The 288,358-nt window shown below is 37.6% G+C and overlaps 2 protein-coding genes and 1 pseudogene across 2 annotated transcripts; 2 read left to right on the forward strand and 1 right to left on the reverse strand.

The window, feature by feature from the left end:
• Positions 1 to 40,776: 40,776 nt before the first annotated feature.
• Positions 40,777 to 214,683, reverse strand: LPCAT1 (lysophosphatidylcholine acyltransferase 1). Its single transcript, XM_043977175.1, has 14 exons — positions 214,268 to 214,683; positions 137,288 to 137,430; positions 127,985 to 128,199; positions 118,501 to 118,610; positions 117,765 to 117,825; positions 87,029 to 87,087; positions 85,217 to 85,251; positions 83,739 to 83,793; positions 80,868 to 80,950; positions 71,561 to 71,686; positions 67,153 to 67,306; positions 61,917 to 62,015; positions 56,792 to 56,933; positions 40,777 to 46,182 (listed from the first exon to the last, which is right to left on the reverse strand). The coding sequence occupies exons 1-14, from the start codon at positions 214,433 to 214,435 to the stop codon at positions 45,998 to 46,000; spliced, it is 1,635 nt and encodes a 544-aa protein (XP_043833110.1). The 5' UTR covers positions 214,436 to 214,683; the 3' UTR covers positions 40,777 to 45,997.
• Positions 140,823 to 141,390, forward strand: LOC122735556 (annotated as a pseudogene).
• Positions 155,524 to 156,695, forward strand: LOC122735553 (beta-1,4-galactosyltransferase 7-like). Its single transcript, XM_043977176.1, is given in 2 exon segments — positions 155,524 to 155,588; positions 155,780 to 156,695. Coding segments are annotated over 2 exon segments (981 nt in total).
• Positions 214,684 to 288,358: the final 73,675 nt, after the last annotated feature.

Consider the following 288,358-nt stretch of genomic DNA (forward strand, 5'->3'; position numbering starts at 1 on the left):
CTGGGCATTTAAAAAATGGCAGTGCTTGCCCTCATAGACCTTATATTCTGCTGTGCATAGAGAGGAGTGGGGAAGGTTGCATTGTACAAGTAAGCATATAAAATACGAAATAATTTCAAGAAGGAGAGAATGACTTTTGGTCAGGCCTCATGGTGCTCACTGAATTGTGCTTTGGAGGAATCTAGGACAGAAGAGAGATGGGTGTGCATTGCAGATCTGTGCAAAATCATGGAGTGGGGAGAGGGGATATTCTCTATCAGAGCAGGCAGGAGATCAGTTTGACTAGGAGGGAGAGCTCTTGAAGGGAAGTTATAGGAAATAAGAATGGAAAGGTTAAGTACATTACAAAAACATTGTGTAAGCATTAAATAAACATCTTAGCATCTAAATTGAAGGCACTGTGCTAAACTATATTAACAAGGCACTATATTGTTCCCAAGGAGTTTAAAACTTAATGGGAGGGGCAGCTAAGTGGCACAGTGGATAGAGCACAGGCCCTGGATTCAGGAGGACCTGACTTCAAACCCGGCCTCAGACCCTTGACACTTACTAGCAGAGTGACCCTGGGCAAGTCACTTAACCCCAATTGCCTCACCAAAACAAAACAAAAAACTTAATGGGAGGGGTCAACTTGACCTGTAAGCTTCAAATAGGGGGCTGTCATGACATGCAAATCAGTCCAGCTACCCTAGCTGAGGCAGCACCACCTCCTCCATTCCCTGATGGAATCTCACCAGGGCCCCAAACTTAATAGTCTTTGAAATAGCTGAAATTCTAGTCTAATGTACAATGACATCATCCAGGGAAGCAACTCTTTAGAGATCTTGTTGTTCACAAGTGTGACTCCTTGTGACCCCATTTGGGGTTTTCTTGGCAAAAGGTACTGGAGTGGTCTGCCATTTCCTTCTCCAGTTGTTTTTACAGATGAGGAAACTGAGTTGAACAGGGTGAAGTGACTTGCCCAAGGTCACAGAGCTAGTAAGTGTCTGAGGCCACATTTGAACTCAGGAAGAAGAGTCTTCTTAACTCCAGGGAAGGTACTCTATCCACTTCACCATCTAGTTGCTCTCCTTTGGAGATCTAGCCTGACAACTATCAGTCAGTCAGGATATAAACATTTATTAAGCACCTATTGTGTGCCAGTCACAGTGCTAAACACTGGGGATATGAAGAAAGCAAAAGACAGTCCCTGCCCTCAAGGAACTCAATATAATGGGGGAAGATAATACATTAGAAGAAGCTGAAAAGGAAAGGAGGAGGGTCACTTAGTGTGGGCATGATGAAGTTTAGAGGACCCATGTCATGGGGGAAATGATGAGATGACTAGAAGATCTGGGAGGAGCTTCCAGATGCCCTGCCCTTCACTCTCTCCAATTAGAGGGAGGGAAGGGCAGGGGATACTGAGGAGGTTCGAGTTTCAGAGTCGGATGTGATATTGCAGGATGGTGAGTTTCTGGGGATTCAACTGATCCTGCAATTGCAGCAAACACATCTTTTGAAGACCCAGAAAAGAAAGTTTTTGAACTGTTCGTGCTATCAAATGGTTCAACCCCAGAAATAGATATGGTCAGTGGAAATGACATTTAAAAAGAGGCACTGGCTTGAATTCTTAAGGAGGGGATAGGAAGGAAGGAAGAGAATTTGGAACACAAAGTTTTAAAAATCAATGTTACACTTTGTTTTTACATGTAAGGTGGGGAAAGTTCTAAATAAATAGATTGATAAATAAGTGAATGAATGAATGAATAGATAGATAAATGAATGAATGAATGGGTAGATAGATAAATAAATAAATGAATGAATGAACAGATAGATAGATAGATAGATAGATAGATAGATAGATAGATAGATAGATAGATAGATAGATAGATAAATAAGAAAGAGGCACTGAACCCTAAGGACCATGAGAATTTTCCATTTCATTCAGAGTTGAAACTTTCCATATGCCTGGTTTTCCCCATTAGAATAGGATCTTGAGAACAAGGCCTGTCTCACTTTTCCATTTGCTTTCAAATGCTTAGCATAGTTTTTGGAAAGAGTAAGTGCACAATAAATGCTTGAGTCGTTCACTCATTCTCACTCTTGGCTACTAGCCCCCACCCAGGAAACCTGGGACAATATTGATGGTTCTGCCTGGTATTCTGAGACCAGATTCCCACTTGCAAGTACATAGTAGTAGATAGTGTTAGACCCAAGTCAGGAAGATCTGAGTTCAAATTCTCCCTCTGACTAGCAGTGTGACCCTGGGCAAGTCACTTAACCTCTATCTGCTTCAGTTTCCTCATCTGTAAAATGAGAATAATAATTAACACCTACCTGCCAGAGTTTTTATGAGGATCAAATAAGATAGCATGTGTGTACTGCTTTTCAAACTTTAAAGTATTGTAAAATGTTAGCTACTATTATTCTTTGGGGTTTTTTTGTTTTGTTTTGTTTTGTTTTTGGTGGGGCAGTGAGGGTTAAGTGACTTGCCAAGGGTCACACAGCTAGTAAGTGTCAAGTGTCTGAGGCTGAATTTGAACTCAGGTCCTCTTGAATCCAGGGCCGGTGCTTTATCCACTGTGCCACCTAGCTGCCCCCTATTATTATTCTTAAGAGGAGAAAAACACAACAAATCCTCAAGCACCTACTATGCACAAATCCTTAAGGAAATACTCACTTTATCAGTGAAACTGGTGATTTTGTACAGTCCTGCCTCACTTAAATCCAATTCACTTGCAAGTCATGACATCATTTTCCCAATGTCATGGTCCTCTTCAAGAATGAAAGACAAACAACCTGTGAGCAGTAGTAACTGCCTCACTGGGGACCCAACTGGCCAGTTCTAGTTGGGCAAGGCAGCTCCTCCTTCCTTTCTTCCTTCCTTCCCTCCTTCCCTTCCTCCTCCCCTCCCTCCCTTCTTCCTTCCTTCCTTCCTTCCTTCCTTCCTTCCTTCCTTCCTTCCTTCCTTCCTTCCTTCCTTCCTTCTTTCCTTCCTTCCTTCCTTCCTTCCTTCCTTCCTTCCTTCCTTCCTTCCTTCCTTCCTTCCTTCCTTCCTTCCTTCCTTCCTTCCTTCCTTCCTATCTCCTCTCCCTTTCTCTGTCCACTCTTATCTATGGGTGCTCTGCCCAAATGAATATAAATTTTGATCGCTGAAACCTCACAAAATATCTTGGGGTTTACAGGATGGATTTCTTTAAAGAACCATGCCTTGAACCCAAATCACTCTGGCTTTCCTTGATTGGCCAACAATAGGCCCTAGCCCAAACCTCATTTGGTTGTTGTTTGGGCTCTCATCGATGGCTCAGAGTGAGTGTAAATAGCAACTGGTTTGGCCAGAAACTTTAAGGGTCTTCCCCTCCCACATAGTTTTTTTTTTTGACTAGCTAAAAGAGGCCATTCTTTGCCTCATTTCTTCCTACCTAGCCTTAATCACTGAATGGACATTGTCACAGACAAACTGAGATCTGAAAAAAGACCTTAGCTTAAAAAGGCCAAGGTCTCCCACTGCATCCTGGACCATCTCTAGTTGTCCTGATTGCCATTGGACCAGAAGTTGATAACTGCCCAGCCTTACCTCACTTAAATTCAATTCTTTCGCAAGTCATGACATCATCTTCTTGATGTCATGGTCCTCTTCCAGAAGGAAGGATGAACAATAATCCCAAAATTATATGCATATCTTTAGTTGCAACACTAATAGCAGGCGTTTCTCTCAAAAAAACCACCTCCCCTACATTTCCTGACTTACCACTGTTCTCTGGAGGTTGATGGGGAAGTAGATTTTTATTCTCTTTCTAACTAATAGCAATTTTTCATGATGCACCTCCAGCAATCCAGGAGTTTCTTAGAGAAGCCAAGAAAGAAGATTGCTTATTGTGAGCTCCTGTTAAGATGTGGGAAAATCCATCCAGAATCCTTCTCTTCCCACAATCACCACTATTGCCACTACCACCCCTAGAAATCCATTTTTTGCTTTCTAGTTATCAGCCCTACCTGTATATAGTGTGGACACACTTTATTTGTCCTAGTTATTTAACAGGAGAGGGAGAAAGGAGCAAAGAACTCACTTTACACAAACAAAACCAAACTTGGCAAGCTACTCTCATCTCGGTGTATATCCACAACTATCCTCTTATATTTAAGGATACTCATATAATGGGAACAGCATTGAGCTTAGAATGTTTGCTTACTGTGTGACCCATGATCCATGAATCTTGCTGAACCTCAGGTTCCTCACCTGTTAAATGGAAGTGAAGGGAGCAAACTTCTATTAAATGCCTACTATATGCAGCTAGGTGATGAAGTGGATAGAGTGATGGAGGAGGCTAAAAGGGTTAATAGATAACCTATCAACTATAGCTAAAGGGGGCTAGCAGATTACCTAAGACTTGGGTTCTTCTTTTTCTTTTCTTTTCTTTTCTTTTTTTTTTTTTTTGTGGTGGGGCAATGGGGGTTAAGTGACTTGCCCAGGGTCACACAGCTATTAAGTGTCAAGTGTCTGGGGTCAGATTTGAACTCAAGTCCTCCTGAATCCAGGGCCAGTGCTTTATCCACTGTGCCATCTAGCTGCCCCTTGGGTTCTTATCAATAGTACCTAAAAGGGTTAACAGAGAGACTAAGGTTTGTGTTCTTATCAACAGTACTGTAACCAAGAGGGTTCAAGTTCCTATCAACCCTCTACATCAACAGAAACAGTAACTAGGGACTATTAACCATTAATATTCTAAGATGACAGGATACCCAGAAACCAGATCTTAAGTAAAGAGATATCATAAACACAGAGACCCTCTGGCTCTGACAAGTCTAAGCATGTCTTTAGGAACATGTGCAGAAAGGACCAAATGTGTCCTGAGGTTCACCTTATGATGAGTAAACCCCAAAAACACATTTCTAAGAAAAAAAAGTACTCACCTCAGAGGTTGGTTTAGGACCCCAGGAAGTCCAAATTAGGATAAGACTTCCCTTGTACTTCCTTAAGGAGGAGATTAAGATAATGAGGAGATTAGGGGGCAGCTAGGTAGCAATGGATAAAGCACTGGCCCTGGATTCAGGAAGAACTAAGTTCAAATCCAGCCTCAGACACTTGACACTTACTAGCTGTGTGACCCTGGGCAAGTCACTTAACCCTCATTGCCCTGCCAAAAAAAAAAAAAAAAGATAATGAGGAGATAACCTACTTTTTCTCACTATAATCATTTTTATCTACCTATTCAAGACACTTATCGCCTTGGTGCTCCCCTGTGGTCATCGAAGTCTGATAATAAAATTTAGGAAGCTGAGTCATTGAGTCTTGTAATTCTTTTGGGACACCTCATGATCAGTTTGATCAATTATTAAATCCTCTCCCTACTATAAGAGTGCCAGGCTTGGAATCAGGAAGAACTGAGTTCAAATCCTACCTCAGATAGTTATGTGACCCTGGGCACATCACTTAACTCTGTTTGCCTCAGTTTCCTCATCTATAAAATGAGCTAGAGAAGGAAATGTCAAATTACTCTAGTATCCCTGCAAAGAAAACCCCAAGTGGGGTCATGAAGTGCTGGACACAATTGAAATGATTGAATAACACATAAATAAATATGTCACTCACCATGCTAAGTGCACAGAACTTACACTGCTATTTGTATCAGTTTCCTTATCTAGAAAATTAAGTTAATAGTAGCACCTACTTCCAGGGTTGTTATAAGGTTAAAATGAGATAATATTTGTAAAGCACTTTGCAAACCTTAAAGCACTATATACATGCAAACTATTATTATTGGGGGTACTTGCAACCTGGATGGGGATGGGGGTAGTTCACCTAAAGAATTGGAGACTCATCACAAATCTTGTAAAATAAAGAGATTTATTAAGAGAGAGGAATATCACTATGGAGACTCTCCCACTTGAGTGAGAGAAGACCTAGTCTTTTGTATGTTTACAAAATAAAGGGGAGGAAATTACAAAGCAAGAGGAAATACAAAAACTGGGAAGGGCAAGATAACTGGGAGGGGATCTTTGAATAACGGGGTATCAGTAGGAGCTGCAGCATCCATCCATATCCTGCTGTAACGATTGGAATGACTCCACCTGCTGGAGACTTACTGTAGAAGAGTTCCACCCATGAAGTGAAGGTCTTTGAGGGCAAGACCAGGAGTCTTTTCTTTGGCATCAGGAAGTGACGTTGGGTAGTGGGAGGAAGAAGGAAGAGAGTAGCGCTTGGTCTGATGCTCTTTCCTCTGGACTCTGGTGGAGAGTGGAGCTAGAAATGTGCTCTCCCTTTAATAGAAAGGAATCTAGGCCTTTCTCTCTCTTTACCAAATTCTTATTCTCCTTAATAAATGCTTAAAAGTCTAACTCTTGCTAAAGCTTATAATTTATTGGCGACCACTCATTAGATATTTTAGACAGTCTAGCTAGAATTTTAGCCCTTAACACTGCATATCATCTTAAAGATCTTGGTATTTCTTATCAGTCTACCAGGGTCATCCTCAGCAACACCCATTCCTGAAGTGGGGGGGGGGGGCAGAGCTGCTTTTCCCTTGGGAAAGTTAAAGGATTCCTTGGGGATTGGGATCTTTAGGTTTCTTGGGGTCCCACTACATTCACACAACATTATTATTAAAAGGAGATTAACCTCAAGGGTAGGTAGGGTTAATATTGCAAATATTATCATATTTGATCCCACAATAGCCCTATGAGGTAGGAACTATTATTATCCCCATTTCATAATTGAGGAAACTGAGTCAGACAGCATTTAAGTGACTTGCCCAGAGTCACAGAGATAGTAAGTATCTGAGACAGGATTTTAATTCAAGTCTTCCTACCTCCAGCTCCTGTGCTCTTTCTGCCCAAGATAATAACATAGAGATAATAATACCTGTAGTACTGAATCTTAAATGACTCCCCTTCCCCCCCAACCAGGCTGGTTGTAAGGATCAAATAAGATAAGGTATGTAAAGGGCTTTGTAAACCTTAAAGCATTATACAAAGGTCATCTATTATTATGAATTATTCTCTGCAGTCTCAGAGGAAGTATCTTTTCCCCTCTTAGGCTAATCCCTATGCTATGTAGATCCCATTCCTTCCCAGGCCCTGAGCACTTAGCTCCCTTATTTATCTCTTTACTCTCTCCGCAGCACTTTTGAGTTCTCCCTCTCAAACTGGCTTCTTACCAGTTAACTGAAAGCCTTCCCTATCTGGGGAGGGGGTGGGGGTGGAAAAGGGGGGAGAAGAGTGGGGGAGGGGATCAAAATCCCCAATCTGTCCTTGACCCAAAAATTGTTTCCAACTACTCCACTATTCTTTACTTTTTCACAGTCACAATTGTTGGCTGAATACTATATCCACGATGCTTCCAATTGCTCATCATTTTCTAACTTAAAAATTTAGTTCTGACACTCTGGAAAGTGGGGTATTTCACATCTCATTGTACACATTGTAGAAAAAGTACCTTTATAACAAGGGTTTGCTCATGCTATATTTAAAATATTGCCACTACAGCCACTTTTATCCACTGTTCCATGATATCTTGTTGAATTTCTTTAGCAGGAAGGAGAAAAAACCTTTTGTCCATGAAATACATCTAGTTGTTGTTCATTTGTGTCTGACTCTTCATGACCTCATTTCAGGTGTTCTCTGGAGTGGTTTGCCATTTCCTTCTCCAGCTCATTTTGCAGATGAGAAAACTGAGGCAAAGAAAGTTAAGTGACTTACCTAGGGTCACACAGTAAGTGTCTGAGGCTGAATTTGAACTCAGGAAGATGAGTTGTCCTGACTCAGGGCCTGGTATTCTATCCACTGTGCCACCTAGCTGCTCTTGAGGTTAACCTTTTTAAAAATAATAATTGTTTGCATATATATAGTGCTTTAAGGTTTGCAAAGTGCTTTACAAATATTATCTCATTTTAATCTTATAATAACCTTGGGAAGTAGGTGCTACTATTAGCTAAATTTTACAGATAAGGAAACCAATACAGACAGCAATTTAAGTACCTGTGCCTGAGGCTTCATAACTTGTAAATATGAATTTGAACTGAGGCCTTTCTTACCCCAAGTTCCTCCCTGCTTCAAGAGGTATCAAGAGCAAACCCTGTTTATATCTACAGGGGCAAACAACCAAACAAATAAGCCTTTTAAGGCTAGGTGACAATCCTTAAAAAATAACATAAGGGGCGGCGCAGTGGATAAAGCACCAGCCCTGGATTCAGGAGTACCTGAGTTCAAATCCGGCCTCAGACGCTTGACACTTACTAGCTGTGTGACCCTGGGCAAGTCACTTAACCCCCATTGCCCCGCAAAAATAAATAAATAAATAGATAGATAGATAGATAGATAGATAGATAAATAGATAAATAGATAAATAAATAAATAAATAAATAAATAAGATGGAAATATTACTCCAAGGAAGGACACCTTTTCAAACATAAGTTTTCCCATTAGGGAAACGTTGTTTCTCCACTGAAAATTAAGATCATAGTGTCATAGAGAGAGAGTGGGAGGGATCTTTAATTTCACAAAAGAGAAGATTTCAAGAATCCTTAACTGTAGAAATGAAATAAAATGCTCTAAATAATAAATTCCATAAGTTTTCAACTTAAATTAAAAAAACAACCCAAAGGATTGTATTTTCCCTCAAAAAGAACTCTATAAGGAGGCAAGATGGAAGAATAGCAGGAAACAATACAGTAGAGTTCCTCTCCACAAAACTCCTCCAAACAGACCTTGGAAATTCATCTGATGAAATCTTGATGGGGAAATCCAGAAAAAAGTCACAGTGAGTTATTTGTCTACCCCAGGTCAGCATGGGGAAACAATATACAGAGGTCTGAAGACACTGAGGACCAGACCTAGTGTGGAGCACTTCAGTGCCCAGAGAGAGGCTATGAGCTAAGTAAAGATATCCCAGACCCATACCAGGGCACCACCTGGCTCATACTGAGACACTGTGATCAGGATAAAGGCCAGCTTGCAGTTTTGTCACCCACTATTCAGTTGCAGGTCACAGACCCAGGACAGAATAGATCTGTGCCTGGGGATAATGTTCTAGGATAAAGAGGTTCTGGGACTTTCCTCCTGAGGAAGGGAGAAGTTCTGGAGGCTCAAATGGCTCAGACCCCCAGGAGAAGAGCAAAGATTCAATTTTAATATCTAGCCCAATGGGCAGAGCAATAACCATGACAGCAATCCCAGACTAAAAGGAAGCTGAAAATTCTGCTTTTCAGAAACAACAGAACTTTCCAGAAGGCTGTTAGAGGCTGAATCCAGCAGCATTTTACCGGTGCTCAGAGAGAAACCCAGGTCAGGAGCTTGCAAAGCTCAGACCAGGGGGACAGCAATCAGATTTTACCTTGAATCAGACCACTCTGGCATGTCCCTGAGGTCTTGGAATAACACAACATTCAGTATCCCAAGTAAGTAGCAAGAAAACCAGCCCAATCCTTCCCTTGAGAGGTGTGGCAGAGTTCAGCCCAAATAACAAGTCCAAAATCAGGAAATAAGCTGGGCAAACAAAGCAAAAGAATCCCACTATAATGTTGGCAGGGATGCTCAAGACATAAACAGAAGAAAATAATTCCAAAATATCTACAAGCAATGTCAGAGAAAAAACATAGCTTGGGCATAAATTCAACTAGAATTCCTGGAAGAGTTCTGAAGCAAGAGTTTTAAAATAGACTTAAATTTCTTTAATAAATGAAATGGGAGTGTTTAAAGAAAAATTGGAAAAGAAATGAAAGTTATGGAAGAAAGAACTAGAAAGGGAATTAACAGCTTGGTACAAGGGATATAAAACACATGCATAACCTATATTAGATTGCTTGCTGTCTTAGGAAGGAAGAAGGAGAGAGAGGGAGGGAGAGAGGAAAATTTGGAACTCAAAATCTTATAAAAAATAATATTGAAAACTATTAGAACTGAATCGAATATATAAGAATACAAGTCATTTCCCAAATGAGAAATGGTCAAATGATATGAACAGGCAATTTTCAGATGAAGATATTAAAGTTATCTTCAGTCATATGAAAAAAAATGTTCTTAATCACTATTGATTAGAGAAATGCAGATTAAAACAACTCTGAGGTACCTCCTCACATCTATCCAATTGGTTAATATGACCAAAAAAAAAAAAAAAGGAAAATGATAAATGTTAGAGAAGATGTGGGAAAATTGGAACACTAATGCTCTGTTGGTGGAGCTGTGAACTGATCCAACCATTTTGGATAGCAATTTGGCATCATGCCCAAAAGACTATAAAGCTGTGCATACGCTTTGACCCAGGAATACCACTACTAGGTCTATATCTCAAAGAGATCATAAAAAAGGGAAAAGGACCCACATGTACAAAAATATTTATAGCTGTTCTTCTTGTGGTGGCAAAGAACTGGCATTGAGGGAATGTCTATCAATTGAGGAATGGTTGAACAAGTGGCGGTATGTGAATGGAATGGAATATGATTGTGCTGCAAGAAATGATGAGCAGGCAGATTTCAGAAAAAACAGGAAAGACTTAAATAAATTGATGCTCAGTGAAATGAGCAGAACCAAGAGAACATTATACACAGTATCAACAACATTGTGTGATGATAAACTGTGATAGACAACTCTTCTCAGCAATACAATGTTCTAAGACAATGCCAAAAGACTTATAGTGGAAAATGCTCTCCACATTCAGAAAGAGAAATATGGAGTCTGAAAGCAGATTGAAGCATATTTCCACTTTTCTTGTTGCTTTTTTGTTGTTGTTGTTGTTTATTCTTTCCTGCATTTTTTCCTTTTGTTCTGATTCTTCTTTACAACATGGCTAATGTGGAAATATGTTTAACATGATTGTAATGTATAACCTATATCAGATTTCTTGCTGGCATGGGGGGTGGGGGTGGGGGAAGGAATGGGAGGGCGGGAGAAAAATTTGGAAATCAATAAATATCTTATATGTAATTGGGAAAATTTTTAAAAATTTAATTAAATTTTAAAAAGAAGACTATATTTACATGTGATTGGAAAAAATACTATTAAGTAAAAACAATAATAAAAAATAGAAGAGATACAAAACCTTCCCCAAGCCACAAACTCCCTGAAAATAAGAACTGACCAAAGATAAGCCAATGATTTCACAAGGCAATAAGAAATGTTAAAACAAAGTCAAAAGCATGAAAAAAAAGGGAAGAAGATGGAAGGTATCTTATAACAAAAACAACTGATCTGGAAAACAGATTTAGGGGAAAAAAGTTAAGAATTATTGGACTATATGAATACTATGACCAAAAAAGGAGCCTAAGATATTTCAAAATATCTTAAAATAAATTTATTCAGCTTTCCTAGAACCTAAGGGCAAAGTGAAAATGGAAAGAACACAGAGTCCTGAAAAAAACCCTAGGATGAAACTCTTATGAACATCATAGCCAAAATCCAGAGCTACCAGGTTGAAGAAAAAATACTACAAGCTGCAAGAAAGAAAGAATTCAAGTACCAAAGGGGCACAGTCAAGACCACACTTGATTTATCAGCCACCACTATAGAGGAGCAGAGAAGTTGGAATATGATATTCCAGAAGGAAAAAGATAGGGGCTTACAGCCAAGAATAGCTTACCCAGCAAAACTGAATATAATGCTACAGGGAGAAAAAAAGGATCTTTAATGAAATGGCAGCTTTTCAAGAATTCCTTATGAAAAGACCAGAGCTATGTAGAAAGTTTGAAGCTTAAAGACAGGTTAAAAGAAACCTTATAAGGTAAATACAAATGAGCAATGATAAAGGACTAAACAAGAATAAACTGCTTCCATTCTGATATAAAGAGATGTTACTTGTGTCCCCTCTGAACCATGTCCTCATTGAGCCTCATAGAGGGATCCTAATTAGACAAGGCCTGTTAATAGTTCTGTTCTTGGTCTTAAGAATGGAAAGGGGGGCAGCTAGGTGGCGCAGTGAATAAAGCACAGGCCCTGGATTCAGGAGGACCTGAGTTCAAATCTGACCTCAGACCCTTGACACTTACTAGTTGTGTGACCCTAGGCAAGTCACTTAACCCTCATTGCCCTGCCAAAAAAAAAAAATGGAAAGAAAGGGGAAGAAGACTTCAGGGGGAAAGAAAAATTAGGGGAAATTATCCCACATAATCAGAGCTCACAAGTAGACACTCATACAAAGAGGAGGTGGGAGCCAGATGACACTTCATCCTCATACTCATCTGACCTGGTGAAAGGAAAGAATAATAAACACATACAGAGTTAGGCACAGAAATACATTTCACTCAACAGGGAAATAAGAGAGAAAGAGGAGAAAGTGTGAGGGGGAATTAGAGGAAGGGCTTGTTTTTTTTCATTTATTTAGAATTTTATTTTTCCTCAATTGCATGTGATAGAGGAAGGGCTTATTAAGAGAGTGATTAATCTTAAGCAAAATAAACTCTAACTAAGAATGTTCAAAAATATTTATAACTTTTTAAGGCAGCAAAGAATGGGCATCTGAGGAGGTTCCTTTAAATTGGTATATAAATGTGATGTTATGGTATGTAAATGTGATGGAATACTACTGTGCTATAAGAAATGTTGAAGAAAATCATTTCAGAGAAACCTGGGAAGACTTGTATGAACCGATACAGAATGAAGTGAACAGAACCAGGAAAATGATTTCTACAGTGACAATATGGTAAAGATAAACAACTTTGACAGAATTAGTAACTTATCAGTTTAATCACCAACCATGATTCTAGAGTATTAATGATGAAATATGTTACCTATCTCCTGATAGAGAGGTGAAGAAGGACTCAGAGGTACAGAATGAAACTTTTTTTTTTGGACATGGCTGATGTGGAAATTTTAATTACTTTACTATAAAATCCTTGTCTGTTATAGGGATTTTGCTTCTCTTTTGTTCTCATTTGGGGAAGGGAGTTGGGGTGGCAGGTGAGAGGATTTTTGCTGTTTGAACAAAGTAAAATGCAATATTTTAAAAAAGAACAATATAAATTGGATTTCAAGATTTTGCTACATTTAACAGTTGAGCTCTCCTCTCCTCTCTATCCTTTAATCAATAGTAATGTAGAACTGAAGGTTTTTCCCCTGATATTTTCTGAGAGCTTTACATTGCATAGTCTTAATTTTAAAAACAGTAAAATATTTTATATATTCTCTCTTCTAAAAAAGCTAAGCTATCTGTTTTTTGTGTGAGATTTTGTTGACTTTTCCTATGATCTTTAATAGAAAACAAGTTTTCCTAACTTTATACTAAGATCTCCAAGGTGATTGCTCCTGTTAGTCAAATCTAAGTATCTTTCCCTTATGTTTACTTTCCTTTTCCTGCCACATTCTGCATCATTTAAACAGAGAAAAAGATTTGAAGCTCTCTTCCCTTGTTTTCTTGTTTGTTTTGGACTAGAATGGTGATTTCATTGTTATTGCTGTGGAAGGAGCTCCATGTTCTAGGAGGAACTCCATCCTGGGTTCATGAGGGCTAACTCACCCAAAGAATTGGAGGCTCATAGCAAATCTTGTAAATTAGAGATTTATTAGGAAAGGGGAATACATGGCCGGGAGGCAGAGTTAAGATGGAGACTGCCTCACCAAATAGAAGAAGAGTTGACCTTTTATATGTTTACAGAAAAATAAAGCTATGTGCCACGTAAGAAAATTGCAAAGTAACTGGGGAGGGGGTATTTTGGAGGTTGAATGATGGGATATCAGTCACAGATCCTGCTGACATGTAAGAAATCCGTATCTTGAAGGTATGGAACTTGCCTATTGTCTTAGCAGACCTTGGTATGCTTGTCAGTGTTTATACCATAGATGGAAGTGTCTCTAAACATCTCAGGGTCTGCTTCCTCCTCACCTCTGTGCCCTGGAAACAGCACATTTCTGAGGTGGGAGACAGAGCTATTTTACTTCTGGATTCTTTGGTTTAAATGTCTAAAGTTTAAGGATTAATTAGGGTTTGGGGTCTCCAAGTGTTCTTGGGGTCCCATGTTCCACTACACCCACTACAGTATGATATACCAATATAGAGCTAGACTTGCATTCTCTAGTCTTAGGAAGGTTATTTCTTATTATTTCCCACTTTCACTTCTGCAAAAATCTTTGAACCAGTCTCCTTGTCTCTAGACTCACCTTTTTTAATCCATCCTTCTTTCGCATAGGTCTGAGCATGACCAGCAGAGGTTACTCCTCTGCTCAAGATTTTTCAATGATGCCTTATCATCTACTCAAAGCCCAGTGGTCTTTTACTAGACTTTAATACCACACACAATCTGATGTTTCTTACATTTCCAAAATTATCTGACACCACTACTCTCCATAAACACTATGATTCATCCAAACAACACTACTTTCCATCCCCCTCTTATATTTCCTGTACTTTTCTTCCTCTGGGCCCTTGTTCTCATTGTTTCCAATGCCTAAAATACTCTCCCTATTCCCATCTCCACTTGTTGACACTCTACCTAACCTCTATGATCAATATTTCATGATACCTCTTACATGAAGTTTTCTTTTACCCCCTCAGTATGAAATTTATCTTTATTTCCTCAGGGAGCATATAACACTTTCTTTGCACCTCTCATACACTTATATTCTGTTTTCCTTCCTTCCTTCCTTCCTTCCTTCCTTCCTTCCTTCCTTCCTTCCTTCCTTCCTTCCTTCCTTCCTTCCTTCCTTCCTTCCTTCCTTCCTTCCTTCCTTCCTTCCTTCCTTTCTTTCTTTCTTTCTTTCTTTCTTTCTTTCTTTCTTTCTTTCTTTCTTTCTTTCTTTTTTGGTGTATGTATTGTATTTTACTCTTCCCTTGAAGTGTAAGTGCCATGAGGTAAGAAACAAAATCTTGCTAATGTTTATAATAACCCCGCCTTTACTTCTTTAGGTCAGCTAGGTGGCACAGTGGATAGAGTGCCAGACCTGGCGTCAGGAAGAATCTTCCTGAGTTCAAATCTGACCTTAGATACTTGCTAACTGTGTGACCCTGGGAAAGTCACTTAAACCTGTTTGCTTCAGTTCCTTATGCATAAAATGAATTGGAGAAGGAAATGACAAACTACTCCAGTATCTCTGCCAAGAAAACTCCCAATGGGGTTTCAGACACAACTGAAACAACTGAACAATAACACTTCCACTTCTATAAGAACTAGTAGATAGCAAGCATTTAATAAGTGTTAGTTGAATTGGTGTTCATTATATTCCCTCTCCAACCCATCTTTTATACTTGTCTCCCCAACATCTCACCACCTTAGTCTAGGAACTCATCATCTCTTACTGGGACTACTGTAATGATCTCCTAGTTGGTTTTATAGCCTTTAGTCTCTCTCCCTTTTAATCCACTTAGCTAAAATATTAATTTTTTCACATTGCTCAAGGATTTACAATAGTTTTCTATTGTTAGTTGGAGCAAGTCCAAACCCTTCAGTACTTTACAGTCAAGGCCTTTCCTGTTGGACCCATTTTACCTGCTTGGGTTTCTCCTTACCATTCCCACCATGGGTCAAGTGATTAGAACCTGGTCTGGACATCATTGTATTAGATGATTCAAAGGTGAACGTTAGATGAGCAAACATCTGCCCTCAGTAAAGGAAGTCATTAGTGAAAATGAGCTTCCTAGGGTATTCATAAACATTGGCTATTTTGGGGGGGAGATCATCTGAAGAAAAAGCATCTGCCCCCAAAAGAACATGTCCCTCATTCCAGGCATGAGGGACAGCTAGTGACAATGCCCAGTGTTAAGAGATGGTGTACAAGGAACAAGGAGGCCAGTTTCACTGTATCTCAGTATATGGTTGGGGTGTAAAGTATAAGAAGATTGGAAAAGTGGGGCAAATGATAAAGGGCTTTGAATGGCAGAGGATTTTTAAATGTGCTCTTAGAGGGGATAAGAAGCCACTGAAGTTTATTGAATACTTGTCACTTAGGCAGTTGAGTGGAATATAGACTTCAGTGAGGAGAAACTTGTGGCAAGAAGATTGGCAGCAGTGATGGGTTCTCCCTCCTTGGAAGTCTCAAGGAGAACTGAGATGACCATTTATTGGCCATGTTATAGTGGGAATTCTTCTTTGTGTATGGGCTAGACTGCTGAGGTCTCTTTCAACCCTTAAACTTTATTATTCTGTGGAGCATTACTCTTCAAATTGCTCTTCAGACTTTCTCTACTATGGTCTAGCTCCTCATGCTGAAGCCTTACTCCAGCTCCAGAAATTGCATATGGAAATATCTCCTGCCATAGTGATCTCTCCCTTTCATTGCCTGGTTCCTCCTAGAGAGTCCATTTGTTGTTGTTTGTCCTTCCTTATCAAAGAGGACCATGACATCAGGGAGGTGATGTCATGACTTGCACTAAATTGGATGTAAGTGAGGGAGGGCTGTGCAGTCACCAGCCTCACTCTCTCCTCTGGAGCCGTCTGGATCCAGTGCCAAGATATACATCAGGACAACTGGAGATGGCCCCAGATGTAGTGGAAGACCTTGGCCTTTTTAAAACTGTCATTCAGTGATTAAAGCTAGATAAGAAACGAGGCAAAGAAAGGCCTCTTTTACCTAGTCAAAAAGAAAAATAGATGAATATTTTAAGGAGGGTAACCAGATCAGTCATGACTCATTTCTCTTCCAGTAGCACTTTATATTTTCATCTTCTACCCTCCACCGTCATCCAGCTTTTAAAAATGTATTGTTGGGACAGGTAGGTGGCACAGTGGATAAAGCACCTGAATTCAAATCCGGCCTCAAACACTTGACACTTATGTAGAAATATTTTAAATAGCTTGCCTAATTAGGGGGGACTAATCTGACTGGAGGGCTAATCTGTGGCCTCTTGACTCACTGGCTATCTGACTGCTATTAACTTAATATGGGCTGTTTAAAAATTTCTCCACACTGCTCCACTCCCAAAATTGATAAGCAAAAGATTAAGAAGCCTCTTCCATTTTAACAGCAGAGGGTTTATTTATGAGATACTATTTAAAATGAAGAATACAGGGAAATAAAATGTACAACCTGACTGTGTTCCGGCGCATCTCTTTCCACCTGCTGAGCCTAGAACTTTTTTAGCCTCCTCCTGTGTACCAACGGACCTTCTAGAGCTCCCCTCACTGAAAAGCCCCCCTGCTCTGTATCAGCCTCTATCCCTTCTTGCTCTTAGCTTTTTCTCCTTCCCCCATCTCTTAGTGCTCCAGCCTTTCTGTTCTCTTAATCTTCGCTTTCTCCAACCTGTACCCTGTGCTGACCGCTTTTGTGCTCTCCGCTGCCTCCTCTGCTATCTCCTGTTCTATCTGTCTGCTCCGTCCTTCTGCTGCCACCCTCAGCATCTAACTCTCTGGTATATATCTTCCTTCTAACCACTCAAACCTCAGGGAATCCTGAGCCCTCGTGCACCAAACTAATCCACCTGCCACACTAGGGCTGCAGCTGGGGAGGCTTGACCACACCCAGGGGCCCATGACTCCACTGCATGCCTGGGACCTTGGCATGGGCTATGCTAGAGCCCGGCCTGGATGAGCCCGGGATCTCTGGGATAGATCCTCTCAGGGTGGAGGGAGTTGGGGCTTTTTTCCCCCAGCCGTCTGACCTGGCCTCTCATAAAAACTCACGGGGCTTTTTTTTTTGGCTCAGCTGAAGTGGAGGGGGAGAGGCACCAGCCCCTCACACAGAAAAAACCCTGATTGCCCAAGGCTTTCTAATCTCAGCCCAAAGGTAGGGTCCCCAAATCAAAATAAATTTCCACACTTACTAGCTATGTGACCCATGGCAAGTCATTTAATCTTCATTGCCCTGCAAAAAAAAAAAAATGCATTGTCTTCATCCATTTGAACATAAGCTCCCTGAGGGCAGGAATGGTTTTCTTTCTATTTGTATTTGTATTCCTAATGCTTAACTTAATAAATACTTATTGACCATTCACTGACTGGAGGGATACCCCAGGCATTGGAACTATGCCTTGGTCTCCCACTAAGCAACATAACTTTTTCCACACCTCTTGTTCTCTTAATTGATGTACATTATCAGTAGTTGATTATAACTGTGTGGCGCAGTGGGAAGAGTGCTGACTGGAGTCAGAGGATATGGGTTCTAATCCTACCCATAATATTTATTATGTATTTAACCTTGAGCAAATCACAACCTTCCCGGGGCTCAGTTTCTTTATTTGTAAAATGATAGGATGGCTTTTGAGGTCCTTCAAGTTCTAGATCTATGATCTTATATGGAAAGACTTATTTATGCATAAAGAAAAAAGCAAGAAGAAAAAAATCTTAAGCTCAAAACTGTGAGAACATAATGGGATTTGGCAGATACTCAAAGATCAAAGCTGGAATTCTAGGCTAGATAGGCCTTTTCTTAACTTTCTGAACTCCACGTGAATACTTGGTATGCTTTAATAAATGCTTAATGCCCAAAGACTGGTGCTAAAGCTTCTAATTTAAGGCAACCACACATTTAGATTTTAATTTAGATTTTAAACATCATACAACTCTGAATGTTATGTACTAATGTGATGGTAATCAGATTTATATGACCTTTCTAGTCTTATTTCATATTAATCCCCTTCTAACATGCTGTATACAAACCACTTAGCATTGTGTCTCCTGCCTTTATGTTTTCCTGCATGTTATGTCTCATGCCTCACAGACCCTCTTTCCTCACTTGTCCTCTTAAAATCCTTGTCTCCCTTCAAGGCTGTGTTCAGGTGGCACAGCCTCTGTGAAATCTTCTCGATGTTGTTTTTGTTGTAGTTGTAGTAGTTGTTATTGTTCAGTTGTATCAAATTCCTCATGACACTGGTGTAGTTTGCCACTTCTTAAGCTCATTTTTACTGATTTTACAGATGAGGAAACTGAGGCAAATGGGTTCAGTGACTTGCCATGAATTATGCAGGTAGTAAGTGTCTGAGGGTGGGTTTGAACTCATGAAAGAGTCTTCCTGATTGCAAGCCCAGTTCTCTAGTTATTTGTGAATTAGAATAACAAAATCTTTGAGTTGGAAGTGATCTCAGAGACCATAGTAGAGTGATAGATTTGGAGTCAGAAAACTTGAGTTTGTGTCCAGGCTCTGTCATTCCTTGTGTGGCTTTGGACAAATAAGCTAAACTTTCAGGGTCTCAGCTTCTTCAGATGTTAAATGAAGAAATTGACCTAGATCAAAGCTTCTTAATCTGTGGGTCACATATAGGGTTGTGTAACTGAATGTGGGGGTCATGAAAAAATTGGCAGTAAATGTTTGATTTGTATATCTATTTTATATACCTATATAACCGGAGTCACATAAAAATTTCTGGGGTGTAAAGGTGAAAAAAGCTTAAGAAGCCCTGACCTAGATTATGTCTAAGACCACTGGGTGGCACATTGGATAGAGCACTGATAAGCCTAGAGGAGGGAAAACTTGAGTTCAAATTTTACTTCAGATACTTACTAGCTGTATTTAACATCTAAGCAAGTCATTTAACTTCTGTCTACTTCAGTTTGCTCAAACATAAAATGGGGATAATTACAGCACCTACCTCTCAGGGTTGTTGGAAGGATCAAACGAGATAATTTTGTAAAGCACTTAGCACAGGACTTGGCACTTAGTAGGCTACTAATAAATGCTTATTTCCTTCCTTCCTTCTAAGTTCCCTTCTGGCACTAAATTTGTGACCCCATGATCCAATTTAATCTGTATAAACATACCGTCTGTCATCAAATGATCAGATATTTACTTATGCATGTATATAATTTTTATGAAATGAAATGACATGTATAACACTTTGCAAACCTTAGAGATTAATGCTATTATTGTTGTTGTTGTTATTATTATCATATTGCATCCCTTGGAGAATATAATTTCCTTTAGAGTAAAGACAATCTCATTTCTATCATTGTATTCTTAATGCCTCACACAGCCTTGCACATATTAACCATCTAATAAATGTTTGTTGAATTGAATAAGAAATAGAGATGTATTTAAGAATTTCTCATTCACTTATTCCTAGTAATTTCTGTGCTTTAAATGTATTCTAAGAATTACACCTGCTTCCATTTACTCACCTTATCCTTCCTTTGCCATGTCACCCTGAACCAATTTACAGAAGCAAAGCATACTAAAACAGTTAACTAAAGATTGACAAATTTAGAGTCAGCCAGTGGTACTAATTGAGAAGCTATAGTATGTGGCCAGAGGACAGGGAAGAAATAGAAGACTCAGGCTACCCAGGTGTCTACCATTTATTTATTTGTTTGTTTATTTATTTATTTGTTTGTTTGTTTATCTACCTATCTATTTATTTAAGTAAAGTTTTGAGTTCCAAATTCCATCCCTCTCTCATTCCCTCCCTCCCTCCCTCCCCCCTCCCTGAGGTGGTAAGCAATCAGATATAGGTTATACATGTGCAGTTATGTAAAACACTACCATATTAGTCATTGGTGGTTACCATTAACCTATTCTTCGGCAGTGCCACAGAGAGTTTGGGAAGAGCTGAGCCACACTAATAATGAGGAAGATAGTAGGATCATAGTTATATTGCTGGAAAGATCCTGAGTGGCCAGTTAGTCCAATTCTCCCATTTTACAGATGGGGAAACTTGAAGCCCCTAGACATTAAAAGACTTGCCTGAGGTCACACAGGTACTAAGTTGCAAGGGCAGGGACTTGGGTGTACCATTTCAGGTTTGCACCAAATGTAATCATACCTTTTGCCTCTCTGTAGTTATGCTATGGATTTGAATCCTGTTGCTTAATTGTGTTTTCAAGTCTGAGGGTTTCCTGAGGAGTGTTCTTCCCATGATGCAATAGCCCCTTGTCTCCCTGCTACTTTTTTCTTTTCCTTACCACATAAGTTAAAGGAAGTTGTCATCTATTCATCTGGTCAAGCTTTGATAAAAGGAAGAATTTTATAAACAATGAATCTTCAGACAACTATAAAAGTAATCTCTACCTATATGTTTATCTATCTATCCATGTATAGGTATCTATATCTATCTATCTAGCTATACATTTATAGATTTCTATATTTATCTATTTTTCAACTATTTCTATATGTGTATCTATATCTATCTATACACATTTAGTTATCTTCTCTTCCAGAGAGACAGTATGTGGTCTCAAGGAAACCCAAGACAGCTAGTGAGAGAGAAAGAGACCATGTGGTCCCCAAAAGCCAAGACAGAAGATCAGAAGAAGCCTCAGAATACCTGGAATACCAGGAAGACCATGAAGACCTCTTACTCTTTTTTATCCTCTTTTTAGAGAGGTGAGTAAATTGAATACATTGATCAAAGCTAATTGGTTAACATCATTCAATTCCATTGGTTGACATGACTGGAGGGTAGTCTACATGAAAATGAACTCTAGAGAAGACATCAGGGAAAAGAATGCAAAAGATCCTCAAGCAAGTTGTTTAAGGCAAAGTCCATTATCTAGGAGTGGTTCTATCCTTCACTGATCTAGACAAAAGAATCTATCTCCATTCCTTTTGTTCTCCTGGGTTTGTCCCAGATGAGATTTAATGAAGTTTCTCAAGAAGAACTGGACTTTCTAGAGTGAGTGGATAAGAGAAACTGATCTCTGGGTTCCCCAAGAAATCCATTATTAATAATTGTTTTTTCACAATATTTATATCTATCTCTGTGTGCATATCTATCTACACATAATCATATATAAGTATATATATATGTATCTATCTATCTGCCCATCTATCCATCCATCTATCCACCCACCCATCCATCCATCCATCCATCCATCTATTTATCTATCTATCTATCTATCTATCTATCTATCTATCTATCTATCTATCTATCTATCTATCTGTCATCTATTTTTACATGACAAAGTATTAAAAGAAATAAGTATTGGCCTAAATCAGAATTATACAGTGGGTATAATTAGACCCTGTATCCAATCAGCTGCTAACTATAGATTCTGTCTCTGCAACATTTGTTATCTTTTTTTCCTCCTCTTCTACAACCATCATCCTAGCCTAGGCACTCATTACCTCTTGGACTATTGTTGTTATTGTTGTTCAGTCATTCCAGTTGTATCTTACTCTTTGTGACCCCATTTGGGGTTTTCTTGCAAAGATACTGCAGCTGTTTGCCATCTCCTTCTCCAGTTCATTTTGTAGATGAAGAAACTGAGACAAACAGGTTTAAGTGACTTGCCCAGGGTCACACAGCTAATAAGTGTCTGAGGTTGGATTTGAACTCAGTAAGATCAGCCTGCCTGTCCAGGCCTGGCACTCTATCCAATCCCATCTAGTTGCTCTTTGTATTATTGTTAGAGTCTCCTAATTGGACCCACTGCTTCTATTCTCTCCCAGCTCCATTCAATCCTTGACAAAGGTGCCCAAATGCTATTTCTAAAGATCAGGTCTGACCACATAACTGCTTTCCCCCAATTTCCTCTAGGATAAAATACATATTTTTTGTTTGTTTGTTTTTTGCTATTTCAAGCACATCTCAAACTGGTTCCAACCTCTCTCTCCACATTGATCTCATGTTGTTTTCTCCACATTTCAGCCAAATTTTCCCCCATACCAAGAATAATCTCCCTTCTCATCCTTATCTCCTAGAAATCATCACTTCCTTCTGAGCCCTGCTCAAATGCCCCCCATATCCTTTCCTGCCCCCCAATTCTTAGTACTCCCACTCCCCCACTGAAATAATTTCATATTTTTTGTGTGCATATATGCAGGTATACACACATACACATATATGCATATATAAATGTCACAGTAAAAGCACCCTAAAGTTAGAGAGCTTTTTGTTTTTATCTTGCTCTCTTTAGCACCTAGCACAGTACTTGGCACCTAGACACTCAACAAATACTTGTTGAATTCAATTGCAATGAACTTTATTATACCCAACCTCACCTTTACATGTCCCTTTTATTTGGTTTTCATGGGAATCTGCATCTCAGAAATGGAAATATATGCTACAGACAGAGAAGTACTTGTGTTATTTTAGTTTATGTAAACAGGGATTAGCAGGAGGCAGAAATGGATTGAAGGGAACTGTTGGCATTGGCAAATGTGGGTAGGGCCAATACATATTTTTCATGTGCAATAAAAGGTTTGTAGTCTTAAGGATTTTTCAAAATGATTTTCAAGGTTACTTGAAGATATTTTGCTACATTACTGTCTTCTTTCTGACTTTTGCTTGTAGCAGACCCACTTGCTTTGTTATTGGTCTTTATAGATTCAAAATCTTCCATTTAATTTGTCCCAGCCACTAAAGACTCTCTCTGTTGCACACGCACATGTGCACATGCACACACATATGACCAATAACAGAAAAGTAGAATACTCTATTAGTTCTAATGTCAAAATGCATGTTATATAAGTTGGGGTTCATTATACCTCTCATGTTTGGGTGAATCAATATGTCACTGAGATGGGATGTAAATTTGTCATACCACCATAATACTTTTCCAATTATGGAGTACCAAGGGAATCTAGTCAAATCCCACTCAAGAATTCTGAGTCCTCTCTTGAGCAGTGCTGCTCTAGTAATATGTAGTAGTATGTAACAAGGTGTTCAATTGAGAAACATGACAAATTATTTTTAGTTATTTTAACAACCAAGTTTGTCATTCATTCATTCATTCAATTAAGTGCCTATTATGAGCCAGACATTGTACTAGTTGGTGAAGATACAAAATAGATCTTGCCTTCAAGGAGCTTGTATTCTGTTGAAAGAAAATAACATCCACAAATAAGAGTATACAAAATATATATAGCGTTTATAAGCTCTGGGTGTCCTTATTCCAACTCCTATTCTCACTAGCAAGTCAGGTCCTCAGAAAGAGGATCCATCTTCCCCTAAGCGTTCTAGCAGTACTCTTGTGAAATTGGGACTCTTCTTCCTATTTATTTATTTATTTGTTTATTCATTCATTCATTTGTTCATTCATTTGTTTGTTTATTTGTCTATTTGTTTATTCATTCATTAATTCATTTATTTATGTATTCATTCATTCACTTATCTAGCTATCCATTTATTTATTAATTTGCATGCTTATTTCTATCTATCTATCTATCTATCTATCTATCTATCTATCTATCTATCTATCTATCTATCTATCTATCTGGTGGGGCAATGAGGGTTAAGTGATTTGTCCAAGGTCACACAGCTAGTAAGTGTCAAGTGTCTGAGGCCGGACAGTGTTTTATGCACTGCACCACCTAGGTGCCCCGGGGACTCTTCCTTCTAGTGCCATTAGCTTGAGGTTCCATTCCAGTGTGTTCTCCCCAACATCAAACACCAGTTATCTCTTCAATATTATTTAACCAGTGCCAATTAATATCATCATTACCTTTAATGCCCCCCACTATCATTTAAACAATATCAGTTAGCTTTTTTTTTTTTTTTTTTGCTGGGCAATGGGGGTGAAGTGACTTGCCCAGGGTCACACAGCTAGTAAGTGTCAAGTGTCTGAGGCCAGATTTGAACTCAGGTACTCCTGAATCCAGGGCCAGTACTTTATCCACTGTGCCACCTAGTTGCCCCCTCAGTTAGCTTTTTACCAAGGGACATTTACAAAGAAGGTGTAGCAAGAATCCAAATGCAAACATCCTGTCTGACTCTGTGGCATGCTCTTCCTTTTACCACTTCAGCATTTGGGGAGAATTTGGACCCCAAATTAAAGCAATTGCTACAAAGTTTCCACCCCACAAAATTCACTTCCAAATGCAACATAAGCAATGGATAGAACCTATCCCTTGCTGCAGCAGAACATGGCATTTTGGAGGCTGTCACCTGCTGGGCTGGGTCAGACAGGTTACACCTCAGGGCCTTGATAGCAGCAAAGAACAAATGGAAAGAGGTGGCAAGGAGACAGAGGTGCCATAGTCACTGTCCCATCATACCCTAGCTAAGGAGATGGGCAGCTGACAGAAGGAGGCTGCTGCCATCACTAGTACCAGACTCCCTCTCTACCTAGAGACATCACTCACCAACGGCAAAGAGAAAGTGTCATGGATCCAGTTAGTTCCCTTTGTACCATAATCGGTTCTGGTCCAGCAGTCAGAAACAGTCATGAAATACGTGGTCATGTTCTCAGTGGACAGCATGACAAAGCCATGTGGGGAGGTCTGGCAGCAGGCAAGATACTTTCCACATATTCTGAAGATGAAGCTCCCATTGGCCTGCCTGCTTGCTACATATATACGAAATAAATTTTAAAATTTGTTTGGAATGCCCTTCCTACTCAACTTGGCCTTGTAGAATTGCTACTACTATTGGGGTCACCACCAGTCCTTGGTGTCATCCTTGGATGTCAGTCCCCTTATACGTCCAATCAGTTGCCGTCTTGACATTTCTTCTTTTGCAGCATCTATTGTATACATACATACATCCCTTTTCTCCAATCACACAACCATCGCCTCATTTCAGACCTTTGTCACCACTTCCCTTCCCTATTACAATAACCTCCTAATTAATTTACCTGCTTCAAATCTCTCCTCACTCTCATCCATTTTCCATACAGCTGCCAATGTGATTTTAATAAAGTCCAGTTATGACCATATCACTTCCTCTACTCAGGAAGCTCCAGTGTCTGTCTTTCATTTCTGGAATAAAATGTAAACTCCTGCTTGTTCTTTCTTTCTTTCTTTCTTTCTTTCTTCCTTCCTTCCTTCCTTCCTTCCTTCCTTCCTTCCTTCCTTCCTTCCTTCCTTCCTTCCTTCCTTCCTTCCTTCCTTCCTTCCTTTCTTTCTTCTTTTTCTTTCTTTCTTTCTTTCTCTTTCTTTTTTCTTCATTCATTCATTCACCTATCTATTAATTAATTTATTTTAAATTTGTTTTTTGTTTTTGTTGTTTTGATTTTTTGTTTTTGTTGCTGTTTGGTCTTTAAAACTCTTCACAACCTGTTCACTTTTTCTCTTTTCATTCAATTTACATAATACTCCCTTCCATTCATTCTACTTCCCAGCCATACTGGCTTACTTGGTGTACATTACAGAGATGCTCCATCTCCCATGTCCATGCCTTTGTATTGGTTGACTCCCATGCTTGGAACATTGTCCCTCCTCACTTGTGCCTCTTAAAATCTCTGGCTACCTTCAAGAAAAGGGGCAGTGAGGTGGTACATTGGATAGGGCACTGGCCCCGAAGTCAAGAGAAATTGTATTCAAATCTCACCTCAGATATTTACTAGCCGTGGCAAGTCACTTAACTCCAATGGCTTTAAACATCTAGGGTCATCTCCAGTCATTCGGATAGATAACTTGCCACTGGACCCAGATGGCTCTGGAGGAGAGAGTGAGGTTGGTGACTTTGCACAGCCCTCCCCCACTTAAATCTGATTCAGTGCAAGTCATGACATCACCCTGATGTCATGGTCCTCTTAGAGGACTACAGACAAACAACAATAATCTTCAAGACTTCCATTGGAGGTCTTTCCCATTTCCCCCCCCCCCCCCCCCAGCTAGGAATGCCTTCCTCTCTAAGATTACTTTGCATCTATTTTTAATACACGGTATATATATATATATATATATATAGATAGATAGATATAGATATAGATATAGATAGATATATATCTATATCTATATATCTCTAAGATTACTTTGCATCTATTTTTAATACACGGTGTGTGTGTGTGTGTGTGTATATATATATATATATATATATATATATTGTAACGATTGGAATAATGCCACCTGCTGGATACTTACTGTAGAAGAGTTCTGCCCATGAAGGGAAGGTCTTTGAGGGCAAGACCAGGAGTCTTTTCTTCAGGATTCAGGAAGTGACGCGGACTAGTGGGAGGAGGAAGGAAGAGACTGGCGCTCAGTCTCGGCCTCTTTCCTCTGGACTCTGGCGGAGAAGGGAGCTAGAAATGTGCTCTCCCTTTAATAGATAGGAATCTAGGCCTTTTTCTCTCTCTTTACCAAATTCTTATTCTCCTTAATAAATGCTTAAAAGTCTAACTCTTGCTAAAGCTTATAATTTATTGGCGACCACTCATTAGATATTTTAGACAGTTTAGCTAGAATTTTAACCCTTAAACAGATGGCTGACCACGAAGAGGAAAGCTAACCCTCAGTCTTCTGATCTGCTGGTTGGGTAAGAAATTTCCCCTCCCTCTCCCTTTAACTGCTAAGTACTGGCGCACTGGCTGTGTTTTCCTTTAAATTTTTTCGAATGGACCTTTTAAACTCCCTAATTACCCTATTTTTGATTTTAGTCTGTTTAACCAGACAAATGGGAGATAAGATCATGTTAATGCTTTGTTTTTGTGGATTTTCTATTTTTCTTTTTATTTTTGTTAAAAGAGCCAGCAACTTACTCACACAAGGAAATATCTCTCCCTCTCCCAACCATGCTTTTTCAGAGAAACCTGAAGAGATTCCTGCAGCTTTTCCCAGTTCTAACAGTAATTGTTGCTTTAATTTTGCATGCCTGGAGGCAATGACCCACCCTCTAGAAGCTTTTAATCCCCTAGCACCTGGAGGCAAAGTGGGGGAAGAGGAATCCAGGCCTGAGTTCAAAATCAAGTCTGATTCAAATTGCTCTGGTCCCTCCCCCCCTCTCCAGACTCCACCCTCTACTCCTCCCATGGCCAAGCCCATTGCTTCCCCCGCCTGGGAAGTCCAGAGATCTAATGCTCATGCGCAACTTTCTCTAACTACATTTGCAGCTTCAGGCTCAGCCCTTCCCCAGCCTGGCTGTGCTTCTGAGACAACTTTAGAAAACCCTTTAAATTCCAGATATGCTCGATTTGTTCATAATTTTGCTAACCTGCTTTTGTCTTTAATTAGTAATCTTATAAAGCGTTTGTATGGTGAAAAGCCCGACAGACAATATAGAGGGGTTAAAGAAGAAAAACTTAAGCTGAATAAGAATGACAATCATCACCATAGTACAAGACTCCGCTTCTTTTGCCATGGAAGGGTATATATTGTACAGAAATGTAGAAGTAAGCAGCAAGGTATTGATATGAGTATTGGGGATTTTAGATACCGAATTCAGAAGTGTTCTAAATTCACTCAGATTACTAATAGTATCAGTTCAGAGGTTACATAGGATTTCTGTGCTATTACATATACATTTTGAAATTAATGGTATGGGTTTCTTTTCATAGAGATTTTCATGCTTTTGAGATTGTGTCTTATACTTAGTTTCTAAAACAAGGAGAATATTTGTAAAAGCTTTTTATAGTCATGTGATCAAGTTTATATTTTATAATACTCTTATTGATATTAAGTTCATATTCATTTAGATTTCCTTAGTTTGAATTTCACTGTATTTTATTGTTCCATGTGTATTTTCTTCTATTCATTTGTCTATCTAATTTTGAAACATTGCAAGATGGTTTTGATTTTATTATACAATGTTAATTCTAGGAGTATTGTGCTCCCATATTCTGAGTTATTTGTTTTTGCTTTTTTTTTCTCAACTGATTATTTGATCAAACTCTTTAAAGCATTTCCCTGGCAAATTGTTTGCCATGGCAAGTGTAAATTGATTCTAGAAGTATTATTTTTGATAAGCATATTCCAAAAAAAAAAAAAAAGAGGGGAACATTTGTAAAAGTTTTCTTTTTTCAAAAAAAAAAGTTTTCTTTGAGATTGTGTTGTGCTTTAACTTGTATTTAAATATGTTCAGATTTTTCAAAAAAGTAATTGTATACTAAGTTAAAAAAAAAGGGGTATTATTTGAAATTGTTGCATAATTATATATTGTGTTCTGAGTCAAGATGTATTCACATTTTTTGCAATCATTTATTATCCTCAATTTTTAAATCCATATGAGACTTGGATTATGGGAACTTATCATTTAAGACATTAATTGCCTTTATTCTGAGTTATCAGATGCCAGTTGGCCAAGATGCCATCCAATCACAAGAGGAATACATGCAAGAGCAGACACTGAACTGTCACATGAGGGGAGACATGCATGAAGTCAAGGTATGGCCGAGGGAACGGCTTTTGACAAATGTTGAGGTTGGATTCTCTTGGTTTAATATTTTATTTTATTTTTCCCCACAATATTGTACAGATGGCTGGAAGTATTCATCCCACCCATCTCACTCCTACACCTGGCTTCTATGCTCCCTCCTATATGCCTGATGCCATGGACATCTCAATCCCATGCATCTGATTAAGTCTGACTCAGTTTCCTCCAATATGTTTGGTGGCATGGACATATATTCCATCCACCTATTTTAGACCTGGCATACTGCATGGGCAGTATATATTGCTCAAGTGTGGGAATGCTCATATCCCATCATTTCTCTGTTCTTTTATGGTAACCCCCATAATTATCTCAGATGTCATGATAAATACAGTGTTGAATTTGGCCTTGACACCTGTTACCAATTATATTAGATTTTTAAATTTCTCATAATGGCATGAGGATAATTAGGCAGATGATGCAAAAAGTGATAAAACAAAGATAAAAATTATTTTTATTAATTAATATTGCAGCAATTGTCTTCTCAATTACCCTCCATGAGGGGGGACTATAGTAAGATTATAATTTTAAAGAATGTTTCAATTTTTGTTTTATTATATGTTTCATGTGTAACAACTAAGATTCTGAATTCCCTTAGACATGTTTTTGAGAACTTTCATTGTTTGATTTGATTATTGACAAAGCTATTTTAAAGTTGTGTTAAGCTCAATTTTGTAGGAAATTTTCCTGGCTGATTACCAGCATCCACACATCAACCCCTGTAAAGACTTCCATTCCACGACTACACCTAGAGGACATCTGAAAAAAGACTTTCAGAGACTTTAAATGAACAGTTTTGATTTGTTGTTTTTTTTCTCTTTCTGTTATAATATACACCATCTGTAATATGTATTCTCTGCAGAGGCCCTCCCTTTGCAAGACTAATGTCAAAGCGTCGGTTCATGAGGACAAAAAATCGCCCCTCTGAACAAAACTTTCCTCTCTTCCTTTTCTATATTGTTGTTCACATATTATTAGTTAGCAATAGTTATTATATTCTTTTTACTGTTCCGTCAAGGAAACATTTTGTTTCTTGAGGAACAACAGGGGGGACTGTAACGATTGGAATAATGCCACCTGCTGGATACTTACTGTAGAAGAGTTCTGCCCATGAAGGGAAGGTCTTTGAGGGCAAGACCAGGAGTCTTTTCTTCAGGATTCAGGAAGTGACGCGGACTAGTGGGAGGAGGAAGGAAGAGACTGGCGCTCAGTCTCGGCCTCTTTCCTCTGGACTCTGGCGGAGAAGGGAGCTAGAAATGTGCTCTCCCTTTAATAGATAGGAATCTAGGCCTTTTTCTCTCTCTTTACCAAATTCTTATTCTCCTTAATAAATGCTTAAAAGTCTAACTCTTGCTAAAGCTTATAATTTATTGGCGACCACTCATTAGATATTTTAGACAGTTTAGCTAGAATTTTAACCCTTAAACAATATATATATATATATATGTGCATGTTGTTTCCCCTATTAGAATGTAAGCTCCTTGAGGTCAGGGACTGTTTTTGCTTTTTTTTTTTTGTACCTCCAATGTTTAGCATGGAGCCTGGCAGGTAGGAAGTGCTTAATAAATGCTTGTTGAATAGTTTAGAAATCCATGAACCTGAAGAAAGAAGGAGAAAGAGATGTGTGAAGACAAAAAGAGACATGAGATAGGAATATTCTAGATGCTAAGAGAAGGGAATTATTATGTAGATCTCAAAGCTGAAAAAGTGCTATGATATGCCAGAGTGGGGCTTCAAGCATATGAAAAACCATTCTGTTAAACTCAGAACTGCTGACTGCTTCTTGTCTTTCTTTGCTGATATTTTCCTTCTTCAAAAGATAGGAAGACACTAATTGGTCCCATTCTGATAAATATGGAGGAATGTGAGCCTTGGAAAGAAGTGACTTTGCTATTTTAATTTGTGGTGGATAAGCACAAATTAAAAGGGCAAAAGTAGAAATAGTCTGACTGGTAACTAAGCAAGGTAACTCACTCAACTTTGAAACTTGATTGTTGAGCTCAGAAGTTATAAATGGAGAATGTATGCAAACTCACCTAACCCACAAAATCTAACCAGCCCCTGAGCATGCTTCACACTTCATCCAGCCATCTAGCTCAAGCATTTTTTATTGCCTTAGTTGCCACTCCCCCTCCCTTGCAGTCCATTCCTTCCTCTGGGAACAGTAATCACATTAATACTACCATTGTTTCTGGAAATTGCATGACAGTGACCATTCTGCTCCATTCACCATCTGTGATTCAAGATTAAAACTCCTTTCTCAGACCACTGCTGTCCATATGCATTGTCTTTCGCTATAAGCCCCTTGAGGAGAGATAGAGACTGTCTCCCTTTTGCATTTTTTTATTCCTAGTGTCTAGCCCATAGTAGGTGTTTAATAAATGTATTTTCATTCAAGGAATTCAGAAAATATAGATAGATAGATAGAGAGAGAGATAAATAGAGAGAGATAGGTAGATAAGATCTCTGCTTGAAATTCTAAAAGGGAAATTAGCTTAAGATAGATAGGAAGGTTTTAAAAAGGAAATTGAACTGATTTCATTAAGAAAGAAAAAGGAGAGATGTCTAAATAATATTGATGAACTCAGATTTTAAAAGGATAAAAGATTAGAGTAAGAAACTACTGAGGATGAAGAAAAACAAACAAACAGGTTTTGTCCTTTCCCTGACAATTCTAGAAGGCTATCTTCCAGTTGTCACCTTCCTGTGCCTGAGTCACTTTATATGCTCTCTGGAGATCCAATTTGGCTATTATCCTTGCTCTGCCAACTCATCCAACAGGTCAGTGTCAAGGGTTACTGGTTCTACATGGTGACAGTGTTCTAGAAGTTCTGAAAATGTGAGAGGTAGAGAGTCAAAGGAACTTCTACCTACTCATTATTTTAGTTGCTCCTGAATCTAGCTCAATCACACTTTTCTGACTTATTTGGGGATAATTTCTTTGTCTCTACTGTATTAAAAATGTCACCAAAGCACTGTCACTGAGGAGAGAGTTCCAGTTTGGTATTATGTATCAGTTTGCCTTATACATTGATCTGATAAAGTCATTATACTACATACATATTTTCATGGCCCCCAATTTCTATTTAAAAAAATACAAACTGGTGGTAGCTAGGTGGTGCAATGGATAAAGCACCGACCCTGGTTTCAGGAGGACCTGAGTTCAATCTGGCCTCAAACATTTGACACTTACTAGCTGTGTGACCCTGGGCAAGTCACTTAACCCCAATTGCCCTGCAAAAAAAGCAAAAAAAAAAAATACAAACTGCCTACCATTCAAGGTCTTTCACCCTTAATGCCAAATTACTTTTACAATCTTGTCTATCATCATTTAAAAAAAATTATTAGATGACTCGTGCAAACACATACTACTCTCCCACACAACACACACACACACACACACACACACACACACACACACACATCCTGACCTTTGGCTTTGCTCATGCTATTCATTGTGGCCAGAATGACCACCTCTCAGGCATGCCATTACCAAAATCTGAAATCCTACATATCTTATGAGAGACATTTCAAATAGCTTTTTCATGAATCCTTTCCAGACGTGCCCCAAATCTGAAATGTTCTTTCCTTCCTTGCCACTCATGGTACTTTTTTTTTTTGGATAGCTTACAAAATAGAACATAAATGCATAATGAACTGAAAGAATCTAATCATAGAGAATTTCCCATCATAGAGGAAGCTATCAACGCAGATTAGAGTTAGTCACTAAACATTTATTAAGCATCTTTATGCTAGGCACCATGCTAAGTGGTAGGGATACAAAAAGAGGCAAAAGATAATTCCTGCCCTCACAATGGAATGTGGGAAGCAACAAGAAAACAAATATGTACACACAAGCTATATTTCCAGAATATAAAGGAAATAACCAACAAAGAGAAGGTCCTAGAACTAAGAGGTATTGGGAAAAGGCTTCCTGTAGAAGATAGGATTTCAGAGTGACTATTGATTAGGTGTGATAAACTGAAAATAGGAATTGCTACTCATGAGGAAAGTTTACAGCACTTATGTTCTATTTTGTAATTGTTTTATTTAGTTGTAGTTTATTTCTTCTCCTTTCAGAATGAAACCCTTCCATGCCATAGCTGATGATCTTAATGAGTTATGGCTTTAAAAAAAAAAAAGATCCCTTGATGCCTAACCTTCTAGAAACAGCATCTGTAAGCTGGCACTTGGACAATAGATGAACATAGTAATGCTTTTTACTTTTTTTGAATGAATGAATGAATGAATGATGGGAAAAGGCACACATGCCACATACAACAGCCTGTCTATATGTGACAAGCTGTCTTGATTATTAGTGGAGTTTTTACTTTGGAAATGGAAGTTGACTCGGTAAGAGCTTTTTCTTACATCAAACTATTTAATTACATTCCTACCTACTTGTGATTTTAAAGGTACTACTTAGAGAGGTAGTGAGGCATGGAGGATAGGGGGCTGACCTTGGATTCAGGAAGACCTGAATTCAAATCCCCATGGCTGTGTGACCGAGGGTAGATCATTTAACCTCTCTCTAGGTGTTCCAGGCAACTTTCTAAGATTTAAAATGATCTGCATTGGTAGGGAGTTACTTATCAGCAAGTGACTGTATCAATGGAATCACAGGTCTCATTCCTCCAAAAAGGGTCAACTTGTCCTGTGCTAGGGCTACATATGGCTAATGATAATTCTGTAGGGTGGTATCTGCTTTAGTTATAGGAAAACAGGACCTCAGAAAGTGGCAAATCCTATACATCAAGGAATGATTTATTATTTTGTCAGTTGTCTAGATGTAAAAAAGTAATGGAGAAATATTAACAGTGCAGATTAAATTCATTCATTCATTCATTCATTTATTGATTGATTGATTGATTTATGTGGGGCAATGACTTGCCAGGGTCACACAGCTAGTGTCAAGTATCTGAGGTTGGATTTAAACTCAGGTCCTCCTGATTTCTTGGTCGGTGCTTTAGCCACTGTGCCACCTAGCTGCCCCCACAGATTAAATTTAAAAGGGTGTCCTAGGAATGATTTTTTTTTCCTGAAGAACTGATTGGTAAATAGTTACTAGCACACCACTGGCATAGGAGTGAAATAGTTCAAAAACAAGGGAGAGGAAATCTTGGGAAATTTAGGTTTGTAGTTTACTGGACCCATGAAAATTGCTCTGCTTTATGTCGATAGTTTCCTCTGCAGTGGGAGATTGTCTATTAGTTACCAAGTCAGATAAAAGTTTCATAAGAAACCTCATAAGAAACTGGCAGAAAGGAAGTAGAAATAAATCCGTGAGAGGTGGGAAGGGGAGGAAGCACAAATTTTTCCCTTAGTAATTAATCATACCATTTTTCATTAAAGACTTTGACAGCAACTATTCAAGGACATCTATTTTACTATAACTTGACATTTTTTCTTTCCCACCTTTTATTTTATTCTTATTTAAAAAAAATTATTATTGTTGTTGTTATTTTAATAGATCAGTTTTTATTTGTACTTCCTCAGTCCTCTACTCACTGTTTCTATTCTAAATCCCATATGTGGTGCTCTGTGCTGTATACAACTGTGGTGACGTATTTCATTATTTCTATGATTCTTTCGTTGGCAATGATTCAGCAGTACTTACTACCCTACATCCAGTAGAGGTTCCTGAATCTGACCACCTCTGTATGATGTTCTGGACGAGAGGGAATGCATGGGCTTGATTAGAAGAAAGAAGGGACTGATAAATTGTTTTTAATTTTATTTAAAATGTATATTGTTGGAGAAGCTAGGTGGCACAGTGGATAAAGCACTGGCCCTGGATTCAGGAGGACCTGATTTCAAATCTGACCTCAGACACTTGACACTTACTAGCTGTGTGACCCTGGACAAGTCACTTAACTCTTATTGTCCCCACACCAAAAAAAAGTGTATTGTTTAGTTGATGTTTTCTTCTGAGGTTTGACAAGCATAATTGTGCACTATTTATTCACAGCATTTTCCCTGATATCATTGAAAATCAATATATTGTGATGACCTTAATTTTGATTTTAGAAGTCCATATGATGTTTCAATTTTTTAAAAAATATGAATCTGGCAGTCGATTTTCATGTAGAATATAATCCTAAATTTCCTTTCTAGAATGTAACTTTCAGAATGCAGAAAACCAACTAATCTATGTTCCACTCCCACCTAAATCCGGAACAGTTTTCCTGACGGACTGCCTTGTGATGCTGTGTTAGCTCTGTGCTTCTATGGAAGCAGACATGACACTTGATTGGCTGAGAGACTTCTGGGCCTGTGACACTGTATATAAAGGACATGTGACTTCAGATTATTGGAAGACACTTCAAAGAAGATGGGTTGAGACTGTCAAGCAGACTTTTAAATGATCTCCTTGGAACCACAATTATATTGTAGCTGCCACTTTTTCCTTTGACTCCCAGTGCCTCCCACCTCCCCCATCTTTCTCTCTTTCAAAGAGCTCATTTACTTTTGCATTAATCCATATTTTCTAATATGTATTATATCTCCATTTTCTGTTTATTGTTTACTTTGAGAAGGATGTTTACTAGATATTTGTGATGATCTTTTGTGTAACCAATGGGAGCTGAGCTAGCAAGAATAAGCTGTAACCCAGTATCATCAACATTATGTGTTGATCAACCATGATCGACTTGATTCTTCTCAGCAACACAATGGTCCAAGATAGTTCCAAAAGACTCATGATGGAAAATGCTCTCCAAATCCAGAAAGAAAAAAAAAGAACTCTTAAATCTCAATGCAGATTGAACCATACTATTTCTGCTGTTTTTGTTGTTGTTTTTCTTTTTTGAGGTTTTTCCTTTTTGCTCTGATTCTTCTCTCATTACATGGCTAATGCAGAAATATATTTAATGTGATTGTACATATATAACCTATATCAGATTACTTGCTATCTTGGGGAGCGAGTAGGGAGGGGAAGAATGGAGAAAAACTTGAAACTGGAAATCTTGTGAAAACAAATGTTGAAAATTATCTCTAAATGTAACTGGAAAATAATAAAATATTTATATGGAAAAAAAAGGTAGGACCATTCTGACACAATCACACTGATTGGTTTAAATAAATCAAATTCTTATTTGCAAAAAAAGAATAAGTTGTAACCTTTCCTTTAAAAGTGATGGGGTGGGGGCAGCTAGGCGGCGCAGTGGATAGAGTACCAGCCCTGGAGTCAGGAGTACATGGGTTCAAATCCAGCCTCAGACACTTAACACTTACTAGCTGTGTGACCCTGGGCAAGTAACTTAACCCCAATTGCCTCACAAAAAAAAAAAAAAGTGATGGGGGGAGCCAGGTGGCACAGTGGATAAAGCACCAGCTCTGGCTTCAGGAGGACCTGAGTTCAAATCTAGCCTCAGACACTTGACATTTACTAGCTGTGTGACCCTGGGCAAGTCACTTAACCCTCTTTGCCCTGCTCCTTCCTCCCCCACCAAAAAAAAAAAAGGAAAAAGAAAATTTTTTAAAAAAGTGACCAGGGAAATGACTTACATTGATTTCAGAGTGGAAACTCTGTCTCTGCCTCTTCTGCCTTGCTTCTATTCCAATTAAGCTCCTAGTTATCTATTGATGTTATATTCATTATGTACTTTAACCTTTGACTGATTTATGATTTTTTTTCCTACTTGTATGTCTTCTAATTGCTTACGACAGTGTTTACTTCAATTCCACAAATATTTAGTAAGCACATACTAGCAGCAGAACACTGTGTTGGCTTTAGGAAAATAAATAGATTTTAAAAATTAAATTTTCTAAAGTTTAGATAAAAGATGGTCCCTGACTTCATGGAACACAGACTAATAAGGTAATAAGACCCATGCATAGATAGTCATCATACGCAAGTATCCTGTCCTAGACTATACTTAAGAATAACAATCCCTAGGGGAAGCTAGGTGGCACGGTGGATAAAGCCCTGGATTCAGGAGGACCTGACTTCAAATATGACCTCAGACACTTGACACTTACTAGCTGTGTGACCCTGGGCAAGTCACTTAACCCCCATTGCCCCGCAAAAAAAAAAATCTCTGGAATGTATAATACTTAATTTACAACATGCTTTATTTAGGTAGACAGATGGAGCTGAAGAAAGGAAAATTGTAAAAAAGTCACAGGTTGCTGAGAGAGTAGAAATTCAGGAAATCACCACAAAGAAAGGAGCCAAGACTCTATGAGAGAGGTTACTTTGTCCAATCTTGTACAAGATGTGGGGACAGAATCTGTGCAGCCAAAGCCTCCCCTCAATAGTGACTACAAAATGGCAATTCTGTATTTTCTTTCTCCCCTTGAACTTCTTAATGGGAGTCTGAAGTCTTTTCCTCTAGCACAGGGAGAGTTTATTTACTTTTCTTTGTTTAAAATGTTTATTTTGTCATTGTAAACAATATTACATATTGGCATTGGCTAATAGGGATATACTTATTGGGGGAAGGAGGAACAATAGCACCTTATTGGGAATATAGTCCCTAGAGAATTGGGGGCTTGAAGCTAATAAAAAGGATAAGTGAAATACTGATTATTTAATACTATTTCCCATAGTGGAGAGTTATTTATATTGGGAAACCTACCTGGGCAATGAGTCAGTAGTAGGGTGAGGGGGAAAATAGCAGTGGTTGAAAAGCCCTGATCACTGTACCATGCCTTTAACACTACTACACTTATATCATCTCATGTGTTCCTTACAACATCTATTATGTAGGCAGGGAAGGACCATTGTTCCCATTTTATAGGCACAGAAATGAACTCCAACAGGTGCAATAAATTTTTCTTCCAAATAGCTTAAAGATTTTGACTTAAATATTTTCCAATGTGTTGCTGAAATGCAAAATAGACATTCTACTGTGGGTACTATTTTTGGATTTTAAGTTATTTTCACATCATTAAACTGGGAATCATAATAGACTGCTTTTCAAATGTTTTCCTTTAAAAAATTTTTCATTTGTTTTTGTTCTTCCCAACATATATATTTTTAAAAAGTCTTCTTATTCTTAATGTTTAAAAACAAACTTAATCTGGAGTCTTTGAATTTGTTCTTTTTAAAAATGTGACCATTTTTTGCACGTGTCCTTTTAAAATCTGAACTCATCAGAGAGTGGCCCATGTAGTCATAGTGATTTCATAGATAACCAAAGATGGAAGTCCAACCTTTTTATAGGAGATGAAATAGCAGAATCAGTTCTTTTGACTCTCAATTCTTTGCTCCTTGCACTACCCAATGCCGTCTTCCTTAGATGTCTCCCTTGTTTTTCATCAGGATCATTCAAGATATTTTCAGAATTTAGTTTTTTGGAGATCATTCTATCCTTCTTCAGCCACCTTCCTTTTTAGTGGTTTAGTTCATGGAATTGTCAGTTGGCCCATCACTTCTATGAACTTTTTGAAATCTGCTTTCCTAAAGTTAAAGGTAATTGTTTAACCATGCTTAGTCTTTCATTCCTTATTTATCACAAACCACAAAGTGAATTGATCACTTTGATGAAAGGCTTCCAACACTTTCAGCCTACTTACTAATCAGCTTGTCCATACCGTGCTTAATTAGTTCATTAATTACTTCCTCTCTCCCTTTTGAAAGATATAATCATCAGCTGTTTTCCTTTTAACTTCTAAGAGAAATAGAGATAATTCTTGCCCTCCTTCCATCATTACATGCTTACTGTTGGTCCTCTCTGTCATTCTTGTGGCCTTTTTCAGGAAACCATCATACGTAACTTCCATCCATTCAGCAAATAAAAGTATCAGAGGTTAGCATGTCCTGGATTGATAGTTTTGCTGAATATTACAAGCAAAAAGTCACCGTTGGTTGCAGTGGACAAAGAGGAAAGGGAAAGAGGTCTAAGAGGTCTATAGGAGATATGATATACTGGATGACAGATGGAGCTTAGCTCAGTAAAATTTCCACAAGATATGCCTATATGATCAGTGATCACTTGTCATTTCTTTCCAAAAAACCCCAGAAAATCATCATGTATGTCTCTTGAATGGTACTTCAAAATGAAAGAAAAAAGTAAAGTTCTAAATCAGGTAGTAGCCCAAGTATTTCTTAACCATTATTAACAACGAGAAGAAATGTGGATATTACCCTCCTGTAACTTTGACTCTGGTTGAATAAGGCTTTATTAGCTATGACAATCATCCCAAGGTGTTCTAGGGATCATCTTCCCAGATCTGGTGCTCTCACCCTATCCTCCTCTAAACAGACAGTACCCTCTTTGGAGAAAAGTAACTTGTTCAGTTCATTTTTGTTTTTAGAACTCTTTAGCTCTGGGCTTTGTGAAAACATTTAGATCACCAAAACTGATAATCCAGTATGCCCAAAATCTGGGAGAAAAGAGTGGACTTTTCTCATCTGTGAGGTGGTATCACAATACCTATGACTCCCTACTTTCCAGGCTGTTGTAAGGAAAATACTTTGTAAAGTTTAAAGTGGTACATAAATGTGAGGTAGCATAATTACATTATTACATACACATCAATTTTACCCTTCACATTCAAAGAAGAACTGAGTACAAATATGTCATGATGAGAACATTTGGAGGCATTAATACTTCTCCCAAATCAGGTCTCACACATTTACATTTTATTTATAGCAGAAAAATATTTATAAAATAAAAAAAATTATAAAAAATACTTATAGCAGAACTTGAAGGTGTTTTTCCTTAAAATAAAAAAAACCCAAACAAATCAATGCTGCTATTAACAAAAAAAACAGTTTACAAAACAAACAAAAACCAAATGCTTAACAGTTCCTTTTTTATTTGACTTTACGTTGAAAAGTCAACTTACAAAAAGCCAAACACAAGAAAAGATGTTCAATTGTGCAGAATGATCAGTTATTCCATAGTGCACCTTAAAACGTTCAAGGAACCCCTTGAAATAACAAATACCGACACACATCTATTACCTTTAAGGAAGTCAGTATCCCTCTCAAAGCATGATTTGAAATTATGTAATTATAGTGTTGCTTGGCTCAGGGTAGTCCATAGTATTTTACAGTCAATATCAAAACAAGGCATAATTCTACAATTAACAAGAAAAAGTTCTCAAATTCAGGTATTCCTTTAAGAATTTTTTTTAATGAATATTACTTTATCATGTAAGATACAGTTAGATCTGGACTATTTAAAAACTTGAGAAAATATACAAAATGTTCAAAATTTCCAATGGATATGTTTTTTTCCAAACAATTTAATATAAACCATAAAACCAAGTGGTTTTTTTAATCCCCCAAAGTAACTAAATATCATTGCAGTGGGAGGGATGGAGGTAAAAGATTCACATGTGGTCAAATTCTCACTATCAATATGCTACAGTGATTTTTTTCTTTTTAGGTTAATTATGAAATATGATTTGATTTAAAACAAGGTCAGTGCACTTACGTACCTAGAACATGGATGCTATTTGGGAGATGCATCTGTGCCTAGGAATATCATTTACATCACAGTAAAAGACATGTGGGCAAAAAAAATGAGCTTCAAATTAAAAGTACTCTGTATATGCCTATTGTTACATCAAACTTGATGAGTTCACTGGCTTATTTTGAAGCTTTTTTTTTTTTTTTAAAGTATTATCCGCCATAAATTACATTCCTAGTTTAGAAGACCTCGTGGACACAGGGCTTAAGGGTAAACGACTCCCCTGCTCCTGATAGTGAATTAGCATATTAGAAAACTGCTTTAGACCCAGGAGACATTAACCAGAGGCAGGTGTCAAGCACAAAACTTCTGGGCTTTCTATTAACACAAAGATCATTCTGAGTGGTATTTTTGTCTGAGTGGTTTCTCTCCTTTTTTGGGGGGGGGAGCAGAATGAAGAGAAAGAGAGAGAGAGAGAGGGAGGGAGAGAGAGAGGGAGGGAGAGAGAGAGGGAGGGAGAGAGAGAGAGAGAGAGAGAGAGAGAGAGAGAGAGAGAGAGAGAGAGAGAGAGAGAGAGAGAGAGAGAGAGAGAGAGAGAGCGCGCGCGTGCGAGAGCCTAAATGTCTGATTTGGAAAGGGATAAGGGGAAGTGAAGAGTAATTTCTATTTGATTAATCAACCAGAAAACATTTATTGAGTGCCTAATGTATGCCAGGCACTTGGGAGACAAGGAGAAAAATTAAACAGTTCCTGCCTTCAATAAGCTTACATATTTGATGTTGAGAAAACTATAAAGGGTTCAGGTATGGCTTAATTCAACTCTTCTCTCTCCATTGATGGATGCCTGTGAGGCAGACAGTAAACCATTAGGGATTTTCATTAGAAAGCATGATTATTATGTAGGAACGGCCAGAGAATATTTGCCAGAAAGGATTATTTCCAAAATATGGAACTAATTTAAACATTATCTACTGTTAGCCCAATAAAGTTTTGCTATAAAGAACCCTTCTTTTTAATGGTACTTAGTATAAGAACCATCTGTGTTGGGTGGCTTCTTCTTTGAGACAAAGATGATTTTTCTTAGGAAGAAAATTGGAATTGATGAGGGCACCCAATATCTTGTCTTGGACAGGATGGAATTATCTTGTATAAGTGAAGGGAAAGAAGAAAGTTTTCAATTTGTATAAGCTGAAACATTGGTGTTTCAGGAAGGGATAGGGACTGGATATATAATTTCATTGATCCAAGGAACTCCTGGATGAAGAAATCCCTCTACCAATAAAGGTACAACTTATTCTTTTCTAAAACTTATGGTCTTAGCAGGTTGCTTAGAGCACTGTGAGGGTGACTTGTCAATGGTCCCACAGTCAGCCAGGTCACAACCAGGTCAGTGGCAGCAATTGAATCCAGGTGTTCACTGGCTTTGAGACCAGAAATCTATCCAATATGCCATCTTGCCTCTGTAGGTACAGCATCTGATTAGGTTTAAAATATGACCCACTTGTTAAATGCAGTGCATTAGAGTCTTCAGGAGTCCTGTTTCAAAAGTGGTTGAATATTAAGAATATTTCAGGGGGCAGCTAGATGGCTCAGTGGATAAAGCACCGACCCTGGATTCAGGAGTACCTGAGTTCAAATCCGGCCTCAAACACTTAACACTTACTAGCTGTGTGACCCTGGGCAAGTCACTTAATCCCCATTGCCCCGCAAAAAAACCCAAACAAACAAACAAAAAAACAAACAAAAAGAATATTTCAACATAAAAGAAAATCTAAAACATTTTTGGGGAAATGACATAACTCTTCTTTGAGAACAGACATCTTCCTGGCTGTTGGGTGAGTAATCAGTCCTAAGACAGTTTAGTGCATTTGTATACCTTAAAAGAATGGGGATTGGAAGGGAAAAAGGAAGGACGATAACTCACCTTTTCAGCATGGATACAGCAAAAATCAGAGATCATGGTTGGAGAAAGGGGAAGCCATCACAGCACCACTTGGACAACACTGCCATCCAGTAGCTTCATTACTGTGGAGCTGAAAAGTCTGTGCTTCCTACTAGGGGAATATTGAGTTTTCCTAGTGTTTCAGCCCATATGGACAGCACCTAGCTGTGGGAGCCTAAATACCCCTCCCTTCAATGAGCCAGACATTGATCCTATTGGTAGAGAAAACATGAGGCTAAGAAGTATTAGGCTATAGGGTGCTCATCTCCCCTTGGTACTTTAGGAGGTAGTTAGTTCATGCCCTCCTGAAATAAAGATGGGGCTGTTTAATTTAAAAAAAAATCATTTATCTATGATTAAACTAGAGTTTTCTGATGATCCTGGAGAGAAATAAAGAATTACAAAAAGTTAAACCTAGAGCCTCAGTCAATATCCCAGAAGAAAATTATAGCACTACATTACTGAATATTGTTAAAAGCTAACATATATATGGCCATGGTTATTAGAAGACATTCGGTAGGAAGATTTAAGCATTTCTATTTCTTCAACATTTCTAATTTTATAAGGGACATCAGATATAGGATTTATACACCATGATTAGATTGTTTAATATAAACAAAGCACTAATACAAGATGGACAAACAACCACAGCTTGAACTCTCAATATATTCTATATACATAATAGCTTTAAAAAAGGGTCCTAAATGGAATCTTTCTATGGTATTCCTTTTCCCTCACATGATTTTATATATATATATATGTGTGTGTGTAAAATATTTCTTACCTAGAAGAGTACTATCATAAACATTAACTTTGGTTAAATTTGACCTCCAAAATATATGAAACATCTAGTTTGATCTTCACAAAAAAAGACAACATGTAACAAAATATATGCTTAAGTATATAAGATTTTTACATTTTTATTTCATCAACATTTAAAATTCAAAATTATTTTTATGATAGACAATGACAAAATGGACATGACTTTATCCCCTGTTTATCCCCCACCCTCCCAACATATACATTCACAGGCTTCAACAGCTGTCTCATGCCTGCTAATCCTGGTTTTCAAAACCATGGTAGCATAAAAAGTATTAAAGCTCTCCTTTCTCCCCAACCTGACAAAAAGAGTTATTTACCATAAGATTATCTACATTCACAGTTCTGAATGCACATGAACTATTTAGAGTTATTACATAAGAAAAACAGAGAATCAGGAGGTACAAACATTCAATACAAGTCTGTGGATCAGAGATTTTTTTTTTCTGAAAATGCTCAGTGGCATATATCATACAAAAATCACTTCATATACAGACCTGAAAGAATTGAGGCAACTTCAGAATTTTTTTTTTTTGGTCCCTTCCCTTCAGGATCTCAGTTCTACCAACCTCTTTCATTTACCATTTAAAAAATATCATATTTGAACATTGGATTTTTCTCTCTTTAAAAGGACACGATGAATATTTATTCACTATATAAAATATCTACTAGTAACTTTTAGCTACTAAGTCCACGTTTGAGTTGTTTTGTGTCCAGTATATCCTATGAGGCTCTGAAATTCACTCTAGTAGACTTATTTCACCCTTGATCTGAATAAAAAATAGAAATCTCTATTCTTATACACAAATTAGCAAAATTTAGGAAAAAATTTAACAGATTATCTAAAAAGGACTGAAAAATGTAAAGTTCTCAAAATCCTCACTGGTAGAAAGAAAAAAACACCTAACTTAAAGACCCTAAATGAAAATGAGATTTTTGCTCTACTTTTCTGGCTATGACATTCATTTTGTGAAGAGATGCCTAAGAGGAAAAAAAAAATCCAGTTCTATTTATAAATGAAAACTATATAATTTCAATTAAGTCCAGAGGCGCATGTGTGTGTACACACACACACATACGCTTTTAGGAAACATGCTAGAACATGTAACCAATTACTGGGCTTTGAGAATGAATTTCTGCTTAATTTTGGCTACAAAAGAATGCAAAATCACGTACCACAAATAGGATCAAAGGGGAAACCAAATTATCCTGTCCTCCAAACTTCCTGGAAGCATCACTCTAGTATTTTATCTCTCTGACACAAAGAGAACAATTAAAAAAAATATATATGTATATATATATATATTTCTATACACATATCCCAGTAAGACTGTTTTTTGCCCCGATACGAAGGAATTTCCACATCAGTTTTACCAGGTGACACTTAGGATTCAACATTTTAGAATGGGGACAATTAATATGGCAAATGCATAAGGCTGCACTAGTGCCTGCAAATCAAACTTCAGACTCTTTATGCTACTATACTTATTCTGTTCTTCTACAGGACAAGCTATGTTTTGATGTTAAGCTAACAGACAGATTTCTCTCTCTTGGAAGATTGAATAGACGGGAAAAAAACCACATTCCTAGTTCATTTTCCCTCCACCCATGCCTAGCCCCTAAGCTTAAGACAGATCTATTTGCATAAACAATAATTGGGGGGTGGGAGTGAGGAGCCAAACTAGTTTGACAGGAAAAAGTTTGACGAGATACTCATTTTTCTACTCCAAACATATTGCAGTTTATCAAAGTAGTTAAAATAATACAATAACCTGGAATCTGTTGAACTCCTTTCATTAAAGAAGAAATTATCTTCCATTTTTAAACCTTATAATATTTTCAGCAATATACAAATACTTTGATCAGAGATTAATCTATGTTGAATGAAACCAATTTACAACCGAATCCTAAAGTTGTTAATATGAAAAAAAAATCTACCAAAAGAATCCTAACACAATTAGTGGAAACAAGATATTTTTGGTTAGGGGCTACACTGTTAAGAATACCTTTATGAATCAATAGACTTCAAGTGGCTAGAATAGCTTGCCTCAGTAGAAATCTATCTGGAATTTTAAAACAGATCCAAAACCAAGAGCTTAATACATATAATATTTAAAAAAAATCCAGAACTATAATTAAATATTCCCCACACACTGTTTGGCTGGCGGTGGGGGAGTGGGGGGGGGGGGAAGGAATGTAGAAAAACAAGTCTCCCTTTCATAAAAGTGTTGAATGTTTCCTGAAGTATCTAAAGGAAGATTATAAAAACATTTACAAGCTCCCACACAGATTTAGACACACATGGAAAACAGACAATGCATCTTCCACATTCTGTATTTGTGGAAGGTGGCAGATCTTTTATATCGGCTCCCAAAACACACACAACAAATTAAAACTTTCAAGTGTAGACAAAGAGTGTCTTGGGGTCAGAGTTCCCTAACCTTTTGTACTACCATGGGATCTACAACATAAAGGACCACTTGCAAAGTTTTGATAAAACTTAAAAACCAGATTTTTAGACCACTTTGTGCCCTCCCAAAACTAAATGAAACAACCTCCTTTGCATGATTTGTTGAACCCGATACTGAAGACAGCCTGAATTTAACTGTCCTCAAACACAGAAAAACACTAATCACCAAAGTGCACTTAAGACCACAGCAGCTACATTATTCTTTATACGTGCACACTCCCTAAGACACTTTGTACAAGAAATTAAACAATGGAATATAAATAAGTGTGTGGCTTCTTTTCAAACACACATAAAATACAAGGAAGGTAGCACATTCACAGTCTTGGCTCTCACAGACTTTTTATGGAAAAAACAACAGTAACAAAAAACCCAAACCCAAATCTTTCCAGATAAGTTTGAAGAGAATACATTTACATTGAATGAGAGATAAAGAAAAACCTGGAACTTCTCACACAAATAACAGGGAGTATATATTGTCATGTGTATTGGAATGATAATGGAACCTAGGCAAGGGCTTCTCCTCTTCACCAGGAGGAGACAATGCTTCAGTATTAGTTCAATTTCTTCTGAAAGGGGTTCCTCTCATCTTCAATATTTTCTGGGCTGAAGTCAGTACAAAAACCATTAGGAGTTGGAGCAGAGGGTGTCTGAACACAGCTTTCAAAACTTGCTTGATCTGGATATAAATATTCTTCTGCAAAGTCTGGGTACACTTCTACAAACCTGCTGAAGTCAGCTAGAAAAGAAAAAGACATTTGTGTTATGTGGGCTCCAGGTGGAAGACAATGTTTTAGGGCTAGGGGCATGTGTTAGTGGGTCTTGTCTAGTTGCCTACTTAGAACACAGACGCTTCCTATAGCCCCTGGCTGTTGTGATTTTTCAAGGTGACAGGGAGGGAGAACATTTGGGATCCTTCCTCACTGCCTCACTGACAGATATTTATTCACCACTCTGGCTGCAATTATACTGTGCAGGCAAGGATATGGTTTAACAAATCATGAATGCAGGTAAATATAAAATAGTCCTTGTCATTCCCTCCAATAAAGTCATGCCTCAGTCTGATGCCTCAATGTGGCACAGTAGGACCCATGAATTCTAGAAAGGCATAACTATGGAACACAATCCTGATACTGCATCCCCAGCTTTCAGTGCAGACCCACTGAGAGTTTATGTCCATCTTCCAAGAACTAGCCTTGCTAAGTTTGGAGGGGCTCATCACCTAAGGATGAGGAGATGTGGGGGTGAGGGAAGCATGGAGTGATTGTCATCTGTATGATTGAGGAAGGATGCATGAAGATGAAATTGTCTATCTTCAGAAATATTTGAAGTGTTTTCTGGACAGGAAATGCTACCTTTTCAATATTCATAATAACTCAAACTTAATTGGCAAGCTATGGAAAATCTTCCAAGAAAGCCATTTTAATCTCAGTGCTCAGATAACGAGAGACAATGTGCAGTTAGCAGATAGAATGCTAGATTCATAATCACCAAGACCTGGGTTCAAATCCTGCTTCAGATATTTATTAGCTGTGTGACCAAGGTCAAGTCACTTAATAATAACAGCTAACCTTTATATATAATGCTCTAAGGTTTTACAAGGTGCTTTACAAATATCTCATTTTACTCTAACAACAACCTTGGATAGGTGCTATTATTATCCCCATTTTTAGATGAGGAAACTGAGGCACACAAAGGTTAAATGACTTGCTCAGAGTAACAGAACTAGTAAGTGTTGGAAGCAGAATTTGAACTCAGGATTTAAATCCCACTCTCTATCCCCTGTGCCACCTAACCATTTCTCTGAATATCAGTTTTTTTATCTGTAAAATGGGAACAATAAAATGCAAGTGAGATAATAATGTGTGGTGCATTGTAAATCGTAGTGCTTATCTGAATGTTAGTTATCATTATTATTACTCAGTGGTCTCATCAGCTCTTATGTATTCAACTTATTTTTATGCAAAAAATTCCCAGATCTATATGTTAGCTCTAGTCTCTTTCCTGAACTTGATTCTGGCATCACCAAATGCAACTCCCTTAGGCATCACCTCAAATTTAACATGTCCAAAATGGAATTATCTTCCCTTCCCCCAAACCCTCTCCCCCAGCTTTTTTTTGGGGCAATGAGGGTTAAGTGACTTGCCCAGGGTCACATAGCTAGTAAGTGTCAAGCGTCTGAGACCGGATTTGAATTCAGGTCCTCCTGAATCCAGGGCTGGTGTTACATCCACTGAGCCACCTAGCTGCTCCCTCCCCCACCTTTTGAAGAGCCACTGTTCTCCCAGTCACCAGGATTTGTAACCTCAGAGAGCTACTTCTGTACTCTCACCTACCCCTCCTCTCCAATTAGTTGCCAGTGTTTTTGCTTAACCAACCAACATACATTTATTATGTGCCTATGTTCAAGGCACTGGGAATACAAAGAATGAGTCACTTTTCAGAAGGAGCTTACCTCTACAACATCTCTCATATTTGTCCCCTTCTCTCCCTTTGCCCTCATCCTGGTTCAGGCTCTCTTCCCCTCAAACTTCCTTCAACAGCCTCCTAATTACATCCAGCATCATCTCCTCCCACTAACTGTTCTCCAATACAGTTCCTAAATTGGTATTCCCCAAGTACAGGTCTGACTGCTGCCCTATCCAAGAAAGCCTAATGTCTCCCTCTGGCCTTCAAGGTAAAATAGAAGGTCCTTTGCTTGGCTTGGAATGTCCTTCCCAATCCGGCTCCAGCCTTTCCAGGCTTCATGTATGTCGTTCTCCTTCACATAACCTACATCCCAACCAGACTGGCCTCTCTGCCCACTGTCTCTAGTCCTTGACATTCCATCTCCCATATACCTACTACTGCACAGTCTGTTTCTTATACCTGGAACTCGCTCTCTCCTCACCTCCACCTCCCAGAATTTCTGGCTTCCGTTTTTATGCTTGCTCTGACAGGAAACCTCACCCAATTCCCTACTTGCTAAAACCCATCCCCCAAATTACTTTGTACATAATTTGTATTTACCTTTTTGTATAGCTACTATTTTCACTCAACAGAATGTGAACTCCTTGACTGCTAAGAATTACATTGTTTTTGTCTTTGTATACACCCAGTACCTAGCACAGTGTCTGGGTACTGACGAGGTGCTTAATAGGTATTTATTGAATGTTAAATTAGTATCATATTTTGAAAATATATTGACAGATAATTGAATTTTTTAAAAAAGTCAAATGCTTTCCAGCTGTCAAATTTATTGTCATGCTAATTTCAAATTTTTCTTAAAAAAAAATATCACACATCTGCATAAAAGTCCCTGTCTCTATACTTTCATGGTTGTAGATGACAGACTTTTGAATTGTGACCACTACAACATGGAACAAAAAAAAGAACTTCAAAGAAAACATCGGAAAGCTTGAACTTGATGTTGGGAGTGGAGGAGTTTGGTGGCAAGCAGATGGGCTTCATGTTGGACATGTAAGATGGATACTTTATATATCAAAGTTGTCCCAAAATGAATATAGTTATCTCTCCAAAGATGCCAGATGGTGCTTTGGGGTCAACAGCTGCTATACTTGTGGGTCCTTCCATTTCCCTCCACAACATTTCTCACTATTCATGGAGCCACCGTTCAATTGAATATTCAGAAGTGACACTACCCTCTCATACCTTTGTCCTGACACTCTGGCTGAGCCCTTGTGGTGGTATGAGGCTGGCTAGGGAAGGACTGGGAGACAGATTCTCAATCTTTGGTGTCATGAGCAAGGCAAGGGGGCCAGGTAAAGGATCAGGAGCAGATAACTCCACTCAACTGTGGCTCAAACAGCGGCAAAAACAGCCAAGTAGAGACAATAAGGAAGTACTTTTCAAAGTATACAAAACAAAATCCCCTAGGATACCCACAATTCAATTGCTAAGTATCTGTCTTTCTTTGTTTAACTTCTGCAGGAGGCCTTTTCATTATTCCCCTAGCCACTGAAACTCACTTATGAGCGAGCATGGTTTCCTCTGGAAAGAAAGTCTATTAAAAATAGCATACTTGGGGCGGCTAGGTGGCGCAGTGGATAAAGCACCGGCCCTGGATTCAGGAGTACCTGAGTTCAAATCCGGCCTCAGACACTTGACACTTACTAGCTGTGTGACCCTGGGCAAGTCACTTAACCCCCATTACCCCGCAAAACAAACAAACAAACAAACAAACAAACAAACAAACAAAAAACAAAAAACAACAAAAAAAATAGCATACTGTGTCAAAACTGCTTATGATAGTAATCAGCGGAAACTGTTTTCTGTAGAATATAATAAATTACACTGTGCCTGAACTATTTACTTGTCTTTTGTGGCTATGATCTATAGAAAAAAACCCCACTCATTTGGGCTTTGACACTAACAAACTACGTCATAGCAAAAGAATATAAAAAGACAAGTAGCAGCTGTTCCAAACCCTCTCCATCCTCAATGCTCTCTCCACCTGTTTTTGCACAGATAACTTCACCTCTTATTTTACTGAGAAAATTAAATCCATCTGTCAGGAGGTGCCTCATTTCCCCCACCTCAAACCCTTTCCACATTTTTATCTGCCCTCTACTCCTTTGCTCCAGTCTCTGAGGAGTAGGGAGCTCTTCGACCGGCAAAGGTTAACCCCTCTACTAATGCATTAGATTCTTTCTCCTTCCACCTCCTCCAGGAGGTCATCCCATCATGCATTCTTTCACTCTCCTACTTTCTCATCTACAATCTTTCCCTATCATTCATTCTCTCATCTCCTCCACCCCCAACATTTACCTGTCCTTCAAACTTCCCTATTTCTGTTGAGCACAACACCACTTCCTGAGTCACCCAGGTTCTACTGTATGGAGTCATCTTGGAATATTCCTTCTTTCTTCACTAGACTGCACTATTCAATGGGTTACCACGTCCTCCATGGCAGAGGTATTAAATATGGCACTCACTCCTGAGTGCTGTGGGAATCAGATTAAAATGGAACCAGGAGGGGCAGCTAGGTGGTACAGTGCACTGGCCCTGGATTCAGGAGGACCTAAGTTCAAAAATCTGGCCTCAGACACTTGACACTTGACACCTACTATCTGTTTGACCCTGGACAAGTCATTGAACCCTCATTGCCCCGCAAAAAAAAACAAAACAAAAACAAAAAACTGTAATCAGGAAATAACAATATATTAAGAGAAATGTAATAGGACATAGATACTGTTAATATGTGGTTTTCTAGGTCAATATGCTGTTCACAGAGATCCTTATGTATGATTTAATGGCCTCTATTTGTATTGGAGTTTGACACCACTGCTGCAAAGTATCTTTCACATCTGTTTCTTAGTCTCTACTCTCACAGGTACTACCCTAATCAATAAAGGTCCTTGCAGCCTCTGGTCTGGACTATTGTCATAGCCTCCAATCTGATTGATTCCATTCTCCACAGAGCTGTCAAATTAACCTTGGGGGCATATCAATATAATCAGGTCACATCCTACCTCAAAATTCTTTAAGGACTTCCTATTGCCTCTAGGCTAATATGCAAATGTCTCAACCTGGCATTTAAAGTGTTCCATGACCTGTCTCCAACCTAGCTGTCTAGACTTACTTATTCCCAGTCAAACTGGACTACTAGCTGTTTTCTGAACTCACCATTACATCTCTCACCTTGGTGCCTCTCCATAGTCAGCATCTGAAGACTAAACTACACTTTCTCCTTCCCTCTCCCTTTCAGAGTCTTCTTTTTCTTCTTCTTTTTTTTTAGTGAGGCAATTGGGGTTAAGTGACTTGCCCAGGGTCACACAGCTAATAAGTGTTAAGTGTCTGAGGCCAGATTTGAACTCAGGTACTCGACTCCAGGGCCGGTGCTCTATCCACTGCGCCATCTAGCTGCCCCTTCTTCTTCTTTAAAAAAAAATTTTTTTTTAATTAAAAAAACATTTATTAAGCATATGCACTGGGCATATAAATACAGAGATGAAGGATACAGGGGATTAGGAGCACAGAAAAGAAAGAGAAAATTAAACCCAAGCAAGTCTTTAAGGGAAGACTAGATTAGACCTGACTCAGGCTGGGCTGTTAATGTATATCTGAGATGGGAAAAAAATGAACCACTTTTAGTTCAGTCAGTAGTTAACAAAAAGAGGATTACTTAGCCATGGCATGGAAAGGATGCTCAGTAAGGATACAGCACTGATTCAGGTAGATGTACCTTGGTTCATCTCCACATAGAAATGTATCTGGTCATTAAGGCAGGGCAGTTATCAGCCAACTTTGAAAGGTAATGACTTCGTAAGGGCTGGCCTCTTTGGGCATTTAGGCAAGCATGAGATCATAGATTTAGAGTTTAAAGAGAGCTGAGAGGTTACCAAGTCCAGCCTCCTCATTTTTCAAATGAAAAGATTGAGGCCAAGAGAGGTAAAATTACTGAGGCCAGGTCACAGTTACTAAGTGTCTGATGAAGAATTTGAACCTATTTCTTCTTGAGTCCAAGCCCAGAAATTTATCCATGATATTCTGTGGCATCAAAACCATAAGATCATAGATCCAGAAATGTAACACGCATTAGGAAAGTTTTACCTGATGTCACATAGGATATGAACTCGGGCCTTCAGATCCCAGAACCAGGGTCAATCTAGTCTCGGGGATGACTTCTTTATTGTTCCTACCACAAGGATCATCCCTTAGAAATGGATTTTTTTTGTGTGTGTGTGATGTGATTTTTGTGCTTGTCTCCCCATATAGTAGGTCCTTAAGAAATGCTCATTGAATTGAAATGGTTTTGTAGGTCTACTTCATAAGGAATAAGAGTAATTGCCCGGCAAGAGATTATGGAGGCTCAGTTTATTCAAATGGAATAAAGCCAAGGATCACATATCTGTGGTCACTTTGGACTCTTGGGAAGGGAGTGGTTTTTTTTTTTTTTTAGTGAGGCAATTGGGGTTAAGTGACTAGCCCAGGGTCACACAGCTAGTAAGTGTTAAGTGTCTTGAGGCCAGATTTGAACTCAGGTACTCCTGACTCCAGGGCCAGCGCTCTATCCACTGAGACACCTAGCTGCCCCGAAGGGAGAGGTTTTAAGTAAATATCAGAGAAGAAGAAGAATTGGATTTATTTTGGCCTCTGAATCAGAGAGTAAGGACCTGCATTGCTGGAAGAACTTTCTTGATGACTCCTCTTCGTAGACCAAATCTACTTAAACCATCCTTCATTTTCACTGGGAACCAAACAGAGGACCTTCTGTCTGTGTCCATAACCAGACCAGTGGCTCATCATGTCTACAGCAGATTCTTTGGGGACGTCGAACTAGGCCACCTTTTACATCGATTCTCACCTGGCCTTTAGTCACTGAATGGATGTTACCTCAGACAAACAGACTTGGGAAAGACCCTAGCTTAAGAAATCCAGGGTCTCCTACTGTATCCCAGACCCTCGTCATCCTGATCTATGTCTTACCCTCTCAGATTCTTCTTGGAGGAGGTCAACAACCTCAAACTATCTGGGCTATTTATTTCTTTGTATTCAAGGTTAAATTCAGGTATTAAGCCTTCCCTGATTGTCTGAGTTGTTCTTTCTCTCCTCAAATTACCCCATATTTAGTTACTCATTTACTTGTTAATTTGTGTACACTTTGTATTCGCTTCCCTCCAGAGGTAAGTCAAACTATTTAGGTTTTGTCTTTGTATATTCGGTGCATGGCCCAGAGTCCTGTACATAAGTACATAAGGGTGGGGTGAATTGAGTAGAACTTACTTGTACAATCTAAGGGGAAAAATGAAATAAGGCTTCTCACATTCTACCTGGAATTTGTTGTTTAGCCAACAAATATTTATTAAGCACTCCTTATAGGCCAAACATTGGGCCTCTTGGTGGCACCATAGTGCATAGAGTGCCTGGCCCAGAGTCAGGAGAAGACTCATCTTCCTGAATTCAAATTTGGCCTCAGGCATTTACTAGCTGCGTGACCCTGGGCAAGTCATTTAACCCTGTTTGCTTCAGTTTCCCTATCTGTAAAATGAGCTGGAGAAGGTGCCATCACAGTACCTTTGCCAAGAACACCTCAAATGAGGCCACGAAGAGTCAGACACTGAATAATGAATGACACAGGCCAAACAGGACATTAAAGAAAGACAAAAACACTATCCTTGTCTACAAAGGAACTTATATTCTAATGGGGGAGACGTAAATAATTAACACATACAACACATGCATGAGGGTGGAGGGCAATGGTAGAGAAGATGTTCATGAGGCACAGACAAGACCACCTCAACTCTGGGAATAACCCACATTCCATAAGAACCAAGGAGGGAAAAAAAGGTGAAATGTTCACTGGATCTGCTATGGTCCACAGGGTCACAAGGAGTGGGACACAACTGAATGGTTGAACAGCAACAAAGATGGGAAGGAATTTCAGAGGGGAAGAGAGTAAGCATCCATAGAGCACCTACTATCCCTTCCACCTACTGTGTTCCAAGTACTGTGCTAAGCACTTTTTAGAAATATTATCTCATTTGATCTTTTAGGGGGCAGGTGCTTTTATTATCCCCATTTTATAGTTGAGGAAACTGAGGCAAACAGAGATTAAGTGATGTGCCCAGGGTCATACAGCTAAGTAAATATCTGAGGCTGTATTTGAGCATGGGTTTTCCTGACTTTAAGTCCAGGTCCTCTCTATTCTCTGTGCCACCATCTACTTCCAAGGTAGGGAAGCTGCTGGGGAATAATGAAAAGGCCTCCTGCAGAAGGTGGGAGCTGAACTAAGTTTTGAAGGAAGCCAGGAAGCTAAAAGGTGGGACTGAGGAGCAGAACATTCCAGGCACAGGGAACAACTAGTTCAAAGTCACAGAGTCAGGAAATGGAGTGTAGCTTATTCACTGTGTGTTTAATCCCATCATTATAGGTATATATAAAGATGCTTGACTGTGAAATACGTATTTTATCTCTGTATCTTTGGCATCAGGGACAGTAAGGTAGTGCAGTGGGTAGAGTACTGGAACTGGTCAGGAAGATCAGAACTCAAATCTGGCCTCTCAGACACTTCCTAGCTGTGTGACCTTGGGCAAGTCACTTAACCCTTATTTGCCTCAGTTCTTACTCTGTAAAATGGGGACATACTGGAGAAAGAAATGACAAATCGCATCAGTATCTTTGCTGAGTCCAACAGGACTGAATGACTGAACAACACCCTCAGTATCAAACATGGTGCTGTGTTTAAGTAGGCACTTAATATCTGCTGAATTGAATTAACCCTTTGTTTTTATCTTATTGTTGCCAGCAGAAAATATAAATGCAGTGTGATTGCTTTATGGACAAAGGTAAATGGAGTTTTGATACATTCTGGGCCAAGAAAACAGAAAATCTGGTCAGAAGTAAAAGATGACTACAGTGGAAAGGAAATAAAGGATGGCTAATTCCTTGGGGCCTCAGACCAAAAGGAAAGGTAGAAAGAAATGATGTATAACAGGGAAGTATCTCACAAGACCTATATAAGGAGGGAGGGACCAAACCAACTGACCATCATGGTTAAAGAGTCTTTGATTGAATTCATGATGCCTAATATGCTTTTGTTCTTTAGCTAATTGGCTATGCTCTAGAATATCATCAGAAAAGAACTCTGTCTGGGCTTGTGTATATGTATTGGTTGGTTTCTACTATACAATTTATGGATTCTTCACCAAAGGTAAGCTGATGGTACCAATGGAATTATGCAGCAGATTACAGGAGTCAAAATCATTGATATAATTTTTTCACTGCTGAAATGCCTTATAGCCAGTGACACCTTGTGGAAAACACTGAAACAGTTTTTGCTTAGAAATATTTCACAGCAATAACCTGTCAAAGTGCTTGCCTTTTCAATTAGGAAAGAACAGAGGGAGTGACGGAGAGAATTTGGAATTAAAAATTAAAAAGAACCAAATGTTAAAATTTTTTTTACATGTAGTTGGAAAAAAAGAAAATTAAAAAATAAAGAGAAATATTTCATAATAGCTCTCCCTTTTTGAAAGATCAGCCAGCCAATTTCTTTGGGAAAACAGCAACACCCTAGTCACTTGTTTTGGAATTTTTTTGTTCTTTGGAAGCTTTGGTTAGATATAGCTTGTGTTCGCATTGTGTTAAAATAAGGACATCATCAATTTTATCAGAAAGAAAAGAAAGCCACAAAGTGATAACAATGGTGGTGAGGATGCTGCTAGGTATTTTTCCTTCTGATAACTTAAGTGGTAGTAGGCAGACTTCTGTACTCGATAGTCCCCTAGTGAAATCTCTACTTAGTCTAAACACAGCATTGTCTTAAATTCATCATTTCATGCATTCTTTTAATGATAGCATTATTTTGTGACATTTAAAAATAGTGACTGTTAAGAGTTAGAAAGCTTAGGATTTAATTTCTGCTTTCCCACTACTAATGCTGGGTGAGTTTCTGAAATGCTATGTTCTCTTGGTTTTCTCCATGTAAAATATGACAGTCAATTTCTGATCATTTGCTTTGTGGACAATCTATAATTTAAAAAAACCCCATAAAATCTCAAACTGGGCAATTTCTGTTCTCCAGCATATTCTGGGGTTACTTCTGCCTGGTCCATTAGTTTTTCTAGGCTCAGGAGGAAATGAATGTTATTATATGACAAAGTACAATTAGGAAGGAATATGTCAGTTTTAAATACAAATGGCTTTTTTATTTTCCACGTTTTTGCTTTTTACTGTTTTACTGGTCTCCTTCATTAGCAAAGATAACAAAGTTGAACTTTTTAAAGAAGTCAAGTACCAGGTAAATAAGTTTTTCTGGGTACTAGATATAATAAGTGGTACATAAATTATGGGTATAATGTTGAGAACGATGACAGAATTTAATAAAACTTTCCTTAGGTATTACTGTAGTTCTCTCAAAATGTGGAACAAGCCACAGCCAGCATGAAAAATAAACCAAAAAAAAATGCAAACAAGAGGGCTCAGGTCTCAAAGATCCTCAAAAGCTCCTAATTCATGACTTCAGTCACCTACCCCAAAGACTCCAATAAGCTCAGAAGCAACAAAAGATTACTCAAGACACTAAGTTTCATACTAGTGTGTGTATGAGGAAGTGGAAGAAGTTCTAAATAGCTTCTCAAAGATAAGGGACACAGAAAGGAGATAGAACTCAAGGGGACCAGTCTCTAATAAGGACAGGAAATTCCCCTATTATTCCTTTCTTTGGCAATTCTGTCTAAGTTGAAAAAAGGTGGTGTAAAGACAAGGATTAAAATAACCTTTTGGAGGGGGGCATAATTTTCATAATTTCCTTTTTCTACATTTGTTGGTTAATTGCCAACAATGGACAGCTTGTAATGTAAACTCCCTAGGATTGCCTGGAGTTTCAAAACTACTTTGAAACTTACCAAATGTGATCTTCTCCTTTTTTTCCTCATCGATAGCTCTAAAAAAATCAGTTACATTAAGCTCGGCAACACCTATTGCTGTCTTCAGAATACAAGCCAAATCCTCTGCTCTTATGCTTCCGTCTTCCTGTGATTCATACATCTGAAAAGGCACAATAAAAACTCATTCATTTATGTCCTTTCCTTGTCTTTTGTTTAAATTCTGTCTATCCCTCATGGCCCATGTCAAGTTCCATTCCCTTTATAAAGTGTTGCCTAATGATTTCAGACTTCTTATTTGTCTTTTGTTCTCAAAGAGACCGTGACATCAGGGAGGTGATGGCATGATTTGCAATGAATTGGATTTAAGTGAGGGAGGGCTATGTAAAGTCACTAGCCTCACTCTCTCCTCCAGAGTCATCTGGGTCCAGTGGCAAGATTATACATCAGGACGGCTGGAGATGGCCCTAGATGCAGTGGTAGACTTTGGCCTTTTAAGCTAAGGTGTTGCCCAGGTCTCCATTTGCCTGAGGTAACACCCTTTCAGTGATTAAGGTTAGGTAAGAAAGGAGGCAAAGAAAGGCCTTTTACATAGTCTAGTTTCAGACTATACACATGTATAATCCCCCTTTTCCATGTGTATAATGTCTACACCACTCATTTTGGCACTTATGGTTAAATGAATATTTACTGAGCTCCTGTGGTATTTAAGGTATAATCTCATATTGCTTATTTAATACACATTTCTCTTACTCCTTCCTACTGACTTAGCTGTCCCTCTCTCTTTAGAGCTGAGGTGGTTGTCCAGACCAAAGCAAAAACAATTACAAGATCAAAACCATGTATATAAAAATTAAAAACAACCAACCATTGGGGGCAGCTGGGTGGCACAGTGGATAAAGCACTAGCTCAGGATTCAGGAGGACCTGAGTTCAAATCCAGCCTCAGATGCTTGACACTTACTAGCTGTGTGACGCTGGGCAAGTCACTTAACCCTCACTACCTCACAAAAAAAAAAAAACCCCAAAACAAAACAAAAAACCAACCAACCATTAGCCTGGGCTCCAACATTGCAGGTTGATGCCATGGAGGTCTGGGTTAAATCTCTTCCCCCATTCCCTCCCAAATGCTAAAAAACATTTATATTCATATTCAAGTTCCTATCTTCCTTCATCCCAAACACCAATGGCATTTCATCACAGACTCCATGAAGACATGTAGCCAAGGGCTACAAGGTACAAGGGCTCCTGGGAACTCAACTAATTGTGTTTCAGTATGATCTCCCCCTCTCCTTAGCCAATGGATCTTCTGAGTTTACAAGTTATATTTCTGTACAAGAAGTAAGGGGAAGGAGGAAGAAGAACAAAAGAACCTCTAGAAACTGTCCTCATAGGATCCCAAACTACATCCCCAGATCATCTTTTACATAGATTTGGATCTTAAAATGCATATTGTAGGAACATACAGCAACTGTTCTGGAGATGTGTTGTCAGTCTACAAAGTGGCCAGGAGTATGGAAAAGAACTTGATGGGACTGGTTGGTAAGCAATAGCTTTGAAGGCAGCTACTGCTCAAAACACCTAAGTGGGTGCTAGGGAAGACAAAATGGAAGGAGGAATTCACTAGGCCCACATGCTCCTGACACTCCATGCCCTGAGAATCCCCTGCCTAGATACTAATGATGCTGTTGGCCAGCACCCATGACTTTGACCTAGCTGCCTCTGGGTACCCAGTGAAAATATGCAGTGCAAATTTAAATAATGTAGCCACTTCAGTGGACTTATGTACACTAACTGGAATCTAGCTGTATTCTAGACAAATTTTTGCCCTGCATTTTGTGTTATTCTGGACACAGACTGACCAAGGGACAAAGGACTTACAATGCAAGTTGATGGTTATAACAAGATGAAGAACAATGGTGCAGTCTTCTTAAGAGAATAAACTTTTATATTAAGGATAAGTTCTTTTTATATAAAATGCGGCACTACATGTTCCATAGAATTTTTGTGAAAAAACTGCTTTGTAAAACTTATAACCTTAATTGTAGATTGTTATCACTATTGTTGTTGATAATTATTATTATCTGGTAAAACTGAGCCATTGACTTCTATGTTTATTTCCAAAAGTCTCTTTAAGTAGGCTAATCCAATAGCTTGTAGCAGATGGAGAAGTGGTTAGAAAGAAGCTTACATTAAAAAAGCCTGGGAATTTTAGGGGACTGCAAGATTGGTATGAGTAAAAAATATGATGCTATAACCAGAAAAGCTAATGTGCTCTTAGGCTGTGGTGTCTAGGACAAGAGGGATGAAATTGGACCACATCAGCTCACACATGGAGTGCTGTCTTTAGTTTTTGGGCTGTGCATTTTAGAAAGGTCATATATAATGTGGAGAGCACTCAGGGGTTAATGTGAGGTGAAGTTTTTAAATGCCATAGAGAAGAGGGTTGAAGGAATGGGAAGATTTAACCTGGAGAAAACAAGACTTGAGGTTGATCTTTTTCTTCAAGTATCTAAATGGCTAACATGTAGAAGAACAGTGAGGAGCCTTTCAGTTTGGCCCTGGGGAACAGAATTTGAGATGTAAGTATAACATCAAAATTTGGGGAGGGTTTTTGGTCTCAATATCATCAAAAACCAAGAATAATTGAAGAGTCATCCTCACATAGAATAGGCCATCTTCACAAGGGATGGTGAGTCTTCCTCCCAGGTGGTCTTTAAGCAGAGGTTGAATAGATGACTGCTTATTGAGGATGTTGGAGAGGGAATTCTTACTTCAGGTACAGGTTAGTGCAGATGAACTCTAAGGTATCTTTCAATACTGAGATTTTATGAGTCCTTAAACATTCAATGCTATGTGTTCAAAATACCACTTTAATTTTCAATTCTGAAAAGTCATATGCTTTTTTTTTTCTTTTAAAAATGTCTTTTCGGGGCCTCAGACACTTAACACTTACTAGCTGTGTGACCCTGGGCAAGTCACTTAACCCCAATTGCCTCACTTAAAAAAAAATGTCTTTTCATGAAGAAAGGAAAAAGGCAATGGGTTGGAGAGTCTTGGTTCTTTCTAGCTACTGACTTCCTGTGGGACCCCTGGGTAAGTCATTTTCCTTCTTTTGCAACTCAACAGAATAGGACATTGGAGTAGATTCTATGCATGAAGGGTACCCTCTACTTCTAAAAATCTAGAGAGACATTATGGTGAATACAGTTTTGCAATGCTTTTTTAGTTTCAGGGATATTTTAACCTCAACATAATGAAGTCCTGAGAAAATCAAAATGAAGCTCAAATGCAACCTATTAATGTGATTTGCCTTTACAAGGACTATATGCTAGCAAACTTGCATTTTATTTTAGGTTCTGTTACCAATTTTGCAAGACACCTGGATGATAAATGAGGTAACATATACTGTGCCCTGATCTTTTCAGAAGAAAGGCATTCCATCAGCTTGAGGTAATGAACAAGTTCTGTAGCTGACTTTGGACAATGATGGTATTCCAAGGACCATAATATTCTTCGTATTTTTTCTAGGCTAAGAGAGCAAACAAGTCATGCCATTATTCTAGGCTAGTTGTTCATTGTTTCCAATGGAAAGGTCAAGATTTGGTGCAACTAAAGCAATGAAGCAGAAAGCTTTTTTTTTTTTAAACCTTCTTTACTAAAGAATCTATTGTTTTGGGGTTTTTTTTGCATTCCTTTAAATTAATAATATTGGCTAATATTTATGTAGAACTTTAAGGCTTTTAAAGCACTTTACATAAATTACCTCATGTGATTGTTACAACAAAAGAAAGTATGATTATTATCCCCATTTAAGAGATGGGGAAATTGAAGCTGAGAAAAGTTAAATAACTTGCCTAGGGTCACTCAGCTAGCATGCAAGTATCTGACTCAGGATTTGAACTCATGTCTTTCTGACTCCATTCTATCCACTATACCATAGTGCAGGGATGCCAGCCATAAAATTTTGAGATAATGCAGTTAGTGATCTCACCTATTCTAGATATTGTATGTTGAAAGGCAATGTTAAACAAGTATAAACTTTTATAAACTTATGCAGAGTGAAGGAGGAGAAGCAAGAAAGGAATGTCTACAGTAATTACCACAATGAAAAATGTAAAGAACAACCAAAAATAACTGAAAGTTATATTGTAAAATTATAAAGGGAAGGAAAAAGTATTTTTATAGTGCCTATGTGCTAGGTACTGTGCTAAGTGATTCTTATAAATATTTTCTCATTTGATCCTCACAATAACTTTATGAGGTAGGTGCTATTATTACCCCCATTTTATAGTTGAGGAAGGTGGGGCAGACAGAAGTTAAGTGACTTGCCCGGGGTCACAAAGCTACTAAGTGTCTGAGACTACATTTAAACTCAAGTATTCCCAACTCCAGGTCCAGCTCCTCATCCATTGTGCCAAAGAAGAACATATGAGAAGATATCTTCCCCCATTCCTCTGCAGAGGTGGGAAGTGCATGGGTGTGGAACATTGCAGGTATTTTTGTGATTTAAAAAAGAAAAGGTATTGATCAGTTTTGCTGATTTTTTTTTGGTCTTCCTCTTTTTCTTTTTTTTTCCGGGGGGGGGGTGTTATATGGGATGGCTCTCTAGAAGGAGGGAAGTAGAAGTATATATAAAGATATTGAAGTCATGTTAAAAACAAGATATTAATCCAAATTTATTTTAAACACTAGAGAAAGGCAATATTATTACATGTTGAGAAGAGTGAGAAGATCTGATATAACAACTGTCTTACCATGGGATTTTATTCATTCCCTCTGTCTCAGTTTGTTAACTTATTGAAAAGGTGACAGTGGCAGCCCTATTATATCAGAGTTGTGAATAATTACTACCAGCCTTGCAAATTCAGGGAGGAAATTCACTTTGTGCCTGTGTTAGCCATTTTGGTTTTAAACCCCTGAAGGACATGTCTTGTGACTTTCCTTTTTCATGTACAAAACAGACGCAATTTTATGATTCTATAGCAATTAAATAAATATTAATATATAACACATATTGTAAAAGTGAAGGCTATGTTGCTTTACTCCAGGCTTGTGTTTATAAACATTCAGACCTTGGAAGAAAAATGTGACAAGTACCTCATTTTTAATATACTTGCAATTCTTATCAAAATGATACCACTTGCCTTAAAAGCCAGCTGAATTGTTTCCAAAGTCTTGGATGGTCTACACACTACAGATAAAGCAATTACATATTCCCGCAAGTCAATTTTACCGCTTTCATCCTGTAAAGAAAAGCAATCATCAGATTAATGTTTTAGAATTTAAGACATGACTAATAGTATTAAAACTTAAAAACATTAACTGGTTTTCATGGAAAACAGCCTATCCATACACATGGACACACACACACACACACACATACACACACACACACACACACACACACACACACTTTAAAATTTAGTTGTTGAGAGATAACAACAGAGATTTGACCTCCAAATTCAGCAGACTGATGTTAGGTCAAGCTTCTGAAAAGTATTGGCTGTAGGACTCTGGGCAAGTCCCTTAATTTCTCAGTGAACCCTGTCTTTTCCTTTTCTTTCCACCCTAGGCAACTCTCTAAGACTATATATTACAGAGCAGGGGCTATCCTGCATTGATAGAGGGAGTTTCCTCAGTAGCAGCTTCTACCAACGATATCACATATTTGGTGCAAAACTTCTGAATTAGTCATAGCACAATGGCTTCTCCTTCTTTCATTATTTATTTATTTATTTTTGGCAGGGCAATGAGGGTTAAATGATTTGCCCAGGGTCACATAGCTAGTAAATGTCGAGTGTCTGATGCCGTATTTGAACTCAAGTCCTCCTGAATTCAGGGCTGGTGCTTTATCCACTGTGCCACCTAGCTGCCCCCTACAATGGCTTCTAAAACACAGCATGTACAAAGACATGATTCAGGAGGCAGCACAGAGGCTGATGAATCCAGACTCAGAGGGCACTGGGATAATGGCCTAGTTCTGTTGCTTACTAATCAGTGTGATTTTTAGAGTCACAAACTATCTGGGCCTTGTCCCCATTTGTAAAAGGGGGTTGGACTAGACAAGCTCTAAGATCTCTTTCAGCTCTAAACTTGTGAGTCTATGAATCCCCCTCCCTGTCAATCACACACCTAAAAGTGTCTTGTACATGGCTAATAATATAAAATAAGACAGGAAAATTAGGTGGAAGGCAAATCATGGAGGAATTGAAATGCCAGGCTAAGGAATTCGCATTTGATCAGCTAAAAAGAAGTTAGGGATGGTTATTATAGAAAAGATTTAAGAGAAATATAACAAATTTGAAAGTTTTAAAAGGCCATCATGTGGAAGAAAGATGAAACTTGCTTTATCGGGTCTCTGAGGACAGAAATAACAGAACAGGTGTAAGCTTTGGGGAAGTCGATTTCTGCTAAATAAACAACCTCGACAATGAGAGCATTCTAAAAAGGCAATGAGTTTCCTCAAGCAATAGCAAGTTCAAGAAGAGTCTGAATGACCCCTTAGAATGTGTATACGTGTGTGTGTATATATACACACACACACATATATGTATGTATACCATACATGTAATATGTAAAACATAACATATATAATATACATGTACAATTAAATACACACATATACATCCATCTGTGTGTTTATATCTGGATGATGATCAGTTGTGTTGGTTGTATCCAACTCTTCGTGATCCCATCTGGGGTTTTCTTGGCAAAGATACTAGAGTGGTTTGCCATTTCCTTTTCCAGATCATTTTACAAATGAGGAAATGGAGGAAAGCACAGGGAAGGGACTTTCCCAGGGTCACAAAGCTAGTAAATGTCTGAGGCGAGATTTGAACTCGTCTTCCTGACTCCAGGCTCAGTGCTCTATCAACTGTGCTCCCTAGCTGTCCCTTATAAGAAGGTAGAGTTTAAGTGCTTACTATAAAGCCAGGTCCTATAGGGAAATTGCAGAAGGGTTTTAGCGAGGTCTTTTCCAATTCTGAGATTCTGTGATTGTACAAACACTGCAGAAAAGTTCAAGGATACTGGCAGCCATATGTGGTGGAAAGAACATTGGACTGGGAGACAAAGGACCTGGGTTTCGATGACTGCTTTACCACTTACTAGCTGTGTGGCACTGGGAGAATAGCCACCTCTTTGTGCCTCAGTTTCCTCATCTATGAAATAAAAATATCTGTATTACTTATGTCACAAGCTTGTTTTGGGAATCCAGTAAGATAATGGATTCCGAGGGCTTTAGACAATTTAAAGTATACCAAGGCATATGATTAAGAATATCCTTTTTGAGGCAGCTAGGTGGCACAGTGGATAGAGCACTGGCCCTGGAGTCAGGAGGACCTGAGTTCAAATCTGGCCTCAGACACTTAACACTTACTAGCTGTGTGACCCTGGGCAAGTCACTTAACCCCAATTGCCTCACACACACACACAAAAAAAACGAAGAATATCCTTTTTTTGCTCTTCACCTGAATGACTGGGTGAGATAGGAAAAAAAAACCCTCTCAACTTCCCAAAGTGTTTTCATATTGAATTATGTTCCCCTGTTCTCTGAACTATAATTATCCTTATTTTGTAAAAATGTGGTCACGTTATCCTGCTCAGGAACTGTGTAGCTGAACATTCTGTATTTAGCTTTTAGGACAGAAAGATAAATTTAAAGAAAACAAATAGATATATAAATGTATTTAAGAAACTGAATTTTACAGTATGTTTGGTAGAAGATAGTGTCAATTATATTAAAAGACATAAGTACCTACTACATGTAAGGCATTGTGCTAGGTGAATACAGATTTAATTCAATGAAATACCCACTCATAAAAAGGACCCTGGGCTAGAAAGAAAAGGTAATATTGATTAAGGCAGGGATATGTATGTATGTATGTGTGTGTGTGTGTGTGTGTGTGTGTATTTATATATATATAAAACTAACACATCTTAGAGAGATTTTCATTTTAAAAAGTTTGAGAGGAGAAAAAGTTTTGTTTTGTTTTTTGGTGGGGCAATGAGGGTTAAGTGACTTGCCCAGGGTCACACAGCTAATAAGTGAGGCTAGATTTGAACTCAGATCCTCCTGAATCCAGGGCTGGTGCTTTATCCACTGTACCACCTAGCTGGCCCTCTACTTTTGGTGTTTTAAGGGTGAAACTTCAAAAGCTGATCAGCCAGAACATCTCTCTCATAATTTTTTATAAATAAGCTTGCATACTTAATGGTATTCCATTTTGCTGTGGCTTTTTTCTTCCTTCATGGCTGCTCATCTAAACACTTGGATGAGACAATAGGAAACAAAACAAAAACTATGCTGCCCTAAATGTTCCAGTAGAAATGAAAAGGATGTGGTAATGAAAAGGATGTGGTCCTTTCTTGTGTTAATGCTCTGTTCCTCAGAACTCCTGAAACAAACTCAACTAGTTGGTTTGTTCTTGGCAACGCAATTCCTGAAAACATTGGAGTAGAAGACAGTCTTAGGTAGAGATAGTCCCCTTTACCTTCCAGGCAAATTCCTCATCAGAGAGAGATCTACTACTTGTCTCTGCTAGAAATTTGACAGGCTTTGCTGTTAGAGGCATATGTGTCTCTTTCTCAATGCTATTCTGAATGTATGGTGATATTATATTTTAATAGTGCCATGAAATAATATTGGTTCTGCAAATAAATTTATTTTTTCCTCTCCCTGACATCTTATTCTTTAAAACTTTTTATTGATGTCTTGTTTTTATAGCACCTAAATTTCCTGCTGTATTCCTTCTGTTCCCCTTCCTCAAAACCACTGCAAAGAAGTAAAGGGAGACATAACTGCTGAATATCGATCCATTTGTCCTACTAATATGACATTGCTGGAAAAGGCAGTAAGCTCACAGAACTCAAGACATGATTGCTCCAAAAAACCTCCAAATAATGTCATAGGACAATTCCTGGAGCAGCAAAACCCACAAAAGAACATGTTGAGATCATTTTCCAATCAAAGACAGCTTAGAAGGTTGGAAAGAGGGGGCTGCTGTGCTAAGGCAGGAGTGGACCCCAACCCCACAGTCACTTTAACATAGATCTAGTCCTAGGCATGCTGAGCCAGGGAAAGAGATACCCCAGAGCCTCTGAATCAGCTGCAGCACTAGTGTCTGGAACTAAGCTCACAGTCTGGTGAGAGGGCTGAGTTGTTGGCAGGGGGAGATTACAGGGGTCTCTGCTGGTGCTGAGGCAGAACTTGGGTGTTTCACCCCTGCTGGGAACCAGGAAGTAGGCTTGAGTAGCAGTGGCCCAGGTCGGGGAGGGGCACAGGCTTGTCAGGGCTAACAATCACAGCACACAAAGTTTTGCTGTCTGGTTAATTAGCAAGTTGGCCTGGGGTTATCTATGGACCAGGGAACAGTCCAGGTGAGTGAAGAACCTGCCCCTCCTTAAATCATACCACCTGGGACCCCCTGAAGTTTGGGACAGTGCAGCCTGGAAACTGTGCCCCACTTTAAGGAGCTAAAAGTCATGTAAAAGAGAGGCAAGATGAGCTAAACAGGCAATGCTGCATCTTCAAATGAATTTTCGATGGTGAACAATTATTCATTATATTCAGCATCTACATGTCTGTCCTGAGATCCCTTTCAAAGCCAACTCAGTGATAATATAATCACAGCTATAGTTGTACCGAAAAAAAAAAATCTAACAACACCCCCCCCAACAAAACAAAAACAAAAGAATACAACACTGTGTATTTTATTCCTTTTACCTAAAAGCTATCTTTTATACTACTGATGTCTATTTTCAGGAGAATTTTGTCTAGATTAAAAAGTTTCAACAATACACTGAATTATACACTGCAAAAATTCATTAGTAAAACAAAAGAATGCAGCAAATTTATAAGAACTACAAACTCAAACACTTGGGGGAGCGGAGCTAAACTGCTTATTAGTTTGTACCCTGTGCAATATGTGATCATCTAATTAGCAAATCAACTAGAGTAACATCTATGCTGTTACATTCTTTTAATAGACACATTCAAATGAGTCTTTCTTCATAAAGTCTTTACTAATCCTTTCTCCTCCATCTTCCTAGTCCAAGCTGGAAGTGATCTCATACCTTTATATATTTTCTTTCTCTGCTACACACACATAAATTTAATAACTTTAAAATTTGTATTATATTTAATCTGTTTACATGTTTTCTCTTCATCTATTGGACTGTAAGTACTCTGAGGGTAGGAACTATGATTTTTTTATCTCTCTGACAACTAGTACAGTGCATTAAACATCCTAAATAATAAATGTTTGTTGAATGAATGAACAAGATATACCATAGGGCCTACCATTATCATGACTTTACTGACACAGTAATCTATAAAATTTAGCATTGGCATGCTTTCTTTTGTACTAATATAATTCTTACCTCATCAAATAGAGCAAACATGTCACCTAATGTATCAGAGACTGGGACTTCCATGTATGCAGCAAATTCTGAAAGACTAATTTTTTCTCCATTCTTCATCTTAGCACTTTCTGAATATCTATCCAGATCTTTTTCAAGTTTTTCTGGTTTTAACCTAAATAGAAAAAGGGGAAAGATTTTGACAATAAAAATTGCATGTTATTAGTGAGTTGCTTAAACTTTGATTTAAACATATCAATAAATGGATCATAATTCAATTAATGAAATACTCAGAGAAAGCAGCAAAGAATATTTTTCCTAGAAAAAAAATGATAATTCTAATAATTTTGAACCACCCCCAAATTTGCCCTTTAGTAATATTCTACGAAAGACTGATATTCTTTTCAGGCTCTTGATTGATTTCAGCTCAACAGTCCCCTCCACAAGACCTTTTACTCATTTTTGTACTTACACCAGTCATTTCAACCCCTTTCCATCTCTACCTTGCCAATGAATCTTCCCTTGTGACAAAGGACAAGTTTAACACTTGTAAAAACACACAGTACAGTGACTATATCTGACACATACAATGTTTTGTTCTAGGAGCCTCCTGCAATAACCAGGAATGTATCTCTGGGAACTTCACTGGTTTTTCAATTACTCAGTTTTCTACTTTTCTTCATTGTTATTGTTGTATTTTACAATGCTCTTTCAGCTCTGTTCATTTTGTTCTATATTAGCTAATAGATTCTTCTCATGTTTCTGTGAATTCCTCATAGTCAGAATTTCTTGAAATACAGTAATATTCCTCAATATTCACATGCCACTGTTTTCTCAGCTGTTCTTCAATGGATGAGCACCTACTTTGTTATTCATTCTTTGTTCCCACTAAGAGGGTTGATCTGAATATTTTGGCATATAATGGAATTTTAACTTTCTTAGGGTAGGTATCCCACAGTTGGATTTGCTAAGTTAAAGGTTATGGTCCATTTGGTAACCTTTCTTACATAATTCCATATTGAAATCCAGAACTGTTTAGCCATTTCACAGTCCTACCATCAGTATGCATGTTTTCCTAAATCCCCTACAATATCGACCATTTCCAATTTTTGTCCTCTTTGCCAATTTGCTTGGTGTGGGATAAAACTTCAGAGTTGTTTTAATTTGCACTTCTCTCAATACTAGTTATTTGGAGTATTTTTCATGGGATCATTTGTAGTATGACAATGGATCAATTACCTATATATTTTAGGTATACTGTTATTCAGTAGCAGTTAATGTTGATAAACAATAAGTACTGACTTCTATTAACCAAGATATAACCCAGTATCCCATGTATTTGTTATTGTCTGGTCATTTGTAGTTGTCTCTGACTCTTCATGACCCCTTTTTTGGGGTTTCTTAGCAAAGATACTAGAGTGGTTTGCCAACCCATTCTCCAGTTCATTTGAGGGATGTATAAGGATATATAATGTCTCATGTATATAATAAATTACTGCTATGTGATCTTGGGCAAATCAATTAACCTATCTGTGCTTCAGACAATTTTTTAGGGATATAAATTGCAGAACAGTATCTGGTATGCATTAGTAAAGGGAATTTCCTCACTGAGATTTTCCTATACCAATGAAATCACATGCATGGACTAAAATGAAATTGGAATATTCATGTACAAAACTGGTGTCAAATTCTAAAGATTTTGAGACTTCTCTGATGTAGATAGGGAATTGGGATGTGAAAAATGATGCAGAATAAAACTAATTCATCCTTTTAATTAAGGAGTCATTAAAAGATAAGCTAGACTGGAATTTAGTTAGAACTACACAATTACCTTGTGGAAAAATTATAATGACTGATGATCAGTTATGGTGAATCACATTTTGTTAATAAATATTTATTGAGTTGCTACTAGTGTGAAAACCAATTCGTCAGGCATTATGGCTGATACAAAGATAATGTGGCGTCTTGTTCTCAAGAACCTTATGGTATGGTATAAGAGAATAAGACTATAGAAACTTTATATACAAGCTACTTTAACACAGGGCATAATGTCATAAGTGCCAAAAGGAAAATTCAGATACAGAGAAAGGAGAGATCACACCTAGTTAGAGAGAATAGGGGAGAGTTCATAAAACAGTTGGCATTTTGAACTGGGTACAATGAATAGGGATAAGATAGATGGTGGTTTCAGGACAGGGCAGTTCAGGTACAGGGAGCACGAACTTTTGTACAGGGAATTGAGAGAAGTTATTCTGCCTTATACAGTTGTCGTTTTTTCTTTACTTAATAAATTCTGGTGTACTTGAAAGGTTTACTGACTTGGGAATCAGGAGAGACCTAAGTTCAAATCAAATATATTAATCAAGTGATCTTGGGTAGATGACAGCATTTTCCTCATAAGGTTTTTCAAGGGTCAAATGACATAATATATGTAAGACACTGCAAATCTTAAAGTGCTATATAAACTTGTTATTTTTAGTAGCAGTGTTATTGGTATTTATTCTCTGATCCTTAATATGTGTTTATATTCAAAAGTAAGGCTCCGTTTAAGTGCACCACAAATTTATTTCTCATTGGTTGTTACCTAGACACCTAATGGTGTTGTATTGTTTTTCTGTATTAAAAAAAACCACTCCTTTAGGCATGAGGAGTTGCTCTGTTGATAGAGCATAAGAAGGTAGCTCTTAGGACCTTTGATTTGATTCTTGAAGCATTTGTTGGCAAGTTTCCCTCAGCAATAGGGTAGAATAGCTTTAAGTCCAGGAAGACAAATAGAAAAACGGAGTAGGGGTAGCTAGGTGGCACAGTGGATAGAGCACCAGCCCTGGATTCAGGAGGACCTGAGTTCAAATCTGGCCTCAGACACATGACACTTACTAACTGTGTGATCCTGGGCAAGTCACTTAACCCTCATTGCCCCACCAAAAAAAAAAAAAATACCAATACTGCACCATTTCTGGAGAAATCACTAAGGAAAAAACAACAACCAAAAACCCCCCAAAACCAAAACAAACAAACAAACAAAAAAAGAAACATCATTAGTTCAGGGGACTAGGGCTTTGACTTGGTTTCCCAATCCCAATTGGTTTCCCAATCACACAGGGAATAAAAAGAAGTCAGTACCTTTCAGATTTAATGGATACACACTGAAGTGCAGAGTAACTCCTAGCTGTATCCCTTCCATGCTTTCGTAAAGCAAACTTTTTGTTAAGTGTCTGACTATGGGTGTCTCACTTCACTGTAATCTCAACCTTGAACCACCAGACTATTGTGAGTCAGGCCGGGCCCAGAATATTGTAGGATCAGAAAAGCCTCATTTTTGGCTTAAATACTTAATTATCTTTCTCATTTAACAGAATCCTTCTCTCCCCTGCAAAGACCTATGTAGGGGGAAAAAACCCAAACATTTTACACACTGAGTGAGGACCCAGTTAATTGCACAACAATACATTTCTCCCCCAAGGAATAACTGAAACCAAAACTAAGCCTAGTTGGCAGCAAGGGAGCAGGGACTTAGTCTGCAAAGGGGCTGATGGGAGAGATCATAGGATGGATCAAGCAATACACTTCAACTCTAGAAAGAGAGTATCATGCAGAGCCAGAGGAACTGGAGAAAACAAATCAGAGCTGAATGAGGCTGGCATGGCTTCAGAGAAAAGTTGTTCCTTTGACACTAGTTCCCCTGAGAGGTGTTGCCATCACCTGGGCAACAGGTCATTTTGAAAATACAAAGCATTTACATCTTTATTGATCACTCATTGAAATTCTACAATTTCTGAAATTTCTGCTAACTGAATGTTTTATGATTTGTCCTGTCAAAGTGAATGGAAATTAGTTTTAAGTAATTTTATACTTAATAGAATGTAAAGATCTTTGCGTACAGGAACTGTTCATTTTTGTCTTTGAAATCCCAATGCCTCGCACATAGTATTGATTTCTGTATTCATATACTGATTGACTTCTTCAAATAACCAAATATAAGACTAGGACTGAGAGTTAGGTGCTAACAGCATGAGCCTTACAGACAATAATTGGAGGTTGGCTTAAGGCTCAGCTTGGGGAAGACAGAAATTTTTTAATCAATCTACCTACCGAGAAATTCTCTAATCTGGGAGTTCAGTCTGGGTCTGGTTTTGCACAGACCAGTCCTAAACTCTGAGTTGACTGCAAATTCTTTAGGGACTGTTCCAACTCTAGAGGCTCTAAAGATACTTTGGATGTGGGCAAATATTTATTCTAGCACCTAAGAAAATAACTGCGCTGTCAGTCTGGGGGAAAAGAGGTAAAAGAATGGAATCAACATACTGGTATCCTTTTACTGGGTCTTGAAATGCTAATTTCTGTGGATTAAAAATTGGGGAAATAATAATGCTAGATAAATGAAACATATCTAATTTTCTCATGAATAAAGAATAAGAACATTGCTCACCCAAGGCTTCTCACAAGCTTGGCAAATTCTAAAAGGCAGGTGTTTGAAGGGAGACGAAGCTGTCCTTCAGCCAATGCCAGCTGGCAGTCTTCAAATGTGTAATCTGTTACGGAAACTCCCAAGGCCCTTTAAGAAAGAAGACTGGATACAGTAAATGCAATTTTCCTTCTGACAGCTTATATATCAGAATTCCAGGATCTTGACTCTGCACAGCTGCCTATCTCTCAACAGTTATGTACAAAAATTTAAAAGCAAAAGTAAATAGTTTGCATAACTGAAAAAGTAAAAGATGGAGAAATTTAAAAATTGAATAAACAAGAAGTTCCTAGGTAGGCTTTTTCTTACAGCTTGCTCAAACCTCCTATCTCACATTGGAAGAATAGATCTTGCCATGGGCAGGATAAACACAAAGGAAACATGATTAAACAGGGGTAAGTTTGAGAACAAAACTCAGGCATGGTACTGTGAGAGGATATGATGTAGGTCTATGATTTTATTGATATAAGGAACTCCCAAGTGGGAAAATCCCCTCTACTAATTCAGGTCAACACTTTTACTGAAACTTATATTTTCAAAGAATTGCCCAGAGCAGCGAGAGATGAAATGATTTGCCCAGGGTGACACAGTCAGTAGGTACTGGAGGCAAGACTTGAATCCAGGTCTTCCTGGCTTCAAGGCTGGCTCTCTATCCATTGCACCATGCTGCTCTGACAATGGGAAGAGTTACTAATAAACATTCAGAATTAAAAAAAAACCCTACACACATATTTATTTTTCAAGTGTTTTGTCTATTTAAAAGTTTTAAAATAGTTTTAAAAATTGAAAAGCATTTACTTTTTCTCCATCTCAAATATGAATAGTCAAGCAAAACAAATGGACAGATTGGCCATGCCTAAAATGTATATCTTATTCTATATGGGAAGGGGAGCATCAATCAAGGAATGACTAAATAAAACATGGTATATGAATGTAATGGTATACCATTGTGCTGAGAGAAATGATGAAATGGACAGTTTCAAAGAAACCTGGGAAGACTTGTATGAACTGATGCAAAGTTAAGTGAATAGAACCAGGAGAACAATTTATATAATAACAACAACATTGTTAAAACAAACAAGTTTGGAAGACATAAGAACTCTCATCAACGTAACGATCAACCATGATTCCAGAGACTGATGGTAAAGAATGCTACCTACCTCCTTACAGAGAGGTGATGAACTCAATGCACAGATGTTTATAAAATACAAGTTAATACAGTTGTGCCTCTCCTTTTCAACTGAGTCATCACCATATTAAACAAGGTATCAATAGTAAAGCAGAAATCTTATTAACTGCAACTTTTACTGAGGTCACGGATTATGTACACTTCCCCATAAAGGCCCATATTGTAGGATTGCCTTGTAGGTGAAACCACCTATAAGGAAGTTGTTTTGTTGCTTCTGTGACTAAACTTACTTCTGTGGGGTACAAATAAATAAACCTCATATCAAACTCCAGCATTTAGTGAATTAATGTGCTGAAAGCAAGGTTCCAGTGTGCTAACTACCCACAATTCAATACAAAGCCAAATATCCATAATTAGAAACAGAGCTTATTTAGGAAGCAAATATATTATAAGCATCACAGGAAGTATGGTTTACTAACAATGTGAGGTAAGGATGACAAGTTTAAAAATGAAAGCAATTAACTGTGAAATTCTTCTCTGGTATAATTATCTGGTTCAACATCATGATCAATGTAACAATGATCAATGATGAATCTTAGGACAAAACTGAAGGAGCAAATGGAAGTGTTAAAATAGCTAATGAAAAATAATCAAAACAATCAAAACATTAATTTGTGAAGCATAGGATATCTGTCGATAAATAGTTCCTTGATTTAGCAAGCAACTTTTGATTATCAAGGACTATGTATCAACTTGGAAGCCCCAGAGTCTCCTGGGACTTTTGGCCCCCTTTTCTTTCTCTTGGTAGTCTGCCAGTTCATTAGAAATTCTACCAGAGGATAAGCAAAGAGAATTGAAAAGAAACTAAGTTTAAAATTTAAACTAATGGAATTTACTAAAAGTTGTTTGTTTTTTTAGCTATGCACTCTCATGCACTATATCTAGACTTCCTGAAATTCTTCTCTTTTTTCAAGTCTGAGGAACTACCTCTTCCATGAAGTCTAATTCCTGATTTTTTTCACTTGAAATTCACTTAGTCCTCAAAATTTTTTCCTAGCTCTGCACCCCACACCCCCATCCTGCACTCTGGGTCTTTCCTTATCCCTGATCACATTCTAATTTGTAGAATACTTTTGGGGTAAAGAGATATATGCCAAATCCTTGTTATTAGCTTCTTTTCTCTGCACTCTTTTTTTTTTGGGGGGGGCGGCGGGGCAATGGGGGTTAAGTGACTTGCCCAGGGTCACACAGCTAGTAAGTGTCAAGTGTCTGAGGCCAGATTTGAACTCAGGTACTCCTGAATCCAGGGCCGGTGCTTTATCCACTGCACCACCTATCTGCCCCCCTCTGCACTCTTAATAAATGTCTGTGGGTATGAATGGGAACTATAGCTGTTTCTAGACACTTGTATAAACTCTCTTCAGCAGGCCTATATCTTTGAAATAGAGCCAAGAGTTTTACCAGGAGAATGTTATTCTTTTTTTGCATCTATTAGCCTCCTGAGATGGTATTTGCTATTATATCCATAATACTTATCACACAGTGACTACTTAAGCTATGCTAGCTTCCTCCAAATTGAATATTTTTTGTTCTGATCATTTTAAAGGGGTAACAGACCACCTATCCCTTTACATATATATTCAGGGTAAATGAAACTGCTGCTTCTTGAAGGCAGGTTTTTCCCAAGGTGTTTGGGTCAAGTTAAGAGCATGCTATAACTAACATATAACAATTTAGTTACTATACAGTTCTATAAGAACTCTATACATTCACATACTTCAATTATTCTAGAAATGATTCTAAGGATTCATTTGTTAAGGATTGGTATCAAATGACCATCTTTTCAAATGTGACCATGAAGGGCAGTGATGGAAAAGTGAGAAATTCATAAGAAATACTCTATTGATTTGGAAGATTTCTTAGGAACATAAGGTTCTCATGGGGAACATGGTTCCCAAATGAAAAGAAATGTAGAGAGAATAACATCAAGTTTTGGCCAGATGCTTAAGCAAAAGGGGTGAATAACCTTCGTGGAAAAGTCTGGAAAAGAAAAAAAAAACAAATGAAACAACCTCACAGAGAAGAAAGTATGCAATGTGGCATATGTTCCTCTGGGATCAAATATAAAAGCTGAAAATGAGTAGGAAGTTGTCTCCTTGTCAAGTTTTTATAGTTTACAATGGATTTTATTCTAAGGAGGGGCAAATTAACATACCTAGGCTGTCACGGTTACAAACTGAAAAATATTCTGGAGAATTTAGATTTATGGCATTTACACTTACAGGTGTCTACGTTGAATCCCTAGAAAAAAATTTTGGGGGAGGAGGAAGAAGAAATATTTCTGTCTCACAAATTTGAACACCTACACTGATATTGTGACAGGCATATTATATTTTTAAAATATGGGTGAACTTGAAGAGAAAATTTTGAATAAATGTTTGTCGAACTGAATGACTATAAATGAGAGTGATAACACTTTAAATTAACTCTGAAAGAATTTACAAGTCATCCAAAATCTGTTCTAGGCAGATGGTCTTGATACAATCAATGAACCTTAACAATAGATGACTCTGAATTTATTCCGCATTCTCCCCTCAAGGAAACCAACAGTACATTCAAGGAAGTTATAAGGGTTACCAAGGAGTCTTCATTTGCAAATTTATGGCACCTTTAATCTATAGCTAGTAACAATCCTCTCCTCATTAAATTTTTTTCATCAAATTTAAAATAACAGCCATTACCAATCATTCCCCCAATTATCATAAGTATTTATTTACTGAATGACTTTATCACATTACATACTAAAGATAGAAATGCCCCTGTCTTTGAGGGATTACAATCTATTTTATGATGACAAACACAGTTAACTAAAGTATCATTAGCACTATTACCTCATGTTTATATGGTGCCTTAAAGTTTAGAGTTTTCCTCACCATACTCTGTGAGATTGGAAAGAAGAATAGTATTATCCCCATTTTATAGATTAGGAAACTTAGGCTCAAAAAGTAACTTGCCCAAAGGATGGGAAGTTGTTAAGCTGGGACTCAAACTCAGGTCTTCTGAAAGCAAGTGCTTTATCCACTACCCCGTATGACATAGGTAGTATATACTAAATACCAGTTAAGTCATACAGACAATAAATTCTACAGTGGAGAGGAAAGACTAAAAGCTGAGGGTAAAGGAAAATTTCATGGAAGGGGTGAGACAAGTTGAGCTTTGAAGGATGGTTATCATTAAATTCCCAAAGAAAACTGCAAAGGAAGCTATTCTTGCCTAGGAAACTAGGGTGTATATGATGAGTTGAAGTTTCGTTGGAGTAGCACTGTGTGGGAGAAGGTCAAGAAAGATGGTTATAAAGATGGGGAGGGACCATACTGCTCAGTATTTTGAATGCCAAGCCAATCCATCAAAAAAATTTGTTAAGTGCCTACTGTGTGCCAAGTACTGTGCTAAATACTGGTGATACACACAGAGGAATGGAACAGTTAAGAATCTTGTCAACAATAGGGACCAAATTAATTTGTGTGCGGTAATAACAAGATTAAAATGACATTTAAGAAAGAAGACTATAATATCGGGTAGGATGGTTTGGAGCAGTAAGGGTCTGGATGTAAGAAAGAGATGGAAGACCTAGAATATGGTGGTAACAGTAGGAACTGAAACATGAAGAAAGAAATTACAGCAGTCAATGAGTTAAAGCAAATAGGAGCCATAAGTTAACCGACTTTCTTATTTACCATGAACCAGACTTAGTTCTTAATAAGGACAGAAAAGCTAGGGAGATTTCAAAAAACTATAGAAGTGATTAAGGGATTACAGATAACATTTTATGAGGAAAAGTACCTGTAGACACACAATGATAAAATGTTAAAATAGGAAGGGACCATGGGAACTATTTAGTCCATTCCTCTCATTTTCCAGTGAGGAAACTGAGCACCAGATTTTAAGTAATGAGCCCAAGTTCATACAACCAGTTAGCATAGTTGTGACTAAAAATATTTCTTGGAGTCCAAGTGTTAATTTCCGCTACACCATGTAGCTCTGTACATTGCTCAAGACATTTTATATGGTAAGTTCCTGAAGAACAAGGGCTGTATTTATTAATTCTTTGCATGGTGCATAATTAAATCTAACTACTTACTGTGTGACAAGGAATTCAAATAAAGGAAGTTGCAGCCTGGAGACTGAATAACTTGCTTAATATCATGCTGTGATGAAATTGAGATTGGAATGCCAGTCTCCTGATTCCTTAATCGAGTGCCTAGCGACCTAACCAAGCTACATCCTTTGAAAGTATAAGGTAGAAAGCCAAGTTAGTGTGTAGAGCTACACAATTCAAGAATCATGATACTGATGTAAAGAGACAGATGACTGACCAAAGAGCCATTTTTAAGCTCACTGCCTATGACTATGTACTTAGGTAAGACCCACCTGACTCAAGGAAGGAACAATTAATTCCAGCAAACCAGGAACTCTTAACTTCTTAGTTCTAAACTCATGAACTGCTACAAAAAGAATTACAAACACAACAGCCTAAAATAAATTTATTCAGAAATATCTCCTTTCAAGAAAGAACAATATAGTCATGTTAAAATACATGGAAATTCCTCCCACATTTAAAGCCCATAATCTGGTGCCTCCCTCCCTACCTTTCCAGTCTTCTTGTACCTTACTTCCCCTTCACATACTCTGCAATGTAGTAACTCTGGCCTTCTTGCTGTTCCTTGCACAAGACACTCTATCTCCCAACTATGGGGATTTTTGATGACTGGTTTCCATGCCCGGAATTCTTTTCCTTCTCGGCTCCATCTTTTGACTTCCTTAGAGACTCAACTAAAATTCTCATCCAGATTCTATCCCAATTCCCTTAATGCTACTGGCTTCCCTCTGGAGATGATTAACAATCTGTCTTGTCTATCTCTTATCTGGTCATAGTATTTTGGATTTTGTCTCTTCCATTAAACTCTGAGCCCCTTAAGGTCAGGAAATATATATGTATATGTGTATATGTATATATATAAATATATATGTGACTCTAAGTGTGTTCACATGTTATTAAATTAGGTTTAAAAAAAAGAATGAGATTCTCCTCTTTTTATATACTGTTATTAAGGAACCAGAGAACACACAGTAGTCAACCTAATTAACCACAAGTATATTATTTATACTGTGTTCTAGGGCAGTGGTGTCAAACAAATAGAAATGGGGGCTACTAAAGTGCACATAAGGATCCTGACAGTTGCATATTGACTTAGAAAAACATATTACTATTATCAATGATTTATCGTATTTTTATTTTGTTAAATATTTCCCCATTATGGTTTTTTTTTGGGGGTGAGGCAATTGGGGTTAAGTGACTTGCCCAGGGTCACACAGCTAGTAAGTGTCAAGTGTCTGAGGCCAGATTTGAACTCAGGTACTCCTGATTCCAGGACCTGTGCTCTATCCACTGTGCCACCTAGCTGCCCCTCCCCATTACATTTTAATCTGATTCTGGAAGAGGGCAGCTTGTTTGACACCTCGGTCATAGGGGATACCTTCCTCTTATTTTTCATTTGTCCTGTGTTTGTATTCCCTGTCTACCATGGCTCACAAAGAGGTCATTTTTTTTTTTTTTTTGCCATTTCACATTTGCCTGCCCCATAGAACATAATTGTTTGCTTTTTTAAGTCAACCAGTAACCTAGGTTTGAAATTCTATGGAGGAGAACTTGTTAGGGAGATAGAAACATTCTATTTGTGTGTGTGTGTGTGTGTGGGTGCAATGAGGGTTAAGTGACTTACCCAGCGTCACAGAGCTAGTAAGTGTCAAGTGTCTGAGGTCAAATTTGAACTCAGGTCCTCCTGAATCCAGGGCCATTGCTTTATCCACTGTGCCACCTAGCTGCCCCCTATAGATACTAACATTCTTTCAAATACTTCTCAATAATAGAGTACTATTAATGGAAATCTCTTTTCATGAAATTTTTGGGTGTTATTGACACTCCACTGTTTTCTTTTAAAATACAACATGTTCAATTAGTATAAAAAAGACAATTAAAATAATTTTATTTAAAGGGCAAGGGTTAAAATGGGAAGACAAAAAGTGTCTGAATTCACATTATCCTTTCCTTTACACAGCTATACTGTACTTCCCTAATATTGATGTTTCTTGATATTCTTTGATCTCTCTCCAAGAAAGAGAATCATTGAATTTATGAGATGGAAGAAATGTTGGAGTGTATCTGGCTCTACCCCTTTATTGTGCAGATTGGAAAGGGGATTTGCCAAAGGTTAAGTGGTTAATAAGTGATAAAGATGAGACTAGAACACAGGTTTTCTGACATCTAATCCATTATTCTTTCTAGTATACTACTTTGCCATCGCTATATTAAGTAAATTTGCCTTATATATTATTTGTTGGAAGCAGTTGTCCTATAGATCTTCTCTGTTGTCAACAGATAATTGAGAGTTAACTGTATATTTATAAAAGCTGCCCTCTACCCTACATGTTTCTTTCTTTTAAAAGAAAGTGTTATTTATGACATAGAATTTATTTGAGAAGATAAAATGGCCTAATTTTCCAAGTGGTTAATAAGTTACTTAAAGAAGTACGCTCAAAGCTCAGCCAGCCCGTGCACATTCAATAACCTGTGTAATTAGTCTTTAATTCTGCATTATGATGAAGCATCCTATTCAAGGTACACCCTCCTGGCAGGGAAAGGGAGAAGGGAAAAGGAAAGAAGTACTAGAGGATGAAAGATAGACAAAAGAAAAGAGAAGGAGAGTATTTGCCTGAACTGTGTTCTTAATGCCTACTTTCTAGGAAATTTATAGACATACAGTGAATTCTCATTTTCAAATTTTTAGTTCATGTATGTCACATGCCAACATAAATTACTTTAACTTAGTTTTTTAAGGCCTATAGAAATAGGGAATATATTAACTATAATGAGAATATGGAATTTATTTCAGAAAACCAGGACAATTTATCACTTAAGTAACAATATCACTTAAGTAATAAGACTCAATAAAGTCCACATCTCAACATAATGGGGCTATATTTGACTTACACAACTTCTCATCTTCAAAGCTATCCCACAATTTTAAAGCCACTCACTGTTTTAGGCGCTGCTTCTGCTAGTCTCTCCCGGTACTGCGATGGGCCTAATTCGGAGGCAGCCCTTCCTGACAGTAAATATGAGAAGAGAAGCAAGGAGAAAAAAGGAGAAGGAAAAGGGAGAGGATGGGACATGGAAGGACGAAAGATGGTTAGAGAGGGGAGAGGGAGTCTTGAACTGAACTCTACTCATTGACCATAACAACTGAAGAACTTAACGACAACAGGGACTGGAGATATTTTCTAAATTTCTAACTGCATGCAATCTGTAACCTTAATGTCACCAGTAACATTACCAAAATCACCCTTGTAATACTATAAAAATATACATACAACTGTACAAAGCCGAGACAATTAATCTATAAAATATTAATGGCCTTTGATAAAATGATAAACTAGTAAAAGCAAATTTTGATTTATGCATCCCACAATCCCAGACTTGAACTGGTGTTTAATGTTCCTGAAATGGCTCCTCCATCCTTCATAAAAAATGCAAACAATTTAATGTGGAAAACCTGAGTATGATTCTGACAACCAACAATGATTTACATTTGGACACAAGATTCACTTGCTGTAATACTGGAGACCAATGATACATTTATAATAAAATAAAACTAAATTATTCATCATTCATCACTTTCTAGAAGCTTGATATTACCACATCAGACTGATATGCTAATCACATAAACTGTTAGTGCCCCTGAAATCTCTTCCATTCTCAGAAAGGCAATATATCTTCTTTTTTCTTTTTATATTAAATCCATTTCCCCAAAGAGTTAGGCTAAACTTTCATTTTCTACAGCTACAGGGGGAAAATTTAAGATAGACAAGAAATTCTGAAACCTTGTTTATGTTGATAAAATACTGCCAATCTCTGTAGTTCTCTTACAAAAATCACAGAAGTAATGAATGATGTTCCTGAGAATATATTTAGTTACTAAAGATTAATCAATAAGATAATAAAAATAATGCATCTGACTGTCTCTATTGAATAGTGACTTTCCCATGTTGAATGCCAAGGACACAGTACCAGCATATACTTACTTTGCCATTATGCGTCTCACATTATTTGCATACAATGCTGGATTTTTCTTTTCTTCTTCTGAAGGTGTATATACTGGAAGAAACTAAATACAAAACACTAAATTATAAGTCTATCATAACTTGTTTCTTACTATACAAGAACAAAGCAATTCTATCACTGGTAAGATTACATGGCCTGAAATCTGACAAAGTCACTGGAATTATGTAGAACCAAAGCCATCACTGCCTTGAAACAATGTAAAACTAAATTTATAAGAAAAATGGACATAGGTTTGCATTTTTCTCTCTAGAGAATGAAACATCCCCAAATAGGAATGGAGTTTATTTTAAATTTCAAAATAGGATTGGATCTATTTGAATATCATTCTTACAGTCTCTAAAGAAGTATAAAGTTTGTATTTTGCAAACTAGCATCTAGGTTTTTTGTTTTGGTGATGTCATGTTCTTTAAAAATACACAAAAGATTTAAATGGGTTGGAAACAAAATTTTTTCATGTTTTTAACATCTAGTCTATTTAGAAAGTTAGTACATAATATTTTATATATAGAATAAAAACATATGTACTTTAAAGGTATAAACTTCTATAAATTTACAGATCTCGACTTATCGACACTTGTTTTTTTTTTTTTTTTAAAGTGAGGCAATTGGGGTTAAGTGACTTGCCCAGGGTCACACAGCTAGTAAGTGTCAAGTGTCTGAGGCCGGATTTGAACTCAGGTACTCCTGACTCCAGGGCCGGTGCTCTATCCACTGTGCCACCTAGCTGCCCCTTATCGACCCTTGTAAATAGTCAATCTTCACTCATCTACGTGGATATTCCGATGTAGAGGAAAATGTCTTGAGCACCTAATCTTGTTTTGCTAATTCTATAAAACTCTAACACTGAAATTTCTTTTTTGGGCGGGGTGGGGGGGGGTTGTTTCTTTCTTTCTTTCTTTCTTTCTTTTTGCAGGGCAATGAGGGTTAAGTGACTTGCTCAGGGTCACACAGCTAGTAAGTGTCAAGTGTCTGGGGCCAGATTTGAACTCGGGTCCTCCTGAATTCAGGTCTGGTGCTTTATTCACTGCGCTACCTAGCTGCCCCCTACACTGAAATTTCTAAAGTACTTCATCTTTTTTTTTCCCAAAGGGATCTTTATTTAGTAATATCTGATCAGTAGATTCTATTTTCTTTTTTCTAGGTAACACTTTCTAAGATAATGCATTAATTTTCTACAAAAATCAGCCCACTACAGGAAGTCACAAATCTAAACAACATTTGTCTAATGAATAATAATAGCTCACACTTTACATAGCACTTTAAAGTTCTTGATTCTCTTTCAATTTAAGGAATTGCTAAGGTCCACAAAGCATAAATTTTAGTTTTCTATGAATTTTTCACTTCCGCATTAACATAAAAATAATTCAGGTGACTCTGAATTGCTCCAGTTAAATAAAATCAATAATGTTCTATTCTATCTTTAAATACACTAGAAAGAACCAGCTTTAAGTAACAATCTCAGCCCACTGAATAGGATAAACTATGGATGCATGTAGTTAGGCTAAGGTTTGAAAGGTATATAAGAACCTTTGAACCATAATCATGGTGTTTATCAAAACATACATATTGTATGTTTCTTAAACACATTTCTTCAAAAACAAAGAAACACATTTATTTATTATTTCTTTCAGATTGATTACCATCAAAAAATTTTGTCCTAGGTATAGAATAACCAAATCATATTATTTTAATGTGCAAAGGTATTTTATGATAAGCCAAGATGACTTCTTCTAAGGTACTTTTCAATTCTAAATCGTAAGACTACCTAGTTTTCTAATTGAGGACATTACGGCTAAAGACATTAAATGACTGGCCCCACATCCCACATCTAGTTAGGAGTAGAATCTGTAACAGAGCGCAGTTCTCCTGACTTTTAATCCAGTGTTCTTTCAACTGCATCAAACAGTCTCATTTCTTTCTTCCTAATATGATAAGGAACAAATCATTCCACAACAATGGCCTATTATTTCCTTTGTATAAAAAAATTGTTGTATTTATGGCCCAGAAATATAATTTATTAATATACACTTGTTAGACTTGTTATTGTCACCATATAGCACCTTGTGATGAATGTAACTAAAATTCTACTGAAACAAATGGCCACAATGAAGAGATACCAGTTTTTATTTCTGCACTATACAGCAAGATTAATTTGGATGGGAACAAACAGAATTTAGCTCCTCATAGTTTATCTTTATTTTTCAGGCTTAGAATCTTGGCTTTACCAACTCCCTTGGTAAAAAACAAGTCCAGAAAAATGTTGATTATATTTAAAGGAATTAAAAGAATTTAATGACTTTGGAAAGTCATGAATTGGCTCATAAGATTGACGGATTACTTTAATTGCCTAATTAAAGACCTAGCATATAATGATCAGCAACATGAAAGTGGAATCTTTTGAAGAATTATAATTTATTGAATAAATGCCTACTTATTATATATGTATATATATTCACACATATGAATGAAATATTTATATTCATATTGACTGTGAAAGCCAAAATTAAAAGAAGGCTCAGTTAAGGGATAGGTTTCCTATTTTTTGTTTTTTGTTTTTTTTTGGTGAGGCAATTGGGGTTAAGTGACTTGCCTAGGGTCACACAGCTAGTAAGTGATAAGTGTCTGAGGCCGCATTTGAACTCAGGTCCTCCTGAATCCAGGGCCGGTGCTCTATCCACTGTGCCACCTAGCTGCCCCCCATTTGGTTTTAAAAATCTTATCCAAACAATTTTAAATCCTACAAAAGGGCCCATCATGATGAAGTGCTTATGAAGCCCCTCTAAAGAGCCTTGAAGAATGTAAAGAATATTTACCATTTCTTTTATACTAACCTCAATTTCCACAAAATTATGAAACTGACATAGGGTAAGCCATAAAATCTTCAACCTTAAAAAAAGAAAAGAACATACACTGAACAGAGAGTGAGATATTTTAAATTCTGTTTAAACATTACAAACACTGAAGCCAGAATTTTAGGCCAAAACTTCCCTCTAGATGGCAGTGTTGTGTGTTTTAATTCTCATCATGCATTTTGAATTGTACCTTCAGCCTAAGGTTTAGTTGTTAAAATCCAATAAGTTGGCAAAAAATAAACATGAAAGAAGTTATTTATCAAATTAAAATAACCACTGTAGTCTGAAAAGCATCCTGTTGTATTCCTTTAAATTAACAACATATTACTTCTCTTTCTCTTCCCATTAATATATATGGTGATAATTATCTTCATTAAATAATAGCACCATCACTAAAATTTTACTCAAATGTCTCATCATGGCATAAAAGTGATCCTGGGTAACTGAAGACTATACTAGGAGAATGCAAGCTATGGCAGGTCTCACACAAAAATATAGGCCTGGTGATATGACAGATTGTATGGATGCAATCTAAAGATGAATCTGGTTAAGCTAGTGATCATTAAGCTGGACTTAGGCAATTATATTTGTCAAAGAAACTCATCTGCTACTGTGTGTGTGTGTGTGTGTACAATATGTATAGGAAGAAGTGCCTATAATCAAAATTAAAGAATGGCCAGTTATTCTTATTCCTCATTTGGAGTCCATTTAACTTAAATTCCCAAAGGTTGGAAGTGTAGAAACAAGACAGTTTAAGTGTGTTCAACATTATTGCTACACTACAAGCTGTTATCACCATCATTTATTCTTTACTTCTGCAAATGAATGTGCATAGCATGCAATAGTGCTTGGGAAAGAAAGAAAAGTACTCATTATTTCCTTGGTATCTTTTTGACCTTTATATGATATACATTAAATTGGGGGGGGGGGATTGAGGGTTAAGTGACTTGACCAGAGTCACACGGCTAGTAAATGTCAAGTGTCTGAAGCCACATTTGAACTCAGATCCTCTTGAATCCAGGGTCGGTACTTTATCTACTGCGCCACCTAGCTGCCCCCCTTTATATGATATTTAACATAAAAGTATATGCTAATGACTAGATGTGTGATTTCATCATTACTACAGAGAATTTCCAGGTGAGGAAACTCCATCTAGCAATGCAGATTGACTTGTTCAGGGTCACAGCCAGTGTGTCAGAGTCAGGACTTGAACCCAGGTTATCTTGTCTTTGAGGCCAGCTCTTTATCCACAATACCATGCTTCTCAATGAGGGAGGTGTGGTAGAGTAGAAAGAGTATGGGCTTGAGAATTTGTCAGTGAGTTCTACTTGCCACAGACATTCTTCCTCCTGTAAATCTGGGGCCAGATATCTTTCCCCTTCACACATCAATTGTACCACCTCTTTCTCTGGGAGTAATAATACAAAAGAAATAAAAGACAATTCAGACTGACTTACGCTCCAGGTCCTTGCCAGGTCCATGTAATTGTATCCTAAAGATAAATTCAATTGAATACAATTAATTGATTAAAATTTAGTGATTCCAACTCTGTATACTTTGCTGTGTACTGTGATAGGACTACTGTGTTCTGGGTAAACTAATTTTTATCTTTGACCTATCTTTCACCTCTCTCTTCTGTTTCCCATTGTTAAATAAAAACTGCTTCTCCTGTGGCCTTTCTTCACCTGCTCCCAATCCTGCTGTCTCAATTAGGGAGGGAAATGAAAAAGGTTGTCAAAGACTTCAATGTTTTTTCTAATTTCTGTGTCACAGCTCTACCCCACCATATTCTATCTACAAATGATGAGTTCATTTGAAGACCTTGACTTTCATTCTTGTGAGCCTCTTCCTACTACTGACAATGTCTATTCTGGGGACAATCCCTTCCCCACACTGCTTGCATACTACCTCCTACCTCTCCTCTCCCCTCCTGTCCCCAGATGGCCTTCAAAAAATTCAGCATCTGTACTGACCAAGCTGTCTTGCCTCAACAGTCTTTCATCTTTATGCCACATCAGCTACATATTCGTGGGAGCCCATGCCCTAAAGACGAGAGCCTTCATCATCACGGGTTTTCTCAAAATTTCCACAAGTGCTAATTCATGGTTTGCTTGTCTGATCACCAATATATCTGTCATCTATATCACTAATATGCTGTGCTCTAACTGGGATAACCTCTAACTACTCACCTTTTCCCATTTCACTCATAAAATCAACTCCCTTTTGGCTCAAGTGTATTTAATTTTTACATCTGATTTCAAGGTCAATTACAGTCTTCTTGGGCACTTAAAAGTTCTCCTCTGATTTTCTTCTGAGCAAACCACGCAAATGCCCAATTCTGGAGCACTCTGTTTAAATTTTTTATTTCTGCTCAGTTGCTGGGTTGTATGCAAAGGTGCAGAATCATGAAGATTTGGACTAATACACACCCATGCTCATGATAGCAATGCTCTCTCTGCTGCTTAGCAATCTTCACCCCATAGACACTAGTCCTTTTATGACCTCTCCCCTTACTTCAATAAAAAGAGATGGGGGGGGTGGGGAGAGACAAAGAGAGACAGAAAGATAACAGATGGACAAAACAGACAGAGAGTGAGGGGTGTCATAAAATCCAACCACTTCATTTTATAAGGGAGGAAACCAAGGCCCAAGAAGTTAAGTGATTTGCTCAAGGAGATAGTGACTGACTTAAGGCTAGAATTCAGATCTGATTGCCAGTACAAAGCTCTTACTATAACATTACAACTAGAGGAAATCCATATTAAGGAAAGTAAATAGAAATGTAGATCCAAGGAGTTGCTAAACAAAAAATATTTTAAAAGTTAGTTTGAGAATGGCTGCTGTAAGGGAATAGGAAGTCAGGGAAGATGTGTGTGTCTCTTCATATACAGACATATTTGCTCCATATAAAGTATATGGAGGGTTTATATAAATAAAAAAAATTTTCTTAAATGGGTATATAAGTTTCTATCATCTAAGGTTTCATTTACAGAAGGATTGGAAAGAATTAGTCAGTGTTTGGTGCAAAAGTAGTAATATCTAACTTGTGCATTATGAACAACAAAGCCTATTATGCCTCTCGTGACTTCTTCTGGAAAGATGTGTTGAACTTAGCCCACAGTCCCCTTGAGGATTTCCTACAGTTTGTTTACTACTGTAGTGTAAACAAAAGCTGAAGAAAATGCACCATGGATACATTAAAACTCATTACGACTCTAACCCTCAATTAACCGGGCTCAATGTTTAATCCACAAATAAACAGAATTTACCAGTTTGTTTGGATATCGTAATACTACAGGTTGAACTGGAACACCAGGAATAAAAGCACCTAGAAAGAAAAATCATATATATTAATTAGGTTTACTAAATAAAGTAAGATGACCTAAAATATTCCTTACTGATTCAACAGAGTATTGAAGGCAGGATTTACCACCTTTGTGGTGGCTTGAATTTTTTTTCCCACTCACCTTCATTAATAGATTAAAAAGTGGAGAAATAGTTTCAACAGATAATATATACAATATAGTTTAGATCCTATACAAGTTTAAAACTTCACTTAGACTTTTGGGACATCCTTTATAAAAACAAAACCTGCTTTGGTGAGGAATCCATGATATAGCAGATTCACCTTGGATCTTTCCAAGGGTATTTATTATTGAATGTTCTAGACTATAGCACTCATGACCTGGACCAGAAGGGGTTGGAACACATGCCCTCAGAAGGCAGATTATCATTAATTGCGTATTCTCACAAAAGTTACAAATAAAAAATAAATGACAGACAGAAATATCACCATATTTTTCACACCTGCCTGACTCCAAAATCACGCCAACAGGATCAAATCGTAACATAGCTGGGCACAAAGGCATTTTTATTTTTAACAGGTGCAGAATTTTACAGATATTGGAACTCAGAGCTACTCTTTGGGCACATTTACCATGTGGGATCTTGAATTAAGGGATGGGACCACATCCAAAGAATGGAGTCAAACTTAATGTTTGTGGCTAGGCAATGCCAATATAATTAAAATCATATACTCTATAAAACTAGGAAAAAATTCAAAATTAATTTGAAAGAATAAAAGGTTTAAAATCTCAAGGGAAATAATAAGAAATAGGAGTGCATGGGACAGCTTTACTAGACATCAAAACGAAGTGATACTGGTTAAAAACCAGAAAATGGTATGAATGAAATAGCGTAATCATGAAACAGAGGCAATTAAAAGTAGTAGCTAAAAATTCCAGTCAAGGTGACTTCTTTAACAGAGGCAAAACAGCAAAGGTTCCACATACCTATTTCAACAAAACCCTGAGATACCTACCAGACCAAAAAATGATTGCTTGATTGTTTTTCATTGTCACAATGAAGAGTTCAATCTGGAGGGCAAGGTGGGATGCTTCCCCCCCCCCCAATGCTTACTATAAAAGTAATAGGCATCAATAAAACATTTTTTTAAGAGAACAAACCAAGAAATGGTAGCTGTCTGGCACATAGCAGGCACTTAAATGTTTGTGGATTTGAAAAACATGTTTAAATTATGAATTGGTTTTAACTTAGGCTAAGTTTGAAGAAAATGACCTATAATATAATATAGAGCTGGACTGCACTGGTATCTTACAATAAATAATTTCCTATACAATAGAACTGTATGTAAGATGGGTCTTGGACCTTATCCAAGGGGATCAGTTACTAAAGGACTAAAATGACTTCATTATAAGATAGATCTCCAGGGACAGAATGACAAAGAAGTTGTAGCATATTTCACATTTAACACACTACTCCTTGTCAGAATACTTTATTGTCTCCACCACCCACAGTAGCAACTGGACTGCTCTTAAGACTATCAAACCTGTCTTAGAATGAAGTTTCCATAAGCTTTCATTGGTATTCAGGAGTATTTCTGCCTAAAATTTGCATTCTATGTAATATTTATATAGCTCTTAAAGGCTTAAAAAGCATTTTCTATATTGTTTTATTTGATTATGTATGTTTGTATGAATGTAAGTACATGCTTATGTACTTACCTACCTATGTGTCTGTCTGTCTGTGTGTCTGTCTCTCTTCCCCTCCCTCCCTCCCTCTCTCCTTTCCCTATCTCTATTTAGATGCAGTGGAAAGAGCACTGAACTTGGAGTCACAGAACCTGAGTTTTAATCCTTACTTTGCCCCTTATTACTACCTGTAGGATCTTGGGCAAGTAAACTAATCTGTCATATTCTCAATTTCCTCACCTGTGAAATGAGGGTATTGGACCAGATGTCCTTTCAGAATCCTTCCGACTCTAGAACATGGTCTTTTCTCCCCACATCCATTATTCATCTATCTATCCATCTATCAATCATCAAAAGGATACTGATTTTTCCTGATACCAGATTTTCCCAAGATAAACTTCCTTATTATGAAAAGCACTGTCACAAACAATATATCTACATTTTAAATCCCCAAAGAACACACTGTACATTCTTCCTGCTCTTTTCTGAGTTCAGACCATTAAGGAAGTCATGAGTAAATACTCCTTTGGCAAGCACTCTTTGACCAAGAGCCAAGTTTGCAACATTAGTCTTCTTCAATTTTAGACTGAAGCCTTTTGTACAATGATCAAACTGCTTAAACCTCATAGGAAGAGATTCACTCTCAAATGGATCCCTTGGACAACCCCAAATCAAAGCAGGAATGACATAAAACAAACCAAAAACATCTTGGTAAACCAAACCAAACAATTAAAATTAAAATCTGAGTAAATAATATCACAGATTATGGTTGCTTTTAACATATAGTAAAAAATTCAGGTCACCTAAGTAGTATCACATAAAGTCTGAGTTTAGCCTGAGAGAAATAGGATTGCAAACAAAATGATTTTATGAATTATTTACAACATGGACCTAACTACTCAGGTCATTAAATATAAACTCACTTTGGAACTCACTCCAAGTTGGATTTCAGGCAGTTGTGAGTCTGATCTTTGAACTGATAGAAGTAGAGAAGGAAAAGGAGAGGGAGGGAGACAGATGGACAAACCGATAACTTTTGTGTATATTATGGAAATTATTGCTTTTTAAACTAAAATAACCAACAAAACATTATATACCAAATTTGTCTTTTCTACATATAAAACTGGAGTGCACTGGTATCCTATTATAAATCACTTCCTGTACAACAGAGTTCTTTGTGAGATGGGTCTTAGACCTTATCCAAGAGAGTTTAGTTACTAAAGGACTTCATGATATATAGTTCCTCAGCACGACCCCCAAGGACAGAAAGACAAAGAAGCTGCAACACATTTCACATCTATGCAACATTACTTGTCAAGGTTGTTTATTACAAGCACCACCCACAGTAGCAACTGGACTTCTCCCAAGACTATCAAACTTGTCCAAGGATGTAGTTTCTATAAGTTTTCATTGGTATTCAGGGGGTTGTTCTGCTTAGCATATGAATTCTGCTACCTCTTTCTCCCCTTTCCTGGTTCACAATCTCATACTCCTTCCCTAGGAACAGACAAGCAGCATGGTATGGGGAGAAGAACCTTTGTTCTAGTGTCAGAAAGACTGGATTCAAATACCACCTCTCATGCTTATTACCTTTAGGACCTTGGTTAAATCACCTTATTTCCCTGGGCTAGTGTTCTCATATATAAAATGAACAGGGGTTGGACTAAATAATCTCTGAGGTTTCTTCTGAGTTCTAGAACTACAATCCCATATACATCATATAGATAGGTTTTGTTTTTTTGGGGGCGAGGCAATGAGGGTTAAGTGACTTGCCCAGGGTCACACAGCCAGTAATGTGTCAAGTGACTGAGGCTGGATTTGAACTCAGGTCCTCCTGAATACAGGGCCAGTGCTTTATCCACTGCACCACCTAGCTGTCCCTATATAAGCCTTTTGACCCACCAGAACCAAACCTGAAGGAATTAATCCTATGTTACTTCTGGGTTATTTTCAGAAATGGACACTGTCTTTTCTGAAGAGGAAAGGCTGTTATATATTTTTTTTCTTCAGCAAATTTCTTCTGTTGGAACAGAAGCCTCAGTGTTGGATCAGAGTGTGGGGTTTCTTCAGGTCTTGCCAAAACCTTCTTATCTCAACATTCCTATTAACTCATTACAATGCAGTACAAGAGATTTCTACATCCATTAGGAGGCTGAACTAGAGGACTTTTAAGGCTCCCTTTTTATGATTCCACACTTTTAAATGTGGCAGTGGATCCTACTCAAGCTGCAAAAGGGTCTTTGCAAGAAGCATGGGTAAAAGGGCAGCTAGGTGGTGCAGTGGATAGAGCACTGGCCCTGGAGTCAGGAGGACCTGAGTTCAAATCCGGCCTCAGACACTTAACACTTACTGGCTGTGTGACCCTGGGCAAGTCACTTAACCCCAATTGCCTCACCAAAAAAAAAAAAAAAAAGAAGCAGCAGCAGCAGCAGCAGCATGGGTAAAGAAAAACCTTTAGAAAGAGGCGCTGTTCCTATTCTAAAATGTTTGAAAGATGAAGCCAACTAGATCCCTTGGAGGGGGTAGCATGGTATAGCAGAATGAATTCTGGACTTGTGGTCAGAAGATCTGTGGTTGAATTCTAGCTCTGCCATAGATTAGCTGTGTAACTTTGAGTAAGTTACTTCAATCTTTATGAGCTTCACATTCATGACTGATACAGTGAACTTCATGGTTTTTGTCCAACAGTTAACAGTTGTCAAGAAGAAAAGACTTTATAGCATTATAGAAAAGTGCTCTGGGCTGAACTTAGAGTCAGGCTGAGCTAGGTGTAAATCCTGCTTCTGACGTCTACTGAACTTTTCTGGACCTAGTTTGCTGGGCTAGATGCGCTGCAAGGACTCCAAATCTATGATAACCAGAAAGCTCTATATAAATGTGAGCTATTAGGATACTATATATATAGTGTGATTGGCTGCATCAATACCATTAAGTCTTTTATTACTGTTTAGAGAACACCCATAAAAACACTGAATGCTCAGCCAGGCATTTAAAGCCTTCCACAATCTATATCTATTTCCAAGTCTTATTTCATAAAAATGTTCCCCCTTTATGGATTCTCCAGTCTAGTTCAACTGGCTTGCTGGCCGGCCATATATGACATTCCATTTCCTTCCTCCATGAATATGCATAAGAGATGCCTCCTCCCTGAAAACCACTATCACTTCACTTCTGTCACAGATCCCTTAGCTTTCTTCAAACTACAGCTCAGTTGTCACTTTCTTTTTTTTTGGGTGAGGCAATTGGGGTTAAGTGACTTGCCCAGGGTCACAGAGGTAGTGAATGTCAAGTGTCTGAGGTCGAATTTGAACTCGGGTCTTCCTGACTCCAGGGCTGGTACTCTATCCACTATGCTGCCTAGCTGTCCCATAGTTGTCACTTTCTACCAATCCCTATAGTTATTAGAAATAATTCCCTAGAGGTTACCTTATATGACTTTGCATTTACTTCCTGTGTATGTGATGTTTCCTTGTCAGGGGAATGTAAGCTCTTGGAGGGCAGAAATGGTTTGGCTTTTGTTTTTGTATTCTCAGCACCTACACAGTGACTGGCACAAAGGAAGTGTTTAATATTCACTGAAATGAATTGATCTTGGGGTCAGAAAGACTCTTAGATATTACCTAGTCCAACTTCCAATTCCTTCCAGGAATCTTCTTTATATTAACCTGAACAGGTGACTAATCCGGGACCTTCTTGAACATTTTCTGGAATGGGAAATGCCCTTGCTTATAAGGCAGTTCACTACAACAGCAGATTATTCAAATCATTGGAGATTTCTTCATATTGAGCTAAAGTTGACCCTTCTGTAATTTTTACCCATTGGTCTTCATTCTAAATTATTCTACAAATCACAACATTGAATCATTGTTGTGATGAACATAAAATGAACGCCATAAAAATGTATATAGGCATTCCAGTTAGTTTTCGGGTAATTTTTTTCCAGGGACCTCAACCTCTAATGCAAGTGAAAGAATGAAGGAAAAACCACTTAAGCGCTTACTATGTGGCAAGCACTGTGCTAAATGAAGAATGACTTTAAAAACTATTCATTTTATTAAAAGGATTTCATTAATTTCCTTATTAAACTGCTTTCAAGGTAAAATTGTCCAACTTTCATATTATTACAGGGAGTAAGAAAAGTTATATACCTTATAAAATGACTGTCATTTTTCAACAATAAAGCACTATTTTAGCAACCTCTAAAAATTTACCACCACTTAAATAAAAACAAATTTCAGCTTATCACTAGGAGATGCTTAAAAACCAGGCAGGAAATGAAGTCTATTAAATAAGTGCCCTTTCATTTACAACTCTTGCTTATTACAAGATCAAGAAAATACAATTCCACATTTCTGTTTCCTAGGGCCATGTGCTTTCTTACTTCCAAAAGAAAGCAAATGATTCCTTTTTCCTGTGACATGAGGTGGTTGTAGTTAAACACTGTAATTATCTTTGCTTGGCTCAATATACATGACAAGGCTGTTCCCAAATTAACAACCAACCCTCTCCACTCCCCTCCTCCATTTTGCACTTAAAATCTTGTTTTTATTCTTTAAAAAAAAGTGCTGGTCCTTAGGAAGTGTTTTGGGATGTATAAAGCACTTTACACACATTAATTCATTGGGCCTCAAAACAACATTGTGAAATAAAGTGTACATATCTCTATGGATAAGGAAACGGAGGCCCACAATGGTTATATAATTTGTCCAAAGTTAAATAGTAAGTGGTAGGGACAGAATTGACACCCAGGTTTTAATTACACCAAATTTAATGCTCTTTCTACTACTTCCCTGAATGAATGACTGAATGAACAACTTAAATTAACCTCTGAAAGTGTGTGATTCCTATTTTAACCACTCCTCATACTCCTACACTAGCTACTGTCATATCTTTAGATACTCTACTTTTTTAAGTGACTGGTGCTTTGGATAGCCACACTGATCCACAAAATGAGAAATCAGGAATGTTTTAATTCCTTCAGATAAACAAAAACTATTTGATAAATTTAAACATAAGTTAAATTTTTGCTTAAAATGTCCATTTCTAAAGCAGAAAGCTGGCATATTTTTAAATAATTTCAGAGGCATTCCTTAACAAATTACAGTTCATTCATTTGACTGATAACAGATATCTTCCTTTTCATCGAAACTACTAATTCAAAATACTAAATAAGATTGAATGAAGGCCAATATCCTACTATATCCTAGATTTACCACAATACTATTGAGTCATAGGTTGAATTTCAAAGTGTAACTTAAGCCAGGGTTTGGAGCCATTTTTTGATTTTGATTTTTTAAACATAAGTCTGTGTCATAGAAGTCATAATACTTCAAATTACCATACTATGAAGACAATTTAGGAAGGGCCAAAAAGCCTATCCAGCACCTCCATTTAGTTATCAACTGAACTTCTCTCTGTAACCCACTCTCTACTGGGAATGGACAACAGAGTCTCTTAGACTGATTCAAAGAACCAGGTGAACAGTGTTATCTAAATTCATCTTTTTTTTTCTTTTGGTGAGGCAATTGGGGTCAAGTGACTTGCCCAGGGTAACACAGCTAGTAAGTGTCAAGTGTCTGAGGCCAGACTTGAACTCAGGTCCTCCTGACTCCAGGGCTGGTGCTCCATCCACTGCACCACCTAGCTGCCCCTAAATTCATCTTTGAAAATGAAAGTGTAATCATTGAGTATTGTGCTTTAAAAAGTCTTTTCTTCCTAGGCCTATGGGAAGAAGATCAAACAGAATCACATATGTAACTAAATATCGACATCTCCAAAAGCTGTGAAACAGAAAGCCAAATAACTATTTCTTTACTAGGGAGCTATAGTTGATTATCACATTTTAATTCTTTGAAAATGTACATGGCTTCCTTTATGTCTCAAGTAAAATTTCACCTTCTACAAGAAACTTTTCCCAACCCCCTTTCTAATGCTTTCCCTCTGTTCAATATTTCCTATTTATCTTGTAGGTAGCTGACTTTGTAATTTTTTGTTTATGTGTTACATCCCCTATTAGATTGTAAGCTTCTCGAGGGCAGGGACTGTCTTTTACCTCTTTTTGTTTCCCCAGTGTTTAGTACAGTGCCTGGCACATAGTAAGCACTCAATATATGTTTATTAATTAACATGATTATTCTCAACAAGGCAAAATATTCAGTTAATCAACCAGGCCACCCTATACTCTAAAGTTTGAAAGCAAAATAAGATTTATTACATGGGTAGTGGAGGAAATGTATTAGGAGATCCTTGATCTATTGATTTTCCTTCATTGAAATCACAGAAGATCAGAGGTAGATAACAAAGACAGGTAGGTGGTAAGGTCTAAAATGATGTGTAGAGAAAGGGAAATTAGGTCGCAAAGTGAATAGAGCACCAGATCTGGAGTTATGAAGATTTGAGTTCAAATTTGGCTCGTGACACTTACCAGCAACTATGCTAAGAAAACAAAGAAAGGCAAAGTTTCTCTCAAAAAGCTTACATCCTAATGAGGAGTAAATAAATGTGTACATACAAGACATACACAGAGATAAATGGCAAACTCTGAGGAAGAGGTACTAGCAGTCTGGTGGAATACAAGAGGTTTCTTCCCAAAGGTGGCATTGAGATAGAATCTTGAAGGAAGATGGAGTATGTATGTGAGATGTAAAGCAAACAGGATAATATCGCTGGATTGTAGAGTGCATAGAGGAGAAAAAAGGTGATAAAACTGGAAAGGTAGGAAGGTGTCAGGTTGTGAAGAAATTTAAATGCCAAAGCCCTCTAGACTTTATCCTACAGGTAAAGGTCATGGGAACTTACTGACAGGAAGAAAGGTGACACAGTCAGAACTGCACTTTGGGGAAGTCACTTTTAGCAGTTGGTTGGAAGATGGAATGGAGTGGGAAGAGATGTAAGGCACAGAGACCAATCAGAAGGCTACTGAAATAGTCCAGGTGACTGGATAAGAAAGATGATAGTGGCCTGAACTAGGGAAGAAGTGATGTAAGTAAAGGGAAGTTGATAATATTTGACAAAAGATTGGATATGGGGCACTAAGGTGAAAAATTTGGGTGTTTGAGAGGATGTTGATGTCCTTAGCAGTAATGGAGAAGTTCAGAAGGGGGGGAAGTGAAAGATAATGAGTTGTGTTTTGGACTTTTTGAGCTTGAGATGACAATAGAATATTCAGCTTGAAATGTCCAATAAGCAGATGGTGAGGAGGATGGGGAGCTTAGAAAAGAAACTAGGGCTAGACATATGTATGGACACATACACACAAACATATGTTAGAATTATCAACATAGCAATGATGATTGAACCCAGAGGAGCTGAACAAATATATCAAGAAATTTAGTATTAAAAAGAATAGAGGGAGGAGTCTGGCTCTTTTCACAGTTTGTTCTTCTAACTTCAAGTCTTTGAGCAACAGCTACCAGCACGAACAGGCTGAGGGGGATGGCGAAAATGGTGACTATGTGGTAGGCAGGATTTCTCCCGGAAGGAACAACTGTGAGCTCACTATTGGCTCTGCGTAACTGTGATTTTTGCACCACCTGGACTCTTGAGTCCCTCAGGAGGTGGTGAATGGTCTCTGGAGGACAAGGACAGATTCATTTGCATTTATCCTACATATTCAAATAATAAGAAGCCTATTGTGGAAGGAAGACAGATCCCAAATGACAAAGCTGTTGAGAATCCTCCAGCTACAGAGATCCAAGATATATGCCTGGCAATTAGACTTAATGTGCAAATTGAGAAAAATAAAATGTACTCCGGATAGTGGAATAGGGATTTACAATATAGGGACAGAGTCCAGGTTCAGCTAAAACAGGAAGATGGCAGCCTGTGCCTTGTATATTTCCCATCATGAAAGTCAGTAATGTTGTATGCAGCCAAAATGATACCCAAACTAAAAACAAGGACACAAAAGACAGGAGGTAGTGACCAAAGTCTTCAATAAGGAGAGGGAAGTTAAAAGGGAAACAGGTAGAGGGGAGCCAGGGACAACTGGTTGCTGAATATGTCAATCCTACAATAGAGAAGAATGAATATTGCTTTACTCTTGAAGAAAATTATGAAAAAGAAAACTGAAGAATTTGTATGATTTTTTTTACCTTCACTTAACTGGAATATGTATGTTTGTGCCTCTCAACTTCAATAGAACAGTCAACCAACTTGAGTTCAAGAAATAAAAAAATTGGCATTGGAAAATTACATCTAGCCTTTATATACCACAAAACCAGCAGAAGTCTTCTGCAGACCAGCACTGAATTGTTGGAGGAATATGCATGTATCTTTATAAATGTAAAAATCATTACTCAGTGGACTACACAACTTTTAAGCCATTTGCTCTCCCTATGCTGTTTGCCCCACTATCAGTGTCAGATTAGAAGAAAAGTTACCTTTCAAAAATATATTCCATTTGAGTTAAACAGACTCATCCCTCCTTAATTTACAATCTGCTCAACTTTTGTTAATGTTTAAGTTCATGAAAATGAAGAATTTGAAATTAAAAAAATATATAGAGAAAAGGATCTAGGACAGAACACTGGGGGTGTCCATAGTTAGAGGAGGGAGATCCAGCAAAGGAAAGTGAGTAGGAGTCAGCAGACACTGTAGGAGGAAAGCCAAGAAAAGCGTCATCAAATTCAAGAGAGGAGACGGTAGCCATAAGGAGAAGGTAACCAAAATTGTCAAACGTTATAGACTGTCAACTAACTTCAAAGAAAACCAGACTAGTGAAATATTTACTGAGCACTCACTGAAATGCCAGCCACTGAAATGAATTACTGGATAACAATAATAATATTTGACATTTATATGGTGATTTAAGGTTTATGGATTGCTTTGTAGACAATATTTCATTAAATAATCATAACATGACTGCGAGATAGGTACAATTATCCACACTTTACAGATGTGGAAATTGAGGCTTAAATCGGTTAAGTGATTTTCTCGTAGCCACACATAAAGCAATTTTGGGGGAGTGGGATTTGAATTTGTTTCTTTCTGATTCCAAGTTTAATGTCTTGTCCCTTACACCACATTGCTTCTCCAAGCAGCTTATTTTTGAAGTTTGCTTCTAAGCATAAATTAACATTGGGGATCAAACAAATTATGTATCTAAATTTTTCCTATGACTTTTTATTGATCTTATTGTGGCAGGAGAGTATCATTATACTATGTCACTTATCCAGAGTATGCATGGATATGTGTGTGTGTGTGTGTGTGTGTGTGTGTGTGTGTGTGTGTGTGTATTTTTGGGGGGGAGAAAGGGCAATGAGAGTTAAGTGACTTGCCCCCTCGGAGTCTATTTTGCAAAGATAAATTTGGAATTTGGGATGAAGCTATGAGTTTTACCAGATGAATTTCAGCAGATATAATGAATGGAATGGAACTGAGGGGTGGAGGAAGATGGGAGGACAAAGAAAGTGGGGAAGAGATTTTCTTTACGTACAAAAGTTCCTGAAATTAAGTATGCTATTTCAATTTGATCTGAAGATGAGTAGAAGCTAGGTTCCTTGAGAATATGGCGGAAATACAAAGAAATAAAGAACACTAGTTTGGGACTCAGATGAAGAGAATTTGATTGACAGAGGGGATATGTCCAAACTTTCTTGTGGAAGAATGTGCAGTACTATTTAGAAAGGGCCTAAATGTAGAGGGTTTTAAATTTTATATATACATACATACACACACACACACATATACATGTATGTGTATGTGTGTGTGTGCAAGGAGAGGGAGAGTGAGGGAAAAGTTGAAAATGACTAGTTGGATCTAAATTGATTTGTAATTTTAGAGAAAAAGGCTAGCGGCAATGAAAACAAAAGGTACAGTGAGCAAATATAAAGGCATTATAATAAGCAGCAATAGTGAATGAGAGCAAGAGAAACTAAAAAAATACTTACTAGAGGGGCAGCTAGGTGGCGCAGTGGATAGAGCACCAGCCCTGGAGTCAGGAGGACTTGAGTTCAAATCTGGCCTCAGACACTTGATACTTACTAGCTGTGACCTTGGGCAAGTCACTTAACCCCAATTGCCTCACCAAAAAAACCAAAAAAAAAAAAAAACCAAAAAAAAAAAGAAGAAAGAAAGAAAGAAAGAAGAAAGAAAGAAAGAAAGAAAGAAAGAAAGAAAGAAAGAAAGAAAGAAAGAAAGAAAGAAAGAAAGAAAGAAAGAAAGAAAAAGAAAAGAAATACTTACTAGAAGGAGCTGCTTGGAAACAGAAATGTAGATCTCAGAATTAGTTATGCAAAATGATACCTGCTGATTCTGCTTCCTCTCCTCACACTCACTTCTCAGTCCTTTGCACTATGCCTTTTGACCTCAGGCTTAACTGAAAGTGCTCTCTCTAAAAGTACCAGTGATCTCTTAATTGCCAAATATGATTGTCTTTTCTTAGTTCTCATCCCTTTAGACCTATCTGCAGCATTTGACACCAGTGACCATCCTCTTCTTTTGGATATGCTCTCTCTCTTTTGTTTTTGTTTTCAAGACCCTACCTTGCCCTGATTCACCTCCTATTTGTCTGACCACTCCTCAATCTACTCTACAGTTCTTTTATTAATATTATGTCCCCTAATTGTGGATATCCCCCAAGGTTCCATCCTTGGACCTCTTCTGTCTAATGGTAATTCCATCAGCTCCTATGGATTTAGCTATCATCTCTTCCAAACTTCCTTATTTCTTCAAAGGCAACATCATCCTTTTAGTGTCTCATGTTCATAATTTTGGCATCATCCTCAATGATATATTCTCTCACCCCACACATAAAATCATTTTCCAACTCTTGCCATTTCTCTCTTTGCAACATCTCTTCACTCACAGCTTCAACCTCAGTTTAGTCTCTCATATTCTTTCACCTAGATTATTGCAACAGTCACCTAGTCTCTTTGCCTCAAGTCTCTCACCACTTCTGTCCATACTAAACACTGATGCCAAAGTAAATTTCCTTAAGAGAAGAATTCTCTACTCAAACAGCTCCAGTAGTTCACTATTTGCCTCATGTATAAAATATAAACTCTTCTGTTTAGTTTTTTTAAAGCTAGGGGCAGCTAGGTGGCTCAGTGGATAAAGCACCAGCCCTGGATTCAGGAGTACCTAAGTTCAAATCTGGCCTCAGACCCTTGACACTTACTAGCTGTGTGACCCTGGGCAAGTCACTTAACCCCCATTGCCCCGCAAAAAAACCCAAAACAAAACCAAAAAAACCAACCAAACAAACAAACAAAAAACCCTATATAATTCTTTGTCAAGTTTAAGGCACTTTATTTAGGTTATGATGAACAGGAAGACCTACATGACCTGAAGCAAAGTGAAATGTACTGTATACAAAATAACAGCAATAGTGCAAGATGATCTGCTAGGAAGCATGTGGTTATTTTCAGCAAGTCATTGATCCAATATAACCCTGAAGGACTTATGAAAACGGCAACCCATCTACAAAGAAAGAAGTGATAGTATCTGAAAATAGATGGAAACACATTTAAAAAAATTTTTTTCCCTCTTTGACAATTCCTCAGTCTGAAAATTTGGGGTTTTTTTGACTGTTTTCTCTTACAACCTAGCTAATGGGGGAATGTTTTCCATGACTACTCATGTATAACTTATTTTGAAATGCTTGAGTTCTAGTGGGTGGTGGGTGGGAATGGAGGAGGAAAAGAAGTTGGAACACAAATTTTTAAAAAATTGATGTTAAAATTTGTTTTTACATATATTTTGGAAAATAAAATTATATTCAATAATAATAAAAAACCATCCCTATACAACTTAGCTCCAACTATCTTTCTAGTCTCCTTGGATATTACTTGTTCTCCCTACTCTTCATTCCAGCCAAACTAGCTTTCTCTTGGTTCTTTACTCAAAATACTTTCTCTCCCTACTCCATAATTTTGCACTGGCCATCTTCCATGTCTGGAATTCACCGCCTCCTTACCTTTAAGGGCATACCCCCCTAGAAGCTGGAGTTCATCTTCAAGCTCCAGTTGCATAGCACTGAGTGTCTGAGTTAAACCTCCAAGCTCCAAGGGTTCACCTCCAAGTCCCATGAATATATATACTCCTCAAACTCAGGAATAAATCCCCCAACTTCTATACTCTCAATGCTGGGACCTTCTCTTCCCTTGGAAGGCCATGAAAATATTCCTCCTACTCCACCAACCAATTGAAAAGTTTTTCCTCCTCCCCTTTCACTTTTGGAACCACAATCAAATAAATACTTCCACTATTACTGGAAAGGGCATGTCATTCTACTCAGCTGTTTCCACTTATCATCTCCATAACTTTCCATATCCAAATACCCCTCTTTCTGGCCACTACTTAAATTCTTGATGGCAGATCAAGCTGTCTTTTGCATTCCCTTTTGCATTGGTAGTGTTTAGCACAGTGCTAAGGCCCATAGTAAGCACTTAATACATTTAATCCTTTCCTTCTTTGCTTGCTTCCATCCATCACACAGGTTAAATAGCCAGTGATAGCCATGAGAACACTAGGAAAACTATACCTAGTAAATCTTTCAGTATCAAGTCTTTAAGAAATAGAAGTTACTATCAAAGGAATAACATGTTGTGTGTTGAGGGGTGTTGCCAGTTTTTTTGTCCAGAAACAAAGCATATCTGAAATATCCAGTGTCTCCCAAAATACAAGGTCCCATAGAGTTTATTTATTTATTTTTAGTGAGGCAACTGGGGTTAAGTGACTTGCCCAGGGTCACACAGCCAGTAAGTGTTAAATGTCTGAGGCCAGATTTGAACTCAGGTACTCCTGACTCCAAGGCTGGTGCTCTATCCACTGCGCCATCTAGCTGCCCCTCCCATAGAGTTTAAACAAAACCAAAAACTGGCAACTGAACTTAGTAAATTATTAGATTACTTCTTTTTTACTGGACAATTATTTCCTGTGAATAAATACATGCTTTAAAAATGTTTGTGTATTATGTAGTTGGTATTGCTGCTATGTTGTAGAATAATGATTTCTTTAAGTTAACATACATTTCAATATTTTAATGGACTGTGAAGTCAGCTGGTGTAGATTACAACTCACTCATGTTTTCTTATTCTGAGCAATTCTCCTCCAGGTAATTACAGGTGCTTCAGCGGATCACTGCAAATGAGCCACCCTGTGTGCTGATGGCCTCCGTCTAGGTCTTTTTTAAAAACATATATTTTGTGCACAGCAATGCAGCAGTCAGGCAGCCCATTTGTTTTCCTCACTTTTGCCATACAACCAATGCACTTTCTTTCCCTCATTAATAGCTCTTATGTCACTTTTTGGTTGAAGGTTACCACTGGAATATTCTGTATCTTACTTGCACCTACCATACAAAGCATCTTGGATCATTTGTTAATTGGGATACTTGGACATTTGTGGTATGGTGAGATTTACATCAGTATAGCATTGCTAAAAGAATATCTGTGTTGAGAAAGTAGATTTTTGTACTCGGGAGCTTGGAACAATGAAAAGCTCTATACAATTGCCAAATGCAATTTAGATCACTCTCTTCCTTTTACTTATTTATGGGGCCTATTCATCATTCATCTTCATGTCCCAGTTTGAATAGGCATTTTTTCAGTCCTTTAGTTTTTCCTTGATGGATTGGTAGATTGACTTCTCTTCAATAACTGTGGATCTCAGAGCACAAGCCCCACAACGTTCTGATGCAATCAGTGTAGTATCATCCACAAACAGGAGCATCTGGAAGACCACACCACTGATAGGAAACCCCTGTCATTAACACTTTGTTCAACCTAGCCTCCATAAAAGTGGTGAATAGCTTTGGCAGGCCTCCATTTCTGTTTTATGCCTCAGTTGACATTAATAATCAGAAGCCTGTTGAACAAAATTCTCTTTGTGGGTTGTATTTATCAAGGAAATCTTATGTGATAGTAATATATACATGTTAGATTCATTGTTGGAGGAAACTCTGTGAGACTGCATTTTGCTAAGATTATGAGCAATGAAAATCACTCATAGGTTTTGGTAAACAAGGAATATTAACTATAGCAAGTTCCTGTATTTGCACGTTTAAATAAATTGTAACTATAAAGATGTGGGCTACTGTAGAGAATAATTTGAGATTTCTGTTCCCTTTTCATATTTTCATTTGTGATAGACAGTGAAGACATAGATCATTTTCATAAAGATAGTATAAAGTGAAAAAATAAGCATATGAATTGGTAGGTATTGATGTTCTTTTAAAAACACTAATATAATCTGTGATCCCATTCTTTTTGTATCTACCTCTCTCTGAAAGACTTTGTAAAATAATTCTTCATTATTTTCAATATTGTATGCATGGGGGCAGCTAGGTGGCACAGTGGATAGAGCACTGGCCCTGGAGTCAGGAGGACCTGAGTTCACATCTGGCCTCAGACACCTAACACTCACTAGCTGCGTGACCCTGGGCAAGTCACTTAACCCTAATTGCCTCACCAAAAAAAAAAAAATTGTATGCATGGATTTCCTCAGGGTATACCTAGCCTGGTACAATCACTCTTTCCATAAAGTTTCATTTCTATTTCTTGATATAGCACATAGGGGACTGTGATGGTAAGATCCAAATGTGATAGTTCTACTGTCATTGGTGATGACTAGCTAATTAAGAGATAAAGTTTAAAAGGACTGAATTTAAGGTGTAGATGGGAACATAGGGGTTATCTAATCCAATCCCGTAATTTATCAGCTCAGAAAATAGAAACATGGAAAAGTTAGGTTACTTAATCAACGTCACCCAGGTCAATAGCTGACCTGAGATGGGAATCCAAGTCTGAACTCCTAGTCCAGGCTTCTTTTTATGGTGCTATTCCAAAAGCTTTGAAGCATAATTTTTCTCCAGAATACTGAGAAATTCACCATAGAAGTATCTATCTCTGGAACGAAGTAATATGACTGATAAGCAAAACCAGATTTTTTCCAAGTGAATTGAGCATATAACAACTTCAGCACAAATTCCCACAGAGGAATAAAACATACTTCCTCTAATTGAGAAACAGTAGAGTTTACAAAAGAAAGAAAATTCGGGTATTGCAGAACGTAAAAGACCAGATAAGATGTGTAACACAGAACTTAGTAACAGGAAGCACCTTATAAATGTAAGCAGCTTTATTATTGAAATAAACCTTCTAGATGTAGGTTTTTTTGTTTTTTAAAGAAAAAGCTATGTGTCAGCAAGATGAGATTATACTGGTGATGAGGCTACTATATATTTCACTTCCTGAGGATGAAGGCTCTTGTGCTTGTTAACAGCCCCTCAGCTTTATGCTATGTAACAAGGGCTCACAGATTAGCTGGTCAAAAAAGGTTACCTGCATTTTTAGAAATAGCTCAACTCTCTGATGTTCAAATTATAAAATATAAGAAGCCAACATTCTATTCAAATACATTTATTCAAATATCAATACAAAGATCTTTGAAATGAGAAAGAGAGAATAGATCAAGACTGAAAAGTCAAAGGTAAAGCTGAGGACATTAAATGAGATTTCTACAAATTAGTTTTCATTCCTGAGAGGTAAAACAAGTACTCCCCAGTGAACTGAATGAACTCAAAGAAAAAGCTTTCTTATTCTAGCAACAGTGTTTGTAGTCATAATAGTAAGCAAAGTTTTCAGTTAGAGTTTTTACTGTTCCAATGATTAAGTTATTTATTTTGTCTCCTTCCCACTTTACTAACTACTAAGAATAAATAAAAAGGAAACCTTCATAACAAATATACATAATTAATAAAAAAATTCCCATATTGGCCAGTCCAAAATTCTATTTCTCATTCTGCATTTTAAGTCTATAGCCTCTCTGGTAGGAGGTGTATAGCATTCTTTGGTCCTCTGGCATGGTGGTTTGTCATTGCTTTAGTCTTTCAAAGATTTTCATTATAAATTGGCATTTATAATTTTTTCCTCTCAATTCTGCTCACTTACACTCTGCATCAAATTCATAGAAATCTTCAGTTTCCTCTGAAATTTCATCATTTATTATAAAACAATAATATTCTATTACATTAATATATGCTATTTTGTTGTCATTCCTCAATGTGTGGGTATCCTTTTAGTCTCCAGGTTTTTTTGAGAGCAGATATACATATTTTTGTACATACATACAGGTCCCTTTTCTTTTTCTTTCATCTGGTTGGCAGTATATGCCTAGAAGTGGTATTACTGAGTCAAAGAATATCACACTTTAGTGACTTTTGGGACATAGGCTCAAATTGCTTTTTAGAAGGACTGAACAATTCATAGCTCCATTAACAGTTTATTTGTGTGATCACAAATCTAGTTTTATTGACTCCCAAATCCAAGTTCTTTCCAGGTGCCCCATTACTTTCCAGTACATATATGTAATGGGAATGGTGTGGTCCCAGTGATAGAAAAGCATAATCTGTAAGGACCTCACATTTTTCCTTGAGGTGTACCAATTACTCCAAAGTGCCTATTACTCTCTGATTTGTCTTGTTCATACCAACCTGCCCTGGCAAGTCTAGATTCTAAGAGAAAGACAGTTAAGACTCACATTCTCTCAGGGTGCTAGGGGTAGCCTTGTTAAGGGAAACTAGACTTCTACCTACTACTCCAGCTTTTGATCCTCCATCTGATGCATTTTCTATCTACGTAACCAGCTACTCACACAGGTACACTCATGTAGTATATAACCTTTACAATCAAATTTTCTTCCTCCTTTTTGCTATAAAAATGTTGATCCAGTGGCAATGTTTTACATCCTTCAACAGTTAATATGAATCTTTCCCTTTATAATTTCTCTTTCCCTTCACAGAAAAATACTTGCTTTATCCACTTCATCACTAAACTATTCCATATAAAAGGGTACAACATATCTTATATATGTTTATATATATATAATATACACATTATATGTTATATATTAATACTTCTAACTTGTAATGGGAAGAGAGAAACTTAGAAGGATGTGAAAAATGAGTAAAAAATGGATTAAAAATACTGGGTGGAAAGGAGGAAAAAGGGTAGGAAAAAGTAGGTAATGGATAAAATAAGGGATGAATAAAAAAAGTAGATGATGAAGTACAACTTAAGGGCAGAGGAAGGAAGACATTAGTTTATCACCATTATCAATTATTGAATGTCTACACTATTCAATTCAATAAGCATTTATTAAACATATCCTATGTTTCAGAAACTAGGAATATAAAGACAAAACAAAAACAAATAGGCCTGTCCTCAAGAAGCTTATATTCTATTGTGGATACAACCTATAAAAATTTAAGTATATGCATGATTATTTGAGAAAGGAACAATCCTAATAACCAGGGGGATTAGAAACAGCTTCACGTAGGAGACGAAAAATGAGCTGGAGGCAGAGAGGAGAAGGAAGTACATTTCAGACACGGGAGACAATTCATTCAAAGGCACTGGGACAGAAGAAAGACTGTTGAGTTTGAGGAACAGCAAATATTTGAGTTGAAATGGAACATATAATTCATGAAGAAGAAGAAAATGAAATGATCCTGGAAAGGTATGTTGATACCAGATCATGAAGGGCTTTTTTTTTTTTGTAAATAGTATATTATTTTTTTCCAATTACATATAAATATAGTTTTCAACATTCATTTTAAAATAAATTTTTGAGTTTCAAATTTTTCTCCCTCCCTCCTTCCTCTTCCCCCTCCCCAAGACAGCAAGAAATCTGATATATGTTATACATGTGCAATGATGTTAAACATTTCCACATTAGTCATGCTGTGAAAGAAGAAACAGAACAAAAGGGAAAAACCATGAAAACCATGAAAAACAAAACAAAACAACAAAAAAGAGAAAATAGCATGCTTTGGTCTGCATTCAAATTCCATAGTTCTTTCTCTGGATGTGGATAGCCTTTTCTATTATGAGTCCTTTGGAACCGTCTTGGATTATTGTAGAGAAGAGCTAAGTCTATCACAGTTGATCATCACACAATGTTGTTGCTATTGTGGATAATGTTCTCTTGGTTCTGCTCACTTCACTCAGGATCATGTAAGTCTTTCAGTAAGTCCTCAGTTCATGTAAGTCTTTCCAGGTTTTTCTGAAATCTGCCTGCTAATCATTTCTTATAGCATAATAGTATTCCATTTCCTCCATATACTTGTTTACGCACTCCCCAAATTGATGGGTATTCACTCAATTTCCAATTCTTTGCACAAAAAGAGCAGCTATAAATATTTTTGTACATTTGGGTACTTTCCCCTTTTTTATGATCTCTTTGGGATACAAACCTATTAGTGGTATTGCTGGGTCAAAGACTATGCATAGTTTGATTGCCCTTTGGGCATAGATCCAAACTACTTTCCAGAATGGTTGGATTTGTCATGAAGGGCTTTAATAGCATTCTGAGGATACTGTATTTCATCCTAGAGGCAACAGGGAGCCACTAAGGGCTTTTGAGTAGGGAGTGACCATAGTCAGATTTATTTTTTGAGAAGGCTTTTTGGTAGCTGTGTGGAGGATGGAATGGACAAGGGAGAGACTAAAAGCCAAAATAATATCTAAGCAGCTGCTGACACAGTACAATTGAGAAGTGATGAAACCCTAAATTAGAGTGATTTTTGTAAGAATAGAAATAAGGGCATGGATGTGAGAGGTTTTATAGGGGTAGAATCAATGAGAGTTGGCAAATGATTGGCTATGGGGTCATAATGTGAGGCGGGGGAAAAGTTGAGGATGACAAGAAGGCTCCAAATCTGAGCAAATGGAAGGATTTCAAGAGAAAGAGGGAATTGTGGATCAGGGACAGCTTTATGGGAGAAATGACTTTTCTTTTGCAAATGCTTATTTTGAGGAGTATATAAGCCATTTTGTTATAGATTTCCAATAGGCAATTACTGATATGTGACTGGAGCTTTGGGGTTTAGGTCTTTAACACTTCTTGCTTGGACTATTATAATAGCTTCCTATTTTTTATCCTTGCCAGACATCTCCTCCTCACTTCAATTAATCCTCTACTTAGCTGCCAAAATAATTTTCCTAAAGCACAGGCCTAATTATGTCACTCCCCTACTCAATAAAAAGTAGCTCCCTATAACTCCAAGATCAAATATCTCACTGGCTTGTGTAAAGCCATTCACAACCAAGTCCCAACTTGTCTTTTCAGTCTCATTATTCCTCCCCTTCCTGCACTCTACAGTCTAGCCAAATTGGACTCTTCACACATCACTTCACAGGTGATACCACATCTCTATGTGTGTCTTTGCATAGACAATCTCCCCAATCTGGAATCTTCTTTCTCCTCACTGATGCTTCTTAGAAATCTCTTTTCATGATTGCTCAAGCAGCACCTGGCAACATGAAGGCTGTCCTGCTTCCTATAGTGTCTTGTGATCTTCCTCCTCAAATTACCTTGTACTAATTTTGGATAAACAGTTCTTGATCTACTTAAATTTGCATTATGCAAAAGAATTCTGAAAAGTATGGGAAGATGTAACAGAAACATGTATGAAGAGAGTTTGGAAAAAAGGGTACCCACAGTTTGTTCCTGATTTTCATGTACTTGACAAAGATGAAAATTTGAAGAAGTGAATAACAAGATTGCAAAATTAGCACAAGAATTGGAGCTAGAAGTGGATGAGAATGTTGAGCTAAAGTCGATTGAGTATCATGGGGAAAAACTGTTGAATGAGCATCTGATTGAGCTGCTAGCTGCAAAGACTGTAGGAGAAAAAGGGAAGCTTCAGAACCCAAGGTGGATCCATAAAGGTTCACAATGAAACAGCTGGCAGAAGCATTTCATCTTTTAAGTGAATTTTTTTCTTGTATGAAAAGTTGGATCCGAATACTTCAAGACTTAAAGTTTGGAGACTAGTTCAGGATAATACTGCTTGTAATCATCAGATATATGAGAAAAAAAGAAGAGAACCACTATCCAAACATTTCTTGATAGCTGCATAAAAAAAGTTATACAGCGAATTACCAGTGATAAAGGCCAGGTGCAGTGGGTGGGGAAGGGGCAACATACTGCACACCTATGTTAACTTTACTATATTTTATTATTAACTTTACTTTTAATTTCAAAATATTGTATATTATTACAGTACGGTATTTAATATGCCTGTATTTCAATACATTTTATGACTTGTGAAAAGGTATTAGTTGTGCATGCCTTTATTACATAGGCTAACTGAAGTGGGTTTTTTTTTTTTTTTTTTTTTTAGTGAGGCAATTGGGGTTAAGTGACTTGCCCAGGGTCACACAGCTAGTAAGTGTTAAGTGTCTGAGGCCGGATTTGAACTCAGGTCCTCCTGACTCCAGGGCCGGTGCTCTATCCACTGTGCCACCTTGCTGCTCCCTGAAGTGGGTTTTTAGGGGAAATTTGTATTACATCAAAATTGTTTTATGCGGAATGGTCCACTTATGTAAAGTGAGAATTGCATACTTATATATGTACATGTCTCCCTCATAGAACTTATCTTTATTGAAGGCAGGAGCTATTTCACTTTTGTCACTGTATCCTAAGAGCCTAGCACAGTTCCTAGAACATAGTGGGACTTGTAAAGAATTAATTGTTATTTGAGGTTTTTATGCTTCGGTGTGTGTACCGGCCTGGGGCTCCGCAAACCGCAGGGTGCTCCACCCATTGGTTGTAGCCATTGCCAGGGCTCTGGCACCTCACGTCATCACTACTCATGGACGCCTACATGGGCCTGGCAAAATTATAATGATTGGAAGCCTAGTGAGGGCAGTCATGTGACTGTCAGAGCGGCCATCCCATTGGCTGGGGCTGTGTGTGGAGTTTCTAGGTTTGGGGGAGGAGAATTGGGCATTCTAGGTGGAAGCTGGAAATCGACAGGCATTCTGCTGCGTATTTTCAGCTGATTCCTGGGCAGTGGTATTTTTTCAGGTATTATAATTTCCCTTTCCCCATTTTATTTCCTTTCCCTTGATCCTATATGTGTTGTTTCTTTTTTTTTAAGTTCGTTCTTGTTAAAATAAATCTCGTTCTGTTTTGAGGGAGGCTGCCAGTCTCCTTCCTTGCCCCAATATTGCGGCGAGCCGCTTAGCTAGCACTCCCCAATTAAAAATTGGTCCCCACAGACTTAATATTGATACTTGCTGGTTAATTCTTTAAGACATATTGGAGCCTTACTCCCATCAGAATTGGCTCAAAGAGGGAATAACATACACACTCAAATGAATATAGTAATATATCTTGCCCTGCAGGAAGTGGGAGGGGGAGGGGATAAGGGGGGAGAGGTGAAGGAAGGGAAGGCAGATTGGGGGGCAGTACAAAGCAAAATACTTTTGAGGAGGGATAGAGTGAAAGAAGATAGAAAATAGAGTAAATATCAAGGGGAGGGAATAGGCTAGCAAGTAATACAGTTAGCAATAGTAACTGTGAAAGAAATGATGAGCAGGATGCTATCAGAAGGGCTTATGAAAAATTCAATCCATCTACAGAGAAAGAACTGATGGTATCTGAATACAGATTGAAATATAATTTTTTTGTTAGTTCTTCTTTCTAAAGTTATTTTGTCTGTATTCTTTCATAACCTAACTCATGTGGAGATGATTTGTATGACTGCACATATATGACATATAGAATTGCTTGATTTCTTAGGGAGGGCTGGAGAGGGAGGGAGGAAGAGAATTTGGAATACAAAGTTTTAAAAAATCAATGTGAAAATTGTTTTTACATGTAACTTGGGGAAAATTCTAAATAAATAAATTTATTATTAAAGAACTTATCAAAAGACATTAGGAGAGGGCGGTTAGGTGGCGCAGTGGATAAAGCACCGGCTCTGGAGTCAGGAGTACCTGAGTTCAAATCCGGTCTCAGACACTTGACACTTAACTAGCTGTGTGACCCTGGGCAAGTTACTTAACCCCCATTGCCCCACAAAACAAACAAACAAACAAAAGACATTAGGAGAATCATGTGCATAGAGATAAATGAACCAATGGTAGCTGATAACCAAAAGAAGTGGTCAAGAAAGAGGAGGGCCCAGGATATAACTCCTTAGAGCAACAGGGGCAGGGGGAGGTCCCCAATAGTATGGACAATATGTGCTATATGATTTCAGAGAAAAGAATGATTCCCAGTGGGAAAAACTTTTTAGAGGAGAGAGATTTGAGCAGGAACTTTGAAGAAGATTGGTATATGTACAAGGAACTGGGGAAAAGAGAAAAAAAAAAGGAGCAGGGGGTATTTCAGGATAATAAGGAGGCCATTTGTACAGTGCATACCTTTAACAGAATTTACAAGATATCCGGTCCATCCAGCCTCCATTTGAAGATCTCCAGTGAGAGGGAAAGCACTACTTCCTGAAGCAGCCCAGTCTACTTTTGTATCACACTAACTGTTAGGTAGTTGTTATTGTTGTTTTTTAAAGCTTTCAAAGAAGCCACTTTTTGAAGTAACTATATAGTTACTTATTTAAATGTAGGTAGTGTGGCTTAGTGGAAAGAATGCTGGTGTTAGAGTTAGAAGACACCTGATTTCAAATCTTGCCTCTGGAATATACTAACTACATATCAGCTAATTTCTTTAAACTTTAGTCTCCTTATCTTTAAAATGGTGATAATACCTGAGGATGAAATGCAATATACTATCCTTTAAGGTTTTATAAAAGTGCCAGTGATTAATGTAATAAAATGAAATCATTAACCTGTGACTTGGATGAAGCCATAAACAGTATGTTTTTAATATCAGCAAATGACAATAAAGTAGGAGGGATAGTTATGATTTTAATGAGAAAGATCCATAGCTAATTCAATTATAACATTTTACAGAGTTTGGGGTATCGCATTCACATTCTACAAGCTTGTCTTTTTAAAAAATCAAATTTATTTTTTCCCTATATATACCCTGCCTATTTATTTTTTCCTAATTCTCTCTCCCTCCACCTACTCTCACCCAATAAGAAGCCAAGAAATATGATACCCATGCAAAACATATCTCTGTATAAGGTAAGTTCTGAAAAACAAAAAAATAAAACAAAACAAAAAGCAAGAAAAATAAAGCAAAAAAAAAAAAAAGATCAAATCTGCACTCTGAGTCCATCAGTCTTCCATCTGGAGGTGAATAGCATTTTATACCCTGAGTCTTTTGGAGTTGTGACGGATCACTGTATTGATTAAAGTTATTAAGTCTTTCACAGTTGATCATTATTACAACATTGTTATTACTATGTTGATTGTTCTCCAGGTTCTGCTCACTTCACTTTACATCAGTTTATATAAATCTTCTGAAAGGACCCTGCTCATCATTTATTATAGCACAATAGTATTCCATCACAATTATATACCACAACTTGTTCAGCCATTCCCCAATTGATGGGCACAACCCCCCCCCATCCAATTTCCAATTCTTTGCCACCACATAAAGAGCTGCTATAAATATTTTTTGTACACATGGGTCCGTTTTCTTTTCCTTTTATGTCTTTGGGGTACAGACCTACTAGTGGTATTGCTGGTCAAAGGGTATACAGTTTTATAGCCCTTTGGGCATAGTTCCAATTGTCTCCAGGGTGGTTCGACTAATTCACAGCTCTACCAAGAGTGCATTAGTGTACCTATTTTCTCACATCCCCCCCAGCATTTGTAATTTTCCTTTTTTGTCATCTTAGTCAATCTAATGGGTGTGAGTTGGTATCTCAGAGTTCAAACATGTCTTTTTGAATTGGCAAAACTTGTAAGTGGATGGTACTACCATATTAAGTTTCATTACTATGAATTCCATGCAATATTATAAGGTCCTTTTCATGCCCTGGACTTCCAAGTTCTTGTAGAGACTTGTAGAGTAGTAGCAAATAATGGCACCCTTACTTATTTATATCCTGCATATGATTTCTTCTCATCCAAGCAAAGCTAGTATTCCCTGAACTTCACTGGCTATTTCCTCCTTTTAGGCATTATATATATGAAATCTCCTGGAAAGCCTTCCTTGATATACCTCCATCAAAACACGTTCTTTTCTTAATACTGCTCAAGTAATTCATTACCTTTATGAAGCCTACCTTAAGTAATCTCACCTGGCTCTCATTTATGCAACTCTTATTGCCACTGGACTCTGCCTACACACACACACACACACACACACACACACACACACACACACACACACACACACACACCCTCCACACACACACAGATAGGGGTGTGTGTGTGTGTGTTTGTGTGTAAAAACAATCTCATTTGTCTACACACAGATTAGTATTTAAGATCATCCATGTTTGATATGAGATTCATTAGCCTTGACTCAGGTAGCATGGCAAGGAATGACAACAAAGTTTCTTCCTTGCTCACTTTACAATCTATCCCTCTTGACTGAGAATTGTGGCCTCTGCTCAGGCTTGAAATTCTTGGAGCCACCTTCACTAATGGAAGGGCATAATGGTTCACTTGCTTTCTGATGCTTCTCTCCGTCGGACAAACTTATGAAGTGATGCCACTATGCCTCAATCTGCTTCTGTTATTTGTCTCCCTCCCAAATTGCTTTGTCATTCCGATTAAGTACTAAGCTCCTAAAAACAGCTTTTACTTTCTTCTTGGTATTGAGACTCTCTTACACAATACAACATATTAAGATATGATATCACATAAAAAAGACAATCATAGTGAAGAAGTATCTGTAAAATGAAACACGAATCTCTATTCACATAAACTCTTAGTGGTTTGCCTGGCAGCAGGTTTTCCTTTTCCCTTTATCCCCATTGGAATGGTTGATTGGCCATTTCAGCTCTTTTGCCCTCCCACCCAAAGCCTATAAGACCAACATTTAAGGGGAAAGCAGTAACAATATCCTAAGGGGAAGAGATTCCATAGAGGTACATTCTAAAACAATTTTCAAATTCTATTACAAAATCTGAGGGACATTAACTCTGTAAGTGAATGACTACCAGAAATTCTGCAAGGTATACCACACCAAGTACTTCTTGTTAGACTGACTTCCTAATTTTAATTATTTACTGTAAGGCTAAAATTCTGGCTATATTGTCTAAAATATCTAATGAGTGGTCACCAATAAATTATAAGCTTTAGCAAGAGTTAGACTTTTAAGCATTTATTAAGGAGAATAAGAATTTGGTAGAGAGAGAGAGAAAGGCCTACATTTATCTATCTATTAAAGGGAGAGTGCATTTCTAGCTCTCTTCTCCACCGGAGTCCTCAGGAAAGAGAGAGAGTCAGAGTGCCAGGCTCCCCCTTCTTCCTCCCACCAGCAAATGTCACTTCCTGATGCCAAAGAAAAGACTCATGGTCTTGCCCTCAGAGACCTTCACCTCATGGCGGAGCTTTTCTACAGTAAGTCTCCAGTAGGTGACGTCATTCCAGTCATTCCAATCGTTACTCTCATTGCTTTAGGGGCAAACAATATATCCAATGTCTCATTCTTATTCTAATCAGTTCTTCTTTATCTCCAGGCCGTGCCTGCATATCTCATCTATCTCATAACCCATTCCATTGTTCTGGGGAGCATGGTATAGAGGAAAGAGTCAGGAGACTTGGGTGTAATTTTTTATTTTGGCAGGGCAATGAGAGTTAAGTGACTTGCCCAGGGTCACACAGCTAGTAAGTGTCAGGTGTCTGAGGCCAGATTTGAACTCAGTTCCTCCTGACTCAAGGGCCAGTGATCTATCCACTGCGCCACCTAGCTGCCCCCACATGTCCTCTTTTAACTATACTTATGTTCACTTTCTTCCCTGTGACTGACGTGTCCTCCTTTTCCCTTCTAAGCCATTATATTTCTACACATCTTTTAAAGTCAACTGAAATGCACTTCTCTCCCCTGAAGAATTCCCTGATACCCCAACCCCTCCATATCTGTAACAGCCATAATTCATTCAAGAAGCACTTAATTTCTAGTACTTGTATGGCATTATGCTAGTTAGTGGGAACATATTAAAAGTGAAACAGTTCCTGCCCTCAAGAAGCTTATATTCTACTACTTACATTCCATTCTAGGGTATACTCCTGACTTCCTAGAATTTCTCTGCCATGCCCTAGAAACTTCACCCTAAAGTTTCACTATACCTTTGGACTTTTTTTTTTTTTGGGCAGGACAATGGGGGTTAAGTGACTTGCCCAGGGTCACACAGCTAGTAAGTTGTCAAGTGTCTGAGGCTGGATTTGAACTCAGATACTCCTGATTCCAGGGCTGGTGCTCTATCCACTGCGCTACCTAGCTGCCCAACCCTTTGGATTTTTTATACTGGAAGTACCATCTGTCCCTGTAGCCTCTCCCTCTGATCAACTGGTTTCTCCTTGAAACTTCTTCATTTTAAAGAGGACACCCAGGCCAGCCATCCCTTACTTCCTCTCCAGGATACATTTCTGTCTGCATTATTCCTACTATGTCCCTGAATTGGTACCTTATAAGAAAATGTGAACAAATTAAAGATACTTTAAAATAAATCACTCCAAACAAAGTCAATGCCTTTTTTTTTAGCTTTCAATATAACTAAGCTTCTTAATCACCTGGCTTATCTTCTTATCGACTTAAAATAGAACGCTACTTGATTTTTACTGGATGATGGTAAGAACCATTAATAAAGACTTCTCTGAATAATAGAAGCTATTTCTTTTTTGTCCCTGGATCCCCAGAAACTAGAGTTCCTGTAAGTACACAATGCTTCAGTAAGTACAATGAAGAGATTAGTAAGTGTGTGAATTATCATAGACTCAGTATCTAGACCAACTGTTCTTTTTTTTTTTTCTAGTCTGCCTGAATTAAATTCATTAATCGCTGATATACTTAGAGCGTTAAGGTTTGCAAAACACTTTACACCTACCACTGCATTTGATCCTCATATTATTGTGCTGTAAAGTAATGGCCATAGGTGTTAGCACTGTATTTTATAGATGAGAAAACTTGTGAGCACTTGGATGACTTACTCGGGGTCACACAGCTAGCAAGCATGGGAAGAAAGTTCCAAATCCAGGTCTTCCTGACTCCAAGTCTAGAATTCTATCCATTATACTCCACTGCCTCTGGAATCATTTCAAGTAAAAAAAAAATACTGGATACCACCTATATGCCTAACATGGAATCTAGGCAACAAAATCTCTTTCCCTCGATTCCCCCCACCCCACCGTAAGGTAGTTATAGTTCCTTTCAAAATTATACCTTAAATTTTTTTAAAGCAAACGATATTCTATAAGGTACTAAGTCAATTAATTTTTTATAATCAGCTTATCTTTTTTTTGTTGTTGTTTGTTTTTTTGTTTTTTTTTAGTGAGGCAATTGGAGTTAAGTGACTTGCCCAGGGTCACACAGCTAGTAAGTGTTAAGTGTCTGAGGCCGGATTTGAACTCAGGTACTCCTGACTCCAGGGCCGGTGCTCTATCCACTGCGCCACCTAGCTGCCCCTGTCAGCTTATCTTTGAAATAAAAAATGAGCATCTGAGTTCCATGACTGAAAAGAGTTGGCCCCCTCTATAAGAGATAGGATAGTACTAAATTATGCGTCTACTAAATTAAACATCTCTTTAATTAGACACCAACTTTCTTATAAATGGACTTGTACTTACTGTACCAAGTTGCTAGGTTGGTTTTACATATTGTTTCTAAAATTGCTAAATGGTTATTAGCAAAATACACTAATTATAAGAAATTAGAGGTTGAACAACTTGCAATTTTAAAAAGATTATCTCAATTTCTATTTTAGCTATTGATATCATAGGTGTTACTTTTTCTGCTTTGCTGTGTATGACTAAAATCAGAGCATAGCATATAGAATATTACAAAAATACTAGTCAGTGGTGTCCACAGTTCCTCATTTCCAGTAATCACAATAGCTTTGGGTGATCATTTAAATGATTCTGGTTGTTTATTGCAGCCAGTTCTAGGAACAAGTTTTAGTGAGAGTGGGCAATTAAAATTGCTCTGTGGACCAAGATAGAAGGTTCAGAGTGATATATTTTAAATGACTCATATTTGAGGAAAACTAGATATAAACATGAGAATAAGGAAACTATGGAGATAAGGTGGAAGAAATATATGTATGTTGTAGTTGTTATGTCATATACACATATACATATATGTATATGTATGGATTTATCCGTGTGTGGTCTATGAATCTACAGCAACATAGATCTATCTTTAAAACTATCTGGATACAATAATGTGCTAGAATCTACTGTACACAATTTAACTCAAGTGGTTTTATTTCTAAAGTTCAGCTTGAGAAAATTAGAATATTAAGGGCTTGTGGCTTGTACATAAGACTGCCTTTTCAAATGTCTTAATAATAATAGGTTCAATTTACACTACAGTGAATTGTGTGGGTATCTGGTAAAAACCTAATGGAATCCTAATTCATATATAAACAGACCAGCATTTATATAATACTATGTTAAATTAGATGTATATAAGCATCTAATAGTAATTTATACTATACATTTTAAATCTAAAAGTACTCTTAATATAATCTGCAAGTACTGACTCAAGAAGTAGTATATTGAAATACCAATATCTAACTTCAACCTTTTAAAAAAAACCATAAAAACAACATAGCTTTAAATAGGGTCAACTTTCAATGGTCAACTCTGTACAAGTAGCGAAAAAGAAATTTAAAATTCAATTATCATACACACATGTACACACACACACACACAACACAATCTTTCTCAGATGCGTACATATGATGCAATTCTTAAACCAAATTTCACTACACAGCTCAGCTTAAGAATATTTCTAAGATGATTAAATAACTGTCAGGATATAAGATGATATTTATGCAATCACATTATAAAATAATACTCTTAAAATGGAAAATATTCAATAATAAAAAATTAAAGAATATGATATTATAAGAACCAATATTTGAGAAGAGATGCAATCTGGGAGCAGCTAGGTGACGCAGTAGATAAAGCACTGGCTCTGAATTCAGGAGGACCTGAGTTCAAATCCTTCCTGAGCCACTTGAAACTTACTAGCTGTGTGACCTTGGGCAAGTCACTTAACCCTCACTGTCCCGCAAAAAACAACAACAAAAAACAAAACAAAACAAAAACAAACAACAACAACAAAAAAACCTTGGGATAATAGATGCAATCTTTCTAAAGAAAAAAAAAGCCATTTAAGAATAGAAGACAATGCCTACCAGGCTTGAAGGTAATGAGGCAGGTCCTGTTAGTACAAGTTCCTTCTGGGAATATCATTATCTTGGAGTAAAAAGAAAATTTAGCATTATAGAATATATGCTTCAGAATTCGCATGAAATAATACTTTTCATGCATACTTTTCAAATTATTCCTTTCTCCAGATATTCTGCAACGTTTTAATAGTATCCAGTTAAAAGGAATAAAAAGGCACAATGTAAATGCTAGTGCACAGATGCACACAAACTTTTACACTAAATAATAGTATTATTCAAATGTTAGAAGAATCCCAAATAAGACAAACCTAAATGTGATTTTCCTTAAATTATATCAGTCTTTATTACAATAGCAATTATACACAGAATCCATTTCAAAGCTGAAAATAATCTTAGGGATTCCTTTCAGTCTGAGAGGCAGCTGAAGAGACTTTTAGCAACTTTTTAAAAGAACCACATAAAGATGACAATTGAAGCCATAACAAGAAAAAGGTAAAAACTTTTGGGATCCCATGTAACCACTGCAGAACGTGGTTATGGAAAACTTTTTCTCTTCCAAATCACTAAACTTCTAAAACATATGCTTCTAAAATTTGTTCAGCCAATCAAAAAGCATTGAATTTAATCACAAGTTTAAATAATGCTGTTTTCACAACTGGAATGTATCTTTGATCCATTTATTCCAATTTTAACACTTTTTAGGGACAATGTCCTTGAAAATATGAACAAGATGCTGAGTTACCTGTGGCCATTTGCCAGACTGTGCACGTCTTTTTATTTCTTCAACAGTTTTCCTTCGAGAATCTTGGTCAGAGCGGGATACAAATACTGGCCGTATATATTTTATCAGAGCTGCAAAGGAGTTATATGGATTATATACATATGAATTATATACATATACATATTATATACATATGTGCCATTTTGAGGTGGCCTATTACTTGGAAGCTAGGGGATTACTTTGTCATTGGTCTCAAAATATGAGAAATTCTAAAACTCCATGTTGAATCACAAAAGAAACAGACATACATCAAATAAAAATAGACAACTATGGGGCAGCTACGTGACACAGTGAATAAAGCACCGGCCCTGGATTCGGGAGGACCTGAGTTCAAATCTGCCCTCAGACACTTGACACTTACTAGCTGCATGACCTTAGGCAAGTCACTTAACCTCCATTACCCCCCACAAAAAACAAAACAAAACAAATAAACAAACAACTACAAATGGGCTAAAAGTTTAAGAGTTAAATGGGGTAACAGAGTTATTATATGGTTACATTATTGGGCCAACCCAAATTGTCCAACCCTTGGTTATCTATAGGGGTAGAGGTACAGAGATCCTAAAAGTGTGTATATTAGCAACACTAAACACATATTTACCTTTGTAATAAATAAATTATAAATAAGCATTTTTAATTACCCATGAAATGGTGATTCCAAAAATAAAGTCTATTAAAAGAATATTCCTAAGAGGAATTGTCCACAGGGAAGTATTATCTGACAGCCATGAGCAGAAAGCTCATAGGGATACCCAAAAGTGGGCTTAAAAAGAATCAACACCAGCAGAGAAAACATTGTTATAACTCTCTGTGAGAATTTAAACTTGTAATGACATTCACATCTTCCCAATTTCTAAAACTGGAGAATATGATCTTTGAAGATAATTTTAAATGAGACCGATTGTCATGAACTAACCAGTGGATTGCTATGTAGTAATAATCTATACTATTAGATAATCTTTACTTGACATAGATACCTATCTATATTTTCTGTAACATTACAAAACTCAACACTGTTACAGACAATATAAACCAATAAGGAAATAGACATAACTACATACATAGCTACAGTAGGAATTGATTAGAGGGGCAGCTAGGTGGGGCAGTGGATAGAGCACCGGCCCTGGAGTCAGGAGGACCTGAGTCCAAATCTGGCCTCAGACACTTAACACTTACTAGCTGTGTGACCCTGGGCAAGTCATTTAAAACCCCAATTGCCTCATCAAGAAAAAAAAGAAAGATTAAGGAATTGATTAGAAAAAAAAACAAGAAGTTACTGCCTATGTGCAAAGAGCTATGCAAGGTATATACCAAGTTGTGCAAAACACTGTTCCTGAAGACACGATCAAGTAAAATATAAGCTCTGGAGAGTTGGCATTCTTTTATCTTTGACTTTTCAGTATCTAGAACAGTGCCTTGTAGTGATTAAAAATGTTGAATTGAATTCTTGTCTGATAGTTTTTATTAAGCATGTGTCATATGCCACCCCCTGTACTAGGTGCTCTTATTTTAGGAAGGTACCACAAAAATGAGATCTAAATTATAATTGAGTAATTAGAAATAATCTAATTTTTGTGAGACAACAGTATTATTAACTAATCATACAACATACCCTAAAATCCCAAATAACTTATTTTGAACTCTATTTATTTATTTATTGCAGGGCAACGGGGGTTAATTGACTTGCCCAGGGTCACACAGCTAGTCAAATGTCTGAGGTCACATTTGAACTCAGGTTCTCCTGAATCCAGGGCTGGTGCTTTACATGTATTTATCTTTTTTCATCCTCATGACAATCCTGCAAGGTGGCTATTGTTGCTCCCATTTTAAATAATCTTCCTAGGGTTATGCAGTTAGAAAGTGTTTTGGATGGAATTTGAACTCAGTTCTTTCTAGCTGCCTGCTCTGCATTAAATGAGTTCAAGGCTTCAAGCCTAGATGAAAACACAACCTAGCACAATGAAAGAACTTGCAGCTGTGATTCACTAATTTGTCACCACTGAGAAATCATGGAGAATGAGGGAGATGTTAGAAAACTGGGAATGGGCTAATGTCTTAATTTTCTAAAAAGTAAATTCTGAGAATTACAAATCAAAAAGCTTGAGGTCAACCACTCAGCAAAATTCTAAAATGTGCTATTAAGCTACCATTTGGGGAACAAAATGATCACTAAGGCCAAGCACGACTTTAAAAAAAAAATCATAATTTAAAAAACCCACTTCATTTTCTTTTTTAATGGAGTTATTAGATTGCCCCCAAAGCATAATCTGGAGTTACACACTTTCCCTACAACTATAGTATCCAAATGACAGTGAGCTATAACAATATAAGTGTTGTCACTGCAAGAGTACAAAGGAGGAAATTTCAGTTTTCCCAGACTGAGGGTATAACAACCACATCAAAATTTGCAGCTGGCAAAACTAGGACAGATTTAACATAATAGATGACAGAATTGAGCTTCATAAAGGATTCAACAGGCTAGAAATTATGGCCAGAACTGATATAAATGAAATTGAACAATGGTAGGCATGGATTGTTTCGGTTTGGCTTTTGTATACCCAGGAACTAGCACAGAGCCTGGCATGCAGTAGGTGCTTCATTGAACTGCTGACTTAAGGTCAATAAAACAATGGTTGGCTGTCAGAAAGACCCAGGGGTTTAATTGATGATAAAGTTAGTGAATCATCAGTGGCACAACTACCCCCAGACTCCAGCATAATCTATTGTTACATGCTTTCCATATAACTATAGTATCCAAATTACAGTGATCTTTCTTAAAATATATCCTGAGGATACACAATAACCAGGGAAATTGCACAATATAAGAATATCTGGTCAAAGAGGAAAGGTTTAGCCTCAAGGAAAGAAAATTTAGAAGGGGTGTGATAGCTATATTTAAATATTTTAATTGTTATGTAAGATAATTACACATGTATAACCTATATCAGATTACTTACCATCTCAGGGAGGGGGAAGGGAAGGGAAGGAAGAAAGGAAGGAAGGAAGGGAGGGTTACAATTTGGAACTCAAAATTTAAAAATAAAAGAATGTTAAAAATTACATTTACATGTAATTGGGGAGAAATCAGATGTTTTTTTAAAAAGAAATGTTATGGGGGCAGTTAGGTGGTGCAGTGGATAAAGCACCAGTCCTGGATTCAGGAGGACCTGAGTTCAAATTTGGCCTTACTTAACACTTACTAGCTGTGTGACCCTGGGCAAGTCACTTAACAAAGAAAAAAAGAAAGAAAAGAAGAAGAAATGTTATGTGTAAGAGAAGTAATAAATTTATTCTATGTATCTAAAAGAGGGCTGGAGGACAGATAGATAAATATTATAGGTAGATTAAATTGGACTCAATAGAGTCTAGTGATGAAAGCTATGCAAAAATGGAATAGGCTACACTGAAAAAATGAGTTCCATGTTACTGGAAATGTTCAGACAGAGGCTACATCTCCATTATGGTGGGAGGTTAAACTAGATGACCTCTAAAGTCCCTTTAATGTCTAAGAGTCTATTATTGATGTTTAAACTTTCTATGTCAACCCAAAGCAACTAGATCTGTGATGAAACAGTACTGGAAGGAGATGTCTGTACTTTTCAGTATTCAGTATGATTATGAATCATTATAGAGTAATCTATTTTCACAGATAAACTTATAGCCTCATCCTGAATGGCAACTATTATATTGTTGTGTATGTCTTTCACACAGATAGAAAAACATTCAGATTTAATTCCATAGTTAAGCCTCTTTTAACATAGGTAACAGTATTTAACAATAATACTCAGGGTTGGAGGTAATAATGGTTTTTAATAATGATCATTTTAAAATGGCTGGCTCTGTGGTTAACTTGAAGCCAGGAAGACCCTAGTCAAGAAAAAAATTCTGTCAACTGGTATGTGCTGTGTGAACACTTGAAAAAAAAAAAGATTAAAAAATTACTTAAAAAGACTTTATGGGTAGTTAGGTAGCACAGGATAGAGCACCAGCCCTGCATTCAAGTGGACCTGAGTTCAAATTTGGCCTCAGACACTTGACACTAGCTGTGTGACCCATGGCAAATCACTTAACCCTCATTGCCCCACCAAAAACAAACAAACTTTATGTATGTTATTTATAGGTTCAAAGGGCCATAAGGAGGACACAGAACATAGGATACTTTAACCTTGATCCTAATAAATATTTCCATGTGAGTTTTTCAGAATCAGTTCTAGTTCTTTATATTTCAAAGAAAATTGAGATTTTGATTTACCACTTATTTCTCAAGGTCTCCTGAATCCTTTTGCGTCAGATGCTTGTTTAAAAAAATATATATATAGAGGGGCAGGTAGGTGGCACAGTGGATAAAGTACCAACCTTGGATTCAGGAGGACCTGAGTTCAAATCTGGCTTCAGACATTTGACACTTACTAGCTGTGTGACCCTGGGCAAGTCACTTAACTCTCTTTGCCCCACAAAAAAAAAATCTATTAAGCAAAAGTCAACACAGCATCATGAGATTTGGAGCTAGAAGCTATTTTAGCAATTATCTAGTCCAATTCTTTCACTTTACTGGAAAGTGAGGCCTCAAGATGTTAAATGACAGAGGTAGTAAGTGACCCCGGTATTAAGTATTGCAATGAACATAAATTTTTTTTTCTGTTTAGCTAAAATCCATTACAGTCTCTTTTAATTCTTTATTTCTTATAATACATTTTTCTATAGTTTCCAAAGAGTTCTAGAGCTAGGTGACCTTGGGGAAGTCACTTATCCCTCTTTGTGAGATGGTAAAACTAAGGTTCAGTGAAGTCCACACTGTTATTACCTTCCCGAAAGGGTTGTGGAGGAGCTGAAATGAAATAATGTATGTAAAACACTTTATAAACTGTAAAGTACTATGTTTTTTAAAAATGTAAACAATTATATGATGATTTGGTCCCTGGACTGAAGAAGCAGCATAGTAAAAAAAAAATGCTGAATTTTGAGTTAAAAAAGCAAAGTTTTAATGTTGGCTTTGCCTCTGACTCATTATGCAACCTAGGGTAAATTTCTTTATCTCTCTGGACCAGAGTCATCAATTATAGAAAGAGTCTATTGAATAAGGTGATCTTTAAGTTCTCACATTCTAATTTTAAAAGGCTTTATTTTTAATCATAATGAAGTTACCAACCAGTAAGACTAGAAACATATGAAAGAGTTTTGTTGTATGCTGAAAGAAAGTCACTAAATTCTAAAATGGGCAGCCTCAGAAAGGCAATATAGGGCATTAAAAAAACCAACCAAACAAAAGGAAAACCAAACCCTTTGCTAAAGCAGGAGACTATTAGCCAGAATACCAAATCTTTAAATAATGCTGGTTAACTTTAAGGATAATTAGGTGGGGCAGCTAGGTGGCACAGTGGATAGAGCACCGGCCCTGGATTCAGGAGGACCTGAGTTCAAATCCCGCCTCAGACACTTAACACTTACTAGCTGTGTGACCCTGGGCAAGTCACTTAACCCCAATTGCCTCACCAAAAAAAAAAAAAAAGCATAATAAATAAATAGATGTTTCAATTGAATAACTAGGCAATATTTAAAAAAAATTTAAAAACAAAACAAACAAATAAAAAATCACATTATCAGTACTCATGAAAAGTGTTCATCAGTTAGTGGAATTTGCTTTGTTATCCTCATTTTCTCTCTCTCTCTCTCTCTCTCTCTCTCTCTCTCTCTCTTTCCTTCCCCTCTGTCCCTTTCTTTTTTCATTTCTCTTCTCATGTTCACTTAATACTCTCACACCTTTTCTTACTTCATGCATTGCCCTGACTACTTACTCTTCCTTTTACAATTGTAAAGTATTATAAAATAGTCAATTTGGCATCAAACATACCTTAACTATATATAAAAAAAATGACTATAACTAATCTAAAAAATGATGACTGATTTAGCATCTGAAAAATTATAATTAGCTGAAAACTTATAACTGGCCCGTAAGTCCCTTCATGGTTGCCATTCAATGTAAAAAAATTATTTTAATTTAGCTGGGCCCTAATCTGTGAACTCCTGGCTGGCTACCAGACTGCTTTTAATGTAGTATGGGCCGTTTATAAATTCCCACAGTTGCTCCTCCCAAATTAACAAGAAACAAGATTTAACAGCCTCCTTTTCAATTAAAGCACAAGATTATTTATGAGAATAAATGTAAGAGATAAGGGTAAAGAAATGCAAAGTATATGACCTGAAACCTTGGCCAAGGAACTCTGCTGCTTCCTATCCCCCTGTGTCTCTTGCTCTGTGTGTGTGTGTGGCTGCCATTGCCACCAACGCCTGCACTTGCACCCCAAGCCTCGTCTCCCCCGGTCTGGTCCTTTCACTGTCAATGGCACCTGCAACTTTCTTAGTGTCCCCCTGCTTCTCCTTTCTCCATAGCGTCTCCTTCTAGTGTCCTCCCTCAGTTCCTCCTCTCTTGTTGTCCCCTGCTTCTTCTAACTGAAAGCCCCCTTTCACTGTAGCGTCCTCCTAGCATCTCTACTACCGACCAACCTTCTTCTAGCATCCCCCCTTTACTCCTGTAGCATCCTAATCTACCATCTAACTTCCCGGTATATAAAAGGCCTCTCTTTCTCACCTGAAACTCGGGCTGACTCATGCCAAGCTAATTCGCAGGCTGTGCCACAGCCAGGGGCTTGAGTGAGCCATGTGTACCACACCCAGGGCTCAAGGAGCCATACCCAGGCCCAGGGTGCTTAGCTGGGCTCCAAGGCCCCTGCAGCTGAACCGGAAGGGGAGGGGCAGCTCCACTGGGGAGCCCAAGGCTAATTTTAATGCTTACAACTATATCTGAAATTCTAATTGTTTGGAATTTAAAGCTTTAACAGCACTGAAATCAGGATGATGTGCATTAAATAATGCCTCAAATAACTATCAGACTGACAAATCTCATGAACTTGGGATCAAACTATGCTAGCTGCAACAATTAAGTAGCAAATTCATGACTCTGGATGTCCTCTTTTCTGAGTCACTATAATGTGAAAGACACAACAAGGGGCACATAAGATGCATAACACTTCATAGAAGTCTATGAAACAAGATAACAGCTCTGTATTTTTCCTGTTTTATAATGACTTCTTTGGTGTATCTAAGAACGTGATTGGAAAACTATAGCCAAAATGCTATCAAGCTACTTTTGGTGAGTGGGCAATCACCATGCTATTTTGAATAAGTTTTCAGAAGGAAATAGGACTTGAAAGTTCCTTTTTATGAGTTGTTAATCTCATTGAACTTTTTAAGTTGAATCAAAAAAGTCTCATTAACGAAACAGGGTTATTACTACCATTATGCTATCAATCAATACATATACTACTAAGAACTGAATGGCGTAGAGCATGCTGGATCTCTAAAGCATCTTAAAAGCATTTCTTCCTAGAAACAGGAAAGGCAGTACAACAGATATGGAGAAAGCCAAGGCATTATAAACATTTTAACTTTTGTGCATATCTTTTTTCTCCCTAGATATCTAAGGTTACCATTCTTCAATCAAAAGGCCTAGGCTTTTAAGATCTGGCAGTTTACTAGGTGACAAAATAACCTTTAGAAACCATATCCTGGGGGCAGCTAGATGGTGCAGTAGATGGAGCACCAGCCCTGGAGTCAGGAGTACCTGAGTTCAAATCAGATCTCAGACACTTAATACTTAACTAGCTGTGTGACCCTGGGCAAGTCACTTAACCCCAATTGCCTCACTAAAAAAAAAAAAAAGAAACCATATCCTGATCTAGTATATTTCTGAAAAGGAAATTCACTAGTAAAATTAAGTAGTCTGTACACACACACACACACACACACACACACACACACACACACACACACACACTCACATACTCACACACACACACACATTCAAAAGACGTATAATTTGAAGGCCATAAAATAAACTTGTTAAATAGAAACACTTGCATAAGCAAGTATTTGTAATCTAGTAGAAAGAACACAGCACTTGAAGTCAGAAGACTTGGGTCCTCTGGTCCTTAACACTTGGGTAACCTTGAACATGTCACTTAACCTGTCTAGGACTTACTTTTCTTATTTACAAAATGAACTGGCTGTATATGATGGATAAACTCGAAGGCATCTCCCATCTCTGTTGGTCTATACCTAAATTATCTTTAAAATAAAAATATGGGAGATTGTGAGCCTTTGGATTGATGGTAGGGAATGACATGTTATAGAATGCTTGTTGGCCTGTGCTGACTTGATTGCTATAAGGTACATAATAAATAATAAGACTTAGCAACTAATTGAATATAGGCAGTGAGGGAGAGCAAAGAGCCAAGGATGACTCTGAGGTTACAAAGCAGGGAGTTGTGGGAGAATGATGGTGTCCTGAATAGAAATAGGGAAACTGGGAGGAAGGGTTGCGGTGGGGAGAAGTGATGACTTCCATAGATATTGATGTGACATACAGGTTTAGCAAGTAGTTGGTAAATCAGGGTTAGAGTTCAGGGGTGAGATTAGGACTAGTTATATAGATTTAGGAGTTATCTGCACAGGAAACAGGATAATATGATGGTCACTTAAAGCTTTTTGTCCACCCACTTGGCAGTTAGTAAAATGTCCTTTGTCCACTTTATATTACTTTCCCCACTAAGTGGCTCTTTCATAGCAATAGGAAGGGAAAAATTTTGAGTGCAGATTATTTTTGTGTGGTAAAATACATTGCTTAATTCTATATTACCACTTCCTCATATTCCTCAAAAAAATCTTTTAAATTCCTGGTAGTTTTCCAAATTTAAACAGTTGTCAAAAACTTAGGAAGTGAGAAATTGGTCAGTATAATACTGTCCTTCAATCTGCCAATGATAAGTTCCTCCAACAAAAGTGAAAGTAAGTCCAGGAAAGCCATAGAATGTATTCCCCAGTGATAGTTCAATAACTGCGTGTTAGTTTTAATTACTTGGCTATTAGAGAATGAATGAGGGAAAGCAGTGATATAGTTGAAAAAGCTATGGATTTGGAGCCTGAATAAACTGAACTCAAATCTTGGTTCCAATACTTATGACTATTTGTCCTCTAAGGAAGTACCTCAGTTTGAAGTTCCTATAATACAGTTCTAAATTCTATAACTGGTGTTTTATGTTCGACTCAAATTGCTTTTAGGCAAATAGCCACTAAAATAATTGTTTCAAGATCTTTTTTTGTTTTACAGTTGAAAAATAATTCTGTATTATACATACACACGTGAATGGAATATTATGGGAATTTGGAGTCTGGCAGTAAAAATAAAATACTAGTAGAAATACCATTTACACAAATATGTGAAGGATTTGCGATTTCATCAGCATAGGGAACTCCAACAACAAAATAACTTAAAAAAAGCAATCAATTAATGTACATGGGAAAATAATTCTTTAACTATGTGTACTTTACTTATACTGTTCAATTAAGTACATATGTTCTTGGTCCAAATACAAATGGATCAACTTACTTCCCCATATGGGAATGTCTCTGCTTTCTGCCTTCATCACAATAGAGGACATGGTCATCGTTACAGGAATGGCATCAAAGTAGGAGGAATGTGGGGCGAGAGTCAGGATTGCAGCTTCCGTTGGTAAGGCCTGTCGGCCCTTCACAGTCACCCAGTGGAAGCCACCAACAAACCACATTGTCCGCATGATGGCTTTCAGCAGAAAGTCCACTACCCTGCAAAATATGGTCATAATTATAATATCTGAAATAAAATAACTACTAAATAATTTTGAATCATGTTAATTTATTTTAAAAAAGAGAAAGACATGAAAAAGAAACAAGGCCATAGTAACATTTTTAAAATAACTGTTTTCCAAAATGGAAATTTATCAATTAATCATAGTTTAACTTTAACAATTAGCTCTCTGAAAAAAAAAAAAAGATGATGTTTTCTTTCTCTTGTCAGGTATCCAACTCATTATCTCTATGCTAAATTAAAGAATAGGATTACAAATACAATAAATAACTAGAAAGAAACCAGCACTAAAATATTTGATATGTACTGCCCCCCAACTTAAAGGAAGTGATAGGTTAATTTTGATGAATATGATTTTTCCATGACTTGTACTAAAAATCTTGAAATATGATACTGGGAGATTAAGGTTCAGGAACCAAGATTTACTATCATTATTAAATCACAAAAGTGGCTTCCCAAGGCACATACAAAGGTTAATAATTAAGGATCAGGTTTCTGGATGAAATGTAAAAGGGTAATAGGTTTGGAAAACAATTTAGTGTATTCTGGAGCAAGCAAATAAAACTTTATTAATCACTAGAAACACTATAAGATGAGAGCATAAAATGTGACCACTAAAAAACCACACTTACATACAATGCTCTATTAGAATGTGGAGACTGACATTTTTTGTATCTGTATCCTAGTACATAGTATACTGATTAATTGACACAAATTTATACATAGAAATGAATTCTGTCTCCTATAAAGCTGTTACCTCAAGGGATTGGAGGAGAATACTTTTTTTTTTTGGAGGAGAATACTTTTTAAAAAATGTCATCACTGCTAAAACATATTTGGAACTTCATGTTCGATTCTTTGTGACCCCTTTTAGGGTTTTCTTGGTAAAGATACAGGAATGGCTTGCCATTTTCTTCCCCAGCTCATTTTAAAGATGAGGAGACTGAGGCAAACAGGGTTAAGGGATTTGGGCAGAGTCACACAGATGCCTGACACTACTACTGCACACTTAGCTGCCCTATAGTTTTTGGAACTACTCTTCAATAATGATTGAGAGCCAATTGTAATTTCTTGTGCATGTCCCCAGGGTTTCAAATTGTTATACTTTGGGATTTTCGTTTTGGAAAAAGACGTTAAAAAAAAGAAAAGAAAAAAAAGAAAAAGGTGTGTGTGTGTGTGTGTGTGTGTGAGTATAAAATAGGTCTAGTGAATACATGTAGTGATCAATCTGTGTAATAAGTTTTGGGGTTTTCCTGTAATAAGGCTGATTTTCTTACCTGACTCATAAAATAACTGAAGGTAATCCTGAAGGAGATTCAAAAATATTTTGAGCCCTGGCAGTCTCCTTGGAATATGTGATTATTCCAAAGAGTAATATTCATCCAACATATAATTTACAAATATATAGTACAGCACAGGCCTCAAAGCCTGGAAGACCTGAGTTCATGTTCCATCTCTTATTCACACTCAGTTGTATGACTCTGTACAACTACCCTGTGGGAACTCTGTAAGACTAAATATAAATTAGAGAAAGTGCTGTCCTGCATTGTCCTTTACCACTAAAACCACAAATTCAACACTTATCTCAGTCCTTATATATATATATTTTTTAATCAGCTATTTGATGGCCACATCTTATGTTACCAAGATACAAAAAATGTCTCAAAAACTACACAGTAAAGCTTTCAGAAGTGTCATTTATATAAAACAAACATGGTTCATAATGTAGACAATGATATTTTCAGAAGAAAAACAGAGCTAAATGCAAGTTCAAGTGGCTACTTCCTGCTCTGGCAAATATGATTCTTTAGTGAGGGGTGGGGAGAGAAGGGGACGGAAGTGGGAGGATGTGTATATATAGGAGAAAAAAGTAAGTCAGTCAGTCAGCTAATCAAAGAGCATTTATTGAACGCTTGCCAGGCACTGTGCTGAGCTCTGGAGTTAGAGAGAACGGCAAAAGACAGTCCCTGCTTTCAAAGAGCTCACAGTCTAATAGACTGAATAAATAAAGTATTTATTAATTATTCCCTGTTTCCACTGGTTTTTACCATCCTTTTCCACCCCTTTAATGTGTCTCTCCCCCACCCCCCCCCACCTCCTTCTTTCCTTGGCCCTATTTTTTCTGTCGATGCTCTGTCAATAAATCAACAAGCATTCATCAAGAATCTATCATGTCCTGGGCACTGTGGGTATAAAGACAAAAGTGAAAGTCCCTTGCCTCAAGGAGCTGTCATTCCAAATCGAGGGGACAAATATTATATGTATACTGAGTATATACACAATTAATATAAGGTAAGTTTTTTGTTTGTTTTTGGTGGGGAAAACATTAACAGTTGAGAAAATTAGGAGCTCCCGAACTCATGACACGTCGCTCCAATAAACATCCAAATAATGCCATAGGAAAATGCCCAGAGCAGCAAAACTCACAGAAGAATGTACTGAAATCATCTTCTAACCAAGAACAGCTTGGAAGGTCAGAAGGAGGGAGCTGCTGTGCTAGAGCCCAACCCCACAGTCACCCTGACACAGATCCAGTCCCAGGAAGGCCTCACCAGAGAAGCAGACCCCCAGAGCCTCTGAATCAGCTGAAGCGCCAGTGTTGTCTGGAACTAAGCTCATAGTCTGGTTAGTGGGCTGAGCCCTGGGCAGGGGGAAGACTACAGGGGTCTATGCTGGTGCTAAGGCAGAACTTGGATTTTATACCCCGGCTGAGAACCAGGAGGTAGGCTCTAGTAGCAGTGGCCCAGGTGGGGGAGGGGTACAGGCTCTTCAGAGCTAACAACCACAACACACAAAGCTGGTTGATTAGCAAATTGGTCTGGGGTCATCTAAGGACCAGGGAAGAGGCCAGGCAAGTGAAGAACCTGATTCTCCTTAAATCATACCACCTGGGACTTCTTAAGCTTGGGATACTGTAGCCTGGAAACAGTGCCCCACTATAAGGAGTTAAAAGTCTAGTAAAAGAAAGGCAAGATGAGCCGACAGAGAAAGGGGAGGACCCATAGAAAGTTTCTTCAGTAACAAGGAAGACCAAGGGGCACCCTCAGAGGAAGATGTCAACATCAGGGCCCCTATATCTAAAGCTTCCAAGAAAAATACAAATTGGTCTCAGACCATAGAGGTGCTCAAAAAGGACTTTGAAGATAAAGTTAGAGAGGTAGAGGAAAAAATGGAAAGAGAAAATTAGGAAATGTCTTATGTGGAAGAGAAGGTGATGCTTCAGCCACGTTTAGAAGGAAAACAGATTCCATGAGGCAGAAGGGAAGGGGTGGAGTATTTCAGGTGAGAGTGTGGTAGTGGGGGCAGTCAGTACAAAAGCATGGAGAAGAGAGACAGAATTTTGTGGGTGAGCTGCAGAAAAAAGACCAGTATGCCTGGATTTTATAGATTGTCCAAGGAAGATTGTCTCTTAATTAGTGCCTACTTCAGAGAATGAAAGAGATCATGGCGGGGTGGGGGAGCAGCTAGGTGGCACAGTGGATAAAGCACCGGCCCTGGATTCAGGAGTACCTGAGTTCAAATCTGGTTTCAGACACTTGACACTTACTAGCTGTGTGACCCTGGGCAAGTCACTTAACCCCCATAGCCCCACAAAAAAAAAAAAAAAGAGAGAGAGAGGGTATGAGGGAAAGAAGGGCAAGGATATAAATACCAAAATATTTTAAAAGCCATATAATCTTGGGTTACCTTTTTATTGAATAGAATTTTATTTTCCAAAATATATGTAAAAACAGATTTTAACATCAATTTTTTTAAAACTTTGTGTTCCAACTTCTCTTCCTCCTTCATTCCTACCCCCCCACCCACTAGAATTCAAGCATTTCAAAATAAGTTATACATGAGTAGTCATGGAAAACATTCTCCCATTAGCTAGGTTGTGAGAGAAAACAGTCAAAAAACCCCCAAAACTTCAGAATGAGGAATTGTCAAAGAGGAGAAAAATTTCTCATTTATTTGTTATTTCCCCCCCATAGGAATGTAAGCTCCTGGAGAGTAAGGACTGTTTTCTTTTCTTTTTTTTTTTTGTGCCCACAGTACCTGACACATAGTAATCACTAAATAAATTTCTCATTTAAGCCAATCTAATCTCTGCTTAGTGCTAGGGTGCAGAGCTAGGACCAAGTGGAAGCTAATAGATAGGAAGATCTTATATGGCTTGAAAGAACTGTCAAATAATAAAAAATGTCCAAAAATAGAATAAATTGTTATATGAGATGATGAATCACTGGGTATATTTAAGAACAGGCCAGGTAGTAGGGTAATAGAAACTTCATGGGATGGGAGGTTAGTACAAGATAATTTCTAAATTTTCTTTCAATTCCGGGATTCTTTATGGTTCAAAGTTAGCTAAATGGCCCAACTGTGATTTCATCATTATGTATTATGGAATCCATTCTAGATGCCTAGGTTTTCTCAGAAATTCCCTACTTTAAATTAACCTGTCCAAAAGCCCTTTGGGTTTCTTGGGAGTTTTTATTTAAAAATTACGACTATTTCAGACTTCATATTTTGTACTGATAACTTAGTGAACAGAAAAAGTAATAGCAATGGTGGATCATAAATATCTAATCTTAGTACTATTTTGGAAGTAAGAATACTTTAAGTGAGGTGGTATCATCTGTTTCCATTTGGAGACAAAGGATTCTTCCCGCAGTTTGGTCTGGAATACTTAAATGGATCTTTAATGCCTCCAATAACACAGATGAGAGGTACCACATCCATTTCTGCTCATCCTTGGTGACTCTTGCCCATGTTCTACCATAAATTTATCTTGAGGGACCCACTTAATGTGCTAGAGCCTTGCTTGAATTCTTTTTTTTTTTTTTTTTTGGTGGGGCAATGGGGGTTAAGTGTCTGCCCAGGGTCACACAGCTGGTAAGTGTCAAGTGTCTGAGGCAGGATTTGAACTCAGGTACTCCTGCCCTTGCTTTATCCACTGCGCCACCTAGCTGCCCCCCCTTGAATTATCTTGAAATGGCAAGGATAACAATGGCACATGGAGGCTGTTCATTTTTTTTTACTTCATTCTCATCACGTGACTGTAGCCCATCTTTTTTCATTTATACATTCTTGATGACATCCTATTTATGATGGTTTTTTCTTCATAATTTCTTGTTTCTAATTTACTCAAGTCTGTTCATATCCATTATATATCTCCATATTGGCCTTTGAATGATCCTCAATTATATTTCTTTATAGTGATTAATGACTGACTCACAGCATTACATCACTGGGTGACATGGTGGATAGGGGCTGGTCTTAGAAAAAAGAAGAGCTCAATTCTAATCCTACCTCAGACACTTAATTCCTTATAATATTAGTAACCATTTCACAGGGTAAGGATCAAATGAAAAAATGTACACACACACACACACACACACAAAGTTTTTCAAAACCTTAAGGCACTGAGCGTAGTAGTTAATCTACTAGCCTGGAAACAGTGCCCCACTATAAGGAGGTAAAAGTAGTGGTTAATCGTATGCCAGACTTAGTTCAGACACCCAATTGTCCTAGTCTACTGTGGCTTAGAATGCATGACCTCAGGAGATCTGTCAGCCTCAGCTACAATTCATAATCTTTACAGAGGATTGGGCCCAATTGCCCACATAGGAAAAAACAAGTAGATGAAAAATTCCTATTGTCTCGATAACAATATGCAGTTGAATGGACAGCCTTGGAAGGTGAAATGCCAGAAAGATATATCATTCACCATGCATTCTTCAATGCTTGCATTTTGTCTTTAGTGATTATATATTTGGAAACCTGCTTATTTATAGAAAAGCATACTTTTCTATCTAACATTTTTATTAATAACTTCTAGACAAAGATGGTGCATTTATCAAATTTGTATAGAACATGGGGTTTAAGAGAAGGGTGTTTTGATAAATAAGAATACAAAAAAGATCTTCACTGGCTGGAATAATGCTTCAAATGAATCTACATTTTTACCTATTAAATTTTTTTTGCTGAGCCTAAGGATATGCACAGTTTTATAGCCCTTTGGGCATATGAACTAGATGTTTCTAAGGTTCCTTGCAGCTCTAAATATATGATCAGAGGAAGTCAAGTTATACAGGGTAAAGAGAGAATATACTCACAATCATCTGCTACCTGTGTGATATTGGAGAGCTCATTTAACCTCTCTGGGTCTCAGTTTTCTCATCTGTAAAATGAGGTAACTGGAATAAAGTCTCTGCTCTAAATTTATTATTCTATGATTTTTACCAAGTTCAGCTTCCTCCATGGGGTATTTCTCAATTACTCCAACCCTCTTTAATCTTTTTATCTGAACATCTGTTACACTGGTTATCAGACTCCAGGTTTATTTAGTCATCTTATAATTATTCCATGTAAGTTAGTTTGTCTTCCCAAGTAGAGTCAACAAACATCTATTAACATCTTACTATGTACCAGGCATTATGCAAAGTATTAGGGATACAAAGACAGGCAAAAAAGAGTCCCGTGCTTAGGGAATTCACAATCTAATGGAAGGAGATGATATGTAAACAACAATGCACAAACAAGATGCTTACAAGGCTAAATTGAAGATAGCTTCACAGGGTAGGCCCTATCAATCACTCAATCAATCATTATATAGTAAGCACTTATTATGGGCTAGGATTTTCTACAACATAGTCCATAAAGGCACCTCAGAGGTTATTTTATCCAATCTAAAACATACCATGAATCCCATCTATATTATCTCAAGATAGTAATTACCCCACCCAGACAGAACACTCATTGTTTGTGAAGGCATCACATTTTATTTTTATATAGTTCTGTTTTAAAGACATTTGACACTTACTAGCTGTGTGACCCTGGGCAAGTCACTTAACCCTCATTGCCCTGCAAAAAAAAAAAAGGCTATATGGAACACTATTTTCTTCACTCTTGAAAACATATATATGTATATATCTATTAATTCAGCAAACATTTATTAAATGCCTACTATGTGCAAGGCACTGCGTGTTGAAACAGCCTAAAATGAAAATTAGCTTTTTTTCTGGCTGCCACATTGTCCTGCTAAATCATAATGAGCTTGTTGTCCACTAGAAACCTCTGGCCTTTTTCACGTGAACGTCTTTCTGGTCAACTTCCCCCCCACACACCTGTTTTTACTTGTGAAGCTGATTATTTATTTGTTTGTTTATTTTTGGGGGGCAATGAGGGTTAAGTGACTTGCCCAGGGTCACACAGCTAGTAAGTGTCAAGTGTTTGAGGTGGAATTTGAACTCAGGTCCTCCTGAATCCAGGGCCAGTGCTTTATCCACTGTGCCACCTAGCTGCCCCCAAAGCTGATTTTTTAAAAACCCAAGTACTGAACTTTATTGTTATCCCAATTAAACTTCAAGTTAATTTCATTGGCCCTTTTCATCTTTTTGGATCTCTTATATTAGCTATCCTTCCCTACTTCCTTTGATCCACAAATTTGATAAATATGCCCTCCAGGCCTTTGTGCAAAAATGTTGAACACAGCACGGTTAAGGACAGAAGAAATGTGGTAAACTCCATTATAGGCATCCCTTCAAACTGAGAACAATCCACTAATGACCATTTTGGGGCGGGGTGGGGTGGGTGTCAATTCCAAGTCCACCTAACTGTACTATCATCTAATTCACAGTTCTTTATCTTGTCCATGAGGGGACTTACTAAAGGCTATTTAGAAAGTATGTATCATTGATAAGGGAGGTTTCTAAAGAAGTTTCATCTGGTAGAAGTGTGCAGAATGAATTTGGGGAACAGAAAGACTGGCTAGAAGCATTAGTATAATCTAGTTGATTAGGTCCTAGAGCAAGGTTATGGCACCAAGAATACAAAAGAAGAGATGGGTGTGTTGTGGGGATATAGTGGGACACCAAGAAAACTAAAGATCCTGACCCCCAAGGAATCCTTAAAACTTTCCCAAGGGAAAAAAGCATCTCAGGAATAAGGTGTGGCCAAGCATGATAAGCAATAATATTAAGGTCTGCAAGAGGATATTCAGGACATGGATGGATGCTGCATATCCTACTGATACCCCATTATTCAAAGAGCCCCTCAATAAATTTCTCATTTAAGCCAATCTAATCTCTGCTTGGTGCTAGGGAGCAGAGCTAGAACCAAGTGGAAGCTAATAGATAGGAAGATCTTATATGTCTTGAAAGAACTGACAAATAATAAAAAAAATGTCTAAAAATAGAACTCTTTCCTCCCCTTTCTTTGTTTTGTAAAGATACAAAAGATCCAGATCTTTTCTTACTCCCATTCCTGAGGAGCCTCCAATTCTTTGGGTAGGCTAGCCCCGCAATCCAGGTCGCAAGTTCCCCCAACTGGTGCAAAAGGAAATTTTTTTTAAATGGTACTTTGCAACTGACTCGTACGGAACAAGTAAAAGAGAGGGAGGAGTCAACATTGATTCTAAAGTTATGAGAGAAAAAACATGTTAGTACTATTGAAAACAGGGGGGCCAGCTAGGTGGCACAGTGGATAAAGCACTGGCCTTGGATTCAGGAGGACCTGAGTTCAAATCTGGCCTCAGACACTTGACACGTACTAGCTGTGTGACCCTGGGCAAGCCACTTAACCCTCATTGCCCTGCAAAAAAAAGAAAGAAAGAAAGAACGAAAGGAATAGGGAAAGTGATTTGGAAAAGAATATGAGAATAATGTTAGAGAAGAACATTCTTTCAGTTTCCCTCAGTTCAGTATTTAAAAGATCTCTGATTTTGTCATATATGTATTCCACCAACTCAGATCAAAATCCATTCACTTAGTGGTGCCTTATAGATGTTATGTCACTTAACTCCCAGGACCCTGTGAGGTAGGTGCTATTATTATCCCTGTTTTATAGATGAGAAAACTGAGGTGAGAAAGGATAAGGGACTTGCCTAAGGTTGAACAGCTATAAGTGTCTGAGGATAAGTTTGAACTCCTTTAAACTTAGGTTGTCTTCCTGACTCCAAGTCCAGGATTCTATTCACTAACTAAAACACTGGGTGACCTGAAATATTAACACTTTATCTCTTTAGTACTGATTTACACAAATACACATACATATAAGTGTTTTTCAATAGATTTAGTAACTCACTTTCTCCATAAAGCCAGGGGCTTTTCAAGTTCTTTCTCAGCAGATCCCAGGGAAGCGACAAATGCAAAAGGCCAGGCCAATAACATCATAAATGCAGCAAATAAAAGTCGGATTGGAAACAGGGTCAAAGTCATGAAGGCAATCTGGAAAGATAAAAAAATTGTAATTGTTATAATAATATCTTAATTAGTGGAATTTCCATTTATAACTATTTCTCTGTTTCTATAAATAAAACAAATGGAAGTGGAAAATATTTGCTCTATGAGATATTCTTTCTAGTTCAAGAATGCCACCTTTCAATGATCTAAGGAAGGCATGAAATACCACATAATGCAGAGCATAAATCTTAAGAAGCATGCTTCATTTGAAACATGTCTTCTGAACATTAATCTTTTACTTCTAAACTCCCACCTCCTTGGCTTCCAGCTAAAAATATCTTTGGCACACATAATTTTAGAAACATGACATTGGTGGTTTTCTCCCACTAATTTAATTTATACTCTTTGCCCTGATCGCTGACTCACAATAAAAAGCACTATAACTGGTAGACTTGACACAAAAGCTGCTTTCACATGATCTGACCTACCAAGGTAGTTTTACACACCAAAGCTGCTGTACCACCTCAGAAAATAAGATCACTTCTTCCTTAACTTTTCCCCAAAAAAGTCATTTATAGCCAAACACCATAATAAGGAGCTACTTGAAAAATAATTTTAAAAATGTTTTTAGGCTGTGGAATTTTGAATGTTTTGAAAGCCATTATAGAAAACTGGAAGACTCTTTCCTCCTAAAGCTACTTACAGTGTAATTCACTTAGCCATAATGCCATGAGTAGAAACAGGATGAGACATAAAAAGCTCTGGGAAATCAGAGAGCAGAACTGATAGGGAAAACTTTTAGAAACAAAGATAACCCTTTAGGAAAAATAAAGGCATATGAAAAATGAAAAAATCAAAGCACAGCCTTCAGCCTTAAATAGAAAAGAAGAACCTAAGGGCCAGCTGAACCTGACTAGAAAGAGGAACCAAATGGGGGGGGGGGGGGAGGGAAATTCCATTGAAAGAAGGATATGGAAAAATGGAAGCTAAATCCAGGGCAGAGACAGGATGGTATTTAAGAGCATTTTAGCGCAAGGAAAGCAAATAGGGGAGAAGAAGTTATAGTTTTTGAATGACTGTGGTTTCTTAAAAACAGAAAGGTAGTGTATCCTTTTTATTTTTTTAAAATGCATATTACCCAAATTTATAAGCAGGGTTATAGTAACCTTGGACTGAGCCTCTGCTCACAGTTATTGAAAGAATTGTAGAGTTGGGACACATCAAGGAATTTGGAACTATTAAAGTTTAAACTAGCCAGCCAGTTAAACTAAAGGACATGAGTCTGGGTAACTCTCCTTGAGAAGCTAAGCTATCAGGACAGACATACCTAACAAGTAAGAGAGATAAGCTGCTGAGCCAGGGGACAGAGATAACTCCAGAAGTCAGGACCACCACCTAACTCAAGCCTTCCCCCACCCCCAAAGAGAACTTCCCATTGTCAGGTGTTGATCATCCCATCTATAGTCTACAGAGGCTTTTGTCTTTGGAGGAGAAATTCATTTTCAGAGAATCATGTCTCTAAACCATTTTCTCTCCTGGAGAATCTATCTCTCTTGGTTACTTTCTCTAGCACCTAAATAAAATATTATTTTATTCTAATTGGATTTATTTTTGAGAGGATGTAATTTTTTTTTTTTTGTGAGGCAATTGGAGTTAAGTGACTTGCCCAGGGTCACACAGCTAGTAAGTGTCAAATGTCTGAGGCCAGATTTGAACTCAGGTACTCCTGACTCCAGGGCCAGTGCTCTATTCACTGCACCACCTAGCTGTCCCAAGGATGTAATTCTTTTAAAGAGGAATGCTTAAAGGACCCCCACACCACAACCGATTTCCCCCTGACAGTTATATGATAATATATGTAAAATCTTTGCAATCTTTTAGGTGTTATATAAACAATTATACTCTGAACAAATCATCTAAAAGTAGTACTTAGAGACATTATTAAAATATCTCTTAAAATCTGACAAGGTAATATTTGTCCATAATTTTAGATATGTAAAGAAAAGAATGTGAGTGTTACTGCCAAGTTCTCCCTAATCCCTCCAATGGTTTAAAACTGAGTAATGCGAATAGGATACCTGTGGAGATGGAAAAAATGAGGAAGTACAGTAGAAAAAGCATATTCATAAAATCCAAGTTCAAACTTCTCTAACACTTGTGAACTATATGACATTTGACAAGTCACAAACTTTCTGGGTCTAAATTTCCTCATCTGTAAACTATAGGAAGTCACTTTTGTGTATATTTCTGGATTGAGAAAAAAAATGTCTTTCATAGATATTTTGAAGGTAAAGTAACAGGATATATACTATAGAAAAGAAATGGAAACTGCAAATGAAAAACAAATGAATCTGAAAACTATAATTAGGTAAAAACAGTGTCAGCAAAAATTGCTGTATTTGAAAATTATTCTTGGGATAGCTAGGTAGCATTAAATAAAAAACCCCACCATTTCTTTGGCTGACCTAAAAGAAAAGATCAAACAGAGATCCATAGAACATAATGCCCTTTAAGAGTGAGATTTCATGTCCATTTCCCTTCTGTCTTCCATTCTCTATAAGAGTTATATACTTGGGAAAGTCTGCTCTTCTCACCTTGTCCTTTCCTCCTCTCCCTTTGCCTACACAGGGAATCATACCCTCACTAGTGGGTGCTCTGCTCAAAGAAATATAAATTTTGATCCCTGAAACCTCCCCCAAGATGTCTTGGAGTTTATGGTCTAGATTTTTTTTTCTCTTCCCTACTTATTTATCCTATCATTAAAAAAAACAAACAGGCTTTGATAAAACTTATTGACCATGTCTTAAACTCAAATCACTCTGACTCTCACTAATTGAACAAGAACAGGTACCAGCCCAAGCCTCATTGGGTCATTGCTGGGGTTTTGCTGGCTAAGAATGAGTCTAAATAACAGTTGTTTCAGTTTGGGTTAGAAGCCCTGAGGTTCTTCCCCTCCCAGATTGATTTTTTTTTTTTTGGACTGGATAAAAGAGGCCATTTTTTGCTTCATTTCTTACCTAGCCTTAATCACTGAATAGGCAGAGCCTCAGACAAACAGAGACCTGGGAAAGACCTTAGCTTAAAAAGGCCAAGATCTCCCACTGCATAGGGGCCATCCTCTAGTCATCCAGATCTATGTCTTGCCACTAGACCCAGATAGCTGCTGAAGAGAGAATGAGGCGCGTGACTTTACACAGCCCTGTCTCACTTAAATCCAATTCACTTGCAAGTCAAGACATCACCTTCCTGATTTCATAGGTCCTTTATGGGAAGGAAGGACAAACAACAACAACAAAAGAGCCTCTCCAGGCTTAACTTGTCTTCTTCAACCTAGCCGGTTTTGAACCCCGGTTAAAGGAGAGCTTTGTTATACAGGATTAAGATAAGTGGTAGGGGGGTCTTTCCTGGTTGGGCGGGTCTTTGGTAGGGCGCCACGCATGGGATTCGACATTCGCCATAACAAGGACCGGAAAGTCCGGCGCAAGGAGCCCAAGAACCAGGACATCTACCTGCGGCTGTTAGTGAAGCTCTACCGGTTCCTGGCCCATAGAACCAACTCGACTTTCAACAAGGTTGTGCTGAAAAGGCTGTTCATGAGCCAGACCAACTGGCCCCCCCTTGTCCCTGTCCCGAATGATCAGGAAGATGAAACTGCTGGGCAGGGAAAACAAGACAGCTGTGGTTGTTGGGACTGTGACCGATGATGTGAGGATCCAGGATGTCCCCAAGCTGAAGGTGTGTGCTCTTCATGTTACTAGCAATGCCCGGAATCGCATCCTCAAGGCTAGTGAGAAGATCCTCACCTTTGACCAGCTGGCCATGAGCTCACCCAAGGGCAAGGGCACTGTCCTGCTGTCTGGTCCCCGGAAGGGCTGTGAGGTATACAGGCATTTTGGGAAGGCACCTGGCACTCCCCACAGCCACACTAAACCATATGTCTGATCCAAGGGCCGAAAGTTCAAACGTGCCAGGGGCCGCTGCGCCAGCCGAGGCTACAAAAACTAATTCCTCTCCTCCTTGTTACATTAAAGATTTTTGGACAACAACAACAACAACAAAACAAACAAAAAGATAAGTGGTAGGCAGTCAGTCAAGTCAGTCAGCAAACATTTATTAAAAGGTGACTAAATGCTATGCTAAGTGTTGGGAATAAAGAGAAAAGCAAAACAACAGATCCTGCTCTCAATGAGCTCACATTCTTACAGGGAAAACAAACGTGGAAATAAATTAGGGATATGTCCAGGGTAGATCTAAGGTCATATTAGAGGCTAAGGCAACAAGTTAGTACTAAGATAACTTTTCTTCTTTATTTCTTTTGATTTTTCATTTCTTTCTGAATATTTCTTCCCAAAGACATAGAATTTACAATTCTACTAGCTTGTTTGTCAAGTTTAAAACCTCTACAGTTTTTGTAACCAACTATCAATAAAGACATTAATTTAGCTATTTCCAATGGGGCATATTCTGTTTCTACACAGACAGTGTCCAGCACCTAAGGAGCTGGGTAGCCCTTATTCTGACAAGCTGCCTTGCAAACCCCAAACTGGCTTGGGTTTATTATGGGGAATGAGCTACAAATCCATGGTGCTGATCCCTTAAGCTCCCAGCTCCAAATATCTAATAAGATAGGCAACAGATGACCCAGAGGGAGATAAAGAATAGTTTGAGAATTGACATGGGGCTTAGCATAAATCAGAAGTTTCTCCTATGAGAAGCAAAACCAAACATGGCCAGATAACAGGACAGACATATAAAGGAATCAAGGGACTATTAAAGTTTAGATCAACACCAACTAGATATCAGGACAGACATACCTAAAGAATAAGGGGAGATAAAATTCTATAGCAGGAAAGTCAATTAGGTATGGCTATTACCTGACCTAAGCTAGGAGACAGAGATAACCCCACAGGTCAGGACCACCATTGCAAAACAAAACAAAACAAAAAACCCCAACCCAAACCAAACCAAATCAAACCAAAACCCCCACAACTCTCAGGAATATGACCAGCATCCAAGTTTTCCTCACCCCACCCCAAAAGGGAACTTTCCAGTTTTCAAGTGGACACCCCATCTATCCTCTATAAAACCTTTTGCCTTCCTTCTGTTCTGAGAAGAGGATGTTTCTAAGCCCTTCTTCCCAGGGATGAAGTCTTTGACTTACCCCAAGGTTACTTTCCCTAGTGCTAAATAGAAGACCACTTTAATTCTAATTGGACTATGTGCAATTGGAGAGTATAATTCTTTATTGAGGAATACCTAAGGACCCCCCCACCTTCCCCAGTGATAAACTGCCCCAGGCCACTCTCTAAGACAATCAATGGCAGAGAAGGTAATGCTCAGCATTGCTAGAGATTTCCTCACCTGGAGTTCCCTATGCCAGTGAAATGTTAGGGCCAGATTTTTAAAAAAATCAATAATTATTTTTAAAAAATGTATTGATTTGGGGGCAGCTAGGTGGCACAGTGGATAGAGCACCAGCCCTGGAGTCAGGAGTACCTGAGTTCAAATCCAGCCTCAGACACTTAACACTTACTAGCTGTGTGACCCTGGGCAAGTCACTTAACCCCAATTGCCTCGCTAAAAAAAAAAAAAAGTATCGATTTCTAGTACTATGTGCTAGGCACAACCCAGAATAAATTGTAAATGGTCCCTGTTCTCTCTAGCTGGAGGAGATGAAAAAGTTTGCTTTACTTTGTTAGCCTATTTTAATTTGTGTGGTCTTTGTATAGTTAGTTGCCTTTAAAGAAAAAAAAAGGGTGGCTATTAAGAAACCAAATGATAAAACGCAAGGATTCAGCTATCCAGAGGCAGGAACAAAATTTGCTTACTAAGTCATGGACTCTGTGGACTTTGTTTTCTTTATCTGTAAAATAAGGGGGTTGGATAAAATGAGGTCTATTTCCTTCTCCCTCTAAATTTCTTTATATCTATAAAAACTGCTACTATTTCCTATACTTCCCATCTCTTCCAACTGCTTGTTATTACCTATAGTCATGAACTTTGCTGGTCCTGGATACCATCACATAAGCCATCAAAAAACTCAGCATTACAACTGAGAAACTTTTGAAGCTACACACTAGTATGTGTGTTCCTGTTTACCCATGTATTCGTTGCCCTGGAAATTCTAACCTCTTCATGCCCGGAATCCCCTGATTGATGACTACCTCACCAGGCCCTCTATTTTAGGCAGATCCTAGTCATTCCTCATTTTACTTCCTACTCCTAGATCTCATGGCCAGTTTGTAGAGCTGTGCCTCTCAGCAATTTGCAACTATGCCCATACTTTGACCCAGCAATACCACTACTATGTCATATCCTGAAGAGATCATGAAAAAGGGAAAAGGACCCACATGCACAAAAATATTTACAGCAGCTCTCTTTGTGGTAGCAAAGAACTGGAAATAGAGGGGATGCCCATTGTCACGGGAAAAGGTGGTGCAGGTCCTTAGATATTCCCATGTAAAGAATTAGACTCTTGCACACATTCCAATTAGAATTAAAATGGTCTTGGCACTAGGGAAAGTAACCTTGGGGTAAGTCAAAGACTTCATCCCTGGGAAGAAGGGCTTAGAAACATCCTCCTCTCAGAACAGAAGGCAGGCAAAAGGTTTTATAGAAGATAGATAGGGTGACCACCTAAAACTGGAAAGTTCTTTTTTGGGGTGAAGTGGGGAAAGCTTGGATGTTTATCATATTCCTGAGAGTCAGGGGGATTTTTTTTTTTAATGATGGTCCTGACCTCTGGGGTAATCTCTGTCTCCTAGCTCAGGTCTGGTAGTAGCCACACCTAATTGACTTTCCTGTAGATAATTATATCTCCCCTTACTTCTTAGGTGTGTCTCTCCTAATATCTAGTTGGCCAATCTAAACTTTAAAAGTCCCTCGATTCCTGGATGTATCGGTCCTGTTATCTGCTCATCCTAAGCCCCACATCACCCATCAATTGGGTAATGATAAACAACTGTGGTATATGAATGTAATGGAATACTATTGTGCTATAAGAAATGACGAGCAGGCAGATTTCAGAAAAACCTGGAAGACTTAAGTGGACTGATGCTGAGTGAAGTGAGCAGAACCAGAAGAACAAACATTAAACACAGTAATAGCAACACTGTGCAATGAAGAAGAACTGTGCCCCTCAGACAAGCCTTTCTAGTTCTGGAGCAATGATCAAATCAACTCAGCCACAGCTGAGCCCTAGAAGAAGGGCTGTGTGAATTTACATCACTCATTCTCCCTGTTACTTTCTGGACTGAAGTGACCTTTGCTGGTAAGTGCTCCCCTAATAGTGTGTATTGTCTCCTACTTTAGAATACGAGCCAGGTGAAGAGAGTTTTCTCTCTAAAGTGAGCACAAGGCTAACTCAGCACATAGTAAGCGCTTAAGAAATCCTCTTTGTTCATTCAATGTGTGTAAACTCTATAATTTACTTGAAGGGATTTGGGGACTTCCTTAATTGTGTGAACCCCTCTTGCCTTTCTGGTTCTTTTGCTCCCTGGAAGGCAACTTCTTAATGGCTATTTTGCTAAATTCAGATGTCTCAAGTTCATGCACGCTTTGCGGCTTGCTTGTCCCTCTCCTGCAGATCTGTGCTTGCCCTACTGGCTTCTGGATCTGTTCACAGGAGGTTTTTGGCACCTGTAAAACTTATCCTGACCAGGAACTCATGTCTTGGGGCTGGTACCCAGTGAATTAATTAAAAACAGATGAGGGCACAATAAGTTACATTAACAGCATCTATGATAAATAACATTTCAAAGCCATTCCGAGAGGGGGAAAATGCAGAAGCTAGACTCTAGAGGGCTACAGAAACAGATTATAGTAGGTTAATTTAAGAACCTGCTGAGATTTGCATGCAAAAACTGAGTAGCAAAGACCTGTCACAGAGGCAATTAATGCCTCAAAGCCTTTCGCTGAGTACAGATTGAAACAAAATAGGCCATAAACCATGGAACTAGCCAGTGGCAGCCAAATGAAAGAGATAAATAAGCTATTAGGAACCCTAGAGCTGATAAGTAAGGTAAGTTACAAAGTGCCCAAATAGATCCTTAGTAATTTTTTTTCTTTTGTGTTTTAACTGTAGTACTTTAAGGTTTATACACAGAAAGTAAACTAATTTATGGAATCATTTCATCAGTCCGGGCTTCAGTTTTCTTGTTTGAAGTAACTAGAACAGATGATCACTTAGGTACCTTTCAATTTTTTTAACATTCTAGGATTCCGTGATATTGCTTTAATGAGTTGTATCACTTTCTATCAAATTTAAGTGCACTAAGAAGTCCAGCCCAGGCTTTCTCAGCTCTCTGTCCAGGGCTCTCCTTAAAATAAGTTTAATCATTGAGCTTGAACTATCCTAATTAAGTACCATGTATCAGTGGTGGCATATTTGTTTGTTCATAAAGTGGTGGACTTGGAGTCACAAACACCCAAGTTCAAATCCTCTTTCAGACACTCAGTCATGTGACCCTAGGTAAGCCACCTAACCTCTCTGAGTTTCCTCATCTGTAAGATGGGATAATAATAGCACCCGTCTCCTAAAGTTGTTGTGAGGATCAAATAAGAACATATGAGGAGCACTTTGCAAACCATAAAGCACTATATAAGTACTATTATCATTGAGTTGACATTTTTTTAAGGTTTGGAGTTGAAGCAGAAGGAAACAGGGAATAACAGATTTGTGATTAGGAAAAATATAGGATGAAATTTATGCTCAAGAAGATTAATCTGGCCACAGCATATAGTATGGATTGGAAAATCTTAGACTTCTGAACATTCTTATTTCTGTGGAGAATTACCACAATCCTTCAAGTTATTCAGCTTCACAATCTCAGCATTATTTCTGATTCCTAACTCTTCCTTATCCAATATTATCAATCAGTTGCCATGTCTTGCCAATTCTATCTCTACATCATGTCTCCAATATATCCCTTTCTTTCTATTCCTACAGCAACAATGCCAATTCAGGCCCTCACCACCTCTCCCAGCCTCTAGTGTCTCCCCTTCTTCAATCCACCCTTCACAAAAATGCTGAATATAGAACAGGTCTGACCATATTATCCTGCTACTCAATAAGCTCTGACTCCCTAGTACATCTGGGATCAAATATAGATTTTATGCCCTTCACAATATGATTCCAAAATGCCTGTACAGCCTTATTAAACAGTATACTTCAAGTACTCTGTGTTTCAGCCAGATCAGCCTTCATGCTGTTCCTCACACACAACTCTCCATAGCCTATCTCCCTGCCTTAGCACAGACTGTCCTATATGCTTGGAAGAAACCCCCACCCACCCCCACCCGTGGATAGAGCACTGGCCCTGGAGTCAGGAAGACCTGAGTTCAAATTTCACCTTAGACACTTACTAGCTATGCAATCCTGGGCAAGTTACTTAACTCCAGTTGCTTTAAACATCCAAGGCCATCTCCAGTCCTCCTGCTGTATATCTCGCCACCAGACCCAGATGGTTCTGGAGGAGAGAATGAGTTTGGTGACCTTGAACAGCCCTCCCTCATTTAAATCCAATTCACTTCAAGTCATGACATCACTCTGATGTCATGGTCATCTTTGAGAAGGAAGGACAAACAACAACTCCTCACCCTAGCCCCTTGAAAGCCCTACTTTCCTTCAAATTTCAACTCAAATGTCACTTCCTGAATGAATACTTCCTGTATTTATTGTATACACATACACAGGTGTTACTGTTTGGGATGTAGGGTGGACTCCAGTGGATGATTTATTTATTATTGATTTTTTTCAATTAACAAGCATTTATTTTTCTTTCTCCCCTCCACCCTCATGAAAAATAAAGAACAAAAAAAACCCCTCTTAATAAATACACATAGTCAAGCAAAACTAATTTTAAGAGAATAGAGAGCTAGCCTCTCAGAGTCAGCAAGATCTGTTTTCAAGTCCTGCCTCTGACATATACTGGCTATTTGTCTGTGGGTACATCCAGGGCTCCCAGGAAACTCTCTAAAATCTAATCTGCAGAGCAGGTATCACTAGGTATAGTTCCAGATAGCTCCTTACTGGGAGCTTCATATATTGATGAAATTGCACGTAAGTTGGTAACCCACACACACACCCTAATATGCATGCACATTGTATCTCCTGGGAGAATGTCACTACTTTGAGGGTAGGGGACAGTTCCTTTTTGTCTTCTCATTCCTAGTGCCTAGCAGAGTGCCTGACACATAGAAGACACTATAAATGCTTGTGACTGATTGATCTGGAAGCACAGTGAGGTAGTCTGGAGAAGCAGTAATCCAAGAGTAAGTAATGGTGACTGGATACTGGATCAGGAATGGAGCGCCACAGAGGTTCAAGAGATATTTTAAAGTAAATATTGGCAAGATTTGGTAACTGAAAGAATAGGAGGTATGAGGAAAGCAAGATAATGGTTTAAACATCATTCCCAAGGGTTCAATTATAATTGAGTAAGAAATCATGCTTCCATTAATAGCCATGAAAAATGGGAGGTGTTGGCTGAGGGTGATAAGTTCTGTTCTAGACAAGTTGAAATTGAGGTTATCGTCAGATACCAACCAAGAAAGTATGGAATCCAGTGGAAATACGATTTAGAGCTCAGGTAAAGGTGTAGCTTTAGGAATCATAAGGATGGAATTAATAATTGAAATCATGAGAAGGGATAAGTTATTTTTAAAAAGTCAATTTAGGCAATCTTTGACTTACAAACATGATTTTAAAAAAAATGTCATGCAGATAAGAAAAGAGTCGTAGAGCAAGTGCTGCACTCTAGCTCACCATTTTTTCTTTACTCCTCAATTCCAAATATCGTGGAGGTAATTAAATAACAAATATTTTCCCTGATAAATAATTTAAAAGGTTGAAAAATTACTGGTACCCAGTTATATCCTCTCTTAATTCCCTGCATGGAACCTCTATCCCTGAGCTTGCTCATGAGAAAGGCATTACAAAAGAAAGAGATGTATTCAAAGTTATAAATCAAAATGCATTTTGTCCACAGGAAATATGTTGTAAATGATAGTTGAGTAGCTGAAAAAATGTTATTAATACAATATTTCAAGTACATTATGGGTTAACTAAGTTTTATGAGCTGGTCTGGAAATCTAAGCATGACTTATAACATGATTTCTATGGGAAAATGCCTTCTGAGTTTCAGACAATAGACTTAAAAATGTCCATTTGGAACACCACCTGCTCATAAATTGGGGGCTAATCAAATTTTAAATAAAATATGAATTCAACTCAAACAAACATGGATAAGTAGATTAACTGTACATTAATATAATCATATTTGCCATTTGGAAATAAGAGTGAAAAAATGAATTGAGAATCAAAGAGGCACATTTCATCTGTTTTTCAAAGTGTGGTCCAATGGTAGAACACACCAGGGGAGGATGATTCAAGAGTCTAGGGAGTAAACCTTTCTGCCAGGAAAGAGCTATTAATGCCTATGGGTAGACAATGAGATAGGCATACCTAGTGATGCTAATAACCATGCCACATTGCTACAAAACATTTCAAAAGTGGAACCATGCCAAACCTTCACCTTAAACATCAATACAAGTAATTAAACTTGCTTTGTAGCCATTTATATTTTAATAAATGAATTTCAGTGCACAAAATGTCATAACTGTTTAGGCACTATCAAGATTCTTTCATTCATGTCCTTTTGCTTATCCTTATATGTGGTCATAGGTCATGTCTACGGTACTCATCTGGTTTGTCATTTTTTTAAAACTTGGCCTTATTTCATAAAAATCATTCTGTATTGGGGGCAGCTAGGTGGCACAGTGGATAAAGTACCGGCCCTGGATTCAGGAGGACCTGAGTTCAAAGACGACCAGGGACACTTACTAGCTGTGTGACCCTGGGCAAGTCACTTAACCCTCATTGCCCCACAAAAACAAACAAAAATCAGTCTGTATTTCCTTATATTCTTCATACTTGTCACTCTTAGTTATACTATTATATTTCATTGAATTAATGTGTCAACATTTCTTTAACCATTCCTCTATTGTTGGACATTTAGGTTAATTCCAAGGTTTTTTTTTTTTACAATTATAATAATGCTCTTGTAAAACTCTTTAAACAAAGAGTGCTATTATGTTATAAAGACACTTGGGGAAATGCATTAGAGCCACCAGAGAATCACTGAGAAAATTACTGTTTCAAGGCTCCAGGGCATGATGGAGTTTATATCTTCCACTGTACCCAGCTCTCAGGTAGCAATATGATCCACGGGTACAATCTCATATATTCTGAAGGCATTCTTCAAAAACAAGACCTTTTACATTTTAAAAATTAATACCCATAAGTTGAACTGTTCTAATCCTTTCTAAATTTTCACATAAAACTAAAGGCACTGACATTTATTAAAACTTCATACTGTGGGGGCGGCTAAGTGGCGCAGTGGATAAAGCACCGGCCTTGGATTCAGGAGTACCCGAGTTCAAATCCGGCCTCAGACACTTGACTTACTAGCTGTGTGACCCTGGGCAAGTCACTTAACCCCCAAAAAACAACTTCATACTGTGGCAGTATTAATGCTTAGCATTGCAGATGTGATCTGACTAGGGCAGAGTACTGAGAAATTGTTGCCTCTTTACTCATGGAAGAAATTTGCCTCTCCAAGTGACTAGAATTGGAAGAGACTTGAGGCAGACTGACCAATTAGAAGTCTATTGTAATAATGCAGGCAAGAGATGAGGGTGTATATTAGGGTACTGGTTGTGTTTATATAAATATATATATACACACATTTCACTTAATATCAAGTAATTTTTTAACTTTTCTAACCATTTTCCTATGAAAATACCTTGATCTCTCTAAGAGCAGGCAATTCTATCCCTGAAATAACTGGTGAATGTTTAAAAATTACTTGACTAGAAAATATTTTGGCAGAAAATAAGGTACTTTGTGACAAGCACATTTTGTATAGAGTGCTCAAAAAAGTTAATATTGATATGTTCTCAGGTAACAACAATTTGGAGAAAAATATATTTTAAAGTTTTAAAACATTTGATGGTCTGTGGCAAGATTGTTTTAATCCACTAGGGGGAAAAAGCACTGTCCAAATTAAAGATAATAAATATTGCTATTTTAATTAGAGGAGTGATGAAATATTAAATTATTTTAAAGTTTAACAAGGAAAAAGAAAGTAATTATTGCTACCATTTTCAATGGATAAACACTTGTTCAACAGTTTGAAATTGGTCTTCTGGTGCCAAGTCACTGTGAACATGATGTTACTTCCCATGCTTCTTTGCTTTTCTTTTGAGGCACCATGGGAACTATTTTAAAGTCTGACTGTTAAGTGTGGAGTCATAACCATACAAATGTGATCATAGCCACTTTAGGAGAGCCCATGGAAGCAAATGGCAAACCTTTATCCAATGTTAAGTTAGTTTAAAGGATGGTAACTACAGTTGATGTCATAAAATTTTAGAGGTTTTCTTTTTTTTTTAAATAACCACATGAAAAGACAATGTAGACATATACCATATATTGCTATCATTTGCTTAGCACTTTCAAAGGTCTTTTTAATTATAAGTTACTGAATTTATACACACCCTATTTTATAGATGAAGAAACTGGGCTATAGTAACTGACTTACAAGACTTTGAAACCACTCCATGGCATCATTAAAACTGTTCTCTAAATCATCTACAAGTTCATTTAGGTATTTGTATTGGGGATCTGAGTACTATTCAGAATTCTATGACCCCAGGGCAATAAAAACCTCTCAACTATGCATCCTTTCATCCCTAAGCTCAAAGGATAACATTAGTAATGGAGTAACTAATGTGCCTATGTTGTCAATTAATAGCAACATAAACACTTCACATTCATTCATGCAGCATTTTATATATATATATTTTTTGCGTGGGGCAGTGGGGGTTAAGTGACTTGCCCAGGGTCACACAGCTAATGTTAAGTGTCTGAGGCTGGATTTGAACTCAGGTACTCCTGAATCCAGGGCCAGTGCTTTATCCACTGCGCCACCTAGCCACCCCCCCCATTTTATATTTTCTAAACCTATTAAGAATACCTTTGGATTGGTTGAGGTAAGAGCGGGCAAGATATAAAATTGCATTTTAGATATGTTAATATTTAACCTAACTATCAATCAATAAGGATTTGTTAAATGCCTACTTCTGTGCAAGGCACTGTTCTAAGCTGGGTGTATGAAAAGAGGCAAAACACAGTCCCTGCTCTAAAGATGCCCATAATCTAAAAGGGAACAGACAGTGAAAATGCCTAGTATATTGTTAGTGAAAAAGTAAGGAGACCAGTGTCACAAAATAAGAAGACTGGAAAGGTAGGAGAGAGCTAGGTTAAAAAGGCCTTTAAATACCAAGCACAGGATTTTGTATTTAATCCTGGAGTCAATAGGAAGTGACTGTAGTTTACTGTGTGAAGAGAGGGGTGATGTAGTAAAAATAAATAAACAAATAAATAAATAAATAAGTGAATGAATGAATAAGTTAATTAATTAATTAATAGATCACTTTAATAGCTGATGGGAAGATGGATTGGAGTGGGGGAGAGACTTGAGGCAGACAGATCCACTAGCAAGCTATTGCAATAGTTCAGGAGTATGGTGATGAGGGGCTGAACCAGAGTAGTATCACTGTCAGAGGAGAGAAGGAAACATATTTAAGAAATGTGGCAAAAGTGAAATTGACAGGCCTTTGCAAAAGATTGGATATGGCTGGTGAGAGATAGTGAGGAGTCAAAGAAAACTAGGTTGGGAGTTGTAGGGACTGGGAGGATAGTGTTACTTTAAGAAAAGATTAGGTAGGCAGAGAGAGAAAGCATGCTTTCAAAACTTATTATAAAAAAGAATAGAAATAGGAGTAAACAGAGAGCTTTTTAAGGGAGGAAAAGAAGCTAGGTGGTGAAGTGGATAAAGCACCAGCACTGGAGTTAGGAGGACCTGAGTTCAAATCCGGTCTCAGACACTTGACAGTAGCTGTGTGACCCTGGGTGAGTCATTTAACCCTCATTGCCCTGTCCCCACACCCCAAAAGAGAGGGGGGGGAGAGGAGAGGAGAGGAAAAGATTTCAGAAAGCATGAGGACGCTGGGGAGAAGGAAGGAAGGATTCAGCTAAGGGCAAAGAAGCCCCTCTTGGACAGCTGTGTTGAGCTGTGGGCTAGGAAAGACCTCAAGATTTCGGCAAATTGGGCAGAGCTTAGAGATGCTGCCAAATTGGTTTTCAGCATCCATGGAGAAAGAGATATTTTTTGAAACAAATTTTTTATTTTGATATCTATTTCTATACCAGTGACCAAAGAGAGCATTTCTTTTATTATTAATACTGTTTTAATAAGTTTTTATTGATGTCATTCCAACTATCCTTCCCTCTCCTCACAGAGCCATCCTGTAACAAATACTATTTTTTAAAGAGGAAATAAAAGTAGGCAGAACTGATTACTACATTAAAAAGGTCCAAAAGCATGTAAAATGTGTAACATCTATGCACCTGCAACCTCCACAAATGAATGAGTTGAGGTTGTTCTTTCATATCTCTTCCTTTGTGTCCTGCTTGATTTTTATAATCATTACATTCACTTTTGATGTTTTGGTTGTAGTGGTTCTATTTACATGTTTTAGTTAAAACAGCAGAATGGATTAAAAATCAGAATCCAACAATGTTGTTTATAAGCAACACATTTAAAAATGAGAGATACAGAGATAAAAGGGCTGGTGTTTCCACTAAGGGGGGTAGCGATGATGATCTCAAAGTTAAAACTAAAACAGATTTAATTAAAAGATAAATGGGGAAACTACAGTATAATAAAAGGTACCATAGAAGATAAAGCAATAGCAATACTAAACCTACATGCACCAAATTCTATTGCATCTAAATTTTTTAAAGAAAAGTTAAATGAATTACAGGTGGAAATAGTAATATTATAATAGTGGGAGACTTTAACTTTCCCCTCTCAGAATTAGGTAAATCTAACAAAAATAAATAAATAAGAAGTTAAGGAGGCAAATAGAATATTAGGTAAGCTAGATATCTGGAGAAATATCCGAAGAGAATTGAATGGGAATAGAAAGAAATATACCTTTTTCTCAGCAGTACATAGTCCCTTTACAAAAAATAACCATATATTAGGGCATCAAAATGTTGTAATTAAATGCAGAAAAACAAAAATATTAAATGCATCTTTCAGATCACAATGCAATAAAAATTTTATTCAACAAGGCACCATGGAAACACAAATTAAGAACTAATTGGGGGGCAGCTAGGTGGCACAATGGATAAAGCACCAGCCCTGGATTCAGGAGGACCTGAGTTCAAATCCAGCTCAGACACTTAACACTTACTAGCTGTGTGACCCTGGGCAAGTCACTTAACCCTCACTGTCTTACAAAAAAAAAAAAAGAACTAATTGGAAACTAAATGACCTAATCTTAAAGAAGGAGTGCATTAAAAAACAAAGTATAGAAACAATCAATAATTTTATTAGAGATAATGATAATGAGACAACATATCAAAACCTATGAGATGCAGCAAAAGCAGTAATCAGAGGAAATTTTTATCTTTAAATGCTTATATCAATAAAATAAAGAGTAGACCAATGAATTGGGTATGCAATTTTAAAAACTAGAAAAAGAACAAATTAAAAACCCCTAATTAAATGGCAAATTGGAAATCTTAAAAATTAAAGATGAGATTAATAAAATTGAGTGCAAGAAAACCATTTAATTAATAAAACTAGGAGTTGGTTTTATGTATAAAACCCAATGAAATAGACAAACAATTGATTAATATGATTTTAAAAAGAGAGAGAAAACCAAATCACTTATAATAAAAAGCCAAATCACTTATATTAAAAATAAAGAGGGTGACTATCCCACCAACGAAGATGAAATCAAAGCAATCATAAGGAATTATTTTGCCCAGTTTTATGCCAACAAATTTAACAATGTAAGTGAAATGGAAGAATATTTACAAAAATATAAATTGCCTAAACAGAAGAGGAAGTAGAATATCTAAATAAACCTATTTTAGGAAAAGAAATTGAAACAGGCCATAAATTAGCTTCCAGAGAAAAAAGCATCAGGACCAGATGGATTTACATGTGACTTCTTCCAAATTATTTGGAATAACAGACAAAGAAATCCTACCAAACTCCTTTTATGAAACAAATATGGTACTGATGCCTAAGCAGGAAGAGCAAAAAGCGAGAAAGAAAATTATAGACCAATTTCATAAATGAATATGGATGTAAAAATCCTAAATAAAATACTAGCTATGAAACTATAACAATATATTACAAAGATTACACACTGTGGCTAAGTGGGATTTATACCAGGAATGCAGGGCTGGCTCAACATAAGGAAAACTTTTTACATAACTGATTACATCAATAATAAATGTAACAAAAATTATATGATTATATCAATAGATGCAAAAAAAACACCCTTTGATAAAATATAAGCCTATTCCTATTAAAAACACTTGGAAGCATAGGTATAAGGGGATTTTTCTTTAAAAATGATAAGAAGCACTTACCTAAAACCATCAGCAAGAATTATATGTAATGAGGATAAACTAGAAGCCTTCCCAATAAGATCAGAAGTGAAACAAGGATGCTCATTTTCACTAATATTATTAAATATTGTATTAGAAATGCTAGGGGCAGCTAGGTGGCACAGTGGATAAAGCACCAGCCCTGAATTCAGGAGAACCTGAGTTCAAATCTGACCTCAGACACTTGATACTTTCCAGCTATGTGACCCTGGGTAAGTCACTTAACCCTTATTGCCCCACCCCACCCCCCAAAATGCTAGCAATAGCAATGAGAAGAAAAAGAAATTGAAGGAATCAGTATGAACAAGGTAATAAAATTATCTCTTTTTTCAGACAATATGATGATATACTTGGAAAATCCTAAAGATTCAACTAAATAGTGGAAACAATGAATAATTTTAGCAAAGTAGCAGGATATAAAAGAAATCCACATAAATCACCCGCATTTCTATATATCACCAACAAATTCTTGCAAGAAGAGATAGTAAGAGATACTCCATTTAAAATAATTGGGGGGCAACTAGGTGGCACAGTGGATAAAGCACCAGCCCTGGATTCAGGAGTACCTGAGTTCTCCCTCCCTTGGAGCACCACGGCCGCTCAGGATGTTCCCCTCCCGGAGGAAGGCGACCCAACTCCCCTGGGGAGACTGCAGGGCATTGGGGGTTGAGTGACTTGCCCAGGGTCACACAGCTGGTGGGTGTCAACTGTCTGAGGCCGGATTTGAACTCAGGTACTCCTGAGTCCAGGGCCAGTGCTTTATCCACTGCGCCACCTAGCTGCCCCATGACTAAACTTTTAAAGCTGCATGATAGGAAAAACAGCAAGAAGTTGAAGGATGGTTAAGTCTTGGGGGGAAAGATGGTCTTTCCTGCCTCGGAAGTACAGCGTGTTCCAGCTCTTCTTTGCATGCCTGTTCCTGGCCTTCCTCTCCTTGCTCTGGCTGCAGCTCAGTTGCTCAGGTGACATGAACCAGGTAGGGCAGGGGCAGGGGCAGCTTGTCAGCCCTCCAAAGGCCTGCCCCCTGGAGCCTCCAGTCTCTTTGGAGGAGGAGCCTTCCTGGGGGCCCCACCGCCTGGCAGTGCTGGTGCCATTCCGTGAGTGCTTTGAGGAGCTCCTGGTCTTTGTGCCCCACATGCACCACTTCCTGCACAAGAAGAAGATCCGCCACCACATCTATGTGCTCAACCAAGTGGATCACTTCAGGTTTAACCGGGCAGCGCTGATCAATGTGGGCTTCCTGGAGAGTGGCAACAGCACTGACTACATAGCCATGCATGATGTGGACCTGCTGCTCCTCAATGAGGAGCTGAACTACAGCTTTCCTGGGAGAGGGCCCTTCCATGTGGCCTACCCAGAGCTGCATCCCCTCTATCACTACAAGACCTATGTGGGTGGCATTCTGCTTCTCACCAAGCAGCATTACTAGTCGTGCAAGGGGATGTCCAATCGCTTCTGGGGCTGGGGCCAGGAAGATGACGAGTTTTACCGGCGCATTCAAAGAGCCGGTCTCCAGATTTTCTGTCCCTCAGGAATCAAAACTGGTTATAAAACATTCCATCACCTACCTGACCCTGCCTGGCGGAAGAGAGACCAGAAACACATTGCAGCTCAAAAGCAGGAACAGTTCAAGCTGGACCGGGAAGAGGGGCTGAACAGCGTGCGGTACCATATCGATTCTCGTACCCTGGTGTCAGTAGCCGGAGCACCCTGCACAGTTCTCAACATTGCTCTGGAGTGTGATGCAGCTGATACACCCTGGTGTGCATTTGACTGAGAGGAACATGGCTGGCACCATCTCAGTCGGCTTGGCTGGTGTCTGGCCCCAAGAGAGTGTCCTTACTGCTGGAGGGAGACCAGTGCATGGGGCTGAAGCTGAGGTGCTCAGGACCCACCCAGTTAGATGTGGCCCAGCTTCAGGCAATGGGGGGAGATCTGAGCCACCTTGGCCAAGCTACATAGCTGTGCTTCTTCTGGAGACCCTGCTGCCTGACGTAAAGGTCCATAAGTACTCTTGGACCAAACACCGAGTTGTTATCCCTGCCCTATGGGCAGTCAAAAGAGACTGGAGATCGGAAAGAGGCTGGGGTGTGGAATCTTTGACCCTGGTTCCTTGGGCTGCTTACACCTGGCTGCCCTCCCCAGCAGGAGGCTCCTTCTGCCTTTCGGCCTCTGCCCTTGTGCCCACTACAGGTAGTTGCACATGATAGTGCTTAATAAACATTTGAGTTTGGGGGAAAAAAAAAAGGAGTACCTGAGTTCAAATCCGGCCTCAGACACTTGACACTTACTAGCTGTGTGACCTTGGGCAAGTCACTTAACCCTCACTGCCTTGCCCCCCCCCCAATAAAATAATTGGAGACAGTATAAAATACTCAGGAGTATACCTACCAAAACAAACCCAGGAACTATATGAACATATTTTTAAAATACTTTTTATACAAAATAAGTCAGATTTAAATAAATGATGAAATATTAATTGTTCATGGATAAGCAGGACCAATAATACAAATTTTACCTAAATGATTTATTCAATGCCATCCCAATTAAAATACTAAAAAGTTATTTGACTGAGCTATAAAAAATAACAACAAAATTCATTTGGAAGAGAAAATGTCAAAGATGTCAAAAGAATTAATGAAAAAAATCTAAAGGAAGGAGATTTAGCAGTACCAGATTTTAAACTATACTATAAGGCAGTAACTATTAAAACTATCTGTTGATGGCTAAGAAATAGGAAGATGGATCTGTGGAAGAGTTGATATATACAATACACAGTAGCAAATATATGTATGTATGTATCTATTTATTGTTTATAGATGTTGGATAACAAATCCTTATCTGAGACACTGGATACAAAGATTTTGGCTGTGCTTGTTTTTTAGTAGGTAAATGTTTCAGGGTCAACAAAGTGATTAGTGGGATTCATGAGATGCTATCTGTGGGAGGAATGAGGAAGAAAACACCAGCTGGAATGGAGCAAAAGTAAAACAAAGGTCAAATAGCATAAAGATAGAAAAGAGTCCTATGGAAAAAAAAAACAACCTTGACAGGAATTAGCAAAGTAGTGTTTTAGTTAAGTGAATCAAAGTAAGAGATGAATTAGTGAAAATAAACAATATTGTACACATGTACATACAAAATTGGGGCAGCTAGGTGGTGCAGGGGATAGAGTATCTGGCCTGCAATAAGTAACATCTGAATTCAAAACCAGACTAAGACCTTTTACCCTCCACTATTTCTTGAAATCTGTCCAACTTTATATTTATTGTTTCCATGATACTATCTATCCATGTTATCCTCTGCCATCCCTTTTTCCTTTTTCCTTCAACCTTTCCCAAAATCAGGTTCTTTTCCAATGAGGTTCTGTCTTCTCATTATGTGGCCAAAGTATTTAAGCTTCCACTTCAATATTTGACCTTCCGGTGAATAACCTGAATTAATTTCTTTAAATATTGACTGATTTGATCTCCTTGCTGTCCAAGGGACTCTCAGAAGTCTCCTCTAACATCACAATTCAAAAACAATTGATTCTGTGGCACTCAGTTTTTCTTATAGTCCAACTCACACAGTCAAATACTTGTACTGGAAAAAACCACAGCTTTGACTATACGGACCTTTGTTGGCAAGGTGGTATCTCTGCTTTTTCGTATGCTGTCCAGATTTGCCATAGCTTTCCTCCAAGAAGCAAGTGGCTTTTAATTTCATGGCTGCAGTTGCTATTTGTAGTGACCTTTGAGCCCAAGAATATAAAATCTGACACTGCTTTCATTTCTTCTCCCTCTATTTGCCAGGAAGTTATATGATCAATTGTCAAGATCTTTGTTTGTTTGTTTTTATATTAGGCTACAAGCCAGCTTTCACATTCTCCTCTTTCACCTGCATCAAGAGGCTTCTTGATTTCTTTTTACTTTTCTGCCATCAGAATGGTATTGTCTGCATATCTGAGATAGTTGACATTTCTCCAGGAAACCTTAATTGCAGCTTTTGATTCATCCAGCCTGGTATTTTGCATGATGTACTTTGCATATAAGTCATTTAACCCATAATTGCCTTAGTTCCTGATCTGTAAAATGGGGCACCCTAGAAATGGAAAACCACTTCCATATCTTTGCCAAGAAAACTTCATGTTGTCAATTGGGGTAACTTAGAGTAGGACACCACTAAACAAGTGAACAATAACAACAACATATACAAAATCAATGAAAGTTGAATATTCTTGTGTATGAAAGGGAAAAAAACCAGATCACTAAAAAGAATGGTTACTAACGAACAAAATCAGGGGGAAAATAATGTTTATGACAATTTTAAGTGAAAGACATTCTATTTTAATAAACGTTAAAGCACAAATGCATAGTCATGGAAGGGATTATGGATTCTTATCATGTAATCTTTGAGAAAATATATCATTTTTAAAATGTTTTTTTAATCATGTATTTTCTCTTTCTAGCTTATTTTCTCCCAATGGTTTTAATACTCTGAAGCAAGCTTGAGTTGGAAAGAACAAGTGAATCCAAGCAAATATGCCAGTCATTTGAGAAATGTGTTTGTAGCTGAGCTTTTGAATAAAATTAACAGTGAACAGTTACTTAGGCACCTGGAATCAGGAACTAATGAAGTAAGACCAGTCATCATTAACAAGAATAGCTTCTTCTAAAGATGCAGAAAGGTGCTATTCTTCCTTTTGAACTAATTTATTTGAATCTGAGAAACTAGAACTAAAGGGCTGAAAAGGTACGGTTTTTTTTCTAAACCTTGAACACACAGGGAGTAGAAAGCAAAGACTATAAAACCCCATGTTTCTTCTGCTGAAGACTAAAACTCTATTTTTAAAAACCCACACATTTCATATGTACTAAAATACAGTAAACATTTGGAGATACAATTATTTAACTGTAGGGAAAAAAATAGCCAAAACACAATAAATGTCTATGAGGGGGTAATTATTGTCCCTTTTATACAGTATGATTATTAATAATATTAAGTATTGAGGATATTTGCCATTTCAATAACTTTGTAAGCAAATAGCTTCAATAGATAATTTATTAGTTTTCTGATATTTCTCATACATGTATTTACTTTGTATATATTTTATACTTACATGTATACATTTTGTTTCCTCCTGTAGAATTAATTAGAAGTCCCTGAGGACAGGCATGGCTTCATTTTTTTTGTCATTTATCCTCAGCACCAAGTACAGTGCCTGCACATACTAAATGCTTGTTGATTAATTGATATAGCAAGTTTAATCTATGAGATTAAATCTAGGGTGGAGGAGATTCCATTTTGATTCCAGAACTGTCATTTACAAGCTGGGTGATTTGGGATGAATCAACCCTGCTTTTTATGTCAGTTTATCAATCTGAAGAAAAGGTAGGAAAAAAACAATGCTACTCTCCCTACCTACCTATTGAATAAAATTATTTTTAGGATTAAAGGAGATCATGCTTCAAAGCCTTTTGCAAATTGTAAAGCAGTATACAAATTAGGTGATATTATACACATTATAGGAAACAAACAAATTTAGAAATTAAAAAAAAAAGAACCCAGTATCAATAAATTAAAAATAAATAAAAATTTAAACAAAGAAATAAGCCATTTCAAATGATAACTTTTTTTAAAAAGCTATTAAATAAGTTTCCCAAGTTATTGTTATATCAATTCTTAATAACTAGTCAATTTTACTTAAATTACATCTACTCCACATGAGGAAGAATACACATCAGACAGAGAATGTTGTGGGATCAAGAGAGTTTGTGTCAAGAATAAGTGTTAAGGAGCAGATAGAAGAATTAAGTCAGTTCATCTTATTGCCAAGTTTGGTAAAATCTATCTTTGTAACATGTCTCATATATAACCCCCTTTCCCTTCTCTCCTCTGATATTGCTACCACCCTGGTGCAGGCTCTCACATTTACAGTATGCCAATAGCCTGTTGGTTGGTTGGCCTGCCACAAATCTCTCTTTTCTAGTCTAAATTCCATTCAGCCACAAAAATGATTTTCATAAAGTACAGATCCAATCATGTTATGACCCCCTACTCAATAAACTCCACTAGCTCACTATCACCTCCAGAATCACATATAAAATCCCATTTGGCATTGAAAGGTCTTCACTACCCAGACTCCCCTCCCACCTGTTTTTTTTTTAAAAACACCTTATACCCCTCCTCCACATATTCTTCAGTCCTGTGACACTGCCTCCTTGCTGTACCATAAACAAGACACTTCATATCTCCTGGCTAAAGGCATTTTCCCTGAATGTCTCCCATGCCTGGAGTACTCTCCCTCCTCATATTTGCCTTGTGGCTTCCCTAACCTCCTTTAAGTCCCAAGTAAAATCCCATCTTCTACCAAGAAACCTTTCTTAATTCCTCTTGGTTTGAATCTCTTCCTTCTGTTGATTTATTTCCTATTTACCCTTTATATTGCATTTGCACAGAGCTGTTTTGATGTTCTCTCTCCCATTAGTATGTCACCTCTTCAAAGGCAGCAACTGTCTTTTGCCTTTCTTTGTACCCCTAGAATTTAGCATAGTTCCTGGAACATAGCAGGTGTTTAATACATGCTTACTGAGTGACTGGCCTCCCTGCCTAAAATTTCTCCCTAATCTAGTCTATCTTCCACTCAGGTATCAAAGGGATCTTCCTAAAGTACAGGTCTCATCATATTATTCCTTTATGCAGTGTCAATGCCACTCCAGTGGCTCCCTATTACCTCAAGGACCAAATATAAAATCCTTGGTTTGTCTTTTAAAGCCCTTTAGAACCTGTTCCCTTGCTACCTTCACAAGCTTCTTACACCCTACTAGCCCCTCATACTTTGCAATTTAGTGACACTGGCCTCCTCACTATTCCTCCCACAAGATACTCCATTGTCTGAATCCTGGCATTTTCACTGGCTTTTCCCCATGTCTACAGCTCTCTCTTCCTCATCTTTTCTTCCTGGCTTTTCTATCTTCCCTCAAGTCTCAGCTAATATCCCACCTTCTTCAAGAAGGCTTTCCCAGTGCTCCTTAATTTGAATGCCTTCCTAATAAGACTATCTCCAATTCATCCTGTATATATCTTTTAAATACTCATTAAAAAGTCACTGTACATCTATTTTAGGAAAATCTCTTTCCAGATAAGCCATCCACCTTACCCACAAATGGGGAATTTAACTTTACATTTTATGTGTCTCTATGTTTATTTGGAAAAGACAGTTGGGGAAAGTGGGATCAGCATCCAGGTCTGTAATTTGTTCACTTCTGGAAACTCCCTGGAAGGGAAATTCCTTCCACAAATGCAGATCAGCAAATCATCTGAAATGATAATCTTCGAGATAAAATGCCACTGGACATTGAGAGAATAAGTGACTTGCCCAAGGTTACTGTAAGAGGTAAGACTTGAACCTAGGGCTTTCTGATATCAAGTTTGACTTGCTCCCCACCATGTTGTCTCTCAATAACATGAGGAAGAAGACTCTAAATAGCACAGAAAATTAGTAAACAACTTCTGCTAAGAATGGATGTTGCAGGGGCCGTTAGGTGGTGCAATGGATAAAGCACCAGCCTTGGATTCAGGAGGACCTGAGTTCAAATCCGACCTCAGACACTTGACACTTACTAGCTGTGTGACCCTGGGCAAGTCACTTAACTCCAACTGCCTCACCAAAAAAAATAAATAAATAAGAATGGATGTTTGTTAGGACCAGCTTAAAAGAGTGCTTTCTTTCTTTCTTTCTTTCTTTCTTTCTTTCTTTCTTTCTTTCTTTCTTTCTTTCTTTCTTTCTTTCTTTCTTTCTTTCTTTCTTTCTTTCTTTTTGAGGTGAAGGATTCATATCAAAGAGAAGGGCTTGTTTTCCTTTTCTTTTAGATGAAATTCATAAAAAATAAGAATGCCTATGATACATCTCAAAGTGCAGGTGCATGGGTTCTTCTCATAACTAACATGTTCTCTGAGTATTTCAGGATTTCCTAGAAGGCTTGCTCTGGACAACAGGAAAAAAATCTTTATTGCTTCATGAGTAAGGGGGAAAATCCAAGTGATTAAGCCCTTGATGACAGAGCAGAGATTAGAATGATTATTTCCTTCTTATTCTTGGAATGTTTACCCTTCAGCCAATGATGAAAACATACTCTCACCTTTATAGTATGGCAAGCTCTATTTCATTCTTTCCAGTTTCTTCTTGTTTACTTATAGGAAGCCTTGTAATAAATAAATAAGAAATGTGTGAATGGAAGAAGCCTTGCTCCAGTTCTAAAGTTGACATTTGACTCAATTTGCTTTTCCAGCATCTCAACTGAGAACTCTAGGTCTAAATGGATATACCATCCTACCAAAACTTATTGGATCTGTTGTCCATTTTTTCTTCACTAATTTCTTATTATATGACTCAAGTTCTCACCAAAGTGAAACTACCCTTGATAAGGTTTATCAACACAGTACTCTTGCCAATTTCAGTGCTACATTTTAGATATCATTCTGAACCCCCTAAGAAGCCTCTAAAATAAATATTCATTCCCTTCCTCCATGATGATACTCTTTTTGACTTCAGCTTCAATGATATAATACTTTTAGCTTGTCCCACCTACCTGTATGACTAAGAGGATGACTTCTATATCTCTGTACTGGGCTATCTTCTTTTTGAATCTTGTGTCTCTCGAGGGCTACAAGACCTCTAATTAGCCGCCTAATTACATAAAGTTAAATACCATCTGTCAAAAACTGAGCTCATCTTATCCCAAAATTCTCACCCAATACTTCCCCATTAATAATGACATCCAAAAAAAATGACATCCATTTTTAAATATCCTTAGGTTAAAAGACTGTTGGTTATTATTACAGTAGTGTTTCTTGCCTGGATTACTGAATTCCTTAGACTCCTAGTAAGCTTTGCTTTCTCTAGCCCCTGCCCTTTCAAAAGTCCAACTTACATTTAGAAATAAGAATAATTTTCTTTATAATTATTCTGATCTCAATGTTTTGGCCTTATGATCATCCTTAATACCTAATACTAAAGATTGTTTATTTATTGATAACTTGGAGTCCAATTATCCAATTTCTAGGTTATCCAGATGCTTCCTTTTTTTCCCCCAGTGGCTTTTTTGTAAAGTCATTTTTACTTTCTATTCACAATACAGAAAAGAGAAGATTGGTGGGGGGCGGGGCAAGAAGGATAAAATCAGAAAAACTGGTAACCCCCTTGGCAGTTCTAAAAAAGGTTTGGCTGCATTGGCTGGGGAGAAGTTAATTAAGTTATGGCCAATTAATGTAATGAAATATTTTTCTGCAATTAAAAACAATAGTGAATTTGGAGAATTGAGAGAAACATGGGAATATTTGCACATAGTAAGTATCCAATAAATATTTATTGATTGAGTGCAGAACAAAATAATTGCGAAAGTCTATTCTGCTAGGTAAAGAACACAGAAACCAGGGACTTTTGTTCTAAAAAAAGGTTACATGTACACCAAGGGCCTAAGAAAATATTTCCTGTACAAGATTATTGGCTGTCAAGAATTATTTGTATTTGGAGATTGGTATCTCTGAGCCACGTGCTTTGTGCCTATCTCCCCATGAGAAGTCCAAGGATTTCTGTCATGGTTTCCCTTCCCTCACCCTTCCTTTCCCTTGCTCCTAAATAAACTACCACCTTATTCTAACTAAAAAAAGAATTGTTTGTATTTATATCAGCATAGCACTATCACTGTAAACTACATGTAAGGTTAGAGTTTCTTTATAGGGAACCTATTTTTGTTGTTGTTGTTGCAACAGTATTCAACTTTGAAGTAATTCATGTTTCAACTGCATTATCATCATAGGACTTTACAGCTGGAAATAAGCTATGACATAAAGTTAACAGGATTTGGAGGTAGAAGGAAACTTAAACCTCATGTGGTCCAATTTATTCATTTTATAGAAGAGAAAATTGAGGCCCAGAGAAGTTTTTTAAAAGTGGCATCAGGATTTAAAAAACAGGTCTTCTGACTCAAATCCAAACTACTTCCACTGCACAATAATACTGTCAGCAAATCCTAGACTAGAATTGTTTCTAGGAAAGACTAGTCTTTTATTCTTTTTACTATAACACCACTGCCTCTCTAAGGAGAAAAGAAGCATTTGCAGTTTAATATTTAGAAAAGCTGGTAATTTTCCTGGAAAACATAAAAAAAAGTTTCCTTACTTTCAGGAATATAAGTTCTAGTATGAAGAAACCACAAATCTATACCACTCAAAGCCAACTTTTCTAAATGAAGTATAATTATTTGCTTTCAACTAGAACTTAAGATCCTAAAATTTTATAAAAGGTATTGATTATATGCTAAGTATTAGAACTGCATAATTTAACAATTCCAGGAACCTCCTTTTCTTGTCTACTACTTGCCATTTGAACCTCACACTGTAACTGCAATAAGCTGGACATTCTTCCAGAAAAAGGAATCCTGCATTCTTGTTCCAGCTTAGGCACAAACTAAACAATTCTCATATGGTCACTTTACCTTTACGTCTACCTCCCTTAATAACAAGCCAATTCAACAAATATATTAAGCACTAGTGATAGTACGAGATTCTGGGGTGACAGAGACAGAAAGCACTAGGAACTTACATTCTATTAAGGGGATACAACAGTGATCCCCTTCTTAACTCCAAGTGCTGAGCTATTATGTCCTAATGGTGTAAATAGTAGAGAAGCAGTATAATAACAGGAGTGGAATCACCTTTCGTTTTAATGACTAAACTCATTTGAAAAGGTATGGGTCCCTGTGGAGAAGCACAGAGAATTTAGAGAAAAACATACTCTTGAACCAATTCAGAGGGAGTGGTTGTTTTGAGTTCTGGGTTCTTACACCAGTTCTGAAAGGTGCACAAGCTTGACAAAGGAGAGGGAATTCTAGCAATTAATTCCCGGGTAGCTAGGTGGTGCAGTGGATAAAGCACTAGCCCTGGATTCCGGAGGACCTAACTTCAAATCCAGCCTCAGACACTTGACACTTACTAGGCAAGTCACTTAACCCTCATTGCCCTGCCAAAAAAAACAAAAACAAAAAACCAATTAATTCCCATGTTTTTTCTCTCCTGATCTGTCTCCCAGATGTCCCACCTGAAGTTAGAGTTCCATTCCTACTTGCCTTACCTGATCAAGACAAAGAAGTAAGTCATAGCTCAAGCTGTTCCAGGACCCACTACTTTCTCCTATACCCAAGCTGAACTAGCATGGATAGAAAGAAGACCTCTTCAATATATGGGGAAGAACCTCACACATGAGTGCACACTTTTCTTCTTTTGCTGTCTCCCATGGCCCTCCAACATCCTGAGTTGCGTCTGTCTTGGATTCGAAATTTTCATTTGTGGGAACCTACTGGATCCTAAAATTTGACCCATCCATTTGCCTATTCATCTATTATCCATCTACCCATCCACTATGTATTCAGCACTCTACTATACATTATGGTGATATAGAGGTAGGAAAAAAAGACAGTTTTTATCCACCAGGAGTTAGGTAGGGATACAATATGTGTATGAACTGTGTAGCTTTCAGTACACAAGAGTAGCAGCAGGAAAGTGAACTAATTACTATTATTATTATCATTATTATTCTATGAACTAATGCATAGTGAAATAAGGACTAGAAGGAAAATATACACATTGGCTACAATAACGTAAAGGTTTAATAGAAGGAAACAGAATTCTGAATAACTGTAAAACCAACAATAGGACTAGGGAACAGAGATAATGAAACATGTCCCTTCCCTTGGTCTAGAGGTGAGACACTTATCCAAGGTCACACAGTCAGTATGTGTTAGAGATGGAATTTGAACCTAAGTCTTCTTGACTCCAACACTGCTTCCCTATCCACTATATCATGCTTCCTCTCGCTATGTATGATCTTAATGTACCACAATTTATCTAGCCATTTCCCTATTTTTGGATACTTAGGTGGTTTCCAATCTTCACAATTATATGAAAATCTTCATAGAGAATACTCTTTTTTTTAGTTTGTTTAGTTCAGAGTCTATACTCAACAATGGAATATTGAATCAAAGAATATGAACAAATTCATTTTCTGCTATGAGTACTCTTTCCCTACCTCTTGAAATAACTTTTTAACACTTTGTATCATGTATCTGTTTACATATATCGTAAATTCCTTGACAGTAAGTCAGGAACTGGGTCATTTTTCTTTTCTTTTTCCATAAAAAGACACTTGTTTTACACATAGTAGGCACTTTATAAATATTTCCTCATCCACTCAACTAAAAAAAATGTTTATTAAATGACTATAAATGCCAGAAATTTGGGATACAAAAACAAAAACAATAACCCTAACAGCTTATTGAACCAGCTGTGCCAGAGTCAACTAACTTTTTTTTAAAGCATAACAATGAAAAATTACTCAGTTGGTAGATCAAACTGATGGAAGAGAGTACATATTAAGAATGTTAAGTACTGAGAGAAACCTTAGGATTTGAAAGTTGATGCCAGTAATAATATTGGAAGGGCTGTTCCAGCAGAATAGCAGGGGTGGGATAAAGGAGTGATTGATTGGCTGGGAACATGAAGGCAGTCAGTTTTTATCATGCACAGAATCACAGAACCTTTTCCCTCATTTTACAAATAAAGAAACTGAAATGGACAGATGTTTTCTAACTCCTAATCCAGTTCACTTTTTAGTATAACAGGCTGTTCATTTTTGCTAGAAATTTAGTTATGATGGGGAGGAGAAAAGACAATGGCTTAAAGGAATAGCAGGATCAAGGGACATTTATTTTTGGGATAGGAGAGACCTGAATATGTTTTATTAGACTCTGAGTCAACAATGTGACATAGTAATACAATCTTGTGAAATTTTATACTATGGGTAAAAGTGAGTAGGGCCTGAATTTGGGTAGGCAATATTCACATATGCTATTATGCTCATATTTAAGGAAGTGAGGAATGGATAGTACATTCTAAGTATTTCCTTAAATTTAAGTTGTTTACCCTGTGAAAAAAATCTGTAGAATTTTTCCCATCTAGAATACTCTATCGCCTCTCTCCTTGATTCCTACCCTTCAAAATTTAGCTAAGGTCCTTCTCTAACCAACCAAGCCTAAAAGTCTCTTTTCTGATTATTCTCTGTACCTGTTATTGGATGTATACTTATAATAGCTCAAATTTACACAAGCGAGTTTCACCACATGACACAGGTAGTGAAAGAGGGGAATTTCTAGTAGCATCTCTGAGGTAGAAGCTTCTGTGGCAAGGGTCTGAGATTTCTAGAGACCTGTGGTGCTGTAACACCAGGACAAGAGAAGGAGAGATGAGGACAAGCTTATGAAAGCTGAAAGAAAAGAGGGCAGCACTTTGACGGAGAGGGAATTATACATTAAAAGGACTGGACATGGTCCATCCTCATGCAGGAGATGGCCTATCAGCTGGAGGGTCAGGTCATTTGTATTTATCTTGGACACAAAAGGTGCTGATCCAGGAGTGATAGGTGGGTATCACAGACATTGGAAAGAGGCTCTAGAGGCAATGTGGCATAGTGGATGGAGTGCTGGATTTGGATTCAGGGTGCAAGTCTTGCCTCGGATATTAATTTAGTTTTGTGTACATCAGGAAGTCATTTAAGCTCTTTTTAAGCCTCAATTTCCTTTTCTGTAAAGGGGGGATTTCATAAATCAACAAGCATTTATGAAATCATTATGTTCCAGGACCTTGTGCTAGGTACTTAGGATATGAAAACAAAAAGGGAGTTGACACTCTTTAAAGAGAGATTATATACATACAAATATATACAGGATATATATAAAATGAATACAAGGTAATACTGGGGTGGGGTTATCAATAACTGGGGGGGGGAGGGGGAGAATAAGTAACTATGTGCCAGACAGTACTAAGTACTTTACAAATATTATTTCATTTGATCCTTACATCAACCCCGGGAAGTAGGTGCTATTTTCCAGTTGAGGAGACTGAGACAGGCAGAAGTGATTTGCCCAGAATCACATAGCTAGGAAGTATCTGAGGCTGGGTTTGAACTCAGGTCTTCCTGACTCCAGGCCCCAAACTATATGCCCATAGGCAGCTAATTGGAGGTGGTATAATGTAAAGATAGCAGAATAGTATCTAATATGACTGCAAAAAGTAGACTAGAGGCAGAATGTAAAGAAAATGGACAACTAGAGGAATTTCTATTTGATCCTTGTGGTAATAGAAAGGAATTAGAATTTACTGAGTAAAGAGGTGATATGCTCAGATTTGTGCATTAGGAAAATCTCTTTGTTAGCCATGTGGACAAAGGAGGGATGGGCAGAGACCTGAGGCAAGGAGACCAGTTAGGAAGGTTTTGTAATAGTCTAATGGAGATGCAAAAAGAGATGGAGGTCAGGAGGAGGAGAGGAAGAGCGTTATGGCACGGAGATGGCAAGGAAGTGGGTTTGCTGGGCTTTATACCAGGATTAGCTGAAAGCTCATCAGTCACAGCTGAAGGTCAGAGAAATGTGAGATCCTTGGTAGTAATAAGTAAGTAGAGAAGAAGGGTAGGTAGTTTTGGGGGAAAGGCAAAGACTTCTGCTTCAGACAAGTTGAGTGAGATACTTAGGAGAATCTAGTTTTAAATGTGAGACTGGCACTACATAAATATCTGGGAGTCATCTGTGAAGAGTTGAAAATAGAATCCATGGGAGTCACTGGGAAAGAGAATGTATAGAGAGAAGTTAAAGGACAGGATATGAGTAATTGTCCATCAAAGGAGGATAAAGAGCAGAAACACAAATAGGCAAATCAAGAGCTATCAATGCGATGATAATTAGAGGAGAAAGTATCCTGTAGGAGAAGGTGGTCAACAATGTCAGATGCTATAGAGCAGTGAAAAAGGACAATTAGTGATAAAAGATCAGTAGATTTGGCAATAAGATTGCCGGTAATTTTGAAGGGAGTAGTTTCAATCATCCTGAAAAGAGTTTAGAAGAGAATGAGAAGGGGCAGCTAGGTGGCGCAGTGGATAGAGCACTGGCCCTGGAGTCAGGAGTACCTGAGTTCAAATCCGACCTCAGACACTTAGCACTTACTAGCTGTATGACCCCTGGGCAAGTCACTTAACCCCAATTGCCTCACTAAAAAAAAAAAAAAAGAAAGAAAGAAAGAAAGAAAGAAAGAAAGAAAGAAAGAAAGAAAGAAAGAAAGAAAGAAAGAAAGAAAGAAAGAAAGAAAGAAAGAAAGAAAGAAAGAAAGAAAGAAAGAAAGAAAGAAAGAAAGAAAGAAAGAAGAGAATGAGAGGAGAGAAGGTTTAGACATCTATTATAGATGGCTTTCTCAAGGAGTTCAGCCATAAAAAGGAGGAGAGATGCAGAGCAATATGGATGGATGGATCAAGTGAGGGCTTTTTTGAGGATGGGAAAGACATGAGTTTGTTTTGAGGCAGCAGAAAAGCAGCCCAGTAGACAGGAATATTGAAGATTAGGGAGAAAATGAGGACAATAGAGGCAATAACCTACTGGAAGTGACTAAAATCTTCACTTCATTTGACCAGAGATTCTATTACTTGGCACATACCCTCAAGGAGGATATTGATTTTTAAAAAAAGTCCCTATAGATCTCAAAACATTTATAGCAACACAGCACTGTTTATGGCAAGAAAGAACTGGAAACAAACTAAGTTTTCATTGACTGGTGAAAAGCTAAATGAACTGTACATGAATGTAATGGAATATTACTGTGTGATTTTTAAAAATGATGAATATGATACAGAGAAGCACAGAAAGACTTGCACTGATGCAAAATGAAGTAAGCAGAACCAAGAAAACAATACACATAATGATTGTAATAACGTAAATAGAAAAGGCAACCACAAAAAAATCAAATGTGAAGGGTGCACAATTACAAAGACCATGAAGTTCTCCCACATAGAGATATGAGAAGACACCTCCCTCAATTCTTTGCAGAGATAGCAGGTCATGGGTGTCAATCATTACATATATTTTCAGAAATTCTTCATGTGTTGGTTGTTTTTGATGATTGGATTTTCTGATCTTTCTCTTTTTCTTTTAAAAAATATTATTTGTTACTGAGGATGGCTTTCTGGGGGGGGAGGGAAGAGAGAAATTCACATGGAAATCTAAGTGATATAAAAACAAAAAAAAATCAATAAAATTTATTTAAAATTTAGTATCTTCAGAGAAAGTAAAAGTTATTTTCAAAAATGTTTAATAACATCTTGAATCTTTTGTAAACATTTATAAATTATTAATTTTAATACTCTTTGGCCAAAAAAGGGCATCTGTATGTTTTCCTCATTTCATATTGAATAGCCAACTCTATAACAGCCATATAAAGATAAAGTCAAGCAACATACAGATAACATCTTCATAATAAGTTATACTCAACATATTTTAAGATTTAATAAAAGATGCTAAAATATAAACTTTCTGGCAATCTAAATCTTACCAGGACACATTTTCCTGGCAAATTTAAAGCTTCTGTAGGGGAAGGTACTTACTCCTGCATAATTCATCACTTCCTCATCCTTGAAAACTGGTGGTTCCTTGGGCAACTACCACCTGAAGAAGTCATACCAGTCCACAACCAGAAGAATTAGAATACATATGCCTGGCATGAAGACTGAGTAGGTGCGAACTCCAAGCTTATAATTACACACACACACACACACAGAGACATATAAATTAGAATTTCAAAAATGGTGTCAAGGTATCTGAGGAAATTTTCTTTTTGACTGCTTCAAATCTGAAAGTTGTAGAAGCTATAAAAACCTATTTGGGGGTACAAATGAAGACAGAAAGGAAGAACTGATTTCTAAACCTCTAGAGAATGTAAAGGCACAGTGGGGAAAAATCCTCTCTTAGGAAGGTACAATAAAGATGCAAAACTTTATCTACTAGATATTACAAAAGGTTTTTGCTATTATTTGATTATCAACTGTTATTCTGTTATACTGTAGCATCATTAAACAGCTTACTATAAATAGGAATATAAAATAAATCTATTAGGTAGGATAAGGTGATAGAATTGATGAATTTTGTTGTTGCTATTCAATCTTTTTTTCTTTTTTCAGTTGTGTCTAACTTTTCATGACCTTATTTGAGGTTTTCTTGGCAAAGATACTGGAATAGTTTACCATTTCCTTCTCCAGCTCATTTGACAGATGAGGAAACTGAGGCATACAGGGATAAGTGACTTGTCCAGGGTCACAAAGCCAGTAAGTGTCTGAGGCCAGATTTGAACTCACAAAGATGAATCGTCATGACTTCAGGCCTGGTACTCTATCCACTGCACCAGATAGTGTCCCTGAATTGATGATTAAAATTGTGTTAAGATTACCTCAAAGGTTATCTAATCTAATCGCCATCTGAATCATGAAGATCCTCCACAATATTACCCCCCCCCAAGTGGATATTATAGAGGGGAATCTCTCTGCTTAAATGTTTCCAGTGACTGGAAAAACTCACTAACTCCTAGGCTCTCATTTAAGTGGGTATATACATTCCCACTTTATATTCATAAAAGGAAGGAAGCAAATCTGTGATTTTCTATTATACCATCAGGGATGGCAGAACAACCATTTTTGAACCCTAACACCTCAGTGCCTGATGTGTTACACAATGAATTTGAAATTGTAGGTTGAGAATTATGGCTGGACCAGTTCATGTAAATACTGAAGAAAAAAATCTATCCCAAGGGCTATTCAGTCTCAAAAGCATTAAGGAAGTACTTTAACAAGATACCTAAAGGAAGGGACAATATTAAAAGAATGGGGGAAATGCATACAATGCATTTCATTCAAAATAGGTAATTGAGAGAACATAATTAAAAACTAATTAAATATGACTTACTTTCTTATCATTATAATAGTATTAATATATGAAAGGTATCTTTAATGAAAATAAGAATTTCATATGTGTGTGTGTATATATATATATATGTATATATATATATCAGTACTTTTTGTGTTAGCAAATAATTAAAAATAAAGTGTGTGACTATTGTTATCTTGGGGAAAGTTAAATTGTGGCATGTGAGAATATTATTGCGCCATAAAAAAATAACAAATATGAAGAAATAAGAGAAACTGGAGAAAATTTGTAGGCACTGATACAGATCAAAGTGAGCAGAACCAGAACAATTAACCAGTGACAAGAACACTGAAAGACATCAAAACTCTGGTCATTCTCAACTTTAAAAGGTTGTCTGTGAAACATATCCCCCTCCCCTTTTCTCTTCAGAGGCAGGGGACTAGAAGTACAGAATGAGGTACACACAGACTGCCAATGGATGTTTGTTTGGTTTTTCTTTTGGGGGGGGGTTGCCTAAATATTCTTTTTTTTTTTTAAATCATAGGTAGGGTTATACTGAGGGACAGGTACATTAGGATGTGACAATGATATTAAAAAAGAACCTATAAAATATTTTTAAAATGTGAGAAAGGGTGATAAAAATGGAAATAGTGGGGAAATAGTGATTAAAAAGGATGGATAGTGGAAAGGTGGGCCCAGAAATATATAACTGGTGAAGCTGTGAATTAACCCAATCATTCTAGGAAACAATTTAAAACTATGCTAAGAAAATGATTAAAAATATCCACACCCTCAAGCCAGGCAGGCTGAGAAGAAGCCCAATCACCCCCTGGGCCACGCTGTAGCACGAACGGTGTGTCCGGGAAGCAGCACTACACTTTAAGGAGTAAAAAGCCAAGAAACAGTAAGCCAGGATGAGTAGGCAGAGAAAGCAGAAGACCATTGAAAACTTCTTTGGGGGAAAGGTAGACCACAATACATCCTCAGAAGAAGAAGATAATAATAGGGTCAAAGCTCCAACATCCAAAGCTTCCAAGAAAAATATGAACTGGTCTCAGGCCATGGAAGCTCTCAAAAGGGACTTTGAAGAGAAAGTAGGAGAGATAGAATGAAGATGTAGAGAAAGAGAGGAAGGAATGGAAAGAGAAATGAGAGCAATGCAGGAGAGTCATGAGAAAAAAGTCAACAGTTTGAAAAGCCAAATGGAAAAGGAGATTAAAAAACTCTGCTGAAAATAATTGCCTAAGAATTAGGATTGAACAAATGGAAGCTAGTGAGCTTATGAGAAACCAAGACACAGTAAAGCAAATCCAATTGAATGAAAAAATAGAAGGCAATGTGAAATATCTCCTTGGAAAAACAGCTGACCTAGAAAATAAATCTAGGAGAGATAATTTGAAAATCATTGGTCTACCTGAAAACCATGACCAAAACAAGAGTTTAGACACCATCCTCCAAGAGATTGTGAGGGAAAATTGCCCTGATATTCTTGAAGCAGAAGCTAAAATAGAAATTGAAAAAATCCACCGATCACCTCCTGAAAGAGATCCCAAAAGGAAAACCTCCAGGAATATTATAGCCAAATTCCAGAACTCCCAGGTCAAGGAGAAAATATTGCAAGCAGCTAGAAAAAAGGAATTTAAATACTGTAGAGCTCCAATAAGGATAAAGCAAGATCTAGCAGCTTCTACATTAAAGGACCGGAGGGCATGGAATATGATATTCCAGAGGGCAAAGGAACTGGGACTACAGCCAAAAATCACGTACCCAGCAAAACTAAGCATCCTCTTTCAGAGGCAAACATGGAACTTCAAGGAGAAAGAAGACTTTCAGGCATTTGTTATGAAAAGACCTGAACTGAATAGAAAATTTGACTTTCAAATACAACACCCAGGAGAAGCATAAAAAGATAAACAGGAAAAAGACTTCATGAGGGATATTAAAAGATCAAACTGTTAACATTCCTATATGGGAAGATAATACAGAGGTCACAGGTCTGAACTGAATACGAAGGGAAGTTATGTTTTGTTCTTTGTGGGGTGTCTTATGTATGGGGCCGGATTTGGGCTTGGGGCCTCCTGGGTCCAGGGCTGGTGCATTGTCCACTGTGCCACCTAACTAACCCATAATGACATCCTTAAAATAGGGTTGAGGGGTAGGAGAAATAGACTGGGGGAGGGGGAAGGGGAGAGATGGTCTGGGGAGAGGTTATTCATATGAAGGAAACAAGAAAAAAGCTTATGGAGGGGAGGGGAAGAGGGGGAAGGAATTGGGGAGTGATTGAACCTTAATATCATCAGAATTGACTCAAAGAAGGACTAACATACATACTCAAGTGGGTATTGTAATATATTTTGCCCTGATGGAGGGGAGGGAGATAAGGGGGGGGGGGAGGGGAAGGAGGGAATGTTTTCCATGACTACTCATGTATAATTTATTTTGAAATGCTTGAGTTCTAGTGGGTGGGGGTGGGAATAGAGGAGTTAATACTACAGATGACAAATTTTCAAAAATATGGGGGAGGGGAGGAGACATGGCATTGAAACCAACAAGATGAAATTTTACAGAGATAAGAAAATAGTTCTGCTTTTAGGTTGTATACAGTTTAGTCTCCAACTGTGTGACATGACTAGGAAAAGGGCTAACATAATGTTAAGCTGCATTAATACATGTGTACTGTCCAGAGCAGCTAGGTAGTGTAGTGGATAGAGTGCCGGGTTTAAAGTCAGGAAGACTCATCTTCATGAGTTTAAATCTGACCTCACGCATTTACTAGCTGTGAGATCCTGGGCAAGTTGCCTAACCTTGTTTGCCTCAATTTCCTCATCTGTAAAATGCTCTGGAAAAGGAAATGGCAAAACCCTCCATATTCCGCACTGGTTAGTCAGAGTCCATCTAAGGCATTATGTTCAATTCTGGGGGTGATACATTTTGATAGAATGACTAGAATGAAACCAAAACAATATGAGGAAATTATGATTATGATATTTAGCCTGGAGATAAAGATAATAACCATCTAAGTTTCTGAAAAATTTGCATATAGATGAAAGGCGATCCCCATGCTCTGCATAGCTCCTCAAGGAAGAACATTTCGACTCTACAATAATTTTTAACAATTAGCCCTGCCCAACAGTATAATAAGATGTTTCAGGCAGTAGGAAGCTCCTCCCAATACCACTGAAGTGATAATAATGCTGTGATAATAATTCACCCTTACATAAGGCTTTATAGTTTAGAAAATGCTTTCTTCACAACAATCCTATGAGTTCAATAGTCTAAGTATTACTCAAGTAAACAAACTAGGTAATTGCCAGACATTGCATTTGTACACTGTATGGAAAGTATCATCATGTGCTTTATATGCCTTCTAAGATACCTTTCAACTCTAAATTCAGCAACTGTTCAAAATGTCCAAGGTTCAAAAGAATTGAAGAAAATTCTAAGAAAACTCATGTTGAACATTCTAAAATGCACTTTTCTCTCTCACTATATACTACTTCTCTTCACAGAAGTATGAGGATAAAATGAGATCATTTTGGGGCAGCTAGGTGGAACAGTGGATAAAGCACTGTCCCTGGATTCAGGAGGACCTGAGTTCAAATCCGGCCTCAGACACTTGACACTTACTAGCTGTGTGACCCTGGGCAAGTCACTTAACCCTCATTGCCCCACAAAAAAATTTTTTTAAAAATGAGATCATCTTTTTCATAGTGCTCTCAAAGTAAAGGACTCTTAATTTAAAGGTGGTAGAAATAAACATATATATACACACACATTTACATATGTGTGAATTTATGCACATACTTGGTTTTGATGAGAATATGGCTTGTTGAGACACTGCTACCTACTGTAGGTCAAGTGGTATAGAAAATGAAACCAGAGAAAGATGGGATTTTTTTTTTGTCCAGAACTATAATTTCATCACTGTAAGGCAATTAATTCCCAGTGAGGAAACTCTTCTACTATTGTAGACCAGCAACTTCTTTGATTATAGAGTTGCCTTTATGTACTAGAAGGTTAATGATTTGACCAGGGTCAGGCTTCTAGTCACATAAAGTCAGAGGTGAGACTTCTTATCTCTGAGGCTTCAGCTCTGTTACTACTACACCAAGATGCTACGCAGAGATGGATCGGTATTGCTCACTAGGGAGATTCTTTTTTTCAGGTTGAATAGAAATGGGTGGAATTGGTGGCCTTAATATAAAAATATGTAGCTGTAACTCACTTTAAGTAAACCCAACAGGGAAAAAAAACCAGATTTACATAAAAGATAAATTATAGAGAAAGTCTTTACTTTAGAGAAATAATCAAAATAAGATATAATTGTATACATCAATTAGTTTATAAATATAATATCTTGTTTATCAAGGCTTATGGGCAAATCAAGCATTTCCTTTTAAGCATCAAATTTTTTCTAAAGTAATTTTAATGTAAATATTTTAAAAATTATAAATGCATAGATATCATTGCCTTGCTAAACAGAACACACTAAGAATAACTGAACATCCTCTTTATAGATCACAGATGGAGATTTGGAATGGTTTTTTTGTTTGTTTGTTTTGGGTAAGGCAATTGGGGTTAAGTGATTTGCCCAGGGTCACACAGCTAGTAAGTGTTAAGTGTCTGAGGCCAAATTTGAATTCAAGTCCTCCTGAATCCAGGACCAGTGCGCTATCCACTGCACCACCTAGCTGCCCCAATTTGGAAGGGTTCTAATCCCATTTTCAGATGGTCTAGAATCACACAGCTAGTGTCAGAGGTGGGATTTGAACCCATGTCTTCTTGACTTCACGTCCAGCATTCTCTCCACTACAAGGCACCATGATGCCTTGTAGTGTAAAGTAGACTTAACAAGAGGACAACATTCTAGCTATCTGTGGGACAAAAATGACAAAAATAATTTAATCCCTCTGAGCCTCATTTTTTCCATATGTAAAATAGGATGTATATTAAATGACTTCTAAGGTCTCTTCAAGTTCCAAAAGTCTATGATTCTATGAATACCATGAACAGAAATTATAGTTTGGAGTGTACAGTACTGCTCTTAGTGGCTACTAAGGCTTATAGGTCTATTTCCTTCTATAGAATTGCCTTGTACCATTATGCTTTTTGAATTCTTGTGTTTGTGATGTATTTTTCTTTCTCCTTCCTCATTTGTACTTTTTGCTATCATTTAGTAGTTCCCAGTTCTCTTCCATATGATTGCTTCTAATATGATATCATGTATATGTTGAGGGAGGAGGAGAGGAATACTTTTATTCATATCCCTTCTTTTTGGTCAGAATAGTTCACCATGTGTGACAGATAATATGACCAACTTTGTAAATAGAAAGACATGGATTCAAGTCTGGCCTCTAAACAATATGGACTGAGTCACTTTGGGCAAGTCATTCAACCTTTCAGTGCCCTAGGCAACTCTAAAATGATAAGCTGTAGAACTATTCATTACCTGTTTTCCTCTTTGGGAGTTCCCTACATGAATGAAATCAATCAGTGGTGTACATACCAGTATAATAATATATAAAATATAACATAACATCATTATGTGTATACACACACGCACACACATATATAAAATACATACACACAAACACAAAATAATCCCTGGATCATCCCTGTGGAACCTCTCTAGGCTCCTGCCTGTTTTTTGTTTGTTTGTTTTGTTTTGTTTTTAGTTATAGATTGTAGATTAAACAGATTTTAATGAAAAGATAATCACATGAAAGAAAATTAAAAATATCAGTCATCATAGTATTTGTGTTATAATTTTTGCTATTCACCTACCATCGAAATTTATTATATCATTCCACTTTGTAGTAATTTGACAAATTCAATTCAGCAAACATTTATTAAAAGCCTACAATCTGCTAGGGAAACAAGTCAATTGCCTGTAGTAACTAAGGAACAGAGAGTCAAGGCAGAGAAACTACTCAAGTTCCCAAGTGATCTTCCTAGATCCTTAGGTCTGGCCATGTCATTCTCCCTATTCAATAACTCTGGCAGCTTCCTCTTACTTCCAGGATCAACTACAAAATCCTTGGTTTGTCTTTTAAAGCCCTTCAAAACCTGGCCCCTTCCTATCTTGCCAATCTTCCTACAGCTTCTTCTACACATATCGTACAAGCCAGTGGGACTCTAGCCTCCTTGTGCCTCACGTTAGACATCCCATCATCATACTCCTAGCATTTTCCCTAGTTCTTTCCCACACCTGGAACTGCCTCTCCCCACCTGTGCTTCTTGATTTCCCAGGTTCCTTTCAAGTCTGAGCTAAAGTTCCACCTGCTGCAAGAAACCTTTCTTTGTCCCCTTTAACTTTAGTGCCTTCCCTCTGAAATTATCTCCAATTTTTTCTATATTTATCTGTTTGCATGAAGTTGTTTGCATGTTCTCTCCCCCATTAGAATGTGAGCTCCTTGAGAATAGGGACCTTTTTTTTTTAACCTTTCTTTACATTCCTACTTCCTAGCACATGGTCTATAATTAATAAATTTGTTTTTAATTTACTTGATTAATACCCTGCTCTGCTGTTGGAAATAAAAGTTTTGAAAAATGAAAGGGAGGGATAAGTAGCTAATTTTGGAGAATGAGGCCCAGAAGGAGGGGCCATTATGGGATATTTTGAGTAGGAGGGGAGCCTGAGGACACAAGGGGAGAAGGAGGGAATAAGGAAGTAGAAAGTGATAGTAAAGTGAAATTTCATTTGTCAGCACAAATTGCAAGAGGGGGAAAAAAACACTCCTAGGGCCATTTCCATGCCATCATCTGGTATAGAGTACATAGTAAGTGCTTACTAAGTGATGTTGATTGGCTGCTTTTGCAGTGGTAGGGGTAAAGAGGTGAAGATTGAAAAGGCTGTTTAATTCCTAAATAGCCTAACATCATATCCATCCAATCAATCAATAAGCATTTATTAAGCACAGGGATACAAAAAGAGGCAAAACCCAGGCCCTGCCTTCAGAGAGTCTATAATCTAATGGGCAAGACAACAAAGGAAAATATATGAAGCAAGCTATACACAGGATAAATAGGAAATTATTTTTTTAGAGCACTGGAATTAAGATGGGTTGGGGAGGGCTTCCAGAAGAAGGTAGGTTTCTAGCTGGGACTTAGAGGAAGGCAGGGACGTCAGCAGTCAGAGCAGAGGAGGGTATTCATAGCATTTCAGGTATGGGAAACAGCCAGAAGAGCAGTCTCATTGGATCAAAAACTATGTGTTCGGAAATAAAAGTGTAAGAAGACCAGAAAGACTGAAAGGAGATCTGATTTCTCTCTACCCACTAGATTCCATAGAACTGTTTGACAGCCCTTCACATGACTTAATCTCACCAAGGAAAAGTTGAAACATTATTATGTGCCTTGTTCTTTTAATTGTCCCAAAGATCACATTGGCTCTTTGGGTAGTCATAACACACTACTATTAATACCATTCCAGCCTATTATGACTTTTGCATCCCAATTCTGTCAGCCATGGTAACAGTTATCTCCTAGACTTGCCTGCTACCAGCAAATATATTAGAGACGCTATTCAAGTTATTGATAAAAACGTTAAATAAGACAGGACCCAAGGACAAATCTCTGAGGGTACACCCCAGGACTTTCTATTCTTATAGTAAGCTCAAACTGGAGGGTTGTTTTTTTTTAAGCAATATTCATGTGCTTTTAATTTCCCTCCAAAAAGGCAATACGTTGGGAATCTGTTAGTGGAGAAATTGCCAGCATATCAGCTGCAGTTAGGTTAATATGAATATTAATAGAGAGAAGGGGGAGGAGAAAAGAACATTGCTAAATAAGGCTGTTTTAATTCTTGGCACATTAGCCATAATAATGTTTTCATTTCTCAAGTGCCAGTTGAAAACAAATATTTTGTATGTACCTTGGACAGAAGAATATACTGCTTTCAGAGAAATTGGTATTTAGTGGTATGAAAATTGGTGTCCTTTTAAAATTGGGACTTTTTATTTCTAAGATCAAGGAACCCTTTTTATAGCTCCGAGGAAAGTAATTCCCTTTCCTAAATATTAAATTCAAAATAATTTATTCCTAGGGAGGCAGTGGAAGTGTAGGTGAAAGACCAAAAGAATAACATCAAGGAAGCATGAGTTTTAGTTCTGATCAGTTGAGACAGTAGAGGGAGATGAAAAAAATAATTGTGAATTTTTAATCAAAGGAACTGAATTCAAATTCTTGTTCTGCTAGTAACATTTGTGTGGTCTGATGTCAATTACTTAATCTCCCTGAGGCTCTGTTTCCTAATGTGAAAAATAGAGAAATGGAACTAGATGATCTATGAAGTCCCTTTACCTCTAAATTCTAATACATTTGGGTCAAGTAAGACTGTAAAGAGCAAGTAGAGAGAACTAGCTGCCTCTAGATTATGAAAATTTAGAAAATTCCATACAGGATAAGGAGCAAGTTCTTGCTTTGACTCTCCCTTCTCTTTTCCCCACAACTAACCCTAGAAATAGTCTCCAGATTTCAGCTCATGCAGATTCTCTGATTCTTTTCCAAGCTCAGTTTATTCTGTTCTCACTGAGGACCTTGGCTCAAGAAAATAATTTCTAGTTCCAGCCAAGCCGTGAGTGGGTCACACCTCATCTGGATGTTTATGTCTTTGAGAACTTGGAGGAGTAGAGTTGTTTGACAACCCAATTGACTGGTTACCCAAGCTATTGACTAAATTCTCTTTCCCTCAACCTAATCATAATTCTCTTGATTCATGTTCATCTGCTCACAAGCTTCAACAAACTAGAGGAAACGTGGCATTGTAAGACCCCTAGGATCATTACAGGATCCCAAGAAAGCAAGAAGCATCTTCAGAGATCATCTGGTCTAATCCCTCAATTAAGAGATGAGGAGGTCTACATAAAAAGAAAATGAATTTCCCAAACCTGTTTTTAAAATACTTTTAAGTTTGACATTTGAGTATCTTGGCAATTACCTCTTACATAAAATTATCACCAAACCAACAGAATCTGAGAGCTAGAAGGGACCACAGCAGTCATCTAGTCCAACCCATACACAAAGAATCTCCCCCATGACATATTCAACAAGCTGTTGTACAATCTCCTCTGGAAGACCTCCAAGGAGGGGAAAACAAACACCTCTTGAGACAACAATTCCCCTTTTGGACAGTTCCAATTTTAGGATGGTTTCCTTGGCCTCCAGTCTCCAGTGGTCCCTTTGTTCCTTCCCACCCATTGCTCCTGGTTCTACCTACCCTCTGAGGTCAGAGAACAAGCCTGCTTCCTTGTCTCTCCTCCCCCACCTCACCACACTCCCCTCCCCCCTTCCCCCCCCATAGGCCTTAAAATACTTGAACACAGCTTGCACATTCCCCCTGAATCTTTTCACCATGCACAATTCCTTTAATTAATCTTCCTATATCTTGGCCTTGAGGTCCTTCCTTCACAAGCCTAGTTGCCCTCCTTGGGATACACTCTGGCTTATCTATGTTCTTCTTAAACTCTGATGTCCAGGACTGAACAAAAAGTTCCAGATGAAGTCTGATGTGGGCAGAGTATTATCTCCTTATTCTTTGAAGCTATGCTCCCCTGAATGAAGACCAAGATCCCATGCCCCCTTTTAATCACCACATCAGTATGCTGACTTATATTGAGCTTGTAGTCCACTATAGTCCAGTTTATGAGCTGTGGGTCACAACCCCATATGGGGTCGCATAACTGAATGTGGGGGTCAAGAAATATTTGATAACAGTAAAAGGTTATGTATACCTCTTTTATAGACCCATATACCCAGGGTTGCATATTTACTAAGTAGAGATATATAACAGCCAAGGGTAACATAGCTTTCAATATAAGGTCCTTTGCAAAATATTATGGAAGAAGATGAAAAGTAGGGAAATCTTAAGTAGTTTCACCTCACAATACAGTAAAAATGTAGATGAGGAAACATGCCTGCAGACAATTTGTGCTGAAATTCAACTAAGTCAGAGCCACTGAGAGTATTTATAGATGAAACAGGACAAAAAATAGATTGAAAAATTAAACAGAATTGCTATTGTTTCTATAGTTCTCCACTCTCTTCAACAATAAGGGAACCACAATATTGAGACTTTATTATTCCAGAATCCAAAGCACATGAGAAAGTTGTAATAACACTTAAGAAAATGAAATCAGAAAAGGCACCTGTATCTGAGCAAATTTATAAGAAGGAATAAATTCTGTTAATAAAAATTTTAAAGGATTGAAGGATTGATTTTTCAAGATATTGCAAATAAAGAATCATTCCAGAAGAATGGAAAAGGCAGTGCTTTAACCAATTTTTAAAAAGGCTTTCAGGAACACAATTTTGATGAATACATGAGAAGGGAAGAGGCAGGTTTTCCCTGAAAACTGACTAAGAAATAAAGGGAATGACATTCTACTCTGTGGCTTTAAAAAATAAACATTTGATTATTAAATGGGACAGAATTCCATTTAAAAAAACTCTCCTTAAAAAAAATAAATGAAAAGAAAAAGCTCCCTTTAATCTGCCATACACACTACTATATAAGATTATATGACGGATATTACTAGAGAAAACTTTGTTGAACAACCTTCTGGGTATTAAAATCAAAGTCCATAAAACAGGGAGATGTATTCACCTAATGTTCAGCACTGTCATGGAAGTTGTCCTCAGAAGAGTCCCAAAATAGAAGAATTCACAACTAATGGCGAAGTTCTCTATTGATAGATAATAATATATGAATAACTCCAAGCTCTAAAATAGTACATAGCCTATTTAGTGAACTCAATTTTGTTTTGCATTTTTGAAAGAGGTAAATTTTTTTTAAAAATAAACAGTTTTGGGTTCCAATTTTTATCCCTCTTTCCCTCCCTCCCCTTCCCTCTCCCTGAGGGGGCAAACAATCATATATGGGTTATATATGTTTGATTATGTAAAACATTACCATATTTTTCATTTTGTACAAGAAAACTTGATTAAAAGAAAAAAAATGAAAGAAAGTAAAAATAGCATGCTCCAGTCTCTACCATCAATATCAGTTCTGAAAGAGAACCAGTCCATGTCTCTTTATACTACACCTTACACAGGGACCCTCCAAAGCTGGAGCACTTGATATTTATATACAACACAGTGGCTACTCTGTCATTCTTAACTGGACGATAACATAGTCATTCTCCTAGATTATCGACTTTTGTGTCTTATTTGAGTAGGATTGCTAATAACAGGTTGGCCTTCCTTTCACATTCAATTACTTCTGCCCAAGCCTTCTTGCTGTCACTTTGTTGTCCCAAATCTCCTGCTCCCCATGCAAAAAAGACAAGATGAAAGAAAACGAAACAAAACAAAACAAAACAACAAAAACCATGAATTCATTCCAAGGCAAAAGATTAAGGAAGAACTCCTATTTTATGTTAGCCATGTCATGGATTTCCTTTCTCCCTATCACTTCAACACAGGGAATTAGTGTTGACCATAATTTCAAATTATGTTTCAAATATGAAATTTCATCTGCTCATATACAATCTCAGTTATCTACTTTGAAATGATCCACATTGTAGGCTAATACCCACTCCAGCGACTGTGTTCTCATTTCATGGAAACCAGATGTTTCCAAGACCATTCTCCCTTGATACTTCCCAAATACACTTTCCAATTTCTTTTTCTTCTGCTATCTCCTGTGTCCTCCCATTAACTGAAAGAGTTGACAGTCAACCAAGTAAGTGCATTGAGTCATTTCATATGTACTATTCAGGTCCTAGAAGATTCTACTTCCTATATAGACATAACTTGGGGAAGATAAACATTTCTAGCGGGCTTCAGCAACAGAATACATACAGCTCTTTATACTCTATAGAATTCCATGATTTCATGTTCTATCTACCATAGGTATTAGAGAATTCCATATGCAGACTGTAATAACAGGACTAAGGCATTACATCATAACATCAAAATAACTAGTGTTTTCTCTGCCAATCAAATTCTTCACAGAAAAGACTCAAATCTCCTGACTCCTAGTCTTTCCTAGGCTCTTCCTACTATACTATTCTGACACAAGGGAAATAAGACAGTATCTCTATCCTTAAAAAGCTTCTTATCTGGAGAAAAATGTGGTTCTAGGAAGGATGAGAAACACCAGAGAATATGTAGTTGCTCCTAATATAGCAATCGCTTTAGAAGGCATATTTAAAAGTATGTTGTAAATTTAGTTATATTTGACCTGTTTTCACACTTAAATTCTGACACTTTTAAGCCTGAGGTAATTTGTAATTAATTACATTTTGTAAATCCCGTATGGAAGGTGGGCTTAAAATTATACCAGCTCTTTCTAGAAAAATCCATTAATGGTGCTTTAAAACTATATAACCAAGATATTGGAGGGTAGAGTTGAGGTGAAGAGATGATTAAAATAATTCCTACTATGAGCAGATTTTTATTTTGTGGTTGCTACATAGATAATATTATACTGGGACCATTAGAGAGAGATAACAGAAATAAGATCTAGTCTCTGGTCTTAAGAAGCTTACATTTTTATCCAATAGCAATAAAAAAGATAGGGAATTCAAAATACATGCAAGGAAAATATTCCAAAAAGGCAAACTAATATATTGAAAAGAAATAACATAGGTCATTTAGTACTGAGGGAATTTAAGAAAATTAATAATAGAGTTTATAGAGAAAGTAAATTTGGAACAAAATTGGCTAGGAGAAATTATACTACTCACCTAGAAAGGTATGAACATGAGCAATTTAAAAACAAAAAATATGGAGCTACCTTAAAAATATATACTTGAATAAAGCAATTAGGACTAAAAAGCAAAGAAGAGTTCATTTTGTGCCTCAAATCTTATTGTAAATGTCCCTAGATTGCAAAAAAGTCACTATGCCTCCTCTTCTACATCCCTAAAATCATATCTTACTCCAACCATCACCAGGTCTCCAGGGAAATCTAACAGAGCAGTTATGACACATAAACCAATACATGATATTCTATATGATGACTAGAGTTTCAAACAGAATGTATTAAGAAATGGTAGGGGAGGGAAGAAGGGATAGAATTTAGAACTCAAAACTTTAAAGAAAAATGTTTATTATTTTTTTTAAATCAAAAGGATGGAGTGAGTAATTGAAAGTCATAGGAAAGAAATAATTTCTGATTAGAAAAAAATAATTTCTACTCTTTTGCTCATGTATCTTATTTTTGGCTCAATTTCCTTATGGCATTATCTTGAGATAAATTAACTGACAGATATTACTTTAGGAAGAAAACATTATTTTATGTAATGTAGGACATGTGAGGCCTGTGTCTTGGTAATCCTCCTAGTATTTGGCCTCAAGTCATGGAATACAATAATCTTTGAAAAATTTGAGAGTTACCCAAAGGTCAATGGAGAGGCACAGGATCTATGTGAGGATAGGGAAGTAAAGAATTGCACAGAAGCAAAGTAAATGATTTCTCAGAGAGGTATGACAGGAATATAAGCTAAGTCAGTCACATAGCCAGTAGACTGAGAAATAACCAGTGGACAGGCTCTGTTCTCCACTGGTAGCCACAAAATGTCAAGAATCTAATAGAAGGAAGACCCTCAGCATATGAGGTGGATTTCTTGCAGAGAATTTATATGAGGACAAAATCTAAAGTCACACAGTAAAAGTTATTAATAGGTTTAAATTGGTATGGGTGAGAGTAATACCCACATTGAAGAAATCTTGGATCTTTTGAAATATCAATAAGTATATAATCCTAGATCTCAAAGGAATCTTTAGAAACCTTCTATAGTTCAAACCCCTCAAGGAAACCAGGACAAAGGGAGGTCAAGAGACTAACCTAAAGTCTAGGATCACAGGATTAGAACTAGGAAAAAAGACTTAGAGATTACCTAGTATAAACTCTTGGTTTTACAGGTGAGGAAACTGAGGATGAAAGAGATTAAATGGCTTGTTCAGATAACAGAGAAGTAGTAAAGTCAAGAACTGAACCAAGCTCTTCTGACTCCAAATCCATTATTTTTATCATTGTACCATTTTGCCTTAAGATATCAAAACAAAGGAGGGGCAGCTAGGTGGCTCAGTGGATAAAGCACTGGCCCTGGATTCTGGAGGACCTGAGTTCAAATCCGGCCTCAGACACTTGACACTTACTAGCTATGTGACCCTGGGCAAGTCACTTAACCCTCATTGCCCCGCAAAAAAAAAAAAAAAAAGATATCAAAACAAGAACACAAGATACTCTGCTCTTGGCCCTTTTTCTTTCTACTATATTACTAATACCTCCCAAGAAGAAAATGTTTGCAATTTAGTATTTTAAAAGGAAATTACTTCCCAAGAACTTCAGAAAAAGGATTTCTGTTTTAGAATTTAAAAATCCTAGCCTGCAAATTAACAGTTCTCATGCCACAAAATGTTAATACCTCCAAAAGCATAGAATATTCTGAGCAAGAAAGAACAAAAAACATACAATATATCTGTTTTCAACTGGTACTTGAGAAATGAAACCATTATAGGAGTTAGGAATTATGTGCCAAGCATTACAATTGTCTCATTTAGCAACGTTTAAACAAGTAATAAGCATATATTAAGTGCCTACTATGTACCAAGCACTGTGCTAAGTTCTGGGGATACAAAAAGAAGCAAAAGATAGTCACTACCCTCAAGGAGCTTACAATCTAGTCGAAGAAACAACATGAAAACAAATATGTACAAAGCAAGTTATATTCAGGATAAATTTTAAGAAATAATTAACAGGGGCAGCTAGGTGGCGCAGTGGATAGAGCACCGGCCCTGGAGTCAGGAGTACCTGAGTTCAAATCCGGCCTCAGACACATAACACTTACTAGCTGTGTGACCCTGGGCAAGTCACTTAACCCCAATTGCCTCACTAAAAGAAATGAAATTAATTAAAAAAAAAAAGAAATAATTAACAGAGGGAAAGCATTAGAATTAAGAAGAGATGGGAAAGGCTTCCAGTAAAATAAAAATGAAATTTTAGTTGGGACTTAAAGGAAGCTAGGGAGGTCAGCAGATGGAGCAGAGGAGGGAGACCACAGCAGGCAGGGAGGCCAACCTGAGAAAATGCCTGGAGCCAAGAGATAGCAATGGAGTGTCTTGTTTGTAGAATAACATAAGACCAGTGTCACTGGATCATTAAATATCTGGTTGGGATGTAAGGTGAAAGAAAACTGGAAAGGTTGGAGGGAGCTAGGTTATGAAAAGTTTTAAATGCCAAATAAAGCATTTTTTTATTTGGTGCTGGAGGTGACAGAGAGCAACTAGAGTTTATTGAGGGGTGTGGGTGACATGATCTAACCTGTACTTTAGGAAAATCACTTTGGTGGCCAACTGCAAGGGGGAAGAGATTTGAATCAGGTAGACTCACCAGCAGACTATTACCATCGTCTAGGTGTAAGGTGATAGAAGCTTGGTGACAGTTTCAGAAGAAAGAAAGGGGCATAATCAGGAGATGTTGCAAAAGTAAAATCTATAGGTCTTGACACAGATTAGATATGGGGATTAGAGATAGTGAGGGGTAGAAAACGACTCGTAGGTTGCAAGTCTGAGTAACTAGGAGAATAGTTTTGTCCTCTACAGTAATAGGGAAGGTGAGAAGCAAGGAGGGTTCAGAGGAAAGTTTAGTTTTGGGATTTCTGGCGCAGAGCCAAGATGGTGGAGGAAAGGCAGTAAGCCCTTGGAACTCATGACAAGATCTCTCAAAAAACCCCAAACTTCCAAATAATGCCATAGGTCAATTCCTGGATAGCAGAACCCACAAAAGAATGGGCTGAGATAATTTTCCAGAGAAAGACAGCTTAGAAGGTTTGGAGGAGGGGGCTGCTGTGCCAGGGAGGGAGTGGGGCCTAGCCCTGAGGTCACATTGACACAGATCCAGTTCCAGGTAGGCTGAGCCAGAGAAAGAGATCCCCGGAGCCTCAGAATCAGCTACAATGCCAGTGTACTCCGGAACTAAGCTCACAGTCTAGTGAGAGGGCTGAGCAGTTGGCCGGGGGGGGGGGGGGGCGGGAAGGCAGGCAGATTACAGGGGTCTCTGTTGGTGCTGAGGAAGAACTTGGGTGTTTCACCCCTTCTGGGAACCAGGTAGGCTTGAGTAGCTGTGGCCCAGGCTTGTTGGAGCTAACAACCACAGTACACAAAGCTTTGGTGTCTGGTTAGTTAGCAAGTCGGTCTGGGGTTACCTACAGACCAGAGAACAGGCCAGGGGAATGAAGAACCTGCTCCTTCTTAAATCATACCACCTTAGACCCCCCTGAAACTTGGGACAGTACATCCTGGAAGTAGTGCCACACTTTAAGAAGGAGTCAAAAGTCAAGTAAAAGATGGGCAAATGAGCAGACATAGAAATATGCAGACCATAGAAAGTTTCTTTAGTGACAAGGAATATTGAGGTGCACTCTCAGAAGAGGATAGCTACATCAGCACTCCTACATCCAAAGCTTCCAAGAAAAATATGAATTGGTCTAGGCCATAGAAGAGCTCAAAAAGGACTTAAGATAAAGTAAGAGAGGTAGAAGAAAAAATGGAAAGAAAAATGAAAGTGATGAAGGAGGGTCATGAAAAAAAGTCAACAGCTTGAAAAGCCAAATTGGTCAAATGGAAAAGGAGGTACAAAACCTCTCTGAAGAAAATCATTGCTTAAAAATTAGGACTGAGTAAATAGAAGTAAATGATTTTATGAGAAACCAAGACACAATAAAGCAAATCCAAATGAATAAAAAAAAAAATAAGAGGGCAATGTGAAATATCTCCTTGGAAAAATAGCTGACCTGGAAAATAGATCCAGGAGAGATCATTTGAAAATTATTGGACTACCTGAAAACCATGAGCAAGGAAAGAGTTTAGACATCATCTTCCAGAAAATTGTCAGGGAAAATTGGCCTGATATTCTAAAAACAGAAGATAAAATAGAAATGGAAAAAATTCACCGATCACCTCCTGAAAGAGATCCCCAAATCAAAACTCCCAGGAATATTACTGCAAAATTTCAGAGCTCCCAGGTCAAGGAGAAAATATTGCAAGCAGCCAGAAATAATTCAAGTACTGTGGAGCCACAGTCAGGATAGAACAAGATCTAGCTGCTTCTACATTAAAGGATCAGAGGGCATGGAATATGATATTTCAGAGGGCAAAGGAATTGGATTACAACCAAAAATCATCTACACAGCAAAATTGAGTATAATCTTTTAGGGGGGAAAATGGGACTTCCATGAAAAGGTGGACTTTCAGGTATTCATGATGAAAAGACCTGAACTGAATAGAAAATTTGACTTTCAAATACAAGTCCCTAGAGAAGCATAAAAAGGTAAGCAGGAAGAAGAAATTAAGAGGGATGTTAAAAGGTTAAACTGCTGACATTCCTACATGGGAAGATACCTCTAACTCATAAGAAATTCCTCAGTATTAGGGTAGATGATAGAAATAAATTTAGACAGAGGGCACAGGTAGGGATTGATATCTATAAAGCATTTATTTTTTGTTTATGTTGTTGGACAGTCAGAGTTAGGTGACATGCCTGGGATTGAGCAGTAGATGAGTAGCTTGTGTTTGGGGCTGGATTTCAGCTCAGGTTCTCCTGGGTCCTTTGTCCACTGTGTCACCTAGCTGTCCTATGATGACATCTTTAGGGTAAAATTGAGGGGTAAAAGGATTGCACTGGGGGAGAGGGAAGGGCAAAGGTAGCATGGGGTGAAATCCCACATGAAAGAAACAGGAAGGGGCTTATGGAGTGGGGGGGTGAGACTGGGGAGAAATAGGGCAGTAAATGAGCCTTACACTCATCAGAACTGGCTCAAAAACCTTAATCTCATCAGAGTTGGCTCAAGAAGGGATTAACACACACACTCAATTGGGTAGAGTAATCTATCTAACCCTGCAGGAAAGTAGGAGGGGAAGGAGATAAGGAGGGAAGGGTGAAAGAAGGTAGGGCAGATTGGAGGAGGGGGCAGTCAGAAGCAAATCCCTTTTGAGAAGGGATAGGGTGAAAGAAGACAGATAACAGAGTAAACATCATGGGGAAGGGAATAGGATAGAAGGAAACAGTTAACAAAAGTAATTGTGAAAAAGAGGAAAAAAAATTGTACAAAAAAAAATTTTTTATAGCAACTCTTTGTGGTGGCTAAGAATTGGAAATCAAAGGAATGCCCATCAATTGGGGAATGACTAAACAAGCTGTGGTATATGATTGTAATGGAATCACTTATAAACATCTCCAAGAAAAGCTTCAAGAAAAAAAAAATTGATTGATTGCAAGATCAAATAGAATTCCTAGCAGAGTTGAACCAAAGGAACTAAAAAAAAAATGATTTTACAAGTCAAATGAGAGGTATGGAAGAAAGATTTTTAAAAAAGAGATAGAATTAGCAGCTTAGTAAAAGAGGAAGAAATCTTACTAAAAAAAATCTTAAAAATCAAAATTGGTCAAATGGAAGCTAAAAATGGCAAGAGACATCAAGAAACAAACAGAAAAGTCAAGACTAAAGTAATAGAAGAAAAGTGTACTATTTCATAAGAAAAAACACCTGAAAAACACATCAAGGAGAGATGAAAAAGAGCCAAGATAGCAGAGTAAGGAAGGAAATTGCCTGAATTCTCCCAAATTTACCTCCAAACCATAAAATAATACCTCAAAAGGAATTCTGGAGTGACAGAATGAACAAAAGGACAGGGTGAAAGAATTTTCTAGCCCAAGACAACTTAGAAAGTCAACAGGAAAGGTCTCTCTCACTGGGGCAAAAAGGGAGTGCCATCCAGCACAAGCCACCAGTCAGGCCTTGAGCCCAAGACAGACCCCTGGCACAGCCTAGCAGTGTGGCCCCAAAGGTTCAGGTGCAGCCAAGCAGAAGCATGGCACAGGCCAGGAGCAAAGTCCTGTGCCCTCATGCAAGAAGCTTTGGACAGTGCCTTTTCCAATACAGGAGCAGAGCAAAAAGTTAAAAGTTATGAAATAGGCTAGGAAAATGAGGCAAAAAAAATTTCCCCCAATAAAAATAAAAAAAATTTTAAAAGAACCTGACCATAGATAGTTTCTATAGTGACAGGGAAGATCAAAACACAAACTCGAAAGAAGATAACAATTTCAAAATGCTTACAATGAGAAGCCTCAAAGAAAAAGGTGAATTGGTCCCAGACCCAAAAAGAATTCCTGGAAAAGCTCAAAAAGGATTTTTAAAAATCAAATAAGAGAGGTAGAAGAAAAATTGGATAAAAAAATGAGAGTGATGCAAGTGAAAAATGGGGAAAAAAAGTACAAAAATGCACTGGAGAAAACAACTCTGTAAAAAGCAGAATTGGCCAAATGGAAAAGAGGCTACAAAAGCTCAATGAAGAAAGTAACTACTTAAAAATTAGAACTGGGCAAGTGAAAGCTGATGATTTCATGAGACATTAAGAGACAATAAAGGAAAATTTTTTTTAAAAGAGAGAAAAAATAGAAGAAAATGTGAAATATCTCATTGGAAAAATAATTGACCTAGAAAATAGATTTAGGAGAGAGAATTTAAGAATCATTGGACTATCTGAAGGCCATGATGAAAAAATTAGCCTGGACATAATTTCAAGAAATTAGCAAGAAAAACTACCCTGATATCCTAGAACCAGAGGGTAAAATAAAAATGGAATCTACAAATAAACTCCTGAAAGAGATCCCCAAATGAAAACTCTCAGGAATATTATAGCCAAATTACAGAGCTTCCAGGTCAAAGATAAAATACTGCTAACAGCCAGAAAAAAAATAATTCAAATATCATGGGGGAACAGTCAGGATAATACAAGATTTAGCAATTTCTACATTAAAAGATCAGAAGGCTTGGGACATGATATTCCAGAAGGCAAAGGAGCTTAGATTACATTCTACATGAGAATATGATACCTGTAACTCTTAAGAAAAAACAAAATCTGTCCAGATATCTTAGAACCACAGGACAAAGTAGAAATTGAAAGAAGCTACTAGTCATCCTCTGAAAGAAACTCCAAAACAAAAACTCCCAGGAATATTATATTTAAAATCCAGAGCTTCTAAGTCAAGGAGAAAATACTTAAGGGAGCCAGAAAAAAACAAACAAACATTCAAATACTGTGGAGACACAGACAGGATCACATAAGATTTAGCAACTACTTAAAAAAAAAATGAAGATTTAGCAACTACTACATTTTTTTTTTTAGTGAGGCAATTGGGGCTAAGTGACTTGCCCAGGGTCACACAGCTAGTAAGTGTTAAGTGTCTGAGGCCGGATTTGAACTCAGGTACTCCTGACTCCAGGGCTGGTGCTCTATCCACTGTGCCATCTAGCTGCCTCTAGCAACTACTACATTAAAGGAGTAGAGGGCTTGGAATGTGATGTACTGAAAGGCAAAGGAGCTAGGATTTCAGCCGAGAATAATCTACCCAGCAATATTGGGCATAATCCTTGGCCGGAGGAGAGTAGGCATTTAATGAAATAGAAGATTTTCAAGCATTCCTGATGAAAAGATCAGAGCTGAATAGAAATTTTTACTTTCAAATCAAGACTCAAGAGAAGAATAAAAAGGTGAACATGAAAGAGAAATCATAAGGTACTTAATAAGGTTAGGCTGCTTATATTCCTATATAGGAAGACTATACATATAACTCCAACTTTATTTTAATCTTTCTGTCTCAAGTATAGTTCTTGTAAACAACGTATTATTTGATTCTAATTTCTAATCCATTCAGATATCTGCTTCTATTTTATGAGTGAGTTCATCATTCACATTCATAATTAGGATGCCAATTTTGAATTTCCCTCCATCCTATTCTCTTATACTTATCCTTTTCTTCTTTACCCTTTCTCCTCTTGAAGAATCCATTTTCATTATGGATCATTCCCTCCCTTAATCTACCCTCTTTTTTAACCCCTTCCTCTCCTACTTCCCTATTGGGTAAAATGAGTTTCTGTATCAAACTCTGTGTGTAAGTATTCTTTTTCCTTTGAACCAGTTCCGGTAAGAATGAAGTTCAAGTGTTGCCTGCCCCCTCACTATTACTCCCTTCATTATATAAACTCTTCCTTGCGGGCCTATTTATGTAAGATAATTCCCCCCATTTTTCCTTTCCCTTTGCCACATCCCAGTACAGCCTTCTTTCCCATCCTTTTGTTCCTCTTTTGAGATCATCCTAATATAATAGAATCACACCTAGGCCCTCAGTCTAATTAGACTTCCAACCGTGATGATAAAGTCCTGAGGAGTTACATAAATCGTCACCCCATGTAAGAATTATACCATTTAAACCTTGTTTAATCCCTTATCATTTCTCCTTCATGGTTATATTTTTTGCTTTTCTCGAGTCCTGTGTTTGAATTTCATATTTTCTACTTAGCATCATATATCTATTTTTTTTTCCTCTTAAAGGATTATATTCAATTTTGCTGGGTAGGTTATTCTTGGTTGTAGTCCTAGATCCTTTGCCTTTCAGAATATCATATTCCAAGCCATTCTTTCAATGATAGTTATGGCTGCTAAATCTTAAATGATCCTGGATGTGGTTCCTCAGTATTTGAATTATTTCTTTCTGACTGTCATGTTGAGAAAAGGAATTACAATTATTTTGTTTAGTTATATAGGGCAGAAGGAAAAGCAATGGTGGAAAGTTGCAAAGACCATGTCAGGAAAAACTTCCTAACAGTTGGAATTATGCAAAAATGAAATGGTTTATTTTGAGAGGTAACTTGATTACCTTTCCTTGAAGATCTTTAACACAAGTGGATGATCTCTTGTCAGGTATGTTTTAGTGGACAATCTTTCATGTTTGTGTTGGACTAGACAGTTGCTAATGTGACTTACAACTCTCAAACTGATTTTTGTGAGAACCAAATAAGAACCAAAAGAGTGAACTTAATGACACATCTATTACACCCTGCCTTTGTTTTCTCCTCATTAAAGGTTTAATCTTCTTAAGAATCCATGTTTCTTGAAAATCACTCAACATATCAGCTGTAGATAGGTCAATATGGAGAGCTACAGAAAGACAAATAATTAACAAAGGAAAAACAGCTTACGTTATTATATAATATAAATATACATATAATATAAAAACATTTACAATCTAGATTGGTTCACTGTATATTTTAAAAACTAAATTGGATTTTTGTATGTCTAATAATATGAAAGAAATTGCTAAGAATCAAGTCACTTTTAGGCTATCTTAAAACTGCAAGAACTGTTGGTACTATAAATGTGAAATCCATCTCCAGTAACCAAGTTGGTATATTACTAATGGGCAGCTAGGTGGCACAGTGTAAATAGCACTGGCCCTGAAGTTGGGGGGATCTGAGTTCAAATCTCACCTCAGACATTTACTAGTTGTGTGACCCTGGGCAAGTCACTTAACCCCAACTGCCTTAAACATCCAGGGCAATCTCCAGTCATCCTGGTATATGCCCTACCACTGGACCCAGGCAGTTCTGGAAGAGAGAGTGAGGTTGGTGACTTTGCACAGCCCTCACACTTAAATCCATTTCACTGAAAGTCATGACATCACCCCAATGTCATGGTTCTCATTGAGAACAAAGGACAAACAACAACATACTACTAATAGAACTGAATCATATCAATACTGACATACTATAAATGAAATCAGAGACTATGAGGAAATTGAAGCTAAATGGAAGGATGGTTCACAGGTTCTCCTTGGCAAAGCAAATGAAGGAGTTGCAGAGTTGGTTTTATTGTGCTCTCAAAAGTGAAAAGAAGCACCAATTTGATGAGACATTTGATCAGCTATCTCCCACTGTAATGCTTGTCATTTGCATAAACAAAATGACCTCTACAATGTTAACTGTAGCATATGTGTTGCAAAAGATGAGAAAATAGCAAATGCTTCCTAAAATTTCTTACTGGGGTGGCTAGGTGGCGCAGTGGATAAAGCACCGGCCCTGGAGTCAGGAGTACCTGAATTCAAATCTGGCCTCCGACACTTAACACTTACTAGCTGTGTGACCCTGGGTAAGTCACTTAACCCCAATTGCCTCACTAAAAAAACAAAAACAAAAAACAATTTCTTACTGGCTCTCCAAATTAAATCAACCTATATTTTAACAAGAGGTAACATAGCAACAACATCAATATTCTTCTGATTATACCCTATTGCTACAAATCATTAAATATTATAATTTCTAAGGTAATTGCTGTTTGCACAAAGGGCAATGGCTAGACACAATGGCCATAATAGGCTTGTAACACATGATCAACAACAAAATTCATGCTCTTAGTGTTATACAAGATATCAAAGAGTTGTATGAATGGAAACGAGAGACAGATTGCTACAGATATACTGTAAGGGCTAAGAGATGGAAAGTTCATGTTGCCTCACTGTGATTCTAAGAGACCATTCTGGTGGACCCCTTAAGGAAGAGTTTTGGTAAGACATGAACATCAGTCACACAGGATAAGAAAGAAAGTATGGGATAGTTGTAATCATTACTCTCAGGAATATCTACATTGATGAAATTATTGATCCACTGAATTGTACATAAGACTTGTTTGATCACAAAAGATAGGAAAAGTCTATGTTAAAAACAACTAAAACTGGCAAATGCTCTTATGCAAAAATAAAATGGTTTTTACAAATTATATAAATAGATCATCAGTTATAATGCATAGGTATGAGATAGACCATTTCTCAGCTCTCCTCCTCTATGACCTTTCCCAACATACTTTTCTGTAGTACGAAATTTATTATGTATACTCAGGTGTTTTCATCCCTTGAAAATTTTCCATTACTACCAATTTTTTTCAGCACAAAATATTTATTTCCTCCCCCCCTCCCATTATTTCTCTATCCCCACTTTAATACTTTGGCTAACAGTCATTACTGAAGTAGTTCTGAATGCTTGTTCACAGAAACCCAGGACCTACTTTTAAGAAGTAGCGATACTTAAAGAAACATTCAGTAGTAAATGTTTTGAACTTCAGAAACTGTCAGGGAAGAAAATTATGTTTCTAGCTGTGACAATTGTGGTTTTAGTGTTTATCCTTGTATGGGTGGTAAAGCATCTTTTTTAAAATGGAGAAAAATTACATAAATACAGCAAGTCAATTTTAAAGTGTTAGTAATTAAAGTGATAAACTAGAGAAGAATGATAACAAGTGATAGGTATAATGTTTAACTTTAAAAGTTTCCAATGATTACAATAGTCCCTGTAAGTCTAAGCAAGTTTTCTCAAAATGAATATCAATTATCATGGTCACATATCTACAGTCCTTATAACTCATCATATACTTGGATGTTGACCTCAGCAAAATCTAGTGGAAACAAGTGCCGCGATGTTTGAGAAATTTAAAAGATTTAATTAGAAGCATCAGTTAACTTTAATAATAATAATAATAAAAAGAAAAAGCAGACACTATCTTTATAGATAGCACTTAAAGGCAGTATAATATTAAGAAATAAAATTAACTGTCAGAAAAACAATATTCAATTATGATATGGTTTTTGATAAGGTGTTTTCCTAAGGTATTTTTTTTTAATGAAAAGTCCCTTCTATTATTTACAGGCCTCAAGTCATATTCTTACATGAGGCCTATAGTTCTTCTAGTCTACTTTCCTCAAGTACAAGAAAACTCTACAGCAGCAGCTTCAAACTTTTTAAATCTCAGGACACTGTATATTTTTTTTGTTTGTTTTTTTTAGTGAGGCAATTGGGGCTAAGTGACTTGCCCAGGGTCACACAGCTAGTAAGTGTTAAGTGTCTGAGGCCAGATTTGAACTCAGGTACTCCTGACTCCAGGGCCAGTGCTCTATCCACTGCACCACCTAGCTGCCCCTACACTGTATACTCTTAAAAATTAAATTCTGATAAAGGTCATTTCCAACCAATTCACAGTTATAAAAGTAAGAATCATTCCCCAATTGGTAAATGGTTAAAGAATATCATCAGATCATTTTCTAAGGAAGAGATCAAGGTTGTCAATAGCCATATGAATAATCACTAATAATTAGAAAAATGCACATTAAAACAACTCAGGTTCTATCTCACATTGGATTGGCAATGATGACAAAAGAAAATAATGGATGTTGAAAGGGCTACAGGAAAACAGATCTATTAAAGCCCTGTAGAGTTGTGAAATGGGCCAGAAAACAATTTGGAATTGCACCTCAAAGTCATTAAACTGTGCATGTCCCTTTAATGAGCTATATCATTATTGGAGCTATAACCAAAAGAGATCACAGAAACCAGAAAAGAACTCATAAGTACAAAAACAGATATAGTATCTTTCTTTTTTTGTAGTGGTAAAGAAGTAGAAACAAGGGAGGGTGGTAGTGCTGCCCATCAACTTGAGAATTACTGAAAAAAATATATGGTATATGCTTTAATGAAATACTATTTTGTTGTAAAAAAAAATGATGAAAAAATAGTTTCAGAGAAACCTGAGAAGATATGTATGCATTGATACAAAGTAAAGTGAGAAAGTTCAGGAAAATAATTTATACAATAACAATAGTACTTTAAAGCCAAACAATTCTGAAAGACTTAAAAACTCTGATCAAAGTACAATGATCAACAATGATTACAGAGGGATGATAATGAAGAGTGATGTGATTGATCCAAGGTGCAGAATAAGATTTTTTTCTAATGTACAATGTGAGAATGTTTTATCTTTAAAAAAACAAACACAAGGTTTTCTTTTTCTCTTTTCTTTTCAGTGGGGGTTTGGGGATGACAAGGTTGGGGGACAAAAAATAAATGCTTTTTATTTGGAAAAAATGATTTTAAATAAAAAATCCCCCAATACTTGAAGATAGCTATCATGTCCCTCCAGACTCTCCTGGTTCTCCAAAATAAACATACCTAATCCCTTCAACTGATCTTTAAATTACATGGATTAAAGTCCTTTCACCACTGCAGTTGCTCCTCTTTATGGACTCTTCAGTTTATCAATTTAATTTCTAAATTGTGATAACTTTATTGATGCCCCCTCAAACACTTTCAGTTCATCAACCTCCAAAATTCCATTTTCCTTTTATTTCAGCAACACATAGGGATGGTCATACCTTTGAGGTTACCTTTCCTCATAACAGTTTTACCTCCATGATTCACAATCATAAAACCTCTCTGAATAAAATCTCCACTTTGATCTTTCCTTCTCGCTCACCCCTCCTAAACTTATTCTTCATCATCATGACCTATGTCCTGGCACCACCCCTCCCCTCTACTCTCCTAGATCATCATGGTGCTTGGCACACATGAAGTGCTATTTAATAATGCCTTTACATTCCACCATTCTCTTCCTCTTCTCTCTCTGACTTCACTTTGCTCTCTTCACAGTTATGATCTTATTAACAACCAGTTCAAATATATGCCATCATTTACCCCTGAATGTCTCTTCTTTTTGATGTATAGCCTGCTACTCCTATCACTGAACATTGTTTGAAAAAGTCAAAGATGCTAACTAGGTTCACAACAAATTAATGTTATCTAATTTTAGCCAACCATTCCCAAGGCAATCCATTCATTCCTCCCTGATGAACTTTATCCTTAGCTCCTGTTCCAAACTTTCTTCTTTCTACAACTTCTGTGCCATCACTTCCTCTCTGCTTCTCAAGAGAAGGTATCATTACTTTACTGAGAAAATATCATTACCACCTACTTTACTGAAAATAGAGGCCATTTGTTTCAAGATCCTCTTCCTTCCCCAATCAAAAACCATTACTATCCCCCACCCTATTCCCATTCTCATCCCTGATTCCTCCTCTGCTAAAATTTCAAATGAACAAGTGGTTCTTCTTGCCAAGGCTATCCCTTCCACTGTTCTTGTTCTCAGCCCCTTGTATCCTCCAGGTTCTTGCCTCCTCTCCCAGTTGTTCTCTCTTTAACTCATTTAAATATTTCCATTCCCATAGTACTCCTATCTTATATACATGTCCAAGTCTCCCCCATTTCTAAAACAAGCAAACAAACAAAAAACCTTTCACTTGAGCTGGCATTCCCTCAAGTTATTACCTGTTTTCTTCTTCCCTTACACAGCCAACCTTCTAGAAAGGTTGTCTACAATTGTTGCCATCATTTCCTCACTTTGCATTCCTTAAACTGCTTTGCAAACTAGCGTATGACCCAACCATTCAACTGAAATTGCTCTCTCTGAGATTACCATTAATGGTCTTTTTACAGTTATCATTTTATGCAGCCATCTACCTGACTACCCTATACCTTGGCATTATTAAATGTTCCTTCATTTTAGGTTGTCTCTCCTTTTGATTTCCATGACAACTCTCCTGTTTGATTCTCCTTTCGTCTGACCACTCTTCGGTTGCCTTTGCTGGATCACCATTTTCTTCTGGCTCACTAAGTGTGAGTATTCCCAAATAATCTGTCCTAGGTTCTCTTCACTTCTCTTCTCTATACTCTACACCAGCAAGCTAATGAATGCCAATGGGATCAATTACCACCTCTATTCCATTGACTCTAAAATCTAGATTCAGCTCAATCGCATTCTTAAATCCTAATCTTATAGCTGTATAAGTCTGCTAGACATTTCCTAGATGTCCTATAGGCAACTTAAACTCAACATGTCTAAAAGTAACTCACTTTATATTTTTCTATAAATCTATTCTTTCTCTAAATTCCTCATCTCCTTTGATAGCACTGTTTCCCAAACATGGATTCATTCTTGACTCTCCCTTCTTTCCCCCAATCTTCATGTCCATTTAGTTGTCAAATCTTTTTGATTCTACCTCCAGAATATCTCTCCCAGAGGTGTCATTATACCATTACACACACACACACACACACACACACACACACACACACACACACACACACACACACACACACACACCACATCACACCTTCTATCCTAGTTCAGGTATCCATCACCAATGTCTTGAGCAATTACAGTAGCATCCTAATTGAACTTCCTGTCTGCAGTCACTCTCCCCTCCAGTCTATCCTCCATATAGCTGTTGTATTCCTAAAAAAAACCAAAACAATAACAACAACAACAAAAACCAGATCTATGTCACTGTCCTACTAAAAAATCTCCAATGGCTCTCTCTTTAGGTTAAAATGAAAATTCCTTGGACTGGAATTTAAAATCTTCCACAATCTGGCTGTCACATTCTTTTGTGGAATTATTTCACATTATTCCATACTCACTGTTCCTCACATACATTCTTCCTCCTGCCTCTGCCTCTGCCTCTGTACAAGTGGCTGAAATTCACTCCCTCTTCATCTCTGCCTTGTAAAATCTCTAGCTTCCTTCAAAGTATAAATCGGGAGGTGCCTCCTCCCCCTACAGTGGGTTATTATTATTATTATTTTCCCCCAATTACATGTTAAAACAATTTTTGACATTTTTTTGTTTTTGTTTTTGTTTTTGTTTTAGTGAGGCAATTGGGGTTAAGTGACTTGCCCAGGGTTACACAGCTAGTTAAGTGTTAAGTGTCTGAGGCCGGATTTGAACTCAGGTCCTCCTGACTCCAGGGCCGGTGCTCTATCCACTGCGCCACCTAGCTGCCCCAATTTTTGACATTTTTTTTAAGTTTTGAGCTCTAAAGTATATATCTCCCTCCTCTCCCCTCTCTGAGACAGTAAGCAAGCCAATATAGGTTATGCATGTGAAGTCATGTAAAATATTTCCATATTAGTCATTTTGTACATGAAGCTTTTAGAAAAAAACTCATTGTTGGACAAAAACTGCTGGGAAAACTGGACAATAGTATGGCAGAAACCAGGTATCGACCAACATCTTGGACCATAAACCAAAATAAGGTCAAAATGGGTATGTGATTTAGACATAAAGGTTGATATCATAAGCAAATTAGGAGAGCATGGAAGAGTTTATGTGTCAGATCCATGGAGAAGGGAAGAATTTAGCACCAAACTAGATACAGACTGCAGGCCTTTTCTGATCCCCTTCCAATCACTGCACTCTCTCTGTCCTGCAGATACTTTATCTTCCTTTATATTTATTTACTTATGCGGCTTTTGTGGGGTGAGACTTTCATTTTTGTTTTTATGTCCTTGTGTTTTACATATAGTAAATGCTGAACAAATGTTAGCTGAATGTATTTTCCTTGAAATTGATCTGTTGTTCCTTCACAGTTCCTTCAAAATCAGACAAAAAACTATTGTTTTTTAAACAATTAAACAATTAAGGGAAGGCTATGAAAACTAAAGTATCCATATGCTTATTAAATTTCTAATAATAATTTTTAGATGAGAGACCTCCCTGAAATAATGATGATGATAATTAGCAACAGCCACTATTTCTTAGAACCTGTCTACAGGGTCTATCCGGCAATATTAAGCTTTCACCAACTTCCAAGATCACTGAACCTACCACCTCTAGGCTGCAAGCCTGTCAACTTTCCAGTAATACTAAGCAGCTTTTATTTGGTTCCTTGGGTTCACAGATCTGCTGTATCTAATTATATAAGTTCTACTACAGTTACTGCTTTGGTCTATGGATGCCCAAATTTTAGAACAAATGTCCCTCTTCTCCTTCTACCCCTCCCCCCACAACCACAACAATGAGTTTCTTAGGGCTTGCTTACAAACAGAAAGAGGAATATCCAAGCTAAGAAATACTATAAGCTACAGTAGTTAGAAGTACACATCTAGAAGCCCAGTTTATAAAAGATGGGCACCAAAACCTGTCACAAAATTTTAGCAGTATGGGGCACTGAAGCCCAGAAAGTTTTAAGTAATTTGTCCAAGGCCACACAGGTAATCATCACCAGAGGCAGAATTTGAACCAAGGTCCTCTGACTCCAAGTTAAGTGATTTGCCTAACCAAATTTGTAGTAAATACTTTATAGTCAAGGTATAAAACCAAGACCTCTAACTACAAATCAAGGCCTGTTCCCTAGGCCTCCCCTGGCCTGAGATCCTTTACAGATTAGAAACCAGATGCTCTAGTGTCTATTTCCTTCTTGGCCACCGACAAGAATGGTGTCTTGTCTCTTGGGACATTTCAGTACATGATGGGTCTATCTATTCCAGCAGCTCCCTTGTTTGAAGCTCACCCTTAGCCAATCAGGAAATCTCCTATAAAACATATTAATGACATCATCTTAGCTAAATGAAATATTTTCTTCCTCTAAGAATGAAAAGAAATAGATGTTCTTTACATCACTCCCAAAAATCTAAATAATACAACCTAACACACTACTGACAATAGATTCCACTTTCTTTATAAGAACATGCTGGGAACTGTTAAAAATTCAGGCATTTTTTATCTGGATGGCCTAAGACTTAAATTTAGATATTCTCTAGAAATCTGGCCATTCATCTTGGATTGTTTGCAAACAGGCAGGCCAGATGGCATTTGGGTAGAAATTCCTAAGTAGAAGCAACTACAGGCAAATACATAGTCCTCAAACTGATCATCTATCTAGATGATGACAAATTCTCCTAATTTAGTACCTGCCTTCTATCTCCTCTACCTTGAATCCACTCTGAACAATTAAACCAGATCAATCATTTGGAATGCCACTTAGCCTAGGTTCTGTCGTTCGACCACTGCTCAATTCTACCCCATAAATCACTTCAAAATGCAAATAGTGGGCTCATCTCATTACAGTGGGCTAAACAGAAAAGTCCCCTTTCAAACTTTGCTTGGAGGAACAAGATTAGCTCCCTTTATATCCTCCCACTTTATCAAACCCTTTTAATAGCATGGATTCAACTGCCACCTCTATGCAGATGACACCTAAATCTATTTCTTCAGCCCTGGCTTTTCTTTAGAATTCTAGACCCTCTTTACCCTGGTACCTCAAGTTTAACATGCCCATAACAGAATTTTTTCTCTCTCCTCTCCCTCTCCCTCCCCTCCACCTCCCCCACAAAGTCCCCAACTGCTCCTCCTGCTGACTTCACTATTTCTTCCAGCAAGGCCAGTCTCACACAATGAAACCTTGGTGTGATCTTTCAGTGTTCCTTCTCCTTCATTTCTAGCCAATCATTAGCAAGTCATCCACAACATCATTCAAGTCACCACCCCCTTACCTAATTTGAATGTCTTTTCAACCAAAATGTTCAAACGAGATACTATTCATAAAGCACATTCAACACAGTGCTGGGCATGCAGCAGGTGTTTAATACATGCTCATTCCTTTCCCACTGCCACCAGCCAAGAGTATTGAAATAGTCTCCTAACTAGCCTTCCTGCCTCTGCTCTTTCCCCACTAGAATCCACCCTTCATTTCACAGTCATATTAATCTTTCTTATTTCTCATCAAAAACCTTAAGTTGTTTCCTAATGTCTACATGATGAAGTTCAAGATCTCTTTGTATTTCTGGCATTCAGGTGCTGCTACAATCTGAGGTCAGTTTATCTTCCCAGTAATCTTATGCAGATGATTTTCTAGCATGTATCTCAAACTTTAGCAAAACTGAACTACTTTTTGTCCCTGTCTTCCCCCACACTGGCCTGTCGCTGTGCCATTGATCATCCTGCTTCCTAGACCTCAGATTTCCCCTTTAATTGGTTAAATTCCTGCTTATTCTTTAAAGCTAACCTAAATACCACATTCCCCCATGAAATTCCCTCCTTCTCTTCCACTTATAATCATCTTCTCCTTGGACCTCTTATAGAATTGGGTTTTAAACCTCTCTAATGGACTAGCATATTATTGTTAATGATAGTTATCTTGTTTGTGTTGACCCTATAAGTGATGGAAAGGATCTTGTCTTATGTAAACTTTGGGTCTTCCATAGCACCTAAGTCAGTGGCCAGCATACCCCTACTGATGTAGGAGGCAAAAAAAGGGGTTAACAGAAAAACCTAAGATCCAAGCTCTAATTTAGATCTGAGCTCTAAGAGGGATTCAGACCCCAGTTAACGGATAACTTAAGATTTGGGAAACAAGTCAGGGCCTAAGTTCTCTGTTACCCACATTAATCACCACTTATAACAAGAACATAAAGAGACAGATCAGAGAGACCTTAACAATAACAATGATACACTGACTAGGCATAAAAATTCTACTGATAAATGAAGATATTTTGAAACCGGACATGGGAATCAAAAAGTGACATGTGCCGAAAAGGCCAAATTTGTCCCCAGATTCACCTTATGACACATAAACCCAAAAAACACACCTCTATGGAAAAAGGTACCCACCTGGGGGGGGGGAGGGTTGGCTTGGAACTCCAAATTAAGATAAGCCCCCTCCTGTACCTCCCTAAGGTGGAGATTATTATAATGAGACTTATAATCTATTTATCCATACTATAAATATAACTATCTTTCCTTCCCCTATTCAAGAGATACCTTTCCACTTTTCTGGTTCTCTCCCTGTGGTCACTAACAGTATTGCAATAAAACTTGGGAAACTGAGTCACTGAGTCTTGTAATCTTTGGGACAAGTCACAGTCATTCTGCCATGCCACATCACCACCACCTAATATGTGAGTGTTGAATTTTGTTACAAAGGTTATCCTTTCAGGAATACAATCTGCAGGGAAAGTGAAAGCAAATAGACCAGAACAAAGCAAGTGATCAAGCAGTGACTTGTCAAGGTCAGAGGTCATCAACAAAGGCATTAAAGAGAGTATTAGGACACTGTCAAATATGAAGATGAGAAGTATGAATAACTCCCAGTCAGCTTCTCTAGGAACCTCTGGCCATTTCTCCACATGATCAACTACAGTCTTAAATTAAGACTTAATTAAGGGGGCAGCTAGGTGTTGAAGTGGCCCTGGATTCAGGAGGACCTGAGTTCAAATGCAGCCTCAGACACTTGACACTTACTAGCTGTGTGATCTTGGGCAAGTCACTTAACCCTCATTGCCCCACAAAAATGTTTTTTAAAAAGACTTAATTAAGCATTTTCTGAATTAATATTATGAATTAATAAATTAATTATCTGAATTAATATCTGAAAATTCCTAATTACTGTTGGTGAGCAGCTTCATGACAGGGCCTCCCATTAACCATTTGATGTTTTTTGTTTTGTTTTGTTTTTTAATTTTTTTTTCCAGGCAAAGAGGGTTAAGTGACTCGCCCAGGGTCACACAGCTAGTAATTGTCAAGTGTCTGAGGCCACATTTGAACTCAGGTCCTCCGGAATCCAGGGCTGGTGCTTTATCCACTGCCACCTAGCTGCCCCCTAGCCATTTGATCTTAATCTCAATACATACTTGAATTTTACTACCAGAACAATTTGAAAAGTGACAAATGTTAGCCAGAGTGGGAACCACCTGGGGATTGTAGAATGTATAGGGAAATGGTATGTAGAGAAGATGAAAAAAGGCTGCTGGTTTCCAAGGCTTTAGTTTGTCCACTACATGACATGGGAAATACCAGATCCATTCAGATCCTTTCTAGAGAATACTTCAACACCCCTCTGGAGAGTCTCAGCAGTCTGAATTTGGAGTTCTACTTGTAACAAGGTATTGATGTGTATTTTAGCAACATGCTGTCTTTCCCTACCTCATTTTTTTTTCTTTCCTTAAAAGACCAAAATTTCTCCTAACCCCTAAATTTTGAGATTGCATCCTAGTTGCAAAGCAAAATTTCCAAGGCCTGATCTAAGGGTACAAAACTGTCTTAATAATAACAACTAGCATTTGCATAGTGTTTTAAGATTTACCAATGACTTTACAATTATTTCATTTTATCCTCACAATAACTCTGGGAGGCAGGAGCTATTATTTCCTCCATTTTACAGATGAGCAAACTGCAGCTGAGGGAGGCTAAGTTACTTTTCTGTATAGAAGACAGAACCTGGATTTTGTAACGCACTCCACTTTGCATCTACAGCTCTCCTTGGTCTCAACTCCACAGAACAAGATGCCCTAAAATCAGGGGTGTCGCCCAACCCTTTCTCTAGCTTCTTCTTTTATGTTGTGTTACCTCATCGGACTATAAGCTCCTTGAGGGCAGGGACTCTCTTTTTCTTATTTGTATCCCTAGCACTTAGCACAGTGCCTGGCACATAGTAGGTGCTTAATAAATGTTTATTGAATTGCCCAGTGTCACACAAGAGATAGTAAGCATCTGAGATTGGATTTGAACTCAGGCCTTTTTATTCTGACTCTAAAATATCTATCTACTGCACTACCTAGCCTTACACAAACCAATTACTGTGTTGTAATAATTCAGCATTCTCCAAGGGATTCATTCCAAAAATAGAAAAGAGACAGTTGCAAGCAGTATTAATAAAAGAAATACTATGGATTTATGATATAATTGGCAATTTTCCCATATTATAGTGAATTAAAATATGGCCTAAAATGGACTCTTTCCACTGTTCATGTTATCTCCTTCTGAGGTCTCTTTTCTAAGAGGCACGTAAGATGGTGACATCAACTACTATGTCAGACAGAACAAATAGGATAACTTGAAAAGAAAGACAAGAAATTCCATTGTTTCAAGGAAAGCAGAATAATGAAAAGACTGACCTGGAAATCCCTACTCCTCCATACCTGATATGGCATCTGTATAATCCTAACTGTAGCCCTAATTTGCTTTGAGAACTAAGACAAGACAACTTCTCTAGAATTTAATTTCTTCATCATTATAGTGAAATGATGGAATTTTCTTGACCTCTAAATTTCCCTTCAGTTTCAAGCCACAAATTCTAAGAGATATGGTTTGAGACAGTGAGATTAGGATTGGATTGAGAGAAAGGGAAGAATTGGTTAATAGTCACAAAATGATTGGGTACCTCATGAGTTATTTATAAAAGTTGAGAACTCAGAACTAAGACAATGAGATCATTTACAATGGAAAGCCGAAAAATCAGGAGACAATAATTACTTGGAAATTAAATTCAGAGAGGATTTTAAAATCACTTTATATGCATAGTTGAAGAGGTTTAGTAAATCAAAAGCACAGGAAGGTTTATGAATGCTAAAGTACACAGATTGGTCTTCAACTTTTCTGATGAAAAAGTCATTAGAGGGGGCAGCTAGGTGGCCCGGTGGATACAGCACCAGTCCTGGATTCAGGAGGACCTGAGTTCAAATCCTGCCTCAGACACTTGACACTTACTAGCTGTGTGACCCTGGGCAAGTTACTTAACCCACATTGCCCAGCCCCCCCCATCCCCCAAAAAGTCATTAGAGATGCTCCATGGCATTTTATTAGGAATTAACACTATTCAAATTTATGATTTAGGCAAATGTTGGTAGAGTTGTAACATAGGATTCAAGAGGTTTATAATAGCTATTATTTCAAACAAGAAAAGTCTGTGACTAAGTTAAAACAGTGTGAAAGAACAACAAAGGACCATCTTTACAGATATTCATTTTCAACATCACGAGTCTTAATCAGAATTTAGAAGGAAAAAATTCATTACTCACTTAGGGAATATAGATTTTAAAATATCTGTTCCTTAAATACGCCTAAGGTGGAAGAGACAGTGGAAAGATGAATATCAAAGTAAGGGGGGAAAGTAAACCATATAAAGTTTAAAGTAAAAAAAAATTTATTTAAATTCCCCTGGTGTGCCATATATCAGTTAAATGACCTTAGCCAAGTCATTTCCTGTCTCCGAGCCTTAGTTTCCTCACCTTTAAATTGAAATGGTCCCAAATTGAAAGCCTGAGACACACTATTAAAGGTAAACTTACAGCTCTGAAAGGCTCTGCCAAAACAGAAATATATTTCTTTAGAGCTTAAATATCTGGTTTCATCCATTTAACATTGAAGTATATGAAATATTAACTTCCTTCCTATGAGGTTGCTTAAAAAAAACAACAAACTAGAACTATTTAGAAAGGATTACAGAATCTCCTTCCTTTAATTAAAAAATAACACTCTAAAGGAGATGAACTAGCTAACCCTTACCTAATTCACTCTGCTTTTTTCTGTGATTTGTCCCCTCCTTTTCTCTATCTTCCTTCTAATTTTTTGCTCATTTCCATCTTTTCTTATTCTAATTAGAAAAGATTCCAAATTTGTCATGAGGGTTTTTTTTGGAGAGGGGCGGGGCATTCTTTTTCTTGGAGAGCAGTGATCTATAAAGTGTAGGAAATTAGTATTATTTCTATCACCTTCTTTACCTTTCCAAAAAAAAAGTTTCCTTATTTACAAGCATGTATGCTGAACAGAGGTAGTTCATTTTGTGCATACCACAAAAGGATAAAGGTGGAACTACCTTTAAGGGAATTTAGTAATGCAGTGGATAGAGTGCAGGGCCTGTTCTCGAGAAAATTCATCTTCCTGAGTTCAAATCCAGCCTCATATATTTACTAGCTGTGTGACCCTGGGAAGTCACTTAACAGTTTGCCTCAATTTTCTCATCTGTATAATGAGCTGCAGAAGGAAATGGCAAATTATTCCAGTATCGTTGCCATGAAGACCCCAAATAGGGTCACAAAGAAGCAGAGAACTGAAAAATGGCTGAGGAAGAACACCTTTAGTCCAGGCATGATGAAATTAAGCATACCTTCATAAATAAGTTGAATATGTGTACACATATGAGCACACACATCCTTCATCTTGGGATGAAAGAATATTATGCTAGTAAAATAAAGATAACTAGTACCTAATCATTCTTCCACAAATAAGGGCTTGAGACTCTATCAAAATTTCTTTTTGAAAACTAATTTTTATTTATACAAGTTATTCTTAATAGTTTAAATATTGTTATCCTAAATTCAATCTAATTCAAATGACACACATTTAAAAAACACAATATAAAGAACTGGAATTTATAAAACTAATAAATAAGGGAATGATTTACTTTTTGTAAGGACAGGTTTGCTTTTGCAGCTCCCTTTGTGAATTAATAATAATTCACATTATAAAAATTTTCCTTAAACATACTTTTCAGGGCAGCTAGGTGGCACAGTGGATAGAGCACCGGCCCTGGAGTCAGGAGGACCTGAGTTCAAATCTGGCCTCAGATACTTAACACTTACAAGTTGTGTGACCCTGGGCAAGTCACTTAACCCCAATTGCCTCACTAAAACCAAACCAAACCAAACCATACTTTTCAGTAACATTTATTACATAAAGTGAAGTGATTGCAGTAATTTTGCTTCAAATTTCAGTTAAAATATAAGAATCCATACACCTCTATTAAAAGTATGTACCAGAGATAGTTCCAAAGGACTCATGATGGAGGCTCTCCGAATCCAGAAAAAAAAAAGAACCGTTAACATGACTAATGCAGAAATATGCTTAATGTTATTGTACATATATAACCTATATCAGATTACTTGCTGTCTTGGGGAGGGGGGGAGGGAGGGAGAAAAATTTGAAACCAGAAATCTTATAAAAACAAATGTTGAAAACTATCTCTACATGTAACTGGAAAATAATAAAATACTTTTATAATTTTTTAAAAAGTATGTACCAGGCTTTAATTCCAAGTTATATGATTGAAGGCTAATGCATACTTAAAAACAAAACAAAAAACATCCTAATGTCATATACAAGTATATGATAATGTCTAACTAAACAGAAATCCTAAAATGGTAACTAAAAGACCAAAGATGCTGAATTAATTGTTCTCTACAGAAAATCAATTACTATAATTTAAACCCTAGAGGGTAGTTATGCAACCTATTCCAACCTCACTGCATTTAAAATATTGTACCATAAGAGATATGACAATAACTGCAATATCTCCTTTAGTTTGTAGGGCAGAGTACAGTAGTCTTTATCCGATATCATCATCAATAATCCTCTTCTATGGATTAGAGTAAACTATATCTGTGGGAGGAGGGGAGCCAAGAAACTGGTGGTGTCAGCAAACTCTCCTAGAGGTAAAATATTTTATCTCCAGCAAGAGATGAGTGTTATCTCTTTAGGTACTCAGCTTTCAAAGCACTATAGGCAGAATATTTTCACTTCTAGGAAAATACACTTTAATCTTACAGTTAAATGTTTTCTAAGTAGCAAGGAACAAGAGAATGAAGATTCCTCATCAGAAAATCTGGAGTAAAATAAGATTTAGTCAATTTAAATAAAGTTGTTTTTAATGACAAAACCACTTAAAACCTTAGAATGCTACAAAATTACACAAAAATACCCACTATATAAAATTAAGAAAATAGCATTTTATTGTGAAATTTTAGCTGAAATCACCAGAACTCACTTTTATTTCTAAATTCACATTCTTTCTTTGGTTACAAAAAAAGACCTATTTTTTTATGTCAAAAATACTTTTTCCAATATTTTATTTCAAATGTTACAAATGATTTTGATAGCTCTTTTGAACTATCTTTGGTGTTTTGTTTCTAGTCTAAAGAAAAGCTCCAGCTCCATGCTAAATCTGTATTTAAAGAACAGATGGGCAAGTCTGAAGAAGGAAATAGCCCCAGTACACTAACACCCACAGCCAGATCAATGGTCCTATTTACTAGTGCACCCACAGATAGAGATTTCAAGTATTTGGGCGCTCAAAAGTTCCTCATTTGCATATGACAGACCCAGGTAATGTTAGTCTTGTTGAACTGCTCCCGGAAATGTATATTTTTCTTCCTTCTTTCTTTCCTTTCTTAAATAATTACAAGGTTTATCTCACTAAGTAGGGTAGGAGTGTGTGTGTGTGTGTGTGTGTGTATTCGAATAATAAAGGTAATGCAAAAACAAAAAAAAATCAATATAATTTTGTAAAAGAAGATTAAGTTCTAGGGGGCAGCTAGGCAGCACAGTAGATAAAGCACTGGCCCTAGATTCAGGAGGACCTGAGTTCAAAACCGGCTTCAGACATTTGACACTTACTAGCTGTGTGACCCTGGGCAAGTCACTTAACCCTCATTGCCCAGGCAAAATAAATAAATAAATAAATGATTGAAAGAAGATTAAGTTCTGAAAGAATGATAAAGGAAATCCTTGTTTTTTAACCACAGGTATGAACTTTGTAGGACTAGGAAGTGGACTTCCAATTTCATTGGCACTGGTAACTTGCAGACAAGGAAACTCCGGGTCAGCAGCACCTGCTTTCTCAGTCATTTAGGTTTTTGAGAGCTTCTTAGAGAACTTGAGAAGTTAAATGACTCACCAAAGGTCACACAGCCAAATATGTTGTCGAGGGACTTCAACCCAGGTCTTCCTAGCTTTGAAACCAGACTCCTTCACTACTTCCTGCCATTCTGCTTCACAACTCTTTGCAGTTCCCAGTTACATAAGACTTTTCAAATTTACAAAGAAATTTCCTCACCACAATCTTGGAAGGTATTTTGCTAATGAGGAAACTTCAGGAGAAGTGACTTTGCAGAGGCTTAACAATGCTATAATGAATGAGACTTAGTACTGGAACCCAATTTTTCTCATTTTAAGTCAGTATTCCTCCCAATGCAGAAAGCTGCTCTAGGAAAAGAAAATGGGTTTTTGTTGTTGTTATTGTTTTGCTACAGTAATATAGAAGACATAAACCATGGAAACACTACTATGACATTAATTATCTGAAGCTTTAGCTAACGTTTAAGAAGTAACTATTTTGTTGTAACACTATACATTGGTTTGGCTCTAGCTAGAAGTGAGCCCTCTCCTACAGGAATCTCCCATTAGTGACCTCTCCCCTACACTTAATCTTATTCTAATTTATATTATGGCTGACTGACACCAAGTAATATATCTTTTTAGGAAAAGACAACTACTGTCCCAAAACCAGGACTATCTCCCAACTTTCCAACTGAATAACCAACCTGTCTGGACTTCAGTCACACTCTCGGTCAAATGGGAATAATTATGATTCTCTCAATATTTACAACAGGAGGAATTAGTGATCTGAATTTTTTACTGGTTTTGGTTCTGCTCCCACAATTTTAGGACAGTGAAAATTTATTAATTTCCCTGCATTTTCCCCAAACCAATGCATACACTCAAGAGAGTGTATGTATGTGTGGTGGAGGGAGAGAGGGGCAGAAATACTCTTCAGGTTTCCCTTCTCTTCAACCTCACTCTCAGTGGTACTTGATAGCCCACAGAACGAATAGTATTCATGGAGCCGTCTGATCTTCCCAGAAGAAAAATGCTGCACAGATTTCCACTCTTATGCAAACCTAATCAACTTTTTAAAAAAATTCCCATATGCTTGTAAAATTTCAATTACAGAACTTCATTGAATTTCTTAACTTTGCTGTCTAAAATATAATGGCATTCAATTTTAAAAGTCCTTTTAAACAAAAATCAACAACTCGAAATAGCCTTTGAAAAAGCCAGTCATTTTGTACTAGTCTTCTTCCTCCAAATCAAGTTCTTAGAGTTGAAAATGTCTTTCCCACAAAGCTGAGTTCTGTTGGTGCCTTGTAAAGTTCTTTCATCTTTAAAACTATACGTTTTGTCCAATCAGAAGGAAGGCCTTTTTTTCTGAGCCACCTCAAAGAAACACAAATACAAAACTCGTAATCTGATACTACCACGACGCCAAATTTGAAGTCAATGTATTCTACCCCTTAATTTTTTTTAAATGGGAAAAAAGCATGAACGCTAAACATGACCTGAATGTTAACAAAGGTCTGAATCTGCTAAATGAAATAAATTATTAAATAGTTAACATTTTGGGAGGGGATATAGTGGAAGAAATTTCAGTTTTGTAAAAAGCAAAAGATATCAATAAAAATTATAAAAATAAAAAGGTAACTTCTTTGTATTATTTCTTAAAGGTACATATATTTATTTTCCTTACTGAAAAGTGAAATGAATCACTGCATCCAAAAAAATACACTTAAAATTTTCAATACTGCACGTATTTAAAAAACTAAATGACATAAAATTGATTCTGACTTCATTCAAAACTATTAGGTTACTCATATTAGAAAGTGAACACACTATAACATCATTTTCTAAGCAGAGGGTGAAAAAGTCTAAATTACATGTACCTATTTTCAGAAAATACCAAATATAACTTCACATTACAGTAAAGGATTGCGCTCTAATTGCTTTTTTTAATGTCCTCAATCAATATTCAAACTATCTAAAAATTCTGTCTTCCTAACACAACATACCTAAAACATCCCAAGCATTTGTCCTTAGAAGAAAAGGGCTCTACTAAAAAACCTGTTCCACAGCACCCTCATTACTTTTGCAGTAAAAATCTTAATGACAAGCTATTTCCTTTTTTTTCTACAAATGCGATGATCATAGACGATTACATATGAAAACAGATATGTATCTAAGCTAGGGTTGGAAGCAAGGGACTGGAAATCAGTAAAGACACTTCTCAGTAAGTACAGAGGGCGTTTACCCTACGGTGGGAGGAAGCAAGCAAGAAAGTCAGCCACATGGGGGGATATTTTGAAATGATGCCTAAAGACATCCTTAAGAAAAGGGGGCCCCGGAGGTATGCAGGTTTCTACTATGTACATTTCCCTTTCACGACCAGAAGAGGGGATATATACCCCGGAGGCAAATATGACTCCAGAGATAGGGGGACGGGGAGGGGGCGAAGAACGGATCCTTTCCAGAGGCCACAGAGTTAACACCTTCCAACCACTATCCCTCAGAGATGAGAAGTGTAAAGAGAGGTTGGGGTAGGGGGGGAAGAGCTTCCGCTACCATGGAGAAGGGAAAGAAGCCAACAGCACCTCCTCAATGGAGCAGGGATGAAAGGAGGGAGAGAGGGCGGGAGAAAAGGCATGGGAGGGAGGGAGATGCCGAAGGCAGCAGTGATGGGCTTGAGGGAAACCCTTACCAGGCGAAGATGGAAAGGGAGAGGTCAGGGTGGCCACGACTGGGTACCTACCTGGACTTTCTGCAAAGGGGTGAAGCGCAGGTCGTGCACGAAGGGGTTCTTCCCAGGGGGAGCCAGCCCCTGATTCTCACCGCCCCCCGCCCCCGCCGCCGCCCCAGGGGAGGAGGAGGAAGAGGAAAGGGTGGAAGAAGGGGACCGGCATCTCTGGACCAACCTCATCGCAGCCCGTCCCCCCTCCGCAACAGCAGCGGCCGCCGCCCCCGGGGGTCCCCCGGTTCCCGCCGGGCGGTGGGAGGGGGGAGGAAGACACAGAGGGGAGAAGACCCAAAGGCGGCTCCCGCTGGGGCGAGAAGGGGAAGGGAACAGAGCGGCTGCAAGGAAGGGAAGCAGGGAGGGGACACCGGGGAGGCGGAAGAGGAGGAAGAGGAAGAGGAGGAGGATGCCCCAGGCGGCAGTGGCGGTGGCGGCGGCGGCGGTAGTGGCTGTGGCGGCGGCGGCTGCTTCTCCCGCAGAGCGCCGAGCAGCAAGCAGCAGCTCCTGCCTCCTCCTCCCGAGCCCGAGTTGAGCCGAGCCCCGCGCACGCGCCGTGAGGGGGAAGTGGCTGCGTGACGTGTAAGGGAGGGAGATGGGAGGAAAGGGGGCGAGTGCATGTGTGTGTGTGTGTGTGTGTGTGTGTGTGTGTGTGTGTGTGTGTGTGTGTGTGTGTGTGTGTGCGCGCGCGCGCGCGCGTGTGTGTGTGCGCTCGCGAGCAACGTGTGCGTCTGTGTCTGTGTTGGGGGGAGGGTTGCGACGGGGTGAGGAGGATGTCTCTCTCTGATCGTTGTTTCCCACACCTCACTAGGCACAGCTGCAGCTGCTGCCAGCTCCTGCCAGCTCCTATAGACAGACACTCGGCTCACCTCCTGGGTTTGGAGGTGAGGGGCTGGGGAGGGGACCCTCCCATTCCCGCTCTGGGCCACGCGTTTCTGCAAAACTTAAGCGTGAAGATCTGATTTCTGTTGTTTTTACTGTGGGATAGGGCGGGGTAGGGGAAGTGTAGAACTTGAAAGATCTGCCTCACCCCCATGGTAGGGGCATGTGAGTGCTGTGATCGAATTATCTTTGGATTGTCTTTTTAGTCCGAATGGGTGGGGGATGGGGTGGGGAGTTGGGGGGCAGGCATTCCAGAGCTAGGATGTAGTGTGGCTTCCTGGCTGCGTGTGGTGCTGGGCTTGGGAGCGGGAGCAGGGAGATAGATGGAGGGACTGACAAAGAGGCTGCGGTCTCACAGCTGCTCCCTAGCAAAGGGAGTTGAGGTCTTTAATCCTAAATGGAATGTGGAATGAGAGGAGGCCAGTACTCGTCATTCTTTCTAAAGTCAAGCAGTCACTATTTGGCTGTCCCTAAACCATAGATGGCGAAAAGTTAAATGGAGCACACGTGTGTAAACCACAACTGACTAATTCAATATAGTTCACGGAATAGTTCGTGGATGCCTATGTGAAATAAGACAAAATCCTGCCCTGGAATAAGCTTATTTTTTTTTCTTTATGTATTTTTCATGGAATGGAAGGGACCAAACTGAGTTATCATCATCAGATATATATAAAGTCCATCTCCTTTGCTGTGAAATCCTATGCATGCCACCTAAACCGTATAATATATCAGACAGAGCTATACCCATAACCTTACGTCCCCTTCTCAAGTGCATTTCTTTCTGGAAAGAGCACTATGCTTCTGGAATCAAAGGATCTGGGTTCAAACTCTACCTCTGACAAAATCTATGTTATCTTAAGTAAGTCATTTGACTCCCACAGTGCTCAACTGCTTCATATGTAAAATGAGGGGTTTGGCCTTAATGGCCCCTGGGATCCCTAAACCAGCTCTATGTCTTTTTTTTCTATGATTCTAATGACTCATTTCTTTTCTTTCTTTCTTTTTTTTTTTCCAGGGCAATGAGGGTTAAGTGACTTGCCCAGGGTCACACAGCTAGTAAGTGTCAAGTGTCTGAGTCTAGACTTGAATTCAGGTCCCTCTGAATCCAGGGCTGGTGCTTTATCCACTGCGCCACCTAGCTGCCCCGACTCATTTCTTTTGTAAGGGTGAGACCAAAGCCTCATTTTTTCAGACTTTTCCAGTGATGTATGTATATGTGTACATACATATACACACATATTTGTATAAATGCATGCCCACATGGATGTACATAATGTATTGTATATGTGTGTGTATATAATCCCTAAAGTCTTTGTGAAGTGTTAAACTTTAATGACAACACTGCACAGACTTTTGGAAAACCCTCTATATATAAAAGGGGAAAAGATAATCACTTTGCTTAGTTTTGTCTCTGTGACTCTGTTAAGGACACTGCTACAACTTCTCTACATGAAAAAGAAGGGGTTTGGGAATCAAGTAAGTGGGGGAGCCTAGACCCAAGAACTTTTTGGCAGTTGCTAGATGATTAAAAATGAAGTTGAGTACTATTAAAATTGGAAGCCATAAAGAATGCTCACTACAGCTAGCATGAATTCTCTGACAGAGATGCAGACCCAAGCCCCTGGACCAGGAATTTTTGTCCAGAAAAGAGATTAAACTTGAAAATAAAAGCTAGCTGGGAGGACTCTCCTCAGTGTCTGAGATCTTGGTAACTGTGGAAAACACTCTCCTACTGAAGATGGAGGTCTTCTAGCCTGTAGTGTGCTAAAGTAGATCAGGTTTGAGGTTGGAATAAAATGAGATTCTTCCCTCTAATGGAAGGTAAAAGGAAGTTTATTTCACTGTAACAGGACAGACATTCAAACCACAGAAAGGGTGTTTAGCCCAGGATATGACATTGATTCAATCGATTCCCCTGCCTTTGTGTTACCCATGGTAGGCTGCTGGTCAAGTCTCAAAGACCGTGTTGGAACTCATGTTTTTTGTTTTTGTTAGGTTCTTTTTTTTTTTGTACCCATATAATTAGGACCCTGAGCCAGTCAACTCTGAGAGTATCAGTGCCTTTTGAGGGAAAGAATTATTCCAGACCACACTGTTGGAGATTCTGCTAGACATTTCTCCTACCACATAATCAGGACTCTGAAAAAGGAATACATTTACTCCTTAAAGAAAAAAAGTCAGGATGGTTTCTCCCCCCCCCCCCACTTTTGATTGTACTACAGATGAGGTAAAGGCTGTTGCTTTCCTAAAAGAGTTGGGAAAAAGTTTTGGGATTATTACCTGAAGGAGCATGACAGTCTACTCTTCTCATGAACAGGAGAGAGCACTAAAACTAAGCACATCAGCTGAAACCAGAATTTGGCAGCAGAGAGAAGCTCCATAGCCAGATATCCAATGGGGCCATGCCTGGCAGCATTTGGCAAAGACTACGAATCTAGTGGAGTTGCATGATGAAATCAACAAAAGACATTAACAGCCCTACAGCAACAGAGATATGAGTCACCCTACCATATGTATGCCCTTCCACACATACTCCATATATGTGTCTCTTCATACATGTCCCTTATGTGGGTCCATTTTTCCCACTGATGGTGTATTTATTCTAAGTATATGGATGAAATCGGTAGGGGCGGGGAAGAGGGGGAGAGGGTTACTTTTTCTACAATATTCTTTCCTTAAATGCCTGTGATTTGAATTAATTGTGTCCTTTGACTGTCTGTTAAAGGTAAACACAACAATGAGGTTTCATAAATTGGCTTTGGAGTGGACACAGATGCATAGATTACCTTGAACCTGGAGTAGTCTTACTTAGGGGATCCATCCTGTAAGTTGAGGGGTACCCCTGTGTACAACACTTTTATCATTTTATTCTTTTCCCCTCCCCCAAACTTTTCCTTCACTTGTTTCCAGGCTTATCACCTACTTCAACCTTTTACTAAAGTGGAGAAAAAGTCAGTAGAGAATGCCTGAAAGTAGAATAGTTATGTCTATCCCCATTCTTACTTGAAGACTTGTTACAATAACACTTGCAAGCTATGTAACATAATTTGGCGCTTGGTTAAATAACTATTTCAGATTGTTGCTACAAAGGAAATAGTCGGGGGTTTTCCTTCTGGATTGATCATTCCACCCAAACCCTTCATTGGAACCCTGAGGCCTGCTAAATAAAACCTAGATTCCTTAGTGTTCTACCTTCTCCACAATCTGGTGCCACCCTATCTTTCTTGATTTATTTTAAATATTACACACATGTGTATACACACACACACACACACATGCACACACTCACACTCTCAATAAGTCCAAGCTGAACTGTGGAATCTCTCTCCCAATGCTGCCAAAGTCTCATTCTTTGTCACTATTCCCTAGGTAGAGTGGATAGAGCTTGGAGGCAGGAAGACTTCAATTCAAATCCTGCCTCAAACATTTACTAACTCTTTGACATTGAGTAATCACTTAACATTTCGTCCTCTATAAAATGGGAATAATAATAATATCAACTAACTAACTCAATGGGTTGTTTCGAAGATTAAAAGAGAAACCATATGTAGAATAACTTGCAAGTCTCAAAGCACCATAAATGCTGGTTATTATCATTATGTCTAGAAGGCCTTGTTCCCAATTCCTCCTATTGAAATGCTAGCCATCCTTCAAAATCCATATCAAGCACTATCTCTTCCATGATGCCTGACATCCCCCCCCCCCGCCCCCAGTCAAAATGATCTTTTTTTAAGGTTGGCCCTGAAAGAGAACTCTTTACAACTTTCAAAGTCCCACATTTTATTTCATATTATTTGTATGATGTGTTTGTGCATCTTATCTTCCATATGCATTGTAAACTCCATGAAGCAAGTACTGTATTGATTTAGCCAAGACTAGGATAGGACTTTGCAAATACTGGAGCCCTGATAAATCTGTATTGAGTTGAATGTTTATTATTCAGGGGCAGCTAGGTGGTACAGTGGATAAAGCACTGGCCCTGGATTCAGGAGTACATGAGTTCAAATCTGGCCTCAGACACTTAACACTTACTAGCTGTGTGACCCTGGGCAAGTCACTTAACCCCCATTTCCCAGCCAAAAAAAAAAGAAAAGAAAAAGAAAGAAAGAAAAGAATGTTTATTATTCTAGTCTCCTTAATTAATCTTTTAAAAGAAAATATTTGGTCATAATGATTTTGTAACCCCCACAGTGCCTAGAACATTGATGGGGTTGTAATTGCTCATTGAATATGTGTGTTGGTTAACTAACCAGAATGTAGGAATTACCAAGGGTAGAGAAGTCCCTGGGTTTTCTTGTAAACCTTTACAAGAAGGAGATGACAGAGTTGAGGTATTTTCATTTCTTTTTTCCTAAATGCTTTATGTCTATTGGTCAGGAAATTATTCTAGTTGGTGAAAGGACTTTTTAAAAAAGGATCTCAGATATGCAGCACAGATAAGGCAGTAGGGCAAAGACACTACTTAATAACTTCATACAGATTTATTGAGATTTCACAACAGTAGGAGAGGGACAGAATATTTTTTTTTTATACCAATAGCTGAATTTTTATCTGATGCTCTGGAAAATGGTGCAGTACTACTTAGAATGAACTTCTGAGGAAGGAATGCAGAGGGACTGAGGAACTAACCAGCCACAAATATGGGAAATATTTCCTTTTGTGTCAATTACTTCTATCCTGTATCCTTGGGAAATGAAAGAGAAACTGTCCCATCCTTGGTCAAACCTCATGACAATCATGCAAAGAATATTGGGTCCATGTTAAATTTTTATCCTCACTTTAAGCCCAAGTCATGACAGAGAAATAGTCAAGCTTCTTAGCAGTAGCATTCTTCAAATCCCCAAACTTCCTGAAAAAAAAAATGATGTGGCAACTATCGTCAGAACAGAAGTCCTTTCTTGAAAGGCAGGTTCAGAAAGTAACTTACCTTAGAAGAAGATTCCTGATATAGAAGAGAACAATTGATATTTTTCATATGTACCAAAAGGAGAGAGAGTCCAACAGAATAGACAGACCCTTGGATTTGGGATTGGAAGAGTTGGTTTGAATTCCAGCTCTGTCAGTTCCTTTTGCCTCTTCAAGACTCAGTTTCCAAAAACAAAAAACCTATAGGGGGCAGCTAGGTGGCACAGTGGATAAAGCACTGGACTTGGATTCAGGAGGACCTGAGTTGAAATCCAGCCTCAGACACTTGACATTTACTAGCTGTGTGACCCTGGGCAAGTCACTTAACCCTCATTGCCCTGCCAAAAAACCAAAACAAAACAAAGACTTAGTTTCCTCATCTGTATAATAAAGAAAATTATACTTATACTTCCTATCCAGGAGACCTGACCCTTACAGACACTGGTGACCCTGTGGGCATATTTTTAACAGACTCTTTAATAATTCAGCAGCTACATTCATGATCACTATCCTTACCATTTCCTCAAGTTGCTTCAGTCTTATGTTTTCAACATATACATGATACAAAAAAAGACTACTACCTACTCCCCAGGAATATGATACTTGGTGTAATGCTTACCCTATCCCAAGTGTGCCTTTTACTCAGATTGGCTGATGTACAGAATGACCATAAAAGCACAGCCTCCTTTGAGAGACTTTATAGACAAAGTCCCTAATGCTTACCTTTCTATTGAAATGCTTTCTACTTCTTTGTTTAGAAATGCTATTGTAGGGGGCAGCTAGGTGGTGTAGTGGATAAAGCACTGGCCTTGGATTCAGGAGGACCTGAGTTCAAATCCAGCCTCGACACCTGACACTTACTAGCTGTGTGACCTTGGGTAAGTCACTTAACCCTCATTGCCCTGCCCCCAAAAAAAAGAAAGAAAGAAAGAAAGAAATGCTATTATAAAGATAAGGCCTGATGGGTTCAGGACTGTACCCTTTACTACATCATGAACTATTGAAAATGTATAAAAATGTGTATATTCAATTAGCTCACCCATCACCACTCCCAGGAAGGTGGATTCCTAAGTTGGATCAGAGCCAGAGGAGAATCCCTGAAGAACTCTAGACTGAGAGCTGCAATGAGGCCCAGAGCTTTAACAATTTTGGCCCTCACAGTCAGCCACTTAATCATTCTCCTTTCCAAAGCAGCCACCGTGCTACAACATATCTCAATGTGTTAGGGAATCTGGTGACAAGAGATGAAGTCCTGTTGAGTACCTTTGCCAATAAATGACCTCAATCACCTGAGTGGTGAGTGTAGATTCTTTCCTTGACTCACAACAAAAATATTGAGTAAAAGTCCTATTGGACCAGAGTAATTGATACTGTTAACAGAATGCTGGCCCTGCCAGATGGGCATATTCTATCTCACAAAGCTTTGATAATCAAATGAGATAGTATGTATATATAATGCATGAATGTGAATGTATTTACACAACACATGTAAAGCACTATAACCACAGAATGTAATATAAATATAAGTAATCCTCATTAAATTTGTTCTTGTCTTTAAAAATGTGGTAATAAAAGAAGTAAGGGTTTTCTTTTGCTTCCAGAGTATCCCTTACAGTTTCAGACAATTCAAGTCAGGTTAATTTTTTTTCCATTCTGAGTCTAGCATTGAAATTCATTCCTCTCTAGTCTGACCATCAACTTTCTGCTGACTTACTGGGTATTTTCCTGCCAATTACTTTAATCTCCTTTTCATTTTGTTGGCCTTCATATTTAAATCTGCTAAGGAAGTTATTTGGAAAGTTAATCATGTTTCTGCAATGCTCAAAAAACTTTTCAATATCTTAATATCCTGTTGCTACAAGTCTGGAATTCACTAGGATCAATTTCTCACTGCTAGAGTATCCTGGTAACATAGAGTTGTGGTTCCTTAGGAATTAATTCTAATTATAGAAAACAGGTGCAGCACTTTAGGCTGGAATAGGTAGGGCACAAGGTGGGCAAGTGGGCCTGGTATTTTAAGAAATTAGATGTCAAGTACTGTGGAAAATTCTTCACTGGAGTTGTTGGAGATGAAGCCAGATGACCATTCTTGGGATGTTGTAATGAAGATTAATGCATCAGACAGGAGTTTGAACTAGTTGAATGCTCAGGTTTTTTCCAGCTCCAAGATTCTGAAATTCTATAAGCAATTAAACTGGGCCTAAGTATACAGTCCTGGTGAAGAATCAGACAAATTCCTTTGATAAATCTAGTGCATGGGAAAAGAATTGATTTTACTGGTTGCCTGTCCCAAATAGGAATTAAAGTTTGGGGAGGGTTTTTGAAGACAAAAGGGATGATAATTTGTTAAATCAACTGTTACAAGAATAAAGGATAATGTGGGAAAATTAAAATTCCAAGAGAAAAAAGGAGCATAAGTATACATGTAATTGAAGCTAATAGAGCAAGTAGATAAGGAAAAAAATGAATGAAGGTATGGTGAAAGCTGAGTTGGTAAGGGTTTTTGAAGATAAAGACAGACAATTTGTACCTGATGTGGAATCCATAAAGTAAGCAGCCAGTAAAAGTGATTAAGGAAGACATTTTCAAGGCATATGGGATCAGGCAGTAAAGCATTTTGCTTAAAAATAAATAAATAAAATAAATAAGTAATTGTTTTTCTCTTTAAAAATTAGAAGAAAGTATATGAAAAGGTGCAAACATGAAAAACAATTTTAAAGACAAGTAAACTTTCAGGATAACAATAGAGCTCTTACTGAGTTTTGTGGGAAAGATGTTTCCAACTGGAAGAGAAAATTACTTAGAGGAAGAAAAAAACTACAAATTGATTGTTTTGAAGATTGACTCAAATATATTTTTCTTTTTTTTTCTTTTCTTTTTTCTTTGTTTTTTTGTGAGGCAATTGGGGTTAAGTGACTTGCCCAGGATCACACAGCTAGTAAGTGTTAAGTGTTAAGTTGAACTCAGGTACTCCTGACTCCAGGGCCGGTGCTCTATCCATTGTGCTACCTAGCTGCCCAAAGGCTTCCTTTTTAGTCATTGATATCGTATTACTTGCCTTCTCAATGGGTGAGTGAGGGGTAGGAGAGAAGGCAAGAATTTGGAACTCAAAATTTAAAAAAATGAATGTTAAAAAGAAATAAAGAATATAGATGGCAAGCTACCCACACTTTAGGAGGCAGTTTCTTGAGCTCCTGTGGCAAATAAGTAAATAAGTACATAGAAAGATGGATGGATGGATGGATGGATGGATGGATGGATGGATGGATGGATGGATGGATGGATGGGTGGGTGGGTGGGTGGATGGGTGGATGGGTGGGTGGATGGGTGGATGGGTGGATGGATGGATGGATGGGTGGACAGATGAGAGATATTGGGATATATCAATAAACTAATTAATAGATAAAGTTCAAAGGAATGAATAAAGAATATCACCTACTTATCAAATCTGATGAGTCTTTGAATTTAGATGGGCATAGATTTACAGGTCTTTACCTAACCTGTCCTTGAAGGCTTTCCAGCGTGGCAGGAACTTCTAGGTCTTACACTCCACCAGTACAGGGATAGAACCCTGGGTAGCCTCAATGCTATGAGAAGCCATCAGAGAAGAAGAAATGTATAATAATGTTAAAATCATGAATTAAAGCAGAAAATTTCTGACAACTTTACAAGAAATTTAAACTGTATCCTTGTTCAAAATGTAAAGTACCAAAAATTAATTTCAATTTCAAGATTGGTTTTGAGCTTTTTAGGGACAAGAACTTTTTTTTAAATAGATTTTTCTAAAGAATGAAAATATCTTGACAATGTATTCTAGTAGGAGCCTGATTTTTCTCAGAGCTGGGAAACCATTTTTTTAAAAGAGAGAACTATTATGAAGGCGAATAATTAGCATATAATAATAATCATGGCTAGAATTTATATAGCATTTTAATATTTGCAAAGGGCTTTATACACTTTAAAAAAATACACCTCTTTATATGCATTTCATTTGATCTTCACCACATTCCTGTGAAATCAGGGCTCCTTTTAACTTCATTTTACAGATAAAGAAATTGAATCTTTGAGAGATTAAATGGGTTATATACCATTAGTAAGGACAGCTGGGTGGTACAGTGGTAATGCTCAGCCTGGAGTCAGGAAGATGAGTCTTCCTGAGTTCAAAACCAGTCTCAGAAACTTACTACCTGGGTAAGTCACTCAATCCTGTTTGTCTCAGTTTCCTTATCTATAAAATGAGCTGGAGAAGGAAATGGCAAGCTACTCCATTATCTTTGCCAGTTATTGTTGTTGTTGTTCAGATTCCATTTGGGCTCATGAAGAGTCAGACATGACTGAAATGACTGAACAACAACATGACACTAGTAAGAGACTGAAGCAAGATTTGAGCTCATGTTATGCCATGCTACTTCTAAAAGAGGGAGAATTCAACTTCTTCAAAGAAGTTTTCTTGCCTTTTCTTGAACAAGATTTCTTTTTTTAATTTTTTTTAAAGTGGGGCAATGAGGGTTAAGTGACTTGCCCAGGGTCACACAGCTAGTAAGTGTCAAGTGTCTGAGGTCATATTTGAACTCAGGTCCTCCTGAATCCAGGGCCGTGTGGGGACCAATTTTTAATTGAGGAGTGTTAGCTAAGCGGCTTGTCGCAATATTGGAGCAAGGAAGGAGACCGGCAGCCTCCCTCAAAACAGAATAGGATTTATTTTAACAAGAACGAACTTAAAAAAAACAACACACAAACAGGATCAGTAGGATCAAGAAAGGAAATAAAATGGGGAAAGGGAAATTATACAACCTGAAGAAATACCACCACCCAGGAATCAGCTGAGAATACACAGCAGAGCTCCTGTTGCCTTCCAGCGAATTCTCCTCCCCCAATCCCAGAAACCCCCCAGCCCCCAGCCAATTGGATGGCTGCTCTGACAGTCACATGACTGCCCTCACTAGGCTTCCAATCATTATAATTTTGCCAGGCCCATGTAGGCGTCAATGAGTGGTGATGATGTGAGGTGCCAGCGCCATGGCAATGGCTACAACCAGTGGGTGGAGCACTGTGCAGTTTGCGGAGCCCCAGGACAGTGAGCGCTGAGGCATAAAAACCTCAAGTAACAATTAATTATTTACAGCCGGTGCTTTATCCACTGCACCACCTAGCTGCCCCGAACAAGATTTCTTTAATCATCTTTGAATCCAATCAATATGCCATCTTTTCTCAAAGCCAAAAGTAAAAATATTGGTTCTATTTTTTAAAAGACTGATTTCCCCTATCTCACCCAGACTGAAAAGTGCAGGGGCTATTCACAAGCCCTATTCCACGGCTAATTGGCAGAGGAGCTTTAACCTGCCCTATTTCTAACCTGGGTTGGTTTGCCTTTCTTTAGGCAAAGCACTGGTCTTCATGCACTTGGGTGGCTTACCAAATATTGATGCAAAACTTAGTGCAGACTTCAATCTACAAAGCCTAGTTCTATAGCTCAGAATTCCCAGTTGAAAGTGATCTCCTTTAATTTGGATGTTTTTGTTTTGTTTTGTTTTGTTTTTTAATTATTTTTTTTTCTGAAAGTGATCTCCTAAGCCCAGCCTTCCCAGTGACTGAATGTGCCATCATGCCCAACAAAAAAATTACATTTCTAAGTGACTGTTTCTTTTCTGACTCCTACAACTGTAACTTAAAGTTGTTTATAGTATGCACTGAAGCCTTCATAAGCTCTGTTTCCATTAAAGAAAACCTACTATTAGAGAATAAAATAGCCTCATGTATGAATCATCAATATTTAAAATGTACTCACTCTGGAAGGAATGATGTTCTTGTTGCTTGGATTTCCTTGTTGGGCTACAAGTTTCAGGAAAAAGGAAGTAGTAGCAATGTAGTAGAAAGATACTTGCCTGGTCACAGGAAAGTTTAGATTCCAATGCTATGCTGATTGGCTATATGATGTTGGGTAAATCATATTATTTGGGGGTCTAAGTGCGCTTACCAGTATAGCACCCCATCAACATTCACTCTTACCAATTTCCACTCCCATTACAGACTAGGTCCCCAAAGGACAGCTTACTACTCTTCCTTCCCCTCAAGGTTCTAGGGATAACCTTGAGGGACTGAAAGGATGATCCTCACCTGGCATGTTCTCCCTCAATTTTTTGTGTTGGGTTTTTTTTTTTTGGTTTTTGTTGTTTTTTGCAGGGCAATGGGGGTTAAGTGACTTGTCCAAGGTCACATAGCTAGTAAGTGTCAAATGTCTGAGGTCATATTTGAACTCAGGTCCTCCTGAATCCAGGGCCAGTGCTTTATCCACTGTGCCAACTAGCTGTCCCTGTTCTTCCTCAATTTTACTTGAGTTGATAGCTTCCCATTATCAATTAACCTGTTTGTAACAAGTAGCTTTTATAAAGGGATATTTACTGAGAAGGCATAACAAAGATTAAAATATAAAAACATTCCTTGAGGGGCGGCTAGGTGGTGCAGTGGATAAAGCACCGGCCCTGGATTCAGGAGGACCTGAGTTCAAATGCGACCTCAGACACTTGACACTTAGTAGCTGTGTGACCCTGGGCAAGTCACTTAACCCCTATTGCCCTGCAAAAACAAAACAAAACAAACAAAAAAAAACCACACCATTCCTTGAAACCTGGAGGTATGCTCTCACCTCTTTACACACTTTTGGTCCTTGGAGAAAATAGACTAAAAAAAAAAACCCCAAAAGAGAGTGGGGGGGTGTTGGAGGGGCGATACTTCTTGGTTCTGGAAGTCCTTTCTACTTTCATCTGAGAGTCTCAAGTTCACTTCTCTGTATGGGCTAACCCAGGCATAAGTACTTTCTTGCTCAGTTGGGATGATTTCTTGCTAGGGTGGGTCAATTAGACTTCTTCTCAGGTTTTCTCTGTACTCTCCTGACCATACTCCCTATTATTTTTACTGGCTCTAGGATTCTGTCAGTGGGACATCAGATGGCTTTGGTGTACCTCCTGACCTTGCTGGTGTCATGGTAGGTCTCCTTAATGGATCTCCCAGTCTTATGTGCATGCTTAGCTCAGGGTAATCATTAACATAAGATCAGGAAATAAGAAACAGAGGCATAGAGATGCCATCACTTTTTAGACACTTGGAGGAGACAAGGAAACTGAAGCTGCTGCCCCTCCCTTCTCTCAGAGGTTTACAATGGTTTTTCCTCTTCTAAAGTTATCAAGTAAGAGAGCAAAAAAAAAATTGTCTGCCTGAAACTTTTATATCTACACTTAGTTCTAGCTTAACAGCCAGTTAAAAGGCTTTTTCTTACCACATACTGCTAAACCAACAGTAATAGTTAGAGGATACTTCATGTACTCTGAAGTAGGAGGGTGCGGAAGGAAGGAAAGGTTCCTTCATTATGCATATCTAAAAACAGGCTAACCAAATCTTCTGGATTAGAACCAGACAGGACCTATAATGTACCTACTTTGAGGATCTGACCTTCATTAGACAGTCCACCCATTATGATTTGATACGACACAATAAACATTTTAAAGCACCTACTATGTGCCAGGCATTGTGCTAAATGCTGGTGATGCAAATAAGAAAAAGAAAGATATTCCCTTTCTTCAAAGAGGATACAACTTCCAAAGAGAGAAAGACAACACACAAAAGGAAGCTGAAAAGGTGGGGGGTGGGGTGTAGGGAGTGCGAGAGGCACTTAGCCTGGGGCATGATGAAAATTATGTAGACAACCAAAGCAGAGAAGCTGTTGGCAAATGAACAGATAACTGGCATTTTGAGCCCTCTATAGATAAGGAGTTTTTTTGTTTTACTCTCTGGCTTTATAACCAGAAAGGCAGAAACAACTGAAGATACTTCAACTGAGATCATACCCTAGCTGTCCTCCATGCCTGGAAGCCTACTGGCTTCCCTGACTTTTTTTTGTTTAGGTTCTCAACTAAAATCCTATGCCTTTCTTAACCCCTCTTAATTGCAGTTCCTTCTCTTTCTTACTTCCAGTTTATCTTGTATATAGCTTGTTTGTACATATTTATTTACATGTTGCCTTTTCCATTAGATTGTAAATTTCTATCCTTAACTTTGACCTTCAAAAAAAATTTATAGCACTTAGCACATAGTAGGTGCTTAATAAATGTTTGTTGACTGACTGATGAGGTATGAGTAGCAAAGTGGAAGTAATCTCCAAGATGACACCTCTATTCCCTTTCCTAGGGATAAAATTATTTGAGAATAGTTTACCCCATGTAGGGCACAATAAAGTGGATGATTACATCAATAAAATAAGAATATATCTGAATTCTCTGATTCTAAGATTCTAAGTAAATGTGAATGAAATGGGAGAGATCAACAAAGCAGCTAATTAGCATAAGCTCAAAAGTAAGATATGTCTGAGTTAAGCCCAAGATAAAACTCATGGACAATTAAAAGTTAATTGTAGGGGGCACCTAGGTGACACAGTGGATAAAGCACCAGCCATTAATTCAGGAGTACCTGAGTTCAAATGTGACCTCAGACACTTGACATTTACTAGCTATGTGACCCTGGGCAAGTCACTTGACCCTCATTGTCCCACAAAAAAATAAAAATAAAGAAAAAAGTTAATTGTAATCAATGTTATTTTTCCTATTGCTTAGTGCTTTAGGAAACTCTAAGGACAAATGTTATAGACAAATTTTCAATCAGCATTGGTGCAACAATTACTTTATATCAAAAATTCTTCACGTATAAAATTATAGGTAAAGACTGATTCAAAAAATGATACCATAAAATAACTAATATAAAATTACTCATATTTTCAGTTTCAAAATTATATTCTTTGGTTCTTTTAGGAACATGACATTTTTTTCTTATAGCTTTCTAACTCAAAAATTATACCTTAATGCTAACTTAAATTATACCTTAAGGCTGACTTAAAATCTTTTTCACCTGGATGAATTACCTTGAGACTTCTGACTCCACTTCTCCACTATTCCCCAGGAAGATCATTATTGGGGTAACCTTAACATCCTGTAAGATCTCATCAGCCTTGGCCTTCTATACCTCATTCTCCTCTGCCTTTAGAATTGGACAGTAGGCCCATAAATTGCAAACTTCCTTTTAAGAAGAGATCTCATTGTTACCTGGCTGTACTATTTTGGGACTTCTCTGACTGACTTCTTTATCCATGATGCTTCAGTGTTTGGTACTCCCTTAGTTAACCACTCCCCAGCTTTTCAGTTTCTGTTTCTGTTTTTTCTTCCCCCATTAGATTGAAATCTATTTAAGGGAGGGGGGCTGTCTTTCTTTTTTAGTATTTTTTCAAAGTATTTTATTATTTTCCAGTTACATATAAGGATAGTTTTCAACATTTGTTTTCTTTTCTTTTTTTTCCTGATAAAAATATTTTATTTTTTCCAGTTACATGTAAAGATAGTTCTCAACATTTGTTTATACAAGCTTTCCAATTTCAGATTTTTCTCCCTCCCTCCCCTCCCTCCCCCCTCCCCTATCAACATTTGTTTTCACAGGATTTTTAGTTCCAAATTTTTCTCCCACCCTCACTTCCCTCCCTCCTCCCCAAGACAGAAAGCAGTCTGATATATGTTGTATATGTACAATGACATTAAACATATTTCTATATTAGTCATCTTGTGAAAGAAGAATCAGAGCACAAGAGAAAAACCTCAAAAAAGAAGGGGAAAAAACAGTTCAAAAGTAGAAACAATATGGTTCAATCTGCGTTCATAATTCACAGTTCTTTTTTCTGGATGTTGAGAATATTTTCTATTGTGATTTCTTTGAAACTGTTTTGGATCATTGCACTGCTGAGAAGAGTCAAGTCTATCAGCATTGTTCATCACACAATGTTCTCCTGGTTGTGCTCACTTCCCTGAGCATCAGTCCACTCAGGTTTTTCTGAAATCTGCCTGCTCATCATTTCTTATAGCACAATAGTATTCCATTACATTAATATACTACAACTTGTTCAACCATTCCCCAATTGATGGGCATTCCCTCAATTTCCAATTCTTTGCCACCAAAAAGAGAGCAGCTAGAAATATTTTTGTACATGTGGGTCCTTTTCCCTTTTCTATGGTCTCTTTGGGATACAGGCCTAGCAGTGGTACCACTGGGTCAAAGGGTATGAACAGTCCCATATCCCTTTGGGCATAGTTCCAAATTGCTCTCTAGAATGGTTGGATCAGTTCACAGCTCCATGAATAATGCATTAATGTTGCAATTTTTCCACAGCTTCTCCAATATTTATTATTTTCCTTTTTTGTCATTTTAGCCAATCTGATAGGTGTCAGGTGGTACCTCAGAGTTGTTTTAATTTGCATTTCTTTAATCAATAGTGATTTAGAGCATTTTTTCATATGGCAAAAGATAGCTTTGACTTATTCATGAAAAAACTGCCTGTTCCTATCCTTTGACCATTTCTCAATCGGGGAATGACTTGGATTCTTATAAATTTGATTTAGTTCCTGATATATTTTAGAAATGGGGCCTTTATCAGAAATGCTGGCTGCAAAAATTGTTTCCCAGTTTTCTGCCTCCCTTCTAATTTTGGATGCATTGCCCTGATCTTATTGGGAATGCCTCTAACTTATCCCTGTTACATATAATGTTTGCTGATGGTTTGGGGTAGATACTGCTTATTATTTTAAGGAAAGCTCCACCTATTCCTATGCTCTCTACTGTTTTTAATAGGAATGAGTGTTGTATTTTGTGAAATGCTTTCTCTGCCTCTATTGAGATAATCATATGATTTTGGTTAGTTTTGTTATTGATGTGTTTGATTATATTAATAGTTTTTCTAATGTTGAACCCACCTTGTATTCCTGGCATAAATCCTGGTGATCACTTTCTGTAATCTCCTTGCTAATATTTTATTTAAGATTTTTGCTTCGATATTCATTAGGGAAATTGGTCTGTAGTTTTCTTTCTCTGTTTTGGCTCTGCCTAGTTTAGGTATCAACACCATATTTGTGTCATAAAAGGAATTTGGTAGAACTCCTTCTTCACCTATTTTTCCAAATAGTTTGTATAGTATTGAAATTAATTGTTCTTTAAATGTTTGGTAGAATTCACTTGTAAACCCATCTGGACCTGGGGATTTTTTCTTAGGGAGTTAATTGATGACTTGTTCAATTTCTTTTTCTAAAATGGGCCTATTTAAGGATTTTATTTCCTCTTCAGTTAATTTGGGCAATTTGTATTTTCGTAAATATTCATCCATTTCATTTAGATTGTCAAATTTATTGGCATACAGTGGGCAAAATAGCTCCTAATTATTGCTTTAATTTCCACCTCATTGGTGGTGAAATCACCCCTTTCATTTTTGATACTGGTAATTTGGTTTTCTTTCTTTTTTTTTTTTAACTCAAATTAACCAAAGGTTTATCTATTTTATTGTGGGTTTTTTTTTTATACAACCAGCTCTTAGTTTTATTGATTAATTCTATAGTCTTCTTGATTTCAATTTTATTAATTTCCCCTTTGATTTTCAGGATTTCTAATTTTGTTTTTAATTGGGGATTTCTAATTTGTTCTTTTTCTAGCTTTTTAAGTTGCATGCCCAATTCATTGATCTCCTCTTTCTCTTTTTTATTCATGTAAGCAGTTAGAGAGATAAAATTTCCCCTAAGCACTGCTTCGGCTGTATCCCATAGGTTTTGGTATGTTGTTTCATTATTGTCATTCTTTGGGATGAATTTATTATTTATTGTTTCTATGATTTATTGTTTCACCCACTCATTCTTTAGGATGAGATTGTTTAGTTTCCAATTCATTTTCAGCCTACCTTTCCATAGCTCTTTATTACATGTAATTTTTATTGCATCATGATCTGAGAAGGATGCATTTACTATTTCTGTCTTTCTACATTTGACTATGAGGTTTTGGTGCCCTAATACATGGTCAATTTCTCAGTATGTGCCATGTACCACTGAGAAAAAGTATATTCCTTTCTATCTCCATTCAGTTTTTTCTGTATATATATCTTATCCAAATTTTCTAATATTCTATTCACCTCTTTACATCTTTCTTATTTATTTTGTGGTTAGATTTATCTAATTCTGAGAGGGGAAGGTTCAGATCTCCTACTAGTGTAGTTTTGCTGTCTATTTCCTCTTATAACTCATTTAACTTATCCCCTAAGAATTTGTATGCTATACCACTTGGTGCATACATATTTAGTACTGATATTACTTCATTATCTATAGTACCTTTTAACAAGATGTAGTTTCTTTCCTTTTCTCTTTTAATTAGATCTATTTTTGCTTTTGCTTTGTCTGAGATAAGAATTGCTACCCCTGCTTTTTTGATGTCAGATGAAGCGTAATATATTCTGCTTCAACCTTTTACCTTTACTCTGTGTGTATCTCTCTGTTTCAGATGTGTTCCTTGTAAACAACATATTGTAGGATTCTGATTTTTAATCCACTCTATTTGCTTCCGTTTTATGAGAGAGTTCATTCCATTCACAGTTAAGATGATTAACTGTTTATTTCTCTCCATCCTCTTTTCCCCTTTGTTTGTACTCTTTTTTCCCTTCTTTTACCCTATTCCTCTTGACCAATGTTTTGCTACTGACCACTGCCTCCCTCAATCTGCCCTCCCTTTTATCAGCTGCCCTTCCTTTTTTTGCCTCACCTTCTGCCCTCCCTTCTATGAATACCACCATTTTCCCTTTCCTCTTTTGTTCTTAAAAAGTAAAGCAAGTGGGGCAGCTAGGTGGCACAATGGATTACCTCAGGAGTACCTGAGTTCAAATCCAGCCTCAGACACTTGACACTTACTAGCTGTGTGACCCTGGGCAAATCACTTAACCCTCATTGCCTAGCAAAAAAACCAAAACAAACAAACAAAAAAAAGTAAAGTAAGTTCCTTTATACAAATGGGAGTGTATTTTCATTTTCTTCCCTCCCTGAACCAAATCTGATGAGAGTAAGGTTGGAACAATGCTCACCCCTCCCTTTTTTCCCTCTATTGTAATGGGTTCTTTCTGTGCCTCTTCATATGATGTAATTAACCCTTTTCTACCTCCCCTTTCCTCTTCTCCCCACCCCCCCAGTCTTCTTTTATTCTGCCCCTTAAGTTTCTTTATATCATCACATCAAAATCAATGTAATAACAATACCTTAAGTTAAAAGTATTATCCTCTCTCATAGGGAGCAGCTTAACCTCGTTGAACAACCTTTCCTTACCCCCCACCCCCCTCCACTCCTTGTTTACCTCCTTATATTTCTCTTGAGTCTTGTATTTGGAGATCAAATTTTCTCTTCAGTTCTCATCTTTTTCTCAGGAAGCCTTGGAAATCCCCTATTTCATTGAATGTCCATCTTTTCCTCTGGAAGAGGAAAAGTTTTTCTGGGTAGTTGATTATGGGTTGTAATCCAAGCTCCTTTGCCTTCCTGAATATCATATTCCAAGCCCTGTGATTCTTTAATGTTGAAGCTGCCAGGTCCTGTGCAATCCTGACTGTGGCTCCATGAAACTTAAATGGTTTCTCTCTGGCTGCTTGGAGTATTTTCTCCTTCACCTGATAATTCTGGAGTTTGGCTACAATATTCCTTGAAGTTTTCCTTTTGGGGTCTCTTTCAGGAGGTGATTTGTGGATTCTTTCAATTATCTCTAGTAGCAGGATTGTGTCTCTTTGTCTTTTTGTAGGTACTGTAGTTCCAGAATCTGTTTAGATTCTTGATTTAATGTTGTTTTTGAGGGAAACACAGGAAAGCTCAGGCAACTTCCTGGCTTCTCTCTGCCATCTTGGCTCTACTCTTTTTTAGTATTTGTATCCTCAGAAGTTAGCACAGTGTCTGACACATAGTAGGCATTTCATAAATGTTTATTGACTATTAAATTAGCTTCTTTGGGGATTGAATGATGCCTGCTGAACGGGTTTTGAGGGAATTACATCACGAACAATGAAATCTCGATGCTTCTTCCTTTTTACAAAAATGGTCTATAAAAGATACCTTTGCCATATATTAGCTTGAAATTATCAAAACATAAAAAATAAAATGTCTTTCCCAGCTCTGGAATCATAATTATTCATTGAAGAAGATTTTACAATCATTTAAACGATTTAAACAACAACAACAACAAACTTGAGGGCAAGAATTGCCTTTTGCTTCTTTTTGTATTCTCAGTGCTTCGGACAGTGCCTGGCACATAGTACTGTGAGATTTAAAATTGGATATAAGAGCATTAAACTCCCTCTTTAACTTTTTCCTTATATATCTCCCAGACCACTAAGAAAAAGAAGCCTCTGAGCTTTAATCAGTGAGGGATTAGCTTTTATTGTTTGGGAATTAATTAGACAACAAAAAGGTGATACCGATTAGGGAAGTAGGAAAGTAGAAATACAAATGAATAATCTTAGATCTAAGCTTAGTCTATTCCATTATAAAACTCACCGAATCCCAAAACTGCTTGCCAGGCTGAGAACCAGAGCCGACCACCAAATGCTGCGCTGCCCCAGCCAAGCTGAGAAGCCCAAGTGAGAGAAACCAAACTTCCATTCCATTCTCAGTTTTTAAACTGCTGTCCTGGAAGTTCGGACACGGCGTGCTTGGCCAGCTCTCTGGGCAGCAGCAGCAGGCGCACGACCATTTGTCACGTCTCCTTCCCAAAAGGGCGGTCCTTGGTCCTTTAAAAGCCACTTCAGTAGCATGTGCTCAACTCTCAAATGATAAAGCTGAAACTTCCGTTTTTTACCACAATAGGATAGTAGGCACTTCATATGTATGTATGTACATATGTACGTATGTACGTACGTACGTATGTATGCGTGCATGTATGTATGTATGATCTAGCTATGTTTAGCGAATAGTTTATATGAATATGTTTAATGAATATATATGAATATATGTGTGTGTGTATATATATGTATGTATGTATGTATGTATGTATGTATGTATATATATGTTTGGTGAATAGCTGATAGTATAAAGGTCTAACACAAATATGGACCTTTTTCCAGCTTCTCCCCCTTAGGTTTTTTGGGGTTTTTTTTTGCCCCATAGTACAATGAAGTGACCCTATGTGCTCTTTCCTTCCATTGGCAAGCAACTGACATTTATCAAACATTTACTGTGTTTTTTCTCTTACGGTTTATCTGTTTTTAAACATATATTAAATTTAATACTGTAATAAAAATATTATACTGTTTTTGTACCCCGAAATTTATTTTCTTTTGTGTATTTTTGTTTATGGATTCTCTCTCTCTCTCTCTCTCTCTTTCTCTCCCCATTACCCTTTCTCTACCCAAAGTACACACCCAATAGAAACCTTTATATTGGAAGTTTTAGTTGATTCATTTGAGAGATTGTGAATGCTACTGAAACAGCTTTTGAAGGACCTCCCTTTTGGGGAGGAGAACGTGAGGAACTTCCAGGATGCCGACTTAAAAGTGAGGGCAGGAACGGAAGTTCTCTCTCTCTGGAGGTGAATTTAGCAGCAATGGAGCAGGATTGAAAGGAGTGCATGTGGTTTGGTGTTCGGTCTTTTCAGGGATCTATGGTCTAGCGGGCAGTTTGGGATCCGGTGAGTTTTATAAAGTAATAAACTAAGCTTAGATCTAAGATTATTCATTTGTATTTCTCCTTCCTTATTTCCCTAATTGGTTTCAGCTCCTGTTGTCTAATTAATTCCCAAACGATAAATAAAAAAAACTGATTCCTCACAGATTAAAGCTCAGTGGCTCCTTTTTCTTATTGGTCTGTGATATATATATATGGGAAAGTTAAAGGGGGAGATTAATGCTCCTTATATCCAATTTGGCTTTCACAGTTTTGGCAACCACGAAGGGATGTTTGTTTTCCATGCGCTCAAGTCACTTAGTTTAAAGGGGCTATGTTTTCTAACTTTAATTGGTGCTCCTTTTTTGGTATGTTCTATAGCTTCCTTCAAAGGGAGTAGTTTCTGCTGATCTGATTCTAAACTTGGATCATCCCCAGCAGAGAGAGCTATCTCGGCATCTCTCTCGACACATGACAATTTCCCCCACATTATAATGATGATAATAACATGAATGAGAATTATAATCATATGAACTATGGATGTGGTATTAAAAGGTATTTCAACTGCAGGCATGAAATTTGTACTTATATTAAACGCATTTTCCTTAAAATTCACACTCAGACTATTATACAAAAAACTTTTTGCTGCCTGAATGAGGAAAAACCCAATAATGTTATGAAGGACCATTGAGTAAACTACTCCTCTAAGTTGGGACGTTATGCTGTCCCAATATATTCCAATGAGAAAAATCAAAGGGAAAGCAGAATATTCAAGCATGTTGCCTTTTAAACTGGGCTGGCTTTTCTCTTTAAAGCAAGGCTTTTAGAGGCTTAAAGCAAGGGAGATTAGGCAAATGAGGGAAAATCAGTGGGGGAATGGTAAGAGAAAATCCACCAAATTAGCTGGCTAGTGGCCAAACTAGGGAGGGTGGGGGGGTCCTTAAGGTCCCTTCGTGGTCGCCAAAACTGTGAGAACCAAATTGGATATAAGGAGCATTAATCTTCCCCTTTAACTTTCCCTTTTATATATATATATATACATATATATCTATATCTATATCTATATATCTATCTATCTATCTATCTATCTATCTATCTATCTATCTATCTATCTATCTATCTATATCTCACTGACCAATAAGAAAAAGGAGCCACTGAGCTTTAATCTGTGAGGAATCAGTTTTTTTATTTATCGTTTGGGAATTAATTAGACAACAAGAGCTGAAACCAATTAGGGAAATAAGGAAGGAGAAATACAAATGAATAATCTTAGATCTAAGCTTAGTCTATTCCTTTATAAACCACACCGAATCCCAAACTGCCCACCAGACCACGGATCCCTGAAAAGATCAAACACCAAACCACGTGCACTCCTTTCAGTTCTGCTCCGTTGCTGCTAAATTCACCGCCAGAGAGAGAGAACTTCCGTTCCTGCCTTCACTTTTAAGTTGGCATCCTGGAAGTTCCTCACGTTCTCCTCCCCAAAAGGGAGGTCTTTCAAAAGCTGCTTCAGTAGCATGCGTAATCTCTCAAATGAATCAGCTAAAACTTCCTATATATATCTTTACCACAAATAATTTTTACCACACTATTAAGTATAGACAACTAAAATAATTCAACAAATTGGCCATACTTGAAAATTAATATCTCATTCTTTACCTCCAGTCCATCATCCCTCTGCCAAGAGGCAGGAGGTACAATTTTACCTATAGTCTTCTGATTTAAAATTTTGTCATTGTGTTGATCAAAGTTCTGAAGTCTTTCAGAATTTATGTCCTTTATATTATTGTGGTCATCATGGATGTTGTTCCCCTGGTTTTGTTCATTTCATTCTACATCAGTTGATATAAACCATCCCAGGTTCCTCTGAATTCTCCATATTTGTCATTATTTATGGTACAATAACATTCTAGAATATTCATATACCCCAATTTATTTAGCCATTTTCACATGGATGAGCACCTGCTGTGTTATCAATTTCTTGCTATAACACACAATGCTGCTATAAATATTTTTGTTCCTCTGGGTCCTTTCTTTTTGTCTCTGACCTCTTTGGTCTATATGCCTAGGGGTGGTATTTCTGTACCATCTGTTACATTCAGATAATATTACAGTCAAAGACACCCAGTGGGGGCAGTTAGATGGCAAAGTGGACAAAGCATTGGCCCTGGATTCAGGAGAACCTGAGTTCAAATCTGAACTCAGACACTTGACACTTAGTAGCTTTGTGACCCTGGGCAGGTCATCTAACTCTCATTGCCACACAAAAACAAAACAAAGAATACCCAGAATAGTTGGAGGATATAATATATACATATGAAAAATATAATGCAAGATAGCAGTATAAGAGATGTCAGAAGGTATTAGATGATTTAATGCCAAATAAGTGGCACCACCAATGAGTGATATGAATTCAGAGAGGAAAGAGACTGGTTGGTGTAAGCTGAAATTGTCATGGGAAGCAAGGTTTTGTACATGATGAGGAGGTGGAAGAATCATACTATGGAAAGAGAACTGGATTTGGAAATCAGTGTTTTTTCTACCACCAACCAGTGAATAAAAAATAATAATGGCAATAATAACAATGAATTTATGTAGTGTTTTTAGTTTTGCAAATTGCTTTACTCGTATTGTTTCATCTGATTTGGCAAGACTAGAAACCTTGGAAATCTCAAATAGGATAGAACTTTCTCAGAGAATAGCAGAAAACTTCAAAAAAGAAACTTTAAAAAACAGTTTTCTTGGGGCAGCTAGATGGCGCAGTGGAAAGGGCACCGGCCCTGGAGTCAGGAGTACCTGAGTTCAAATCCGGCCTCAGATACTTAATACTTACTAGCTGTGTGACCTTGGGCAAGTCACTTAACCCCAATTGTCTCACTAAAAAACAAAAAAACCCCCAAAAAACCAAACCAGTTTTCTTGATGTGTTTGGCTTTTACATTACATATATTTATGATTACCCATGCCCTTAATGAGGGGTCTGACTTAATTGCCTAACATTCTGTGTCATTCTGACCAATTCACATATCAGAGTTAACAAAACTGTTTTTGACCAACAATTCCCAGATGATTTAATCTCATTTCTATTAATCAATCAAAACCTTGTTACTGGGGCAGCTATTTGGTGCAGTGGATAGAGCACTGACCCTGGAGTCAGGAGGACTTATGTTCAAATCCAGTCTCAGACACTTGACACTGTATGGGGCTAAAATTCTAGCTAGTCTGTCTAAAATATCTAATGAGTGGTCACCAATAAATTATAAGCATTAGCAAGAGTTAGACTTTTAAGTACTTATTAAGGAGAATAAGAATTTGGTGAAGAGAGAGAAAAAGAGGCCTAGATTTAGCTATCTCAGGAAGCCTGCATTTCTGCTCCACTCTCCACGAGAGTCCTGATGAAAGAGAGCCAGCCTTGCCCCTTCTTCCTCCTACAAACCTCCTGTGAAACTGGGAACATCCCATCCACACGCACACACAGCTCCAAGCTAATTGGCTGATAGCTTTGATAGACAGTACCCACGAGCAAATGTCACTTCCTGATGACAAAGAAAAGCTACATGGCTTGCCCTCAGATGCCTTCTCCTCATGGCGGAGCTTTCCTACAGTAACTCTCCAGCAGGTGGCGTCACTCCAATTGTTACAACACTTACTAGCTGTGTAATCCTGGGCAAGTCACTTGACCCCAATTGCCTCACCAAACCAAACCAAACCAAAAACAAACAAACAAACAAACAAAAAACCTTGTTACTATCAACAAATTGATGAATTAACAAGCATTTATTAAGTGACTCATGTGCTATGCAAAGACAAAAGTTAAATAATCTCTGCTCTCAGAGGAAGCATGTGCAAGTATAGGTGCACTCATGTTTATATTAAAAAAGAGGAAGGGAACAAGCATTTTATTAAGTGCCTATAATGTGCCAGGAACTTTGATAAGTGCTTTTAGTTTTATCATTTCATCCTCACAACAACCCAGTAATATAAGTGCTGTTATGATCCCCATTTTACAACTGAGGAAACTGAGACAGATATAGGTTAAATAACTTATCCAGGGTCACACAGTGAGTAAATGTCTGAAGCAGGATTCAAACTCATTGTCCTGTCTCCAGTCTCAGTGTTTTATTCACTTCATATCCACACTTCATATTTTTAAAAATTCAAGGTAATTTTTTTTTGGAGGGGACAGGGGCAAGGCAATAGTAATTGGAAGGATCAAGAAAGGCCACACAGATTAAGGTGGTATTTCAGTTGAATCAGGAAGGAAACTAGGGATTCTAGGAAGCAGAAGTGACTAAGGACTGCCTTATAGGCATGGAGGAATGAATGGCCATTGCAAAGTACAGATGGTACAGATATAGGAAATAAAGTGCCATGTGTGAAGAATAGTGGAAGGTCAAATTTTCTGTACTGCAGAGAGACTAGAAAGGTAAGTTGTAGTCAGGTTACAGAAGGCTATAAATGAACAGAATTTATATTTGATCTAGAGGTAATAGGGCACTGCTGGAGTTTATTGAGTGAGAAAATGGCACAAACCTTGGACCTATATTTTTGGAAAATCACTTTGGCAGCTATGTTAAGGATGCATTGGAGATAGATTTGAAGTAAGGAGACCAATTAGGTGCTCTTGCAGTATTAGTCATGCAGTTCCTTTCTTTTAAGTTTTTTCTTGTTAGCTGAGAGTCCTGTCGTCTTTGAGATGTTCAAGAAGGTTTATAGTCTTGTAACTGGGGACTCACCAGAAATGGAGGACATTCAGAAGGAATTCATGGTCAAGAGCTTGTCCTTTTGGTTTTACTTCTTTCTGCATGGCAGAATTCCAGTGAGAAAAAGATGATGCTATGAGGGGAATGGCCTTAGGTATTCCCCATTCAAAGTTAACAAGTGGCCCATGAATCTGGACCTTGAGTCTTTGACTCAAAAATGAAAGAACAGGGGCAGCTAGGTGGCGCAGTGTATAGAGCACCGACCCTGGAGTCAGGAGTACCTGAGTTCGGATCTGGCCTCAGACAGTTAACACTTACTAGCTGTGTGACCCTGGGCAAGTCACTTAACCCCAATTGCCTCACTAAAAAAAAAAAAAATGAAAGAACAAATTCAAAGTTGTTATTGTAAATATTACTCAGTATTTGAGCCTTCATCTGTGACACAGCTATACCAGGTTTTTGGAATCTCCCTCACCCTCTTTCCCTCCTTCTTTTCGTGTTTTAAATGAGAATGGAAGGTTATGGATGAGTCACCCAGGATGAGAAGGCATGGATATGATGAGTCCATACAAAGGGAGGGAATACCCAGAGCAGTGAGATCATATATTCCTTTAAGTATTTGAGAATCTTTCATATTATGGTCACAAAACAAAATGAAAAAAAAAATGGTAGGGCAAATCAAGTAAGCATTGTAGTTGAATTTCAAGGGAGAGAGAAAATAGGTATGGTTTCCTTGCTACCAATTTTCTGGTCTCTTCATTGAGTTAGTATATTTGATCTTTCAGAACAACAAATGCTGCTGATGCTTCATTCTTTAGAACAGATGTGATTCTATTGTCTGAGAATAAGCACGAGCAAGATAAAGCACAAAGGAACAAGGCAGTATTGTCAATATAGTAAGAACATGACTGCAGTAGTCTGGGTCCTTTTTCTTTGATCCATGTCTTTGCACTTTGTTGGGAGGCTTCCCCTCTAGGAAGGGAAACCAAGATGGCACACCCTGTGTGAGGACCCTGGGGACTACTGGTGCCAAGTTGGCTGAAGATTCTGGAAATGTGATAAAAACTGGAAGCCAACAGATCAGTGATAACACATTCCCCCACTTCAGCTTGATGTATAACTGAACTGACATTTCCAAGAATTTCCCTTTGCCTCAACGTAAGTTTGTGACAAACTGGGAAATCTAGTCTGAAAGAACCATAATTGGTCAGCAAATCCAACAGATGGAAAATTTCTTATTAGCAAAGTTAAGAGATAATTATATTAGAATTGAACCATATATTGACGTGGCTAAGATAAATAAGGATTATTAATCTAAGACCTATATGTGCATGAAAACTAATGTTGTCACCTAGGGGCAAGCCAGTACTAGTCCTTCATGGACTTGGATTCATATTGATGAGGGGTATTTCCTGGTATGTCTTGTGGTTAAAGTCCCCAATCTCATGTGAAAACGGAGACCTCCGAAGATAGTTAAGGTTTTTAAAGGGTTTTTTTGGTTGTTTTTGGTGGGGTTTTTTTGTTTTGTTTTGTTTTTTGGGCAGGGCAATGAGGGTTAAGTGACTTGCCCAGGGTCACACAGCTAGTGAGTGTCAATTGCCTGAGGCTGGCTTTGAACTCAGATCCTCCTGAATCCAGGGCTGGTGCTCTATCCACTGCACCACCTAGCTGCCCCCCAAGATTCAGTTTTTAATATACTAACAGAAATCTAGGCAAACAATAGCATAGAACCTGCAAAAATATTTATTACATTGGAAAATAAAAGGAAATTTTAAAAGTTAAAAATATCCTGTTAATCCCCCCCCCCCCCCAATAAGTACAATTGCTCTCTTTTCTTTTCTGAGATAGCTAGAGAGGAGCCTCTTTTCCATCCGGATTTCTACATGAAAAAATGGGAGGGGGTGAACAATGCAACATTTTGCCAACCATGAGCCCCACCATTTAGAGTTTATAATTATAACTATTGTGTCAGACCCAGACCTCTGATATGGCAGAACAAGTCCAATATCTAAGCTTCTATGTCTCCAGTAACAATCATACCACTATCCAGGGTCTCCCCTTAGAACAGAATCTGGCTCGTGTCTTGCAAAGGGACCTCACTTCTCCTACAGTCACTTAAGTTGTGAAAGAGATTAAATATAGAAAAGCTTTAATAAAAGCAGGAATGAACCTAGGAAGGATTCATATACCAATCAATAAATAAACATTTATTAAGCACCTACTATGTGCCAGACACTGTGCTAAGCACTGGGGATACAAAAATGAAGCAAAAGACAGTATATGATCCCTAAGCACTGTAAATGATAGTCTGTACCATCAAATGCCTTTTCTCTCCTTGAACATTCAATACATGATTCCTACAAACCCTAGAACTACATGGTGAAGACCCCTCCTTTCATGTGGAATTTCAGCTTCTGAGGATGGTATAGTAGAACCAGTGAAGATATAGATGCCAGCTTGCCTTTTTTACTCTTTTATCTAGGTGCCCCTTGGGGGGGGGGTCTGTCTGCTGGTGGTTTTCTCATTCAAGCATCCCTATCTCTTAGTATGGAACTAGAATTCTGTAAATCTGGGCTTGCTGATCTGTGCCTTATGTGGCACCCAGAACCATCAGCTTCTGGTGTGGTTCTTGGTCCCAAAGCCTGTGCTCAGAGCTTTGGGCATGTGCTAACTTAGCAACCTTTCCCACCTTGCGAGGGAGTGGGGTACATCTGTCCTATTGGTTTATGTCTACCACATGACATTCTGTCATCTTAATAAGAGTTTCTTTTGCTATAAAAAGAAAAAAGTAATTAGAGTAGACTCTTAATACTCTAAGACCTGGTTATTTATGTGTAGCACCCCTAATGGTCTTCCTACTAGGGCATTCCAATTATAGACATGTATCTATGTGCTGGATTGGCTCAAGAGAGTCAATTGTTAATTTTTCATTGTGAGTAAATACTACAAATCAGGGCTTAAGTTATTGCTTTGTTGATTGTGTAGAGGCTTAAGAAGTGATGGGGAAAATGTTTAAATGGAGATTAAATTTTAAAATGTATTGTTGGTATATATAGATATATATGTGCACACATATACATTTATGTATGTATACATAGATACAAACACCAATATACCAGACCTACTCCCTCTTCCTCTTCCCCTGCTCCCATCCTTTCAAGGTTGGGAAGGTCTTTTCTGCCTGCCCCTTGGGAATGGCATAGTAACTTGTGTATGGAAGATATTCCTGCCTGCTTCTGGCTAATTATGACTCATTGTCAGTTTTAGCTTCCCCAATTTGTTAATAAGCCCCCAAAGTTGATGACTCAGGCATCACACCAAAGTAGAAGGGGTGACTTCCAGCTAACTCATCTCTTGGAGATAGCCATTTACTGTGACTCTAGTTGAGGGTAGTAGAAGAAATAATCTTTTCCTACATCAGCATGATAGGAGCCCCCCAAGAGACCCTATTTCTCCACATGGAACATAGACTCAGTAACCAGACTTGTACCAGAAACTCCTCTTTGTTCTCTTCCTCCTCCTCCTCTAGAATCAGCTTTGTGAACATTTAAAGGTTTTAAAAGGCAAGTAAGGGCAACATACCTGCCTGCGACAAGGGCAGCATGTTTATGTCCTGGCTAATTCTTTTCTCCTCTTTTTGCAGATGAGAGTTGGGAAGAAAGATAGACCCTCGACTAAAGCTCAAGGTAGATTTGTTCTTCAGGAATCTGAGGTGAGAAGTAGATTAAAGCACTAGACAACTTAAGTCCTCTACTGAGAAGATAAGCAATTCCAAAACAATGAACTCAGGGTAAACCTTGAGAGTAGAGTAGATAAAGGATAACAATTAATATACATTACCAGCTCCTGCAGACTAGACACTGGATCAAAGATGCATAAGAAATCCCTAAACAGTTGACCCCACACAAGTTGACCACTGCCTCCCATATCATACCATATTAATGCAAGTTATTATTATTGCTGTTCAGAAAGAGACAATGGGGAGTTTTATCTCTACTCTATTTAAATAGAAAACATTGCTGTTGGAATTAATTGGATTGGGGTGGGGCAGGGCAATGAGGGTTAAGTGACTTGCCCAGGGTCACACAGCTAGTAAATGTCAAGTGTCTGAGGTTGGATTTGAACTCAGGTCCTCCTGAATCCAGGGCTGATGCTTTATCCACTGTGCCACCTAGCTGCTCTGCTGTCCTTCTTTCTTGAATAGGACCATGACAGATGGCTTGACTTGGAATGAATTGGAATTAAGTGAGGCCATTGCTGTGCAAGGTCACTAGCCTCACTCTCTCCTCCAGAGCCATCTAGGTCCAGTGGTAAGATATACATCAGGATGACTAGAGATGTCCCTGGATATTTTAAGGCAATTGGGGTTAAGTCACTTGCCCAGGGTCACAGAGCTAATAAGTATCTGAAGTCAGATGTGAACTAAAGTCCTTCTGACTCCAGGGCCAGTGCCTTATCCACTGTGCCGTTAGAAAAATGCAAATTCACCCAATATACTAGCTCATCAAGCATTTATTAACCTCCTGCTACATGTCAGGCACTGAGGATACAAAGAGAAAAAAATAAAATAAAACCGCCTGCCTTCCAGGACCTTACATTCTGCTGGTGGGAACAACAAACACACAGAAAGAAAAATAAAAAGTAATGAAAGAAGGAAGGTCACTAACAAGTGGTTGATGAGAATGGGTCCGTTGCTGTAGGGGGCATGTAGGATGAGTCTAAATGGAAGCCAGGGCTTCTAAGAGGTAGAATTGCAGGGAGTGTCTTCCAGGTAGAGGTAGCCTGAGCAAAGGTGGGATGATGAAGATGGAATATTATTAAAGGAAAATGGACACACAAGAGAGTGATCTTTGATATGTCTAGAAAGGTGGACTGAAGCCACATGGTTAAGGGTTTTAAATGACATTCAGAGGAGTCTGTATTTCATCCTAGAGGCAAAAGGGAGCTATTGGAACTTCTTGAGCCAGTGAATGATGGAGGAGAGGAACCAACAATTTCCATTTGAAAACATGTAGCCTGAAGGTTAGATTTTATGATTTAAAAAAGTGTCAGTTTGCATTTGTATATGTTCTTTAAGTATATCAGTTTTGCATTTTCATGTACTTCTCTGCTTGATCTTTTAAAAGATAAAGCCATAGGGGCAGCTAGGTGGTACAGTGGATAAAACTCCAGCCCTGGATTCAGGAGGACCTGAGTTCAAATCTGACCTCAGATACTTGACATTTACTAGCTGTGTGACCCTGGGCAAGTCACTTAACCCTCATTTCCCCACCCCCACCCCCATATATATATATATATATATATATATATGGTCATCCAGAGCATAAGTTTTGTTGTCTCTTGTCTATGGCCAGAGATAATGGGGCCTACTTTGTATTACTAAGTAAAATGAAATAGGGAAATAGGGAAAATTATCTGGCTGGCTTAACAAACAAAACCAAAAGGAAACCTCATGTTGGCCTTAATTAACCTATAAAATGGAGTTTTGCTTTATGTTTGCTTAATAATAAATAATTAACAAATCAAAGGACATGGGATTCTGAAGTGAATTTTTCCTGAGCCACGAGAACTCCTCTGTGTAGCACATTCACAACTTGTTCTGGTATATATTTAACGAGAACCAACATAGAAAGATGTGTATTTAACAAAGAAAAAAAAAGGAATTGAAAATAGAGTAGTTGAAGAAGATTGCCACATTGCTGATGTTGCTGCCATGTTTACTCAATTTCTTATCTTGGAGTGTTGGAGTTTTTCACAGTTAATCTTTGTATCGTGACTCTTAGATTTTAATCAGACTTCTAGAAGCTAATGGATGCAATACAAAGTAATTTCTAATTCAGGCACCTATATTTTGTTTTTCCTTGACTGAAGTGGTTAAATTTGGGGAATTCAACAATTATGGTTTTTAAAGCAAAGTTATTCCTGTCCCTACTCAGGAGCAGGTGCAGTATAAGTTTAGTGGTGGGCAGTTAAGTGGTGAAATACATAGAATGCCTAGCCTGAAATCAGGAAAACTCATCTTCCTGCCTTCAAATCTGGTCTCAGACACTTAATAGCTGTGTGATCCTGGACAAGTCACTTAACCCTGTTTGCCTCAGTTTCCTCATCTATCAAATGAGCTGGAGAAGTAAATGGCAAACCATTCCAGTATCTCTGCTAAGAAAACCCCAAATAGGGTCACGAAGAGTTGGACACAACTGAAAAACAACTGGACAACAGTTTACAGGCTAACCAGTTCTCTTAAGTTATTGAAGATAAAGAAAGAGCAGCAAAAGAAAATTGGGGTCCAGATTTCTAGGGTAGCTTCCAAATTGCTCCCATTTGATCAGCTACTTCAATCAAATAAACGCTAATCAGATAAATGCTAGAATTCCTCTTTACTTTATCCTTTGTAGATGTAGCCTTCATTTGAATGCCATTTCAAAGCAGCCAGCCTAAAAGCATTGTTTAAAGCAAAAAAGAAAAGAAAGAAAAAAGGATGTCAAATGAAATAGAGCTTTGCATTTTTGGAGACATAGGACAACCAAATGGGGAAGAATGTAATATACTTTGAATTTGTCCATTTCTAGAAAATATTTTTTATCTTTTCAAAATAGACCATTGGTGTTCTACTGCAACCAACTGTCTTGAACAGTCTGTTTCCAACTCTCCACTTCTGCCAAAGTAACCTTTCCTATATAGAGACATGTCTCTTTCAGATAAAAAGGTCCAGGAATTGTTATTATTAATACAGTTTCTCCGGGGAAAAATAAATCTCAGTAGGATGAAATATAAGCCACTCTGGCCTCTTGATTTTTGTTTGTTTGTTTTTGCAGGGCAATGGGGGTTAAGTGACTTGCCCAGGGTCACACAGCTAGTAACTGTCAAGTGTCTGAGGCTAGATTTGAACTCAGGTACTCCTGAATCCAGGGCCGGTGCTTTATCCACTGAGCCACCTAGCTGCCACCTAGCTGCCCCCTGGCCTCTTGATTTTGATCACTGTGCTTTAAGATTCAACATGTTTACTAGCTGTTAGGGATACAAATATGGAAAAAATGAAACAGTCTCAACTCTCAAGGAGCATACAACATGTAATCGTGTATGAGGGAATACAGTATGTCCATCAGTAAGGAAACTTTCTTTTTGTTTGTTTCTGCCCTGCCTATCCTCATGGGGACCCCCTACAGAGGGACTGCTCCTGCTAAGGCAAATCTGTTACCTGAGCTGCAATTTATAGCCTTGTCTCTTGGGGCCCAGAGAGTTGAGGCCACTTGTCCAAAATCATGAAGCCAGTAAGTGTCAACAGGTAGAACTTGAACCTGGCTTTTCCTCACACTGAGCCAGGCTCTCTATGTGTTCACTCTCTAGCCACAAAAATAGGAAAACAAAGGAACAAGTGAAGAAGTTCTACACAAATGTCAAGAACTCATAAACATACAAAAGGAAACTAAAAATTGCCTGCTTGAGTTTATCACACACTTCAGTATTCCAAGAGCAGAATCGTAAGCAAGAAAGGTTTGGGGAGTTTATTTTATTTTATCTTTTAGTTCAAAGAAAAGGAAGTTACTTCCTGTATAGGATATGTGTACTCAACACCCACAATCAAATATAGTAATCAACAGAAAATAGTGTTTTTACTTTAGTCACAAATTATAGTCAGAAATTTGAAAATACACATTGGGTTTGGGCTTTATAACCTTGCTTTTTTTTTTTTTTTTGGTATGTGTATAACAATAATCATTACAAAATCAGGAATTGTTTCTCATTTCTCTTTTTAGTCTAATATACTCTGGCATATCAAGAACACATTTTGGTGTACAGAATTATTTTCAGAACTCAAGTTCTCCCGACTACATTCACCAGAGGAAAGGCCATAGTCAGTTCCATTAAAATGGTTTTTATTAGATATGTCAAGATTCATCTAATATGCTGGTATTGCTCCAGGTTATTCTCAATGGTAGAAACTAAAGTTGTCACAATAATAGATTAGAAAACATAATGTCATACTATAGTTATATTCGCTTAGTACAAATAAACCTTGAGCTTTTTCTGTAGCACAGGAAAGTATGTTTTCTTTCTTTCTTCCTCTCCCCGCCCCCAACCTGGTCTGTCCCCACCAAATTAGAGAATAAAGTGCTTTCTATGTAGGCAGAGCAGATCATTTAGGGAAAAAAGAAAGGGGAATGTGATAGAATTTGTGTGAGTAATCCATTGTGTCCATGTAGAAAACACCATATTCTGAAGAATATTTTAAGATATGCCCTTGGAGTCTATAGTATAGACCCATGCCCAGTAGTACTCTTCATGATATGAAACGATCTTTCGTGAGTTACAGGATGCAATGGCTACACCCTTCCTACCTGTGGTACTGGGTCCTTATGGTGTGATTTTTTGGTGTGTCTTTAGCTTTGTTAGTATGAGTAATCTATTGATGCAGAGAGCAGCCCCTCCATACCTATTCATCCCGAATGATTCCTATCCATATCCCCCTTTCCCACCCCACGGGAAAACCTCTATAAAGGACCTATTCAAAATTCCAAAGGCTTTTCTTTCATTCTTATGATATCTTGGAAATATCAATATAGCCATTGGTCTTTCCATCTGTTGCCTCACTACATATGAAGGATCCACTTCCTTTTCTAAGTCACATATATCCTAGATCAGCAGTTTTCAAAGTGTGGTCTGGGGATGTCTGAGGGTCCCTGATTCTCCTTCAAGGGGTCTATAAGGTCAAAACTATTTCCATAATAATACTAAGATGTTATTTGCCTTTTTCCACTCTGATCTCATGAGGGTGTGTGACTTGTAAATTGAAGATTTAGCCACAAACATGTAGACTGAGTTAAAATCTTGTCTGAGCTGTACTTTTTCCTTACAAATGGATGAATCTACAGATGCTGCTACACTTGCTGTTTTGCTTGTATTCATTCAATATTAGCACTAATCATAGAACATATTCTTATATGTGAATGTTTGGCAACAACACAAGTGGTACTGAAAAACTCAGTGTTAAGTAACTTTTTCGAATCTCATGGTTTATCCTAGGACAGTTCTGTTGATATTTGCACTGATGGTACAAAAGCAATTTGCAATTTGTTGTTCATTCATTCATTCATTCATTCATTTCTGACTCTTCATGATCCCATGGATCATAGCACACCAGGCCCTTCTATTTGCCACTCTCTCTCTTAGTCTGTTTAAGTTCATGTACTCTATCCATTTCATACTCTGCTATATCCATTTCCTTTTGCTTTCAAAAATCACTAATGTTTTTGTTTCAGAAAATAGAGTCATTTTCCATAAAATGTTAATTATGTTAACATGTAATGGGTTTATTATTTTATTTTTAAATTAATATTTTTAAATAATCAGTTTTAACTTCTACTATGATAAATGTCAATAGATATAATCCACATAAATAAAAGCTCTTTGGGTTCCTCAATAATTGTAAGGGTGTAAAAGGGTACCAAGAACAAAAAGTTTGAAAAATACTGCCCTAAATAATATCCTATACCCTACTTCTCACCCAAAAGTCATCTTTGGTAATATGTTTCAACCTACTTATGCCTAGTATCACATCTCTTCATTGCCCTTTGAGATTCTTGTAATTTTGATTACTCTGAGGATATTATTCCATGCTTTGCCACCAAAAAAAATAATCAGTGAGAGATTATTGGTGTTAAAATGATGTAAGGTAAACAAAACATCTAGATATTCAAATGACTTTTTATGCTTCCTTTGTGTAATTTCCCAGCATAGTTCTGCATTTAGTTAGGCACTTAATTTATTCTCAGCACTGGAGTTGATAAACAAATTACACTTCCATTAGATGTCATTTTCATTGACATTTATATTTTTAAAATATTCCTAATGCTGGACAATGACATATAATCAACATATCTCACGTAACAGTGGTCTTGTATGACTTATGTCTCTTGTTTGACATTACATAAGCAATCCTTGTGGTGGAAAATGGGTTCTAATGAATAGCTAATCAATACAACATCTTTCTTCAGAAATACACTGATTTTTGAAAATTATAGTGGTAGCAGCATTTTGGAATATCATAATTCATTTCTTTTGACATCCAGAAATTGCAAGGTAAATGTTTGCTTGTGGTAATTTTGCCACTAAAATGTCAAATAAAACAAGAATGTGAAAACAATTATTCTCAACAGATATGGTTGGTCTTTTTAATGTGAATAGTACATTCAAATTCAATTTTTTATCTGGGGCTTTAAAAAGACTATCAAAGTGTCATATTAAATTTAAAATATATAGTATAATAGTAGTTGTAACATCTAAATTCTCACAAAATTAATTTAACAAAGGTTATCTTTCAGATAATGAAGAAAATGGTCATTACAGTTGTAAATTTCTTTTTTCCCTCATTGTACAAGAAAGTCAAAACTTGCTGATTTCTCTTGTGAATTGTATCTTTCCTGCCATTTTCTATAAATCTGATTTGTTGGACCACAGGAACTACCTCTTATGAGTATACAATGTAAAGAAAAATGCAAATTTGGTTAGAGAATAGTACCTATTAGATGTCATTTCATATGTAACACATCCTTCCCCTACTACTCTGTATCTTACCCTGCCTGAACAGAGGAGCAACATTGATGTGAACAGGATTAAGGATTCTACTTTGGAAGAAGAGAATGGAACAGGAATAGGTAACAATGGATCAGATAGTGAGGCAGTTAACTCTGGAAGTAAGCTTTAAGGCCATAGGATAAAGCAAATTTTGAGAAGATGAAGAAAAAAGATTAAATGGCAATTGGCAAGAAGCCAGCCTACCCTTTTACCTTCTACACATTATCCTTCAGTAAACTTGAAGGCGAGGCCACACACCATTTGAACACAATCCAGGCTCAGAGGAATAAATGTGAAGCTCTGGAAGAAGGAAGGCCATACTTAGGACAGAACAATCAGCAGCCTGGACAGAGATCAGAGAAAGTACTAGAACCAAATAAATGAGGAAAAGCAAGAGCATGGAAGTATCCAAATGAATGTCTAGTACCTAGCCCAGGCCTGACAGTGGGACTGTGTGGTTGTTCATCCTTTGTTTCCTAAGGGGGGGGGGCAGGGCAATGAGGGTTAAGTGACTTGCCCAGGGTCACACAGCTAGTAAGTGTCAAGTGTCTGAGTCCAGATTTGAACTCAGATCCTTCTGAATCCAGGACCAGGGCTTTATTCACTACACCACCTACCTGCCCCCTGTGATATCTTGATTTTAAGCTGAATTGGATTGAAGGCAGGAAGAGTTCCACAAAGTCATCAGCCTCAATTCCAGAGTCATCAAAGTCCAGTGGCAAGGCAAAAGTCAAGATGACTGGTAATGGCCCAGAATGTAGGAGATGACCTTGGTGTCTTTGATGTCTGATCAAGCTCTAAGGGCCCCACCAGCACCTACTTCAACTGCCACCATGGCCTTTGGAACTAATTGTTCTCATCTGCTTGGAGTAAATATCTCCTTAACTCATCAACAGGCTTGTTGGTTATCCTCAATCTAGTATATCCTGTCTACTAGGACATTTTTAGCAGGGTGTGGCCACTGTGCAGTCTCCAGCTTCTTCAGTACTATGTAAGGGCTTGACTCTTCCTGTACCCCATAGCCATATGAATTAGGACATTTTGAATTAGAGCATTTGAACAGTGTTTGTCAACTGAAAAGTTGAGAGTTAGGTACATTATACAGCCTCATCTGAGGAGGCTTCAAAGGCAGGGGAGAGTTGTTAACTCTGTGTACCTCGAGGTACTTAAAAGACCCTTTCTAACAATGATTAAAAAGCTCTATATAATTATGCAGTATGGCACAATGAAATGAACACTGACTGACGTCAGAGGATCTGGACTCAATCTCACCTTTGGTGCTTCTCACTTGTTTGGTCTTGTACCTCAGTTTCCTCATTTGTAAAATGAGGAATCTGGACAAGATGGCCCCTGAACTGCCTTTTAGCTGTACATCTATAATACTAGGATCTATGCCTTTCTAAATTATCTTAGTCAAAATGCAGTAGGGATGAAAGATGGATTTTTTTTCAAGTAGGTAAGAATTGTTCGAACCAAACAGTCCAGACCTCTATAGTAAGAAAAACTCTGCTACACCATTCACAAGGAACAGAGCCAAAGGGTGGGCCACAGCAGCAGCTACAGAGCCTGAGAGAAGCCCTAGGAGCTTTGGCTGACACCCCCAGAGCTTGCACTGGTCACATACAGAGGAGAGTCAGAGCCAGTGTAGATCCTTGTTATTAAATGGAATCAGGCACTGTCCACATCATCCTCCCCTCTTCTCAGGGTCACACACACACACACACACACACACACACACACACACACACACACACACACACATATCTCTGCCATAGCTAGAGCAACAAATAAACACATTAAATGGTGACAGGAATAAAGTGTGAAAAGATCATATAAGGCTAGAAAGCTGCATCCAAACCAATGAGATGAAATATAACAGGAAGAAATACAGTGTTGCATTTAAGATTTTAAAAAATAGACACACAGAGAACTACGTAACAAAATTGACAATAATTCATAAAAATGATGTGAATATTTTAGAGGTCTCTAAATTTAATGTTTGGTGGAGTAACTAAAGTAGCTAATATAATTCTAGTATCGGAATTATATTCCCAAATGGATTTGGCACTCACAATATTTTTTTTTTAGTCCTTGGAAAAACATTTTAAGAAGTGTGAATGATTGACTAGAAAGGAATCAGAGGAGAGTAGGAATATGAGGTGCTCTAGAACCTATCCTCTGAAAAATGACTGAAGGAATAGGAATACTTCAGGTTAGAGAGAAGAAGAAAAGATGAAAGGGAGAAATGAGATCTGTTTTCAAATATTTGAAGAACTATCACACAGGAAAAGTAGCAGATGGGTTTCTGTTGCCTTAGAAGAGCCATTTAGTGAAAACAATTCATCATAATAGTTAGCATTTATGTTTTAAGATTTGTAAAATTATGGATAAATTTGATTTCCTTTTCTCTTCCTAACACTCCTGGAAGGTAGGTGCTATTATTATCATCACTTTATTAGATGAGGACATGGAAGTGGATAGAAGTTAAGTGACTGCCCCAAGCCCTCACAGCTAGTAAATATGTGAAGCAGGATTATAACTCAGGTGTTCCAATTAGTAAAGACACTAATTGATTCTCTATCTACTCCACTCATCATAGCAGCTGTTCTAAACCTCTCAAATCTTCAATACTATCTTCTCCTTTCATACTCTTCTTATACTCTACCAAGAGAGTAGAGGCTATTTGCTTCAAGCTCTAGTTGCTCTTCACACATTTCTCTGATATCACTCTCATTAGTTCTGTCTTTATTCTGGGGCAGCCAGGTGGTACAGTGGATAGAGCACTGGCCCTAGTGTCAAGTGGACCTGAATTCAAATCCAGTCTCCCACACTTGACACTTACTAACTGTGTGACCCTAGGCAAATCATTAAACCCCAACTGTCTCATCACCGCCTGATATCATGGTATTCTTCGGGAATGAAGGGCAAACAACAACAACAGCCTTTATTTTAGTCTCTTATGAAGAGCTGCCCATCTCTTTGTCAAGAAAAATCCCTTTACATATGCCCTTAATCCCATACCCTTCCATATTCCCCAATAAATTGTCACAATCATCCTCCATCTAATTATCATCCTTTCCCTTTTTACTGCTTCATTTTATACTACCTGTAAAATATCAAACTTTCCCTTATCTTTAAGAAATCCTTAGTAGAATCCACCATGCCAATAGCTATTGACCAATTATTTCCTCCTTTTGCCGCCCAAACTCCTTTTAAAAAGACATTTCTATTTCTTGGTTCCACTTCCTCTCCTTTTGCTCTTTTCCAAACCCTCTGCAACATGGATTCCAATTTCATCATACAATTGAAACAACTATCTTCAAAGCTACCATTGGTTTCTTGTCAGATCTAAGAGCCTTTTCTCAGTCCTCATTCATCCTGACCTCTCAACTCCCTTTGACATTGCAGATTACTATATTCTCTTAAATAATCTATCCCCTCTAGCTTTTCATGACACTCTTGTCTAGTGGTTCTTCTCCCACCTGTTTGACTGTTCCTTGTCAGTCTCTTATGCTGGATCTTCATCCAAAGCACACTTATTAACTGTGGGTGTTCTCCAAGTCTCTGATTTGGTCTGTCTTCTCAATTCTCTTTGCATTCTTTCCTTGGTGATCTCATCAGCTTCAGTGGGTTTGGTTGGTTGGTTGTTTTACATTTTCAAAGAGTACCAAAGTGACATCTCTATGTTGGAGTCAAGGCACAGTGTGTCTGACTGTGGCTGATCAGATCAATATGAGCTTGGAAGGCTCTAGCATAAGTTGAGTATGAATAGTCCATACGAACATTTGGAGCAGAGATGTCTCTGAATTTGCACATCTCATGTTTCTTTTGAGTTACTACAACTGTGCTTCATTCATAGAGCACAGTGCCTTCTTTGATGTGGGCACGCCATGCTGGGTAATTCTTTACCAATGTCTCCCATGAGTTACAATCGATTCCAAAGTTCTTCAGAAAGACCTTGAGAGTGTTCTTGTATTGCTTCTTCTGACAACCTTGTGAGCATGAAGAGTTTGATGACTGAAACAATTGAACAACTGTTTTCAGTGGATTCAATTACCAGCTGACATTTCCAGAACCACATATTCAGCCTTAATTGTAATTTAATTTAGATTGTAAATTCCCTGAGGGAAGGGAACTGTCTTTTACCATTTTTTTTTCTTAGCACAGTGCCTGGCACATAGTAGGTACTTAATAAATTATAGATTGATTGACATTAAGTTCTAATTCCCTATTACTGATTGCCTATTAGACATTTTGAACTGTGTGTACCACAGGCATCTCCCACTCAACACGTCCGAAATAGAAATAATATTCTTCTTCCCCAAATCCACCCCTCTCCTAAACTATTATTTTACCATAGATGGCATAGCTATCCTTCTAGTCAACCAGGTTTCACAATCTCTGTGCCATCCTTGACTCCTTACTTTTGCTCATTCCATATATCCAATCAGTTACCAAATCTTGTCATTTCCATTTCCACAAAATTTCTCACAAAGACAGTGTGGTATAGTGAATAAGAAACTGGACCCAACCTAGGAAGACCTGGATTCATGTCCTATCTTGGATACATGCTGACTGTGTGCATGTCATTTAGCCTTCAAGTTTTAGCTAGAATCCCACCTTCTTCAAGAAACTTTTACTGATCTCCCTTAAAGCTAATGCCTTCTCTCTGAGATTACCCCCCAGCTTATCCTGCATATATCTTGTTTGTACATGGTTTCCATGTTGTCTCTTCCATTTGTGAGCTTCTTGAGAGCAGAAAAAATGTATGTATGTATGTATGTGTATATATATATATGCTTTTCTATGTATCCCCAACAGCTAGCATAGTTCCTGGCACAAAGTAGGCACTTACTAAATGCTTCTTGACTTGACTTAACCTCTCAGTGCTCTAGGTAGCTCTTTAAGACTGTCAGTCCCCCCCCCCATCTTACTAGTATTTTTTTTCTCATTACATGTAAATATCATTTGTAACTTTCATTTTACACTTCAGCTTCCTCATCTGTAAAATGGAAATCATCCTGTAACTCTCACAGGGCTATCAGTGAGGTCAAAGGAGATAATGTATATAAACCACTCTGCAAATGTTAAAGTTCTTTTGAAATGTTATTTTTTTAATTATTTACAAAGTCAACTTTTAATTATGTGCACTGATAAACAGGAGCAATCTAAGTAATCTGAACTAGCAGGCATTAAAAACATATTTGAGGGGACCGCTAGGTGGTGCAGTGGATAAAGCACCGGCCCTGAATTCAGGAGTACCTGAGTTCAAATCCAGCCTCAGACACTTGACACTTACTAGCTGTGTGACCCTGGGCAAGTCACTTAACCCCCATTGCCCTGCAAAAAAAGCCAAAAAACAAGAACATATTTGAATTGAAAATGCATTATATGATTTGATTTTCTGTGATAGTTGATTTGCCTCCCTGGTTAAGTTTCACTTAGATCAAGGCTCTATCTAGATTGAGCCAGTGACTCAAACATTTTGGTTCAAAAGAGTTTTCTTGTCTCTCTATAAAATTAAAAGAGGCCATGCTGGTGCAATGTAATAACTCTCCATAACTGCCCTTTGTTTTATGAGAATCTCAACTTAATAAAGCTCATCTGCTTTACTGTCTTGTTATGAGCTCCACCTTCCCTTATATTGGACTACTGGCATTCCGAACCTCTCCAGTAAGTATTAAAAAAGTGCTTTGGCATCAGGAGAGACCTGGGTTCAAATCCTGACTGATACAACCTGATTGTGTGAACCTGGGTAAACTGTGTAGCCTTTCAGTGACCTAGGCAATTATCTTAGACTATAAATTGCAGGGCAGAAATCAGACCTGAAGTGGTAGAGAGAATTCCCTCATTGGGAATTTCCCACATAAATGAACTCACAGGTCCAGTTTTTACATATACATGTATAAAATAAAATTTAATATAGCAATACCACATAATGTATCATGTAATAAAATAGATATAATTTTAATGCCTCCTCCACATATACATAAATAAATTTGTGTATTACACACAAATATTTAGCCCCCTTATTCTCCCTGAAGTTCTCTAAGTTTCAGAGAAGATGCTAACCTTATTTGGGTGCTCCCTACACCAATCAAATCAAAGGACCACTCCCTTTATCTATCCTACACACACACACACACACACACACACACACACACACACACACACACACACACACACACTCAGAGATTTAAAGGAAAACTTTCTTAAGGGAAAAAATAGCATTTGATGGGTAGAATCTTCTACACAGTGAAAATGCTTGTTTTACTGGTCCCTCCCTGTGGTATTGGATGTTTCAGCACTTCAGCTTAAGGTAAGCACTGAGTAGTTTAGTCATGTTTACATTGTCATCACATTGTGCTTACCAAGTATTTTCCCAAGCAATTTTGAAATGTATTCATTATTCTTTAACCTCCTTTAAATATTTTCTTCACACTTTGGAAGGTCATTCACCATTTTCCATATTTGCAAAATTTCATTTGGATGAACACTGGTAAGTAGAATTGAAGGTAATATAAATATAACTAAACCACTTTCTTTATGCATACTGAAGAGGTTCAGAATGCCAATAGTCCAGATCAAGGAAAGGTGGAGCTCATAACAAGATAGTAAAGCAAATAAGCTTTATTCAATTTAGATATTCGTAAGACAAAGGGCAGTCATAAAGAATTATGAGAAATGGCCCACTGGGCTTCTTGGGGGACTTATACACCCTTCTAGGCTTCTGGGTAGAATTGGTCAACTCATTGGGGCCCCTGGGAGAATAGAAAGTCCTTTCTAAAACCAGTAAAGTCTGGTGGGTTTTTAAAAGGTTCTTATCTAGGATGAGCAGGATCAGGCATTGCAGGCATTGGAGGAAAGGAAGGAAGATCCTGGTTCTGGGGATTAATGCTGAATCATGCTAGTTGGGTAGAGGGTATGTAAAGACTCTTGGATTCATTAGACTGTTTGATACTCAAACTCCATTTCATTGGGAAAGCAATTTTGGGCTATTACTACAGTTATTCCTCTGACAGTGTGACTCAGCCATTATTAATTTTCCCTAGGACTTCTTGGAAGTCCTTCCTGATGTAGCTAGATGTTAGTGCACTCTTCCTCCTCAAATTACCTTGTAGTTACTTTTCTGTTTCCATTATATTTCCCAAGGATAATGTAGGCACTTTGAGGGCAAGAGCTGTTTCATTTTTTTTCTTTTTATCCCCATCACCTTACAGTGTCCTGTAAATGTTGTTTTTCAGTCATTTCCATTTTATCTGACTCTCCATCACATCATGGACCATGTTCTCCATGGGGATTTCTTGGCAATTTTTACTGGAGTCGTTTGCCATTTCCTTCTCCAGTGGATTAAGACAAGTAGAGTTTGCCTCTTACCCAGCGTCACACAGCCAGTAATCGTCTGAGACCAGATTTGAACTCTAGTCTTCCTGACTCCAGGACCTGCACTCTATCCACTGACTCACTTAGTATATAGTAGGAGTTTAATGAAGGTTTGTGGATTTGTGTTTTTTTTTCCCAGTCTACCAAATCACAGAATCACAAATACTTTAGTCAAATTGCAGCTGGAGAGATATTCTCATTTGGGCATTAATCTAACTTGACTTAACATAGGTAGAACAATGATTTCATTACTGAGAGGAAGGAAGGGCAAAGGTTGCTAACTCCACCCAGAACCTCTCAGTCTTGATCATTAAGTGATTTAAATGGGCCACATTTGGTAAAAATAGAAATGTTTTCTATCCCTAAGGAGTTATCTTTGAGTCAGGTGCATGAATATAGTTAACCTATTAACTGCTAAGAGGTAAGATCAGAATTAGTTAAAAGAAGAAAGAAAAATGAGGGGAAAAGGATATGATGTGCAATTGAAGCAGCTTAACCCTGAGCTATTTAAAATAATTATCCATCTATGATATATAGATATATAGACATAACCTATATCAGATTACCTGCTGTCTAGGGGAGGGGGGAGAGAGGGGAGGGAGGGAGAAAAATCTGAAATTGTAAAGCTTGTATAAACAAAAGTTGAGAACTATCTTTACATGTAATGGAAAAAATAAAATACCTTATATGTAAAAAAAAAAATAATTATCCATCAAAAATGGGAAATGAAGGGGCAGCTCGGTGGCACAGTGGATAGAGCACTGGCCCTGGAGTCAGGAGGACCTGAGTTCAAATCCAACCTCAGACACCTGAGACTTACTAGCTGTGTGACCCTGGGCAAGTCACTTAACCCCAATTGCCTCATTTTTTTTTAAAAATGGGAAATGAACAACCAATATGAACTGAAGAAGGGTGCTGTATGATTACAGAGTCCAAGTTGCAGAAGGATCCCTACAGATGGTGAGGTCCTCCAAGAGTTCCTGTTTGTGGATGCCATTATGCCAATTATACTAAGCCTCCAACACCTCTGAGCCTCCTGAGAGGGATCAGTAATCATGTAAAGCAGTTTGGCCTGAGAATGTATGTAATACATAGGAAAGACCCAGTGGATAAAGAATATCTATGACCCAGATTAAAATATACATTTGGATGGGCAATCTATGGAGTTTGTCCATCAGTATGTATATCTGGGACAGAGAGCCCAGTTCAACAGTGAGTTGAACAAAAGAAAAATAGACATTTTGCCTTCTGGGAAATTGCAAAGCTACTTTAATGACCCCAAACTTTTCATGAAAGCAAAGGTGCATCATCTTAAGTATACATATTCTACCAATGTTAGTGTATGGCAGCAAGACATCAAATATAATTGTCCCCAATAAGTTAAAAATGAGTAGCACACAGAAAGCATTGGAGAGACACATGGTAGATGTTAGCAGGCTTCAACATATCACTAACGAAGTCCACATTACAGTGTAAAATGTGTCACTGAGAATTGCATGGGAGAAAGAGAAGATGAATTGGCCACTTGATGGAGGCTAGGGACAACAGTTGACAGAGTGTTCCGTTCTTACCCACCAGATATCAGGAGAAAGCCCAGAAGATGTCCAGCACATTGGGCAGACCCCCTGTGGTGAGTTTATGGGAAGACATGGACAAAAGATACACAACATGGTCTCTCATGCCTGGTTTCTGACCTGCTTCATTAGAGAGAACTTCTGAACTGAGTAAGTTCCATTTGAGTAAGTCAAATAGAAGATGATGATCAGAGACTAGAGATGATCAGAGATTAAACTCAAGAAGTGAAAAGACAGGATTCACACACCTGGTCTTCTCTGGTAGTTTATGGCATAAGTATGAATCACCAAAAGTGAAATAACTTCTAAGACTGATCTATTAGAGCTATGAAGGCCCTCTTCCTGCATGTTAGATGATTAAATTACATTTGAAAATAAGCAGATGACAGCAAAGACCTGTGGAAAGCTGTGGAAAGTTAGCATAGGGTAGTTCAATGTGAAAAGTACTTTAGCAAGGCAGACTAATAGTACCATGTAGCAGCCTTTGATGCAGATGATATCAGCAATAATTAAAAGGGAACAGTAAGTGGCAACATCTGTATCACAGAGTGCTTCACTGGGGATGCTGCCCTGGACATATGCAATATTCTGATTCCATGTATCCTCTCCTCATGCATTTCCTCTCCAAGAATGGTTCCTATATATATATTTGCTTTTCAATGCTATGATAGCATATGAGAGAGTATACACCTTTGAGTTGGGAGGGAAAGGATTTTCCTCACAATTTATTTTACAGTACTTTTGGATTAAGCATCATTTGCTTTATTTTGTTTGGGTTTTTGGTTTTTGCGGGGCAATGAGGGTTAAGTGACTTGCCCAGGGACACACAACTAGTAAGTGTCAAGTGTCCGAGGCCGGATTTGAACTCAGGTCCTCCTGAATCCAAGGCCAGTGCTTTATCCTCTGTGCTACCTAGCTGCCCCATCAACATTTACTTTAAACTAATGTGTCCTCTACTTATTCTAGATGGAGGAGAATTGGTAGAATGATCTTGATCTTTGTTTTTGAGAAAAGGTTGGCCCAAGATGTGCCTTGAGCTTGGGATAGCTTTTATAAGACCCATCTATAAAGGAGGGTCTAAGGCTACATTAATTTAACAATTTGTAAATACATGTACTCTAATCCCAAATGTAGAAGTTTTTCAGGAATTGTCTAAACCATGTTTTGATAGGATTTATTTACGACTGAGGACTATTGATGAAACATACTATCCACCTCCAAAGAAAGAACTGATATTAATGGAACAGACTGAAGCATGCTCTTTTGCATTTTCTTTCATTTTTTTTTCTTTTAATGAAGTTTTCTTGTACAAAATGACAAATATGGTAACGTTTTACATAATCATACATGTATAACCCATATATGATTGTTGGCCACCTCAGAGGGGGGGAGGGGAGGGAGGAAGGAGAGTGAAGGAGGGATTAAAATTGGAACACAAAACTCTAAATAAAAATGTTTATTATAAAAAAGATTTGCTTACGAACAAAAGCAAGCAAGCAAGATTTTGCTTGACACAGTTTATATTAAAATTTTTTAGGAAAATCTCTGAGAGTTATGCATGACATTTCTTCATTGATGACATACTCTAATCATTTTAGCCTGTACATTGCTAGGGGACATTACCAAGAGAGTCTATAAAGAACCAGTAAAAGGCATGGAAAAGCAAATACAGAAAGTGGAAGCTCTCCAACTTCCAATATATGCAAAGGAAAATAGAAAAATAATCAATTCAGTATTCTTCACGTGGATTTTTCACATCCTCTGGGGGCCATTTCCTACTATTTAACTGGATTACAGTCCTTGCTCTCCACTCCCTTCAGAAGCATTTCCTTGCTTGATAGAGGGGTGCCATGGTAGACCTATTTGAATGACTCATTCACTAGTATTAATTATCCATAGTATGTCCTTTATGTGGGGCAAGCAACAAAGATGACCTCAGCTAAGGAACATAAAAAGAATAAATGAGAATATTGTCACTTTATGGAAATGAGAAAGGAAATGCTCATCATTGTTAAAAACATTTTTAACAAGACAGAACTAAAGGCAGAATCATGTAGTATACCACTAGAGACCATCTATTTTACATATGGTAATTTAGAGTTGAACAACTAAAGAAGGATATAAAGACCATACATAAGGTGCAGAGAAGAATCACAAAGATTCAAGTCAATTCCAAAAAACTTTTTTTGGGGGGGGGAGCCTATTGCGTATGAGGCCCTTTATTAGAATCTAGGAATACTTCAATACTTTGAAATAGACTTTGTAATTTCTTTTTTGTCCATGACTATGATTTCATATATGTAGGGAACTCCCAGTGTGGAAAGTATGTAGGTCAATCACCATCTGCCATCACTTATAGTCTTAGAGTTGCCTGGGGCTAAGTGATTTACCCAGGGTGCCACAGTTATTATATTTCAGAAAAGTGGGACTTGAACTCAGTTTTCTATGACCCCAAGGCCAATAATTCTAGTTATTATAGGAACATTCTCTCTTTGCAGACACAAAGACAAAAATGTGTCTGTCCCCCAGAAACTTACATCTAGTGAGAAGTGTTAGATGGGGTCTACATCATTCATACAGATAAATATAATACAAGACAGGGAGTGATGAGTGCATCTTGCATTTTTATCCAATGATTTGTTGAGTCATTCTCCATTGGAGGGGCATTCATTTTGTTTCTAGTTCTTTGTTACAACAAAAAGTGCTAGAAATGTTTTTGTGTATAAGAATCTTTTCCCTCTCTAATTTTTTTTGGGGGGGTGGTTGTGTAGCAGTAGTTATTATGACTAGGAACAGTTTGAATCTTTTTTTATTTTCTTTTTATCCCTGGGGACCAGCACAGAAGAGAGGCTTAATAAATGTCTGTTGGATTTGGGTTGAATTACATAAGTAGTCACAAAAATGAATGTACCATTGCTCCAGGTTTATATATAGGTTCTACAATAAAAAGAAGCTAATTGTTTGGCAGATTTAATACATGAACCAAATTCACAGGTTTTTTAAGATTACATCTTGTCTTTCAAGAAGTCACTTGATGGGACATGACACAAGATGGCTGCTTTAAAAGGGCCAGATTTCTCTGCTCCCACATAACATTTCCAGCAAAATCTTGAGATTTGCACCAGACTGAATAATGATCAAAAAATTCATTTAAATGACAGTAAATGATTTCTTTTACCCCAGAACTATGCATAAAGCATCCAGAAGCCCACAGGCAATAGAAAAGGTGGCTACCATCAAAGCTAGAGTCAGTACAGGCAAAGAAATGGACACTTCCAGTGTGAACAATAGTCCAGAGACAATTGTAACCTGCAAGATTCTGTGTCTAGAGGCAGCAAGAATGAGGGTTCTTTTGAGAAAGTCCCAGGATGATTATTAAGCCCTCTACTGTATGCATGTGTGTGTGTGTGTGTGTGTGTGTGTGTGTGTGTGTGTGTAGCATCTATTAAGTAGCTACTATGTGCACAGGCTCTGTGATACGCACTTGATAAATATTATCTTGGGGTAGCTAGGTGGCGCTGGATTCAGGAGGACCTGAGTTCAAATCGGACCTCAGACACCTGAGACTTACTAGCTGTGTGACCCTGGGTAAGTCACTTAACCCCAATTGCCTCACTTAAAAAAAAATTATCTCATTTATCTTCACAACAACTCTGGGAGGTATGTGTTATTATTACCCCCACTTTATAGTTGATGAAAATGAGACAGAAATTAAATGACTTGACCAGGGTCACATAGCTAGTAACTATCTGAAGCTGAATTTGAACTCAGGTCTTCCTGACTCCGGGCCCAGTACTGCATCCATTGTGCCATTTTTTCCCACCCTTGTCACTCTGGTAAAGTAACAGTGACTAGTGTGGTTCTACAGATCTCAGATCAGGATTTCATAGGTTTCTAGAGGCTTCAAGGTCTCTATGTCCTGAGATTCCAGAACTCTGAATTTCAAAGATTTTGTGTGGAGAGCTAAATGCAAAAAAGTGGAGGTCAGCACAGGAGTGATGTGGGGTGAGGCCAAGCAGGACTGACCATCATATTGAATGACATAGCAGGGGGTGAAGCCTGACTATGCATATCCTCCAGTTCAGCAACTAAGACAGGGACATTAGTAAAACAAAGAGGACACTGACTATTTTTCTAAAATTAAATTATTACCTGGGTCTTTTTGTAGCTCAGCCAGATTTTCTTTGAAATATTTAAAATGGAAACATTTAGTTATATTGTTCAGTTTATATATGTTTACTACTGATATTGTTTTATCTTCTTTAAGGCCTTTAATCTTACTGTAAATCTCTTGTTTATCTATCTTGACTGTATCTATTTTCACTGTTACCTTGTCTTGCCATTCTGATACTTATTTGGATTCATCCTCTAATTTGGACTCTGTGAAGATCTTTATATTTTAATTGTGTTTTTCATATACAGCAAATGGTAGGTTTGCTCATTTCCTTAGTTTCTCTTCTGCCTTTTCTATGGGGATTCCCTTTCTTTCCCCCTCTTTTAGTAATTATTTTTCTTTTACATTCTTGAGACATTTACATCTGGTTCATGTGACAAAAGGGATATTGGCTTATATATTTTCATTCAGTAATCTTGCCAGAAGCCTTTATAGGCTGTTAAAAAAAAAGGGATTTTAAACAGTTTTCTCATGAAGGAAAATATCAATCAGCAAAAAAAATCAACAAGTAACTTCATTTTAATTTAAGTTTTTCTCTTCAAAAGTAAAAATTTTAAAAAACAACTCACTTCTCCCAAAGTTAAAAGGATAAAGTACAATACCCCAATACAGATCATACTGTACTAAAGTTTCATATTATGTTCAGAAGAGTAAAAAAAGAAAGAGTTGGAGGAACAGAACTGGAGAAGAGCAAAAGGAAATAGATAAAGATAGTGAGAGAAAGAAGGAAAGGAAGATACAAGAAAAAAGAAAAGAGGAAGACAGAGATAAAAAGAGGGAGAGAGCTGGAGAGAAGTTAGTAAGATTTGAGAGAACTTGTTAGTCTTTTTTCATAGCTTGATGTTCACTTGGCTGTGGGTTTTCTAGTGTTATTGCCTATAATTACTCATTGTTATCAGCTTGTCAATTGTGTTGTAACCTTTAGATACTGTCCTCTGAATAAGAAATAAACAAGCAGTCATTAAAGTGACAATTGTAATAACTCAGTAATATTCTGCAGCAGTATGATGCAGAGGGTCAGATGAAACTGAGCGAGGTCTGCCTCAGGAGGATCTCCACACCAGTCTATTTAAGGATTGATTTACAATTCTTATTTTCTCATACAAATATCGTTTAATTATTCATAGGGTTTAAGAGGAAGGGAACCAAATTCCAATACTAATTGGAAGGGCTGGAATTTTTTTTGCACTAATTCTCAATGGGTACAAAACATTGTGAAATACAATGAAGTTTGTTTACTTACTACTTCACTATTCCTCTGTGGAGTGGAAGTGAGAGTAGTTGGATGTTCTTGTCCATTTATCTATCAATCTGTTCTAGATATGCACAGAAAAACTGAAAGAGCAGGAAGATTTCTGTGCTTACAATAAGAATATACAAAGAACAGTATTCATGCCAACTCAAGGGGACCAGAGGTATCCTTGAACTCATGTCAATGATGGCTGCTCTCCATACTCCAAGAGTTTGAACCTGATGAATCCACTATCATTAGTAACTGTCCATTTTAAATTATCAGGAGGCTCTGTATGTGAATTTTAAGTTCCCTAGCAGAAAAAGTTATGGAGAGACATTAAGTATAGATAGTTAATTTGGGAGGTGCCCCAGAGAAAAACAAGGAGTTTTAGAAGGTATGGTCCTAAAATAAACAAAATAGAAGTTAGATATATACAGTTATCCCTTCCACATCTTGACTTTCCCCATCACAGTTTTGATATAATGAGGTTCAGCATTAGAAATTAAATGGGGGGCAGCTAGGTGGCACAGTGGATAAAGCACCGGCCCAGGAGTCAGGAGGACTCAAGTTCAAATCCGGCTTCAGACACTTAACACTTACTAGCTGTGTGACCCTGGGCAAGTCACTTAACCCCAACTGCCTCACCAAAAAAAAAAAAAGAAAAGAAAAGAAAAGAAAAAAAAGAAATTAAATGGAAATTTTGGGGAAGTTTTGTGGAAGCTGAAGGCTATTCATGAAGACCAGCAGAAGACAAAGAAAAAAGTATTTTTATTTAACATTAACCTACATATAGCCTATAACCAAATACTTAACCCAAATTTTACAATAAGTTTACAATACTATAAATACCCCATAAAAGAAAAAGAAAAAAAAAATCAGAGTTCTCTGGTATAAAGGGAGAGCCGAAAATTTTACACAGATTTTTCAGATTGTGTGTGTAGGGGGAGTTCCCAAGCCCCTCACCCCTGATATGTGAAAGGGATAACTGTACTCATATAAACACTGCACAATGGAACACTAGTGGATGACAGGTCATTTTAAGTCTTAAAGCTTATTTTACCACCCCAATTCTTGTTTATCAATGCCTTTACTGACCAGGCATAAAAAAATTATTGATCCCTTACTATACAATCTACACAAAACCTTGGAGTTTGGACTCCTGGTTTCTATTCTAACAAGGTAAGTAATGTAGATGGGTACTAGTTTATTTCAATGTCTTCTTTCTTAAGTTATAACCACTTGGAAGACAAAAATAAATATAATTATGCTTATGAAGTACTACATAATGTTGCACACTCATTGTGTTGCTGATCATAATGATTGTAATTAGAAAGGCAAAATGATGTATTATTGATATTATGGCTAGATGCCAGACTTGCAATTAGGAATACCTGGATTTATGTTTTATTTTGTAAGGCAATTGGGGTTAAATGACTTGCCTAGGGTCATACAGCTGGTAAGTGTAAAGTGTCTGAGGCTGGATTTCAACTCAGTTCCTCCTGAATCCAGGGCCAGTGCTCTATCCACTGTGCAGCCTAGCTGCTCCAGGATTTGTTTTGTCTCTAATATATGTTGGCTGCATGACCCTGAGCAAGTTGTTTAACTCCCGTAATTAGAACATTTAGTTTGAGATGTCCCATAGACAGTTGGAGATGTGAATAGAAGTCAGGAGAGAGGTTAAGGCCAGATAAGTAGGTATAAGAATTATGTTAATAATTGAATCCATGGCAACTGATGAAACCTCAAAGCAAAATAGTATAAAAGGTGAAGAAAAGAGGATTCAGGACAGAGCCTTGGAAAACGTGCCTAGCAGACTGACCTAGCTGAATATCCAGCAAAGGAGATGGAAGAGCAGCATTCAAAGATATAGGAGGAGAACTAGGAAAGAGGTGTGAAATCCTAGAGATAATTGCACATCAAGGGGGTGACTGACAATGTCAAAGACTGCAGAGAGGTCAATAAAAATGATAATTGAGACAAAGGTATTGGATTTGGCAACTAAGAGTTCAATGGTAACTTTGGAAAGAACAGTTCCAGTTGAATTCCAGGTGGAGAGAGTTAAGAAGAATTGTAATTGGTCTTCTGGAGTTTAGTTACAAAAAGTAGGAGAAATATGGGATGATAGATGGTGCATATGGAGAGATCAAATGAGGGTCTTGAGGGTGGGGAAGACATAAGTATGTTTGCATGTGGCAGAGAAACAGCCAATAGACAGAGACTGAAAATTAATTAGTGGGAATTTTAGAGGGTACAGTCTGCTGAATAGAATGGAATCACTTGTGCATGTAGGGGGATTTGTCTTGGTAAAGAGATGAGCTATCTTTTAATGTGAAGTGGGAAAAGGAGGAAATAGTGAGGGAAAGGCATTTGAGTGATGTGAGATGAAGTGGGGAGAAGAGGAAGCTCTCACAGAATGACCTTTATTTTTTCAATGAAATATGAAGCAAGGTTCTCAGCCACAAAGGGTGAAAGCCTTGAGGAGGGATGAAGAGTTTAGGAAAAGCCATTGTGATAAGTAAGATAATAAATCAATTAGGGTGGTCTACAATAAAGGCTGGTTGAGATGGTAGAAATCTGTTGTGGACCTAGTCACTATGGTTTTGTATTTGTCTCTAGAAAGCTTTGTTTAGAAGTATGTGAATAAGAATCAAGTCAGTGGATGGTGGTATCCACTTGACAGAGCAAAACTAGCAATAGGATAAAGGGAAAATATACACAGTCAGGGGTAATAATCAGGCAAAGAACTGAAGTGTCGAAGGACTGGAAGTTAAGGTGAGGACAAAGAACAAGATTAAGGGATTGATCCTTGGAGAATGGGGTAATTTTCCCTAGGCAGGGGGGCAGCTAGGTGGCACAGTGGATAAAGTACCAGCCCTGGATTCAGGAGGACAAGTGCTAAAACATGTTGGCTATTATCCTCCTCCCTCCCCCCACCCTCCTCATTCTCATGAATAAGTGAGAAATTCTTGGGAAAAGCTACAGGATGCTTGAGTGGTCAGTAGCATAGCAACTTCATAGTCTCTTAAGGAAGATTTATTTGACATTACTGCTTGATGTACACAATGTAATGAGAAGGATTTCTTGTGAAGCTTTTAGAAATTCATCTCATTCCTTCAGAGTCACAGCTTGTACAAGAGTAATGGATGATGTCTATATACTGTTTTATGGTTTCCTAGCACTCTACATACATTTTTTCATCTGATCTTACAACCAACCTGGGAAATAGGTCCTACAGGCATTATCGGCTCCATATTGCAGGTGAGGGAATTGAGATTCAGAGGTTAAATGATTTGTCTGTCATCATAGAACTAACTAGATGGTATCAAAGGTGACCTTCAAACCTGGGTATCTCCTGACTCCAGGGTCAGCCTTTTAAAAATATTCAGGTCTTTCTGAATGTCAATAGAAATAGTTTTGTTAAGAGGGGATATTATTTCATATTTAGGAGTCTTACGCACTCCTAGGAAAGAGAATATACAACCATGTAACGGTATCTCTTTTATGTAACAGAAACTGCATCCAAAATATATTCCACTCCCCAGTGACCTTGAAGAAGTATGCATTCCATGCATTCTTAATACTGACAATATATCAACTGCTTTTTATTTGGTTCTTTGTTTGATCCTATAGTTTCTTCTATATCCACAGATAGAGGAAGGCGTGTGGTCAGACACCCAGATCTCTCTTTTCTGTTATTCAAATGAATCAATGTGAACCAATTGGGAGGCCAGTCTACACAAAACCTTGGATTTTGGATTCCTGGTTTCCATTCTAACAAGGCAAAGCCTTATTCAACTGAATTCAGAACCATTTAACACCTCTATATCCTAATCTCTGCTCCACTCTCCCCACTTTCCAATTTCCTTCATCAGCATTTCTAAATCTTTGTTAAAAGCCATCTGTGAGGCCTCCAAGAAAACAAGCCTTTTACTCACACAGGAACAACCTTGTTTTACTAAAACGAGCTTAACAGTGATAAATATTAATGGGTTTGTGTTTTGTGTTTTTTTTTTTTTGGTGTTTTTTGGTTTGTTTGGTTTTTTTGCCTCTGAAAAGGAAGAAGTGTTTAAGGTCAATCAAAAGACTGTGAGAAATCCATTAACAACAATAGTGTTTAGTGAGACACCCCTTTCCAGGCCTAGAGAATTTTGTGCATGGTATGTGTTTCATAGAGTGGTCTGAAGAAAGATGGGCTCACAACCCATTATGTACTGGAAAGAATAAAGAAGTCTTCCTGAGGAGATACACTGGAATATTTGGTGGATGGATGTTTGAATAAAGTATAATTAAAGAGTACTGACTGACTAGACTCTTTATTAGACTCTCAAACAACTTTACACTTGATATTCCAACTTAATTCAACTTCCTTAAGCTCTTCAGTGGAATTCAATTTCCTATGCTAAATTCAATTTTTCAAAGTATGCCTCATCCTTATTGCTGTAGTCCCCATCTGAATCCTTAGAAAATACACATTAGCAAGGAGCACAGCATAAATTTGCAGAGCTGGATGCTCTCAACAAATGAGAGCTCTGTTTCGAAAATAAGGCTTTAATCCTAGCCAAGACTATGAAGCTACCAACTCAGAACCTCAGACTTCAGGCCATAATCTGTTACCATGATAGTTTCTTGACTGAAAAGCTTCATTTGTACTACCAAGGAGGAAGTCAGTCAGAACATTATGTCTCAGTGGGATTATAGAAGCTTAGTCCAAAGGTACGACTCCTCTTTTTTTTTTGCCATGTACACTATCATTTACTCTGGTCTTCTTTTAGAGATGGGCTTCCAAACCCAACCTTCCACCCTTGAAAGCTGATATATTATAGACTTAGTGCCCTCATAAAAAGGAAACTTTTGGACAAATTCTGGTTTGTATTCTTTTATACAAAGTTTAGTTCCTACTGAGACTTTGAAAAGAATGTCCATTTTTTTTTCATGAGTGAACTAATTTCTCCATAGGTCTCATGGTCCCAGAAAAGGTCAGATTTTGACCATAGGCTTCTTATTTTTCTTTAAAAAAATTGCTTCTCCTTTTTCTTACATACAATGCCAAATTTTCATTTTTACTACCTATCAATGTATTTGTTCATTGTTTTCATCAGGTATAGAAGCATACACAGAGGAAGTTAAATTCCCTCATTTACAGATATGAAAATTGAGGCCCATAGAAACAAAAGATCAAGAATATCAAGGGAAATAACGAAAAAAAAATGGAAAGAACAGTGACTGGCATTAATCATAATGGCAGATGTTTAGACTGTGCTTTAAAATTTGTAAAGCACTTTACATGCTACCTTCTTTTTAAGGACCTAAAGGATTATGTTTTCTGATTTTTCTGAACTTTTTGAAATCTGCTTTCATAAGGTTTAAGGTACTTGTCTAACTATGCCCAATTTTCTCCTCCTTAGTTGTCACATACTACATGCAGGGTGAAATGATCATTTTGATTCAAAGTTCCCATCATTTCTAGTTCACTTTTCCTTATAGGCTTTAATTGAGTCATTAAATTCCCTTTTCTTTCTTCCCCTCTACATTTTGAGAGATGATTACAAGGACAATAATAGTATTATATAGCACTTTAGGTTTGCAAAACACTTTATGTATGTTAACTCATTTGATCCTGACAGCAACTTTGTGAGGAAGGTGCTATTGTCCCCATTTTTATAGATTGGGAAATTGATGCTGAGAGTGGTTAGTTGATGTGCTTAGAATTCTGGACTCAGTTTCTGTTACATAAAAGAGAAACAGTTATATAGTTGTATATTCTATTTCCCACAACAGGTATTAAATGTCTGAAGCAGGATTTAAACTTGGCTTTCCTTGACTCTAAGTCTGACATTCTGGCCACTGTGCTACCAATCTTGTTGTATGATACAAAGGTGTCATTATCAAAATTATTTGGTACTAGTTAAAAAAGAGAGATTTATAAGTGGAACAGATTAGGTCCAAAACATATAGAAGCAAATAAATACAGGAGTACTGTGTTGACAAATGATACAATCTCACATTCTGGGGTAAACACTATTCTTTTTTAAAAAATAGTGTTTTCTATTGTCCTGTAAGATACGATGAGCAGGCGATTTCAGAGAAACCTGGAAAGACTTGCATGAACTGATGATGAGTGAGATGAGCAGAAGAACCAGGAGAACATTGTACACAGTATAAACAACATTGTGTGTTGATCAACTGTGATAGACTTGATTCTTCTCAGCAATACAATGGTCCAAGATAGCTCCAAAGGACTTATGATGGAAAATGCTCTCCAAATCCAGGAAAAAAAAAAAAAGAACTGTTGAATCTGGATGCAGATTGAACCATACTATTTCTATTGTTTTTGTTGTTGTTGTTTTTCTTTTTTGAGGTTTTTCCTTTTTGCTCTGATCTTCTCTCATTACATGACTCATGCAGAAATATGTTTAATGTGATTGTACATATATAACCTATATCAGATTACTTGCTGCCTTGGGGAGCAATGGAGAAAAATTTGAAACTAGAAATCTTATAAAAATAAATGCTGGGGGGCAGCTAGATGGCGCAGTGGTTAAAGCACCGGCCCTGGATTCAGGAGTACCTGAGTTCAAATCCGGCCTCAGACACTTGACACTTACTAGCTGTGTGACTGTGGGCAAGTCACTTAATCCCCATTGCCTAAAAAAAAAAAATGTTGAAAATTATCTCTAGGGGCAGCTAAGTGGCGCAGTGGATAAGAGCACTGGCCCTGGATTCGGGAGGACCTGAATTCAAATCCGGCCTCAGACACTTAACACTTACTAGCTGTGTGACCCTGGGCAAGTCACTTAACCCCAATTGCCTCACAAAAAAAAGAAAAAGAAAAGAAATTATCTCTAAATATAACTGGAAAATAATAAGATATTTATATGAAAAAATAGTATTTTATTTTTCCCTAATTACATGTTAAAACAATTTTTAACATTTTGGGGGGAGTTCTGAGTTCTAAATTCTATCCCTCCTTCCTTTTTTTTCCCCTCCCCACAAAAACTGCCAGGGAAAATGGAGTGAAATCTGGTAGAAATAAGATATACACAAACATTTCATACCACATATACCAAGATGAACTCTGATTGTCATAAAAAAAGGTGACATAAGCAATTTAGAAGAGCAAAGAAGAAACTACTTTTCAAATCTACGGCTAGGGAATTAATGACTAAAGATTGGAGAGGATCATAACAGAAAAAATAAATGATTTTGACTGCATAACATTTTAAAAAATTCACCCAAATTCAATTCAGCTAAGATTAGAAGGGAAATGGTTAACTGGGGAAAATCTTTGATAGAGGTTTCTCTGACAAAGATCGTATTTCCAAGATATATAAGGAATTGATTCAAACTTCTAGGAACAAGAGCCATTCACAAATAGATAAGTGGTCAAAGAATATGACAAAGAAGTTTTCAAAGGAAAAAATCCAAGTTATCAATGACCTTAGGAAAAAGTTTAAAATTTCCAATAATTAGGGAAATCCAAATTAAAGCAACTCTGAGGTTTCGCTCCACACCCATCAGATTGGCAAGGATGACAAAAAAGGAAAATGATAAATGTTGAAGGGGCTACAGTGCACAGAAAATACTGTTGGTGGATCTGAGAATTGGTCTAACCATTCTGAAAAGAAATTTGAAACCATGATCTTTATAAAGTCAATAAACTGTGCCCTTTAACTCCCATGATATCACTACTAGTCATATAATCCAACATCCAAGAGAGAGGAAAATGACCCATAAGACAAAAACTTTTATAGCTGTTCTTTTTGTTATAGCAAAGTGCACACCTATTGGGAAATGGCTAAACAAATTATTGTATATTAATGCGGTGGAATATCATAAGAAATGACAAAATGGGCAATTTCAGGCAAAACATGAAATAAAACAGTGAATGAAGTGAGTAGAACACAATAACAATATATACACATATATAAACTTAATATTTTTATATATTATTATATATGTGGATACACACACATATAAACTTTGAAAAACTTTAGCATTTGATCAAAGTAATAACAAGACATGATTTTAAAGGACTAAAGATGAAGTATGCCCCTGACAGAGAGGTGATAGAGTCAAAGTGAAGAATGAGACATATATGTTCAATGAGAGAATCTGTTTAGCTTGATTATTCATACTTGTTAAGAGTTTGTTGTTATTGTTCAGTGGGGGGGGGGGGAGTGAGAAGGAGAGAAAACACATACTGTAAAAAATAATAAAATAAGTGAAAATGGCAACCTAGAGAGAACAAGGGATTTGTTCCATATCATCTAGTAAATTAGCGGTGATGCTGTTACCATAACCGAGAGTTCTTGATGCCAGTCTAAAGCATTGCCTACTCTGCCATTCCACCTTTATGAGCTGTTTTAGAAAGAGGTAGAATTGTGTATCTGTCAAACTGTATTGAGACCAGGGCCAGGACTGGAGATAGGCAAAGTAGACAGCCACTAAGGGTGAGGCATTGCAGGAGGGTGCAATGAAGAACAATTTTGACATAGTTAAAAAAAAGAAAATGCATATTAAATTTTTTTTCAATGTGACAAACATTTATTTTATTTTTTCCAGTTATATGTAAGGGTAGTTTTCAACACTCATTTTCATAAGATTTAGAGTTCCAAATTTTTTCCCCTCCCTCTCTTTCCTCCCCCCTCCACAAGACAGCAGCCAATCTGATATAGGTTGTATATATACAATCTACAAGTGCTCTTTTTTGTTGTTGTTGTTGGTAAGGCAATTGGGGTTAAGTGACTTGCCCAGGGTCACACAGCTAGTAAGTGTCAAGTGTCTGAGGCCACATTTGAACTCAGGTCCTCCTGAATCCAGGGCCAGTGCTCTATCCACTGTGCCACCTAGCTGCCCCTACAAGTACTCTTTTTATCAGTTCTTTCTATGGGAGTGGATAGTATGCTTTATCATCAGCCCCTTGGGATCGTCTTGGATCATTGTATTGCTGAGAGCAGTTAAGTCATTCACAATTGCTCATAGAATAATACTGCTGTCACTATGCACAATGTCTTCCCAGTTCTGCTCACTTCATTATACATCAGTTCATATGAGTCTTTCCAGGTTTTTCTGGGATCATCCTGCTTATCATTTCCTATAGCATAATACCATTCCATTACAATCATATACCACAGCTTCTTCAGTCATTCCTCAATTGATGAATATTCCCTTGATTTCTAGTTCTTAGCCACCACAAAGAGTTGCTATATTTTTTGTACAATTTTTCCCCTTTTCTCTTTTTCATGATTACTATTGTTAACTGTTTCTCCATCCTATTCCCTTCCCCATGATTTTTACTCTATTATCTATCTTCTTTCACCCTATCCTTCTTCAAAAGGGATTTACTTCTGTCTGTCCCCTCCTCCAATCTGCCCTCCTTTCTTTTGTCCCTCTCTCTTTATCCCCCTCCCCTCCTATTTTTCTGCAGGGTTAGATTACTCCCCCCTATTGAGTTTGTATGTTATTCCCTCTGTGAGCCAATTCTGATGAAATTAAGGTTTTTGAGTCAATTCTGATGAGTGTTGGGCTCATTTACTGCCCAGCTTAAATAGATTACTCCACCCAGTTGGGTGGAAAGTGCATATTTTTAATGCCTGACCCTTTTCAACCTCCTTGGCCTATAGGTCTTTATTCTGTGACAGTCAAGACATGGGTATTTCAGGGAAGGATCAAAGCTTCTTACTAAGAGAAGGAATACACGGGGGGGGGGGGCGCATAATTTTTAAACCTTGCCCAGGGAACACTATTGCCTTCTACCCAACTCTGATTGAGAGTCCATTTTCACTTTTATGAAAATAACGTTTTTGCTGCTTCTTTCCCACTTTAGGAATACTAGTAAATCAGCATTTCCTTTATTCCATAGCTCAGAATCCTACAACTTCCAAAGCACTGTCATTTTGAAATAACATATAAAAAGCTAATCACATTGCTATGAACCTGAGTTCTCTTCCACTTTCATTCCAGACTCATTGTTATCTGCAGTTACTAATTTGTCCCTGACTTAGTTTCTGCATCTACAAAACCATTATCATTACAAAAAAAAAAATGTACTTAGCATCTGAATTTTCAAAGTGTTGAGCTGGATCATTTTTCAATTGAGAATGATTAACTAGGGGTGAGTTGTGGTGGGACAGTCAGTTTGCATCTAAAACAGAGAATGTTGACATAGATGCTCATGTATAAAACATTCACCAAAGTAAATGCATTAAATCAAAACATTAACAATCAGGAAGGAATCTGTAGCAAGTTACTGTTCTTACATTTTCTGTGGAAGCTGGGGTAATAATGCCACAAAGAACAGAAAAGTTAAAATTGAGAAGTAATAAATCGACCATAATATTTCTCAATGCTTTGTATCATTGATATTAGAACCACCCTCCTCACAGAATCTTTGGATTTCTATCTGTGGTTTCTCTATTCCCTTCTATCAATTTTTCTATTCTTTTCCTGCTTAGGGTGGTTTTTATGACTATTGTTTTTTTAGTATATTTGGAAATCTGGCAGAGATTTGGGTACTTTTTTCATAATTCTTGATATTCTCACTCGTTTATCTTTGACTCCACTTTTCAAATCAAGCTAAGAAGGTTTTGTGGGGAGCATGGATTTTCTGAGGCTGATGAATTCATAGGAGTAACTGTGTCTTCTGATCAGTTAATCAAATATATTATGTTGAACAAAGTCTAATCACTATTAGCATATACTATATTATACAAAATAGTTATCAATTATTATTAAACAGCTTAAACTCATTAGAATAAGGTAATGATTCCTTTGTGATTTATCCCTCCATCATTATCCCTTTTCTTAGGCCTGAATTCTGCTCATACATTTGCAATTCCCATTAAGTTAGTTAAATACTAGAGAGGAGTATTAGGCTTTAATATTGATACTTTTTATATTTATGTCTACTTATTGTACCATTTTAGTTATAAATTAGCAAAAAGTGAATGAAATTATTATGATAATTTATTCAGACCCTTTGCTAATAATTGTTGTCCCTGATTTCCTTCTGTTTTTTGATGTTTCCTTGCTTTTGAAGGAGTCTAATTGCTTAGTATTTTAAAGAAGGTTTCACCATTACAGAAGTCCATGAAGAAAAAGTTTATTACATTTCATTTTTTTAGATTTTATTGACTTCTTTTGTTTTTATATCACTTTGATTCCTCTTGCATTCCTTTCTTTTCCACTTCCCCAAATGGACAAATAATTTTTTCTAAAAAAGTAAAAGAAAATGAAGAAGAAAAATATTCAAACTGATGGAAAAACTTTTTTATATGCAATGTTCTATACAAATGATTTCTCCCCCACCCCCATCCCTATCCCCCACTTCTACAAAGGAGCAAGGAAAGGTGTTATTTCATATTTATTCTTTGGGGGGGGGCATTTTCTGTATATTTCCCAACATTTATTTTCCATTTATTTTAGGTTATTGTTCTTTCCATTTACATCATCATAGTCATTGTGTATGTTGTTTTCCTGACTCTGCTAACTTCACTTTCATGTAAGTCTTTCCAGGTTTCTATATATTAATCACATTCATCTTTTCTTACAGTGCACTAATATTCCATTACATCTGTGCATTACAATTTCTTTAGCCTTTCCCCAATTAATGGACTTCTATTTCTAGTTCTTTGGCATCACAAAAATTCCACTACAAATATTTTATGAATTTCATTTTAGATAAAACTCTCCATATATGTACATATATAATATCCATATATATATACATACATGTGCATGTCTTTTTTCCTTCACCACATTGCAAATTCATATTTAATTTACTACTTTTTTTCTGGTCTCTTCCTGTCTGACTGCTCTTCCCATCTCTTTTCCATGTCATCATCCATGTCTCACCCTCTTTGGTGATCACATAAGTTCCTATGGATTAAATGATCATTTCCATAAGGATGACTCCTTCTCTCTCTCTCTTTCTCTCCCTCCCTCCCTCCCCCCCTCTCTTTTCCTCTCTCTCCCACCCAATTTCTATTCTGCATCATTGCCTATCTACTGGACATCTCAACCTAGATGTTTCAAGGACATTTAAAATTCAGCATATCCAAGATGGAATTATTATTTTCCCACCAAAATCTATCCCTCTTCCTAAATCCTCTAATGTAACACCATCTTTCTCATTGCCTAGGAGTCATCCTGGACTGTTCGCACTCACTCACTCATCCCTGATATCCAAATAGTTGCCAGTCTTGTCTATCTCCATAAATTTTTTTAATATGCAGTCCCATCTTTTTACTCACATGATGATATCATTTCAGGATCTTATGACTTCTTAAATGCACTAAATTTAATATAAGAAACACAGAAAGCACTCAATCCATGCTCTTCCAAATTACCTTCTATATATCTTGTTTGTATTTGGTACAAAGTACATAGTACATCGCTGTTTCAATGTTGTCCCCCTTTTCCCAATAGACCTTGAGAGTGGCACTGTTTTCGTATACCACCCCAGGCTTTTTTTTGTATCTTCAGTGCTTAGTAGAGTGGCTGGCAATAGGAGGTACTTAAAAAATGCATGGTGGCTTGTTGACTTGACTCTTCCCCTCCTCCCATTAAAGGAATATATTTGTTATTATTATTGGGACAATGACCTAATAGTCTGGTGAAAGCCCTCCCGCCCAGAAGACAGTATTCTTTCTAGACACAGTGACACCCTTTGGTTTATGTTTCCATTGGAAGATGAACATACTTAGGGGACCACTGAATTAGCAATCCCTTTACTTTGAACTGTATTATCTTAATAATTTACTTGGCTTTTTGTCCAATTAGGACACTGGTGGAAACAATGTGTATTCTCCTTTTCTTTTTTCAAGGAGTACATTGCATCGGGAAGTCTCTCTCTCTAGAGGACCCAGTGTCCTAACTTTCAAACTTAAGACTTTTAGAACTTTAGAATTTAGGTTTACCAAAGCTGGAAGTACCCCCTCCCACTGAGTAGTCATGGACATATTTTTTTTTAATTAAATAAATTAAAACAATATGTTGCTGCCTTTTGATGCTGCCACATTCTTTCCTGACTAGGTTCCTCTTCTCTTACCCAGTAAGTCGTTTCTCATAATGACTTAAAACGAGAGGGAAAAAAGCATTTTAGCAAAATCAGCCCACCTATCAACCTAATAGTATATAGGATATATTATATTGGTATATTTCATGCCCATAGTCCCCCTTCCCTTAAATGAAGGGAAGGAGATATATTTCCTCAACTCTTTTCTAGGGTTAAGATTGAACATTATAATTAAAATGTTCAGTTTAATTTTATCATTCCTTCCATTTATTTTAGTGATTGTCACACTATATCACTTCATGTAAATCTCCCTTTGCTTCTTTGAATTCTTCATATTTTTCATTTATTATGGCACAGTAATATGCCATCACATTCATGAAACACAATATATTCAGTGTTCCTTAATCAAAGGGCATCTGTGTTGATTCTAGTTCTTTGCTATTGTAAAAGGTGCTGCTATTAAAACTTTACTCTGTATCAGAACTTTTTTTTTCTTTTTGGTCTTTGTATTCCTTGGGGCATATGCCTGGCAGTTAGATCAATGGATCAAAAGGTATGGACATTTAAGTCATTTAAAAAATTCTAAGTACCAATTGATTTCCAAGATGATTGCACCAATTCATATCTCCATTCTAAGTATTTTAGAATACATGTATTCCTACCATACCTCCAACATTGCTATTGCCATATCATCATCTTTGATAATTTTCTAGGAATGAGTTGAAACCCCAAAGTTATTGTGATTTGTATTCCTATTATTATTATTATGAACAATCCTGTCTTTCACATGATTGTTAGCAATCTGCAATTCTTTTCCTCAGTTGCTATTTTCCCTTGTTGTGGGGACATCTTAATGCCCCATTCCAAGCAAGTTAGACTAGTTTATCTTGAAAAGGCATTGAAACTGTCCTTGATCTTTAATTGACTCAGGGCACTAAGGCTAATATAGCTTCCTGGTCACCTGAGTACAAAAAATATCCAGTACAAAAGGAATTAGTTATCTTCCTTCAGGTTTTTTCACTCCAAACTAGGAGGTTTTTTTAAAAAAAGCTTTGTTTAACTGACTCAACTATATCCTCAATGACATCTTTTCCATATTTTGAATGTCCTACTGTGGCTAAGTAAATTTTATTTTAACTGTTAGATGGACTAGGAGTATCTCATTTCAATTCAATTCCATTTTTTAAGAATTCTGAACCTAAATAAATTGTTATAAACATAGTGTAACAGAAGAAGATTGTACATTTCACCATGAATTTGTATTATATAGAGTTTTCTTTTCTTTTAAACCTAACAAATTCAACATGTAATTTTCAAAACTTTCCTATTAGTCTATGATTCTTCCTGGTCTTCCTTCAGTACTCTTCTGTGCATTTTTTTAAAAAAAGATGTTTCAATGAACCTATTCTTTCTTTTATTTTTTTTATGCTACTCTCTTTTATGCTATCCTTTCCTTCCTACTCCACCCCACATTGAAAAAAAAAGATAAACAAAGACTTTGTGTGGGATAGTGTAGAGAGTTGTGAGTCAGGATAGATGGGGCTTAGTTTCAGCTTGCTGTGTGAGTTTATATAAATCATTCCGTTTCTGAAATCCTAATTTTCATCCTCTTCAAAATAAGAGGGTGGTGGGGCAGCTGGGTGGTGGGGCAGTGGATAAAGCACTGGTCCTGGACTGAGGAGGACCTGAGTTCAGATGCAACCTCAGACACTTGACACTTACTAGCTGTGTGACCCTGAGCAAGTCTCTTAACCCTCATTGCCACAAAAAAAGAAAAAAAGAAAAAGGAAGAGAGGAAAATAAGAAGGTGCTACCAATGATTTTTAAGGTCTCTTGTAGTGCTAAGAATTTTGTAATTCTATCATCTAGCCACATACATTTAAATTCCTATTTATAAAAGGGCAAATGTGTAATTTTGGGCCCTACTTTCAGATGCACCTAGTTGATCACTAGTTGTGCCTTCAGCACAGGACTGCTTCCTCTGTACTTTTAGAATTGGAGATAGTGTTCTGAATGAGAGTTCTTTTTGGACAGAATGCTTATGCTCAAGGTTTCATTGCAATATTCCTCCAAAAATTCCCTTCATATTTCATCACTTTGTGACAGGAAGTCTTGTTTTTGAAGAGCTTTATTAGTAGATCCTAGCAAACTGGAAAGCCTTTGAGTAGGGTCTGGTGATAATAGTGCCTACTATATAGTGCTTACTGTTCCAAAAATACATTAATATTTACCTTGGCACTCTGGCTTCAGTGTGAAAGTGGCCATAAGTGAATGGAGAAGATTGTCTTAGAAAATATGGCTTTTAGTTATGAAACAAAAGTGGATAAGGAATCATAGACTACTCAGAAAACTTGTGCCTGTACATAATGAATACTTTATTCTATAAGAGAATTGACTCTTTGTTATTTTTTTATGACATTTTCCAATGTTTCTATGATTTTTTCTTTGATTCACCAATTCTTTAGAACTTAATTATTTAGTCTTTAATTAATTTTAAATCCTTTCTTCAAAGACCTTATATATATATATATTTTGATATGAGGACTTTATCAGAGAAACACTGCAAGATATTTTTTCCCTCAGTAACCTGTTAGATTATGTTTTAGTAAAAAAAAAAAAAGCACAACACCCTATTTATTTAAACCCCTGGGTTCTGAGTGATCCATGTTCTAGTTGCAGAATAGTAAACTTGGATGGATGCTATTTGGCTTTAAATCAAGGAACACCATAATTTCAGGTTCAAACTGTAATCAAAATTGTAAGTGATCCAGAATACAATGGAAGGATATATGGTAAGCCCACTTATGATACAGCATATTGTCAATGAAAATTTGCACATGAGAAGTTGTCTGGCAATATCATCAAGGATATCAATGACTAGAAAAGGAGGTAGACATGTTGAGACATAAAAACAAACTATAACAAAAACAGCTCAGGTGTTGGTAATGGTATCCAGAAGATGTTAAACAGCCAGAGGAAGGCTTCTAGCACATTAGGGATATTCTCTATTGAGAATTTATGTAAGGATATAAACAAGAATTGAGTGGGATGATAACATATAGATAAGTTGTGATGTGCCCTGAAGGCAAAAGTACCCACATCAGCAAAATCATAAATCCACTGAAATACTGAATTATCAGTCTTTTGTCAATGTGGTCATTGATATAGGGCAGAAAGCCAGGACTAGTGCACTGAAGCAAATGTCTGAATATAATAGAATGATAGGTAGGTAAGGGAAAGTGTGAGGCCTGGAGAAGGACGTAGAAATGGATGTCCAAGGCTGAGTCACAAACCTAGAACTTTGTGAGCAGTCCAAAGTGGGAGTATGTCTAGAGAATAAAGGTCAGTGTAGGACTTATGGGTTAGAACCATGTTGGCAGGCAAGAGTCAGAATGAGAGACAAAGCAAGAAATAGACCAGAGGCCAGAAAAAGAGACAAGAACTAGGTAGAAGAACAGAAATACTGAAGGACAGAGCAAAGTGGTTTCTTCAAAGTTTAGGTAAACAAGCAGGAACCAGGGAAATCAGCAGGAGCTGAAAGAACAGGAGAAAAGTAAGCAGGAGAACTCTCCTGAGGCATGATTACAAGGAAGCACCTTGACACCATAACTGAGGCTGTTTTCTGTGTCTGGCTGAGGGTTTGTAATTAATGCGGGGGAGGCAGATTCCCTGCATGGTCAGCTTGCTCAGCTAACTGAGAACACCTGGCTGAGGTGGCGGATGTGTGGGTAGAGACAAGTAGCAACTTCTGGCAGGCAGATCCTGACAATTTTAATGACAGGTGTGTAATGAAACAAAACAGGAACCACTCAACCAGAAATAACTTTCTGCCACTACTTGGGGAAACACAAATTGTGTGTGTGTGAGAGAGAGATATCTCTTGCAAAGACTATGCTACAGGGATCTGTGGTTTCCTTACCCTCTTGCATCTCCCATGATGCCCCTCTCAGTTCCTGACCACTGTAATATCATGCACGACCTGATCATTCAAGTGAATGATTTTTTTTTAACCTTAGCGCAAGGGAATCCAGATGATCAAATATAAAATATCTATAATTACATAAATTATAGATAAAATCTCATGTGACTGAAATAGCTTGGCACAGGCTACAAGCAATAATCAATTCCTTCTAGTTTTTCCCTCTTTAACTCTTTTACTGGTCAGCAAGGCCCTGCAGGAGACCTGATCTTATTGTCACTCTCCTTTCTTTCACATTCATTATCCTTTCTTTCAAGCTCACCTCACCTTTCTTCTGAAGAAGCTGTGTCTTCTGTCTGGGTTCACCCCCTTAACTTTGGATTGAAACTGCTCTTCTGACTGATTATGCAAAAAACCCACCTCAATACATAAAAAGAATAAATAATACAAAGTGTGTCCACTGAATCATCAAATTAATGGTAGAGGGGAAGTTTAGAAGTATCAGAGATCCCCTTGGGTTTCAGTAGTCAGCAAAGCACCTTCCCACAAAGGAGACAAGATCCAAGCTTGTCCATGGAAAAAAGGGAAGGACCTAGATAGATTCTTTTTTTAAAAAATTTTTTGCGGGGCAATGACTTGCCCAGGGTCACACAGCTAGTAAGTATCAAGTGTCTGAGGCCGGATTTGAACTCAGGTACTCCTGAATCCAGGGCCGGTGCTTTATCCACTGTGCCACCTAGCTGCCCCCCTAGATAGATTCTTTAAGCATTCTTCAACATTTTTGTGTGTCAAGAGGTTATGAGAAGGAAGGCTGTAATAGGAGCTTAGTTTACACCACTTCTAGTGTCCATGTTCCTCTTGCTGCTGCTTTTGGTGACTGTGCTGGGGATGTGTGGGGCAGATGCAATGTTGGGAAGAGACCCCTGGCCACTCCTGAGTTACAAAAGATCCAGTTAAATGAGAATTGTTGTCAGAAGTTCCTCCTAAACTCTTACTGCCCTCTGGGGAATGACTCTGTGATCTAACTACTTGCTGTGTTAACTTTGGAGGAGGAGTTTAGGGTTTTATTTGGATCTCGCATCATTTAAAATCTCTTATTAAGTAAAGTTCCTTTTAACTTCATGCTTTGATCCATGAGTTCCTTTTATTCCTTGATCGAACAATTATTGGTATAGATTAGCTTAGTCCTGGTCCAGAATAACAGTTCAAGTAGGGGAGCAGATCTACCAGTCTACACCAGCTCCAGTGCCAGAACTACTTTGCATCAACACTCCCTGATAAGATCCCCAGATTTCTAGTTCCATATGCCCTCACAGGTCACCACAACATTATTGGCCACTCTGTAAAGGACAGTCTTGAACCTTCTAATCATCTGCTTTACTTAATGGACCTCTTAAAGCAACCCATTAATACTCAGCTTGGACTACTCTGCTTTCTCCTTTTCATTCTCCATATGCCAATAGTATTGAGTATCTGGCTGCTGAAGAACAGTTCTTTTTTCCCTACCCTAACTGTTGCTCCCATCCATCCATCTATCATTTAGGGGGGGTTGGGGTGGGGTGGGGTGGGGTAGGGCAGTGAGGGTTAAATGACTTGCCCAGGGTCACACAGCTAGTAAGTGTCAAGTGTCTGAGGCCAGATTTGAATTCAGGTTCTCCTGACTCCAGGGCTGGTGCTCTATCCACTGTGCCACCTAGCTGCCACCTACATCCATCTATCTTTTTTTTTCTTTCTTTCTGGTTTTGGTTTTTGGTAGGGCAATGAGGGTTAAGTGACTTGCCCAGGGTCACACAGCTAGTAAGTATCAAGTGTCTGAGGTCGGATTTGAACTCAGGTACTCCTGAATCCAGGGCTGGTGCTTTATCCACTGCGTCACCTAGCTGCCCTACATCCATGTATCTTAACCCTACTCCCTCAAAGCCCCATTTGATATCTTTCCAACCTTTCCATTGTACCCTTGGGAATACTTGCTCCATAATTAACAAACTTCATTTTATCATGAACTTTTTTCCCCCTTTTTCCTCATATCTTCTGCTATTCACTGAGAACCATCTCCATCTTGATGATAATGCTTCCCTGGCTACCCTTTTCAGGACTGACAATACTTTCTCTCATACCCCCAGACTCACTGGTCATAGTGGGGGAATTGGCATATGCCTGCTCCTTAATACCATCTTTAGATGTTCCCTCTGCCACCATCATTCTGCAACATCACCTCTTTTAAGGTTTACCCTAAAAAACCCCACCAAATCCAAATCTTCATAGCCATTATCTACAGGTCATTCTTTCTCTTTTCTTGAAGAGTTTAAGGCTTAGCTCACTGTCTTTCTTGGCCCAAACTTTTGCCCTCTTACTAGGAGATTTTAACATACACAGAACCATGTCCTCTTCAATGATCTCACTTCCCAGTTCCTTAATTTACCCAGTTCCCTTAACCTTCTCCACTCAACCTCAGCTACGTACAGAGATGATCATATCATTAATCTTGCTATTACCCACAAGTGTTCCATTTCCCTGTTTATGAATTCTGAAATTCCTTTATTTCTCTGCATGTATATGTACATATGTATTATGTGTGTGTATACTATGTATGTATGTATAGATTAATTTCCTCTTTCCTTACTGCTTTTGGCCCGAGTCCATATACTTCATTCTCTAATCTCTCCAACCCACAGTTCTTTCCGAAACCATCATCACTATACTAACTATACTCTACTCCCTCCAAAATCTCAAACCCTTGGTGAACCAGTTATACTATCCCCTATTTTTGAATCCTTTGTCCTATTGTTGATTTCTTCTTGCTAAACCCTAGTCTCACTAAATCCCAGTCTTGCATTAGTTGATCCATCATCTACTTCTGTTCATTCACATACTTAAGAAGTCATGTTACCTAGGTCTACTCTAGATTAATGGAATCTAATCTTACAACAGTGAGGCCATCCTTTTATTCTCTCACTGACTTTTGTTTGTTTTTGGCAGAGCAATGAGGGTTAAGTGACTTGCCCAGGGTCACACAGATAGTAAGTGTCAAGTGTCTGAGGTCAGATTTGAATTCAGGTCCTCCTAAATCCAGGGCCAGTGCTTTATCCACTGTGCCTAGATGCTCCCTCTCATTGACTTTCTATCCCTCTCACCACAATGGATGTTCCAAACCTTTCTCCTTCCATCCTTCTATCCCCATCCTCAGCTAAGAATGTAGACTTGTATTTTACTGAAAAAATCGAGGCCGTTGGCCAAGAGTTTCCTCTTCTCCATGTCTCCTCATCTCATATGCCTCCTATATTCACTATTTCCTCATCCACTTCAGTCTCTGATGAAGAGGTATTTCTTCTGGTCAAAAATGACCTCTTTAAGTGAACTCTTGTTCACTTTCTCTCACATCTTCTCTAAGAGGTTGCTCTCACCATCATTTTTTTTTTCTAAACATCAGTCTAAGCTATGTGCTGCTTAAAAATATGACATTTTCCCTCAACTCCCCACATACCTCACTTGATCCTATTATCCCTGATAATTGTTCTTTATTTCTCTATCCCTTCTCTATTAAACTCCTTTAAAAATAATTTATTTATATTCCACTTCATTTCTTCTCACTTTTCTAAACCTACTTCAATTTAGTTATAATTTCATCATTTAACTGAAACTACTTTCTCCAAAATTACCAGTGATCATATAATTGCCAAATCTTATGGTCTTTTCTTAAAACTTATGTTTTTTTTTTGTTTTTTTTTTTACACCTATGCAGTATTTGACCACCTTTTTCTACTGGTTACTCTTTGCTCAGTAGATTTTCATGACACTACTATCTCTTGTTCTCTCCCTACTTCTCTAGCTACCTTTTATTTGTCTACTTTGCAAGATCTTCATCCTTTATCCACATCTCCTAATGTTGATTATTGTCCTGATATCTTGATATCTGGAAGTTGTGGGTATCTGTCCTGATTCCTCTCCTTTTTTCTTTCTATCTTATCTCTTGGTTATTTCATTAGCCACCATAGGTTCAGTTATTGTTCATGTACAGATAATCCAGCCTTCATCTCTTCTGAAATCTAATTCCACTTCTCCAAGTTCTTATTGGACTCTTAAAACTTCAAGTCCTGTGGGCATCTATCTCAAACTGCACATGTCTAAAACAAAACTCATTATTCACCTTAAACCTTCCCCTCTTTCCAACTTCTCTATTATTGTTGATTGCAGGGCCACCATTAGTGTGTGCTGTTATGGCCCAGGCAAATAGTTTTTTGGGGGGCCTTTGTCTATGTAAAAAATCTGATTTAAATGCATTACAAAATTCTAGGGCCCAAGTGAGGTGTGCCCTTTGCTACCAGTAGCCCCTCAACATACCACAAAAATCCTTAGCTTCATTGTCAGAAAATGTTGCTGACATAATTTGGTAGTAGATACCTAGAAATTAAATTACATTGAACTGTTTTTATCACTCCCCAATAATACACATTATAAGAAAATGGAAAAGGTGGCCTTTTTTGCAACAGTGTGTATTGAAGAATAAGACACAATGAATAAAAACTTCCTCATAGATTAAAAATCTGTTTTGGTACATTTTGTGTGAAAAAAAATAATATTTCATAGGAGGTCCTAATAATGATATTTGTTTTCGTGAAATAAAGAATTTTAAAGATAATTTCCTTACACTAAAGTTTAAATTGTTATTTAAAATATAATTTTTGTTGGCAGTAAGAATAAACCAAAGAACAGAATGTTTATAATTTCTTTGTATTTATAGTGCTCTGATTTTTGAAACCTCAGATAAAAAAATAGCTTTTTGAAGTTAAAAGTATAATTATTTTGTATTAAATATATCAAAATGATAATTTAAGAAAGTGAAATCAAGTGAAATTTATGTTTCCATTGTTCATGCAAATGTATAACAAAGTGCTCTACCTTTTTTTTTTTTTTGTGGAGTAATGCAGGTTAAGTGACTTGCCCAGGGTTACACAGCTAGTGTCAAGTGTCTGAGGTCAGATTTGAACTCAGGTCCTCCTGAATCCAGGGCCTGTGCTTAATCCACCACACCACCTAGCTGCCCTTCTACCTTCTTTTTTTTTAAACACTATGTTTATTTTTTTTTTTGAGGAAAAATTATCTTTGTTATACAAAAGTTGATATTTTATGATTTGGTTATGGATCTCCACCAATGATGAATGTGTTTACTCACTGAAAGCTGTGTGTTGAATAGCAGAGTTATATCACAACTTAAGAAATACAAGTAGATAGGTAAGCTGCTTTCCAGGTTTTCAAGAAGAAATTGTAAACCTCTAGAAAAAGATGAGAATTAGATTGCTATTCTGTGTTTTTCTGAAAACATCAAAAAGCTCTGCTTTTATAGATAAACACTAAAAGGACCCACATGAAAAGAAAGGAGGTGGCATTCTGTTATGAAGAAGGATCCCCGCCCCCAAACAGGAAGCTAATAGTAGTTAACACTGTGATGTATTATCATTTAAACATACACAAACACTGAAAGGACAAAATTAAAACATTCAGGTTTATATACAAACTATCCAACCTCTGACAGAATGTTACACAATAGAAGACTGCATCCTATACAATTTAACAAACTAGTTCCAAAATGCACTATAATGGTAACTCTCGACCTGCCCTTTCTTTAGATGGAAGAATTACATTTAGGTTTATTACATTAATAAAAATAGTGATTATGGTATTTCAGAAAACAAATTTGAAAAAAGAGTGACTTTTGTGAGTTATTAAGAATTTAAGTAGATAATATGGAAATGTTTTACGTGATTACATATGTATAACCTAATCTGATTGCTTACCATCTCAGGGAGGGGGGAGGGAGGGATAGAATTTGAAACTCAAAATTGTTAAAACAATGTTTAAAATACTTTTGACATGTAATTTGGGAGCGAGGGGGTTGGATAGAATATACTTTTAAAAAAGAATTTAAGTAGAGTATCCAGAAATTTCAAGCAGCCAATATGGGAAATATTAGAAGCTCTAAGAAGCAAATACGGGACATCAAAGGCAGTTAACCGCTCAAACCATAGAGCACATTCTATTAATATCAATATTTAAAAATTAATATTCTCTGGGGCAGCTAGGTGGCACAGTGGATAAAGCACCGGCCCTGGATTCAGGAGTACCTGAGTTCAAATCCGGCCTCAGACACTTAACACTTACTAGTTGTGTGACCCTGGGCAAGTCACTTAACCCCAATTGCCTCACTAAAAAAAAAAAAATTCTCAAACTGCATTGTATCATATAACATCCCATCTTCTTTTTCTGTATGGT

The sequence above is a fragment of the Dromiciops gliroides genome, chromosome 1 (genome assembly GCF_019393635.1).
Source record: "Dromiciops gliroides isolate mDroGli1 chromosome 1, mDroGli1.pri, whole genome shotgun sequence".
Taxonomy (NCBI): Eukaryota; Metazoa; Chordata; class Mammalia; order Microbiotheria; family Microbiotheriidae; genus Dromiciops; species Dromiciops gliroides.

Coding starts and splice junctions, on each gene's coding strand:
- LPCAT1 (XM_043977175.1), bottom strand. CDS start 214,435: ATGAGGTTGGTCCAGAGATGCCGGTCCCCTTCTTCCACCCTTTCCTCT. Junction 80,951..83,738: donor ATAATTTTGTGGAAATTGAG/GTTAGTATAAAA, acceptor TTTTGTATTTAG/TTTCTTCCAGTATATACACC. Junction 71,687..80,867: donor GTGAGACGCATAATGGCAAA/GTAAGTATATGC, acceptor TCTTTCTTAAAG/GGCCTTGGGAGTTTCCGTAA.